The following is a 247,900-nucleotide window of genomic DNA, read 5'->3' as shown; positions in this document are numbered from 1 at the left end:
GTATTATTCCCAAATCCAGCGCAGAATCCTTGTGCCCTTTTTGTCTTCCTGAAATCAATGTGTAATATGAGTAGAATTTTAATTTCAGAGGATTTATTTCTGATCTGTATGTCTGATGTGCCATCTTGCGTGGAGAGGTGTTAAAATTAAAGCTAACTATATGGACTAAATAAAGGGCTAAATCATTACACAACATTGTTTATTTTATATTACTTTGCCTTCTAAATGGAACTTATTTTAAAACTTAGTTTTTTCCTCCCAGTTAAACAATTGTTTTACAATTCGTATTCATTATAGACGTCAGAAACAATCCATTTTCAAAATGTTTTTTAAAACTTCCGAATATTTGAAGTTGAAAAAATTTTGGCTTTTAAAATATGGGATTTTAGTATGTATGAAATCTATAAGTGAAAAATAATTAGAGGTCATCTAAATATATTCTCCATTTACTTTCCATCTTTCTAAAGCGTTGATTTTTCTCCTGAATAAGTTGAAGGGCGATTTGACATGAATCTTAGATGTGGTGACCAAAGTTTATTCGGGAAAAATAAAAGGCAATTTAAAAAATTAGAAATGTCAAAACTAGGGCCCAGAGAAAAGGGAAATATCAAATGAAGCACTCGGATCCCGGACATTTGCAATTTAAAAAACTCCCAGGTCAGGTACCTTCTAGGAACTTATATTCCCTTTCTTTAGAACAGAAAGAACTTTCTCTCTCTTTCGAAAAAATTTCTGAAAAGACTTTGCAACCAGAAAGGTCTCACTGTATTCGGTTTCAGGTGACTGGGTGGGAGGCAAACAAGACGAAGATGTCCATCAAGAAATACTCCCGCCAGAGAACGCAAATTTCTAGAGACCCTGCAGCTCTCAAGGTCCTGACCAGGGCTCACGTTTCAAAAGAACTGTATTCCGCTCGGGTTTGGAGGAAGTCCCCCCGCCCCCCGTGAGTGTAAGAAGCTCGTGCCCCCTCATCTACTCTTCAGCCCCAGTTTTGAATTTCTCATTCCAGGAGGGAGGGAACATATAGAGACACACATTTTCACAGCCGTTTAATTGGCCCATTTTTACTCCAGCTTCTTATTTCCATCCCATCACTCGGAACTTCTGCCTACGACCCCCACTGACTCCTGGCTTGCAGTAGTTCGTTCCGAGGGTGTTCTGGAAAGTTCCCAAGCCCAACCCTTGGTAGCCGCCATTCTCGAGCTTCCGATTCAATTGCCCTCGCTCTGCACCTGCAGCCTTCGCCCGCAGGGCAAGCACCACCGCTTGACTACGTCGGCCCCTATCCTGGGCTAGCAGGAGATCCTCCAAACCCCCTTCATCCCCTTCATCCCCCTCTCCCTCCTTAGGCTTTGCCAAATCGTGAACTCAGTCTGTCTCGCCCTCATTACCTCAGCTTTAAGATTCTTTTAGCAAATTCTGCGGGTTGAGGCTCACCTAAGAGTTTGGAAATAAGGGAGAATATAAAGGGAGCCTATTTCACGCCAACAACACACCCGTTCACATTCCAATTTCCTCTTGCCCTTTGTGTGTAAACTCTCCAGGCCTACATTCGTTCATTCATTCGATCAACAAACGTCCGAGCGCCGGGTACAGCCGCGGATGAGCCCAGAGCCGACTCTGAGGCTCTCCCGCGCGCCCTGCAGGAGACGCCGTTTACTTCCTTCCCTTGACCCCAGGCCAGACCAGCGGAGCCACGAACGTGGGTGACTGCGGGCCGGAATCCGGCCCCAGCCGGCCCCTAAGGTCCTAATTATTACCGAATGAAACCATATCGAACGATCAATCTTCAAGAAAAATATCGATTCCGTCGAAGAGTAAATTAAACGTTCTTCTCCTAATGCACGTGGCGCTCGGGTCCACCTGCACGAAGCGCCGCGACTGCGCGGAGAGCTCCGGCCTTCACTGGGGCTCGCCGAACGGACCAGCGCCTGGTGCCGCTGCTACTACGGGGCCGGGCTAGCGCGTTCCGGCCGGCCTTGTGGCGGCGCAGCCCCCGGGGCAGGGGCGGCCGGCAGCGGGAATGGGCCGAGGGCGCGTGGTGCTCGGCACGGTGAGCAGGTCGGGCCGCGTCCTGTACCGCGTCGAGCTCGAGGTCGCAGCTCTGGTTCCCAGGCCCCGGGGGGTCGGAGTAGGGGCGTCAGGGCACCTTCCGGGTCCGGGGCTTCTGTCCGCCCCGCGGTTGGCCTCGGCCCCAAGCTTGGATAAGAACGCTGGTCCATTTTAAACCCCCGCGTGCGCGGCGCTTCCGAGTTACGCAAAGGACTGGAGGGTCGGGGTCGTCTCCTACCCTCGGGATAGTCTTCCTGAGGACGGGTTGACTGGAAGCGTCCAGAGCTGCCTGTGTAGTGGAGCCAAAGGGCTCGAGTGGAGTGCGAAGTAGCTGGGAGGCGCAGACAGGCCGGGCGAGGGCAGAAGGAGAAACAAGGAAAAGTGACTCTCCCTCAGGTCCAGCCCGCTAATAATAACACTAATAATAGTAACAATAGCGGCTAATCCTTATCTCCTGCTTCCTGTCTGCGGGGCAATGGATTCCCCTTTAACCCTCCCAGCACCCAATGAAGAAGACACTATGGAATCTCCATTACACAGATAAGAAATTTGCGATTTAGAGAAATTAAGAAACTCGCCCGAGGACCTTGGGCGGTGGCACCGGGCTCTGTCGGGTTTCTCAACCACTAGCCCCCTGGGCGTCAGCAACCTTCTTATGCCTGGGCTTCCAGTGGGTCGCCGAGGCTGAGGCAGGAAGAGGGCCGCGGTCACAGATCGTACATCCGGGCTCCCGGATCCAGCCTCGCGCGCCAGGAAGCGCGTTTCTCTCCGCAAGACTCGGACGCCCCAAGGCCGCGCACGGTCATATTCGCAGCCCAGCGCCCCGGCTCCGCTCTGCGTTTCCCTAGGAAGCGCCTGAGCGGAGCGACGGAAAGGTCACAGCCGGCCCGGCCCTGGCAAGTGTACCGGCCCTCGCCAAACTCGAGGACTTCGCTTAACCCAAGGTCGCCCGTGAGGAGTCAGCAGAGTCCTGAGAGTGAGTTTTTTCTCCCTGTTTCGCTCTTTCCCCTCGTGGTCGCCAGCAGCCCAGGCACCCCTGCGCATAGGCGTCGTTGGTACCACGAACCCCGACCGCCTGCAGGCCCAGAGCCGCTGCCTCCTCCCTGCCGCCCGCCCTTGGCGGTGGAGGTGGGCTCCCTCCTGCCCCGCGAAGCCCCGCCCAGCCATAGTTCCTCTCCGGAATCTGGACCCTGCGCTCTGCTTCGCGCCCCGTGAGGGCACTGGATCCTGGCAGCGCGAAAGGGGCCCTGATGTGCCCAGGTTGTTGGGCGCCACCGGCCTGGGGAGAGGCGAGGGAGGGGTGGGGGACGCCGGACTGAGGAACGACCAGCCCTCAGTCACCATCTGGTTAGAAGGTCCCGGCCGGCAGGAATTGGAGTGCAGGTGGGGACCCTCGCAGAGAAGGAGGGAGGGCGTCTGTGGGTCGGGCGGACTGGAGTCCCCCGAGGTGGTCGAAGGCTGCAAGCCTGGGCGCTTGTCGGTGGCTTGCACGCCCCGCGCAGGTGCGATCTGGCACCGCGGTAACACGACTTTCGCCCCGTTCCTGCGTACATCGGCTGTATGGTTCTTGTGTATTCAGTGGAGTGTAGCCAGTGATTCAGGAACCTCTCTCATCTCCTGTCTGCCTAAACCGGACACCCTCTGTCTTTCATTTTGACTTGGATGCCATAACAGACAGCAGAAAATCTAGAGACACAGCAGACGCTAGGATGAATAGAATCAAAACGATGATAAGATTTAACTAAGGCTGGGGGAGGGAGGTAGAGCAAATTTTGTTTTCTAAGAATTTGCACCTGTCCTTCACATTTTATTGTGTGGGGAACTCCTAGCTCTCATTCCCCCCAGCACTTAGTAAGAATGTTCAGAAATGTCTTCCCAGGTTAACATATTATTCCAGTCTAAACTGTAATCCTACTCTAATTGCTAATGTCACCTTCTTGTAATTTCTACAAAAATTGGTTAGTCTTAATGGCCTAGTTTTCATATCAGCACTGAAATTATTCTCTGGTTTAAACATTCATTGATGTCATATACATCACTAGGTGCAAAGAACTTAAATAGGTTTTATCTATTAATACCAAAATTTGCCCCCCCAATAAAAACCCACGAAAATTAGGTGACGGAAAAGAAAAAGGTTTTGAAGACCCAGTCTGATAATCAGTTTAACACCGGTTTCCTGCTGCTCAGCTACCTTAACATAATCAAGATTTATATGTTAAGATGAATGCTTATAAAAGAAGTACTTGGTTATAAACTTCCTTTACTTGTTTGTCCTTAGACTGCAGGGGTATGCTTATTGAAATCAGTAATGAAGACTATTTGGGGATAGTTATGATTTATTCAGCCAGCGAAGCAGTTTCTATTCCCAATTCCAGGCAAAGAGAACAATGAGATTAAATTAAGCATGAGGGAATTCCTTTTCTTCAGGTACTGTCATTTTGATACCTATAGCTATGTTTGTATTCAAAGTCATGCTTACGACCATTTGTTCTTAAAATTAAGGTGACTATATTATTATGTTATTCAAGGTATCTGTTGTATAAGAGATATTGTGCTATATTTCAAGCAATGATTATTTTTTCCTTTATTAAAAAGTTTACTATAATGGAAACTTCCAAACATATATACAGGTAAAGAGATTAATATAATTAACCTCTGTGTACCCCTTGGTTAGGCCAATCTTGTTTCATCTTTACCCTCTGACAGTCCTCTCCCACCGGATTATTTTGAATCAAATCCCAGATATCTTATCATTCCATCCACAAATATTTTTGAACATTTCTCTAAAAGGTAAGAATTCCATTGATGTAACCACAATATCACCATACCTAAGTAATCACCACACCTAAGTAATTCATTAATAGGATCAAGTTATCCAGGCTATACTTAAATATCCTCAATTCTCTCAAAACTGTTTTTGATTAGTTGGCTTGTCTGAATTAAGATGAAAATAAGGGGTACACATTATATTTGGCTTATATAGTCTCTTATAGTCTCTTCCTTTTAGGTTTCATCAATCCTTTTTTTAAAATTGTATTTTTGTTTCTGTTGAAGAAACTGGACTATCTTCAAGAATTTGACTTTTTTTAAAACATGTTTATTGGAGTATAATTGCTTTACAATGGTGTGTTAGCTTCTGCTCTATAACAAAGTGAATCAGTTATACATATACATATGTTCCCATATCTCTTCCCTCTTGCATCTCCCTCCCTCCCACCCTGTCTATCCCACCCCTCCAGGCGGTCACAAAGCACCGAGCCGATATCCCTGTGAATAGGTCACATTCTTAACCATTCAATACCTGTTTGGTAAGCAGCTGGTGTTTTATATGATGCTGTTAGGTATTTCTTGTTTGTCTGAATTTCCAGATTCACAGCATTCAGCACTTAATTAATATGATATCACATATCATATCTGTATATGACATATACAAATATATGTATATATTTTAGATTCAATAGCTTTGAAACTTTAATCCTGGAGTAGATTTCCTATGTTTACTAAAACGATTTAAACACCTACTGTAGGGAGAGAATGGACATGTGGACACTGGCGGTGGCAGGTGGGATGAATTGGGAGATTGGTATTGACATATATACACCCCCATGTATGAAATAGATAGCTAGTGGGAACCTGCTGTATAGCACAGGGAGCTCAGTTCGGTGCTCTGTGATGGCCTAGATGGGTGGGATGAGGGTGGGGTGGGAGGGAGGTCCCAGAGGGAGGGGATATATGTACACATAGAGCTGATCCACTTCACTGTACAGCAGAACCTACACAACATTGTAAAGTAACTATACCCCAATTTTTAAAAAGTACCTACTGTAGGGAAACAGCTTCTGTTTGTTAAAATAAAACTTAGACTCAAGTTTTTTCAGGGACTAGCCCAGTTTCCAAGGATAGATGGTAGTGAGGAATTGGGTCTCTGGATGAAAAGTGTGTTGGTTTGCATTCCAGTTCTGTCTCTTACTAATGCTGCAATCTTGGACAAACAACCTCTCAAAGTCTCGATTTCCCCATCTATCCAATGGTGATAATTATAGATTTCATTGTAAAGATTACATGAAATAATGCATGTGAATGGTTAGCCTGGCATGGGCTAAATGCTCTATAAATGTCAGCTATTATTTAGTGATGATAATAACTGTAATGTGTCCCTAAGTATCGGTGGAACCTTCCCTGATACCCTCTTTCTTGAGTCCTGGTCAGTCTTTACATGGTGGGCGTCCTGTAGTTCCTGCCTCATATGGGTGATGTACAAGGCATGCGGTTTCTTTCCTGCTAGAAGGTTCCCAGCGTAGGTCTCGTGCTAGCTTAGCTCAGCCTTCTGGTGTGAGGGACAAGCATGTACACCATTGCTTCCCAAGGACCAGCATAGTGAAGTACATAGCCTTTGGGCAAACTCTCCTTGTTTACAACGAGAAATGCTCTTGCCTGTCAATGAAGCCCCGCATAATAACACGGCGTCACCACAACACGTTAAAAATTAGAATTAGCGGGCTTCCCTGGCGGTGCAGTGGTTGAGAGTCCGCCTGCCGATGCAGGGGACGCAGGTTCGTGCCCCGGTCCGGGAGGATCCCACATACCGCGGAGCGGCTGGGCCCGTGAGCCATGGCCGCTGAGCCTGTGCGTCCGGAGCCTTGCTCCGCAACGGGAGAGGCCACAACAGTGAGAGGCCCGCGTACCGCAAAAAAAAAAAAAAAAAAAAAAAAAAAAATAGAATTAGCACATGTAGAGAGACAGACGCAGATTCTAGTTTGTCTTCATCGGTTGCAGTTGGCTCTGGTGGGTTCCTGTTTGTCCTTGCTTTCCCCAACATCGCGTGTAGCTTTTCTTCCAGATGGATGCATTGTCTACCTGCAGTGACCTCCGGCCCCCACCAGGCACGAAGGCATCAGCCTGCTGTGGGCTTCTTCACCAGCTCCCACAGTTGCACAAAGTCTAATCCTTGTACTAAATCCCTATTGCATATTGCTTATCATGGTTCTGCTTCTTGGATTGAATCCTAACAGATGCGTTCCCCTTTAGGTTATAAACGCCTTGCAGGAATGGGCCATGTGATGTCCTTTTCCCTCTGGAGTCTAGACCAGGGGTCAGCAAAATCTTATATTTGGCTTCTTGGGCCACTTATAATCTGTCTCTTTCCCTTTATTTCATCTCTTCCTCCTTCTACTATTGTTCGTACTTCTCCTTCTCTTCACAATCTTTAAAAAATGTGAAATCATTCTTAGCTCACAGGCCATACAAATGCAGCCCATAGTTTGCTGGTCCTTGTCTACTGTAGCCCAATGGCCCTCAGAGAAGTGACACCTCACTCTAGGGAGGGATTCTTGTGTTTTGGGTGCAGTGATTGAGAGGCATTACTGACATTTTTTCGGGTGAGGTTTAGGGTTGATGAACATCCTGAAATATACCTTAGGGTCCCACCCAAGGCAAAAAACCATTCATGGTATTTGAGTTTGAATCACCTTCTGCAATGGTCTGCATTTGTAGCTGTTGCTGTCATGGTAATCTACGTGTTTAAACGTAAGCATGTAACTAGTTCACGGTCTTACCTGAGCATTTGGACAATTATTAACCTTTATTTCTGTAACTATTCTTTCTGTCCCTTCTCCCCCCAGAGATTCCAGATACACATATATTAGGCTACTTAAAGTTGTCCACAGCTCACTGCTGCTCTGTTAATTTATTTTAGTATTTTTTTCTCTCTGTTTCATTTTGGGTAATTTCTGTTGCTGTGTTTTAAAATTTACCTGTCTTTTGTTCTGCAGTGTCTAATCCGCTATTAATCCCATCCAGTGTATTTTTAAAATCTCATACATTATAGTCTTCATCTTTAGAAGTCAATTTGAGTCTTTTCCTATATCTTCCATTTCTCTGGTTAAAATGCTAAATCTTTAGCTTCTGGAACATATAGAATCCAGTTACAGTAACTGTTCCAATATATTTGTATACTAATTGAATCATTTGTGTCATTTCTGGATTGGTTTTGATTGATCTTTGTGTGTCATAGTTTCTTGCCTCTTCACAGCCCTGAGAACTTTTGATTGGATAACAGACATCGTGAATTTTACCTTGTTGGGTGTGTGATAAATGTTATTCCTATAAATATTCTTAAGCTTTGTTCTGTCACAGCATTCAGCTACTTGGAAAGGGTGTGATCCTTTCAGATCTGGCTTTATTAGGTGGTAAGAACAGCATTTAGTCTAGGGCTTGTTTGCCCCCTACTGAGGCAAAACCCATTTGCATCCTCGACTCTTGCCTCATGAATTGAGGTTTCCTACTCTAACTGATGGCACCAGGCACTCTTCATGGCCGCATGTGGGCACCCAGTGCTTTTCCCTCATGGGTCGTTCTCTCTCCAGTTTCAGGTAGTTTTCTCCCGTGGATGCTCTAGTCAGTACTCTGCTAGATACACAGGGGGGTGAGTGTTCCCTGCAGTTCTGTGCAGCGCTCTTCTCCACAGTACCCTGCTCTGTGAATTCTAGCCACCTTGGCCTTCCCAGATTCCCAGTTCTGCCCTCTGCCCTCAGGGAGACCCCTGGGCTCTGTCTGCATCCCCCTCCCTGTGCTGTGGCCAGGGAGCCCCACAAGGCAGTAAACGGGGACAATCGAAGAGCTCACCTCATTTGTTTACTGAATCTGGGGGATTAGTGTCCTTTGTTGCTTAATTCCAGTGTCTTGAAGACCATTGTTTCATGCCTTTTGTCCAGTTTTTTAGTTTTTTGAGGTGGGAGGGAGGGTAATTTTGGTCTCTGTTACTGTCTTGGCCAGAAGCAAGTCATTTACCCAAATATGTATAAATAAAATACATATTTATATGTATAAAATACATATTTATGTATTTTATAAATACATATTTGTATGTACTTTATAAATACATATAAATTATATCATTACATTACATCAAAATACATGTAATTTTATTTTAAGCTACTTTCATTTTCAGTCTTCTTTACCTGCTATCTAGGGCATTGCATCAATTATTTGGAAATTCTATTCAGATTCTATTATCTATCAATTTTATTTAAGGATAGTACGTGGGGCATTCCAGAATAGTCGTTAGACAAAGGGAGTATTGGGTCAGATAGAGAATCTCAGCTCTAATACCTAGAGTGACTTTATAATTTATTATGCACGTGGAGACACTGTTAAGCGTTAAAGGGGGTGCTTTAATAATTATGTCAGGACCATCGCCTAAATCGGACCGTCCCAGGCGGCCTAGGACATATGTGTACCCCGCCTCTACTCCGCCTTGTACTACTCATTACTTAATTCTACAGCTTTTATCGAGCTGCTTTATGCCTGGTGCTGGCATTGCCAAGATCAGTAAGGCACAGGCCTTGCCTGAGGACTTAACCGAGAGGCAGGAGACATTTTGTTATGATTGAGTATGATCTGTGCTCTGACAGAGGAACACACGAGGAGCTGATGAGGGCCCGGTGAGGAGTACGTCTGAGCCCAGCAGAGGGGCGGCTAGGGCAGCTCCACAGAGGAGATGAGTCTTGAAGCATGTTCACTGAGTTCTCGGGCTGAGAGGGGAGAGGGAAAAGGTATTCCAGGCAGTGTGTGTGGAGGCTGGGAACCAGGGGAACACAGAGTGTGATGAGAGAGTGATTCTGATTGGCTGGAGAACAAGGTACATGCGGAGCTGGGAGGAAAGGAGGAAGAACGCAGTTTCCATAGCAACGGCAGTTAATGTTCAGTGCTCACTTCCCACGTGCTGGAAACAGTTCTGGCACTTTAAGCATAACTCATTTAATCTTTACGACAACCCAATGAGATAGATACTATTATTATACCCATTTTACAGATGAGGAATCTAATCTGAGGCACAAAGAGGTTAAATACCTTGCCCAAGGCCACACAGCAAGCACGTGGTGCATTTTGGAATTGAATCTAGAGTCCTTTCACTCTAAACTTCTGAGAGCCAAGTGCTAAGAAGCCTTATTTTTCCAAGCCGAGGTGTGCTGAAGGCATTGTCCTGCAGGTAACCAGGAGCCTCTGAAGCCTTTGACCAGGGAAGTGACTTGCCTCAAGGTGGCATAAGAAAGCAGTTCCGGTGAGCAGCCTTAAAGGGGGATTTGGTACTAGTCACAGAGATGGTGACAGTCTGAGCTAGAGCCGAAGCAGTGGCAGGGATGGGCATGGAGTCCCCAAACCCTCACGGGCAACATCCTTTGGCCTTGGTGACCACAGTGAAGGGTGCGGTAGGGGTCCAGGAAGACGTCTGATGTCCGACCTGTGCCCCTGCGTGGACACATTGGAGGAGGAGAAACAGGCTTGTCTGAGAAGGGAGTTCTAGACGATGACTTCCATCTTAGCTGTGTAGTATTTGAGGTGCGTGTACAAGTGCCAGGTGGAAATGTCCAGGAGGCAGTAGGAAATTAAAACCTAGAACTCAGGAGAGTGGTTTGGCGGGCAGGGGTGCAGCGTCCTCAGCTTGTAGGCGGGAGGAGAGCTGGCGTTTGGATGAGATCACAACAGGGGGTGAGTGGAAGAGAGAGGGGGTGAACACAGGGATGCCCCTCGTCAGCGAGTAGGGGGCAGCGAGGGGCTGAGAAGGATGCAGCGGAGAACCAAGGGCCAGCGATGTTACAGATGCGGAAGAGCAACGGCAGGGGATAAATGAGTAGCCTGAGTCCAGGAAGGTCACATACAATGAAGACTGGATTTGGCCCTAGCAGGTCACGTGCAGAAGAATCCTGAAGCCAGAAGGAAAGCCACGGTGACTTAAGGGGTGTCTTCGTTTCCTAGGACTGCCATTAACAAGGTGCCTCAAACTGAGTGGCTTAAAACAGCAGACATTTAACTTCTCTAGTTCTGGATGCTAGAAGTCTGAAGTCAAGGTGTCAGAAGGGCCGTGCTCTCCCTGAAGGCTCTGAGAAGGGATCTGTTCCATGCCGTTCTCTTAGCTTTCAGTGCTGCCCGCAACCCTTGGCCTTCCTTGGCTTGGGGGCACGTCACCCCAATCTGTGCCTCCACTGTCGTGCCGCTTTCTCCCTGTGTGCCGTCTGTGATGACTCTTCTCATAAAGACACTGGTCACACTGGAGCGTTTACTTAACTAATTAAATCTGTAACAACCCTATTTCCAACTGAGATCACATTCTGAGGTTCCTGGGAAGGACATGAATTTTGTGGGGAGCACCGATCAACTCAGTGCAGGGGTAAATGAGTAGCAAAGAATATTACAGACTCTGCTTTCAGAAGCTGGAGAGGGAACTGTTTCTCTCATGTTTAGCATGAACTTAGACAAAGTCCTTCGGGACTTTTGTATTCCATGGAAGTAATGAAGAAGTGAATTTTATGGGTTTTCCCTATAAAAATGATGTAATATAGCTAGGAACGGCATGTTGAAGCATTCTTAATGAAAGTTTTTTCTTTTATTTTGAGAAATGAAAAAATTCTATTACTACTTTATTGATAGTTTACACTTTGCTATGATTGCTTCAATATTTTTAATAAAATGAATGAAATAAAACAATTAAAAAAAAAAGCTGGAGAGAGAGAGATGGCGATAAAGGGAGGATTTTTTTTTTTCCAAGATGAGAGAGGCTTAAACATGTACCTGTGTTGAATAAATGAAGGTGCCCTGGGGATGGGAAGGTTAGATTCCGGACTGAGAGCAAGGAGTTGATGGTGCAAGCCCCTGAGGGGATGGATCAATGGTGTGCAGCCCTGGGGTGGGAGTGAGTGGGGCAGGTGTGTGCAGATGCATATGTGTTCGAGGATGGAGGGGGCAAAAAGCTGAGCGGGATGCAGCGTGACGCTGCGGCTCCGTGCGTGTAGGAGGTGTTCAGTAAGCAAATGAGGAGCAGATGTCGAAGTAAGCAGCTGAAACAACAGCTTGTGAAACTAGCCCTACTTTGTGGGTAGAGGATTAGTTAAGGATTCTGGCCATGGGAACCAAGAAGAGGAGGGTAATCTGTTCATGCCTATTAGAGAGCTTTGGGGGAGCAGTTTCAGTGTCAACCTGGACAATGTCCTTGAGGGCCGGAGAGAGAAGCCCTGCCATCAAGGGTGCCCACGCCTGACTTTGACATGAAGTCTTCGCCCGGCACTGAGGTTGCCCTCTGTGTCATGGCTCCAGACTGTAGCAACGTGGGGGGAGTCATTATGGAAAAGGATGGAGGGGTAAGAATGAAGCCCCAGTGCTGAGATACACAGAGGATTCTCCGTGGTAATCAGGCAGGGTGGTAGCAGTGCGGGTGGACGTAAGAAGCCCTCTGCTGCTTCAGTGTCAGATGGAATTCAGTTCACGGGGAGCAGAGCCAATCACCATTTGGACCCCTGTGTTGGCCTTAGTTTATTCTCAGACATGAGGACTACTGCTCAGGGTGAACTCGAGAAGGGAAACCCATGAGCACTTCCGAATGACAGTCACACACCTGCTGGGGAGGCCCTCCAGTCTCCCCATTCTTTTGCTTCGACGTCCCTTTGCCCTTTAACCTTAGAGTCTGCGTGAGGAACCAGTAGGTTTTAGGAAGAATTAGTCCAAGTAAAGTCCCTAGGATTTATCAAACGGAGGGGAAAGCTTAAAACAGTGTAAGAGTTTTCACAGGGCTTATTTCTTTCACATCAGTTTCGGGTCTATAGGGAGGAGCCTTTTCTGGATCAAACTATTTAATTGTTGTGGAGATCCTGGCTGAAAATCAGAGCAGATAAAAACCAGTTGAGGAGGGCTGAAATTCTAACCCTTCATGGTGTATAACCAAGCCGAGCCCTAGTTTTCACACATACATTTCAATGAGGTGCCCCTGCAGCCAGAACAGTGGTTCTCAACCAGGGGTGATTTTGCCCTCAAGGGGACATGTGGCAATATCTGGAGACATTTTTTTCCCTCCATTTTTAAAAAATCGTGGCAAAACACACATAAAGTGTACCATTTTTAAGTGTACAGTTTAGTGGCTTTAAGTACATTCACACTGTTGTGCTTAAAGCCACACCATCCAGCTCCAGAACTCTTTTCATCTTGTAAAACTGGAACTCTGTACCCATTAAACGATGACTCCTCATTCCTTCCTCCCTCCAGCCCCCGACAACCACCATTCTACTGTCTGTCTCTATGTATCTGACTAGGTACCTCCCGAAAGTGGAGTCACACTGTCTGGGGGCATTTTGGATTGTCACGGCTGGGGATGGGGCGCCAGGGGTGCTGCTCAACACCCTACAGTGCACAGAATAACCCCCACAATACACCATCCAACCCCAAGCATCAATTGTGCTGAGGTTGAGAAACCCTGAGCTGGAAGAGCTGCGTTCATAAACCCAAACTGTGGCACATTAATCAACAGATACAGGTTATACCACAGTAATAACCAACCTCCAAATCTCTGTGATTTAATATAAAAAAAGTTTAATTTTAGCTCTAACACGAGGTACCCTTAGTCACTGACTGAAGCATGGTAAGTGTGTGATGGCTTTGAAAGCTTCCATTGGAAGAGCCCACTCACTTTCATTTACATCTTATTGCCCGGATCAAATCACATGCCCATGCCTCACTTCAAAGGGAGTGAGGAAGTACCTTTGTCCTCTATGCCTGTTAGGCAACCAACACATAGCAATTAAAAATAACCCTAATGGGGCTTCCCTGGTGGCGCAGTGGTTGAGAGTCCGCCTGCTGATGCAGGGGACATGGGTTCGTGCCCCAGTCCGGGAAGATCCCACATGCCACGGAGCGGCTGGGACCGTGAGCCATGGCCGCTGAGCCTGCACGTCCGGAGCCTGTGCTCCGCAACGGGAGAGGCCACAACAGTGAGAGGCCTGCGTACCGCAAAAAAAGACCCCCAAAAAACCCAAAAAACCCTCATGAAGGGAACCCTCTTGCACTGTTGGTGGGAATGTAAGTTGATACAGCCACTATGGAGAACAGTATGGAGGTTCCTTAAAGAACTAAAAATAGAACTACCATATGACCCAGCAATCCCACTACTGGGCATATACCCTGAGAAAACCATAATTCAAAAAGAGTCATGTACCACAATGTTCATTGCAGCTCTATTTACAATAGCCAGGACATGGAAGCAACCTAAGTGTCCATCGACAGATGAATGGATAAAGAAGATGTGGCACATATATACAATGGAATATTACTCAGCCATAAAAAGAAACGAAACTGAGTTATTTGTAGTGAGGTGGATGGACCTAGAGTCTGTCATACAGAATGAAGTAAGTCAGAAAGAGAAAAACAAATACCGTATGCTAACACACATACATGGAATCTAAAAAAGTTGGTTCTGAAGAACCTAATGGCAGGACAGGAATAAAGACACAGACATAGAGAATGGACTCGAGGACACGGGGAGGGGGAAGGGTAAGCTGGGACGAAGTGAGAGAGTGGCATGGACATATATACACTACCAAATGTAAAGTAGATAGCTAGTGGGAAGTAGCCGCATAGCACAGGGAGATCAGCTCCGTGCTTTGTGACCACTTAGAGGAGTGGGATAGGGAGGGTGGGAGGGAGACGCAAGAAGGAGATATGGGGATATATGTGTATGTATAGCTGATTCACTTTGTTATAAAGCAGAAACTAACACAGCATCGTAAAGCAATTATACTCCAATAAAGATGTTAAAAAAAAAATAACCCTCATGGTGTCAGCATCTGCTTGACGTGCTGGTATCCAGAGCAAGCCTTCCAGCAGGAGGGCTCAGGCTGAAGGTCAAGGGAAGCTGTGGCTGCACGTGCACCCGCTAGGGTCATTCGGTGATGCCCTTGCTCTGCATCTTCAAGTCTTGCTGTCACATTGGCTGCTGCTCCACTTCCAGATTTCCTGTTGCTTCTCCTCCATCTCCTTTTTGGAGCTTTGGTCTACCTGCTTCTTCACCTGCAAACCCACTTCTTCTTTTGGGCTCAGGTAATGAGCAACTATGCCTGCGGCATCCTGGTACTTCCTGGGATCTCAATCTTCATGACTTTGACCTAAAGGCTCTTGCATCGGACTGTTGGTTTCTTCTTTCTTTTTTTTTAATAGACTTTATTTTTTAAGAGCAGTTTTAGGGTCTCAGCAAAATTGAGTGGAAAGTACATATACTTCTCACATACCCCCTCCCCTCCCCATGCATAGCCTCCTCCATTATCAACATCCCCACCAGAGAGGTACCTATGTTACAACTGACAGACCTACATTGACACATTATTGTCTCCCAAAGTCCATAGTTTACAATAGGGGTCACTCTTAGTGTTGTATATTTTATGGTTTTGGACAACTGTATAATGACATGTATCCACCATTATATCAATAGTATAATGCAGAGTAGTTTCATTGCCCGAAAATCTCTGTGTTCTGCCTGTTCATCTCTCCCTCCCCCTAAACCCTGGCAACCACTAATCTTTTTACTGTCTCCATGGTTTTGCCTTCCCCAGAATGTCATATAGTTAGAATCATACAGTAAATAGCCTTTTCAGATTGGCTTCTTTCACTTAGTAATATGCATTCATGGCTTGATAGCTCATTTCTTTTCAGTGCTGAATAATATTCTATTGTCTGGATGTACCACAGTTTATTCCTCCATCCTACTGAAGTACATCTTGGTTGCTTCCAGGTTGTTGGCCACTTTTCAGAAAATGATTAACAGCAACTATGCTGAGACTCAGGTGGTTTGGAAAACATTTCAAATATTTACACGAGTAAACTCTTGCCCTCCATCCAATAGGTCATTAAAAAAAAAATCCTGGTGGTTTTTCATCCTGGCTATACACTTAGAGTCACTGGAGGGCTCTTAAAAATACTCTGATGCCGGGCTCCATTTCAAGCAATTCTAAATTAATTGTTTGGATTTTTTATGTGCAGCCAGGATTGAAAAACCATCGTTTTATCTTTTCTGTTGGAGCACATTTTGCATGAAACTCATCCTGGTTGGTCCCATGAAGACATAGAAGTCAGATTCTCTGATCTGATAAGGCATTGATTAGTAACTCCTGTTCTTAAAAACTTTTTTGTCTTTTCTCTGTTATAACAGAGGACCTCGATTGAATCAAAATTTACTCAAGTGTATGGGAAGATTTTAAACTAATTATGAGGAAAACCTTGCCCGTAGCAGAGGTGCTCTTGAGACTCACATCCACGTGGAAATGAAATGGGCCTTTGTCCAACTGAGAAGAAAAACAATACTCATCACTTACCGAAGGGCAACTGTGTAATGAGCATCATAGGAAACACTTTTACGTATATTATTTAAAATTCTTTTCTTTAAAGTTTCAGTTTGAACCCATAATCAGTGTGACAATTTACTTGGAAGCCACATAAAAGTAAGAGAAAGCTTTTATTTTACCTTGCTATTAAATGTGGAACGTTTTTTCCCCTAAGACCAATATATATTTTCTATTTTTAATTTATTTTAGATTTTTTATTGAGACATAACATTATATTAGTTTCAGGTGTACAACATAATGATTTGATATTTGTATATATTGCAAAATGATCACCACAGTAAGTCCAGTTAACATCCATCACCACACATAGTTACCAATTTTTTTTTCTCCTGATGAGAACTTTCAGTTCTTGACACGAGCATGCGAGGCTGGTATTACCATCACCTCTCTTTTGCAGCTGAGGAGACTGAGGTCCAGAAACACTAAGGACGATCACACAAGTTGTAATTTGTAAACTTGGGCTTCAAACCCCTATCAAAAATTCACAACTCTTGCTCTTTTTATTACATCACACAGCATAAACTCAGGGCAATCAGTACAATTTGGAGTCAGGACTTTCCTCCCAAAATATAAGCTGTGACATATATGTATCTGAGAATAATGTTCATAGCTTCCTCGTTACCCTGCAGCACCTGCATTTAGGCTTTTTGATGGCATCAAGCCCTCAGCCACCACTCTCTTGAGAAAGACCCTCTCATGGGTATATTAACTTTTCCAGGGCTCAAGCTTCCCTAAACCCTGTCTCTGCTAAACTATAGCCTCAGAAGTTGTATCTCTGCTGAGGTTATCTCAGGTATTACTCCAGAAAAGTCTTCAAAAGAATAACTATTATGGTTACGCCCTCCGTTTTATCGAGAGCTAGCTCTGAAAGTGTATTACCAGGTAGCAGCAAGTAGCACAAAGGGCTGGGAGCTTGAGGAACAGCTTTTAACAAGGTCCAGGGGAAAAAAAAAAAAAAAAAAAAAAAGAATGAACGCATGATTCCTCAGAGTGGACATGAGAATTATTTTCAAAGGAGGAAAGAATGCAATCTTGAGGCAGAATAATAAGGGGTAAGAATCAGTGGCTGAGGCCCCAGCAGTCAGGTCAAAACTTGTGCAGAAGGAAGAAATGTTTAGGATGGTGATCTGGGGTGAAGGGTTGGAGGGTTGGGAGCTGTCTTGGAGCAGTGCTTGCACAGCAAGCACAGCATTTTCATTTCCATTGTGTGTTTATTTGGGATGACTTTGGCAGTGGGTCCCTGGAGTTTATAGGGGTTCAGAGCCCCTCAGGCACCCAAGGCACCATCATTGTGAGAAATGGAGTAAGGAGAAGAGTATAGAGTCATTGATGATGACATGGAGACATTTTGGTAGAACGAATGAAAAGGAAGTTGTTTTGATAACAAGTATCTGATCAAGGTCTTGGTGACTTTTTAGAACACAGAGTTGAAGACATTTTCCATAATGTTTATAAGTCCCCTGTTACAGGGCCCATGTAATAAAGCTTTCTTTTAGCTGATGTTCTCTGGCTGACGAAGACAGCTATCGTTCATCCATTTTTAGCTTTTAAAATTTTGTTAATGTCTCTGCTGCTGATTCTTCTCCAATTTTCTTTGTCCTTATGGGTCTGTGTCATTAAAACACTTTCCTCAGTGGTTTTGGGAGGAAGTTGAAACAAAGAGGTGTGCTCTGCCTTCCACGTTTCTCCATGTGACTTTGGGGACCTTCATGGTCCTGCTCTGTATCTGGATATTTGTGTATTTCTCTCCCTCAGCAGAAATGCCATCGTCATGGGCCTGCATGAGGTCGGGATGAATTGGGCTAGACTTGTCACCCGGAGTGGCTGAAAGATGCCATATCCTGAGAGGCAAGTGCATGCTGTAAGAAAGAGGAACATCCAAGTCAGATGAGGGGCGAGGAAACTTAGGGCACAGGAAGAGAGGTCAGGGGCAGGTCAGGAATGGATGCCTGAGGGGGAGAGGTCAGGCCAAAGGGTTTGGGACCAAGAACATCACAACCAAATCAAGGACCTCAGCAACTCCCTCTTTTTTTTTTTTTTTTTTTTTTTTTTTTGCGGTACGCGGGCCTCTCACTGTTGTGGCCTCTCCCGTTGCGGAGCACAGGCTCCGGACGCACAGGCTCAGCGGCCATGGCTCATGGGCCCAGCCGCTCCGTGGCATGTGGGATCTTCCCGGACCGGGGCACAAACCCACGTCCCCTGCATCGGCAGGCGGACTGTCAACCACTGCGCCACCAGGGAAGCCCAGCAACTCCCTCTTATTGGCCAGAGATACAGCGTTATTTAAAGGCTCAAAGACTGGCCATTCCGATTTTCAGCCTTAGGGCTTGTGTATTTATGTGTGGAGTATTTATGAATCCCTATCAGATAGGATTTGAGGGGAACCACAGCGCTCAGTTTACTCAAAGGATCAATCCTGGCAGCCTTGAAAGAGTCTGAAAAAGCTAGCATTGAACGAGTTTTTTGGTGAAAAATATTTGCTAGAATTAAAGCAAGCACTACGAGTTGGTTGTTTCTGCTTGAGAAGAGCCTTGGTAGGGAGCCAGCAGGGCTCACCTGACCCTGAGCAGTGTGATTTCCTGCAGTCCAGGACTGGTTGTGTTTGCAGTAACGTGTGCCTCCGTGTGGCCAAAGAAAGGGACTTGCTTAGATGTGAATCATAGGATATTAAAGCTGAAAAGAATCTTATGAAGGATGGCAAATTGGGTTCATTGTAAGGATCATCTCTGACCAATTGGTAGTGGCTGCTAAGAGCCTTGGGTTAGAAAAGACTCCGAGGTCTTGTCTAGAGAGAGAGAGAGCCATGGTCCACTGGAGAGTCTGCTGGGCATGGGAGGGCACATGGAGGGGTGTGGTCATACCTGCAGCAGGATTTTGTCAGGCCCAGTTCTAGTTCTACGGGGGAAAGTGAGGCTCAGAGACATGTGTGATTTTTAGAGGTCGTCTCCTTATTGCTTTGTGTCAACACGTCTAGAACTTAAATCTCCTGCCTTCAAGAGGGTCAGCTGCCTCATTACCATGTCACAGGGCTAGGTTTTCCAGTTCCTCTGTATAATAAATATTTATTGAGGGCCTGTTTGGTTTCCAGCCCTGAAATAGGAGCTGTATATACATCAGTGAATAAACAGACCAAGTCTGTGTCCTCACTAGCCTTACATTTTGGGAAGGAGCTGGATTAGTCATTATTAAGAGAAAGCAGGAAATGTTTGCTTTCTGAGGTAGGATACTGGAAGATAAGTCGTGATGAAAGGAAATCTGGGGACAAATCCCTAGCATAGGTATGTTTTAGCATTGCCGGGGCTGTGTGGTGGAGGGCACGGCTCTCTACAGCAGTCAAAGGGCACCAGAAACCTCATCTCTTAAGACTCCAGGCTCTCCTTGCTGTCCCTCATTCATGCCAAGCTCTCTTCTTCCTCAGAACCCTTGCACTTGCTGATCCCTCTGCCTGGATATCCAAGTGGCATTCCTTTACTTTCTTCAAATCTCTGTCAAAAATCCCCTTATGAGAGAGTCTTTCACTGGCTTCCATAGTACAGAGAAGCAGAAGGCAGCTGCGAGGGGAGAGCTTAGGCCACAGCTTTTATTGGGGTTCCCATCCATGACTGGCTACTTTGAGAAGTTTTGGTGGGCTTCGGGCTCTAGAGGGTCTCCAGTTGCCTGGTACTTGGCCCTGGGATGATTAAGCCAGAGGAATATTGTTTCCTGGGTTGTAAGGGCCAGACAGAAAAAGGATGGCTCTGGATTGGTTAGTGTGCCTATCAAAAGTATGCTCTGGCTGAGCCCTTTGTCATCTCTAAGAACTGGCTGACCCTGGGAGGAGCAGTCTCTCCTCAACTAGAAAGGTGTTTGAAGATGTCAAAACATCATAATATTCAGAAAATAAAGAGCAAATACAAAACAAACCTAAGCTGTCTGGCTCCAGGTCTGGAGACTCATCTGCCTTCGGAGCTTTGCAGGTAGATGGCGGGGCCGTGCACGCGTTCACCGGGCTCTGAATCTACGTACACCGTCACAAGTGCTGCGGTGGACTCTCAGGTGCGGTGCGAGCAGAATGGTTTTCAACCAGGAAAACTGCTCGAGGATTGAAGATTTTTGGAGCTGACCCGGGACTTTGGCAAGCAGATATTGGAGATAAAGAAGGGAGCTTACCGGCAGAGAAGCACCTCTGGGTCTGTTTCAGGGAAAGGCTGAGAGACCTGTAGGGTATTACAGGTGAGGAGAGGGCAGAGAGTGGAGGGCATTGAATGCCAGGCTGAAGAGGCTTGAGTTTGCTCTGTTTATGGAGAGGAACTATACGAGAAGGGCACACCTAGAAAGGACACTAGAGATCATTGAGTTCATGCTCTTTGTTTTATATGGGAGGAAACTGAGGCCTAGGTTCACACAGGTAATAAATGGCCAACACTGGGAAATTGTGGAAGGGGCAGAGTTTGAGGAATTGGCAGGCTCTTGGGGTAACCACGGGCGGGCAGGGTCTGAGGGTTCTTGGGTGGGGAGGGGAACTACCCCAGACACAGGCTCCAGTCCGGGGGCAAGGGGAGCTCCTGGGACACCAGCAGGGACTAAGGAAACAGGCAGAGGCAGGAGCTGTGCTGTGCCTTGTTGCATGAGGGTGGCAAAGGAAGAAGAATTGGCAAAATGGTCAGAAGATGTGAAAAGAGACACAAGAAACTGAGACCATCTAGCGCCAGAGAAATCAAGGCAGGAGAGGATTGAAAACACGGGGCGGCCGAGGGTTCAAAGAGATTCAGAGTCTGAGTTAGTTGTGGACCAAGGAAATGGCTTTCTGTGTCACTGCTGTGAGAGGCACCCAGACTGCAAGGGAGGAGAGAACACGGAGGAGATGGGCGCCCCAGAGAATTCCAGATGCTGGCTGAAGTCAGGGAGGAGAGAGAGGATGGGCGCTTGAGAGAGAAACAAGTTAAACAATATTTCTTTAGGAGAAGGGAGATGTATTTTTTGGTTCAGGGGAATGAGTTAATCTTGCATAATGGGATTAAAGTTTTCTTTTTCTTTCATCTCTGAATCTTAGGTCTTTCATCTTGAAAATGGGGATTAAAAAGAATCTATGTTATAGGCTTATGAGGATTAAATGGGAAAACACGAATAATGTTTAGTACAGTGCCTGGCACGTTATAAACACGTAATATATGGTAGTTATTTTTAATATTTTTTTACTACAGACTTGTGAAGGGCTCATATCAGAGTCTTGAGGAAAGTATTACTTGCATTTTAAATCTTGGTACCTTATATTTATCACTTCATGGGGTCCAGTTGATAAAGAAGTATGAGTTCACGTATTCTGAAGGCCTGGGCTGGAAATAGGCCCAAAGATGCGTTCTTTTTATCTCACATACATGTGGAAATTATAGATTTTAATTAAGTGCTATTGTGTGAGCCCAGTTGCCTCCTCATGGGTGTTGGTGGGAGTTCACATCTCGAGAGAGAGAATTTGGTTTTGGATTTACTACTTACATCTGCAAGAGGAGTAAGTAAGCAGAGTAAGAACAGAAGACTCTCTGATTGGCAATTTGACTCTTTTTTCATTCTGATCTGAAACCTGCAATCCAAAATTGAGGCAACTTTTCTTATCTAAAGAAAACGATTTCCATAGGCTGGAATGATCTTGTTTAAGCAAGGATAAGTTGTAGATGATAGAGACGTTTCCCTTGGAGGAGTCCCTCTCTGTGCTTTTTGGTGCAAACTCTTTGAAAAAGAGCCCCCGTCCAAAAAAAAGTGAGGGACTGACAGGAAACCAAGGGACACAATCTTTTTCTTTTCAAAGAAGACACCTGTGATGCCAGCTAGAGAGCAGGACCACATGGAGCGGAAAGGAATTAGTTACAGTCCTAAAACAGGGATAAATGCATCTGGTGTCAGATTAACCCCAGCAGACGATCTCGCTTGGTCTGAAACACTCGGACTCAACAGCATCCTGATTTCACTGTGAGAAACACATGTGTAAAGGCAACTTCTCAATAAGCAAAATGTGGTTGGGTGCATCTTAGGTGGACACAAAGCAACATGGGTAGGTCTTAAAAACATGACGTTGAGTGTAACGATAAGAAATGAGATTTCTATTACGATGCCATTATGTAATTTAAAGCCACATACGCATACAGAGCAGCCCTACTCATTTCTACAGGGATACATGCATATTGAAGGACATATCTCTAACATATTAGAGAGGTTGCCTAAAAATTAGGGAGGATGAGTGTGAGGATCAGAAATAAGAGGGAAAAAATAAAACGAGAGAGGCTTTGCACAGACTGATGATGACAGTGTGCTATGAATGGAGTATGAATTTAAAAAGAGAGAAGTCTTTTAGGCGTTGCTCTTTTCTTTGTTGCTGAGGATCAGAAATAAGAGGGAAAAAATAAAACGAGAGAGGCTTTGCACAGACTGATAATGACAGTGTGCTATGAATGGAGTATGAATTTAAAAAGAGAGAAGTCTTTTCGGTGTTGCTCTTTTCTCTGTTGCCGTATAATAAATCTGATGCAAAGGCAAAGTGCTTTTGGGAAAACCTGCTGTCCTAGAGGTAACATGGGTTTCAAGGGATTCCTCAGAGCAGTTTGGGGTGGCTTCCTGAGGGGAAAGCAAAGAGGCTGTGTTTTCCGCCAACTGTCAGATGCTGGGCACCATCTGTGGCAGAACTCCAGGGGGCGCCCTTCACACAAGCAGGGATGGCTGCAACCCACCCATCTGGACTGGAACCCAGAGCCAGACTCCCTCAGGGTTTTTCCAGGGGCTGTATCCCAAGATATTTTTACAGCTTATGTTTAGAACTTGTTCTGATGGAAAAGTTATTTATGAGGATGAAAACAAGCAAGCTGGGAGTATTATACATTGAGAGAAATATGAGTATATGAGGGAACAGACGAAATACTTTAAGTGTTCATAATTAAACTTTTTTCATCCTTAAGGTGCTTGCTTCAACTCCAGCTTGTTTATGGGTCTAGAAAATTTCTTGGAATGAGTTTGAGCTTTGATCTCGTATGGTCTGTCTAACTAGCAGGGATTCCCAAAATGTGGTCCCTGGAACAGCAGCATTAGCATGGAGCTTGTTAGAAATACAAATACTCAGGCCCCACCAGGATCCCCTGAACCAGAGACTCTGGAGGTGGGGCCAGGCCATCTGTAGTTTAACAAGCCCTCCAGGTAGTTCTGAGGCAGTTAAAGTTCTAGAACCACTGATCTAGACTCCTCTTTCTTAAACCGGGCTGTACAGGCTTTGCTCGCTTATAACCTGCCAGCCTTTTTTTTTTATTATTTTTATTTTTTTAAATTTTTATTTATTTTTGGCTGCGTTGGGTCTTCATTGCTGTGTGTGGGCTTTCTCTAGTTGCGGCGAGCGGAGGCTACTCTTTGTTGCGGTGCGCGGTCTTCTCATTGCGGTGGCTTCTCTTGTTGCAGAGCATGGGCTCTAGGCATGCGAGCTTCAGTAGTTGTGGCTCGCGGGCTCTAGAGCGCAGGCTTAGTAGTTGTGGCACACGGGCTTATTTGCTCTGTGGCATGTGGCATCTTCCCGGACCAGGCCTCGAACCCGTGTCCCCTGCCTTGGCAGGCGGATTCTTAACCGCTGTGCCACCAGGGAAGCCCAACCTGCCAGCTTTTTATAAGCTGAGGACTTTTGAAAAAAATACCTAGGGCCAGGTCAAACCCTAGACACTTATGCCAGAATCTCTGGGAGGTGGAGCCCAGGTATCAGTATTTCTTAAGTCTCTCCTTGGACTCATGTCCAAGGGCAGGCCTCTGCCCTTGGACATGAATGGGAATTGTCAGCTGGTCATCTTCCCTTTTATTTATTTAAGGCTTTGGGAACAAATGACAACCTCCTCTGGGCTTCAGTGTTCTCACCCATCAAATTACAGGATTGGGCAGTCACTAGACTCTCTAAAGGCATAACATTTTTGTATCTATGACTTTAAATTTGAGAAGGGGTGTCTAATGGAGAATACATGGGGAAGAGTGGAGGGCTTATTAAAAGTGTAGTTACACACTGAATTGTAAGAATTGCATTTTCTAATAATATGGTTGCCCAGTCAGGGTTTGTGATCTTACCTGATTATGGCATTTGGAGGAATGGGCGCATTACAAATAAAAATGAGATAAGAAAAGACCTTATTTGAACTTTGAACTTAATAATACTGCTGATTCTTCTCTTTGATTTGAGGAGGTTAAAGCTGTTGAAAATGTGTCCTGAATTGGGTCTATCCAGGCAAAGTGAAGATGGAGTCACTGTCTGGTGAATTTAAACAATGTAGTCAATAAAAAGGATAGTTGAAACTCTCTCTTTCATCAACACACATATATGAAGGGACAGACGAAATTTTCCATTTTTTTTAAGAATAACAATATAATTTATTATTTATCAAATTGATTTTTTATTTTATTTAAAATTTTTTTAACATCTTTATTGGAGTATAAATTGCTTTACAATGGTGTGTTAATTTCTGCTTTATAACAAAGTGAATCAGCTATACATATACCTATATCCCCATATCTCCTCCTTCTTCTTGATTATAGGGTTTGGGGAATTGAAATGCAGCCATAATTGCTTGCACCTCTCCGCCAGCTTGCTTGCATACAGAGGCCTAGAGAGGACTTTTCCAAGTCAAATCTCCCTAGCCAAGCCTCACTCGCCTGTAACCTGCCATATGCAGACGGAGGTCTAAGATTTATTTTACCTTAACCAAGAAGGAGCCAAAGAGTGGATGGAAGTCTTTATGGCTTTGTTGCTCTATGTGGAAAAGAAACAGACTGAGTGAATTTATGTATGATCCCTCAGGAGAAAGCATCTTTGTGCTATATTTCTTTTTGACCTGGAGACCCTGAAAGCAAGTTGGAAGAGGCAGTTCATAAAGTCTGGATTGGTGTGAGTTCTGGGGAGAGCCTTGATTACAAAGGAAGAAATGCTTTATTTATATATACCAGATGTAATAGAGGATTCCCTGGTCTATCTTTCCAGGAACTAGGAGCCTCTGGTGAAAATCACTTTGTCTCAGGTGGGAGTCATTCCTCATCGGTCAGCAGAGCCTGATAAGAACATTTCCTCCCCAAGATTTGCTGGAATCTGTGTGTTCCCTTCAAATGATGACAAACTAATTGCACTGGCTTCCTGTCCCGTGCACAGTCTTTCTGCAGAGAATGGGGGAGGTCAACCTTTCTGATGAGCTGGCTTGCTTTTCTTTGCTGACATGGACCAACAGTGTTGCACTTAACAGCTCTTACTGTAAGTGGTGCTGTTGGATCATTTTCCCATGTACACTTCCAATCGGTACCTAAGTGCATTTAGAGGATGATTTGTTATCAGAAGGATTGTTCCTTTTGACTCGTAGTATAATCTTTTTTCATATGATATTCTCTTCCTACTGAGATATGTGGACACATCTCTGCCTCCTTCTAGTTTGCAATCCTGAGATTTCTCTTAGAGGCAATAAAAAAATTAAAGCAGTAGGGATGAGGTTTTGGTGCCTACTGGACATGCCTGTCCTAACCTAAGAGAGAAGCTGGGGGTTTGAGGATGCCCAGGAGCTGTGGCAGACAATGGTGTAAATAGATAGTGTGGGGGAAATGGGGAGGGGACTACAAATTACAGAAAATGAATTGATCATTTATATATAGAAGAAGTTTTTTTTAAAAAAGGAGCCTAGAAAGGTGCAGGAAAAAGAGAAGACTTTTGCCTTGATGATTAGCCAGGAAAAGTCATTATGGGCTGATTACGTGTGTAAAAGCCATATTTAAAAAAAATGTATATGTATAGCTACATGTATGTGTGTGCTATTTTTATAATTAGCAGATGGATTCACTTCGTTTTTTTCCCTGGGCTGCTTCTCCAAGTTACTGTCCCCTGGCAGGCTCCGTTGCACTTAATGGCTCATCCCTGAACACTGAAGGACAGCTGAGCCTCATGACCCCTGCTCTGGGAGGGTTTGCAATGTAAACATTGCATCTCTAGGTAGCTCACTGCTTAGAGGAAGTATGTCACATTTTAAAACTGTGAGTCCTTTGTGATTTTCAGTGCTTATTTCATAAGCTTAAGAGACATTAGGCTTGTTAATATTTTTCACGGAGGAGTGAGCTTAGTTGCTCTTGTAATTGATAAACTTGTTTTTCCTCCAGTGCCGTCAGCCAAGGTTCTGCAGCAAGAATAGGAGGATGACCAATGGACCAGCATCTCCTGCAGAGCATATTTGGACCATTTTTTACAGAATGAACATGCAAGAGCTTTAGTCTGGGGCAATCTGGCAGGAGAAGGCTGGTATACTTGGTTTCCTTCTGTCACACTTTTTGTGCAATGAATTAGACTTTTAAATCAGTAAATTCAGCGAGATGAGTTAGATCTTTGCACAAAAGCAGTGGAAGATTTCCAGCTGGTTGGGGGTATGATATGGAAATGTCTTGCTAAATCAGGGTCTGGTGGAATGTTGCTCTCCTGGCAGCCAGGCTCTGTTTCTCGGCAAGCAATCTGTTGGTTGCATGTAGGATGGAGCGCGCTGAGAGCGTAAGCACCGTCTTGCTTGTGGAAGACCTGGTGGTTCAGATGTTTTACATTAGGAACTGGGTGTGGGTTTTTTCAAGTTAAACTAAAGCAGCAGTTCTAGTAGGAGGAAACTCCCTGATCTGTGTCTTCTGTTTCTGGATGCTCTTCCTCAGAGAGCCAGATTTCAGCAGGAAGAGTTGTTAATGGTGGACTTTGGGCAACTGAAACCGTATGGGAGGGATGAGAAAGATGGAGTTATGTCATGATCTTCAACACTTTATTTAGAGGCTGTTGATGTTAGAATAATCAGTCAAGACAAACAAAGGCACTCACTTTGGATGAAAATTTTGCCTTGCCTTGCAATTTTAGATAACTGAGTTCCAAGCCTCACACAGCAACACATTTTCCTAACTGATTTTTCTGGTTGTGCAAGCAGTGTCCAAATGATCAGGCAAATATCTGGCTTCAGAACAAATATTTTATACCATCCTGAGCCAGTCATCGGCACTTGCCAAGGTGAGGCCTGACCTCTCCTTTCCCTCCGTCTTATAGTTTCTGTGTATTAGGGATGAGCTTCCTCTTGATTCTGAGGATTGGCTCTGATGTAACCTGAATGAAGCCCTTAATATCCGTGTTCAAACAGAAACACAATTCGGCTCATCGTTCCTGAGTTCATCTTCGCATTTTCTTGCCTCTGGATACCTGGGACTTTCCTGCTGGAGGGCTGGATGTTGCTGTGTTCAAGGCTGTGCTATATCCAGAACTTGAGGCATGGGGGGAGGGGGAGTGCTCCTTAGGACTCAGGATACAAACTGGCAGGTGTTAAGGTGGGTGATCCTGGGTAACTCAGAACCGTCAGATTCCTGAGCGGGAGAACTAACTGCCCACACTCTTCCTGGCAATGTACATGTCCTTGGTCGAAAGAAGAGCCAGATGAGAATGTTGGATGAAAGGATGAAACTGATGTTCGTCATCATATTAAAAACAACTCAGATTGACTGGTCTTCTGATGGTGATCAGTGGCTGAACCTAGTAAACCTAAGTTAGGGCAGGTTCAAGGAGAAACCATGAGGTGGTTTTCTTTGTCACGTCCTGTCTTGCCTTTCAGTTTCCTGTCCCCACTCCTCAAGGATGCCCCCTGCCCACCCCATCTGACTCTCCCTTTCAGTGCCTTGCCTTAGGAAGGAGAGTCAACAAATTTCCAAGTGTTAGCATATATTCAGCCTTCCAGGACTTCTATTTCTGTTTTAATTAGGGAGCCCTAGGAGAAGAGCTGAGCACTCTAAGCTCCTAAGTAAAAATCTGAAAAGGTGGAATTTCTTATGACAAGGGGAGATATTTTGGGGCAAGTTGAGCTTTCCAGATGAGCTGGGAATGTGGGTGCCTGCTTCTTTGATACCTGAACTATGCCTTCATTGTAGTAGGTTAATTCCACTTCTCTTTTTCAAAATTTGGTACAATACTTGTAGTGGTTAGGCGATTTGAACCTGTGTTTTGCTATTTACCACCTGTGTGACCTTAGGTAAGTCACTTAATTGCTCCAAGCCTCAATTTCATCATGTACAATGGGAGTAATAATGATATATTTTCAAAGAGTTTTTGTGCGCTTCTAATGGGGTAATACACATACAGATATATATATATCTTTTCTTATTTACACAGGATATTCTTTAAGGGTATTAAAAAATCTAGAAACATTTAGTTGTCTTTAGGGAGATAAACAAGGGCAGGGCTGGAACGCTTCTCATTGCCCTTTTGTACTTTTTGAATTTGGAACCTTATGAATGTATAACCTACATACAATATTAAAATTAAAATGTCCTGATGTTGGGTTCAAGATGGCGGAGTAGAGGGACATGTGCTCACTCCCTCTTGCGAGAGCACTGGAATCACAACTAACTGCTGAACAATCATCGACAGGAAGACACTGGAACTCACCAAAACAGATACCCCACATCCAGAGACAAAGGAGAAGCCACAATGAGACAGTAGGAGGGCGCAATCACAATAAAATCAAGTCCCATAACCGCTAGGTGGGTGACTCACAGACTGGAGAACACCTATACCACAGAAGTTCACCCCCTGGAGTGAAGGTTCTGAGCCCCACATCAGGCTTCCCAACCTGGGGGTTCAGCAACGGGAGGAGGAATTCCCAGAGAATGAGACTTTGAAGACTAGTGGGATTTGACTGCAGGACTTTGACAGGACTTGGGGAAACAGAGACTCCACTCTTGGAGGGCACACACAAAGTAGTGTGTGCATCAGGACCCATGGGGAAGGAGCAGTGACCCCATAGGAGACTGAACCAGACCTACCTGCTAGTGTTGGAGGGTCTCCTGCAGAGGTGGGGGGCGGCTGTGGCTCACCACGGGGACAAGGACAGTGACAGCAGAAGTTCTGGGAAGTACTTCTTGGTGTGAGCCCTCCTGGAGTCCGAGTCCGCCATTAGTCCCACCAAAACACCTGTAGGCTCCATTGCTGGGTCACTTCAGGCCAAACAACCAACAAGGAGGGAACTCAGCCCCACCCATCAGCAGACAAGTGGATTAAAGTTTTACTGAGCTCTGCCCACCAGAGCGACACCCAGCTCTACCCACCACCAGTCGCTCCCATCAGGAAGCTTGCACAAGCCTCTCAGATAGCCTCATCCACCAGAGGGCAGACAGTAGAAGCAAGAAGAACTACAATCTTGTAGCCTGTGGAATGAAAACCACATTCACAGAAAGACAAAATGAAAAGGCAGAAGACTATGTACCAGATGAAGGAATAAGATAAACCCCCAGAAAAGCAACTAAATGAAGTGGAGATAGGAAATTTTCCAGAAAAAGAATGCAGAATAATGATAGTGAAGATGATCCAGGACCTCAGAAAAAGAATGGAGGCAAAGATTGAGAAGATACAAGAAATGTTTAACAAAGACCTAGAAGAATTAAAGAACAAACACCTAGAAGAATTAAAGAACAAACAAACAGAGGTGAACAATACAATAACTGAAATGAAAAATACACTAGAAGGAATCGATAGCAGAATAACTGAGGCAGAAGAACGGATAAGTGACCTGGACGACAGAATGGTGGAATTCACTGCCACAGAACAGAATAAAGAAAAAAGAATGAAAAGAAATGAAGGTAGCCTAAGAGACCTCTGGGGCAGCATTAAATGCATCAACGTTCACATTACAGGGGTCCCAGAAGGAGAAGAGAGAGAGAAAGGACCTGAGAAAATATTTGAAGAGATTATAGTCGAAAACTTCCCTAACATGGGAAAGGAAATAGCCACCCAAGTCCAGGAAGTGCAGAGAGTCCCAGGCAGGATAAACCCAAGGAGAAACATGACGAGACACATAGTAATCAAATTGACAAAAATTAAAGACAAAGAAAAATTATTAAGAACAACAAGGGGAAAACGACAAATAACATACAAGAGAACTCCCATAAGGTTAACAGCTGATTTCTCAGCAGAAACTCTACAAGCCAGAAGGGAGTGGCGCGATATATTTAAAGGGATGAAAGGGAAGAACCTACAACCAAGATTACTCTACCTGGCAAAGATCTCATTCAGATTCAATGGAGAAATCAAAAGCTTTATGGACAAGCAAAAGCTAAGACAATTCAGCAGCACCAAACCAGCCCTACAACAAATGCCAAGGGAACTTCTCTAAGTGGGAAACACAGAGAAGAAAAAGACCTACAAAAACAAACCCAAAACAATTAAGAAAATGGTAATAGGAACATACATATCAATAATTACCTTAAGTATGAATGGATCAAATGCTTCAACCAAAAGACACAGACTTGCTGAATGGATACAAAAACAAGAACCGAATATATATGCTATCTACAAGAGACCCACTTCAGACCTAGGGACACATACAGACTGAAAGTGAGGGGATGGAAAAAGATATTCCATACAAATGGAAATCAAAAGAAAGCTGGAGTGGCAATACTCATGTCAGATAAAATAGACTTAAAGAATGTTACAGGAGACAAGGCAGGACACTACATAATGATCAAGGGATCGATCCAAGAAGAAGATATAACAATTATAAATATATATGCACGCAACATAGGAGCACCTCAATACATAAGGCAAAAGCTAAGAGCTATAAAAGAGGAAATTGATAGTAACACACTGATAGTGGGGGACTTTAACACCTCACTTACACCAAAAGACAGATCATCCAGACAGAAAATTAATAAGGAAACACAGGCTTTAAATGATACAATAGACCAGATAGATTTAATTGATATTTATAGAAAATTCCATCTGAAAACAGCAGATTACACTTTCTTCTCAAGTGTATAAGGAACATTCTCCAGGATAGATCACATCTTGGGTCACAAATCAAGCCTCAGTAAACTTAAGAAAATTGAAATCATGTCAAGCATTGCTTCTGACCACAACGCTATGAAATTAGAAATAAATTACAGGGAAAAAAGCATAAAAAACACAAACACATGGAGGCTAAACAATACGTTACTAAATAACCAAGAGATCATTGAAGAAATCAAAGAGGAAATAAAAAAATACCTGGAGACAAATGACAATGAAAACACAATGATCCAAAACCTATGGGATGCAGCAAAAGCAGTTCTAAGAAGGAAGTTTATAGCATTACAAGCCTACCTCAAGAAACAAGAAAAATCTCAAATAAACAATCTAACCTTACACCTAAAGGAACTAGAGGAAAGAAGAACAAAGAAAACCCAAAGTTAGCAGAAGGAAAGAAATCATAAATATCAGAGCAAATAAATGAAATAGAAACAAAGAAAACAATCACAAAGATCAAGAAAACTAAAAGCTGATTCTTTGGGAAGATAAACAAAATCGATAAACCTTTAGCCAGATTCATCAAGAAAAAGAAGAGGACTCAAATCAATAAAATTAGAAATGAAAAATGACAAGATACAATGGACAGTGCAGAAATACAAAGCATCCTAAGAGAATACTACAAGCAACTCTATGCCAATAAAATGGACAACCTGGAAGAAATGGACAAATCCCTAGAAAGGTATAACCTTCCAAGACTGAACCAGGAAGAAATAGAAAATATGAACAGACCAATCACAAGTAATGAAATTGAAAACGTGATTAAAAATCTTCCAACAAACAGAAGTCCAGGACCAGATAGCTTCACAGGTGAATTATATCAAACATTTAGGGAAGAGCTGACACCCATCCATCTCAAACTCTTCCAAAAAATTGCAGAGGAAGGAACACTCCCAAACTCATTCTATGAGGCCACCATCGCCCTGATACCAAAACCAGACAAAGATACTACAAAAAAAGAAACTACAGACCGATATCACTGACGAAAATAGATGCAAAAATCCTCAACAAAACACTAGCAAACAGAATCCAACAACACATTAAAAGGATCATACACATTGATCAAGTGGGATTTATCCCAGGGACGCAAAGATTCTTCAATATATGCAAATCAATCAATGTGATATACCATATTAACAAATTGAAGAAGAAAAACTATATGATCATCTCCATAGATGCAGAAAAGGCTTTTGACAAAATTCAACACCCATTTATGATAAAAACTCTCCAGAAAGTGGGCATAGAGGGAACCTACCTCAACATAAGGAAGGCCATATACGACAAACCCAAAGCAAACATCATTCTCAATGGTGAAAAACAGAAAGCATTTCCTCTAAGATCAGGAACAAGATAAGGATGTCCACTCTCACCACTATTATTCAACATAGTTTTGGAACTCCTAGCCACAGCAATCAGAGAAGAAAAAGAAATAAAAGGAAAACAAATTGGAAAAGAAAAAGTAAAACTGTCACTGTTCACAGATGACATGATACTATATATAGATAATCCTAAAGATGCCACCAGAAAACTACTAGAGCCAATCAGTGAATTTGGTAAAGTTGCAGGGTGCAAAATTAATGCACAGAAATCTCTTGCATTCCTATACACTAACAATGAAAGATCAGAAAGAGAAATTAAGGAAACAATCCCATTCACCATTGCAACAAAAAGAATAAAATACCTAGGAATAAATCTACCTAAGGAGGTAAAAGACCTGTACACAGAAAACTATAAGACACTGATGAAAGAAATCAAAGATGACACAAACAGATGGAGAGATATACCATGTTCTTGGATTGGAAGAATCAGTATTGTGAAAATGACTATACTACCCAAAGCAATCTAAAGATTTGATGCAATCCCTATCAACTTACCAATGGCATTTTTTTACAGAACTAGAACAAAAAAAAATCTTAAAATTTGTGTGGAGACACAAAAGACCCCAAATAGCCAAAGCAGTCTTGAGGGAAAAAAAATGGAGCTGGAGGAATCAGACTCCCTGACTTCAGACTATACTACAAAGCTACAGTAATCAAGACAATATGGTACTGACACAAAAACAGAAATATAGATCAATGGAACAGTATAGAAAGCCCAGAGATAAACCCATGCACCTATGGTCAACTAATCTATGACAAAGGAGGCAAGGATACACAATGGAGAAAAGTCAGTCTCTTCAATAAGTGGTACTGGGAAAACTGGACAGCTACATGTAAAAGAATGAAATTAGAACACTCCCTAACACCATACACAAAAGTAAACTCAAAATTGATTAAAGACCTAGATGTAAGACCAGACATAGAATACTTAGAGGAAAACATAGGAAGAACACTCTTTGACACAAATCATAGCAAGATCTTTTTTGACCCACCTCCTAGAGTAATGGAAATAAAAACAAAAATAAACAAATGGGACCTAATGAAACTTAAAAGCTTTTGCATAGCAAAGGAAACTATAAACAAGATGAAAGACAGCCCTCAGGATGGGAGAAAATATTTGCAAACTAATCCACGGACAAAGGATTAATCTCCAAAATATATAAACAGCTCATGCAGCTCAGTGTTTAAAAAACAGACAACCCAATCAAAAAATGGGCAGAAGACCTAAATAGACATCTCTCCAAAGAAGACATACAGATGGCTGAGAAGCACATGAAAAGCTGCTCAACATCACTAATTATTAGAGAAGAGCAAATCAAAATTACAATGAGGTATCATCTCACACCGGTTAGAATGGGCATCATCAGAAAATCTGCAAACAACAAATGCTGGAGAAGGTGTGGGGAAAAGGGAACCCTCTTGTACTGTTGGTGGGAATGTAAATATGGGGAACAGTATGGAGATTCCTCAAAAAACTGCAAATAGAATTACAATATGACCCAGCAATCCCACTACTGGGCATATACCCTGAGAAAACCATAATTCAAAAAGACACATGCACCCCAATGTTCATTGCAGCACTGTTTACAATAGCCAGGTAATGGAAGCAGCCTAAATGTCCACAAGAGATGAATGGTTAAAGAAGATGTGGTACATATATACAATGGAATATTACTCAGCCATAAAAAGGAACGAAATTGGGTCATTTGTAGAGATGTGGATGGACCTGGAGACTGTCATACAGAATGAAGTAAGCCAGAAAGAGAAAAACAGATATCGTTTATTAACACATATATGTGGAACCTAGAAAAATTGTACAGATGAACCGGTTTGCAATGCAGAAATAGAGACAGAGATGTAGAGAACAAACATATGGACACCAAGGGGGGAAAGTGGGGGGCAGGTGGTGGTGTGATGAATTGGGAGATTGGGATTGACATATATACACTAATTTGTATAAAATAGATAACTCATAAAACTAATTTAAAAGGAAAAAAAATAAAATTAAAATGTCCCTAAATAACTTACCAGGAGTTTGGTTAGAATAAAGAAATGTAACCTGAATGGCGACTGTCTCTTAGTTCAGGTCACTGATGAGTGCTTCATAGAGCTGGTCTCGTTGAACCCTCACGTGTTGTATGGGGAAGGTGCTCTAGAGGGATTCATGGCTGGGATATCAAAGCAGGGGCTTTGGCAGCTACATTCTGTATGTGTAATAAGTTTGAATTATTTTTGTTATAAAATACTTCAACCATACAGGAAAATATGCAGAAGTATTTTTCTATAATTATTTAAAGTGTTCTTAAAGCATGGTCATAGAGCTTAGTATCCAAACTGGGATACTCTTGAGAAAGAAGGGCCTTCTGTTGATAATTATGCTGGGTTAGCAAATGTAAATTCAACAGGCTCAGGCTAACTGGGTCGTATGGGCACCTGGAAATCAAGCATTATTGTAACTGTTGAAGTCTCCCCTTGTGCCTCTTCCGGGCCCATGTTCTCCCCCGTCCCCCAAGGCAGCCATGATCTTGATATAGATGTGCACACTGTTGATGATTTATGTCCATACTACATATGAGTGCATCATAAACTGTACAAAGTATTCCTTTGTGTGTTTCCAAATGTTACATAAATGGTATCTTATGTTGTCACTTTTTACTTCTTTTCCTGAAAAATTAAAGGAACTAGGGCCAAGGAATAATTATGTATTTGCTTTTGATTGGCGGCAACAGAAACTAATTCTGGCTAGCTTAAACCAGGGAGGGATTTCATAAAGATTATTGGGGCATCTTAAGTACCCCATGACTGGGAAAGAGGAGTTCAGGACAGCTCCTGGGATTTGAGCAACAGGTAGGTACAGATTCAACCCCTCCCACACCTGTCATCAATATCAATATCAATATGGCCACAGTGGCCCCCAGTCTTTGTATGTCTGGGTTCCAATATTCGAATTCCAGAGACAGTAAGAGAATCCAGTTGGGCCAGGTGTCCTCCCTAGGTCAGCTGCCAGTATATGGTCAAGAATGCAGGGTAATGCAGAAAGGACATAACCACCGAGAACCATGGTTCTCTGTCCCATGGTATTGGGGCTGTTTCCAGAGGAGGGGAAACTGTGAGTAGGGCATCTAAAGAAGTGACAACGATAGTGAGCAGAGAAAATTTGGTGATGAGAGGGAAATCTCTGTGTTTATGGTTTCTTGTGAAGAGGAATATAGAGAAAAACACTTGTCCATTTGGGAATTCCCTTCTGGCATTTCTGAGGGAAATTTATATGGACTACCAAATTCTAGATTCTGAGAACTATCAGTTGAGAAATCCAGAAAAGTGGAAGAAGTGTTATAATTCTCCTGTGAGAATTAAAGCTTAATAGTCCGTATAGAGACCTTACTGGTTTGAAGAAATTCACTGACTTCAAGTTGAAAGCAAGAGCAGGAAATATTGATGCACAGAGACAAAGGTCCAGGTCAGCATTTCTGGGAACCGGGACATGAGCAGTGGAAGAGAAGCATCAGGGAGACTCTCTTGTGTCTGTTGCTCTAAGTGTCTTCATTGCTCTGTCCACTGCTGACAGTGAATAATTCTTGCAGATAAATATTAGTAAGTTTATAGGCCTTAGGATACTTCTTACAAATCATATTAGTGGTGTTCTAAGAAATACCAGGTTTTGGAAGCAAAATATGTCCTTAAATCGTCTATTCTGACAATTACTTCTCTGTAGTCCTCTTCACCTTGCCAGGAGATCTAAATATTGCATTATTTGAATTCTATGAGAACAATTGATGCTTTGTGGGGTTAAAAATTTCATTTAAAGAATGAGAATCTTTAAATATTTGTGGAATTATCTTCCAATTTAAAAATTATTTTTATTTAGCATTTATTTTGTGTTAACATTCATTTCTTTTTAATGTTTTCTATGATCCTGTGTCTATCAGGTAGAGATCATTTTTACAGGTTATTGAATTCAATAATCTTGTCACAATTTGTTGGTTAATCATAATAATAAACCATACATTTGGTATTATATCTTGTTAAACAAAAGACCATGAAAACTTTTCATGTAATCCTATCACAGAAAAACGATTCTCTACGTATTATTTTTATTTAGTTATTTATTTATTTTTTGCGGTGCGCGGGCCTCTCACTGTTGTGGCCTCTCCCATTGCGGAGCACAGGCTCCGGACGCACAGGCTCAGCGGCCATGGCTCACGGGCCTAGCCGCTCCGTGGCATGTGGGATTCTCCTGGACCGGGGCACGAACCCATGTCCCCTGCATCGGCAGGTGGACTCTCAACCACTGCGCCACCAGGGAAGCCCCTCTCTACTTATTATTATGGTCACTTATTATTTTTCAAAAACATGTAAGTACAAGTGTTATGAAAATTACAGAATACTAACATGAATTCTGGAATTGCTGAGAATTCTCAGAAAGTCCATTTCCTCATTCTTGAATCCCAATGATTAATATCTATCAGAAGTTTGGACACAGTAAAAGGGAATAACACCCTATGTTGGACACCTGGCAGGGTCAATGATAAAACGTTACTGTTGAGCTCTGAGCTGCTGTCATGAACGATGTCCCTGAGTCAGTCACACTTGTTGGGGATCTCAGATGCACAAACAGAACTGTTGTTGGATACAAATCTCCAGGTTGATTTTGGCTCCTACCGAAAGTTGGAAAAAATCAATTCCATGATAAATGAAAAGTGACTACTTTCTGGCTTCCAAGAAAACACTAGAAACAGGAGGAAGAAAAATGCCAAAACAGTGAAGGTACCCATGGGCATGGCTGTGAAGTTGGGAGCCATAGTTTAGTCTATGAAACTCCAACCACTGGCATCATTTTTGGGTTAAAACAGCATGTCCAGAAAATCCTAGGTTAAAATGCAGTGGTTGTGTGCATTGTTTCTCTATTTGCTTGAGTTACTTTTCAAATGTGTGTGTCCTCTGTAGATGTACTCTGAGGGAATGGGGGAAAGGTTGGAAGAATCTCACAGAGAAAATTGGCCCGGCAGGGTGCAGAGAATGGTTGGGGATAGTAGTTCCTGGTTAAGTGTGTGAGTAAAACCTGAGCTGGACCTGGGCTGGGCTAGAGGGACTTGAGGATGGCATCAAACTGGCTGGGTCTGATAACACAGTATTTCACTACCAGTCATGCAAATTCACCCAGACTTCATGGTTGAAAAAAACCCATTGATAAGGCAGGAATACTGGCTTGTATGGCAAGCCATGTTATTTAGCTCCATGGCATAGATGGATATAAAACAGCGTTTCAAAAAATGACTTTACATAGGAATGTTAAAATATTTATTCAGAGATTGGCCATATGTTGGGGGTCCCTTCCCAAAACCCAAACATAAAAACCACCAAAGGAAAATTCCATATAGACTATGATTGCAAATGACTAATGCAATATAATTTAAGTAAAACATGGAAAATACATTTCCTTTTTTTTTTTTTTTTTTTGCGGTACGCGGGCCTCTCACTGTTGTGGCCTCTCCCATTGCGGAGCACAGGCTCCGGATGCGCAGGCTCAGCGGCCATGGCTCACGGGCCTAGCCGCTGCGCGGCTTGGGGGATCTTCCCGGACCGGGGCACGAACATGTGTCCCCTGCATTGGCAGGCGGACTCTCAACCACTGTACCACCAGGGAAGCCCACATTCCCTTTTCAATAAGGATTTAAATTGTGTTCCTTTTTGAAGCCTTTAGAAACAAAATTCAGCTGTTAAAAAGTATTGAGATTCCTTTAGAAAAGTAAACTTTATTTGCCTTTTATAGAATAAAGAACTTTGATAACACTCTAAAGTTTTAAATAATCTGTTACTGTATATCATTGATATTTCTAGATACTGTGGGGGACACACGGAAATCAAATCTTCATTCTTGGCAGATCAGAGGCCTATTATGTTTAGGTAAAACTGAATTAAAATGAAACCTTTTGCTTTCCAGAAAGCACAGTTTTTACAAGTTAGTTAACATCAAGTGCTTTTCAGAGTTGACGCCAGTGCATGCAGCAGTCAGGAGGCCACATCTGCATTGGTTGTGCCCATCACCTTGTGCTGGTCTCAGGAGATTTATAAACAGCATTTCAGTGTTCCTAGGCATCCTGTAATTACCTCCAAAAACAAACTCCAGAGGAACTGGAGTTTCCATGTGTGAGATGGATGGCTCTTTTTGCCCAGTTACGTATGAAGTCTTTAAGGGTCAATAAAAACAATTTTTTTCATCCTTAACACTAGTTCCCTAATTTGCATGTGATCTTATGCTAGATATTGTGCTGGAAGTTAATCAGACATAGTTCATTGATGCCTCAAAGACAATACTATTTGATACAAAGATTAAGAATTATTATGGTAATAATAATTATAGTAATAATTATTATAGTAATGATTATAATAACAATAGTAACTATTTTAGTGATGGTAATAATAATAATCATAATAATTACAGCAAGCACTTATTAAGCCCTTATTATGTTCCAGGCCCTGTGCTAAGCAGTTTTCACATATTAGGTCTCTGAATATGATCATCAACCCTAGGAGGTAGATAGCATTATGCCCATTTTACAGATGCAGAAAGTGAGCTTTAGAGAGGGTAAGCGACTTGTCCAAGGCCGACTGGGTAGTCACTGATGAAGGTTGGCAACAAAGTTTTGAAGCCTAGATGTGAGAACACAGAGACAAGTTCACAACCATTTATAAGATACACATGTGACATGCACATTTTCATCACTTGAACACTCACTTTAGTGGCCTTACACTGAAGGAAGTAGAGAAACAAAGTTCTGTTGGAATTACTATATGTTATTTCATTTGTTGGGGAACAGAAGGCTTAGTGGAAGGTGGCGTTTTAGGAGAAATATATAACTGACTTTCCATACCACCAGAAGGTGTTTGGGCAGATTAAAAAGGGAACTAGCGCTTCCTTAGAGGACTGCCCCGTGACATTTTCCACCTGCTTTTCTGCCTCTTGTCCTGTACTTTTGGCATTTCTTCTGCTCTTGAGAGTCAGTGAGTCAACAGTGTGTTTTTAGCATGCCCTGTGTGCACAGAAGTGGACTCCGACTCAGCAGGAATATAAAACTACCATGGGCCAGACCTATGCCAGCCTTTTCTGCCAGCCAGGGGATCGGGGGCAGGGCAGTGTGGAAGAACAGAGTATAGAGAATAAAATTATATGTAAATGTATATGTGTGTGTGTGTGTGTGCGCGCGCGCGCGCGTGCGTGTGTGTATAAAATTCATTTTAAGTCTCATAATCACTCAAGGGTATTTTTTTTAACTGGGCAATTTTACCAGTGCCCCCGCTTGTACGTTCTGATAAGTTCCTAAATGGAAGCCTGATAGAAGTTAATCTTTTAATGCCTCATAAGTAAAAAAGCAAATCATAGAATGATATGGCTCGAAGGGATCCCAGAGATCTAAAGTGTTTCATGGAATATTAATGTCCTTGATCTCTTCATAGGTGTTTTGGAAATGGGCCCCATGGTCAAATAAAATTTGGGAATGCTGGGTTAAAGTTAAATAGGTATTCTTCCTGCGGAACTTCACGGAGTCTTGCATATGCTAATATGCTTTGTGAATCTCCCAGAGGGTGGATGAAGTCTGAAGTGTTTCAAGATATATTTTACCCCACATTCTCTTTTTGAGAAATGCTGGTCTAGGTGAGCCAGCTAGTGTAGTCTCTACACGATGATAGCAGCTGACACCTTTTTAAGAGCAAGGAAATCCCAAGGGGAAGGAAGGATATATCGGTTGCCCCTGTTTCATGCCAAGAATTCTCAGTAAGAGGCCTTTCCCTGGAGGCTCAGAGAAGCCTGGAAGGCATCTGTAGGCGAACAGGGCCCACTTCATTGTGACCCACGCTATAGAGAAGCTCTGAACTCAGCACAGAAGGATGACCAGCCCCTTAGAATCAGGAAAATGTATTTATCCCTGACCTAGCCCACGGAGGACACACGAAGTGGGGAGGGGACTGTCCTAGCTGTAGCTCCAAAGCTAGTCTGAGTCCCTTTCCCTAAGCAAACTAGTTGTGTGAGTTTAGGTTGGGAAAAGCACTGGTTCAAGAAGACATTGAACTGATGCCCTTTCAGAGGTGTCAGTGTGAAAATGAGTATCATGAAACTCCAAGAATGGGATAGAGCATGCAGGATTTTAAAAAGTTACTTGACTATGAAACGCTTATGCAGCATTTGGGAGGCACTTGTGTTACAAGGAAAACCCTTTGGGAAACACTGATCTAATCCGACCTTCTCATTTTACCAGTGAGCAACTCTGGGCAGGCATTTCTCACCTGTGGAGCCCTCTCAGGTTCCTTTTCTCCATCACTGTGACACATTTGTTGGAATTAACTTGATCAAAATTGGGGGCAGCTTTGAAGAGATTTCTTTAGTTCATAAGCCCTTTTTGTATGTTTCAAGGGCAAATTACTCTGTATACTTTGAGTTTCCATTGTCAAAAGCCACAGATTAATTCAACCAAACTTTATATAATATTACCTTTGCCCAAAGATGTTTACATACAGTGGTGGTCTACAAAGATATAAAATGTAGTTCTTAGTATATAAGACATTGATAATAATGACAAATACTATATATAGATGGCAATAATATGAATATCTAACATTTATTGAATGCCCTTCTTTTTGTCGGGCACCGTACTAATATATTTTCATCCTCCCAACAATTTATGAGGTCGGGATTATATTAATCCCCATTTCACAATGATGATACTGAGGTGAGGAGAGGGTAAGGAACTATTCCAAGGCCACATACAGCTGGAGGAGAGAAGACATATAGAAAGGTGTAGCAGCACATGAAACATTCCTTATGAGTGGTACAAAGTGCTGTGTGAATTCAGAGAACAGAAAAATAATATTCAAAAGACTTTATCAGTGAAAGTGTCAATTATGTGGTGGGCAGTTACGGTTTGTTTGCCCATCTCTCCTGCCTTTGGGGACCAGCACCCCCTGACTTTGGAGGAACTTTGTCCCTTTCACTGTGGGGTTCCTGCTTTGTGGTTGGTTGCGTTGCCTCAAACTGGACCAGAGTCTTTGGGAATTTGGGGATTAGAACCAAGGAAAGAGACTTTCCTTTTGGCTGGTAAAGCTGTAAAATCTTATCTGAGATGTGCCTGACTTGTCCTCAGCCCTGGGGAAGGAGCTGGGCTGTGGTAGGAGAGAATGATGGTGATGTCAAGAGAGAGGCAGGTCCTAGAAGTGCAGAGATGGAGTCCTGGAGACCTTCTGGTTATGTCTGAGGCTTGGAGGCTGCATCCTTTTCTTCTTGTCTGGGACAGAGGACTTACCACCCTCTCCTGGGAATGATACTGTCCTTCCTTGCAAAATGAAATGTTATTAGAAAGTGGTTAAAAAAAATGCCCCATCATAGAGATGTGCACAGGTCCTTAGAAGTGCTGACATTCTATTTGGTGCTAAGACAAGGCTCCCTCAACCATAAAGTCAGGAACTTTACAGGGGAATGGAGAGAGTAGAGGCAAAACAACAACAGCAACACACACACACACAACCTTCACTGTTGAAGAGAAGAGCTAGAGTCTCAATAGGATTCAGTTGATGACTTCACACTTTAATGATATTAATAAAAAGGGGAGGGGCCACATAAGAATTTGTACTGAATGTAGGTGCCATCTTGGCCACTTCCTTCAACCTCACAGAACCTCCTTTTTCTCATCTGTAAAATGGGAATGATATGAATGCCATTACTACTTCTTTTAGTTGTTTTGAGCCTCCGAAGAGAAAACAGTTGCAAGGCCTTTTGTCAGCTGCAAAACAACATATAAGTGTGAGCTGTTATTCACAGTCATCTTACTGTGATCAAACACTTTATAATCCTGCAGCAAATCCAGCTTAGTCCCAGGAAGTGGACAATATTTGGAGGAGGAGAAGAAGCAGGAGATTTCAGTGACTTTGGTGGGCGCAAAAATGCTTTGAGGGTGAAAGGAGATAGAAGCAAAAATGAGAATTGTTTCTTCCCTTTTGGGGCTTTATCCTTTTTGCCTGTTGATTTTCTATGGGGAATTTCTTGATTTGGGATTTTTGGTGGGCTTTATGGAGAGAAGGCAGCACATCTCTGACCACCCCCCTCTCCCCACCCCACCCCCAGATGCCAGAAAGCTTGTGAAAGGAGCAAGCCCAGTTCCTGGTACCCTGTCCTTGTTTAATTTGGGTTTGTTCATTCATTCCTGGTAGGACCTTACAAAGGGCTTTACCCTCCTCCTAGTGAAAGCGATGAATCCTGGTAAGAGCTCCGCAGTGTGGACACATACAGTGTGGGACAGCCTGTTTCTAAGCAGGAGCTGGGCCAGGGAGGGTGAAAGGGCAAGAAGAATAAGGAAATACGCGTCCACGCATCTGTGTTTCTGCTGTTGTGACCACCACAACAAACAAGCAAAAAAAAAAAAAGTTTTCTTCCTGAGAAGTGTGCTGCCTTCAGAGAGCCTGGGGAAAAGTGTGGATGGCTGGGTGGATCCTGCTGGATTGAAGGGCCTGACAGTATGTGATTCCCTGCAACAAATGGTAGTGGTGGGGTGTGTGTACACACGCAGACACACTCGCAGCGCCCAGCCTCCAATTTCAGCGCTGGCAGAAGATAACAATTCTCAGCTCGCTCTTCCAGGGTTATTTTTGGCTGGGGCTGTTCTCTGATGGCAAAAGGTTTCAGCCCCCTCCCAACTCCACCCCTGTCCTTGTTCAAAAGAGAAACTGGTGCTTGTAAACCGCTTACTCCCTGGGAGGCCGGGAGGCTGCGGGTTGGAGGGGAGAGGGGCCGCGGGTACGGGGAGAGGACCCCCAATTCTGGTCAAGTTCTCACCACCCCTTCCCCGGCTGTTTTCTAGCGGAGGGTGTGCCGGGGGAGACGCGATCACCGGGGAAGGCTCGGGCTAGGCGCGCGAGGAGGCGTCCCCGGGATCGGGGTAGTTGGCACTGGGAAGGGGCTTTTGGGACACCCCGAAAGTGAGTCCAGCTGGGAGAAGAAGCTGCGGGCACGTCGGGCGCTCCGGCCGGAGAGGAAGTTGGGCGGGTGCGAACTTTTCTTGGAAGGTAGAGGCCAAACTCTGCGGGGGCAGCTAGGGGCCGCGCGCAGAGGGAGGAGCGGTCGGCGCGGCAGGAGGGCGCGGGGCGCGGGCCGGCCGCAGAGGGGGCCGCGGCGCGAGGCGGAGCCCGGGCGCGCCGCCAAGCTGGTGGGGGCCCCGTCGGGCTGCAGATTCCCTCCGGCTCCCGGAGCCGCGGCAGGACCGGCCAGGAGGCGCCATGGAGGGGAGCCCCATCCCGGTGCTGACGGTGCCGACGGCGCCCTACGAGGACCAGCGGCCGGCCGGCGGCGGGGGGCTGCGACGGCCCACCGGGCTCTTCGAGGGTCAGCGCAACTACCTGCCCAACTTCATCCAGAGCGTGCTGTCATCCATCGACCTGCGCGACCGCCAGGGCTGCACCATGGTGGTGGGCAGCGACGGCAGGTACTTCAGCAGGACGGCCACGGAGATCGTGGTGCAGATGGCCGCGGCCAACGGGGTGAGTGACATGCCGCCCCTCGCGTCCTCAGTCCCCCTCCTCACCCTGCCTTCTCCGCCGGCCTGCCCCAGGCCCAGCCTAGACCCCCACCCTGTTCCCGGGCTCGGCCGCTCCCCCAGGTCCCCTCCGTCCGCGTCCCGCCACCGCAGCTCCCCGCAGCCTCCCCGGCGCACCCGGGACGCCCGGGCTGTGTCGCGCCCGCCGCTCCGAAAGGCCTTAAGGGTTGCTTGCCCTTCTTTGAGCCCAGCCGGGCATCCCGACCGACCAGCCACATCGCCCTGAACTCTCTCTGGACTCTGACCATGTCCTGCACCTGCTCGCTGTTCTCGACTTTCTCTTCCCCAACCCTTTAAAAATATTTGCTCTGACCGTTTTCACTACCCTCCCGCTACCAATATATTGATAGTTGTCCCCCTCCCCACCCCACTTCTGTATCCTATTTGCAGTCTTCTTCTACTCCACATCTTGGCTCTGCCAAATTTAACCGTAGTGTTGGCTCCGAAGACACACACACACACACACACACACACACACGCACACACGCACACACACACACACACCAGTGTTGGTTACTGACATATTTAGCAAGCGTGGACCCTGAAGGTTTTTAATATCATTGGTTCATGGAGTTATATTTCATAATTGATTTGATTAGGGAAAGGATGGGACGGGAATCAGTGTGAACCTATACAGACTGGGCTCTCGGTTCCGGGGAGGCAAATCTCTAAATGGTCAGAAATGAGATTTGCAATGCTTTTCTTGAAGCAATTCCCAACTTCTCTCCAAGATGCCCTTTGGCAGTTTACAACATTTCATGCCTCTTCTCCCCTGCAGTTTTCATCCTCCTTTCCTCTCCCTTCTCGCACCACTTAAGTAGTCTTCTTTTGCAATCTGAATTCTCAGACCTTGAGTTTTTCTCTTTCTCCTTCCTTTCTCCCCATCCTACAACTAGACGCATCTTTTGACATATCCCCATACCCTGATTTCCTCCTTTCCAAAGCCAGCAGCGTCCAAGAGGGATACTGACTTCAAGGGTCCCTGAATTCTCTGTGGGAAACATTGTCTAAAAGAGGAACTTAAGCCTTGTTAATGCAGTCAGATCCACACACATAGAACTTCCCTTTAAGTGAAACCTGTGCAGATGTATAAGTGAGTGTGAACATTTAAAAAAGAGAAACTAAACAATGATCTGGCTTTTGAATTCCCTCCTTCCCTCCTTTCCAACCCTATCCTTTTTAATTTTCTCATTTCTTGCTTAGAAAGACAACTTTGAGGTTGTCCATGCTTCACGTTTGTCTACTCTAACTCCCCCTTTTCAGTGTTTCTGGAATAGGGAAAGAGGATTTTTTTTTTTTTACTAACCAAAAAGCAGTTGGGTGAAACAGGGCCTGGCTGGGGTGAGGGTGAGCTGGGTGGTGGGACTGTGATCTCCAGCCCCAGCAGATGATGCTGCTGGAGATTATAAGACTTGTATTTCTCTCTGGCTCCTCACTTGGGATTGATGAAAGTTGGCCTGAGTCAGGGATTTGGAGAGAGGTTAACAAATGGTCTTTTACTCTTGTCTGACAAAGCCGTTCCCATGGAATGATGGAGAATAATGAGCCTTGGGAGAGCTGTGGCAGCTTTCATACTCCTTCCTGGGCCAGGTTTTCCAAGGAGTGAGAAAAACATGGCCTGTCCAATATTTATTGCGGGTCAGGAAAGTTTTGGAGTTACAGCTGTTGATTTGCATGGACGCGTTATTATTATGCTTTATTATTTCTTGGCACACTTCACCCTAAGGACTCTTCAGTCTCTTAACTTCAGTGGGTCTTCTCTGTAAACACATTTTATTGACTTTAAGAGTGGAGTTTATTTTAGGAGATAGTTAGCATACGTTAATATATACCTAAAATAGAGTCAAATTTAATCTACCAGTTGTTATGAAGGACAGAATGACAAACTAAAGTCCACACAGAAGCACCGTCTTTTATTTTTATTTATTTATTATTATTATTTTTTTCTGTACGTGGGCCTCTCACTGATGTGGCCTCTCCCGCTGCGGAGCACAGGCTCCGGACGCGCAGGCTCAGCGGCCATGGCTCACGGGCCCAGCCGCTCCGCGGCATGTGGGATCTTCCCGGACCGGGGCATGAACCCGTGTCCCCCGCATCAGCAGGCGGACTCTCAACCACTGCACCACCAGGGAAGCCCCCACCGTCTTTTAAATAATCTGAAAGTATTAATTCTAAGATGGACGGGCATGGGGGAAAGGGGTGGTTGACTCCTGTAACAATTTCAAACAGCCAGCTTTCACCAGTCTTTTCCTCATTTTGTTCAGCTTCGTGGGAGCTTTTGCTAAAGCAAAGTGAATAATCAGAAGGCTGACTTCAGGCGAGAGGCAGTTTAAAAGGAACCACAGTAAGCAAAATTGGTCTTGCATGATTGCAAATTGATGGGGATGCACTTGCCTCCTGACTTGGCCTGCTGATTATACTCAGGAATGGGGAACTTCAATTCCAAATGCTTTGGCCTTTTTTTGATTTCCCATTGGATATTCATAGTAAAAAAAAAAAAAAAAGAAAATAGTAGAAGATAGAATTTATTCTCTTTGAACTGACTTGAATATGACCAGGTGGGCTGCATTCTCTCTCTCTGAAAAACCTTGGTTTTGATTGAAAAAGTTAATTTTACAAAGCCGTTTTTCTATAAAAAATGGTTGTTGCTCTTCGCTTATGAAATTGCTGGAGGAAAACAGAAGTTTGGAATTTCTAAAACAATAAACTACACTATTAATATTTTAATATCTCATAAAGTTTGAAATAGATTCTACACAAATACCTGTACAATTGGAGATTTTAAAAAACTTTCTCATAAAGTTATGAAACTTTCAAGCTTTCAGGAAAGTGTAGAGAATAGATTAACGACATCCATATGCCCTTGTCCTAGATTGTTGACATTTTTCTATGTTTGATTCATCTTTTCGAGGGTCTAAAGTATATTAAAATATATTAAAGAACATGACATTTTACCCTAAGTTTTTCAGTACGGATCTCTAAAAAAGAAGAACATTTTCCTTGATAGTGACAGTATCATTAACATCCCAAACAAAATAAAAAATTATTTCTTTACATTATTTATGACCCAGTCCACATTCAGATTTCTTCAATTATTCTGAAATGTCTTTTATACCTAATTTGTTCAGGCTTGTTTCTTCTAATCAAGGAACACACATTACATTTGTCTCAAGTTTCTTTTAACCTAGAAAGTACCTCCCTTTTTATTTTTATTTTGTTAACGAAATTGACTTGTTGACGAGACTAGGTCGGTTGGTTTTTCTATAGAATGTCTCCTCCACCTCCTTTCTGGAATTTTCTGATTACTTCTTTATGGTGTCATTTAACTTTTCACTCTATTCCCTGTGTGTGTGTGTGAACTAGAAATCAGTCTAAAGGCTTAATTAGAGTCAGGTTCGGTATTTTTTTATAAGATTATTTCATAGGTGATGGTGTGTATTCAGTTGCATAATACAAGGAAACATAGTCTCTGGTTGTTCCATCATCCGTGATGCTGAGATAATTATAGAGCTATGGTGGTATGGTCCATTATTTTTCCCTTTGGGACTAGCAGTAGGCTGTGGGGTGCACTTTGTACCATGTGAATATTCAGTTCCTTATCAATTTTTACCCAATTGTTTTAGCATCCATTAATGATACTGGCTTGAGTTGATTATTTCATTAGGGGTTTCAAAATGATGATTTTCAGAGGGGTGGGATGGGGAGGGTGGGAGGGAGGGAGACGCAAGAGGGAAGACATATGGGAACATATGTTTATGTATGACTGATTCACTTTGTTATAAAGCAGAAACTAACACACCATTGTAAAGCAATTATACCCCAATAAAGATGTTAAAAAAAAAAATGATGATTTTCAAATTCTCTAATTCCATCTTCATGTTTTAGTTGGCATTTTTCTATAAACTGGGTATTTTCCTCACTACTAGGCTATTTGATTATTCTGTAATATAGTTCCTTCTGGAAAGACAGAATTATGTGTTATTTCTCTCTCTTTTTTAATTACCAATTTTCAGAGTAAGAATTTGGTGAAATAGCCACCTCCATTGATGACACATGAATTTTGTTTTGTTTTGCTTTCACTTTTTCGAATATCACTATGGACTCCTGGATTTTTATATAATCAATTTGAATAGATTATTGAAGAATGAAAAGAAACTACCTTTTTTTTTTAGTAGTTTTTACGGGGCTATGTGAATTTATCTAAAAAACCCCAGAAGTATTTTAATCCCCTTTTGAAGTTACAAACTATGTCATGCTATATAGAGCAACAGACAAACAACAAAAAACTAAGTATATGAAGTAAATAGTGTAATTTAAATGAATTGAGATCAGACTTAGTTTGAAACTAATTGATTTTTTTATCCTATTTCTATTTCCATCTGCTTTAGATCCTCCTCAGGGGTTTAGATCCTCTGTGTATCAATTTATTCTAATGTCTTAAAGAACTGAAAAGCCAAATGCATCATAATGGCTACAGGAATGCCTTTGCCCTTCTCTGGGTAGATCCATTTGCAGCTAAGGGCATCTGTCTTTCTTCCTCCTCTTTGTAAAAATTTTCTTTTTTAGTCCTAAACTACCTTTAATATGGGACAGGTGACAGAACTGTATCTGCCTGAAGATGTTTCTGACTTTTTCTAAAGTCTTCTTTTTCTGAGATGACATTGTATATTGGCACTGTCTAACAGAACTTATTGTGATGATGGGAATGTTCTGTAATCTCTACTGTCCTAGCCAACTAGGACACTTGACTGTTGAATACTTGAAATGCAGCTGATGCTGCTGAAGAACTGAATTTTACATTTTATTTAATTTTAATTAATTAAGATTGAAACTTAGATAGCCACAAGTGCTTAGTAGGTACCATACTGGACAGCACAGTTCTATAATTTAACATTTAAAATGTGTGTGTGTGTGTCTGTGTGTGTGTGTGTGTGTGTTTAATGGAGCCAGACTGTTACAATCAAAAGCAGCTATCGGTTAAATAAAGGGAGGTCGACAAATACTACAAATACATAATTAGCAAACCCAAACCAGATTTCTTCATACAATAACCACACTCTCTTTTGACTTTAGCCCAGGAGGCAATGAGGTATGGTAGAAAAAGCACTGTATCAGCAGCTGGAGGGCTTGCCTTATTTTCCTAGCTCTGACATACAAGTTGCAGTGCAAATGCTTTAGCCTCTTGACATACCAAGAAACCACTTGTTTTCTCATCTATAAATTGGGTATGATAGCATCTCTGAATTATCCTGAGAATCAAATGAAGCACTGCATATGAAAGCATTTTGTAACATCCACAGCACTAAGAAATGCCAGGGAGTATTACTATGGTCGGCTGAATACATCTCAGATAATAATGATTTGACTGCATGTATGGACAACCTAGAGCTCTGTAACAAGTTTTAGCCAAGAGAAAATCCATTTGCCAGTTAGCCGTGCACTGTACTGGCCATATGATGATCAGCATTAATGATAATAATATTGGCATACAGTGCAGCTTAAAGGATTCAAGAGCTCCTCAATGGCTTGTGAAATCTTTTAGAGGTAGAAAATGAAGTGAAATGATATGAGGAATGCTAGATCAGTGAGGGGCTTGGGCATGCCCTTCGGATAGATGCTGGCACAGGTTGTATTTGATTCCAACAGGTCATAAAGACGTGTCTGTTTCCAAAGAATGAGAATACACTTGCCTTGAGAACTATCTGGGCAACAAATTTTGGTTTGGTCCCAAAGACAAGGAACATATATTTGGAAGAGAAGCAGAGCGGGATATGGTGGTGGGTGGCCAGTAGTGATGAAAGAAGAAGGAAGCAAGAGAGGGAAACATGTACTGTAACACTAAGGCTTCTTTCCTGGAATGGATCTGGAAATCTGGGCGTGGCTATCTCCAGGTCCTATCTCTAGAAGGCAAAAGAAGTGGGTGGTGATTGCTCTGTATTTTCTATGGGTGTTCACAACAGAATAGGTGAATGGAATGGGCTACTATGGCCCAGATGTTAGGAAGGGCTGGTTTGTAATATAATAGAAAACCCTAAAGAGCCTCCCATAACTTTATCTTGCTTCCCTTCCCAAATCCTCATCCCCTGAATTGTGGAGATGGAAAATCTATTATCTGAGCAAATAGCAAATTTTAGGGAGCCCTTGGTTCCACCCTTCTCCTTGTTTGGGTCTGTTCATTCTTGACTCTTTTAGCCTCAAGTCCTCATTCACTTTTTTATGAGGAAGTAAAAGGAGTGGGAGAGGTTTTGAGAACAGCTGGGCCCTCCCAGTTGCTGGGGTGGTTTATTTTAAGCTTTGTTTAATGTGTCCAGAGACCCAGATGGCATTTTTAACTAAGCTGCTTTATTAAATCTTGTGATAAAATATAATGATGTTTATTGAAAAGACAGATACCCATCAGCAACATTATGTCTGAAACCTGCCCTAAGAATTTTTTATAAAACATCTGTTCCCTTTGTGAACTCTGGAAGTTTGCTGGTTTCTGTACAGCCTTGAGGAATAGAAGTTGGAACCTATTTTGGGGGAATCTAAGGAGAGGTATTGGCTTTACCAACCTTACCCTTCATCTTTTGGGCTCCGGCCACTCTTCTGTTAGACAACAGTGACATGAATGGACACTGTAATAGGATTATTTGGGAATAATAGGCAGCAGAAAAAAAAAAAAAGGTCTGAATTTCCTAGGGATTTTTAAATTGAAGGTAAAAAGCTAGGGCTGCAATGTCCTTTGTTAGCCTACAGCCTTGACAGCTAATTGCAAACACTCAAGATTTGGCCAGTATGCCTTTACTGTTTATACTTGCATAGCCAAAGGGAAAGTTTTCGGTTCTTTCATCTGACTTGACTCGCATTACTTATGAATAAGAGGATATCTGGGGTATACACAAGACTTGTTAAAATCCACATTTTCTGAGCCTTTCAATACCTTTCATCTCCTGCATTGTTAGTGACGTCAAATTTTGGAGTAATGCCTGTATTTGTTTGAAGAAAAAAAATTTTTAGGAACACTGAATCCCCAAAGAAATTCTTTTTCTTGGCATAAAGTCACAGACAATTTTCTTTCCCTTTCCAAGTCTCTACTAATAGATGCTTTGTACAAATAGAATACTTACTGCCTTTCTATTGTTTTCCTCTAATAAGAGTCCGGTTTGGTAGCTAGGGATATGTAGTTTTATATTTAGACGTTTATAATAAAAAATAGAAAAGAATTTGAAATCATAGGACCAGAGTTTATCCTGCTTGACAAAAGACCTCACAGAATAGTAGGAGGAGAGTTTTACAGCAGATGGTTAATATCTACAATATATGAAAAGCTTTCCCAAATCAATAAGAAAATTCAAACAGTTTAAAAGAAATATTGTCAACAGCAACCACAAATGCATGAAAAGGTGATCAACCTCATTAGTAACCAAAGAAATACAAATAAAAACAATCCATTAATTTGAAAAAAACGGAAAATACTCAGAGCTGGCATAGGTGTTGGAAAATTGTCATGTTTGTACACTGTTGATGGAAGTTAAATTGATGCAACTTTTTGATCAGGCAATTTGGCAGTATGTATCTAAATAGAGTACTTGTCCAATAATCTAAGAATCCTTTACTCTAAGAATATATCCTATAAATTTTCTAATACAAATGTGGAAACATTTATGTACAAGAATACTCACTGCAGCATTTTGCTAAAGAAAAACTTGGAGGGACTTCCGTGGTGGTCCAGTGGTTAAGACTTCACGCTTCCAATGCAGGGGGTGTGGGTTCGATCCCTGGTCTGGGGAACTAAGATCCCACATGCTGCTCAGCTCGGGCCACCCCCCCCCCCAAAAAAAAAACTTAAAAAAACAAAACAGCTTTATTAAAAAAAAAACTTGGAAACAATTTATATGTTCAGCAGTAGAGAACAGGTACATAATTTATGACACAACCACACTAGGAATGCATTAATATCCATAAATGAAGGAGGTGGATCTATATGTGACATGAGAAAGATGTGGATGATAGTTGGTTAAAGTGAAACAAAGCAATTAGTAGAGGGTCATGTGTAGCATGATCCCACTTTTGTGTATATAATTAGGCATAGAAAGTAGGGTTGGAGGAACATAGTCCAGACAGTTAACAGTGAATATATCTGGGGTATGTGGGTGTGTTTGGTGGGGGAGGGGAATCCTTTCCCTTTCTACTCATATACTTCTCTTTATTAAGTAATTACACACGTATACATGCCTTGCTTTCATAATTAAACACATCACTAGAGAGTAGTTAAGAAAAAAAGGAGAAGCTCTGAATTTGAATCATTATACTATCATTTGCAACGTGTATGACTGTGGGGAAGTCACCTAGTTTTCTGGGGTTTGTTTCCTCGTTTATAAAAATAGGCACTGTCGTAATACTTGCCTCCCACATCTTCCAGGGGTTTGGGGAGGATTGAATGAGGTAATGGATTATTGTCAATTATTTTATTGATTCATATAGCACCACTATTACCAAACTATTTTTCTCTGATTAAAATAAAAGGACATGTGCATATTTGCTTTTTATTCTCAGTAGCCTTACTGATCGAAGGCGCCCGTCGATGTGCTGATCACAGTTGCTTTAGTAAGACTTTCGGCATTTCTGCAGGCTGCTGGCTAAGGCTTGGGTGGCGACTGCTGAAGTCATGATACTCTCCCCTCTCCCAGCATGAACGCTCACACACACACACACACACACACACACACACACACACACACACACACACACACACACTCACTCATGCACACACAAACACACATGTGTGCACACCCTGTCACGGTACTTGAGGTGGCAGCAGCTGCTCTGGCGTAGACTTTAACTCAACATAAAGGACTTCTTTTTGCGTGGTCTGTGCATTATTTCCTATTATGAATCAGCTGAGCCAATGCCATGCTTTTCAATCTTAAACCTTTCTGAGGCTCAGGCTACGTTAGGAGCAGACCGACCCTTCTATACCTGCTCCACTGCCCCAACTGAGGCCAGATCTTAATCTGCTCATTTCATGCGGATTTTCAAGCCTAATGGACTGGGCCATGTGAGGGATTACTGAGAGGAACAGACGAAGCAGAGGCTAAGAGACTCCACGCTCATCTGCTGCGTAGTCTGAAAATGCACAGCTGCAAGCTCTAGCGATGCTTTAAAGCATTTTGTCAGGATGTTTGTCAGGGTGCCTGTTCCTACAGCCCTGCTGAATGTTTGGTTAGGAGGCATAATCTTTTTTTGGACAGGATCTCCCAAATGTAAAGTGACAGATGCTAACGTGGAATATAATACAGAAGACCTAGCTTTGCTGTCATAAATAACAGTAAATTGTTTAATCTTGCTGAGTTGTAAATCTATGATTGCCAGAGGTCTTTAGTTCACTGGAACATAGTATAAGGGTTGGTGGCATTTAGCAAATGGACAGTAATTATTTCCCAACCAGACAGATATTGGTCTGATGGAATTTATTTAAAGATCCACAGATATGTATTTTAATTGACTGTGACAACTACTCAGGAAAAAACACATAGCTATAAAGAGAGACTGAGATTTTTCCGGGAAAAAATTCACACACACATATAGAGAGGAATACGTATATGAATCTCTATATATGTATTCTATCTATAAAAGAGCCAAAGATAGTCAGTTTTTTCTTTTGGGATTTTATGTGTGTGTGTGTGTGTGTGTGTGTGTGTGTGTGTGTGTGTGTGTATACTGTCTACTTATAAAGGTTCCAGATGGAAAGTGTTCTTAAGCATTTAGATAGTTTATCAAATAGCATATGTGTGTACACATGTGCCCAGGACACCCCCTCCCCGAAGATACATCTTCTTCCCTGGATATATTCAAAAAGAGAGTAGAGCAGAGTCCCAGGTGACAGAAGTATCTGAAGACAGCACAGAGTTGAAGGAGGTGACTAAATGTTCCCAAATGACCTATGTTTCTATGATAATAAATAGAACTTGTGCTGGAGTTGGATGGACCAATAGTAAGAAATATAAGTAGTATAAATCCTGCATTCCAGGCAGGATCTTGTACGGACAGCTCTCTGCTGTGAGCTCAGTAACGTGGGTAAGTTAGCAGTCTGGCATGGGACATACCAGTGGACGGTGCAAGTCAGAGGCATAAATGGGGCAATGAAAATAGGAAGATCCGGGCCAAGACGAGGATACAGACATGAGGTCCTGTCACTAATCACCATGGACTTCAGCAGTTTCTTAATGAGCAGTTCTGGTGGTTAAAGAAGAAAGAAGACATTGCACTTACGTAGGTGTGTTACAACTAATTTTCTATTTAATTGGTGGCAAGCTACTTTGAGTTAAATTTATTCCATAGGATTAAATTAGATAGTTTTAGTTTCACATATAAGAACATTTTTAGTTTCACATATAAAAACTTAGGTAAAAGAACACTTTTATATTGGTCAGTAAACCATGGTACATTTAAATAATGGAAGACTATACAGCCACTAAAATCATGTTGTGGAAAAATAGTCAGTGACAGAGAAAGATAGACTCCACGGAAGGGGTAGATATGTTAAGTGAAAGATGTAGACTACACGACAATCCCTTTTGTAAAAATATAAATATGTAAATGAGAGAGAGAGAGAGATATCCCAAGACACATAGACAAAGGTTAGACACTGAAATGTTTACTGTGGTCACTTTTAGGTTTACAGATGAGTTTTACTTTCTTCTTGCTTATGAGTACTTTCTAAATGTCATACATATACTATATATACATATATTTGTCATATATATAAAAGTCGTATATATATTTGTAATTAGAAAACCATTGCAGGTTGGTGAAACAACAAATGCATTCAACTACTATGAATTAGAAATTCATAATTAAGAATCAAGAAATGACACCAGCAAGGAAGGCAAGGGAAATATATTAAAGATTTATTGGGTGTCAGATGCTGAACTGGAGCTTGGCTGTGTTACTTTCTTTCACCCTCTATCTTTTAGGTAATAAAACTGAAATACAGAGGGTTCAGGATCTTGTCCAAAGTCATATAGCCGGCAGGTGGCAAGTCCATTTTTGCATCATTTCCCGTTGAATGCCAAAATCTCAGCTTATCTCAGGGCACTCAGGCCTGCTTTCTTGACCCAGATGGATCCAATAGTTCTTATCCTGGTACCTGGTTGGGTTGATCACCTCATAAAATGGCAGCAGATAGAGCCCTTTCTTCTTTCAGTGAGCCGAGTTCTGTATCTTAAGGTAAAGATTTCAGTATCTTCCAAGCACTGAATTACCAGTAGGAACATAAGTTCCAATTTCATTGTCCCCATTCTGCACCCAAGAAAAGCTAGAGTACCTGATCTTCTCAGTGAGAACCTTGAGAATTGGTGGGCTGATTGAGGAATAGAACTGGGGCCAAACTTCCAGATGCCTGTGACTTTTCTGCACCTGTTCAGATGTTGGGAATCAAATGTGAAATACAGCTTGGTTTGGTTCTAATGAACTCTCGTCTCACCCTCCAGCCCCTGGGTATGTGTCAAGGCTTCCAGGGGAACACGCATCTGAGGATGAGCTCGGTTGCTCCCATCTGGTCTCCGTGTAACGAAACGTATAACTGCACAATTATCCATGTGCAAATGGAGAAGTCCCTTGATGTTTGGATAACTACATCCATGTCTTGAGTTTGTTATTTCTCAAAATTCCACTTAGCCATCTCCTGCTTACTCATGCGCAGCAGTGATCAGGGGCTGGCACTCCTCTCTGACAGCAGGGACGAGAGACTGAAGCCTGGCCATCCACAGCAGCGTGGCTCTGGGTTTCCTTCATGGCTTTTGTTTTTTGTTTAACCAAGAAGATGAGAAACAGGCATCTTTGTGTTTATGGCTTTCCATTGCACTTTGTAGGTGGACACGGTGGTGGCTGTGTGGTCCTGTACAGCACTCTGTCTGTGAAACATCAAGGAAGTTTCTGTTTAGTGCCCTTTTTACTCTCTCTGAGTCACTTTGGGAATGACAGGGATGTGATGCAGTGACCAGAGGTTATTGAAGAATGTCATGCTTACTTTTTCTTTTCTCTCTGTGGGACTCTTTTTTTTAATGACTTACTTAAAGTTAAAAGGAAACCAGAAAGTGGAAATCTTATTTAAGTGATTTCACACATGAAAACAATCCTGCTTTCTTTAGTTGTTATGTTACTGGGGAAAAATCATTTGGTATCAAAATTCCACGTCTACCCTGAGATTCTAGCCTGAGGGTTTAAGTTGTATATTGCTGCTCTCTGGGACTTGAATCTGAGCTAATTAGAAACTGAACTCTACTAAATCTAAGTTAGACGAGTAGTTGTTAGTGTTCTGAAAAGAGGGAGCCATCAGAAATAAAATCATTAACAAAATTCATTGTATGTGGCACGTGGTGTAAAGTATGGATGTGCTGGGAGAAAGCTTCATGAAATAAAATTTTCTCTATTTCAGGACACTGGTCTGTGGTATGTGGAAGGGCATATCGATTCCTGAGGCACTTGCTGTGCCCACTCATGGGTGGAGTAAATGGTGATGCAATCTAGGTGAGGCGTAAGAGTTGGTGGAAGACAGAAGAATAAACTCAGAGGGATTATAAGTAACTGCACTGAGGGAAATGATTGATGGTAATTGCACATGGCTAGCTGCTACATCCTTCCTTTCCCTAGCATTCAGCAGTCATGACTGGATAAGAACAAGTTAATGCTGGGTCTGTGTATCTGGGTGTCTGGGGAAGTGTGTGCCTCACGTATGTGTCTGCAGGCGCTGGTGTGACAGTGTTCTCATGGCTACCTGTGGATCCTGGTATCTGTCTGTATCTGTGTGCCTTCTGTGTGTGTGTGTAAGCAACACTGGACTGGGGTCTACTTTGCCCCCCTTTCCTAGTGGGAACTGAGGGACATGTTTCTCAGTAGCAGTAAAGCCCACCCAGGCTGGTGCACCATCTGCAGGGCTGGGTGGGGTTTCCTTTCCTCCAGTCAAAGACAGACTGTATGGTATGGGTGTGACAGTTCCTCCAGTGCCCCTTTGGGAGGGTCAGCGAGGGAGCAGCAGAGTGCCATGGCTCAGACCTCCCCAGCCTGTGGTCTGGGTTTCACTCAGGAAGAGAAGTCAGATGTTGCCTGCTTCAATGCTGTAAACAAAACCAAAGCCAATGATGTAAGTAGACCATCTTTTTCTTGCAAGGTAGCAGTCTGCAACATTGGCAGAGAATAGTACTTCTAAGACTTTTTCAGAAAGGGAAATGGTAGTTTAAGGGTTATTTAAGGTCTAAAATTGAATTTTAAATGTTGGGGGAGGGGAAGGGGCTTGGGGAAGGCAATAGCATGATTTGGGTCATGTTGAATTTCATGAAGAGTTTATATAATCTCATCTTACATGAATTTTCATGACCCTGAACCCTCTCAACTTTGCAGATGAAGACAAGGTGCCTCAGACAAGTGACACAATTTGCCTTAGGTCAGGGGTGGAGCAAAGACTCATATCTAGATCTTTTAACTTTAAGTTGCCGTTGCTTTTTCTTTATACAACAGGGCTTCCAAAGGTTATGTTTCTTTGATCAATTACTAGATCTTGAAAGTCATAGCTTTTCTGATGACATTTGCCTTGGGCTAATTAGGAGAGGGAGAATTTACAGAAGAGGAGAAAACAGACACACAGAGAGGGTAATGTGAACACGGAGGTGGAGTTTGGACTGAGGGCTGGTCTCTGCTGGGGGCACATAGGGCCCTCAGCGGTGGCCGCAGCCAGGTCAGCCTTGATGAGTGGAGGTCCATGTGCTGAGCCCACGCTTGATCTCCCTCCCTGCAGCCGTCGGCCACCCTGTTCACGAGCCCATTGGGCAATGACAGGAGTGGCTGGGGAAAGGGGCAGACTGGTTTGACAGAGCTGGTCCTTCTAGCCACTTGATTATTTAAATCCTCCTTTGCTGAGGTCACTTTTTGGTGAGCATTCCCACGGGGCACAAATATCTTCACGATTTTCCATTTCTTATCTTAGAAGCCTCATCACCCGCTCTCTTGCATCCCCTCCAGCAGTTGTCTCCTCTCAGAAGTCCCTCAACTAGAGTTATATACAGTGTCCAGCCTTACCTCATTTTTTTTGGTATTGGTGGGTTAATGAGCAGATCCACAGAGCAAAAACTTCCAGATAACTAGAATTTAATCTCCTATTAATCCTCCACTGACAACTAAAATGTTTCAGGTTGAAATTTTATTCAAGTGTATTTTCCCACTTTAATGTTAAACAGAGAAGATATTACCTTTTTAAAAAATTCAAATTTAAAAAGATAAACTGTATCTATAATCTCTCCTATTTAACAAATAAACCGTACATATTTATTTCTGTATGTTTCTAAGTGCTAGCCCCAAAGTGTACATAATTGTAAATTGTTGTAATAGCTTAAAAGTTATTTAGATATCTGCATTTTGACTTAGCATTGTCTGTGTTCCCTCTCTACTACTTAAGAAAGTGTAAGTTGTTATAGCAAATAAACTTGAATATTTAAATGTTTTAACAAAACTTAAATGTTTTGTTATAGCAAAAAAACTTGATGTTTTTTTAACATCTTTATTGGAGTATAATTAATTTACAATGGTGTATTAGTTTCTGCTTTATATGAAAGTGAAACAACTATACGCGTACATATATCCCCATATCTCCTCCCTCCCTCCCATTCTCCTTATCCCACCCCTCTAGGTGGTTTCAGAGTCCTGAGCTGATCACCCTGTGCTATGCGGCTGCTTCCAACTAGCTATTTATTTTATGTTTGGTAGTGTATATATGTCCATGCCACTCTCTCACTTCATCCCAATTTACATTCCCCCTCCCCACGTCCTCAAGTCCCTTCTCTACGTCGTCTTCTTTATTCCTGTCCTGCCCCTAGTTTCTTCAGAACCATTTTCTTTTTCAGATTCCATATATATGTGTTAGCATACAGTATTTGTTTTTCTCTTTCTGACTCATTTCACTCTGTATGACAGACTCTAGGTCCATCCAGCTCACTACAAATAACTCAATTTCGTTTCTTTTTATGGCTGAGTAATATTCCATTGTATATATGTGTCACATCTTCTTTATCCATTCATCTGTCGATGGACACTTAGGTTGCTTCCATGTCCTGGCTATTGTAAGTAGGGCTGCAATCAACATTGTGGTACATGACTCTTTTTGAATTATGGCTTTCTCAGGGTATATGCCCAGTAGTGGGATTGCTGGGTCATATGGTAGTTCTAGTTTTAGTTTCTTAAGGAACCTCCATACTGTTCTCCACAGTGGCTGTATCAATTTACATTCCCACCAACAGTGCAAGAGGGTTCCCTTTTCTCCACACCCTCTCCAGCATTTATTGTTTCTAGAGTTTTTGATGATGGCCATTCTGACAGTGTGAGGTGACACCTCATTGTACCTTTGATTTGCATTTCTCTAATGGTTAGTGATGTTGAGCATTCTTTCATGTGTTTGTTGGCAATCTGCATATCTTCTTTGGAGAAATGTCTATTTAGGTCTTCTGCCCATTTCTGGATTGGGTTGTCTGTTTTTTTGATATTGAGCTGCATGAGCTGCTTATATATTTTGGAGATTAATCCTTTGACAGTTGCTTCATTTGCAAATATTTTCTCCCATTCTGAGGGTTGTCTTTTTGTCTTGTTTATGTTTTCCTTTGCTATGCAAAAGCTTTTAAGTTTCATTAGGTCCCATTTGTTTATTTTTGTTTTTATTTCCATTTCTCTAGGAGGTGGGTCAAAAAGGATCTTGCTGTGATTTATGTCATAGAGTGTTCTGCCTGTGTTTTCCTCTAAGAGTTTTATAGTGTCTGGCCTTACATTTAGGTCTTTAATCCACTTTGAGTTGATTTTTCTGTATGGTGTTAGGGAGTGTTCTAATTTCATTCTTTTACATGTAGCTGTCCAGTTTTCCCAGCACCACTATTGAAGAGTCTGTCTTTTCTCCATTGTATATCCTTGCCTCCTTTGTCATAGATTAGTTGACCATAGGTGCATGGATTTATCTCTGGGCTTTCTATCCTGTTCCATTGATCTATATTTCTGTTTTTGTGCCAGTGCCACACTGTCTTGATTACTGTAGCTTTGTAGTATAGTCTGAAATCAGGGAGCCTGATTCCTCCAGCTCCATTTTTCTTTCTGTAGTTTGCTTTGGCTATTCGGGGTCTTTTGTGTTTCCATACAAATTGTGAAATTTTTTGTTCTGGTTCTGTGAAAAATGCCAGTGGTAGTTTGATAGGGATTGCATTGAATCTGTAGATTGCTTTGGGCAGTATAGTCATTTTCACAGTGTTGATTCTTCCAATCCAAGAACATGGTATATCTCTCCATCTGTTTGTTACATGTTTAATTTCTTTCATCAATGTCTTACAGTTTTCTGCATACAGGTCTTTTGTCTCCTTAGGTAGGTTTACCCCTAGATATTTTATTCTTTTTGCTGCAGTGGTAAATGGAAGTGCTTCCTTAATTTCTCTTTCACATTTTTCATCATTAGGGTATAGGAATGCAAGAGATTTCTGTGCATTAATTTTGTATCCTGCTACTTTACCAAATTCATCGATTAGCTCTAGTAGTTTTCTGATAGCATCTTTAGGATTCTCTACGTATAGTACCATGTCATCTGCAAACAGTGACAGCTTTACTTCTTCTTTTCTGATTTGGATTCCTTTTATTTCTTTTTCTTCTCTGACTGCTGTGGCTAAAACTTCCAAAACTATGTTAAATAAGAGTGGTGAGAGTGGACAACCTTGTCTCGTTCCTGATTTTAGTGGAAATGGTTTCAGTTTTTCACCATTGAGAATGATGTTGGCTGTGGGTTTGTCATATATGGCCTTTATTATGTTGAGGTATGTTCCCTCTATGCCTATGTTCTGGAGGTTTTTTTTTTTTTTTTTTTTTTTGGCAGTACTTGGGCCTCTCAATGTTGTGGCCTCTCCCGTTGCAGAGCACAGGCTCTGGATGTGCAGGCTCAGTGGCCATGGCTCACGGGCCCAGCCACTCTGCGGCATGTGGGATCTTCCCAGACGGGGGCACGAACCTGTGCCCCCTGCATCGGCAGGCAGACTCTCAACCACTGCGCCACCAGGGAAACCTGTTGGAAGATTTTTAATCACAGTCTCAATTTCAGTGCTTGTGATTGGTCTGTTTATATTTTCTATTTCTTCCTGGTTCAGTCTCAGAACATTGTGCTTTTCTAAGAATTTGTCCATTTCTTACAGGTTGTCCATTTTATTGGCATATAGTTGCTTGTAGTAATCTCTCATGATCCTTTGTATTTCTGCAGTGTCAGTTGTTACTTCTCCTTTTTCATTTCTAATTCTATTGATTTGAGGCTTCTCCCGTTTTTTCTTGATGTGTCTGGCTAATGGTTTATCAATTTTGTTTATCTTCTGAAAGAACCAGCTTTTTGTTTTACTGACCTTTGCTATTGTTCCTTTATTTCTTTTTCATTTATTTCTGATCTGATTTTTATGATTTCTCCTTCTGCTAACTTTGGGGTTTTTTTGTTCTTCTTTCTCTAATTGCTTTAGGTGCAAGGTTAGGTTGTTTGAGATGTTTCTTGTTTCTTGAGGTAGGATTGTATTGCTATAAACTTCCCTCTTAAAACTGCTTTTGCTGCATCCCATAGGTTTTGGGTCATCGTGATTTCATTGTCATTTGTTTCTAGGTATTTTTTGATTTCCTCTTTGATTTCTTCAGTGATCTCTTGGTTATTATGTAGTGTATTGTTTAGCCTCCATGTGTTTGTACTTTTTACAGATTTTTTCCTGTAATTGATATCTAGTCTCATAGCATTGTGGTAGGAAAGATACTTGATATGATTTCAGTTTTCTTAAGTTAATCAAGGCTTGATTTGTTATCCAAGATATGATCTATCCTGGAGAATGTTCCGTGAGCACTTGAGAGGAAAATGTAATCTGTTATTCTGGATGGAATGTCCTTTAAATATCAATTAAGTCCATCTTGTTTAGTGTATCATTTAAAGCTTGTGTTTCCTTATTTATTTTCATTTTGGATGGTCTGTCTGTTGGTGAAAGTAGGGTGTTAAAGTCCCCTACTATGATTGAGTAACTGTAGATTTCCCCTTTTATGGCTGTTAGCATTTGCCTTATGTATTGAGGTGCTCCTATGTTGGGTGCATAAATAATTACAATTGTTATATCTTCTTCTTGGATTGATCCCTTAATCATTATGTATTGTCCTTCTTTGTCTCTTGTAATATTTATTTTAAAGTCTATTTTGTCTGATATGAGAATTGCTACTCTAGCTTTCTTTTGATTTCCATTTGCATGGAATATCTTTTTCCATCCCCTCACTTTCAGTGTGTATGTGTCCCTAGGTCTGAAATGGGTCTCTTGTAGACAGTATATATATGGGTCTTCTTGTTGTATCCATTCAGGCAGTCTATGTCTTTTGGTTGGAGCATTTAATCCATTTACATTTAAGGTAGTTATCGATATGTATGTTCCTATTACCATTTTCTTAATTGTTTTGGGTTTGTTTTTGTAGTTCTTTTCCTTCTCTTGTGTTTCCTGCTAGAGAAGCTGGTACAGCTGTACAGCTGGTTTGGTGGTGCTGAATTCTCTCAGCTTTTGCTTGTCTGTAAAGGTTTTAATTTCTCCATCGAATCTGAATGAGACCTCTGCTGGGTAGAGTAATCTTGGTTGTAGTTTTTTCCCTTTCATCACTTTAAATATGTCCTGCCGCTCCCTTCTGGCTTGCAGAGTTTCTGTTGAAAGATCAGCTGTTAACCTTATGGGGATTCCCTTGTATGTTATTTTTCCCTTGCTGCTTTTAATATTTTTTCTTTGTATTTAATTTTTGATAGTTTGATTAATATGTGTCTTGGTGTGTTTCGCCTTGGATTTATCCTGTATGGGACTCTCTGCACTTCCTGGACTTGATTGACTTTTTCCTTTCCCATATTAGGAAAGTTTTGAACTATAATCCTTCAAATATTTTCTCAGTCCTTTTCTTTTTCTCTACTTCTTCTGGAACCCCTATAATTCGAATGTTGGTGCATTTAATGTTGTCCCAGAGGTCTCTGGGACTGTCCTCAATTCTTTTCATTCTTTTTTCTTTATTCTGCTCTGCGGTAGTTATTTCCACTATTTTATCTTCCAGGTCACTTATCCGTTCTTCTGCCTCAGTTATTCTGCTATTGATTCCTTCTAGGGAATTTTTAATTTCATTTATTTTGTTGTACATCATTGTTTGTTTGCGTTTTAGTTCTTCTAGGTCCTTGTTAAACGTTTCTTGTATTTTCTCCATTTTATTTCCAAAATTTTGGATCATCTTTACCATCATTACTCTGAATTCTTTTTCAGGTAGACTGTCTATTTCCTCTTCATTTGTTTGGTCTGCTGGGTTTTTACCCTCCTCCTTCATCTGCTGTGTGTTTCTCTGTCTTCTCATTTTGCTTAACTTACTGTGTTTGGGGTCTCCTTTTTGCAGGCTGCAGGTTCGTAGTTCCTGTTGTTTTTCGTGTCTGCCCCCAGTGGCTAAGGTTGGTTCAGTGGGTTATGTAGGTTTCCTGGTGGAAGGGACTGGTGCCTGTGTTGTGGTGGATGAGGCTGGATCTTGTCTTTCTGGTGGGCAGGACCATGTCTGGTGGTGTGTTTTGGGGTGTCTGTGACCTTATTATGATTTTAGGCAGCCTCTCTGCTAATGGGTGGGGGTGTGTTCCTGTCTTGCTAATTGTTTGGCCGTGGGTGTCCAGCACTGTAGCTTGCTGGTCATTGAGTGGAGCTGGGTCTTAGCATTGAGATGGTGATCTCTGGGAGAGCTTTTGCCATTTGATATTATGTGGAACCAGGAGGTCTGTGGTGGACCAATGTCCTGAACTCGGCTCTCCCACCTCAGAAGCTCAGCCCTGACACCCGGCCGGAGCATGAAGACCCTGTCAGTCACATGGCTTTTGGGAAGTCAGGTCTTCTTCCATCATTCAGTAGGTGTTCTGGTGTTCTACATGTAGATGTATTTCTGATGTATTTGTGGGGAGGAAGGTGATCCCCATGTCTTACTCCTCCTCCAGGAGAGTTAAAGGTCTCCTCGGCAATTTTTATTCCCTTAAAAACAATAGAAAATTATTTCTCACTCACGTAATAGTCCAATGGGGATTTTGCTGGTGAACAAAGACTCTTGCCCATCCTGTGAGTTAGGCACCCAGGTTCTTTTCATCTTCTTGCTCTGGCATCTCCTCGAGCTGTGTGGTCACCTGTGTTGAGTCTGTGGAAGGGGAAATAAGCAGTGAGGAGAAGACGTATCTACTCCTTAACATCCTTAACCCAGAAGGAACACACATTACTTCTTTCTCATTCTCATAGTAGTTTATCACTCATTGCGAGAACTGGTCATGTGGCCACACCTAGATGCAAGGGTGGTCTGGAAAGTGTAGCCCCTGGCTGGGCAGCTGCTGCCCAGCAACAGTCCTGCCCTGTGAAAGGGGAGCATAACTTTTTGTGGTCTGCCACAGGTGCTTGGTCTTCATAATAATTCTTTTAGATGGCTGAAGAATATTCCATAAGTTGATACATCGCACTTTATTTTACAGGTTCTTCATTATTAGTCATTTATAATGATTTAAAAAAATTTTTTTACCTCTAATGAATACCACTATAGGAAGTGTCTACACATAATACCTTCTTCCCCTTTAAAGATTATTTCTTTAAGAATAATCCTGAAAAATGGGAGAGAGAGAAAATTATGAACAAAAGTTACAAATATTTTTCACATTCTTGAATCTGCAGGTTTACTCCTTGAGGGTAGTGACTAATTTGTATTCATTACTGTACCTGCAGGGTCTTCTACATTGCCTGTTTCATGGTAATACTCAATAAAATAAGTTGAATGACTACATAAATTTTAACAAAAGCATGTGGAACATGATTTATCTTGGCTCTGGATAAAGTATGAGTGTGATTTTTGTCCTTTGTCTTTCCCTTCTCAGTCAATGGCACCACCATCCATCGAGTTCTTAAAGGTAGAAGCTGTGAGTTGGCTCCTTTCCTCACTGCCCCTGTTTTAGTTATTTATTTCCGTGTAAGAAACCATGACAAAACTTAGTGGCTTAAAATAAACAAATATTTACTATTACAGTTTCTCTGGGACAGGAGGTAGGTTGTTCTGACTCGGTCCCAGTTGCATATTGGTGGGGGCTTTGTCATATGAAGGCTTGAAGGGCTGGAGGATCTAGTGCAAGGCGGCTCACCTGCATGGCTGGCAAGTGGGTGCTGGCTGTTGGTGGGAGGCTTCAGGTCCTCTCCATTCAGGTGACTACACAGGGCTCCTTGAGTGTCCTGGTGACATGGTGGCTGCTTCCCCCAGAGTGAACAATCCAAGAGGGCAGGGCAGAAGCAGCAATGTCATTTATTGGAAGTTACACACCATCGCTTCTGCCGTGTTCTACTAATCACTCAGATCTGCCTTGTTCGCTGTGGGAGGGTCCTGCACCGAGGCATGAATGCCAGAATGCACAGAGCATTGGGGACCATCTTAGGGGCTGGCTACTATATATCTCTTCCATATTTCATTCCACCCACATGTTCTGTTCATTCTCCTTCCAAAAATATATTCAAATGTAATCACTTCTTTTCATTTCTGCTGCCTCTGGTCTAGCCCAAGATGTTGTCCACACTCAGCTCTGCCGTGAGAGCCTTCCATCTGATCTTTCTCCTTTTGCTCTTGTCAGTCTCTAATGCATTTTGCATATTGCAGCCACTCCCGCATCATTCATTCATTTTTTTCAATTAATTAATTCAACATATACTTATTGTGTACTTAGTATATGCTAAGTTTGTTTTAGATACTCAGAGTATAGCAGTGAAAAAAACCAAAGTCCTTAGAACTTATATATAGTGGGAAAATAAACAAATAAAATGGAAAATATTAAGGGGTAATATGTGTAATACAGAAGACTAAACAGGATAAAGAAAATAGAGGCCAGTAGAGAAATTAGGGACTTATGGGTGCCCTACTGTATAGGGCTGTCAAGGGTGCTATCTTTGATTAGTTGACGTTGAAACAGTAACCCAAAGGATGGGGTGGGGCAGGCTTATGAATACCTGGATAAGAGTGCTCTAAGGAGAGGAAAGAGCAAATGGAAAGGCACTGAGCACACTTGATGTGTGTGAGGAACAGCAAACCAGCCAGTGTGGCCGGAGCAGAGGGAGGGAGGGAAGTGGAGAATGGCAGGTGATGGCAGTCAGATCATGTAGGGCCTGGTAGACCATGAAGACTTTGACTTTACCTGGGGTTGGTGGGAGACGAGGACAGACATTGGAATGCTTTGCTGATGTGAATGACTTGCTTTTTAATACGATCTTTTGGATTGCTCAGCCCATGATCTTTAAAAAATGTAACTGATATCAGGTCACTTCCACTGCTTAAAACCCTTCTATGGATTCCCCTTGTACTTAGAATAAAATCCAAGCTCCCTTAGCTCTTATAATTGTTACTGTTACTATTAAAATTAACACCCCGTTATTCTCTATCACCGAAACCTGCTGATTTTTTCCAATATGTACCCAACTAGTAATTACTACTACCACTACTACTATTAGGCTTATTTGTTTATAATCTGCCTCATCCACTTGCAAATATGTGCTCTGGGGAGGTTGTGGAGAGTGTGGGTCTTTCTATACTAAATTATCACAAGAGTGCTTTGTTTTTGGAGCTCTCGTGTTCGCCCTTTAAAGGTTTTTTTTTTTTTGGTCTATTTTCTCATTGTCATATCTGGTCAGTGACCTACTTCCAGCAATGCTATCGTTGGTGCCAGGGTAACTGCTGTTGAGCTGGACACGGGCGCTGGTTTTGGTTGCTGGGCTATGTCGGTACTTCTCAAACGTTAATAGACAAATGAATTATGTGGAGAAGGGGTGGGGTCTTGCTAAATACTGATCCTTATTCAGTAGGTGTGGGGTAGGGCTTGAGGTTTAACATTTCTCCCAGGCTCGCAGGTAATGCCCATGCCTCTGGCCCTTTGAGTAGCGAGGGGGTTTGATCACCAAACTTGGCTAAATACTGGAAACAACTGTGGAGCTCAGGATCCCACCCCGAGATTCCAATATAATTGGTCTGGAATGCAGTCTTAGTACTGGACTAGACTACTAGACTACTTAGTACTAGAATTTTCTAGGCTTCACTAATGATTCTGATTTGTAGCAACATTTGAGAACCACTGGATTGGATGACGTTGGGCCCTATTTTAAAACAAAGCATATGGAGTAATGCTCTGCAGGGCTATGCTGTTTTCTTTCTTTTTAAAAAAATCAGTTTTGTAGCTATAGAGAGTCTGGCCACACTGATGGATGACCTCCAGATCTCTGCCTAGCATGGCTGGATTTCTCCAATGTCCCTAGCACATGTTGCCAAAATAGGACTTCTGCCTTCAGGAGACTGGGCCTTCCCAGTGCAGTTAAAATACACTTGCAGACGATGAGGATGTAGCAGATCAGGTCCCTACTGTGTGAGCTTGTGCTGAGGCAGAGAAGGAAGCTGAAGCAGACAAGTGCTCTGTTTTTTTTTCTTGTAATTTCCAGCATGTACACATGGGGTTTCTAAACCAGTAATAAACTAAGAACTTCTCGTGTGATTCAAGCTAACCCTTTGGTCATCGGAAGTGGGTGTTTTCTTTAATATATTAAAAAAAAATTTATTTCATATTGGAGTATAGGTGATTAACAATGTCATTTGTTGCAGGTGTACAGCAAAAGCAGGTGTTTTAAACTACTGAAAATCAATGAGGCAGATCCCATTTACAGGTTAATAACTGAGATGTGGGTGTCCCAAATGGTCTTGAAGACATGGGGAAGGAAAGACAACGCCTGAGCTACCCTTCCCCCCACCCCCTTACACATGCCCCCCACCTTAACCCCACTCAGTTCTTTTTTTTTTTTTTCTTTTTGCGGTACGTGGGCCTCTCACTGTTGTGGCCTCTCCCGTTGCGGAGCACAGGCTCCGGACGTGCAGGCCCAGCGGCCATGGCTCATGGGCCCAGCCGCTCCGCGGCATGTGGGATCTTCCCGGACCGGGGCACAAACCCATGTCCCCTGCATCGGCAGGCGGTCTCTCAACCACTGCGCCACCAGGGAAGCCCCACTCAGTTCTTTTTGCCAGGTGATTAGTGTGTGCTAATAGAGCCTGGGACACTTTCTCATTGAAATGCACTTCAATCCCATGTAACTGGATTGATTTTTTTTCCTTGGCTAATCTAGATTGGTCGGCTGATTATTGGACAGAATGGCATCTTGTCGACACCTGCTGTATCCTGCATTATCAGAAAGATCAAGGCAGCTGGTGGAATCATCCTGACAGCCAGCCACTGCCCTGGAGGACCAGGGGGAGAGTTTGGAGTGAAATTTAATGTTGCCAATGGAGGTATGTGGTTCAGAATATGGCTTAATTGTCATGATTTCTTTCTTTTTATATTGTCATAGTCTTACAGTGACCCACTGATGGTGGACAAGCAAGGAAGAGAGAAAATGGCTCAGAAATTTCTAGTGAGGTGCCTGTATTAGTCAGGGTTTTCCAGAGAAGCAGAACCAATAGGACACATAGACGGGTTCCAACCTACGATGGTTTGATTTAGAGATTTTTTGACTTTACAACGGTGTAAAAGCAATATGCATTCAATAGAAACTACTTCATTTGAATTTTGGTCTTTTCCTGGGCTAGCAATGTGTGCATGGTATGATTCTCTCTCGTGATCCTGGGCAGGGGCAGCAAATGCAGCTCCCACCCAATCACAAGGGTAAACAGCCAGTACACTTACAGCCGTTCTGTACCCATTCAGTCATTTCTGTTTTGTAGTTTCGGTAAGTATTCAATAAATTATATGAGATATTCAGCACTTTACCTTAAAGTAGGCTTTGTGATAGATGATTTTGTAAAAGTGTTGACTAACATGGGTGTCCTGAGCACTCTTAAGGTAGGCTAGGCTAAACCATGATGTTAGGTGTATTAAATGCATTTTCGACTTACGATGTTTTCAATTTACAATGGGTTGATCGGACTATGACTCCGTTGTAAGTTGAGGAAGATCTGTACAGAGATTTATTATAAGGAATTGGCTCATGTGATTATGGAGGCTGCGAAGTCCCAAGGTCTTTGGTCAGCAAGCTGGAGGCCCAGGAGAGCCAATGGATGTTAGGGTTCTGATCTAAGTCCGAAGGCCTGAGAAGCAGCAGAGTGTAAGGTCCAGTCTGAGTCAGGAGGGGCCAGTGTGTCAGCTGGAAACAGTCAGGCAGAGAGTGGATTCTCCCTTTCTCAGTTTTTTGTTCTGTCCAAGCCTTCAGTGGGTTGGATGAGGCCCAGCCGCACTGGGGAGAGCAATCTGCTTTACTCAGTCTACTGATTCAAATGTTAATCTTATCCAGAAACATCCTCACAGACATACCCAGAATAACGTTTAAATGAACATCTGGGCTCTCTGTGGCCAAAGCAAGTTGACACATAAAATTAAGCATCACGTCGCCCAGGGTGACATGACGAGGAAATGGCATAACGGGGTCTCAAACCCATTTTGGTCCTCTGTACTCCTCAGCACAGTGAAATGGTTGAATGTTGATGCTTATCTGACATGGAAGGACTCTGGATTTAAAGAAGGACTCTGGAACAGACCCTCAAAATCATTTAGATCATTCCTGTCATTTTATAGGTGAAGAAATCAAAGCCCTGAGAGGCTGTTTGCTCAAGGTCACATGGTCAGACAGATGACTCCTTAGCATAAGTCCTACATTCTCTCTTTCCTATAGTGTTGACTTTCTCTCACTGACATGCCTAGAATTATTTCACTTTTTCTTATATTTATAGAAATGTATAGTTTAGGAGTCCTGGTGGGGTGGGATACGTGTATAGGGGTGAATTAAAATTTTTTTGAGCATATGTAAAGGCAGGAAGGATAATAAATGGATACCAAGTATCCATTACTTTGTTTTTCCATTTTGCTTAAAGGTAAATTACAGCATGAAGATATTTTGCACCCAAATATTTCTGACATCTCTTTAAAATAAAGACGTATTCCTGTATAACTGCATGATCACACCTAACAAAAATAATACTAATTCTCTAATATCATCTAAAACCTAATCTGTATTCAGAATTTTCCAAGTATCCCCCAGATGTTATTTACATCTGTTTTGTTCAAACCAAGTTTTATCCCAGAACCATGCATTTCATTTGTTTTTTTAAATTTTAATTTAATTTATTTATTTTTTAAATTAATTTTTATTGGAGTATAGTTGCTTTACAATGTTGTGTTACTTTCTGCTGTACAGCAAAGTGAATTAGTTATACGTATACATATATCCCCTCTTTTTAAGATTTCCATCCCATTTAGGTCACCACAGAGCACTGAGTAGAGTTACCTGTGCTATGTAGTAGGTTCTCATTAGTTACTTATTTTATACATAGTAGTGTAAATATGTCAATCCCAATCTCCCAATTCATCCCACCCCCCTGCATTTGTTTTTTAAGTCTCTTAAATCTCTTTTAATCTAGAATACTGAGTCTTCGTGTATATGTGGGTGGGAGCTGAATTTTAACCAACAACTGTTGCCATTATGAAGCATTCCTGGCCCAGGCAAAATAGCACGTCCTGAAGGGGAAGTACATGATTGCCCCCTCCTTGCAGCCATTTTGGGCATTATCCAGAGAAAGAACATTACTCACATCGTGTTAAAAAAAACACCTTATGAGGAGCCTCATTCTTGAAAGTGTGATTCAAGAAACCCTGCTTCACTAAGAAGCACACCTAGGGCCAACATCTAGTCTCGCAGCAGCTACTGAATATTTCAGGAAAAAATATGCAGTGCGTAGGTGTTCTGCACACTGATAACACAGGCCATTTCATGAGCTCAGAAAATGGGAATTTGTAGAGCAATGTAATATATAAGTTGCCAAACTAAATTGTGTATTTAAGCATTTAAATTAATGTCTGACTTCGTGTCTTGCAAGAGAATCTCAGTCATCTCTATGATAACTTGTGAGGCATAAAAGGGGAAGATATTATTTAAATAACCATTTCGTAGACTGAATTACAGGAGGTTATGAGACCTGTTCAGTCATATCCTGAATAGGGGGAGGGGGTTGAACTTATCGTTTAGCCTTTAACTCTGTTGAAAGTCCTTCCTCTTACATTTAATTCTTCATGTTTACATGTCTTGGCATCATTAATGAGACTAACATTCCTGATGGCATGGAGAGATTCAGTTGGTTTCTTCCCACTTAGAGTGAGTTTTACCATGTTATCCTTCATCTGAAGTTGCAGACATTCATCTCTTCTATTGGGTGTCATACAAATACATCTTATGGCATAAGTTAAAAGCGAAGTGTCTATAGAATTAGTAGGCACATCCAGGGAAATAGGACACATCTAAAGCTATGTTGCTTTTAAATTATTTAGAGGACAGGACCTTTCTGAGCATGTTTTTAAATAGGGGAGAAGGTGCTAGAGGACAAAAGGAATCAGTAATAAAAATACTGATTTTTTTGAATAATTACAGTGTGCCAAGCTTCATAGTCAGAACTTTACATACATGTTCTCATTTAATCCTCATGGTTTAAAAAACTTGCCCAGTGTCACAGAACTCATAAGCTGTGGAGCTCATTTGGAACCTAGATTCTAAGAAGTAGGTAGAACTTCTGAGTAAGGAGGCAGAGATGAGGGAAAGAAGCACTTTGAGGGTGCAGAGTGGAAGTTTTGGGAAATAGTTGCCTATATCTGTTGAAAAAAAAAGAAGAGGAAATGTAACTTGCTCAGATAATGGGGAAAGGATAGAGAAGGGGATAAATGAAGATGTTTTCTAAAAGGTCCTCTGGGAAATTTGTTGAGGATTCCTGAGGGGTTGTGAGGACCGAGTGGAAGTTAAGCAGTCTCATTTTTCGGGGGAGCCAGTTGGTGTAATTTCACTACTGCCTTCAGCAATGCATGGGGGGAGTGTGGGAATAGCAGCAATGGAGCAGATGATGGTGATGTCCCAGGATTGGGGAATGGCAGTGTGGGCATGGCAGAGCATAAGGTGGGCTGGTAGTTGTTAAGAGTGTCTGAGCTGACATCAGACTATTAGGAGTCAAACCCAGCCTCTGTCACACGAGTGATGTGACCTGTGTTAAGGTCACCTCTTCCAATTTCAGTTTCCTTATTTGGAAAATGAAGATACTAATGATTCTTACTTCATCTGCTTTTTGTGAATGCTGAATTCCACGTACGATGTGAAAGGTGGTATGTGTAAGTTTCAACAAATGTTGGCTTGTCTTATTGTACTAACAAAGGCAAGGCTCAAATGCTAGACCATAGGGTCCTTCTGGGATAAGAGACCAGTGAAATGAAATGGACCGATGGCCTGGGAGTAATCAAGTGATGTTGGGCATCAGTATAGGAATGAGGAACAGGTTCACAGGGGTACAAAGTAGGGTAGATGAAAGATTAGGAATTTGTGGGATTAAGATACTCAAATTTGATATTTTTGCAAGAAGCATATCAAAAGACAGTACTAGGACTGTACTAGGAATTGACTAAAATGAAGAGGGAAGTCACTGGAGTGGAAGATGTCAAGAACTGGGAAGATGTGAAGGGATGCAGAGGATGCTGATGAACTCAGAGGTTATCAGTGTTGCTTTTGCTTTTGGAAATCAGTGTGCTTTGGCAAACAAACTCAGATGGAGACTTTTAAAATGTGATGGAAACATCCCAAGAACGTAGTGTAGTGCCTGGGAGGCAGAGAGATAGACGTGTGTCATCTGGCAAGCATAAACAAATGCAAAAAGTAAATAGCACTCTTTACTTTTTAAGTTTTGCAAAAGAATAAAAAATGGTAAGGAGTGAAGCTGAGAGGGCTATGTTTACTTCTTTGTGGTCTTCACTTTTCCTATGTGAGAAAACGTGGGTAAAATCTACTAGGCTCTTTTCTATCCACTGAAATGGTGCTATTGCTATTCCTTTCCCCCCTCTCCCCCCGCTTTATTGAGGTGTAATTGATATATAAAAAACCGGCACACGTTTAAGGTATGCAACTTGATGAGTTTGGTCATTATTCCTTTTTATATGTTCAGTGAACCTTTTTTGGGAGACGGTAACAGTGCTATGCTCTAAGGCAGCATTGTCCAATAGAAATATATTGTGAAGCAGCTCATGCAGCTCAACATCAAAAAAAACCAAACAACCCAATCCAAAAATGGGCAGAAGACCCAAACAGACATTTCTCCGAAGAAGATATACAGATTGCCAACAAACACATGAAAGAATGCTCAACATCATTAGAGAAATGCAAATCAGAACCACAATGAGGTATCACCTCACACCGGTCAGAATGGCCCTCATCAACAAATCTACAAACAATAAATGCTGGAGAGGGTGTGGAAAAAAGGGAACCCTCTTGCACTGTTGGTGGGAATGTAAATTGATACAGCCACTATGGAGAACAGTATGGAGGTTCCTTAAAAAACTAAAAATAGAACTACCATACAACCCAGCAATCCCACTACTGTGCATATACCCTGAGAAAACCATAATTCAAAAAGAGTCATGTACCACAATGTTCATTGCAGCTCTATTTACAATAGCCAGGACATGCAAGCAACCTAAGTGTCCATCGACAGATGAATGCATAAAGAAGATGTGGTACATATATACAATGGAATATTACTCAGCCATAAAAAGAAATGGAATTGTTATTTGTAGTGAGCTGGATGAACCTAGAGTCTGTCATACAGAGTGAAGTAAGTCAGAAAGAGAAAAACAAGTACCGCATGCTAACACATATATCTGGAATAAAAAAAAAAAAAGGTTCTGGAGAACCTAGGGGCAGGACAGGAATAAAGACGCAGACATAGAGAATGGACTTGAGGACACGGGGAGGGGGAAGGGTAAGCTGGGATGAAGTGAGAGAGTGGCATGGACATATATACACTATCAAATGTAAAATAGATAGCTAGTGGGAAGCAGCCACATAGCTCAGGGGGATCAGCTCGGTGCTTTGTGACCACCTAGAGGGGTGGGATAGGGAGTGGGGGAGGGAGACGCAAGAGGGAGGGGATATGGGGATATATGTATATGTATGGTTGATTCACTTTGTTATAAAGCAGAAACTAACACACCATTGTAAAGCAATTATACTCCAATAAAGATGTTAAAAAAAAAAGAAAGATATTGTGAGCCACATTTGTAATTAAAAATTTTCTAGTAGCTACCTAAAAAAGTAAAAAGAAGCAGGTGAAATGAATAATATATTTTAACTTAATATATCCAAAATATTATCACTTCAACATGTTACTATAAAAATTATTAATGTAATGTATTCTGTTTTTCTATAACTCTTCAAAATTTGATGTGTATTTTGTAACTGCAGCACATGTCAGTTTGACTAGTCACATTTCAAATGTTCAAGAGCCACATGTGGCTAGCAGCGATTGAATTGGGCAGTGTAGCTCTAAGCGCTGGGATATAAAAGAAATCAAGAAATAATTTCTGTTCAGTAGAAAGTTATAATATAGCTGGTGAGTGAGATCAATATACAAAGTTATCAATTATTTATGTTTTAGATCTTTCAATCTACTTATTTATTTGATTCCCAAACTCGTAAAAAACCTAAAGTTGCTTGCATGAAGATATAAAAATTAAAAAGAAAAGAAAAATTAAAGGAGGACAACCATTGATTTCATGTTCAGTTCATTTAAAGCCTATCACTTCACCTTAACTGTCAGCTTGACCTTGTGAGGAAGTGCATCAAATATTTTAAACCTCACTTTAAAAACTTGGGAGTCACTAGAGAGTGTGAGTTGGGGAAAATAATGTATCCTGGTCAGCTTATGCATCAAATAGGCAGCAGATCTGGGAGTAGAAATCGTATTTTCTTTCTCTAGGTGCACTTGGGAAGCTGCAGTTAAAATCTGGAATCCCTCAGTTCTGTCAAATGCATATCCTGTTTGTGTCTCATATCCTGAATAAAGCTGATGACATAACCAGGTCTCCCTGGCAGGTGTGCGACTATTTTTAGGGAAGACATATCATTGTTTAGAAGTGGATTGAAACAAACCAACATGTGGGTTATTGGCCTACATGGAACAGGTGAGGCTGGACACGTTTCCTCCAGAGTGGAAGGATAAGAAATATCGAGGTACATCGAACTGTGAACTGGTGACCATTGTCTAGAGCAAAAATGAATCTTTCTCCTGCTTGGTGGTGGAGGAACTAATATTTCTCTGATTTAATTTTTAAGCAGATTTATTTTCGGTGGTGCATTATTTTCAAATTTTAGGTCCTGCGCCAGATGTCGTCTCAGACAAAATCTATCAGATCAGCAAAACAATCGAGGAATACGCCATATGCCCTGATTTACGAATCGACCTGTCTCGACTAGGAAGACAAGAGTTTGACCTGGAGAACAAATTCAAACCATTTAGAGGTAACAGAGAAACAGTATTTTGAAGAAATCAGAATAACTCCGTGGATGGGGGTGACTCTGGTTTTTTCTTCAGGGAAAAGCACACACGAAAGTGATGGAATTATCAATCTCAGGAGTGGCACTTGATAAGTAGATGTAATCTGAGTGTGGTGCAGAGAGAAATAAAGGCAGCCAAGATATTTAGAACTGGCAAACTTTCAAAAACGACTTTCCAAACTCTCTATCATTTTTGGCATAGGGAACATTTCATGGCTGACTCTTTTACAGTGTTCCAGGAATAGGCTGTGGAGCCAAAACGTGTCTTTGCTTTTCTAAGCAATTAAGGTGAACATACCGAAATACTTTAGATAATTAAGAAGAGACCTTAAAAGGTAGTGGGGTTATTAAAATTTCCCATGGAAGGTAGGCATTTCTTTTCCAAGCCAGAACCACGCAGTTCATGTTGATTCAATGCACAATTGATGATCACCTGCGCTACATTACACTCCGTGTTAGGAGATTTTACAAAGGAATTTACAAAGTACCAAATGGATTTAGGAAAATGGTTCAAGAATTGAAAAACTGGGATGAAGTTGTCAAAAAATATTATCCTGTACTATAGAATGAATAAAGCCTCTAAGTCCTCCATTATAACTTTTCAATTTGGAGATTAATATTGAACCATATAACAACATTAATGCCATGGATATGCATATCATTTTTTCACCCTTTATATTATCCTATTGTTTTTTTCCTAGAAGGCATATAAGTAGCAATAAAACTAACAATTTTTTACTCCTTCAGTGCCCCTATAAGCTTAAATCCAGTTTGTGTTAAGATGGTATCCTTATTTTACAAGTAATTTAATTTAGTTAAAAAGGTGAAATACCTGGCTCATGGCCACATGGTATTTTAGGGACAGAAAAGAGCTTGAAATGGACTGTTTGGAGTCACAGTGTTGGGCCAACTCTACCACATTTGTCTTGGAAGATTTTGAGTCAATTGCTTGCTTAGCTAGTGAGCAGAAATTAATTGAAAACCATGTGATATTTATTGGAAGCAACAGTTCCTGATTTTACTAATCTAGTTGAGAGTTTGCACACACACACACACACACACACATGCTTGCACAATCGCTTGACAACTAAAAGCAAGGGATATATTATTTATTTATTTTCAAATTTTATTTATGTATGTATGTATGTATGTATATGTCCGTGTTGAGTCTTTGTTGTTGCACGCAGGCTTTCTCTAGTTGTGGCGAGCGGGGGCTACTCTTCCTTGCGGTGCGCAGGCTTCTCATTGCGGTGGCTGCTCTTGTTGCAGAGCACGGGCTCTAGGTGCACGGGCTTCAGTAGTTGTGGCACAGGGCTCATTAGTTGTGGCTTGCGGGTTCTAGAGTGCAGGCTCAGTAGTTGTGGCGCACGGGCTTAGTTGCTCCGCAGCATGTGGGATCTTCCCGCACCAGGACTTGAAACAGTGTCCCCTGTATTGGCAGGTGGATTCTTAACTACTGCACCACCAGGGAAGTCCGCAAGGGATATTTTATGTTAAACAAATGATTTAAGTGTACTTGATTACATATGTTTAGAAGGACTGGCAAATAAGATGACTAAGAAAAAGCAGGTATTACCATCAGGAAGAAATTTTATTTATTTATTTATGGTATCTTCACAATTGTATTTGTTGTCCAAGAGACCCAGATGTTTGGTGAGCTCAGATTCAGGCCCACTGCTCCAGGCACATTGCTAGCTTGATGAGTTTTCTATAATGCTACAGATACCACGAGGTAGATAGAGACATTCCCTGGCTCCCAAGAAGAATTTGGAGATAATTATTTGGGATAATTTATGTACTGTGTTCTTGCTGTTTTAAATGTTGAGCAAGGCTTGAGTTAATTGGAAACAAACCAGTCTTTGACATTTCACCTTAAAGGATGAAGAGCATGAACTATGTGATGTGAACTTTCAGTTTTCATGGAATTCTACTTGCTTCCTTGTTTTTTACATTTCTGTTTGGTACTATGTGTTATCTGCTATAAATACCAAATGTATTTAGACAAGTGGTTCAGGAATTTCTGAAAAGAACCAGAATGAAATAATTGCCAAAAATATCCTAAATTGTAGAGTGAGTAAAACTTCAAGCCATAACCTTTTATTTTATAGATTAGTTTTTTATTGTGGTAAAATATATGTAACGTAAAGTATATCATGTTAATCATTTTTAGATGTACAGTTCATATAGATTAACTTTTAATTTATCTTATAGATTAATATCCTCCAAATATCCAAAGATGATTAAAAACTATCTGTGTTCTGTAAACGGTAATTACATTATATTTGAATGGACACACATACTACCTTGATTTAAGTGCAAGAAAAAATATTTTTAGACATGTATTTGACTAGACGAAGGGACAGCTTCATATTACGTATAAAATCTCATCCGTCAACTATTGCACCTGGATTTACTAAAAATTATTAAAGGTGGATTGGTAATATCTTTAGTGCAGGTTTAAGTGTTTCAGGATTCTAAAGTAGTATGTTTTTTGAAAAATTTGAGAAACAGCATACATAAGTTTCAAAATTTAACTACGAATTTAAAAAGCAGGGCTCGTTGACAAATTTTAGTGCCTAAAATAAAATATTTATTACTTCTAGGAAAAGTACTTTCTGAGTATTAATTATGTACTGATTGCCAGGGTTGAAAATGTGATGTATTCTGGGCTTTATGAATCTGTGAAATAAGTGGAAAAGACTTGTTTTGCATGCCTGGTCATTGGGTGGTGCAGGACACTGGAGAACATTTGTGTTTAATGAGGATTTCTAAATAGCTGGCGCTCACCCTGAAACTGGTACTAGACTGGGCATGCAGGAGACTTCACACAAACTCAGAAAAATATCCTTCACCACCAATTCAGAACCTGGATCTGGTTGGCACCATGGCATTTGGAAAGTAGGGGTCATTGCGGAGGTCACGTCTTGATTTGTTTCAGGCCAGTTGAGTCATTCTTTGGCCATTCCCCACAGGAGAGGCAACCGGCTGTGCCAAGATGCCTCTTAGCATTGAGGTGTTGCAGTTTGGGGGAGGGAAAGAAGGTGGGAGTAGGGACAGTAGGCATAGTTTTATCTTAACTACTTTATTCTTGTGGTTGATTTTTTTCACTTGAGATTTTTCACACCTTTCGATCACCTGCAAACTTTGCAGCATCTTGATTGTGCTTTAATTTGTGATTTTGTCTGCAAATGGTTACTTCGCTTCCCACGTAAATGTGTGGGGTTATGATGTGATTGTGATCCTAATTTCATGCATTTTTATGCTTCCAAGTATTCTTCATGGGTAGTCACTGGTGTCTCCTTTTGCTTTCCTATCCTTAGTGGAGATAGTGGACCCAGTGGATATCTATCTCAACCTCCTTCGGACCATCTTTGACTTTAATGCCATCAAGAGTTTGCTGACTGGGCCCAGCCAACTGAAGATCCGAATTGATGCCATGCACGGAGGTAAATGCGTGTTCTCCTACCAAGTGGTGGGCAAGAAATGGTAAAGGAGACCTCAGTGTGTGTTGGGTTTCTGGGATTAAGAGGAAGGCTGGATTTATAGATATTCATACAGTGTGTGTGTGTGTGTGTGTGTGTTCAGGTATTTGGGATGCTCTGGAAAACTTCAGGGCTCTAATTTCTCTCTTTTGATGCAAATGAAAACAAAGCTTGAACAAAAGGTTTTGAGGCTATGCCTGTTAGAGTGGAGATAGCAAAACTGTAGTTATTAAAATTTTTTTTTTTTTTTTTTTTTTTTTTTGTGGTACGCGGGCCTCTCACTGCTGTGGCCTCTCCCGTTGCGGAGCACAGGCTCCGGACGCGCAGGCTCAGCGGCCACGGCTCACGGGCCCAACCACTCCGTGGCATGTGGGATCTTCCCGGACCGGGGCATGAACCCGTGTCCCCTGCTTCGGCAGGCGGACTCTCAACCACTGCGCCACCAGGGAAGCCCTCAAAATTGTTTTTGATACGTACACAGTTTAAAAGGTCAAATAGTTCAAAGTTTATTATGAAAAAATCCATTCCCAACTCCTTCCCCCAATTTCCTACTTTTCAGAGGCTACCTTTTTTTTTTTTAACTCTTTCAGTGTTTTTTTTTAAAGTATTGATCTTCCTGTTACTAAATACTATGATTATAATGCTCCTTGTTGATTTTTCAGTTTGGAGCATTACTGACTTCATACCATGGAAGATGAGGTTGTAGCTCTTTTTCACCCTCTCCGGTCACTAAATCCAAGCACACTTCCTTAAACTAATTATATCATCGTTTTGGGAAGATCGGTATCTACTGTCTACATTATCATAACACTGCTGAGCCATGAAAAATACTGTAATTATATTTTCCTTACAGAACAACTTCTTCTGTGGAATTAGTAATTGTCTTGTTTTCTCACTGTTTAGGTTTTGTGAAGTGTATTTACCACTCTTAACCCTCATATTCTCCCAGTGTCTAAATCTTCTCTCACTTCATTTTCCTGGAGACCTGGGATCTCCTCTGCTCTGCACTGGTTGCTCTGTGAGCTGCTGTTGTCCTGGAATCTCCACTTAGCATCATCCTGTAATTCCCTTTACCCCTTTCTTACGGTGACTCTCCTATTTCTGGATCCTTTGTCTTCCACTTTCTTGATTTACTCCTACATTTTGGAGGAACAAGTTCTCCAGGAACTCTGTGAGAGAAAGCTCATGGGAGGTAAATGTTTTGAGTCATTGTATATCTGAAAATGCCTTTTTTCTGTGCTCACTCTGAATTGCTATTTATCTGGATATAGAAATCTAGGTTGGATATTATTTTTCTTCAGAAGTTTGAGGGCATTGCTCCATTGTCTTCTAGCTATTACTACTGAACTCGAGAAATCTGATGCTGTTCTGATTTTTAATCTATGGCGTGAAATCTTTCTCTGTTCTTTTCTGGAGGCTTTTAGGGCCTTCGACATATCTTCAGTGTTCCTTCTTTTCACAATGATGAGTCTTAGTGTGAGACTGTTTTCCTCTATTGTGCTGAGAACTTGGAAAGTCCTCTTAATCTAGAAACTTGTGTCCTTTAATTCTGGGAAATTTTCTTGCATTACTTCTTGGATGATTTCCTCCATTATTTTCTCTTTCCTTTCTTTCCAGAATGGCTGTTGTTTAGATATTGGCCCTACTTGACTGATCCTTTAATTATCCTATTCTTTCCCCCACCACCCATTTTCTTTCTCTTTGTTTTTTGCTACTTTCTGGGAGATTTCCTCAGCTTTATCTCCAAGTCTTTCCATTAAGTTTTTCATTCCACTATCATATTTTTAATTTCCCAAAACTTTTGTTTTGTTTTCCAAATAATCTCTTTTTAAAAATAGCTTCCTATTCATCTTTCATGAATGCCATATCTTTTTTTAATAAGTCAGGTTTACTGAGGTATATAATTTATATGTAGTAAAATTGATACCTTGTTGGTATACAGTTTCATGAGGATTGACAAACATATATAGTCATGTAACCACTCTGACAATCAAGATATGGAATATTTCTCTCACTTCCACAAGTTCTGTTGCGGCTCTTTATAGTCTTACCCCTCCTCCTTCCCCTAGTCCCTGGCAATCACTCATCTGCTTTTTGTCCACCACGCCCCCCCAGTTTTGCCTTTTCCAGAAAGCCATATAAATGGAAGCATACAATATGTAGCCTTTTTCTTCAGGCTTCTTTCACTCACCATAATGTTTTAGAGATGCCTTCATGGTGTTGTATATATCAGTAGTTATTCCTTGTTACTATTGAGTAGTATTCCATAGTAAGGATGTACTACTTATTGTTTATCCATTCACCAGTTGATACAATTAGGGTTATTTTTATGTTTTGGCTACTACAAAACAAAGCTGCTATAAAGATTTATGAACAAGTTCTTTATGGGGATATATGATTTCCTTTGTCTTGGATGGATAAATACCCAGGAGTGGAAATGCTGGGTCATATGATGTATATGTTTAATAAGAAACTGCCAAACTGTTTTCCAAAGTGTACCGTTTGCAATACCAGCAGAGTATGAAGGCTTCAGTTTCTCCATGTCCTCACCAACACTTGATATTGTCAGTCTCTTCAGTTTTAGCCATTCTGTCACATCTTGTTGATCTCTATTAGGATATGACTGAAATATACTTTAAAATATTTTTTCTCTCAGTGTAGTTTCTGCTTTCTCCAGGTTGCTCTTTACTCTCTTTGTTTTGGTCTCATGTTAGATGCATTCCTCAAAAGTTTGGTGGTCTTTGGCTGCCTGGCATGTTTAAGAGGGAGGTACTAAAAATTTTGTTGGGAGCTCTGAGCCCATGTGTGGAACTTATCTTCCAAGGGCTTCACTCTGAGGTCTTCTGGCTGGGCTGTTTTGCTTTTTCCTATTGGGCTGGTTCTTTTCCCCAGAAAAGGCTCTTTCAGTTTCTTACCTTAGCTTTATCTGGCCTAGAGGGAAGACAGCTTCTCTTTCCAAACAGTTCGAGCGATGTTTTGGATTTGAGCCTCATTGCCTAGCTTGTACTGTGCGTTCGTCTCTGAATCAGTCACTCTGGTTGAGGGATGGAGGATACTGAGTGGCAGACCTAGGTCACCTCCCCAGCCTTAGGGTAAGTAGGGTTTAGCCACATCCTGATCACATGAACTGAGATGGGAAAAGGATTGGTTCTCCAAAGGAAACCCAAGATGCTGCTACTGGAGGAAGGGGAAAGGGGTGCTGGGCAGGAAAAATCAAAAGATGTTCACTCTTTGAGGTTTGAATTGTATTAGTGGAAAATAAATGGAAAGCAGTACTTTGATATATTTCAGCCAACAGGATTATGTGCTGATCCCCAAGTGTGCTTGCTGTATGTTCTACCCCAGGCTCCGTTCCCTTGCTTATAGTGTTCTTTCCATTTGGATGGCGTCCTCACTCCTGTCAAATTTATATTCTTCCAAGTCCTCCCAGAAATGCTGCCTTCTTCTTGAAGCCTTGCCTGTGGTCATTTCTTCTTTCAAGCCATTGGATCATATTATTTCATAAATATACATTGAATAGAACTAGTCTTACCATTGCAGTCACTCACCTGTAGATGTGACTCATCCCACTGCTAGATTGAGAGCCCAGTAGTGTCGGAATTGGGTGCTTTGCGTCCCTTGATGCCCTCCATTCTTCTCATAGGAGTTCCGTGTTAGGCACTCCACGGCTGTGTGTTGAACTGGAAAACACAACTCCTTAACATTTATTTTGTAAAACGTGTTTAGTTTTATATGCTTCAGTGTTTTACAGTGTTTAATTATACACTTGGCAGAGTTAAAACAACTGTAGAGACAAAGAATGTTGCTAGGGCCTGTTAGTGCTTTTGCATATATTCAGCTGAAGCTTTTCGTACATAAAAAGTAACAGTCAATAAATCATTGTTAGGTAGTTGATTTATTCCTGGCAATATTTTAGATAAGTTTTGGAGAGAAATTTCATGGAACTGGATTATTGAATACAACTTCTATATGCCTGACACAGTCACTGGCACATAGCAGTTGCTCAATGAGTAGTAGTTGAAGTAAATATTATTCTGTGTTGTGTCTTGAGAAAACTTGTAGAATTTATCTTTTTTTTTCTTGTGCTATTAAGTCACCTTCTTGTTCTAAGCAGAGCATAACACCCTTGGTTGCGGGGGCGGGGGGGGCAGAGGTTCTGCAAAGATCTCATATTGCTGTGTATTTTTTTCAGTTATGGGACCCTATGTGAGAAAAGTCCTGTGTGATGAGCTGGGGGCCCCAGCCAATTCTGCAATCAACTGTGTTCCCCTGGAAGATTTTGGAGGGCAGCATCCTGACCCCAACCTGACATATGCAACGACCCTTCTGGAAGCTATGAAAGGAGGGGAATATGGGTTTGGAGCTGCATTTGATGCTGATGGGGTAAGTAGGAAAGTTTTCTGCATGCTGGTCCTTTTGCTATATAATGAGCCAAGCACTGGAAACCAGAGAGCTATTGGATACCTCTGGGGCTGACATGTATGGGGCATATGAGCCCTAACTGGCTCTGCATCTGCCCTTCTATCTAATGGCCAAGTATTGCGCTTAAATAGCCATTACTTTTCTTCTTTCAAGTAAGCTTATGTTATAAAGAGGTTATTTCTTTTTTTAAAAAATGCATGCAATATGTCTTTATTATGGCTGATTTTGTTGAAATCACCATGTTAAGAAGCGAGCTATTTTAGCAATAACCTCTGTTCTCCATTATGTTTGGGGGAAAGTGTGAATTAAGAATATAGAGGCTACTGAAGCCTGAGGAAGTCGTCCACATTTCGACAGGTGGGATATATTCCCAGTCATGTCAAGATCGTGGGCCCTATAATGTTCAGAGATCTTGGTTTCCCATGCCCTCTTTGGCTTCATTCAAGTTGTTTTATGTTGTTTAAATGTGGAATGGCAGTAAAGTGGCTTGTAGTGATGATGGGAATGGGCTGCTGGCAGCAGATGCCTTTGCCTGAATATTTTCACACATTCTTTCCCACAGGACCGTTATATGATCCTAGGCCAAAATGGCTTCTTCGTGAGCCCTTCCGACTCCCTGGCCATCATTGCCGCCAACCTCTCTTGCATTCCGTATTTCCGTCAGATGGGGGTCCGAGGGTTTGGGAGGAGTATGCCCACCAGCACAGCCCTGGACAGGTAAGCAAGGATGTCACCATGAAAGCCTTCATGGCAGGCCTCTGATATCAATGTTCCCTTTGCTGATAGCTGTCACTTATACTCCCCTACTCCACTGGGAACTTGTTGAAAGCATGGGAACTTAGAGACATGCTGTAGTATAGTGGGTAGGCGTGTGAAGAATCAGGTGGCCTGAACTTGATTCTTGGTTCTGCTACTTTTTAGCTGTTGGGAACTTGGGGGACTTATTTGATTTCTGTGCCTCTGTTTTCTTATTTTTAAAACGAGGGTTATAACAGTATCATCCTTACATGGATTGCTATGAGGTAGGATTGAGGTGATTCTTGTAAAACATGTAACAGAATGCCTGGTTCATTGTAAATATTTCACAAATGTTTAGTAAGAAAACTTACTAAATATGTAAGTGAGGTGGAAAGAACATGAGTCTTGAGGTCAGGTAATATTATGTTAAAATGCTCGTTTGTATCATCATCAGTTATGTAAAAACGGGGAAGATACATCATAGGTTTGTTGTGAGAATGAAATAAGATACTCATGGAAAATGCCCAATAGGAGACTCACTTAGTAGATAGAACAGTCTGAGGTTTCTTTCTCCTGGCCCTATCCATCCATCTTTTACCTTGTCTTATAAAACAGTGAATTTCAGAGACTAATATTTTCAAGCAACATATATTATTGTGGAAGCAGTATTTGTTTATAGTGGAAAGTTAGAAAACACAGAAAAATAAGAAAATGTAAACATCATATCTCTCTGCCTGACTTACTTATGTTAATTGATAAATGTATATTCCTTATTGGATCTCTTTATATACATATATAATATACATACATAGTTCTAAATCATATATAATATACACAATATATAATATATATTTGCCTTTTTGTAAAAACCAAAAGGAGATCTGAAAGTACAGACTGCCTTGTAACTTGTTTTTTTTCTATCAACAATCTCCCACTTTGTATTAATACATTTTTATGTCATCTAAAACCAAGATCATATTAAAATTTCCTCCGAGTGTCCCCAGAATGTCTTTAATAGAGGGTTTGCCCGAAGCAGCATCCTGTCTAACACCATACATTGCATCTGGTTGTTACATCGCTTAAGTCTTTTATAATCTACCACAATCCCTTTATCTTTTACTTAATGACAGTAATTTTTGAAGAGACCTGACCAGTTGTCCTGCAGAATCCCACCTTCTGGATTTGTGTGGTTATCTCTGCATGGTGTTACCATTCATTGAATCATTCATTAAGTAAATTTTATATGCAGTGAAATGAATAATCTTAAGGCTACAATTCAATGAGTTTTGAAAAATGTATACATCTGGGTAACAACCATCCAGAATAAGATATAGAACATTCCCATCACCCCCTATAGTTCCCCCATCCTCCTTGCAATACCCCTTAGGCAACCATTGTCATAATTTCTGCTGCTGTATTTAGGTTTTGCCGGTTCTTGAACTTCACATAAATAGAGTCATATACCAGGTACTCGTTTGTTACTGTTTTTTTCATTTAATATATATTTTTTGATTCATCCACATCCATTGCGTCTGTCACTAGTTCATCCTCCTCTGTTGCAGTGTAGTATGCCAGTGTATGAATATATCACAGTTTACTTTTCCAGTCTCCTCTTGATGAACATTTGGGTTGTTTCCACTTATTAGCTACTATGAATCATGCCATTATAAGCATTCTTACATGTCTTTTTGTGGACACATCTACATTTCTTTAGTTAATATCTAGGAGTAGAATCCTGATTGTAGGGTAGATGTATGTTTAATTTTACAAGAAACTGCCAAGCTATTTTCCATCGTGTACTCCTATTTGCAATGTGTGAGAGTTCTAGTTGCTTCATATCCTCAACAACATTTGGTGTCGTCAGTCTTTTTTATTTTAACCATTCTAGTGAATGCAAAGTATTATCTTATTTTGGTTTAGAGTTACATCGTTCTAGTGATGTTGAGCTCATTTTCATATGCTTATTGTCCACTTGTGAGCTCTTCTGTTACGTACGGGTTCAAAATGTATTTGCTCAATTAAAAATGCACTGTTTGTCTTTTTGTTATTGATTTATAGAAGTTCTTTATATATTCTGGATAATACATCTTTTTTTTTCTTTTGGCCACGCCGCTGGCTTGTGGGATCTTTCTTAGTTCCCTGACCAGAGACTGAAAGCAGGCCCTTGGCAGTGAGAGTACAGAGTCCTAACCACTGGACCACCAGGGATTTCCCTGGATAATAAGTCTTTTGTCAGATATATGTATTACAAACATTTTCCCCCTGTCTTTCACTTTCCTTTTCAAATTCTTTATTTTTTTTAACATCTTTATTGGAGTATAATTGCTTTACAATAGTGTGTTAGTTTCTGCTTTATAACAAGTGAATCAGCTATACATATACATATATCCCCATATCTCCTTCCTCTTGCGTCTCCTTCCTACCCTCCGTATCCCACCCCTCTAGGTGGTCACAAAGCACCAAGCTGATCTCCCTGTGCTATGTGGCTGCTTCCCACTAGCTATCTATTTTACATTTGGTAGTGTATATAAGTCCATGCCACTCTCTCACTTCGTCCCAGCTTACCCTTCCCCCTCCCCACGTCCTCAAGTCCATTCTCTATGTCTGTGTCTTTATTCCTGTCCTGCCCCTAGGTTCTTCAGAACCATTTTTTTTTCTTAATGGTGTCTTTTGATGAGCATAAGTTTTCAATTTTGATGATGGCTAATTTTTTTTTCTTATATAGTTGGTATATACTTTTTTTTATCCTCTATAGGAAATCTTTGCTTACCCAAAGGTCAAAAAGATGTTTTTCCTATGTTTTCTTCTAGAATCATTGTAGTTTTAATTTTTACATTTAAGTCTATGATGATTTTGAATTAATTTTTGAAAATTAATTAATTAATTTTTGGCTGCATTGGGTCTTCGTTGCTGCGTGCAGGCTTTCTCTCTAGTTGTGGTGAGTGGGGGCTACTCTTTGTTGTGGTGTGTGGGCTTCTCATTGTGGTGGCTTCCATTTGCTGTGGAGCATGGGCTCTAGGTGCACGGGCTTCAGTAGTTGTGGCACGTGGGCTCAGTAGTTGTGGCCAGCGGGCTCTAGAGCGCGGGCTCAGTAGTTGTGGCACACAGGCTTAGCTGCTCCGCAGCATGTGGGATATTCCTGGACCAGGGCTTGAACCCGTGTCCCCTGCATTGGCAGGCAGATTCTTAACCACTGTGCCACCAGGGAAGTCCCGATTTTGAATTAATTTTTGTGTGAGGTTCACTTTTTCCCCATATCCAGTTGTTATGGAAAACAATTTACTTTTCCCTTGATGCGTTTGTTAAAAATCAGTTGACCATATATATGTGGGTCTATTTCAAGATTCTCCCTTCTGTCCCATTAATCTGCTGTCTATCCCTATGCCAATATTACATTGTCTTGATTATTGGAGTTTTAAAGTAGATATTTAAATCAGGTGACTCCTCCAACTCTATTTTCTTTTTCTCCATATAGACAAAGTTATGTATCTTAGGTCCTTTTCATTTCTATGTACATTTTAGAATCAACTTGTCATTTTTTTACCAGAGCCTGTTGAGATTTTGATTGAGATTGTGTTGAATCCATAGAGAAATTTAGGAAGAATTGCATTTTAATAATATTGAGATTTCTAGTCCGTGAATGTGATATATCTCTCAATTTATTTAGTTTTCTTTAATTTCTTTTGCATACTTTGTCGGTTAATTTCTCTTACGTATGTTTTGTAGTTTAGTGTGGAAGTCTTACACAATTTTTGTTAAATTGATTCATGAGTATTTTATATCTTTTCATGCTATTGTAAATGGAATAGTTTTATAACTTTAGTTTTCCAGTTGTTTGCTACTAGTAATTAGAAATATAACTGGTTCCTGTAAATTGATGTTTTCTTCTTCCATCAGTGGGGAGATGAATCACATGCCTTTGGGATGCTCCCTATTTTACTTCTATCCCTCAGGTGATATTGATATCAAGTCATGGTGATGAACCAAGCGTCAGCCTAAAATTCTTGCCTAGCAGCACCAAAAAGTAGGACGTATGATTCCATTTTTTCCCCTTTGCCTTTGTTTATATCTTTCTTTAAAAAAAAAAAAAAAAAATTCAGTGAAACTGTAGAGAGCAAAGCAAAAACCAGACCATCTCTAGAAATGGAGAACCCAGAGTCATAGAGGCTTCTGAGTCCTATGTGGGGTATTTAATATTGTGCGAGCATATTTAATAACACCTTCCACTTATACAGAATCTTATAATTTAGAAAGAACTTTCGGAAATTTGAACTCACTTGATTTTTGCAATAATTTAGTAAGGTAATTGGGTAGGCATTAACTCTCAACATATTAAAGATGTTGAACCAGTTATCAGAGAGGTTAAGTGACTTGTACAAGGTTACACAGCTAATAAGACAGCAACCCAGGATTTGAAACTATTGCATCTGCCCCATAACTACAACTTAATCAGGATGGTCCCTGAGAAACCAGTTGAAAATATTGCTCAGCTCTCCTGTGGGGTAGTCAGCAGCTTTCCGTACCCTGGCCAGGAGAGGCTGGTTTTATTCTGACAACAAAAACCATTTGTCCTCTTTTCTCGTGGAAATTTCCCAGTAGTTCTTGATTTCACTTCATCCCCCCTTCCCAATAAATCTCTGTTTCGGTCAGAAACCAGAGGCCTTGCTTAGAAATTTCACAAAGGACCTGTTCTGATATGTAAGTGACCATTTAAAAGGATTATTCATGCTTGCTGGTTGGGATTCAGAATTCTGTGGGGCTCTGACGTGGTGATTTGTTTTGGGTATGTGATCTCTTGTGGAGTCCCAGGTGGATTCTCATGATGGACGCTTTATAAGCTTCTTTCTTCTTAGTAAAATAAATGCACCCTCAAAATTTTATCTTGACAGTGGTTTCCCATATAGGTTATTTTTTTTAATTAATAAAATCATAGGAATGTACCCATAAATGCCAGTCCCTGGCAGAATGGCAACGGAGTGGCTGAGACACATTCAATGATGCACTTGCCCAAACTCCTGGAATTCCCCAATAAGGGGGGCCTGCATCGTTGAAGCTGATGAATTATTCAGACAAACTTTCATTGTTCACAGATAACAGTTGTTCCCCGAGGGAAGACTTTTAGTATCTTTAATTTCTGCTCTTACAGTATCACTGAAACAAGGATTCCATTTACCCCAGAATAATACAGTTTCAGTATTGAAAATGGCATTCTTTTGGGGCTTTGTCATTCTGAATGTGTCTGATTTGTGGTTGCAGATGAAATAATTTTGCTTCAGATTATTTGAGAAGTAAAGCAGATTCACGCTATGTTTGTGGCCCAAGGTCTGTCTCCACCCCATGAGGAGGTATTAAATAATCCTCAGTGTCATCATTCTTCAGTAATATTATGAAGCGCCCATCTGTGTTTGGGGCTGTGCTGAATGCTGTTTTAAGTAAGGCAAACACACTCGGACTTGAAGTCTCCTCGTTAGAGATATTTAGAGCCTCAAACACAGCGAGCATCCTTGTATACACTACAAGGGAGGGAGATCTGAAAAGTATGTTTTGACTACAAAGTCCGCCATATAAGATCCACCACCCATAAACATGATGGTTTTTGCATTTTGTGTCACTCCTGTTTTTCACCATTTATTCACTGAAGAAATATTTATTAAGGGCCTTCTAGGTCCTAGAAAACTGTCCCTTGCCCTGATGGAATTTACAGTCTAATGGAGAATTTGAGTAATAACAAGTAAAGAAAAAAATAGAAGCACAAATTGTAATGCATGTTCAGGGGAAATGAACTTGGTGTGGTAATAATGGGCGGGTGTGGAACACCCTACTAAGATAAGGTAGCCAGGGAAGCACTTGCTGAGGAGGTTATGGGTAGGATCAAAGATTGGAAACGTGCAGATGGACCTGGCTTTGATGCTGAGATTAGAAATGGCCCATAACACATGTGAAAATACTTATTTTTTCAGAATGTAGTCTACAGCTATTTGTTGCCAATCCTCAATGTGAAACATGTACTGTAGCTTTATCTTAAATATATTCAGGCGGTCATTGGAATGCAAACAGCGTTAATCCTGCAAGTATCTACTGATCTACGCTGACCTTGGTCCTTGCTACATCCTTTAGATCTGTGCCATTTTGTCTCCAAGGTCAGTCAGGATGCACGGCAGTAAGGGGAGAGATAGTGTTGTGAGCTAATATGTAATTAATTACTCAGTCTCCCATACATCCCTTGTGCTATAGAGTGATAGGAATTATGAGAGAAAATACCCTTTATTGGAGTACTTATTGCCCTAAAACTCTCCATAGGTATTTAAGTCAGGGTCAAGGGAGAAAAGAGATGGCACCCTCAAAAGGGTTTGCTAAAAAGAATTTTGTAATAGTAGCTTAATGACCTGGTCCACAGAGGTATGGGTGAAGATAATGAAGGAAACCAAAAAAATCAAGAAGTGATGGAGAGGTATCCCAGGACTCACAATATCAAAAAGCTATGAATTCTCCCAGGACTAAAGGGTCAAGGGAGGGATCAGGGTAACCATAGCCTGGTGAGGTTTGGAGTTGTCAGGGACTGAGCTTGTCAGGGAGGTATAAATACCCCAACTTCTCTCTTTTCCCACCCTCTGATTTCCTGCTGATACCTCGTCTTGACCAAACCCAAGTGGAAGACAGAGGGTAACCTGTGGAGCTCAGCCTCCTAGGGAAGTGAATAGGGCAGAGATGGGCATAGAACGTAATGGGGACTCTTAAGGTGGAAGGGGGCAAACAAAGAATAAGCAGCGTAACCAGTACAATGGCCAGTCTTTCTGGTAATCTCTGCCCGCTTGTCTCCCAGTCTTATCCTTGTCCTAGTTTTTTGGAACTCGGGTGTAGTGAGTTGAGTTAATCATGCTCATCATTGAATAATCCTTTCGTAATTTGTCCAGTGGGAGACATTTCTTATTATTAAAAAATTAATGTATTTCTCTTTTCTTTGACTACCTTTCCCCCCAGAGACAACCACAAGTGTGTGTTTATTGGGTGTCCTTTTGTTTGTGTATGTTGTTTTATTCGCATGTATTTTAAATGATTGTGACTAGTACTGTATAATAGATTGTATTTGGTTTCTTTTTTCCACTAAAGACTTTGTGTTAAGATCCTCTCAGTGGCTCTGTGTGCATCTAGTGTGTTGCTTCTAACTGCTGCATAGTAGTCCATCGTGTGTATCCACAGGTCACCTCTGTTCCCTCAGCTGTGAACACTCAGCATGCCTCTTACCTCCCATTACAATGAATAGCCCCTTGGGATTTATGTGAGAATTTCTTTCACATGTGTATCCAAGAGCAGAGTTTTTGGGTCAGAGGCAGTGTGTATACTTAATTTGACCAAATCCTGTGTTAGATTGTACTCTAGAATGGCTTCACTAGCCTGCTTTGCCCACCAGTTCCTGCATCTTCAAGACCAGGCCAATACTTTTATTGTCTAGCTTTCTAGTTTTCCCCCAGTAGAATAGATAGAGAGTAGTATGCCGCTGCTGTGTTAAATTTTCATTTCTCATATTACTAATGAGCATCTGTTCAGATGCTTGAGATACTTGGGGATTTCCTTTCTATCAATTGTCTCTTCTTGTCCTTTGCCCGTTTTTCTATTTAGGGTTTTCTCCCCTTTTTGATGGATTTGCATAAGTTCATTGCATAGTGTGGATATTAGGCCCTTGTTAATTTTAGGCACTTCTAATTTTCATCCTTTTTCTTCAGACAGAAATGAACCTGTGTTCTATATCCAAATTGCTGTCAGTAGACAGCTCTGCTATATACAACTCAAATTTATTATGTGTAAATAGCAATTTTTAAAAATGTTTCCCTAAAACTGTTCTTTTTTATGTTTATTATCTGAGTGAATTACCTATCATAATCCTAGATTTCTACTTCTTCCTCATTCCCAACACACCATTAGTCACTGGGTTCTGTTAGAAAAATCCCTTAAATAGTTCCTGAGTCATTCTTTCCTCTCCGTCCCTATTTTTTACTTTCCTACTTCAGGTTCTCATAATCTTTTGCTTACACTATCGCAATAGTCAGGGAACTGGTCTCCTTGGCCCCAGACCTCCTCTTCTTTATTCCATATTCTAGAACACCTCAAGAGTGATTGTTCTAAGGCAGAGAGCCATGCACCTCCCTCCCTTGCTTAAAATGACTTGGTGGAGGGCTTCCTTGGTGGCGCAGTGGTTGAGAGTCCGCCTGCCGATGCAAGGGACATGGGTTCGTGCCCTGGTCCAGGAAGATCCCACATGCCGTGGAGCGGCTGGGCCTGTGAGCCATGGCCGCTGAGCCTGTGCGTCCGGAGCCTGTGCTCTGCAATGGGAGAGGCCACAACAGTGAGAGGCCCACGTACCGCAAAAAAAATAAAAATAAAAAAAAAAGTCTTGGTGGCTTCAGAAGCCTGCAGAATGTGATCCTATCTCCTGATTCTAAAACATGCATAATCTCTGGATTACTTACATCTCACTCTTGCCTACCATTTTTATCCTGCCCTCTAGACGTGTTATGCTGCTTACAGTTTCCCAAATTTGATGGCCTCTCACACTGATGTGCCTTTGCATATCCTGCTCTCTTTCCTTGAAATGTGTTCCCTTTGCCCCATCCCACCCCACTTTGTTCTTCCTGATCTTTCAAGACTTGAATCAGCATCACCTTCTTAGTAAGTACTCCTTTGATGTCATGTTTCTCTACCCCAAAGCAATACGCAGAACTTGCTCTTTAGAGATCCTTTTATCACAATTGTCACAGACATTGAAAACATACACTTGTCTATCTCCTAATGTCCTGTAAACCCCCCAAAGGTGAAGGTTTTAGCCAGTAGCTTGGCATAGAATAGGTTCTCAGTATGCACTTATTAAATGAATGAATGAGATTTTTTCCCGTTTTGGATACTTCTTATTTGGGAGAAAAAGTAACTAGAATGCCACAGCTCTACGAACAAACATGCTTCTTTGGACATTTTTACAAATTAAATTTGTCGATGCTATCACCTGGTTGCACAGGAATGTAAGTATACTGAATGATAAGAAGAAAATGAATGATGTATAATTGCACAGTCTTTTTTTGGGTCTAATAAAACTGTGCCTGACTTATGGTTTTAATTTACATTTAGGTAAGTTTGTAGTGAGTTGGATTTTAGTAATGATATGTGGGTATTGATTATAACAATAAAGATGAGATAAAAGGAAGCAACGACGCAGCAGTTATTTCCTAGTCAATAACTAAAAACCACAGCCTGAACTTAAGCTCAGGTTTCTTTATTTCTTTTTTTTTTTTTGCGGTACGCGGGCCTCTCACTGCTGTGGCCTCTCCCGTTGCGGAGCACAGGCTCCGGACACGCAGGCTCAGCGGCCATGGCTCACAGGCCCAGCCGCCCCGTGGCATGTGGGATCTTCCCGGACCGGGGCACGAACCCGTGTCCCCTGCATCGGCAGGCGGACTCTCAACCACTGCGCCACCAGGGAAGCCCAAGGTTTCTTTATTTCTTGCCCTGCTAAGTAGAGTGAGGAGTGAGGAGCTAAGTAGGACAGTTTGAGCATGCCTAGCATTGCCTTCCTCTATGCTTTTTGTGTTCACCTATTGGAGAGGATGCTGGCAATGATTGAGGCCTGCTTGTCAGTATTTCTGAGAGCTGGTGTCAGATGAGAAAGCAATTTCATGCCTACGTTCAGTAGAGGGCACTTATAAATTAATTAGCTAAAGCGAGAGGAATAAATTGGTAACATTTAAGACTAGAGGCTGCAAGAGCTTTGGAGATGTTGGATAAACCATCTTTTGTCAGTTGTTCAGAGCTGTCTTGGGTTTTTGCTCTCCCTGTTGATCAGAAAAACAATTTTGGATGAGCATTAAGTGACTTGGGTTCCAAAACATATAATCATCATCACCCTTCCATGTGAACGCAGGCAAACCATTTTTAGAAATCAGCTTTCTCTGGCCTGCTGTATTGGCAAGGACTCTTTGCCACTCTTTGGTTCTGTTTCTAGAAAGGCATAGTCATTGTTAATGGTGTCCAGCATCCTTTTCTCAGCCCTTCCACTGACTTGGCACTTGTTGGCACTTGGCAAGTAATTCTGACCATTGGTGGGTTCTGCCAGTACTGAAAGAAGTTCCTTTACACCACTCTGGGTGATTGGGGATTAAAGAGCATTTTAAGCAGGGGTTTCGATGCCATTCAGTCTAGGGCTAAGTGGATGCAGTTGGTCTCCAGTGGGAATGTTGACTTTACGACCTGCTTTTATTTATTATCTCAATTTTGGTTTTTGGCGGGTGCATTTGGTTAATAGCCTCCTTTCTTTTTTGTGACTTAAAGATATTTATACACTTTAAAAATCAATCCCATTCGTTAATGCAGAGGGGCATGAGGTAATTTTTTGGGCTGATAAGAATGTTCTATATCATAATTATGGTGGTAGCAATACAACTCTACCTATCTACCTATCTGTCAAGACTCATGGAACTATATACTCTTAACATTGGTGAATTTTATTTTATATCAATTATACCTTGATAAAAGTGATAAAAATAATCAAACCCTATTTATTTGAAAGCAAAACAAAGAACTTGTCTTGGGTCTTCCTTTATGATTGGGGTCATGGATCGTGACTCTATTTGAATGACCCCAGATCTCAGCATCAAGGCTTGCATTTACCAGACCGTCAGTAAACACCGGCTGGTTCAGGTGAGTCCAGTGGTCTTTGGAGTCGCTGTACACTGTCTCCTTCTCTGTGGTGAGCCAGAACGTCAGTGTACTACCTGCAGGCTTGTCTTGCAAAAGACTTCCATTTAGAGCTGAAAGTTCTAAGATTTCAAGGTCATTAGTCAAATTTCTTAGTGACGTAAATATGTAAGGAAGACAGGATAGCCCAGCGTAACTCTTTGCTTGGTCAGTGTAACTGTATGCTTTGTCAAGCAGCCAGAGAAGCTTGGCACTTTACAGTGCTTTTAAATGATGGAAGATTATGATAAATCATCTCAGACCTGAAGATCCTCCTGGAGTGAAAGAGCTTTTTGTACAAAAAAAAAAATGGACTTTTTGTATTCGCTTTATAGTTTGAAATGAATTTTGTAACTCTCACCGAAAAATGTTTTCTAATGGATTTTAAACCTCAACCTGTTAGGGTAGTGTTAAGCTGAACCTGTTGGAACACTGCTTAAATTGCTAAATATCATCAATTTCACTTACCCATCAGGCTGAGGGAAGAATAGTATCGAAAAACATGCACAGGGGAATCGAGAAACTGCCCCAAAGTTTTGCCTGCTCAGCACAGAGTAAGAGGAAATGCATTTTTATTTACAGTGGATTCCATTACAGTATCTTGTTTGATATTCACACAAACCCTCAGAAGTATTTGTATCAAGTGCTATTATCAACATTTTATTTATAGAAAAAATATAATATTTGGAAATTAAGTAACTTGCCTACAGTTGCCCATCAAGAAGGAAGCAGTCAAGACTGGTGCCAGGTTGTCTAATTCCAAGTCTCCTAATTTCTTTGCTGTTCCTTATTGTTGAGAGCAGGAGAACATTCTGATTATATCAGAATGTCATTTGTGTCTATTGGTGTGTGTGTCTGTGTTGGGGGACCTATGTGTGTGGTGGATGACATCAGACAAGCAGAATTAGTTTCAACCCCAAGATGTCTTGTAATTTGACCTTGAACATCACTGCTGTTTAGTAAAGCTCTGGAAGAAGCAGTTCTTGGCTTTAATTTAAGACTTCCAGGAAACTGTTGACCGGAGTTCAAGGCAGCATTTGAATTTTATACCCTTACCTCAGGATTTGCTTGCAGTAGTAAGATCAGCAGTGGCTCTATGAATAAACCTTTATCAGGTTTCGGCAGCCTTTCTCCATAACATTCTGTGTAAAGTGGGTGAAGCTGATAGGATTCCTTCTAAGAGTTTTTAATCTTAGGCAAACAACACTGATGAGCAGAAACATAAAAGATACCAATTAAGTACAATGGGATCTTTTAGTAAATAATGTGCTGCCAGTTGTATATAAGATATCGATGCTTAGAAAAGGAAAAGAAAAAGAAAAAGAAATGGTGTCAGCTCCTGTCTGTATGCCCCAAACAGGTGAGGATAGAATTCAGACCTGGGAGTCCACTCATCTCATCTCTGATCAGGTTTCTGCCTGAGGTTTAAGTTTGTCATTTGGAATTCCAAGTTCTTTTACAGTCCCTGATTGCATCAGTGGTTTATATCCTAGCATGGAGGAAAATTGTTTGGTAAGTTGTTGCCTGTATTTAAGAATGCAAGTTCTCTATCCAGGACTTACAAAGAGATTGTATCAGTCAGGATCTTTGTGCTGCAAATGAGAGAAAACTAGCTGAAATGGGACCTAAATAATAAAGGGAATGTGTTGGTTCACATTAACTGAAGTAGATTTGGCCTCAGGTGAACCTTGATCCAGCAGGTTAGTGATACCTGAATATTCCCTCCTCTCTGCTTTGCCTTAGGAGGTATTACTTTCATCCTCAGGTGTTCCCTGCCTTTGGCTCTCCAGGCTCTCCCTTTGGTGGAGCAAATGTCTGCATGATTTCTAGGCCTCACGCTCTTACACTACCTTGTCTAAGAGGAGTTTTTAAAATATTTTTAATTTTTAATTTTTTTAAACATCTTTGTTGGAGTATAATTGCTTTACAATGGTGTGTTAGTTTCTGCTATATAACAAAGTGAATCAGCTATACATATACATACATCCCCATATCTCCTCCCTCTTGTGTCTCCCTCCCACCCTCCCTATCCCACCCCTCTAGGTGGTCACAGAGCACCAAGCTGATCTCCCTGTGCTACGCAGCTGCTTCCCACTAGCTATCTGTTTTACATTTGGTAGTGTATATATGTCCATGCCACTCTCTCACTTCGTCCCAGCTTATCCTTCCCCTTCCCCGTGTCCTCAAGTCCACTCTCTATGTCTGTGTCTTTATTCCTGTCCTGCCCTTAGGTTCTTCAGAACCATTTTTTTTTTTTTTAGATTCCATATATATGTGTTAGCATACAGTATTTGTTTTTCTCTTTCTGACTTACTTCACTCTGTATGACAGTTTCTAGGTCCATCCACCTCACTATAAGAGGAGTTTTTTTTAAATTGAAGTATAGTTGATTTACAATGTTGTGTTAGTTTCAGCTGTACAGCACAGTGATTCAGATATATAGATAGATAGATATATACATACACACACACATATACATATATGTGTGTGTGTGTGTGTGTGTATATATATATATTTCAAATTCTTTCCCTTATAGATTATTATAAAATATTGAGTATAGTTTCCTGTGTTATACAGTAGGTCCTGTCCTTTTTGGTTATCTATTTTATGTATAGTACTGTGTATATGTTAATCCCAAACTAGGAGGATAAAACTCTGTGTGTGTGTGTGTGTGTGTGTGTGTGTGTGTGTGTGTGTGTGTGTGACAAAGCTTTTCTAGAAAGAAGCAACTGCGAACATGTCCTTGAGTCTTGACTTTGGTTGGGGTTTGTATCATCTCTGATCCATCGGTTCACTGAGGCCATGAAGGGTGGGAGATGCTGAAAGTTTTAAGCCTTTTCCCCTTATTAAGTGGAGCTGGGAGGACAGTCATTCCTTCCCATACCAAATGACAGAGAATGGATGCAGTTTTCCTCCAAAGCAAGATCTTTTCTTTCTCTTTCCAGAAGGAGTAGTGGTAGCAATTTAGGACCCAATAGATGACAAGGGGATGTGAGCTGGGTGAGTGCATTGGGGTGCAGTTCTGGAGGGAGAATTCAGGACCTAGTTAAGAACTCAAGAGGCCCTTCTTGTTACCTCCTCATACCCCAGCCGATCCTCTGCTACTTACGTAACTGACAACAGTGTTAGAGTGGTGGTGCTTACCCTGATCCTAGCATATTCTTGAGAATTCATCTGTTCTCTTTCCCATCCTCTTCTCTCTACGCTTCCTTCCTTTCTGTCTCCCTTCCTCCATCTCTCTTGCTCTTTCCCTCTTTCCTTCCTTGCTTCCTTCTTTTCTCCCTCCTTTATTCCCTCCCTCTCTCCTTACCTACCTTCCACTTTGTCATTCTTCAAAAACCATTTTTAGCACCTACTATGTGCCAGGCACACTGCTAGGTGCTGGATACGCTGCTGAAATTCATCTCCTCTTCCACATCCTTTCCTCCTTTGTCAAACATCACCATCAACAAAATTTATTAATATTCTCCATGGAAGGTATTCTGCTAGATTCACAAAGGCTCATGACTTCAGTCTGAATGTTAATGATAGACTTGGAGAGTGTTTCCAAATCATGACGTTGTATCCTGCAGCTTGCCTTACACAGATTCTACTAAATTTAGGAGTGGGAGAGAAAAGAGAGTACGTGTGCTAGAAAAAGAGGACATAGGTTAAGGAGTGCAGACATTTCTGCCTGCCGGTGTACCCAAATGTGTGCATGCATGGAGTGGAACGTGGTTCTCTTTGACTTTCATTGGCCTCTGCACTCAGACTACCTGGGTTTGAATCCTCTGCTCTCTGGCTCTGTGACTTTGGGCTGGTTCCCTAATCAGGGTCTTCCCTGCTAAATGAGATAATAACAGCATCATTCTCATTGGGATTAAATGAGGTAATGTATGGACAGTGCTTAGAGGAGTGCCATTCACAGTGAGAGCTCCAGGAAGGTTAGCTGTTATTATCATGATGATGGAATTTTAAAGATAACAAACTCAAGAATGGGCAGTGGATTCTAATAACTAGTCTGCAGTTCTTCCACACTAAGGAACTGGGACTAAACTTAGAGCCCATATCCCCCATGTAGCTAACAGTTATTGAGTGGTGTTCCTTCTATGGGTCCCTCACATTTCACAGTACAACAAGCTTTTAGAAGACTGCTGTGTGACCCTCAAATATCTGCATTTGGTAGTTTTTCAGATTACTTTGTAAGGAATGATTGTTAATTTTCTTTAGCTCTTCTCTGTGTGTAAATGGAACCTTTCAACTAGGGATCGAGGATTAGACCCATTGCCATTTGATCTTTTGCCTTTTTATTAATATCCTTCAGAGTTGTTACAGATGAAAAGTTCTTTGTTCATAGAAGCACTTGGACCCTGAACTGTTGGACCCTGGAAATCCCATCTCTTTAGAAAAACTGTCTTTATGGGAAAACACAGGGTTTCTTTTTTTCTTTTAAAACACACCTGTGTCTGTCTGTATTTTGGCCAGAACCATTAAACCTCCATACAGAGTTCAAAGTTTTTTTCCTACTGCTAATTCTGATGCTGGGATTTTGGTGTTGTGTTATATATACATCCCATTAAAATATATAATGTGGTTTGTGTGCGTAACATAAGCACTTGCCCATTTCACAGTCTGTTCAGTATTCAGCCAAAAGCTAAAAAGGTAAAATAAGAGAAACATCATGACCAAATCAATTGCTCTGTGATATACTCATGTGTGGGGAGGAGAGGACAGAGGAGAGATTTGTGAAAGTGGCTTTCTTTCTTATTAATATACCACTAGCTACTTCCTTTCTTAACAGTTAGCATCTCAATCCCAATTTATTGTTGTAATGGTTGTTTCCTGCTTTTATAATGACTTCTAAAAAGTTTATAAGCTCCTCTGTAGTCCGTTTATTTGCAGACTCATTAGCCAAGTCCTCTGGTGCACTAGGGAGAGTCTTGGGGGGTGGAAGGGTAAATATTCCTCCCTAAATGAGGTATATTTACGTGAATATTATCAAAGCAGGTGGGTGCCAGGAGCATGAGAAATTTGAGAATGAGAGTTGATTTGGACAAGGCTGTTTGGATTTTTGGTGGAAATTTCCATCTGAGGACCAACTCTTGAAGTAGGTCAGAGATCAGGGGCTGTGTTGTGGCTCTGGGTGGGCATGACATCGAGCCAGCGCGGGGTGACGAGAGGGAGCTCTCACGGAGATACGGTAGAATCAAACAGAAAAGGAGATATGTGTGCGAGCACGTTGGTACTTCTGACTGTACTACTGATTCTTATCATTTCTCAAAGCCTGGCTCTCCCCTTCTAGAAGGGAAGTAGTCAGGGCTGGTATAGTGGCCCTTCTCCACTGAGCTCCCAGGGACTCACACTCCTTCTAGCTCATTGCTCTGCCTCATGTGGGTGTAGCTTGTGCCCTCATGTTTCAAGATTGCAGGAGCTCCCACTACCATGTCTGCATTTTATGCAGCTACTGGAGTACAGGATAAAGAAGAGCAAAAGGAAGAGCAAAGATAGATACACAATCTTTTTAAAGAGGTTCACAGCCTAGATATTTGGTGCTTTTGCTTATATCCTACTTGCCAGAACTTAATGATATGGCAACACCTAGCTGCAAGGGAAGCTGGGACATGGAGTCTTCACTCTGAATGGCCATGTGCACAGCTCAAAATCAAAGGTTTTCTATCAAGAAGGAAGGGGAGAATAGTTATAGCAGGACAACTGGCAGTCTCTGCCATGGGTTTAATTTAGGTGATGTTCTAAACATTCTGTATAGAATATTGTAATCTATGCAGTTATAAAATATTATTTTCTCTAACCTTTGACATGGTGAAAATCTTTTATTCTTTTCTTTACTGAACAAGTTAGGATGATGACATAAATGATGATGATATGAATGATGATGAGGAGGAAGAGGATATGATATTCCTAATCTACCAAAGAAAAGATAAACTGAAAGGACAACTGAATGAGAAAAGTCTTATTTCCCTCATTTTATAAATAAGTAAATTGATGCTCAGAATGGAAGAAACCCACTAACACTGATCCTCACCTGTGGAGTTATGATATAACAACAAAGATTGGGAAGCAAGGTTTTGGGGAAGGAAACAAGGTGATTTTTAGTTGTAAGTAAGAGAAACCTGAACTCTAAATGACATAAACAGTAAGGGAAAGGTGTAGCTCACATATTAAAATGTCTACAAGGGGGCTTCCCTGGTGGCACAGTGGTTGAGGGTCCGCCTGCCGATGCAGGGGACATGGGTTCGTGCCCCGGTCCAGGAAGATCCCACATGCCGTGGAGCGGCTGGGCCCGTGAGCCATGGCCGCTGAGCCTGCACGTCTGGAGCCTGTGCTCCGCAGCGGGTGAGGCCACAACAGTGAGAGGCCCACGTACCGTAAAAAAACAAACAAAAAAATAATAATAAAAATAAAATGTCTAGAAGGAACTAGCTCCAAGGGGGAGGGGGCTAACTCATTGCCTTGGTCTCATCATTAAGGAGCTAGGTTCTGTCATCCTCAGGGTGTGGTCTTTGTTCTTGGTGAGCTTTCCTCATGGATCGGCTCCAGCAAGTCTAGATCATTCCCCTACATATGATGTGGTCTTATGGAAGAAAAGGGACTGCCTTTTATTTATGTGTCTTTTGAAAGTCAAGGAAACTTTCCCGGAAACCATCCAGTGCCGTATTTTTTCTTTTTTATAGTACATTCACTTTTGCTGAGGGTAAATAATAAAGTCATTGTTCTGTTAATGAGTAAATTAGTGTGAATGACTTCGGGTGGGCAACTGTCAGTAGCTGCTAATTCATTTAAAGTGTTTCCCCGGTGTCAAAAGACATTGTAGAATTATGGATGTTTCCTGAAAATGCCATTGCCTTTGATTTCACTTGCTTATTACAGTTTGTTCACTTACTTATCAATAACATTTATTGAATACCTTCTCCGGGTGAGATGGTGTTAGAAGTGAATACAGTTCGTGCTTACCCTCAAAAAATTTATGACTAAGTGAGAGAGACAGATATCCTGAGTAGCACTTACAATGCAACGTGAGGAATGCCATACTAGGAGCCATGAAAGTGCTGAGAGGAAACCATTTACGCTGGCCTGGACCAGGATTAAGCCTTGTGGCTGTAATGGAACTTTCTTCTCTTAGGTTATGAATGTCTCTAGTGAGAAGCCCTTGAATGAGCTCCACAGGGACCACATTTTATTCTTTATCCTTCTTTTTAAATCTGAGTATAATGCTTTGACCATAGTAGTCGCTCATGGTGGTAAGCAGGGATGAGTCAGATCTGGAAAACAGAAAACATTCTGGAGCAAACCATCCACTGTGAGCAAAAAACGTGTGACTATAAAGAGTAAGAGCTTTAGTTTCATGAAGACCTGAATTCAACTGTGAGAGATCTACCGTGACTTTGTGTAAATGTAGGGAAGTTACCTAACCTCTCTGTGCTTGTTTTCTCATCTGTTGAATGAAAATTAGAGTACTGGGACTCCCCTGGTGGTCCAGGGGTTAAGACTCCACACTTCCGCACTGCAAGATGCGCTGGTTCAATCCCTGGTCAGGGAACTGAAAAAAAAAGAAAAGAAAAAGAAAAGTAGAGTACTTAACCTTGTTAGGTTGTTGTACAACTCAATTGGGATAATACATGTAAAGTGATCAGCAGAGAATAAGCACTCAGTGGATACTGCTGTTATTATTACTTAGTAACATAGTCTTCCTGATTTTTCCTCCCTCATCTAAATCTTCAGTTTTCCTGAATTGTTTGTTGAAGAAAATTCTTTCCCTCAATCAGAATGTTTCTGGCAACTGAGAGTGAGCCTTACGCATATTATGCTTCCTGATACTTTAGTCGAGAGTCATAGAGTTAACAGACATTTATAGTGTGCTTCTGACAAATATCACATGCTAGTATTTCCTACGTTCTGTTTATTCAGTGTTCTCTATTTCCTAAAATAGGAAAGGGTGCACTGCTGCAGAGTTGCCAAATTTTCTCCGCAAGTGGCCGGGTTTTCCTTAATTGATGAAATCACACTTTGTTGATTGGACCCATTTCCACAGGAATTTCTAGATCTCAGGGCTCATGCTCTGGGTGCCCCCTCCATCCCCTAAACGTGTTAGGTATTTTTAAGCCAAGAGTGTCAACTAGTCATGGCAGCTGCGTGTCAGAGACTGTATTTCCTCTAATTGGCTCCGGGGGCCATTCTCTTAATAGTTTCTCCCTTTTACAAAACTGGTGCCGTGTTCCATTTATGAGAAGAACACAGAATTCCAGAGCATGTTGTTTAGGGATAACTGATCTAGCAAATGGAACAGTGAGGTTAAGGAGAAATCCAGCTGCATGGAGGCCCCTGGTCTTATGTGTGGCTTGAAGAGATGGAGGACACTGATGTGTTCTTTGGGGAGAGATTCACAGTTTGACAGGAAACATCTAACCTTCATCTGCTCCAACCTCAACATGAGTGATGTGGTAGGAAACCTGTCGTGACTGTGTGGGTTCCATTTCTCAAGCCAGGGCTGGGCCTGAGATCAGGACTGTTTGGACACAGGCAGCACAACGTGGTTCCATTTGTCAAAATATGGACATAACAAGCGACATTATTTGAGAGAATCCTGAGTCTACTTCTTATTTAAAGCAAACCGTTTCTAACCTGTCTGGCTCGCTCTTCATGTCACTCTCTTTTGTTTTTGGTGTTTTCTCTCCCTCATCACATTTCTGTTCTGGGTTTCGGTGGTGAGTGTACACTTTTCAACCTTCATTCTACACCACATTCTCTCTCCGAAGTAAGAATGGCTCCCTGTGGAGGAGGATTCTCCCCAAACGTATCAAAATATCTCAGAAACAAGAATGCAAACACACAGACTCACACCCACTCACACTCACAAAATTTTAGAGATTGTCATCTACCCCCCACCTTCAGGATTACTACCTAGAGTTAATTAAAGATGCTGTTACTGTAGGATTCGAATTGGTTCGCAGAGAAAACTGCCTCATTTTTCAATATCCAAAAGAGTAAAGTTGGTATCTGACACTGTCCAAAAATAACTGACATTCAAAAGAGTAAAGTTGGTGTTTGTCTCTGGAGAGTTCAAAGAGAGTGGAATTGCCATCAGGTCTGAAATAAATTGTGCACGCTTCTGGGAAGATGTAAGATCTGAGGAATTCCTTCTACAAATGCTCTGCCTATCTGATTATTGGTTAGCCAATGACTTTGCGCAATCTTCAGAAAACCCCACACTGAAATAGTAAGAAAAAATTAAATATTAGGTGAAGTACTTTGAGTCCAAGGGAGTCCACACAGGGAGTTATGGATGGCTCTGTTGGGATTGCTGCAAGAGTGCCCGAAGAGAGTTGGGCACTCCCCTGCCCCTCAGCAGGACTGGGCATGTGTTTTCACAGGTTCCTAGAACATCTTTGCAGGATTAAGTTTCAGTCACCTACTGTGATAACTGGCTTGAGAACGCAACCTTTATTAACTTTCTTCCCTTCCGTGTCTTACTTCCCTTCTTCCGACCTGTGTTCTCTCCTCTTCCTTCCTTCCCCCACAGATCAATGTGTGCACTTGAATCCTTGCTTCAGGATTCGATCCTGCTCCTGGGGAACACAAACTAGGACGTCAGGAATATTTATTCTCTTTCTTCTCATTTGGTATTGATATATTTTAAAGCCCTAAAATTTCCCCGAATATGCAGATCCAATTATTTGTGCCGGGCTTATGAAAAGCAGGGAATGAGAAAATTAAGGCACTCAGAGAAACCTTACACAATTATGGTGAGATAACTCAGAAATGTGCCCAGCTCTAGAACTTTATCTCAGGCCCCTCTAAGCAGGAAATCTCAAAGGGGGGGTGCTTCTAGCTTTCATGATTACGTGTGATTTTGTTATTTTATGAAATCTACTGCTGTGTGACTCTGTTGAGGAAAGACAACTAGATAAAGCTAGAAAAATATACATCTGCCACAAAGGGAATTTTATCTCAAAAATGCTGTTTCCTCCTCAGCTCTGAATGTTGACAGATTCTTTCTTTCCTCACGGGGTTCAACAGGTTGGCTGGAAAGCCAGGATCAAATACCAACGGGAGGTGTGAAGACTGGGCAAGCTCGGGTCCCATGAGTAGCCATCCTCTTGCTAGGTCCTCCATCCTGATAAGATAACCACCCTCTTGACGGGATACAGGCCTGCTGGTGTCTTTATACTGTCTGCTGCAAAGATGGATAAAGTAGATACAGCTTTTAAATTAGGTTTAGCAGAAGGTTCCTGTGAAATAGGATTTCCTTGTCAAACAACGGTGAGACATAGTGACAGACTATATTTGGAGTCCCTTCTTTGACAGTGGGTTATGCCTTTCAGGCTACTTCTGCTGAGAAGCACATGTGATAGCTCTTCACTCACTCCGAGATTTCTGCCAAACCTGGGGGACCTCTGGGAAGAAGCAGTGAGAGTCAAAGAACGAGGGAGTGTACTCTCCTGGGCCCTGGTGGGAGAGTGAAATGCTTGTGCCACATCTCCATTTGTGGAGAATTTTGATCAAGTACCTGGATGACTTTTTTCATGGACCATTGGGTCACACATCCTCTCATTTCCATCATTCAGGGCAATATCCAAAATAGAGGATAGGCATTTTTAACCACAAAGGTGTATTGAGAAATGAAATGAACGCTGGAAAAGGTACATTATATGCCTAATCAGGCAAGAAGAGGCTGAAAGCATATAGATGCTGCTAAATTCGGGGTCAAAATCTGTCTTCAAAACCTATTGACTTCAGCTGTAGCCACTGAGGCCTGCCTTCTTTTCCTGGCCATCGAGAAAGATTTTTCTTCAGTGTTGACATCCACATTTCCCGGGATTTGATGGTATCTGCCAGGCTTTGGAGGAAGCCAGGGGAAGCCTCTTAGCGCTGCTCAGTTGAACCATGTCTCTCCACTGCCCCTGGCTTCCCAGGGACTTGAATTTCACTTTCTGTGTTATGGAACCTCTGGCAGTAACTGCTCCCTGCCTGTTACACTTCTTTTTTTGTAAATTAATTTTTATTGGAGTATGGTTGCTTTAGAATGTTGTGTTAGCCTCCACTGCACAACAGACTGAATCAGCCATACACATAGAGATATCCCCTCCCTTTTGGACTTCCCTTCCATTTAGGTTACCACAGAGCATTAAGTAGAGTTCCCTGTGCTGTACAGTATGTTCCCATCAGTTGTCTATTTTATACATAGTATCAATAATGTATATGTGTCAATCCCAGTCTCCGAATTCCTCCCACCCCACCCCTTTCCCCCTTGGTATCCATGCATTTGTTCTTTACGTCTCTGTCTCTGCTTCTGCTTTGCAAACAGGTTCCTCTGTAACATTTTTCTAGATTCCACATATATGCGTTATGATGTGATATTTGCTTTTCCCTTTCTGACTTACTTCACTCTGTATGACACTCTCTAGGTCCATCCACGTCTCTACAAATGACCCAATTTCATTCCTTTTTATGGCCGAGTACTATCCCACTGTATATATATGTACCACATCTTGTTTATCCATTTGTCTGTAGATGGGCGTTTAGGTTGCTTCCGTGACGTGGCTGTTGTAAATAGTGCCGCAGTGAACACTGGGGCGCTTGTCTTTTTGTGAATTATGGTTTTCTCTGGGTATGTGCCCAGCAGTGGGATTTTACCCTTCATTTGAGACAGTTGCCAAAGCCCTCTCTGACACCACTGGAGAGGGGATTAATTCTCCCGTCTTTGATCTCTCCTTTTTTGCTCTGTTTCTGTCCTGACAAGAGCCAGAGCTGTTTTTCTTAGGGTCACAGAGGGCCTCTCTCTCTGCTTTGTTCTTCTCTCTGTCACGTCCCTGGATTATGGTCTCCTCACACTCACCTGCTTGCAGGGTCCCACGTTTTGTTTGCTGAGTTTGACCAAAGGCATCTCCGGCTCATATGAACTCCAGAGGTCAGATCTGCCTGCCAAACCCCAGTGCCCCGTTCCAGTGGGCAAACCTACTGGAAGGCTTTTATATTTACCTCTGTGAACTCAGAGGAAGGAGTCCCCTGAGAATTTGCCCCATGAGTTTTCTGCCGCCTCCCACTCTGCCTCGGCTTAGACAAAGGCCTCCTAGGCTGTGAACCCACTGGGCCCTGTGCTCGACTTGACAGACAAGTGGTCTTATTTTTAGCTTACAGACCTTTTAGTTGGCATCCTGTCGCATTGAGGGTGTGAGAGAGAAGCGCTTTGGAAATCAGACCCTGTCACTGATAGCTTGTCCTGAACTGAAAGGGCGATAAAAGAAAGGATACCTTGTGTTCAGGAAAGAAGAGAACTGGGCTCTGCGTGGCCGCTGCAGGCTGCTTCTGTTTCTCTCGCCTTGCCGCCGCTCTTTGTGCAGATGACTCACTGCTCCTGACGCGCCTGCCCTGCGAGGTGCCGTGCCTTGGATGGCATCTCACCTAATCTCGTCTGAGCCCATGGGACTCGGTTTTAGCAACTGGCCGGTGGGAGTGGGGTGTGGCTGGCACCCCTGTTAGGGCCCTCTTCTCTTTGCCTTCAGGACCCCTCCCTCCAGGTCGTGTGCCTGGACCCCTCCTGCCAGCCCACAGCCTCTTGATTTGGGTGTCAGAGTCCGAGGGAGGAAGGAGGGGTGGGGAGATGCGAGTTCAGGAGGGAGGTTGATACAGCCTGAGGAACCAGGCTTATGTGAGCTAAGAGTCGACTGAAAAAAGAAAAGGTGGTAAGGATTTGGTGGCCTGTTTTAAAACGGCTGTAGCTTTTACTTAATACTTCACCAGGTGCCTCCCCCCACCTCCCACGGTGTATGTAGAAATAAACCTCTGCTTTGGGATTTTCACAGAAAAGAATCAGATTAAAAAGACTTATGAAATTAGTATGATTTACTATAACACGCAATTGATCTCAGTTCCATAGCATATTATGATTGCTTTAATTAGGAGGGAGATGCAGGCACTATGACGTGTACTTTCAGTTGTCTGAGAGAGAAGATGAATAGCAGACAATGTCTTGAGGGCTTTGCTTACAGTTTTCAAGCTTTGTGGCTGCTCGTAGTTTTCCGTAAATACGCGGAGCACCCATCACTGGACGTTTTATGGGCAAAACAGCAAAATACAGGTAGATTTTTTTTTTTTACTTAATTAGTATATTTTAATTTTTTAATTAAATTTAATTTATCTTTAAATTTTATTTTATTTTTTATCGAAGTATAGTTGATTCACAATGTTGTGTTAGTTTCGGGGGTACAGCACAGTGATTCACATACATACACATATATCTATGCTTTTTCAGATTCTTTTCCCTTATAGGTTATTACAGAATATTAAGTAGAGTTCCCTGTGCTGTACAGTAGGTCCCTGTTGCTTATCTATTTTATACACAGTAGTGTGTATAGTTCCCTGTGCTCTACAGTATGTCCTTGTTGGTTATCTATTTTATATACAGTAGTATGTGTTTGTTAACCCCAAACTCCTAATTTACCCCTCGCCTCCACCCACCTTTAGTAACCGTAAGTTTATTTTCTGTGTCTGAGAACACACGTAGATTTAATGATCAGCTCTCAGACCTCAGCTCTGTTCCTTCTCCTCCATTTCTACCGCCAGCCAGGCGTCCAGACAGAGGAAGGCACCCTGCTTGGGAAGCGTGGTTGTAGGTGGAGCCCTGCCTGGGGTGATTTGGCCGCCGCCAGGGCCAGAGTGGGTATTGCTTCTGACCCAGCTGGGCATTGTGAAGCTGAGGTGGATGAAGCCATACTTGAGAGGATCTGGGAGAGGGCATAGGACCCGGGAGGCTCCCACAGCTCCTCTGCAAACCATCTCCTCCTCCAACGCTTAGCTTTGTTTAGAAGCATTTCTTGGGAACCAGTACCCACTGCTCCTTTTATGTAGCATTTAAATGCTCCCAGTCTGGAAATGTCCGTCACCCATAGGGAACCATGCCCTCTGCATATTCTCAGAGCCCAAACGGAACACTTTCGTGGTAGAAATGAGAGAATTTTTGGTGTCACAACTAGGGTGGGCTTTGTGTCTTTTTTGAGATGGCCCTTTCCCCTCTTGTGAGAATTCTGTCAGGGTCTGACATTGTTTGGAAGTCCTTGTTCTGCCAAGTGCTAGCCCTGCTGTTACAATCAGATTCCAATCAGGTTGTGATGCTCCGTACTGAACGGTGCGGCTGCTTTTCATCTGGAGTCCCGGCTAAGAATAGTTGCCAAATGCATGAAAGTGCCTTGATTCCAGTATTTGGAGCTCACGCCTCGCAGACTAGATCAAGTTACCATCCAGCACTTTGTGCAAAGGTACACCAGGAGGAATCCCAGCTATCTAGTGGGATTGGCCATTCCTGCCTTACTGGGGGCAGGCATAGCCCAGCCCTCACTCTGGGACTCTGAAGACCCTGAAACTCTTGTTACTCCCAGAAGCAAACCTCTGAGGTGTGGTGTGTTCCAAACAGAGACAGAGCTGCTTTGTTGTCTGTGATTTTGTGGGTCAGGGAAGTAGTTAGAAATAGGTCACATCTGAAGAAAATCCTCTAAATGTGATTTTGAGTACAAATGAAGGAAAAGGATCTCTTTGAATTCATGCAGTAGGTCACAAGATTCATATTATCCATGAGGGAAAAAAACCACCTTACTGACCTTGAGCTTATTCACTTACAATGCCTGCAGATTAGACATGGGTTAGGTACCATGATGTATTTCATGAATATTATTATATCACATGGGGAAATGGGGAGCACTTTGTAAGCAGTCATGCGCCATACAAATTATTGCCATGATGAATGTTTCTTAAAATGGGTAACTTGAAGCATAAAGTTGATTAAGAGAGGCTATTGCCTGTGATCAGCTTAATATAGCCTCGTTTCTTAGTGTGTGGCCAGATGTGGTGACTTAAAGCCTAGAGATTTTACTTTGCTCACCTGTGACCTTCAGGCACTCATCAGTAGGCAGACGATAAAGAGCCTGCTCTTGGTGCCTGGAGAATCCAGGACTTAGATCTAACTCTGCAGTGTACTAGTTAGATACCTTAATCTCTCTAAATTTCCTCATTTGTAAAATGAGACTGTTAATACATGAATTGCCTCATGTGGTGGGTGTAAAAACTAAAATAAAAACGCATGGATGGTTTTGAATGTGCTATGAAACAGTGGAGTGTTAGAGAAGTGTAAGGTATTATTATGATCATAGAAGCTTTGAAAGAAGTTATATTAACTTGGGATTCCTGCTTTGGTCATGGATGGTTTCTTCTCTGGAAGGCAAAGCCGAGGAAAGATAGATGAATGAATCATGTGTGTGTGGGGGGTGTGTGTGCATACATGTACACACGTGGGTGCCTGTGTCCTGGTCATCTTCACTTTTGCATTAAATCCATTCACTGCTTTTCCCCTCCTTGGCCCTACATCTCAGGGAGCTACATTTCCCTAGGTCTCTGACGACTGCCAGCTTCCTACCTCACCCCAGAGGCGAGGAGCTAGTTCCTTTTGAATGGCTGCAGCATCTGGGCTCCTCTTGTTGCCCCTGTAGCCCTGAAGGTTGTGACCATTTCCTGATATTGCAAATCTCTGGTGGTCTCACTCTCTTCTGTTTGGCTGCTTACTCCTCCAGCTCCTGGGTAGCTGATTCTCCATATTAAATTCCTACTGCTTGAAATACCTAGAGTTGATTCTGCTTTCCTGATTGGACCCTGGCTGATACAAGATATTTGCTTCATAAGTGGATATTAGATTAAGACATGGGTACCAACAATTTGTAGCGAAGAAAGATTATATAGAATTTTAAATGAATATTTAGCAAACTTACAGTTCTGTAAATTTGGTTACCCTATTTTAAAAAAGGGTACTGTGTTGAGTGTACCCTGAATCTGCTTGAAGACTTAGTTAAAATAAGCAGTTTAGCAAAGTTTGGGATCTAATATTCTGGAGCAGATTTTTTGAAAGTTTAGTTAACAAAAGTTTTTTCCCTTAAAATCCTTTTTTAAAACTTAGAGTAATCAACCAGATATTTTATGGTGCCTGAGTTTGCCAAATCTCAGCTTGGGTCTATAAAATGGGATAAGAGCTATATCATTATGTAATAAACATGAATGAAATAAAAACTCAAGCTTGATTTTACAGAAACCATGCTGAGAGAGGTTGTAATCTAAATCTGGGTTCCTCAATATTGCATTTACATATGATTAATTCTGAGTTCTGCTTATATGTTATCCTATATATTTGAGTCATTGTGTCTGTATAAAATTAAGGATAGGCACAATTTGTATGGAAACACAAAAGACCCCGAATAGCCAAAGCAATCTTGAGAATGGAAAACGGAGCTGGAGGAATCAGGCTCCCGGACTTCAGACTATACTACAAAGCTACAGTAATCAAGACAGTATGGTACTGGCACAAAAACAGAAAGATAGATCAATGGAACAGGATAGAAAGCCCAGAGATAAACCCACGCACATATGGTCACCTTATCTTTGATAAAGGAGGCAGGAATGTACAGTGGAGAAAGGACAGCCTCTTCAATAAGTGGTGCTGGGAAAACTGGACAGGTACATGTAAAAGTATGAGATTAGATCACTCCCTAACACCGTACACAAAAATAAGCTCAAAATGGATTAAAGACCTAAATGTAAGGCCAGACACTATCAAACTCTTAGAGGAAAACATAGGCAGAACACTCTATGACATAAATCACAGCAAGATCCTTTTTGACCCACCTCCTAGAGAAATGGAAATAAAAACAAAAATAAAGAAATGGGACCTAATGAAACTTCAAAGCTTTTGCACAGCAAAGGAAACCATAAACAAGACGAAAAGACAACCCTCAGAATGGGAGAAAATATTTGCAAATGAAGCAACTGACAAAGGATTAATTTCCAAAATTTACAAGCAGCTCATGCAGCTCAATAACAAACAAACAACCCAATCCAAAAATGGGCAGAAGACCTAAATAGACATTTCTCCAAAGAAGATATACAGACTGCCAACAAACACATGAAAGAATGCTCAACATCATTAATTAGGGAAATGCAAATCAAAACTACAATGAGATATCATCTCACACCAGTCAGAATGGCCATCATCAAAAAATCTAGAAACAGGGCTTCCCTGGTGGCGCAGTGGTTGAGAGTCCGCCTGCCGATGCAGGGGACACGGATTCGTGCCCCGCTCCGGGAAGATCCCACATGCCGTGGAGTGGCTAGGCCCGTGAGCCATGGCTGTTGAGCCTGCGCGTCCGGAGCCTGTGCTCCGCAACGGGAGAGGCCACAGCAGTGAGAGGCCCGTGTACCGCAATAAAAAAAAAAAAAAAAAAAAATCTAGAAACAATAAATGCTGGAGAGGGTGTGGAGAAAAGGGAACACTCCTGCACTGCTGGTGGGAATGTGAATTGGTACAGCCACTATGGAGAACAGTATGAACTACATAAACTATATGTAGTTTAAAAAACTACAAATAGAACTACCATATGACCCAGCAATCCCACTACTGGGCATATACCCTGAGAAAACCATAATTCAAAAAGAGTCATGTACCAAAATGTTCATTGCAGCTCTATTTACAATAGCCCAGAGATGGAAACAATCTAAGTGCCCATCATCAGATGAATGGATAAAGAACATGTGGCACATATATACAATGGAATATTACTCAGCCATAAAAAGAAACGAAATTGAGCTATTTGTAATGAGGTGGATAGACCTAGAGTCTGTCATACAGAGTGAAGTAAGTCAGAAAGAGAAAGACAAATACCGTATGTTAACACATATATATGGAATTTAAGAAAAAAAATGTCATGAAGAACCTAGGGGTAAGACAGGAATAAAGACACAGACCTACTGGAGAACGGACTTGAAGATATGGGGAGGGGGAAGGGTGAGCTGTGACAAAGCGAGAGAGAGGCATGGACATATATACACTACGAAACGTAAGGTAGATAGCTAGTGGGAAGCAGCCGCATAGCACAGGGATATCAGCTCGGTGCTTTGTGACCGCCTGGAGGGGTGGGATAGAGAGGGTGGGAGGGAGGGAGACGCAAGAGGGAAGAGATATGGGAACATATGTATATGTATAACTGATTCACTTTGTTATAAAGCAGAAACTAACACACCATTGTAAAGCAATTATACCCCAATAAAGATGTTAAAAAAAAATTAAGGATAGGATATAATTTCCCAAGTTCTTAGTCATGGAGGGCTTGGAGATGATTTTAAATGACTGTGTTGTACTATGTGATTAATGGACTTTCCGATTTCAAAAGGCACTTGAAACAGCATGTAAAGAATTCTTTGAATCTTAGAAAGTTAGTTCTACATTTGTTTTTTTGTCCCTCAGATCTTAACATTTCAGATACATCTGGGAAAAGACTTAAACATCTGTATTGAGGTTCAGAACAAGTATGAGAGTCAAGTGATGAGTTTTAACTTAGTTTACATTATCCATATTAAGAATGAAAATGAGCAATTAAAGGCTGTTGATTAAATGATCAAAACACCAAACTTTTAAAGTATAAGTGTGTAAAAGAAATTACTCCTAACCTTATTTTAAAACATTGCACACTGATTATAATTTTTTTGAAGTTTAAAGCAGTTTGTCCAGTACCTTCATACTGTAAGTACTCAACAAATATGTGTTGAGTGAATAAACCACAAATAGAATTAAGAAGGGGACATACTCCTGCCAAATCACTGAAGAAAATATAAAGCAGTAAAATTGAGGCACTATAGCAGTAGACAGAGTTAGCAACCAGTATAAAGTACAGAAAGTACAGAGCAAGATGACAGAAGGAAGTCCCTGATTTGTGTGCATGTATGGATTATAAATGTAAATGAATTAATATATCTTTTTAAAGGGCAAAGACTCTCGGAATGGAGTTTAAATGGTTAAAAGTAAATTGTGAGGCAAAGATATATAAAAAGTTAGGAGAAAAAAAAGAAAGAAGAGCAAAAAGCAAGGTAAGAAAACGTTCAAGTAATGAAGATCAATAAGTTTTAAAATAGCTTTCATAAATATTTATGTATTAAATATCAGCATCAAAATATATAAATATTCTTAAATATGCAATAATTTTTTTTAGAAACTCCATAGAAGTGAGAAAACTTACTGTAATTCTCCTAACTTTTGACAGAACAAGTATGAGGAAAAATCCCCAACAAGAATAAAATAATGATTTGATGACTTGACAAGGTATTTAATAACATCAATTGGTTCCAATATGTCTGTATAGGAGGGTTTTAATCATCATCATCTTTTCGGAAGGGGTCTAGAGGAATTGTCTTGAAACTCCATTTGCACAGTAAGGACTCAGTTTTTGTTCACATTTAGTTAAATTATTGGGAGGGATTGAAGGAGATAATGAGGGTGGGGCAAAATTCCCCCACTCCCCACCTTGGTAGCACACTGATCCTCAAGATTCCCTGTATGCCCTGTTGCTCCCTCTTCCCCATTTAGGAGAGTAAAAAAAGTAAACATGTAGATGAGATAATTAAAGGAAATAAAATAAATTAGCATACTAAGAGGACAATCAGTAATAGGATAAAAACATTCTGCAAAGGTAAAAATATTTTAAAAACATGCACAATAATTTGAATTCAAGAGTCGCAAAGCTCTTCGGGTGGCAAAGCCTCTTTGAAGGGAGAAGGCTCTAAGGAGCCGGACTGCAAAGCTTTGCACAGTCACGATTTGAATCAGGAATAATATGGGAATGGTAACAGTTTCAGGCAGGCCATTTCTCTCACTCTCCCTTTTCTTCAGGGGCTGAGGTCCTTGGAGATCCATTAGCGTTCCGTGAATAATTAATAATTCTACACTACACTTGGAGCGGGCAAAGTGTGGTGTGCAGATACATAATCCTACCTCCTTCTCTTTCTTCTCTCCTTGCCATGGGAGGAGCAGGAAGTGGATAGGGAAACAGGACAGCATTGGGGAGACAGAATTAACCCAGATGGGGAAGATGGGGCTGAATTTGAGGAGGCTGAGTTTTATTTTCAAACTCATCCAGATATCACTGCCGCCATGTCCCTTGACAAAATTAGAAGGAGATGCAGTTTGTGGACATTTCTCTCCTAACATCATTTCAGAACTCCTCACTCCTCCCTCCCCAGATCTGCCCTTCAGGCACCGCTGACCTCATGATGAACAAGGAGGGTGAAGTGTCTGAAGTTTTTCCCGTGTGGAGCTCTTGACAAAACCGGAGATGTTTAGCAAAGACAGGGCTCAGCTTTGTAATTCCCACAGTGTTTCTCAACAACACTGCTCGTGAGAAGTGTTAATTGGTGTTCCAAAGCAAGGCAGAGGGGTTCCACAGGCAAAATAAGTTTGAAAAGGGAGGAAATAAAGATAGAATAGAGTGTTTTGTTTGTTTTTTAAAAAAACTTTTCACAGCCTTTAACAGGTTGCTGTGATTCTCCGGTAGAGGGGTAAAGAATGCAGTCTTTCCCAAACTTATTTGAGAAAAGAACCCCCAACCCAGGTGAACCTATTAACATCTCTTAGGAACTAGGGTTCCTTGGGAACCACTTGGGAGAAATCTTAACCTAAGCTACTAAGTGGAAAAGCAATGGGTTTATTCTGTATTTAATCAGAGGGGAGATGCTGGTAGAAGTTTTAGGGAGAGACAAAATTTAACTCAATATAAGAGAAACTTTAATTATTAATTCTGCTCTGCAAAGGAATTAAATGGACATGCTTGAAATGGAAGCCCTGAAACCCACAGAAGCTAGTCAGCTCCATTGTCGTAGATTTTACAGGAGGGAGGTTGAAATACTTGGTTTTAAAGATCCCTTCCAAAATCTGACACTGATTTCACGTTGCCCTCCCTACACAGACATGTCTTCTGATGTCCAAAATTGACCTTCTTCCCTCTCTATCTGAAATTAATGTTATTATGTGATTAAACGTATTTCTAGCAAGGCAAATTTGATATAAATCTCATTTCATTTGCTGTTCATTAAAAAAATGAAGTTTCTTATTCCAAATAAATGATTAAATTTTAATGAGAGATCTGTTTTTTGAGGATTTTCCTGTATGCTCTTTGTAGTCAAGGTCACCGCATCCTGTTTTCTGCCCTTGGCAGGCAAAGGGACAAGCTTAGGAACAATCCAGAGTATCAGAACTTCTACAGCAGTGAGAGAAAAAAAGAGCAAGAGGAAGGCAAGAGAGGCAACTCCCTTGATGACATGGTAGAAACATCCAAATAGCTACATTGTTTTCAAAAGATGACAGGCAAGGCTCATGGTGACAGTGTCCCATATGGTTAATGATGTCATGACAATCCAATCCACCATGAAAGGGGGAGAGGTGAAGTGTAGAGTAATGCAGATTCCAAGGTACTTTGCTGGTAAAAGGAGTTGTGGAAGCTTTCAATGGTGTGTGTATCTTAGAGGGAAGTGGGCTTGGAATTTTGCAGATGTATATTTGATATTACACTCCTTAATATACATAATGGAGGGAGAAAATCAAGAGCATACTCTCAGAGAATGCTGGGGTTGAATCAAAGCCTATCCTATGCATTGTCCTCTTTTGCAGTTAAGATACCTAAATTCCAGAAATATTTTTAATACAGTTCAGTTCAGTGCTGCACATTCAGGTTAAAAGATTGTCTGCTTGGCATGTGGGAGGGAAACCATCTTGAAGCAATTGTATTCCTTGGTCAAACAGTAAGATAACACCTTAGCAACTTTTATTGACTTATAAATTAAAGCAGAGTTTTAACTTTCACTGCAGTAAAACCAGGACACAAAAAATGACAAGGGATGCCCAAAGTGGCTTTCTGCAACTGGGATCAAGATGAATTGTATTGAAAGAAGACTAGGATTCTCATTTTCCTGATTTTCAGTTTTAGATAAAAAAAGAAACACCTCCTGGTTCTCAACAAAGTTGTTTATCGCTGTTATTTGATGTGTGAAACCCCGCTATGCTACTCTAGATATATTTTTAAAATTAAATTTACTACTGAAAGCACTTTAAATTATTTAAAGATGTATATTGGTAATTAAAAACTAGTACATATTTCACCTATACTAGCCCAACAATTATTTGCATTTTCCAGAAACAGAGTAATATAATGGAAAGAAGGACTTTGAGAGTAGATGTCTTTCTAGTGTTTAAGTTTTCTCTTCTGACCTTGGACAAGTCACTTATCCTCCGGATCTCCATTCCTTAGGCATTAAAAAAAAAAGTGGCTTCATAATCATACTACTTATTTCCCAGGGTTGTTGGGAGTATCCAGTAAGAGAATATGTAAAAGCAGCTTGCAATTTTCAGGTTCCTTACACATCTGTGTAATCACTTTTAGTTCCTTTCTGGTCTTTGTTTATGTGTAAATGGTTCCAATCACAGTACCTTATACAAATTTGTGTTCTACTTTTTACATGTAACGTTATGTTGTGCTGTAATTTACTAGCTTTTCTTCTAGTGATGGACCTTTAAATGGTTTACAGTTGTTCCCTATTATAATAATATGGTGAAAAACATCTTTGTACATTTAAGCTTTTTTTTTGACCAATTGCTCTGGGACTAGTTCCAGAGGAGGGATTATGGAGTCAAAGTGAATGAACATTTTTTAATCTATCCTGTCTTTTGAGCTTTTCCCTTCATCCAAATACCCCTCCCTTTGGTAACTTTCCTAGAATGTCAGAATGCTTAAATGCCCTCTTGAAAGCAGCCAGCAGGATTCAGAATCTGCATTTGGTGGCCGTATTTCCATATTTAAACTCTATCAAAACGATTCAACTATAAGGCCTCCCCCTAGACTACTTGGTCTTCTGGGACAGGACTGTGCCTTAATCATCTTTGCATCCTAGTGTGGCCTGGCCTGTCATAAGATCTCAATGAGTGATGGTTCAGTGGAAATAAACCGAGCAGATGGCTAATGCAGGATAGGCTCCTTACCGTCACCTGACTTGCCAAAACATTCATTCATCAAAGAGTTGTTAAAAATGCCAGACACTGGTGCTAGAAACTGGAGCTAGAGAGGCAAATGTAGCACAGGTGGCCTTATTGCCCTAAGAGCAGAATTCCCAGTGGGAGTGGAAGACTTTGGTCTTCAGTCTGCGAATTCCCCAAGAAGGGGTTAAAGGGTGGAGCTGGCCTGACCCATGTAACATGATTTCAGGGAAGGCTCTTGCTCTGGTCAAATATTTTAATCATCTCCCCCTAATATCGGTCATTCTGTAAGCAAGATCTTGTTACAGAGGTTAAGATGACAGAAGGGGCCTCTGCTGTGTTGCTTGATAACCATATCTTGTGTCCGAGAACTCCAGACTGTGCTCTAAGAGCCAGGATGTGAAAACAGAGTTCCTTGACACAGCGGGGCTAGGGAGGGTACCCAAATCCCCTCTGGAGCAGAAGATCCCTGTTTGATCCTATTGAGCATCATACGGCCACCTGCTGTGGGCACGGATGCTGGGGGTCTCTGGCCAATGCAGGGAGGATCAGAATGCGGAGCTTTTGACTTGTATATGAATAAGTCCATGTCTAAATATCATGTGTATGCCACTTGCCTATTGCTGGAGAACTTTGATAAGGGGAGTAGAAATTGATAAACAGTTGGGAGAAGTTTGCCTTGGCCTCAGACTCTGGGTTGTTTTGCAACTGATTCCTCAGGAGTCTCTGTAATTTATTGAAGGCTGGCTGAAAGCCAATCTTGGGTCTACTCTGAAGCCTCTTGTAGTGTTGTTGGCTCAGCTTGAACTCTGAGGGCAGAGATTGTCAGAGACAGCAGCTCTGCTCCAGAATTCTAATTACTGTTGTTTTCTGTGGAAACCCTCAGGGAACTCTGATACGGTTTTCAGACCCCAGATTGTTTCATGTTGGACAACTGCACTATTGAGCAATGACTTGGAGTTCTCTTTGTGAGATAGAACATTGGGGCTTTCCTTTTACAGTATTCTGTTAAAGAGCTCCCCAAATTTGGCTAAAAATTATACACTTGATTATGCTTTGTAGCACAGTCATCTGTAGAGTTTGGTAAAAATAAATGCACTGGACCTCACATACAGATGAAACTCAATTTGACAATATTTATTAATGTTCTAATTTGACCACGAAGATGTTATTTGCCCAAGATTGTCACTTAAACAATTGGGACTAAACAGTTTTTCTATGTTTCAGACAGAGTATTAATGATCTGCATGTTTTAAAAGTCAAAAGGGAGATGGATCTAACACAGTTGTCTTGCGTGGGGTATGGGTGGCAATTTCATATGTGCAGATGTAGTTAGAGGTTTGGTGGGTGTTTGATTTACTTTTGACCACCCATAGATGATTTCTTTATCCCAAATTTATATTAATGAGCAAATGCTTTCAAACTTTTTGATTTCAGCTCCTATTTCGAAAGTACCTGTGCGTATTCTTTGCTTTGCCCCTGGCTTTCAGGCAGGCGTGCTAATTCCTATTTCTCCTGAGCCAGGATCACATCTTGTGTTTCGGCTGCAAGCTAACAACCTGTCAGGAGTATGGAAATATAGATCTGGAGTTTGTGATTCTGCATGGAATCAGGATTTCCAGGAGTGTCTGTTAGAGGACACTCTGCTCTGTGCTTCTCACTGCTTAATGTTGGCTCTTAATGTTAATTCAAAGCAGCTGCCGGAGACCCAATTTCCCCTGTAGGCTGCTGTCTCTGTCTTTCACATTCTGCAACCTTACGTGCACAGAAGTCCAATGCAACTGGTGGAATTTCTCTGAGTATGTGTGTTTTGGAGAACGATCCCCACAATTCAGATTTCCTGCATAGACTCATTGTCACATAACTGGGGAGGTGGAATCCATGGTGCAGGGCTGGGTTCAAATGCCAACTCCATTGCTTACTAGCTGGGTAGTCTTGTACAAATCTTCTAACTGTTCTGTCCTTTGCTTTCCTCATCTGCAAAATGAAGATGAACATTGTCTCGGTTTAGGTTTATCCAGTGGTTCAAGGTATATGGATAAAACACTCTAGGGTCTGCTTCAGTAATTGTTCTGTTGTAAGGATTATACCAGTCTTGCTGCAAGTATTATATGAAATGATAATCTAAAACATTTAGGGTTGGAAGAGCCAGGTACGAGGCCTCTGCACATAGTCCCCCTGTGAGCAAGAGAAACCCGACTAAGCACCAAGGAAGAAAGAAAGCCATCTCAGGGCTGTGACTATTTTCAAGGCTACTGTTTTTCTCTGCGGAACCCTGCCTTTGCAGCAAAACAAGGAAGAAGCAGGTGATTCTAATGTGCAGCGCAGAAGGACAACCACTGCAGGGCAGCTTCTCCAACTCTGAAGGCACTCCAGCCATGGGGCTGACAGGATCTTGGTGCTACGGCCGGCTGTCAGGCCTGAGCCTCTGAGGTAGGAGAGCCGAGTTCAGGATATTGGACCACCAGAGCCCTCCCGGCCCCACATAATATCAATCGGCAAGAGTTCTCCCAGAGATCTCCATCTCAATGCTAAGACCCAACTCCACTCAATGACCAGCAAGCTACAGTGCTGGACACCCCATGCCAGATGACTAGCAAGACAGGAACACAACCACAACCATTAGCAGAGAGGCTGCCTAAAATCATAAGGTCACAGACACCCCAAAACACACCAACAGGCGTGGTCCTGCCCACCAGAAAGACAAGATCCAGCCTCATCCACCACAACACAGGCACCAGTCCCCTTAACCAGGAAGCCTACACAAGCCACTGAACCAACCTTAGCTACTGGGGGCAGACACCAAAAACAATGGGAACTACGAACCTGCAGCCTGCAAAAAGGAGACCCCAAACACAGTAAGTTAAGCAAAATGAGAGGCCAGAGAAATATGCAGCAGATGAAGGAGAAAGGTAAAAACCCACCAGAGCAAACAAACGAAGAGGAAATAGGCGGTCTACCTGAAAAAAAATTCAGAGTAATGATAATAAAGATGATCCAAAATCTTGTAAATAGAATGGAGAAGATACAAGAAACGTTTAACAAGGACCTAGAAGAACTAAATAGCAAACAAACAATGATGAACAACACAATAAATGAAATTAAAAATTCTCTAGAAGGGATCAATAGCAGAATAACTGAGGCAGAAGAACAGTTAAGGGACCTGGAAGATAAAACAGTAGAAATAACTACCACAGAGGAGAATAAAGATATAAGAATGAAAAGAATTGAGGATAGTCACAGAGACCTCAGGGACAACACTAAATGTACCAACATTGGAATTATAGGGGTCCCAGAAGAAGAAGAGGAAAAAAAAAGGACTGAGAAAATATTTGAAGAGATTATAGTTGAAAACGTTCCTAATGTGGGAAAGGAAATAGTCAATGAAGTCCAGGAAGCACAGAGAGTCCCATACAGGATAAATCCAAGGAGAAACATGCCAAGACATATATTAATCAAACTATCAAAAATTAAATACAAAGAAAAAAACATTAAAAGCAGCAAGGGAAAAGCAACAAATAACACACAAGGGAATCCCCCTAAGGTTAACAGCTGATCTTTCAACAGAAACTCTGCAAGCCAGAAGGGAACGGCAGGACATATTTAAAGTGATGAAAGGGAAAAACCTACAACCAAGATTACTCTACCCAGCAGAGATCTCATGCAGATTCGATGGAGAAATTAAAACCTTTACACACAAGCAAAAGCTAAGAGAATTCAGCACCACCAAACCAGCTTTACAACAAATGCTAAAGGAACTTCTCCAGGCAGGAAACACAAGAGAAGGAAAAGACCTACAATAACAAACCCAAAACAATTAAGAAAATGGTAATAGGAACATACATATCGATAACTACCTTAAATGTAAATAGATAAAATGCTCCAACCAAAAGACCTAGACTGGCTGAATGGATACAAAAACAAGACCCATATATATGCAGTCTACTGTAGACCCATTTCAGACCTAGGGACACATACGGACTGAAAATGAGGGGATGGAAAAAGATATTCCATGCAAATTGAAATCAAAAGAAAGCTAGAGTAGCAATTCTCGTATCAGACAAAATAGACTTTAAGATAAAGACTATTACAAGACACAAAGAAGGACACTACAAAGGATCAAGGGATCAATCCAAGAAGAAGATATAACAATTGTAAATATTTACGCACCCAACATAGGAGCACCTCAATACATAAGGCAAATGCTAACAGCCATAAAAGGGGAAATCAACAGTAACACAATCATAGTAGGGGACTTTAACACCCCACTTTCACCAATGGACAGATCATCCAAAATGAAAATAAATAAAGGAAACACAAGCTTTAAATGACACATAAACAAGATGGACTTAATTGATAGTTATAGGACATTCCATCCAAAGACAACAGAATACACTTTCTTCTCAAGTGCTCATGGAAGATTCTCCAGGATAGATCATATCTGGGGTCACAAATCAAGCCTTGGTAAATTTAAGAAAATTGAAATCGTATCAAGTATCTTTTCCGACCACAGTACTATGAGACTAGATATCAATTGCAGGAAAAAAACTGTAAAAAATACAAACACATGGAGGCTAAACAATACGCTACTAAATAACCAAGAGATCACTGAAGAAATCAAGAGGAAATCAAAAAATACCTAGAAACAAATGACAATGAAAACACGACGGCCCAAAACCTGTGGGATGCAGCAAAAGCAGTTCTAAGAGGGAAGTTCATAGCAATACAGTCCTACCTCAAGGAACAAGAAAAATCTCAAATAAACTACCTAAAGCAATTAGAGAAAGAAGAACAAAAAACCCCCAAAGTTAGCAGAAGAAAGAAATCATAAAAATCAGATCAGAAATAAATGTAAAAGAAATGAAGGAAACTATAACAAAGATCAATAAAACTAAAAGCTGGTTCTTTGAGAAGATAAACAAAATTGATAAACCATTAGCTGGACTCATCAAGAAGAAATGGGAGAAGACTCAAATCAACGAAAAAGAAGTAACAACTGACACTGCAGATATACAAAGGATCATGAAAGATTACTACAAGCAACTATATGCCAATTAAATGGACAACCTGGAAGAAATGGACAATTTCTTAGAAAAGCACAATCTTCTGAGACTGAACCAGGAGGAAATAGAAAATATAAACAGTCCAATCACAAGCACTGAAATTGAAACTGTGATTATGGTCACAGTTTCATATGGTCACCTTATCTTTTTTTTTTTTTTTTTTTTTTTTTGCAGTACACGGGCCTCTCACTGTTGTGGCCTCTCCTGCTGTGGAGCACAGGCTCCGACGTGCAGGCTCAGCAGCCATGGCTCATGGGCCCAGCCGCTCCGCGGCATGTGGGGTCTTCCCGGACCGGAGCCCGTACCCGTGTCCCTGCATCAGCAGGCGGACTCCCAACCACTGCGCCACCAGGGAAGCCTGGTCACCTTATCTTTGATAAAGGAGGCAAGAATATACAATGGAGAAAAGACAGCCTCTTCAACAAGCGGTGCTAGGAAAACTGGACAGCTACATGTAAAGGAATGAAATTAGAAGACTCCCTAACACCATACACAAAAATGAGCTCAAAATTAAAGGATTAGGATTAAAATTAGGATTAAAGACCTAAATGTAAGGCCAGACACTATGAAACTCTCAGAGGAAAACGTAGGCAGACACTCTATGACATAAAGCACAGCAAGATCTTTTTTGACCCACCTCCTAGAGAAATGGAAATAAAAACAAAAATAAACAAATGGGACCTAATGAAACTTAAAAGCTTTAGGACAGCAAAGGAAACCATAATCAAGACGAAAAGACAACACTCAGAATGGGAGAAAATGTTTGCAAATGAAGCAACTGAGAAAGGATTAATCTCCAAAATTTACAAGCAGCTCATGCAGCTCAATATAAAAAAAACAACCAAACAACCCAATCCAAAAATGGACAGAAGACCTAAATAGACATTTCTCCAAAGAAGATATACAGAGTGCCAACAAACACATGAAAGGATGCTCAACATCACTAATCATTAGAGAAATGCAAATCAGAGCTACAAGGAGGTATCACCTGACACCTGTCAGGATGGCCATCATCAAAAAATCTGCAAACAATAAATGCTGGAGAGAGTGTGGAGAAAAGGGAACCCTCTTGCACTGTTGGTGGGAATGTAGATTGATACAGCCACTGTGGAGAACAGTATGGAGGTTCCTTAAGAAACTAAAAATAGAACTACTATATGACCCAGCAATCCCACTACTGGGCATATACCCTGAGAAAACCGTAATTCAAAAAGAGTCATGTACCACAGTGCTCATTGCAGCTCTATTTACAATAGCCAGGCCATGGGAGCAACCTAAGTGTCCATCGACAGATGAATGGATAAAGAAGATGTGGCACATATATACAATGGAATAGTACTCAGCCATAAAAAGAAATGAAATTGAGTTATTTGTAGTGAGGTGGATCGACCCAGAGTCTGTCATAGAGAGTGAAGTAAGTCAGAAAGAGAAAAACGAATACTGTATGCTAACATATATTTGGAATCTAAAAGAAAAAAAAAAGGTTCTGGAGAACCTAGGGGCAGGACGGGAATAAAGATGCAGATCTACTAGAGAATGGACTTGAGAACATGGGGAGGGGGAAAGGTAAGCTGGGACAAAGTGAGAGAGTGGCTCGGACATATATACACTACCAAATGTAAAACCGATAGCTAGTGGGAAGCGGCCGCATAGCACAGGGAGATCAACTTGGTGCTTTGTGACCACTTAGAGGGGTGGGAAAGGGAGGGTGGGAGGGAGATGTAAGAGGGAGGGGATATGGGGATATATGTATACATATAACTGATTCACTTTGTTATACAACAGCAACTAACACAACAATGTAAAGCAATTATACTCCAATAAAGATGTTAAAAAAAAAAACATTTAGAATAGTTCCTAGCACATGATAGGCTTTTAGTATACATTAGTTTCCATTGTCACCTTAAGGGTCTCAAGAAAATATTAATGCTCTGCCTCTGAAATGAGACAGAACTCTAATTAAACTAAATGCATGCCTGCTGTGGGGAGTTACCATTTTCTTAATTTCTGCAAGAGTAAATACAATCAATTGTTAAAAATAATCAACCAACCATCTAACCAGCTAACAAAACCAACCAACAAAGCCAATCAATCAACCAATAAAACCAATCAATTCAGATTCTAAAGCAGTAGAGTGACGCTTAACTGCACTTCCTGCTAACACAAGTTTCTTAAAACACAATCTTACCTCAAAGAGTTCATCCAAATTGCCAGTTAATACTCTCCCTTCAAGAAGTATTTGTTGCTCTTATATCCCACAAAAGACAAAACTCACTGCTTGACAATGTTCATGGTCAGTGTTTTTGGAAGTTAAATGAAACAAGTATATTTTGGAATGAAATAGTATAAAATATATTTGGAATGAAATGTGGTAAAAAATTTCCCCCAAATACAGTTTTTCATTGGTTCCTAGGAATTACACAGTCTTGGATTAAAGAGCACTCATCCTATTTGTCCTAGCATCTGGAGAAGAACAGGCCACAGTTTTTCTCAGACCTCCATCCCAGAGTTTAATGGCTATCACAGTTCTGAATTCTTTCTGAGAGATAATCTATGTTGTTGCAATTGAAGACAGTTTCTTTTTATCCTATCTTCCACACTCATCCTTTGAACAACAGCCAGGGATGGACTTGAGCGTTATGATCCTGTTACACAGGGAAGAATGCCAGTGATCTAGAATAGGACTCAGTGTTGTTATTGCTGGGGGGAGGAGCAGTATCTGGGTACCTGAGGTTGGTTATTATTTGCTTTATTCTCTTAACACCCTTCGGCTTTATTTGAAAGGCAAAACCCAATTGAAAACCTTCTGTTGTTATCTTGAGATATATCATTTGAAATGTAGAAATACTCTGCAAAATAAGCATACATTATTGAAATAGCTCTCAAAAATGAATACTTTTGGAAATATACAGTTTCCATTTGTCTTCTCTACAGTTTTGAAATTTAACCTTGAGATATTTGTCATCATTCTACAAGTTGAATTTTCCAGCCCAGATTAGAGTGGCTGTTACAGTTTTGTTTCATATTCCATTTCTTGTGCTTGCACTGGATGTGCATGAGCAATAGCCCTGAGCTGGGCTTGCACTGCTCCATGTCTCATGGATAATCAAATTAATACATTTCATGCTTTTCCTTTCCAGAATGTTTACTCTATTAAAATAAATTCTACTTACAGATATTTTCATTGTTTTTAATCTCTTCTAGCGTATCATTAATATAAGAGGTCAATGATTTAGAACAAAATTAGGAGAGCATTTATGTACTTTCCCCACTGACCTTCACATATTCTTATTTCCTTATTTAATCCTGATTTTCTCAAGACCCAATGACGTTAAATTCGTCTATCAACTTCTCAGGAATCAAATTTCCTTGGATGTTATTTCTAATTTGAGGACTTTTAACCCTTGTTTCCAGGTGTAAAAATGGCTTCAACTTTCTCATTTTAAGGGAAATCTCAGATTTCCTTTCCCATACCTGTATGTGTATATACTTGAGTTCTCCATATCTTGTCTCTTTTATGGTCAGAAATAAAGACAGCCAGAAAGTTTGAAAACTTCTAGATGATTGTTCTTTTCTAATTAGAATATTATTTTCTCACTTAATTCTTTCCTTAAATTCAGGTCCTTTGTCTTTTGAAATTAGGATAATCAATCATAATATGCACATAAGCATCAGATATTTAAATTTTCTCAGTAAATAGTTTTTGCAATGAATTTTACTCCATGGCTCTTTTTTTTTTTCCCCTCCAGCTTTATAGAGATATAATTGACATATAACATTGTGTAAGTTTAAGGTGCACAATGTGATGATTTGATAGACAGATATATTGAGAAATAATTATCACAATAAGGTTAGTTAACACATCCATCACCACAGGTAGTTACCTTTTTTTATGCTGAGAACTTGTAAGATCTATTCTCTTAGCAACTTATAAGTCTACAACACAGTATTGTTAACTATAGTCACCATGCTGTATGTTACATCCTTGGAACTTATTTATCTTATAACTGGATGTTTGTACCCTTTGATTATCTTCACCCATTTCCCTCAACCCTCCACGCACCCCTGGAACCACCAGTCTACTCTCTCTTTCAATGATTTCTTTTTTTAAGGTTTGACAAATAAGGATGTTTTTTCTTTTTGATGCTGTTGTAAATGGGATTGTTTTCTTTATTTTTGTTTCAGATAATTTATTGTTAGCGTTTAGAAACACAATTGATTTTTGTTTGTTGATTTTGTATCCTGCAAATTTATTGAATTCATTGATTAGTTCATACAGTCTTTTGGTGGAACCTTTAGAGTTTCCTATATTTAAGATAATGTCATCTGCAAACAGAGGCAATTTTACTTCTTCCTTTCTAATTTGGATGCCTTTTATTTCTTTTTTTTTTGCCCAACTGCTCTGGTTAAGACTTCAGCTACTCTGCTGAATTAGAGTGGCGAGAATGGGCACCCTTGTCTTGTTCCTCATCTTAGAGGAAAAGCTTTCAACCTTTCACTGTTGAGTGTGATGTTAATTGTGGGCTTTGCATATGTGACCTTTATTACGTTGAGGTGCGTTTCTTCTGTACCCAATTTGTTGAGGTTTTTTTTTTCTTTTTTTTTTTTGCGGTACGTGGGCCTCTCACTGTTGTGGCCTCTTCCCGTTGCGGAGCACAGGCTCCGGACGCGCAGGCTCAGCGGCCATGGCTCACGGGCCCAGCCGCTCCGCGGCATGTGTGATCTTCCCGGACCGGGGCACGAACCTGTGTCCCCTGCATCAGCAGGCGGACTCTCAACCACTGTGCCACCAGGGAAACCCTGTTAAGAGTTTTTGTTATGAATGGATGCTGAATTTTGTCAAATGCTTTTTCTGCATCTAACTGAGATGTTCGTATTATTTTTGTCTTTCATTGTATTAATGGATGTATCACATTGATTTGCATATGTTGAACTATCCTTGTGTCCCAGGGATGAATCCCACTTGATCAAGTGCATGATCCTTTTAATGTGCTGTTGAATTTGGTTTGCTACTATTTTGTTGAGAATTTTTGCATCTATATTCATCAGGGATATTGGCTTGTGGTTTTCTTTTCTTGTAGTGTCCTTATCTGGCTTTGATGTCAGAGTAATGCTGTTCTTATAAAATGAGTTTGGAAGTGTTCCCTTCTCTTCAGCTTTTTGAAAGAATGTGAAAAGGATTGACATTAATTCTTTAAATGTTTGCTGGAATTCACCAGTGAAACCATCTGGTCCTGGGCTTTTCTTTGTTGGGAGGTTTTCGATTACTGATTTAATCTCCTTACTCATTGGTCTGTTCAGGTTTTCAGTTTCTTCATGATTTAGTCTCAGTAGTTTGTATACTTCTAGGAATTTATCCACTTCTTCTAATTTGTCCAATTTGCCGGCAAATAATTGTTTCTAGTAGTCTCTTATGATCCTTTGTATTTCTGTGGTATCAGCTGATAATGTCTCCTCTTTTGTTTATAATTTTATTTATTTGATTCCTCTCTCTTTTTTCTTGGTGAGTCTAGCTAAAGGTTTATCAATTTTGTTGCTCTTTTCAGAGAATCAACTTTTAGTTTTGTTAATCTTTTCTATTGTTTTCCTTTTCTCTATTTCATTTATTTCTACTCTAATCTTTATCATTTCCCTCCTTCTGCTAGCTTTGGGCTGCTTTTTTTCCCCTAACTCCTTGGAGTATAATATTAGGTTGTTTATTTGAGAACTTTCTTTTTTCTTAGTGTATGCATTTATAAACTTTCCTCTTAAAAATGCTTTTTCTGCTTCCATTTTCATTTGTCTCAAGATAATTTTTTTATTTCCTTTTTCTTTCTTCTTGGATTTAGTGTTTGTCAGAAGTGTGTTGTTTAATTTCCATGGGTTTGTGAATTTTTCAGCTTTCCTCCTGTTATTGATTTCTAATTTCATACCATTGTGGTCAGAAAAGATACTTGATGTAATTTCTGTCTTCTTAAATTTGTTTAGGCTTGTTTTGTGGCCTAACATATGATCTCTCCTGGAAAATGTTCCATGTGCAGTTGAGTAGAACGTGTATTCTGCTGATGTTGGATGGAATGTTCTATATATGTCTGTTAAGTGTATTTGCTCTATAGTATTGTTTCAATCCACTATTTCCTTATTGGTTCTCACCATGGTTCTTTTAAATACATTTCTATGAATATCATACCTGCCTGTTCCCCTGGAATGTATTATATCCTGAATAAATTCTGGCCTTATGTGACTAAGTCTCAGAGCAGTGTGACATTCAAAGAAACAATCAAAAGCAAATGAACAGTGGTTCTAAATTGTGCTTGCAGTTCTCAGAACGTGGTAAAGGGGATCCAATGTACAGATCTTGCCTAAGATTCTCATAACCCTGTTCTTCCATTTCCTTATTGTTGGAGACCCCCTGGAGCCTTCTTCTCCACTTTCTCTTTTCCATGACTCCCCAGTGCCCTCCACTCTTTTTTTTTTTTTTTTTTTTTTGCGGTAGCGGGCCTCTCACTGTTGTGGCCTCTCCCGCTGCAGAGCACAGGCTCCGGACGCACAGGCCCAGCGGCCATGGCTCACGGGCCCAGCCGCTCCGCGCCATGTGGGATCTTCCCGGACCGGGACATGAACCCGTGTCGCCTGCATCAGCAGGCGGACTCCCAACCACTGCGCCACCAGGGAAGCCCCACTCTTTTTTTACCTCTTGGATTCTGTCTTTCTAGTCCTTCCTCTTTCTTCCCATTCTTCTTATTCTGTGTCACAGGGACCCAGCAATTAAGTTGGCAAGATAAGAAAAAATCTCTTTAGAGGCTAGGCAAAGAGGAGACACTAAGCAGGCAGAGACAATATTATCTTTACTGGGGAGCAGAGGCCTCCAGGGTTCAGAGTGAGGCTAGGAATACTCACATAATAATAAATTTCGTCTCTGTCTCAAAAGCATTTTAAAAAAGGACACAGGGATTTAATATAGCTATTAAAGCTCTTGCTTTACTTAGCTTAGGTTAAGCTTTCCATAACAGGCAACTTGTCCACAGTTCTCAAGCCTGTGGCAATGGAATGTGTGCTCAGAGAAACCCCTGATAATATATTTACAGTCTTCTTCTAGAAGAAGAACAGATACAGGGGCAAAATGCACTATTAAGAGTCTGAGTCTGTTCCATCTCAAAGGGTGGATTTTCTAGGATTCTGTGCTGTGGTTTTCCAGAATTTCCCTCTAGGAATAGGTAAAGGAGGCAGCTGGTTGGAAGGCGAGTGCTGGGGAGAATGAAACTTAGGTTTGAAAAACACTTTATACAAGATGGAGAGAACGTCATTTTTCACATCAAGGAATACAGGGGTGGTGGTGGCTACTGAAGATCAATGCAGTGCCAAAGCTGCGCCCCCCACGTCCCACCCGCTTCCATCCAGTCCACCCCTAGGAGTTCCCACTGCTCATGTGCTAGCTGTTTGCAGCCCAGGAGTCTTTCCTGAATGCAGTCTGCCTCAGGTTACTAACATATTCTCAGATTATTCTGTTATTCTTGTTGGAGCCTTTGTGTTGTGTTGTTTTTTGTTTTTTAAAATTCCTCTCTCTATACATAACCACTTTAAACTGTGGTGTTTGGCTTTCCAGACATTGTACACACACGCACACACATACACACAAACGCACATATGCACATACAGTTTTAATTTGTTTTTTAAACAAACAAAAAAATGAGGTCATACTTGCTCTTTGATCTGAAAATTGCCTTTTCACTTTACAGTTTTTCACGAATATCCATGGCAGAACATTTAAATATACTGTACAGTTTTTAACAGCTGTTTTATTCCATTGTGTGATAATGGAATCTTATACTCAACAATTCACCCATTTTTGGCCATGTAGGTTGCTTTCAGTTTTTCATTGTGCAAACAATGGTGCAGTGGATATCCTGGTATATATATATGTTGCACATTTTACTAGTATTTCTATACTATTGGCTCCTAAAAGTGTCCTTTCTAGGTCAAAGAGAGTATGCTTTCAAAATTGTACTTGCTGCTGCAGAATTAACACCCCTCTCCAAAGAAAAAACTTGCCCCCAGAGGCATGGGTTTTAATCTGAATGCTTCTATTCCCTAGTCGTGCACTTTGAGCAAGTTGCTTCTTCCCTCCTCTGTGCTGGCTTCCTCGCAGTGAAATGAGGGAAGAGGAGCAGATGACAATCTCTGAGTTCCAGTAGCTCATGAACCTTTACATTTATAAATTGATGTTCCCCAATTTCAGAGAATTATATAGGACAGTCCCAAACCAATATGAAAATCTCCTCTTTAAAAGATTGCCGAGAGCAAAGGTAATTTAAGTTCCTTCTGATTTAGCTTTGATTAGCAAACAAATCCATTAACCCACTGGAGGATTCTTTTGAGACATTCAAGCTGTGAATTTTTCTTTCAGGGCTTTTTGAAAGCTGAGAGACAGTACTGAAAAAACTCCCATTTAGGCCAGATTTTGTTTATTTTGTCCAATTCAAGTCAGTTTGATGGCTGTGTGTTTATGTGTGCTCTTAAACATTCCCCAGTACTTGGACCGGGCACATTTGACCTGTTGGTCGACGAACAGATTTGGTTTGAATCAAGTTCCAAGTCAGATATAGCACTCATGTGATGGTAATCTTTCGTTTAAAGGCCATGTTTTGCTCACTGAACCTTGTAAAAATCAAATACATAAATAAAATGAAGAGGTTGGGAAAAATGTTATTTTGGTTTCTTTTAACCTTCTGCTTTTTGAGGGCTCAGAGCCAAAAGAAGGGGAAAGGTAGAACGATGGGGATTTTACTCTTTATTTACTTAACTGAACAAGTCTGCAGATGTTTGGAACCATCCCCTGTAAAATATATTACTCACCAGTTCTTAGGAGTCCTTCAAGGAAACCGTCCTGGTTTAATACCGCAGATATCAAAGTGGATTTGAAATCTGTTCAGATCAACACAGGTATGGGTTAGAATTTGCATAGCTGGGATACATTTACGCCTACTCTGTGAGAGAGTGTTTGTAGTAATCCATGTGCTAGATAGCCAAAGGTCTGAAACCTAGTGTTAGAATTTTTTATTTCTCTGTGATGTTGCAACCTAACCAGGGTGAGTGAGCATCACAAATTTTGCCAAAGAGTGATATTACTTTGACTTTTAAATGAATTGGAGCCATAACAGATTAGGCCAAGGGTGGCTGATCAGCTCAAATGTGGCCTATTCACAGATTGGTCAGTGTCCCTTGAAATAGAGAAAAAGGTCTTCATAAACAGGAAATTAAAACACGATCAGATTCTTTTCTTTAGTCATCTTGAATTTAGTCGTGTGAATGTGACTAAACCAGGTAGGAATCCTCCTTAAGCAGGAGCAGAAGCTTTTAGGTCCTAAGGTAGAGGAATCTGGTGGGGCTATGACAGTCATGAGTGAGTGGAAGTGAGAGGTAAGCCAGACCCAGAGTAATGAGAAAACAGAACCTAGAAGATAAATTAAAATAAAAACCAAAAAACATATAGAATGGAAGATGATGCTGCCAGTGAGAAGGAATAGCTGGGTCAGGGTGGTGACAAGCCATGTCTCCTCCTTGGCTTTTGAAAAATGTATGTTTGTGAAGCCTGGTTATTCAGTGTTTCTTGGATTTCTTTTAAAGCTTGGCCTCATGATCAAAATATCTGTGTTCTCATTCTGCAATGTATATAGACTACTTCATCTCATAGAATCCTACCCTATTATTTGAGGTTAACTTGAATTGAGACTTTGTTCCTTGAAACCCAAGTTAAAAACTTTCATTATTAACTGCATTTTACAGATGAAGAAACCAAGGCTCAAGGTCATATTCTAGTAGGTTAAGGGGCTGGAATTTAGATTCTCTTTTATTTGACTCCAAGGCCCAGTCATTTTACTCCACACTGTGTACTCAGATATATTTCCTGACATTCAGGTGTTTAACTTCAGTTTGGATAGCAATATGCTTTCACCAGTTAAGTGAACCAGCTTGGAACTAAGTGTAAATTCATCTTTATTAATGAATTTCTTCACTAAAATTAAATATGGTGTCATATTTATGCATAACTAACTCCTGATTTTCTAGTAGTGACAATAACTGAGAACTGGTTTGTATACAAAAATGTTTGTAGCATACATTTCACTTCATTTTCTCTGTCAGGTCACATCACTTTGAAATTAAAATCAAATGAGACGTGTCACATACCCTTCAGTAACTTGCAAATTAAAAATTCTTGGCAACATAAATTCAATAATTTCTGAGATTTCTCTTTCTTTTACTAATTTCCTCCCCTTGCTTCATTTCCTCCAGGTTCTTGTTGAAAGAGGAGGCTTTGCTAAAAAATATTCTTAATGGGGGAAAAGGAAGCTTGGCAAGTTCCATTAAATGATATGCCTTAAAGAAAAAGGAATTCTTAGTAATACCCCAGGGAGCCCAGTTCATGGGCAACAGTCTATAAATTGGTAAATATCTCTTTCCAAAGGGTGTTATACTTTACACATGTTGCTGCACCACAAAGTTTCCAAACAATGAATAGTTTGGCTACATGTAGGGGATCTGCAGGTATTCAAGGACCGACATCAAATTTTTCAAAGGACTACACACACACACACACACACGCACACACACACGCACACACACATATACTATATAATGCACAACCAAATTACTTGATAGAAATGCTACCAATTTCTCTCTAGACCAAATGGATGCCCTGCAGTTACATTTTTGAATTATTTTGCTACCATTTAAAAATTGGTAGATTTTGTATAAAAATCCAGATTGTTATTGTTTTATTGAATAATTGCAGTTCTGGTGCTACTGGGCCTGCATTCCCGCATAGGAGTAGTTGTTTGGAGCTTACTGGAGGCTACCCCTAGCAGACATGGACTTTCTAGTTCACCATGGTCCCCATAATTCTCTGGTGTCATAGGTCCAACTGGTTGCTTAACCTGTGTGGCCTGTGGCGGCATTTGAATTTGCAATCTTTGATTATGGACCCAGAGTTCTTAAACTTTTGCCATTATCAGAGTGATCTGGAGTAGAATCTGAGCAGCTGCAGGTTATCTGTAGCTGGTTGACCATATTCTGAGAAATATTCTGCTCTCCACAGCAGTTGTGCATCAACATCTCCTTTGGAGCTTTCCAAAAATCTACATTTTGTTCCCCGCTTCCCAGTTCCCCTTTAAGAGCCTGTAGGTCTGGTGTGAAGCCAGGGAATCTGAAGGTTGAAAAAGCTTTCCTCTTGTTTCTGATTTTTTTTAAGTAAGATGAAGTAAGCACATTTTATACACCCCGTCTTCCACGGAAAGTAGCTTATAAAATCTGGACAGGAGTATGGAACGACTGTTTGAGGACTCAAAAAAGTAAATAGTAGCAGACAGATTGGGGAAGACCAGAACTTAAAGTACCACCAAACTGGTAATGGGTTTACCTTTTGGGTGTATCTAGTATCCTCCAGCTTGAACTCATTGCAGTCTAAAACCTGGAAGTGAACATCAGCACAGACAGAACTCCAGGATAAGTCCTCTTCTTCTGGCTCAAGGAGCCTAACACACAGAGAGTTTGTGTGAGGAATTTCCCCATTTTTCTTTTTTTCTCCTTTTTTTCCATTCTCTCATGCCATAGCTCCCAAGAAGTTCAGGGGTAGCAGTAGCAATAGTAGTAAGGTGGCCAGCAGGAACCTAAAACTTAGGGGGAAGGAAACATTCCCCTCACTTGGAGAAGTAGTTCCAAGAGAGTAGAGAGAAACACCATTGCTTTGTTTTTCTTCTCTGTCTTCCCACTGCTTGACTCTCCCTATCCCCCAAAACAGGGGCAGACGTGGGAAGTGTGTGGCAGAATGGAGTAAATGAAGTGCCAGCTTTCTGGTCAGAATACCAAAAAGAACTCTAGGAAAGCTGGAAAGTATCAGGGAGATCAAAAAGAGGGTGGGGTCAGGAAAAATGACCCTCAAGTTATGTGTATGAGCTACTGGGTTCACTTCTGAGCTGAGCATGCATGGATCTGACCCTAAACCGTACACATTGGCTTTGAGAACTCAGCAGTACTGCAGAGTCTTTGAAAACTGAAATTATGTTAGACCAATTTACTAAAAAGACATAATAATCCTAAGTGTGTATGCTCCTATAACAGAACTTCAAAGTATGTGAAGCAAAAATGGACAGAACAAGAAGGGGAAATGGAGAAATTCAAAATTCTAGTTGGAGAAATCAACAATTTTCTCCCAGAAACTGATAGAACAGACAAAACCAGATAGATTAGACAGAAAATCCACAAGGGTATGGAAATACTGTACAACACTATCCATCAACCATGTGTTATTGACATTTATAGAACACTCTCACCATCAGCAGAATATGTATTCTTTTCAAGTGCATGGAACATTCACCAAGGTATACCATATCCTGGGCCACTAAAGCAAACAAAAATAACAAAATGTAAAAGAATTGTGTATTCCCTGACCATCAAGGAATTAGACTAAAAATTGGTAACAGAATGGTAAGGGGAAAATCTGTAAATATTTGGAATTTAAACAATATGCTTCTAAGTAATCTGTGGGTCAAAGAGAAAGTTTCAAGGAAAATTTAAAGCATTGTGAACTAAATGAAAATAAACACAACACAGAAAAATTTGTGGGATGCAGATAAAGCATTACAGAAGGGGGATATTATAACATCGAATGGTTATATTAAAAAATAAGACAGTTTTCAAATCAATAATCTATGCTTTCACCTTAAGAATCTGGGAAAAAAGGGAGCAAAATAAATACAAATCAAGTAAAAGACAGGAAATCATAAAGATAAGAGCTGAAATCAGTGATATTGAAAACAGTAAAACAATTTAAAAAATCAACACCCAAAAGCTGGTTCTTTGAAAAGATGAATAAAATTGATAATCTTCAATCTAGTAAATTTCTTCAATCTAATAAAGGGCATCTACAATATAACCTACAGCTAAAACTATAGTAAATGGTGAAAAACTGAATGCTTCCCCCTCAAGATCAGGAACAAGACACAGTTGTCCACCCTCACTACTACGAATCAACATTGTACTGGCAGTCCTAGCCAATGTGATAAGACATGAAAAGGAATTAAAAGGCATATAGAGAGTGGAAATGAAGAAATGAGGCTATTCCTATTCACAGGTGACACGATTGTCTACATAGAAAATCCCAAGGAAGCCACAAAAAAGTCCCAGAACTAATAAAGGAAGATCATAGGATGCAAAGTCAATGCTCAAAAATCAGTCGTATTTCCTTATACTATCAATGTTCAGTTGGAAACCGAAATGACAAAAAGCAGTACTATTTACAATGCTCAGAACATAAAATACCTAGCTACAAATTTAATAAAGCACATAAGGATCTATATGCTAAAAACTACAAAACATTGGTGAAAAAATACCTAAATTGGAGGGACATACCATGTCCATGGTTTGGAAAACTCAACACAGCAAAGGTGTCATTTATTTTCAAATTAATATCTAGATTTAATACAATTCCAGTAAATGTTCCCATAGGATTTTGGTAGATAGAAACAGATCAATTCTAAAATTTATATTGAAAGGCAAAGGAACTAAAATAAGCAAAACAATTTTGAAAAAGAAGAATGAAGCTGGAGGAATCACATTTTCTAATTAGCATAAAGCAGCGTGGCATTGGCAAAGGGACAGACATATAGATCAGTGAGACATGATAGAGAGTCCAGAAGGAGACCCTAATAAATATGGCCAGTTGATTTTTGACCAAAGCGCTAAAGCAATTCATAGAGGAAAGTATAATTTTAAAAACACATTGGAAGAATTAGAACGTCAGTCCAATTAAAAATGGGCAAAAAATTTGATCCACAGAGAATGTATAGATGCCAAATAAGCACATTAAAAGATATTCAACATCATTAGCCTTTAGAAGATGCAAATTAAAACCAGGGTGAGATAGCACTACATAATGATTAAAAAGGCTAAAATAAAAAGTCCTGCTAATACTAAGTGCTGATGAGGATGCACATCTGGAGCTCTCATACACTGTTGGTAGGAATGCAAAATGGGACATACAGCTACTCTGGAAAACAGTTTGTCAGTTGCTTATAAAGTTAAACAGATGATTATCGTATGACTGTAATCTTACTCCTGTGTATTTATTCTAGAGAATTGAAACTATAGGTTCACACAGAAACCTGGACACAAATATTTATAGCAGCTCTATTCATAATCTCCAAATGGAAGTAACCCAAAGTCCTTCAACAGGTGACTGGATAAACAAATTGTGATATATCCATACAGTGGAATACCACTTGGCAATAAAATGGAACTACTGGTACACACAACTTGGATGACTGTCAGGTGATTATGCTGAGTAAAAGGAGCCTGATTCAAAATGTCATATACTGTGTGAATCCATTTATATGGTACTCAAAAAGACAAAACTAAAGAGATGAACCCAGAGCAGTGGTTACCAGCGGCCAGGGCGGGTGATAGGTGTGACTGTATAAGGGTGTTTCTTGAAGGTGATGGAAATGTTTTGTCTCCTGATTGTGGTGCCAGTTACATGAATCTATACACATGTCAAAATTCAAAACACACCAAAAAGTCCATTTTATTGTGGGTTAATTAAAATACATTGAAAAATCTTTCCTCCTAATGCTAAGTTGCTGTCTGGGTTGAACAGTACTTCTCTGGAGCAACTACCCAACGATGGGCCTCTTAAACAACAGTTTTGGAACTCTCCTTCAAAAACTTAGAACTCCTTTTAGAGAATCACAGTAAATAGTAAATAACCTTCAAAAGGAGACAAGAAGACATTTCAATGCAAGAGCAGTAAAGAATCTGAAAGTTTGCCTTGCTGCCAAGTCAAAAGGAAAACACAAATATTTGTATAGCTTTGTAACAAAAGAGCCATATGGGTTTTGGCAGGAAGACCTCTTAATGGCACTTACAGCTTTAAAATAACAAGCCTTGCTCCTATTATGTGGAAATCGCACGCAAATGTGCTGCATGTCAGGGACCATAGTGCTGCCCTGGGGAGAGGACATTAAAGATAAAACCCAGACTGACAAGGAGGAGAATCTGTCTACTTGTGTAGATGCGGTGAGCCCAATAACTTCTGGGCACTGGATCTTGAGATTGAGTGCGCTACTTAGCAGGGTCATTTAGATCACTTTGCAGTTGTGGGTTCATGACTATTTCTGTTTTCAGCTGTACAGATAGTATCTTAAGCCCTTTAGTTTAGATGGAGTGTTTGGGGATCAAGGCAAAAGACTAGGCTTTTTTGAAAGAGTAGAGTGGTGGTTATTGATGGAGACAGGGGTTTTCAGTATTGCATCCCCACTCATCCAACTGCAAAGTCTCATATCCTTTCTGTTTCCAGCAAAGAGATATTTAACACCAACTTCCCTTTCCATAGAATCGAATCAAATGCTTGCCCATTTATGGTTTTGGGTTAAGTAAGCAGGGGTCAAGTCGGGTTCTTGGCATATTAGTGACAGACCAACTTAAAAGGAATGCAATAGAAGAATAAGGGGTAACTCTGAGAATCAAAGGAAAAGCTGGTCTCAAAAATAATAGCAACCTGAGGTCAGGATGGCCATCATTACAAAGTCTACAAATAATAAATGCTGGAGAGAGTATGGAGGAAAGGGAACCCTTTGGTGGGAATGTAAATTGGTGCAGTCACTATGGAAAACAGTATGAAGTTTCCTTAAAGAAACTAGGAATAAAGTTGCCATATGATCCAGCAGTCCCACACCTGAGCATATATCTAGAAAGACAAAAGCTCTAATTTGAAAAGATACACGCACCCCAGTGTTCATAGCAGCACTGTTTACAATAGCCAAGATGTGGAAGCAACCTAAGTGTCCATCAAGAGATGAAAGGATAGAGAAGTTGTGGTACATGTATACAATGGAATACTACTCAGTTATAAAATAGAATGAAATAATGCCATTTGCAGCGACGTGAATGGATCTAGAGATTATCATACTAAATGAAGTCAGACAGAGAGACAAATATCACATGATATCACTTATATGTGGAACCTAAAAGACATTACAAATGAACTTATTTGCAAAACAGAAACAGACTCACAGACATAGAAAACAAATTTATAGTTACCAAAGGGGAGGTGGGAAGGGATAAATTGGGGGTATGGGATTAACAGGTGCACACTAGCATATATAAAATAAACAACAAGGATTTACTGTATAGCATAGGGAATTATATTCAATATCTTGTAATAAACTGTGATGGAAAAGAAAAAAATCTACAGATTAAAGAACAACAACAACAAAAAATAATAGGAACCTGGGTGCCAGGAATTATATATGGACAATCTTGTTAGACAATTGCCTTCCAGATCAAGGAAGAAACTTTATACATTTTCCCCATGTCACTTCACTCAGAGCTCAGTCTAGGTTGAATCACATGCTTGCTCTTTGGCCAGGGAAGAGGGGGCCGCCTTGAGTGACATGCAGTGGGCGAAGGGGGTAGGTCTACCAAAGGTGTTTCCTTGAGAAGGGGTTGGATATTGGACAGACAGAAACAACAGTTTCCAGATCACCATGGTGGGGTATTCTACATTTTTAAAAATTAATTTTTATTGGAGTACGGGCATTCTACATTTTAAACTAAACAGCTCTGGAGAGTGTGTGACTGAGTGTGGGTATGGTGCAGGGAGGGGTGGGGAAGGTGTTACGGCAGAACAAGCAGTAGTCTAGGAACTGGACCAGGATCCCAACTCCCGAAGGACTCTGCCGTAAGGTGGCAATAAGATGCCATGGCAAGTTAGTTACTCTTCCTGGACCTCTGCTTTCCTTATTTAAAGAATGAAGAGGTTGGATTTGCTGTTCCCTAAGATCTCTTTTTGCTACAAATATTCAGAGAGGTATATTTTGGGGCCAGGGCCATGACTGTATTCCTTAGCTGGGTATAAGACTGTGTTAAATTCAACAGGATGTTTTGAGTGCTTATAGCAGTGGTTCTTAAATGCTAGCATGCATAAGAATCTTTGTGGAGGTTGGGTGGGTAGAGATGTCCTTATTCCAACGCGTATTCCAAAGCCCTGTCCCCAGAGATTCGGATTCGGCCATGCTGAGTGGAGCCCAGGCATCTACATTTTAAACGAAATGGTCAGGAAGTTCTGATGCAGTTGATCAAGCCTGCAGCCTTGCATACCTACTGGTTGGTTTTCAGTGAAACGAAAGGGAACCTTCTCAGTTGGAGCTGCAGTTATTACAAAATATTCAAAGTAGGGCGACGGGCATGGCCCTGAAAGCTCCCTCGTTAAGCCCACTAGATAGTGTGAAGATGCTGGGAAGACAGTGGACATCAGGGTAGCCAGGGACTCTACTGCCTTTGCATTGGGGCACAAGAGTCACAACCACCCAGGGCTCCTGCATTTTGTCCTCAGGCCTCTCACTCTGTTTGCCACCAGTGTAGCCATGTAATAAAGCTGTGGGGTAGAGAGTTGGCCATGAGTACCTTGAGAGTTTTCCTTATTGTACCAATCTTACGAGGCTCTTAAATAGACCTTTCTAGGCGAGGACATGTGTTTGGGGTCAGCAGAGTCTGATTTCTAAATTTCTGTTTTCAGAAGTTGAACCTCCAGGCTACACTTGCACAGTAAACACATCTCATGTGGGGAGTTATGTTGAAGGATGCACAGTCCATTGTTTTCTTGAGTCTTATAATTTGTGCTGCACCCTCTGTCTGGGGATCTCCAAGTGCTTTTTAAGAATATCTCACTGAAGGTGCTCCATGCATACATGTCATTTGTAAATGGTGAAGGAATATGCTTTATGTGTATAAAATGCCTGAATCCTTCTCTACTAGCTTGTACAGTGTGCCATTAAAACCTATAGTGGACATCCAAGGGTTTCTTGGCTTTTTGAGGCGGAAGAATTTGGTCATGTGGACCAGACTGTAGTCCAGATAGATTCAGAGTCCTGGCCAAATGAAAGTGAAGTACAGCCAAGGTGAAAGTAGTTTAAGTTGTGATATAACTTATACTTGGTTGTATCCAAGAAACCTACTTGTGTATTATATAATACACAAAATAATAGTGATTTAAAAATAACAATGCTATGAGGACATGAACACAGTATTTAACTGTGGATATCATATGATTTATGATGTACAAAGCACTTTCCCATACACTTGTCTTCATTGGTTCCTATCTTAGGACACAGACTGGATGGGAAAACTTGGTCTGTAACTTCTGACAAAATGGCTAAGGCCCTTTGTAGCTAAGATCTCTCTGTATTTGCAGCTGACTGTTCCTAAGTAGGACTGTGTCCCATTTCTGTGTTATGTTTCAAATGAAATTGTCCTTTCTTTTCAGATACTTGAGTGGTTGTGTATATGCCGTGTGTGTGTGTGTGTGTGTGTGTGTTGCATGGAGAAACAAAGGCTAGGGCTGGAGGGGGTGTATGCATGAAGGATACATTCTACAAGTTTTAATTCTTGCTTTATTTTTCTCTTTATCTGATTCTGAGGGGAGTTCAGCATATTCTTTGGCTTCGAGAAATGATATTTGAAAGAGGAATGAAAGTGTTTATTCTTCGGAGTTAAAAAAAAAAAAAAACAACAAAACCTCAGCAAGTATGCATTCTGTTCCACTTGGTCTTGGAAGTCCTTTGCCAGCGAGATGAGCTTTATATCTTCTCTCTGGTGAAACTTCCCCACGTCTCCTGATCGACATTCCTCCACTTGTACGCTTCATAAATTAGGAGGGACGGTGCTGTTGTCATACTTGACCATATAAGGGAAAGAGAGGCCCCATGTTATTTGGTCCTGCACTCATGTCAGAACTGTATATACACTCAGGGCCTTTTAAGGGAACATGGTGCGTGCAGGGAAAACATCCCCAGGCAGTCCATCCATTTTCCTCGCTACTGCAGGGCTGGTGCCTGCAAGCTCTGTGTCACTCGGAAGCATAAATCACAGGGGGTTGCTGGCACTGAGCTCAGGGGAGGAAAACCTCGGAGGACCGTGCTCGCTGCCTAGCGCTGTTGGCCTCTTCGTTTTTACTAAAAGCCTATCTCACCACTTGGCCTTCTGACTTGTAGTGAGAACTTCACAACTTATACATCCTGATGTTCATTCGGACACCCCTCACCCCGCTCCCTGTTACAAATTATTATGATGGCTGCAGTGAGGTGACCACGGCTTCCTTAAGATTTCAGATGAGTCTTGTCTGCACTGTAGCATTTGTCTCCATGTAGCATGAGGTCTCGACTTCAGAGAGGCTGGCCTTGAACCACAGAGCTTCCTCTTCCTAGCTCTGAGAACTCGGACACATTACATAACCTCTATGAGGCCCAACGTCCTTATCTAAAAATGGGGAAGATAAAGGCGGTAAAATCCATTTTAAAGGGTTTAGCACAGTGCCTGGTGCATAGTAAGTAAATGCTTGATACCTGTTAGCCGTTACTATTATTACTGTTGCTGCCAGAAGAGAGCTATCGTTCTGCTCTTTGCAGCAAGAATTTCCTATAGCTCCCGCTGCTCCGATACAGCACTCTTTTTACCAACATTTTCTTTGAATTCAAAACACATCCAGAAGTCTTCTTAGCAGCCCTGAAGAATGTCTTGGCACAACTCATTGTACAGAGAATAGGTTCTGGAATCAGGCAGGCCAGGGCCTGAATCCCTGCCCAGCCACTTATCTGTTACAGCGTTGGACAAACAACTTAATCTCTTGGTACCTCAGTTTTGTGGTGTGTAGTCTGGTGGTAATGGTTGTTTAAATCCAGGTATTTTGGTTGCCACGGGCAGAAATGAATCAAGTATAGGACCAGGACAAAGAGGGTTGATAGCAATCCTATAGAGATTTCACGGAAATAAACTGCAGTTCGGAGGGCTCTTCAGTGCTGATAGTAAGCAAGGTGGACGGACTTCCCTGGCGCTCCAGTGGTTAAGGTGCTGTGCTTCCAACGCGGGGGGCACGGGTTCGAACCCTGGTCAGAGAACTAAGATCCCACATGCTGCACGGCCAAAAAAAAAAAAAAAAAGAGCCAACAGGTCTCGTCTGGCTCTGTCCACCTGGTGGACACCCGGTTCAGCCTTGGTCCCATCAGCTCAGATCACCTCGGCCGCAGGGCCTCTGCGCTGGGGCACTTTCTCTGGAAGAGGCAACAGGTAATGAAGCACAAGGAGGAGGATAAATAATGCCTTGTGGGATTGCTGGGAGGAGTCAGTGCATTACCATAGGGAAGCACCCAGCATGGTGCCTGGTACTAGTCAGTGCTCGCTAAGTGTTCGCTCTGTCCCACCGCATCCCTAACTCCCTTCCCCAAGAGTAGACACTCCACTCCTAGAGCCATGGTACCAAAGATGGGGAGAGGAAGGAGCACTGATGTCACTTCCGGGTTAGAATTCAAAGGGAAAGAGATAGCTAAGTTTGGGGAAGAGAAAGAGAGGCCTTGAGAGGAGGAGGAGCTTCCACTTGGAGGCACATAGATTGTCTCCTCCGGTGCAGCTAATCACACTCACTTCCTTCTTTGAATTCCACCCGCTTGAGCTACATTTCACAGAAAACAGAGTCCTGCATGATAGGTCAAAAGGACAGTAACACGACTGTGGGTCTCCTTCAAACTCCTGCCGCTCTGTTCAGGCAGGTCCAGCATCAGCCATGCTGCCAGGACAACCAGGTAGCTACATCATCCAGGCCAGGGGGGTGTTGGGGAGAACACTTAGGGAAGCCTGCACGGGACGTCCCTTGATGCCCCCGAACCTTCAAGGCAGAGCCCTGGTCCCATCCAGAGGCTTCTATCCAGTACCCCAGGGGCCCTTGCTAATTTCATTAATAGACCTCCCTTCTCTTCTCGGGTTAGGTCAGAGGTTCTCAAACTGCTTTTCTGTTCACAGGCATAACCCACTCCCATCAGGAGCACCTGTTGTCCCCTGCAGTGATTCTCAGGCAGGTGGAGCTCTGCCTAGTAGAATCTCCCCACCTCTGAGTTTCTGATAATCCCTCCTGACCCTGTTAGAATGTAGCTCAGAGGTTGTTTTTCAATCAGTAAACATCCCTCAAGCACCTGTTCAGTACCTGGCCCTATGCTAGGAGTTGGTCTTCAGAGAAGGACACAGCCCTTGTCCTCCTGAAGCTGCTGGAGGAGATGGGCCAGGGCAGTGATGTTTTGCATGAGGCTATGGGAGAGCAGAAGAGACACCTGTGATGGGGTGATCTTGTTGCCTTCAAGGAACCTCTGTGGGTCTGGAGGTTCTTCCCAGAAACTGAGACTTAAAGGACATATAAGAGTTAGCTAGCTGAAGTGAGGGAAGCTGTATTCCTGAGTCCTGGGGGGCAGAAAGCTTGGCTTATCTGGAAATTGCAAGCTTTTGGAGTCCCTGGAAGGTAAAACTGCAGAGTATTTCTTCAAGGGAGGACAGACTCTTTCCCTTGATGCCAAGCTTGGCTGTGAGTGCCCTGGGGCCCCCAAGGTCATAGCCCTTTTAGTTCCCATGCAGCACCTTCCCAGGAAACACTCTGTGCCAGTCCACAGTGGAGGGAAGCGGGGTGGTGGCAGGTCCCGATCCCACACAGCCATCTCTCAGGTTCAAACCCCTCTGGCAGCCCCTGTTTCCTTGCAGGCTATCGCTAATGGATGAGTCACTTTTCTTTGAAGCCTTCAGAAGACCCACTTACCCCAAGGAGGGTGAGGATTTCTGCCTGTCAAATTGTGCTGCTTTTCTGGGATGTTTACTGTGTCACAAACACCCCCATCTCTTCCTGTGAGGACACTGAGACGCACAGAAATGCAGCGACTTACCAGCAAAAGTTAGTGAAAGATGGAGTTAGGATTTTGACCCAGGTTGCTCCATCCAAGAAGCCCAAGCTTGTTCCACTCTGCTGCCCAGTCTCCCTAGAGCAGGGGTGCCCAACCTCCGGGGTCTAATGCCTGAGCATCTGAGGCATTTCTATAATAATAGAAATAAAGTGCACAATAAATATAATGAGCTTGAATCACCCCAAAACCATCACGCCACCCCTGGTCCATGGAAGAATTGTCTTCCAAAAAACCGGTCCCTGGTGCCAGAAAGGTTGGGGACCACTGCTAGAGCACTACAGGAGAAGTGAGTGGGGAAGTAAACCCACTCCTCTCAGTAGCAGGTATTGTTATTATTCCAGTTTCTTGGATGTGAACTGCAAATAAAAGAGGATAAGTGGCCTATGAGGGTCACAGGATGAAAAGTATAAGAGCTGCACTTTGAACCCAGGCTTGTCAGATTCCAGAGGGTGCGGTACTTACAGGCTAGGGGGCCAGATGTCCCGCTCACATTTGCGGCAAGTGCTGTGGTGCGCCGAGGGCTGAACCTCAGCCTGCCAGGGTTTGATTGCCATCTTCCGTATTCTCTCGAGACAGACTCACATCTAGGCTAGCCCTGATGTTCAATGCCAATCTAAGTCTGGACTCCCAATCGAATAATATCCTCTGAGGACTTCTTAAACATTGTACAATATGTACAGCAAAATTTGGTTATTAGCATTTTGAATACACGCACATATATATATGTATATATATATCATATATATATTTGTCATATTTAATCCAAATCCTTTACTCTGTATATATCTTTAAAGTAATAGAATGTTTGTAAATAAAGGTTTTTATCTTGCCCAAAGTCTATATATATACATACAAATATATATGGTTGCATTGCTTAACGGATCACCGTCATTTGCATATAGTTTGTCTTCACTCACAGCTTTTTATAAACCCTCCTAGAATAAGAATCTTCTAGAAATAAGAAACACTACTTGTTATAAGTATAGACACCAAGACCCACTAATTCAAGATATTCTTGTGGAGGGACCTAGCAATCTGTACCTTTAGTAAGTACCCCAGATGATTGTTATTATCAAGAAAGTGTGGGTAGCACTGGCGTCTTCTGTGAAACTGAGTGATTAAGCACCGCCAGCTAGACAAGAGAAGAGGGAGACTCGTCCAAGCTGTGTGCCAGGTGAGGCCTTTAAAAACACTATCTGGGGGCTTCCCTGGTGGCGCAGTGGTTGAGAGTCCGCCTGACGATGCAGGGGACACGGGTTCATGCCCCGGTCCGGGAAGATCCTATGTGCCGCAGAGCGGATGGGCCCGTGAGCCATGGCCGCTGAGCCTGCGTGTCCGGAGCCTGTGCTCCGCAACGGGAGAGGCCACAGCAGTGAGAAGCCCGCATACCACAAAAAAAAAAGAAAAACCACTATCTGGATACCCAATAGATGTCATCTTACTCTAAGTTTATAAAAGTTTACATCGTAGGAAGTCATTTTGCTACTTTTATTTGAGTTGAATATGCACATTTGGTTTCACTAGGGGAAAGCACCCCAACTGTCATATTTCATCCAGCTAGAAAGTGTTACAAGTGAATGACCATATTTTTCTTCTGACTTTTGGAGCATTGCCTTGAGATTTTCCCAAGAAACTCAGTCAGTAGCCCAGTGCCAGGTTAGTGTGCTGGGGTTGCATGCCTCCATATCTGGCTTTCCAGATGGGCATTATTAACTGCATTGGATATTGGCAGAGAAAATGGGAGCTGGCTGAGAGAATTCTGGGATGGAATGTTCAGAAATAAATTTGTAGGACCTGCTGAAAATAAGTATAGTATATGCAGAATGTGGTGGGGATAAAGTGAAGGAGAAGATGAAGCATTCTCCCCGAAACCTTATTGTGCAAGAAACTACCTAAGATTCTGACAAGAGTTACACCACTTGCCCTTGCCCCCAACACACACCCACACACCCACACCCACACACACACACTCATACACACAATACACATGCATACACATGCCCACCCCTCCCCCACATGCCCACACACACACAAGCACATACATACACACACATGCCACATGCACTTGGGTCATTTTATCCCTCATTGGCATCCTCAGCTTCTTTCCTAGGGCCTTTGATATTCATAGCCTTAAAAATAGAGACCTGAAAACAATTACAGTTGATCCTTGAGCAACACGGGTTTCAACTAAACGGGTCCACTTATATACAGATTTCTTTCACTAAATACCTACCACAGTAATACATGATTGGAGATGGGTTGAATCTGCAGGTGCAGAACCATGGATTCAGAGGCCCGACTGTAAAGTTATATGTGGATTTTCAGCTGCACAGGTGGTAGGTGGCCCTAACCCCTGTATTGTCCGAGGGTCAATGGTGTTAACTCCAAAATGAAGAAAACTGAAACATCGACATGAGTAACTGCTTAGTTTAATGTAAAAATGTAACATTTTGTCACTTTATTATTAAATTTAGTATCCAAGTAGTCAACACTTGAAAATAATTTGTAGTATGTATTTTCTCATTTTGAAAGGATTCCCAAGTGTACATGATAGATGAGAAATCTTGTCAATAGTTAATTGAGTGACTTGTAGCCTCATTTCAAAAACAAAATTATAAAAATCCTTTCAAGATTCTTTTAAAGCAAGAAGTCAGTTTTTATGTGAGATGTAGATATATTTTAATATGGTTGGTATGATATGGGTTGAGGCCTCACCCACACATGCACACTCACAGAGTTCACCACTTCTGAATGCTATTGGGTAGGGCATACGGTTGGAGGAAAAGAAAATGTGCTGTTTAAAGTTGTGTCTTCAACAGTCCAAAGACTGCAAAAGGCTTTAGGGTCCACCCTGAGTCATAGGACCATTGGGCAGGGTGTGATCCACCCCTTGCTACACCAGGAACGTGTTTAAGGGACTTGAGAGTCATAGCTTCTGCTCTGGCTACACGCAGGTGAAACTGATGGAGAGCTTCTGCATCCAGTTGCACAGGCTGTGCATTGTGTAAGGGCCCCGCATTCCAACGGGGCAATGTTCACGCTGAGGACACTTACATTTAAATATTTGTTATGACAGTGTTTTCACAGGTGCATTAAAGTGCTCTCTTCTAAGAAAAGTAGTGTGCTACCACGCTTTTTTGAAAGCTGGAAATTATTGGGTCTCAAAGATGATGTAGTACCTTTAGCCCCAGGGCACTGCTTGGGCTGCAGCCTGGGCCGATGGAAAAGGCAGTGCTTCTACCTCTCCACTCATCTGTATCATCCCTTCACCGCAGGAAGTGGTGTCTTGACCTGAAGAGAATTGTTCCTCTCACAGGAGACTATGCCCCTACAGTGGTTCTCAATGCCCAGAAGCCACCGTGTCCTCTGCTGACCCTGTCCCTCCTCTGTGGGTCCCCAATTAGGCCCAGCAATCAGCCAAAAACACGGAATGGATCCACACAGAGAAACATTTCCGTGCCTCAGTCTCTGAAAAGGGGGAAAGAACAGTTGAGAAGCATTGTAATTCCCCACGGACACTCTACTTCTTCAATTAATTTCAGGAACTGTGTGTTCTCACCAACCTATTTTGGTCCCCGTCCTCCAGAGACCACTAGGCCCTCTGAGAGAGAGTCTGTCCCACTGCATGGGTCACCCTGAATGCAAACAGCTGCTTTCCCCATCTCCTTCCTCTTCCCCTACTGCCTCCCTAGGGACAGAACCCCAGGACCAGATTTAGATAGCAGAGAGCCCTGCTGTCAGTCACCCTCACTGGCCCTGCCCCTGGACTGCCTGGATTGCCTATCAATCTTTTCAGCCAACTCTTTGTAATTAATTCCACGTGGAAGTTCATCCACCGTAACTTAATTTTATCCTGAGCTTTCAATGGTCTCATGTACTTGCTCCCTCTGGTATTTGAAGGACTTAGTTCTGGAATCTAAATGACGTTTGTACCCATGTAGGAGAAGTCTGTGTTCCGATGGAGCCCACAATGTTTGCATGGAATTAACAAATGTCATTAAGTACTTGCTCTGTGCCAGTCAGAGCCCTTACCCTCCAGGGGCTCACAGATTAGAGGCAGTCAGCTGTCCCAACATCTAATGCAATAACCTGTGCTGAGTGTGTAATTGGTAGGGTTTCCTGTGGCAGCACAAAGAAGGGACTGGACACATTGACCTGGATAGTCGAAATAGCCTGAGTGTAGGGGGCTGGATGAAAAGAGTGCTGGGTATCTTCCATGTGCCCCGGGATGCCTCTCCACTCTCTCCCTACACTCTGTCCCACAGGCTGACCTCTATGGACTGTATCAACTGGCTCATCTTCCCTCCTGATTTCAGTTGGGTTTGGACAATTGGGGGCACTACAGATGTCAGGCAGCTGGAGGAGAATGGGGTCAGGAATTGATTTCTCTCCTTGACGGTTTTCTATGGGCTGGCAACATGTCTCCTCTGAAGGTCATGGCTCCTGCCAGGCAGCCCTCTTCACGCAGCTCCGTCTCTGGTTCCAGGAATGAGACTGGGGGTGGTGTAATGCTCGCCCTGATGTTACTTGCCCTGGGGTACTGTACTGTCCATCGTGCTCCCCTTCTCCACTGCCCACACCTGCGTAAATAGCAGCTGTGTTTTGGTTTTGTAAATTTATTTATTTTTGGCTGTGTTGGGTCTTCGTTGCTGCACACGGGCTTTCTCTAGTTGCGGCAAGCGGGGGCTACTCTTGGTTGCAGTGTGCGGGCTTCTCATTGCAGTGGCTTCTCTTGTTGCGGAGCACGGGCTCCAGGTGCATGGGCTTCAGTAGTTGCAGCGTGTGGGCTCAGTAGTTGTGGATCACGGGCTCCAGAGCGCAGGCTCAGTAGTTGTGGCGCATGGGCTTAGTTGCTCTGCGGCATGTGGGATCTTCCTGAACCAGGGATCGAACCTGTGTCCCCTGCATTGGCATGTGGACTCTTAACCACTGCGCCACCGGGAAAGCCCAGCACCTGTGTTAAACTCTCCTCAAATTACTCAATTTGAGTGTGTCATCTATTCCTGTTGGGACTCTAACTGATATGAAGAGTATCCCCATCTATGTGAACTATGTGTGCCAGGAACTGAAGCCGCATAGTGCTTTAAGGAGGCTCTACCAAAATAGCAGTGTGCTCTGGCAGGAGGATAGAGGGAAATGCAGGAAGCAGCAGCTGGAGAGGTAACAATGCTAACAGCTGTTGCTGCTGTCCGTGCACTTCTCTGAATGTTTGGGGCTTCCCAAGGGTCACCCCATTTAGTCCTCCCTGAATAAGGAGATTCAGTGTTATTACATTTCACAGGTGAAAGAGCTGGGCTTATTGAGTTTAAGTAACTTGGCCAAGGTCACTCAGCCAAGAAGGGGTGGAGCTGGGTGGGGACTCAGGCAGTCAGAATTCAGAGTCCATCCTCTCGTCCACGCAAAGGTGTTTGGACTTGATTCCACGGCAGTGCACGTCTGCCTACCTTTCCTGTCCACTCAGCTTTACCTTGTGCTGTAAACATCATTTCCCACAAAAGGACATCAACTTCTCCAATAGTTTCTTTCCACATAACTATGTCTTATTAAATCAAAACTTTTTAAAAAGATAAATTAATGTGGCATGAGCTTTCTTTATACTTATCAGCAAAATTAAACCCAATCCTGAGTAAGGATGGACATCCTGGAAGGGTAAGTGCAGCCTTGAATATGTGATATCTTTCAGTTGGGGTGGGTGCTTCTGTGTCCCTTGATAAATACTCGTTTTCTCAGAGCCCATTTAGGGATGGCTGCCTGATGACTTGACATGACTTCCCAGGAAACGGCAAACTGGGTCATACATTAAGCCACAGATCTTTGAGAAAAGTGATAATGACATGATATTTTAATGTTTACCTCTGCTCATGGTATTACCCATAGAATGGTGATGTAGCATTACACAAATACTTCTTTTCTCTGGGTTTTGTTCTTCCTTTAAAACGAGTATCGGGCTTTCCTGGTGGCGCAGTGGTTGAGAGTCTGCCTGCCGATGCAGGGGACATGGGTTCGTGCCCCGGTCCGGGAAGATCCCACATGCCGCGGAGCGGCTGCGCCCGTGAGCCATGACCACTGAGCCTGCGCGTCCGGAGCCTGTGCTCCGCAACGGGAGAGGCCACAACAGTGAGAGGCCCGCGTACCGCCAAAAAAAAAAAAAAAAAAAAAAAAAAAAACGAGTATCATTTTACAGCCGCTGTATATTTATTTAATGTTCCATGCCCAGATGTCCCATTTCTCCTGTTTTATGACATAAGAGCAATAAGATTTTTTAATACCATCCAGGAAAAGATGCTGATTGAATCCAGAAGAGGAAACACAGAAGGTTTTAAGAAAGAGAAGCTTTGTTTAGTGAGATGTTTTATCTCCTGGGTTAGAGCTGTCACATCAGTTAGTATTTACTACTTTTTGTCTACAGTTGTAAAGGAATTGATTCTAAATCTTCCAAGGGTATTATATAGGCTTTTAAAAAAGCTTCAGTAAGGTGTCAACATACTTTAAAATTCAAAGCAAAACAAAAAGACAAGAAGATGCTTCACTTTTTGCTCTTCAGGGAGCAATCTCATGGGAATCTGAAGGACAGCTGACAGTCAGTCTTTTCTTTATCTCTCAGCTTAACTGGAACACTTGGGGCTTAATATTTGCCAGCCCTAGCCCCTCAACAGTTTTTCTTTTTTGAAAATAATTAGAACCAGGAACAATTTACATCAGAGTTCTCAAGCATCAAGATGGTAAACATAGACACTTGTTGATTCCCAGACATAGGGTTCCCGAGTATTTGCGAGCTTAAGAGAGTGAACCTGTGATTCTTTCAATTTTACGTATTTTTCTCTTGGATCTTTGGTGCAAGTCCAAAGCCAAATTTTTTCTTTTAAGTGAACATCCTCAGAAATATGCCTGCCTTATGTTTCCTAACAAAACTTAAAATCTAATTGGGAAGGATCCTGTTTTCCTCTGTAACACTTACCTAAAATGAAAGTACAGAAGCTTTTAGATAAAGCAGCAAAAGCCCCTGGGTTTGGGGTCCCCCTTTGTTTGTTTTACAATTGCCCCAAATCTAGAATTTTTTAGGGAGCATGAAACATAGTTATATTTTGCTTTTTTAAAAAAAATAAATATTCTTTAAATGATATGTCCATTTCCCTTTGGATTAAGTGAAAGTTCCAATACCCAGAACAGTACTAGTGTTGTAATACCGTAGGACATTTCACAGTTGTTAGAGCACTTTCTTTTCTTTTTATACCATCTCATTGGATCCTTATGACTTCCCCGATAAGACAGGCAAGGGAGGTGTTATTTAGTATGTGAGTTTTGAGGTTTAGACCAGGCTGAGATACTACTGGCCCCAGGAACAAGCAGCTCGCTGCTAAAGTTGACATATATTAATATTTATGTATATGGTTGAAAAACTTTTGTGGTCATCTTATTGTGACAGCCTCATGTTTTATATTTATTTTACCTGAAAGTGTGAGTTGCTCCACTCAAAGGATGAGGAAGGAGTGAACTTTGAGATTGGTATTAGAAAACAAGGCCTAGTTGAACTCTGCTTAATTCTTATTGGTGAGCTGAGTAGGCTGCCTTAGAAATGCATTTAAAGTGCAAACTCACATAAGCCTTTTACCTCAGAGCAGCTCCAGCCAGCAGTGCCAGATATCAAAGAAGGGATCTGGGAGTGAACTCATCCATGTGAAAACACTAGGGGACAAACTTGCAGGCAGTTTTGTTCCATGTCTACCAGACCTTAACCAGCATGTCCAGAATGCTATTAAACTCCATCTTCAGTAGTTTATTTCCTGGGATGATGTAAATAAGGCTAATTTAAACATGTACTCAGTCGTAAATACTACAGGGGTTTTTTCTTTTAAATAAAACAGCTTATGGAACTCGATATCAAAAAAAGAAACAATCCAGATAAAAAATGGGCCGAAGACCTAAATAGACATTTCACCAAGGAAGACATAGATGGCCAAGAGGCACATGAAAAGATGCTCAGCATCACTAATTATTAGAGAAATGCAAATCAAAACTACAATGAGATATCACCTCATGCTGGTCAGAATGGCCATTATCAAAAAAATCTAGAAACAATAAATGCTGGAAAGGGTGTGGTGAAAAGGGAACCCTCCTGCACTGTTGGTGGGAATGTAAATTTATACAGCCACTATGGAAAACAGTATGGAGGTTCCTTAAAAAACTACAAATAGAACTACCATATGACCCAGCAATCCCGCTACTGGGCATATACCCAGAGAAAACCATAATTCAAAAAGAGACATGTACCACAATGTTCATTGCAGAACTATAGACAATAGCCAGGACATAGAACCAACCTAAATGTCCATTGACAGGTGAATGGATAAAGAAGTTGTGGCACATATATATAATGGAATATTACTCAGCCATAAAAAGAAATGAAATTGAGTTATTTGTAGTGAGGTGGATGGACCTAGAGACTGTCATACAGAGTGAAGTAAGTCAGAAAGAGAAAAACAAATACTGTATGCTAACGCATATATATGGAATCTAAAAAAAAAAAATGGTACTGATGAACCTTGTTGCAGGGCAGGCATAAAGCGGTAGATATAGAGAATGGACTTGAGGACATGGCGTGGGAGGGCGAAGCTGGGGCGAAGTGAGAGTAGTAACATGAACATATATACACTACCGAGTGTAAAATAGATAGCTGGTGGGAAGCAGCCGCATAGCACGGGGAGATCGGCTCGGTGCTTTGCGATGACCTACAGGGGTGTGATAGGGTGGATGCGAGGGAGGCTCAAGAGGTAGGAGATATGTGGACATGGGTATGCATGTGGCTGATTCACTTTGTTGTGCAACAGAAACTAACACAGTATTGTGAAGCAATTATACTCCAGTAAAGGTCTATTTAAAAATAAATAAATAAATGTTAAATGAAGCATAATGTATATTTAACAAGGCACATCTCATGCGTAGCTCAAGGACTTTTTACAAAGACCACACACCCATGTAACTACCATTGTAGATCAAGAAACAGAACAGCATTCCTGAAGCTCCCTCGATCCCCATTCCAATCACTACCTCCCCCTCCTCCCCAGAGATAACCTCTATCCTGACTTCTGTCACCAATGACTAGCTTTTTTGGTTATTTTTTTCCAGCTTTATTGAGATATAATTGGCAGATAAAGCTATAATATATTTAAAATATACGACGTGATGATTTGATACTGATAGACATTGTGAAATGATTATCACAATCAAGTTAATTAACTCATTCATCACCTCACATAGTTTTTTTAGTGGGAATTCTGCTTTCAGCAAATTTCAAGTACACAGTACATGTTAATAACTATAGTCACCGTGCTGTACATTAGATCTTCAGAACTTATTTATCTTTTAATTTTTTATTGAAGAATAGTTGATTTACAATGCTGTGCCAATCTCTGCTGTACAGCAAAGTGACTCAGTTATACACATACAGACATCTTTAGAACTTGTTTATTTTATAAATGGAGATTTGTACCCTTTGACCACCATCTCCCCATTCCACCTCCCCACCCCAGTCCCTGGCAACCACCAATCTACTCTTCATTTCTATGAATTCAGCTTTTTTTTTTTTTAGACTCCACATTTAAGTGATACCTTACAGTATTTGGTTTTCTCTCTCTGGCTTATTTCACTTAGCAGAATGCCCTCCAGTTTCATTCATGTTGTTGCAAATAGCAGAATTTCCTTCTTTCTTTATGGCTGAGTAATATTCATTGTATTTATATACCACATCTTCTTTATCCATTTATCTGTCATTGGACATGTAGGTTGTTTCTGTATCTTGGCTATTGTGTATAATGATGCAATGAACATAGGAGTACAGATATCCTTTTGAGATCCTGTTTTCATTTCCTTTGGATAAATATCTAGAAGTGTGATTACTGGATCATATGATAGTTCTTTTTTAATTTTTTGAGGAGAGGACCTCCATGTTATTTTCCATAGTGACTGTACCAGTGTACATTCCCACCAACACTGCACAAGTGTTCCCTTTTCTCCACATCCACACTGGCTCTCTTATCTCTTGTCTTTTTGATAATAGCCATTCTGTCAGGTTGGCTAAAAACCCAATAATAGGTGTGAGGTGATATCTCATTGTGGTTTTGATTTGCACTTCTCTGATGATTGGTGATGTTGAGCATCTTTTCATGTACCTCTTGGTCATTTGTGTGTCTTCTTCAGAAAAATTTATTTTCCTATTTAGACCCTTTAACCATTTTTTAAAAATTAGATTGTTTGTTTTCTTGCTATTGAGTTGTAAGCATTCCTTATATATTTTGGATATTAATCCCTTATTGGATATAGGGTTTGCAAATACATTTTCCCATTCCATAGGTTGTCTTTTCATTTTGTGGGTTGTGAATATCCTCTTTTGTAAAGTGCCTAATCAAGATTTTTGCCCATGTTTTAAAGGTTATCTGCCTTTTTTACTGATTTGTAGGAGTTTTTACATATAAACCACGTATAAGTCTTTTGTTGGATATATGTGATACAGATATCTCCTAATCTATGTAGATGGAGGCTTTTTAAGAAGGGACTGAGAGTTCAGTATGTAGAAAATAGAACCAAGAGGTGTGCTCAGCTCTTAAGAAAGTGGATGTTTGAAGATAAATTAAAGGAAGAGCGACCTGGATCTTGTCCTTTTAAAATCTATTGGAACTTTCTTAAAGTAGAATTCCAAGAGTAGCTGATGCTGCCTCATGTACTTGATATAATTAGTCATTTTTTATTTGGCTGTTCTCTCGCAAGGTAAAAGAGAGTCATTAGTAACTGTTGGTATTCCAGTAGAATATTGTCACATACACTGATGTAGTACTGTGTAATTAAGTTAATACACATTTTAATACCTACTGTGGGCATGCACGGCGCTGGATGCGGGAGGTGCAAAGGTGGGTGTGCTGGCACCTCTACATGTAGTGAGCTTTTAGGGATCTTTCAGGATGCTTTTGTATCTGTTATCTTGTTTGAGCACATGAGGGTAAGGCGACCACCAGACTGGTAAAATAGAAATAATTTGTCCTTCTGTTTCTCAGACTTTTGACTCTCATATATTCACTGCCCTAATTCTGTAACATCTTTATTTTCAAGAAATTGCCTTTGTCTTATCCTGATAGCCCCACCAATTAATACCTGGAGAAATTCTCTTTGCTCAAAATGACTAATTTAAATAAAACATGCAGAAATTACTTATTTCTTAATATAATATAAGGAACCTACAATGAGAAAAGACCATAAAATAGAGATACTTTTCCCCTTGCTGTTCGACAATACTCCTTAAACAATAGATATTAGTCAACTGAAGTCATGCAGAATTTATTGAGGGCAAGTCTGACAAGGTATTATGTTATCCTAGACATTGAAGAGCTATAAAGGCATATAAGATGCAGCCCCTGCCCTCAAAGAACTAACACACTGGTGGTTGTAGTGGTGGTATCTGTGTGTGGAGGGAGAGTGTTAAGAAGGTAACAACATATACAGTGACAATGTGAACATAAAAACCCCCTACCAAGAGAGGAAGCCTAGGGCAGGAAGGGTTACTTTGGATTGATAACGGCAATGAAAAAAGAATTGTATTTGTTACGATAATGGAGCTGGTGCTACAGAACTAATCCCAAAGTGTACAATGGCTCAAACATGGCAAGAGGTTATTTCTCAGTCATTAGAAGTTAAAAACAAGTGTTCCTGATTGGTGACTAATTGTGCTCCAAATGGTGATTCAGAGATCCAGATCCTTCCAACTTGTAGGTCCACCGTCTTCAACATGTGGCTTCTAGGATTGCTGGGCTTGTCCACATTAGACTGGCAGAAGGAGAAAGAGCATGGAGGATGGGAAATTTTAATAACCAGATTTGAAAAGCGTGTGCATTGTCTCCACTGGGGTTCCGTTGGCTAGAACTCAGCATGTGGCCACAGTGAACCTCGTGGGAGGTTGGGAAGTGTAGTCCAGCTGTGTGTCCAGGAAAAGATACTTTTGTTGACCACTAGCAGCCTTTGCCACAGGATTCATGATGGCAGGGCATTTAAGATAGGTTTTGAAGCAAAGTGAAGTATTTTGAGAGAGATTGGAAAGGAGGATTAATCCAGGTAATATGAAAAGCGTAAAGAAGGACTTGTAAAAAGCAACAACAACAATGCAAGAGCATATTTAGAAAATAAGAGATGGTTCAGTTTTTAGCAGCATATGGGGAGTATCATGGGAGAAAGTATTGGCAAGATAGGTTGAGGCTATTTCCAACCTGAAGCCACATTTTTAGAGGTTTTAAAATCCACACTAAGAAGCTTATATCCACCATGTTTTTTTTGTTTTGTTTTGTTTTTTGTTTTTTTTGCGGTACGCGGGCCTCTCACTGTTGTGGCCTCTCCCGTTGCGGAGCACAGGCTCCGGACGCGCAGGCTCTGTCCCTGGCTCATGGGGCCTAGCCGCTCCGCGGCATGTGGGATCTTCCTGGACCGGGACACGAACCCGCGTCCCCCGCGTCGGCAGGCGGACTCTCAACCACTGCACCACCAGGGAAGCCCACCATGGTTTGTTTTGTTTTGTTTTGTTTCGGCTACCAAGGCTCACTCCCATCTGCAGGAAAACTGTGGCCCAGATTCATTTTCTTTCTTTTCCTTCATATGCTGGTCTTTCCTAGAAAGTGAGTTTTGTTTGTCTCTGACACATGGTGGTGGTAGTCGAGGAGAGGGGTGCAGACCCTCAGCATGAGCTGCTTCATTTTTAGCTTTTGTACCAGAGACTCCACTGGGGCCTCCTGCCAAAAACCAGTCTAGAGCCTGGTATCTGCTGAATGTTATGCTTGGGATGGGTCCCAAGTTCAGTAGAAGGAGAAGGGAGGGGCATTCCTTTCTGACTGTAGGACACATCAACTCATGCTCAGGATCCGGGAATTTAATTACCCATATTGTTATCTTAGCTTGTACAGCTGCAGATGTGGCTCATAGTCATAAAAGTATCCGGTCCTTTAAAATCCAGCCTCAGCCTTCAGCCTGATGACCTCCTGACAGTGGTCAGCTGAGAAGGGTGAGCTGGGGAAATCCTCTCCCCTCCTTTCAGTTCTGCCAACTTGGCTTTGAACCAACAAGAATGTTTTGGCCAGAGAATATATATCCCCACACCCTCTAGCCTCTCTCTTACCCTCACCTCTGCCCCATGTTGCATATTCTATTTCGTAATCTTATGCGTTCATTTTAGCTAAATTAATTTTGACCCCGGCTTTATTATGCGCTGCCCTAGAAGGCTTCAGTGTGAATGATTTCTCCTTCCTTGAGCTTCTGACCTTAAATTAATGGCTGTGAAAGCTTACCTTTGCTCTCCAATTTGGAGAGGATTTATTTCATTATTCCTACCAGGATGTAAACATGATTGTATATCTTTCTTAGACTACTGAGGAAAAGAGAACATTTGATGTAACACCCAAGCATCCAAAAGGTGCTTGTTTTCAAAGCAAACTTTTTTTTTAAGACATTTTTTTTTAAGTTGAACCTTTGTTTATTTATTTATTTATTTATTGGCTGCGTTGGGTCTTCATTGTTGCGTGGGGGCTTTCTCTAGTTGTAGCGAGCGGGGGCTACTCCTTGTTGCGGTGCATGGGCTTCTCATTGCGGTGGCTTCTCTTGTTGTGGGCTCTGTGGGCTCTAGGTGTGCGGGCTTCAGTAGCTGCAGCACGCGAGCTCAGTAGTTGTGGCTCGCGGGCTCTAGAGCGCAGGCTCAGTAGTTGTGGCATATGGGCTTAGTTGCTCCACGGCATGTGGGATCTTCCCGGACCAGGGATGGAACCCATGTCCCCTGCATTGGCAGGTGGATTCTTAACCACTGTGCCACCAGGGAAGTCCCTCAAAGCAAACTTGAAAGAGACTTGGCACACAGTTTTTTCAAGATTGTGAGCACATTAATTACATTTGGGTTCAATGGAAAGAGAAGTGTTATGTTCCTCTGGCAAGAGTTCTAGATATTTTTTCCTCTAGGTGGCCACAAAACAAACCTAAAGAAATCACTATTACATCGTGTCCTTTGTCCTATGTGCATTTTTCTTCCTCTTCTTCACCGAGATACCCTCACTGGTTCCTCTCCATGGTCACCTTCTGCACCTATAGTCATCAAAGGACTAAACCTTGCTGGTGGCAGGCATTTGATGTTTTTCTCTTTGGGTTGCCTCCATGTGGGGCTGATGAAACTCTTCAGGCCAGTGTCTGTGGCAGCAGCTCATTCCCCAGCCAACTTTGAGGTTTGTATATGTCTTGAAGCACTAAAACATTTGGGGAGACAGCATCGTGTAGTGGAATGGAACATGGACAGAAATTAAGCAGACTTGGGTCCAGAATCTAGCTTTGCCTCTTATCTCTGTGAGATCTTGAACAAAATACTTGACCTTCTGGGTCCTCTGAGCCTGAGTTTTGACAGTAAAGCTTAGTTTTAGCTGTTTTTAAATTTTATCTAAATGGAACTGTATAGTGTGTATTCCTTTGATACTGGTTTCTTTCACGTGATATTATGTTTGTGAGATTCATTCAAGTTGTTGCACGTAGCACTAGTTTGTTCAATGAAATTTATGCTATTGCATTATATATTGCAAATCATTTGTCCCTTCTACTTTGATGGACTTTTGTTTCAGTTATTACCAATTGTGATTCTATGATCATTTTTTAAAAAATCTTGTGTACATACTCTGTTGAGTAATGTCACCTGCTGGGCTCCCCAGGAAGCAGCTCTGAGATAGATTCGCTTGCAGGAACTTTATTCCTTTCTGCCATCAAGATCAAAGTTTCCTTCAAGAGCAATACCTATGGGGGAGTGAGGAAGGAGGATCAGACAGAGAAGTTGGAGCTGAAACGGCCCTACAGAGTTGTGCCAAATAGGGGCAAGAAGCCTAGACCTTTATACATCTCTCATTTGCCAGGCATTGGATGTGGATTGACCCAAGGAAGGGAGCATGATTTTGAGTGAGACATCTCTCTTTAGCAGAGAGTGGGGGCCACATCCGTGAGCTGTCACCATTCCTAGAAGCCATTAACATTCCTAGAAGCTGGTAGAGTGTTCCAGTCCTAAAAGTCCTAAAATGTGTGTGTGTGTGCGCGTGTGCGTGTTGGAGGTGAAGCTGAGCAGTGTACCACAGTGTCTACTACATCGTTAGTATTAACTTCTAGGAATTGAATTGCTGGTTCATAGGATATGTGTATATTCATCTTTAGTAGATACTGTCAAACAATATTCCAAAGTGTTTGCACCCAAATACCACCTTAATTTAAATTCTGAGATTCCCCAACTGGGATCTTACCACCAAGATAAAGGAATATATATAGAAGTGAAACATAAATGTGAGAATACGCTATACATTAACTGAACATCTTCTATATTATGGGGAAAGCAAAATTGAGTACCGTTGGAATAGGCTATTTATCATTCTCTACCTTATGGCTTGACATCTTGAAAACTGTCCATGTTGTTCAGGATGTTCTAAAATCTAGTTATGGCAGTAACAGATCTTAAAGACTTCCTTATGTGCTGAGGAAAAAAAAAGGAAAGGAGAAATATGAATTAACTGTTGCCTCGAATTTCATTTTTCAGAGTGGCCAAATCAATGAAGGTCCCTGTGTATGAGACCCCAGCTGGATGGAGATTCTTCTCAAATTTGATGGACTCAGGCCGGTGCTCTCTGTGTGGAGAAGAGAGCTTTGGCACTGGTAGGCTTTATTGGGTTGGTGTTACTGGAGAGGGTGGCTGCAGAACTCTGTGACCCTAGTTTGGGGACCTGTGAGTCCACTGTGAATGAAAGGCTGGTGAAAGAGTTAGAGGCAAAAAAAAAAAAAAAAAAAAATCAGAGAAACCTAGTGGGATATGTGCTATGACACCTTCACGTCTTCTGCCCATTTCTTCTTCTTTTAGAGAGAGAGAGAGAGAGAGAGAGAGAGAGGAAATATATCAGATTCCCGTGTGTTCATCACATAGTTTCAACCATCATCAACTCCTGGTCAATCTTACTTTATCTCTACCTTCATCCACAAGAGGAGCCCTCCCCTCTGATTATTGTGAAGCAATCCTTAGTGTGAATCTTATAAGTATGAGGGAAAAAAAGAAAAAAAAATATTATATATATATATATATATATATATATATATAAAACTGTAGTACCATTATCACACCTAAAATGTTAAAAAAATAATTTCTTCTTTCACTATTTTAAAGATGTCACACCGTTGTCTTCTGGCTTGCACAGTTTCCAAGAAGTCGGCTCTAATTCTTATCACCATTGCTCTGTATTTAAATTTCGCCTACTTTCCACCTCTGGCTGGCTTCAACATTTTCTTTTTATCTTTTGTTTTTAACAGTTTAATAAAATGTATAGGTACATGTATTTTTTTTTTAAACCCTGCTTAGGATTCTTTGAGATTCTTGGATCTGTTGTTTTTCATTAATTTTAGAAAATTCTCTGCCATTACCTCTTCTAATATCTCTCTTTCCTTATTCTCTCCTCTCCTCTGAGACTCTAATTACATAATGTTAGATAATTTGTGACCATGTGTTGTCTCAGAGCCCTTACATGCACTATTTGGTTTTGTTTACTCTTTATTCTTTTTGTGTTTCAGTCAAGATAATCTCTATTGGCATATCATTAATTCTTTCCTGAGCTGTGTCCAGTCTTTTGCTGAGCCCAGTGAAGGATTTCTTCATCTCTGATATTGTAGTTTTTATTTCTAGTATTTCTCTTTGACTCTTTTTAAATAATTTTCATCTCTTTGATGAAATTCCTGATCTGTTTATATCTGTTGTTTATCTTTTCCATTAGATCATTTAACATATTAAACATAGTTATTGTAAACTTTCTGTCTGATAGTTCCAATAACTGGTTATTTTCTAACTCTAGTTCTGTTGATTGCTTTGTCTTTTGATAAAGCAATGGTTTACTCTTTCTTGATTTTTGCATGTCATAATTTTTCACTGAATGCTGGACTGTATGTATATAAGAACAGTAGAGACTCAGGTAAATAATATTTATACACAGAAATGGGCATACCTCTTCTTCTCTCAGGGCATTAGTGTGCAAAGTTACATTAAATATAGTCAGGAGTTGAGCTGGGTTTGGATTTTATTGTTTCTGTTATAATCTTCAGTATATCAATGTATCACAGGCTTCAAATTCTTCTGGTAGTGGGATATTTTTACTATGTACTGAAAGTGATAATGGGGAGATGGAGGAGATTTTTCAGCGTTTCTGTTGCATTCACAGGTTTCAGCAGTTACTGCATGTCTGTGAGACAAAATAGACCTCTATTATTAGGTACTTGACCCTTTTCTAGTGGCAGCAGGTCTGTTCAGTATTGGTGTAGGATTCTGGGCCCAAGGTTTCCTACTCTTTGTCCAGGGACAGAGAGTTTTTACTTCAACCCCTATTTCAGAAGCAGTGGACCTCTGCCTGGATCCTAGGGATGAGAAGGTTTGAAGCTCAATCATCCAGGAGCTTAAGGCTTTTGTTTCCTATGAAAGAAATGTTTGGGGAACTAGAAGGGTTTCAGGCTTATCTCTTGGCAGGAGTTGATCATTTCCTGCATGTCAGCACCACCAAGTCTCTCTCTCTCTTTTTCCAGTCTTTCTTGTGAGTACCCAGTGGAGCCTATGGGAAATAACTTGGAATGTGCCCTTCATATCTGGGACTCCAAGCAATTTAAAACTATCATAATAGGCTATACTTGGTCTTTAAGAATGTTTAAAACTCTTATGTGACTTCTTATTATTCACCTGTATGGAAGCATCCTCTTTCTCCTGTGCTCTGCTAAAGGTGAGATGGTTTGTGTCCTGTCTTGCCTTGAGACTCTTTGGAATTCACTTTATTTCCTGTGACCTCAGATGGTTTTTTTTTAAAGTTATGCTGTAGTTTCCTGGCCTTTTCTTATTACTGGGATGGGAGTGACATTCTCTTATAGATTTCCACATCCTAAACAGAAGTGCAGAAGTGGAACTCCAAAAGTAATTTCTTAATAATTTCTCCTATTCTCAACATTTCCCTCGATAAATTTTTACAATTAGGATCCAAAAGATCTTACATCATAATTCGTTGATACCTCTTAAGTCTCTTTTAATCTGCATTTCTCCCCTCTACCTTTTCTCTTTCTAATTTATTCATTGAAGAAACTGGGTCATATGTCCTATAGAGCTTTTAACAGCTTTGATTTTAATGTTAATATCTTCATTTTCCTTTCTAATTTGTTTACATAACATATAAACATATAACAGATAAAGAAAAGCTATTGATTAATATGCCTTTTCTCTGGTTCACAGCCACCTTAACAGATTCTATCATTAATTATGACATTTTCTTTTCTAAAAAGTCTACATTTTTAGGTATACAGTCATATAATTTATGACTAAAGATTTTTTTTTCTAATATTTAGATCTTTTATTTCATATTCTTATGGCACTAGCTGCAATCTTCAAAATAATATTAAATAACAATTGTGATAGTTCATGATTTTAATGGAAATCAATTCAGTATTTTACCATCTATTTTGATGATTTCGTTTTAATATTGGTAAAATCCCTATCATGCTTATGTAGTTTTTTTTCCTATTCTAATATTTCTTAGAATCATATTATAAATGGCTGATGGAAGGTGCCCTTTCAGAATCAAGTGATATATTAATGTTTTTTCTCCTTTATTATGTTAATGTAATGAAATACGATTGATTTGCTGATACCAAACCATCCTTGAATTCCTAAGAATAAGTCTTATTTGGTCATGCTTAAACAGATTGCAGTAAAACCACTCTAACTAGTCATGATGACAGCATTTCAGGCTATGTCAGGGTTCCTGAAGGGATCTTCTCCTGGGAAATTTTCTCCTTTTACCCAAATCAGCTAGACGCTAATAGCATTAATGGTGCAGAGGGGTTGGCAGGCACCTTTTTCTCCTTGGAAAAAGAGAGATCATATCAAGCTCTCTCAATTACTACTGTTCGATCTCAGAACTTATGGATGGCAGGTCTGCTTGGGATAGTTGAAACTGTTATACTTTTTCTCTGCTGAGGCCCTAAAAATAGGTGTTCTGTGTATCCTTTTTGGTGTTCTGTGTGTCTAAACCAGTGACTGTGACTCAAAAAATCAGGGATTGTATATTGTATATAATAATTCTCCCTGCTGGTTATTAAAATAACACAAATCTAGCAACTGGAATGGAAACTGATAAGTCCAGGTTCTCTCTCTCTCTCTTTCTCTCTCTCTGTCTTTATAAACATTTGTTCAGTGCTTACAATAGACCATAAATTTATAGTCTTTAAAATTAAAGGATGAAGTACTTACAGAGTACAGGGCACTGTATTGGATGGTATGTAGAATACAAAAACGACCATAGCCTTAAGAGATTCAAGATCTTACATAGTTAGAAAGATGCACAGGTGAGTTTTCTACAAAGCAGAAACTTTAAAGTTCCACAATAGAGGAATAGAAAAAGTGCTGTGGGAGATGAGAAAAGGAGAAAGTGGTTTGGAACTGGAGGCTCAAAGCAGACTTCCTGGAAGAGATGGAATTCGCGTAGTTCTTAAAGAATGGGAAGGATTTGCACACATAAAGATGAAAGGACAGAGGCTTGTCAGATGGGGGCAACAATATCAAGAAAGGAATAGAAGTGGGAGAGGAGGGGCCATGTGTTGTAAGTAGCCAGCTGTTCAGTTTGTCTAGAGAAGTATTTTCCAAACATGAATCAAGACTAATTTGGGGTCATGAGGTTGGTATAGTCGTGAACAGCTTTTTAAGAAAATATAATAGGCTAGAAACTATCAGAATGCATTGTATTTAGGAAAGGTAAATGTTATTTTGAGAAATATTTATATGTAAATATGTGCACAGGTATCTACGTGTTTGCTAGATCTCACAGTAAAATGTATTTATTGTGGGTCATGGCCAAAAGACTGAAAAAGACTGGTCTATATCAGGGGTTGGCAAACTTTTTCTGTAAAGGGCCAGATAGTAAATATTTTAGGCTTTGTGAACTGAGAGGCTATGTACGGTCTCTTCCACAATTACTCAACTCAGTAACTAACACAAAAGCAGCCGTAGGCAGTACATAAAAGAGTATGGCTGTGTGCCAATAAAAGTTTACTTACAAAAATAGGCCTAAGTCCAAATTCGGCCCATGGGCTGTAGTTCACTAACCTCTGACGTATAGCGTAGGGTAGAGAAGGGAGTATCAAGAAACAGTCTTGGAAATACCAGTGGGGAGGGGCTCATTTCTGAAGCCCTTTGCCTGCCTAGCTTAGACGTTGAGACTTGACTCAACTGGAAGTAGGAAACCATGGTCTTCCCGGGGGGAGGTCTGCTTGCAGCCACTTTCCAGCAAGCTTTGCTTTCAGACTGTTATGCTGAGTGCCACATGTGGGCTGGACTAGAAGGGACTTTTAAAAGCCTCCCGCTGTTATATTTGCTTGCCATTTTCCTTTCAAGGAGCACAAGAGATTTTCCAATGTGTAGCGCTCTGAAGGTATTGCCCACCCCCACCATTCTTCAGGTTCTGGTGACACTGGCCTGATGCGCCAGGTGAAGCTCCTGAACCCAAGAAGTAGTTAAGTGACTCACCCAGGGCCCCAGAGCCTGGAAAAGGCCTCCACTTGAATTAAATTACAGTTGAACTAAAAGGTCTCCTGCCCATACGGTGTATGCTGCTTTCCACTGTGCCGATCAGTCTTCCCGATGAAAGCAATGGCTAATTCCATCTCTCCAGCACCCGACAGTGAATGACTGTTAGAAGGCCTGAGGAACTGGACCACTCAGTCTTGGAAGGAAAAAGTGGATTCATGCTTTTCCTCATTAATGCCGGTTCTTGGAGAGGCACTGAACTGAATGTGTAAGAATCACCTGGGAAGCTTGCTAAAAATATAGATTTTTTCTATCCTATCCTTGCTTGGAATCCCTGGCAAGGTGGAGCCTGAGAATCTGCATTTTAAATAAGTATCCTCATGTAATTCTGATGTGCAGTCAGGAGTAGGAAACATTACTCTAGTGAAAACCAGTATTTGTTTTTCATCAGGAATGGTAGAAAGAGTGTGTCTGAGATGCCACCCCAAGTTCGGTTCAGGAAGTCTAGAGGCCTGGAATGTGAAGCTGATGAGTACGTTCAAGACCCTCACCTGCCACCTACAGACAAGCCACGTGGTCTCTCTGACCCCTTACAATTCCAGCCTGTAAAAGTCAGCTGATCACAGGAGCTCCCCATCTGCCTTGGGATATAGTTCCCAAAACCAAGTGGGCTAATGAAGGAAGGAGAAAGCAGAGAGATGGCAAGATTTTAGACCTGAGACTAGGGAGACACTTCTAAAACTTATCAAAGCTTTCTCTAGTGGAGGCCTTTTTCAGTGCCCCTGGGGCATGGAGCTGTGTACCAACTAGGAAAGCAGAGTTTAGTGCCAAGAAACCTTGAAAATATGGATCTGCCTCAGGCTCAGGACTGCCAAGCTTTTTGCGCAAGAGAAGAAGGATATACCCTGAGTGGAAATTTCCCTCAGGGGAAAATCAGCCGGCATCTTGAGCTCCCAGAACTTTCCAAGGTAACAAGCTGGTGATAGGATCAGAGTTCAGGCTTCTCTCCTGTGGAACGGTGCAGGTCCTGCACAATAGGGAGCCTATATTTATTGCTCTGTCAAAGAACCAAGGTCATTTCAGAAGCCAAATCATCTTTTGTGCTAGAGCCAGATATTCATCCACTTCCTGGGAAGGGCTTTGGAAAACTCTTTTCCGAGAGAAAGGAGAACATTTTACAAATCCTTTAACAGAAGAAAGCTGTTCATCTAAATGGCATTCTGGCTAACTCTCTCAAGTTCCAAATTGGAAGGAATCTGGACTTGTTCCCATACACAAAAGGGGATGTACTAAAATACTAAAACTAAGAGCTAAAAAACCAAAAACTTTGAGGTTTGGGGGCAATTTCTTGATGATGCTCTATTGGTTGCTATCATTGTCATCAGTTTTGTAAGAAGTCATACCATCTGGGGAGTGTATGAATTATCACGCCAAAGCTTGTCCCTTTACAGGTAACATAAAGAATTGCTCTGTTTGTGAATGCCTGGAAGACCTCCAAGCTGATCACCATCTTGAGTATTACTATTACTTTTGTTATGTATTTTTAAAAAGTTAATGTCAGTAGCCATATAAATTTGCCAAATAAAATCAGGCAATACAACAGTGTTTTCTCTTTCCAAGAAAGTGCTCTCTGTTGAGTTCTTCACAATAATAACAATTATCTTTTTAAATGAGCACTTAGTATGCACTGGGGGCATTGCTAAGCCTTTTGTATACCTCCATCTCTTTCTGGAAATTTGGAATTGAATCCAGGTCTCCTGGCACCAACATGACTTGTCCCTCATTGTCACACCAACTTTTTTCACTGTGAACTCTGGTGCTCTTGACCTTGGCAATTTTTATATCTCTCCAGTCTCTAGCACAAAAGGAAGAGGCCCAGAGTATGTATGTGTTTCATTCACAGGAAATCTCGAGTATCTTTCCAGTCTTTTGAGATTTTTCTGGATCCCTCTGCTTGCCATGCAACCGTAAATGCCCTGAGGACAGGGGCCATGTCTCTCTTGCTCAGCTCTATTTCTTATATATATGATAGGCTTTGAGTGATTGTGGGTTGGATGGAAGGATGGAAGGAAGGAAGGAAGGAAGGGAGGGAGGGAGGGAGGGAGGGAGGGAGGGAGGGAGGAAGGGAGGAAAGGTGGATGGAAGGTAGATGGATGGAAGGAAAGAAGGGAGGAAGAAACAAAGAATTTCCATTTTGGTATTTCTTCTTTGCATTGTTAGTAGTTATATTTTTATCATTCTTGAGTGGTTGTATTTCTGGAAATCTGGACATTAGGGTATCCCAAGATTTGGGAGAATTCATGAAAACAAAACCACATAAATATAGACCAGTTGGAAGGCGGTGAGGAAGGATTTTATGAATGATATTAAAATTGGAATTATATAAAATTTTGAAATAAACTTTTGGTACTTTCAATTATCACATCATTATTAGCACAAATTAATAGCGAACAAAGTGCTTCTAGGAAAATTCATTCCCAAGACCTGTGTTAATGAACAGATTAAAAAATTTAAATCCTGTTAAGTATTTATAATTCATTTTATTAACGTATTTATTTCCCGGGGGGGAGTGGAGGCTGCTGACAATTACCTGTAAATAGCCGTGTTCAATAGCGGCCAGGTTCCAGCTTTAGTGATCTTTTGTATATAAAGATCTTCTTACAGCCTTTAGCAGAGACATTCTCTGCTCTATTGTCTTATGGTTCATATTACTGACTTACTCTCTGGTTGCTTTGTGAATGGACATTTTATTTTCCGTAACAGTTAAACAGTATATAACACTTTCATGTTCCATACCTGCTTCTTCATCCGTATTTCACACATGAACTATGTACATCCTAACTCAAGATTAGGTTCACAGGAGTGCTGTTGAATATTGAATAGGTTTAACTGTCTCTTACTTATACAGTTATTTTTATTTAATGCCAGATTTTTTTAAGGTACAATAAAGGAAAGCTTTAGTTCATTCCCTATTTAGATAATCATTAACTCTACATTTGGCAGTTTTCACATCTGTCCAGTCTCTAGGCCAGAGACGGAGGCCCATATATCTGTGAGTTTCAGATTATTGAGGTTCTACCACATTTCTTTCTCTTATTTCTGGCCGATTTGTGTACATTTGGCTGGGTAGCAGACGTGACGTGAGGAGGCCGTGATGACAGCATTATCAGCACAAGGAGAGCAATTTCTCTGCTGGGCAAGTTGAAACAGGCTGTGTGCACATGTGCAGTTCAATCTAGGCTGGGCCAGAGCACAGAGGTGCTGTGCTTGACGCTCCCCAAGAGCCTCCTTGTAAACTCTGAAAACTGAAACTCTCCTCTGGACCCTCTACAAACTCTCAACCCCTGTGCTGGGCAAGAGAGCTCCCACCTGGAGTGGAAAGAATGTCTCCATCAAAAACAAAACAAAACAAAACCTTTTCTTGGGGTCGCCACAGTTCCAGTTCCACTGACCCTTTCAATGATGAAAAGTGGCAAGAGGGGGTGTTGTGTGACACCAAAGTGTGGAGCAGAAAGAAAGGAATGGGGCCTCCCTCTGAGGCTGTGTCCACACTTACCCGTGCATGCTGGGACTGGGAATCCTGGGAAATCATTCTTCAATCTTCACGGATTGAAGAATTCCAAACAGACTAAGGGTTTCCTTTCACAGTGTCTACTAGGGGGCTTTTAACAAGGGGGCCCATCCCTTGGTATTTAAGATACAGTCCCTAAGGTTGTGCTTTGAGGCTTCCCCTGCTGCTCTCTCCCAGGTGCCAGGTAGCCCCACTGAGAACAAAGTACAATGCCTAAAGAGTGACAGGTCCTCAACCCTGTCGTGCAGGCTTTAAACCAGCTCGAGAGTTTTCTGGTTCAGCTTATGACCAAGCAAGGAACAATTCTTAGAGGGTTGTGTTGTTCCCATCAGCACTGGAGACAAAGAAATGGGATGGGACGTACGAGTCAGGAGGTCCCACTGTCCCGTACCTTGGCTTGCTCCTGTGAGGGACAAGTGTCAGCTGACCAGCCCTGACGTAGTTAACGCTTTCTCCTCCTCTGGGATAGATGGGATAGATGGCCTGGCTGCTGTAGGCTGCTGTGTTAATGAAACAGTGCTAATACTTGTTATTTATTGAGCATCTCTTGAGTGATAAGTACATTCTTAGGGCCTCCTATATGTCATTTCACTGAGACTTCTTGACTCTAAAATGAACTAGGGACCATAATGACCACAGATAAGGTAATTGAGGCTTAGAGAGGAAAGTCGAACCACTGGCCAACTTCACACGGCAGAGCCAGGATTCAAACCCAGTCTTACTCTGCTGCTCCTGTTTAAGGACATGCCAAAGGTGTCCTTTTCTCCCATCTGGTTAATTCTTTTAGATGGGGATGGAATGCATGCCGGGGACGTGGAAGAATGGTGTCATGTAAGCAACACAGCACCAGGAGATGACAGTCCCAGTTAGACCCAGTTAGACCTTGACTCCCCCTCTCCGTCATTGAACTTCCTTACACAGATCACTTCTTTGGGCCTCAGTTTCCTCATTTGTAAGCTGAATCTGTTCAATGGGATGATCTATAAAGTTTTTTCCCATATATCTTTTTAGGTTGCTTCTAGCTTTTAGTGAGGAGTGAATCTGATGAATCACACTACATACTAGAGTTTCACCTAATCATTCATTTACTCATTCAATGAAGGTTTACTGTGCACCTTCTATGAGCCAGGGCCAAGATAGAATGATGAGTCATTTCAGATACGGGTCCTTCCCTCATGGAGTTTACAGGGTGTTGCAACGGTCAGGATACTAGCCAAGAGCCCTGCTGCATTATTGTGTCAAACACTATTATTATTATTTTCATCATCATCATCAAATTTATTGTTACATAGCATTGGGAGCCAGGATGCCCACAGCACAGCATGAGCTACATGGTCGGTTACTGCCATCCTACCTTTCTGAGCTGACAGCTGGCTCTGACCCGCTTACATGCAGGACAGCTTTGTTTTCCAATTGTAAACATTTTAGAGCATTAATTTTTTAAGAAGCATTTCTTTTTTTTTTTTTTTTTTTTGCGGTACGCGAGGCTCTCACTGTCGGGGCCCCTCCCGTTGCGGAGCACAGGCTCTGGATGCGCAGGCTCAGCGGCCATGGCTCACGGGCCCAGCCGCTCCACGGCATGTGGGATCTTCCCGGACTGGACCACGAACCCGTGTCCCCTGCATGGGCAGGCAGACTCTCAACCACTGCGCCACCGGGGAAGCCCAAGAAGCATTTCTTTTTAAGCATGGAAAAGTGACAATTTTTCCATGAGCCCTGCTTTTTGGCCAGATTTAAAGAGCTGAACATGAGCAATTTGAGACATGGAAAAAAAACAACAAAAACAACAACCTGTCACAGTTCAATAGCATGTTCTCAAATCTCCGATTCCCTGCAAGGGGTGCCTCCCAGTGTTCCCTCATGACTTCACTATTTTGAAAAGACAAATCCTTGAGTGGATAAAAAGAGGATGGAAAGAATTTCACTGCAAATTAATGAAAACTTCATCTGTAAATGAAAAGGGTAAATCGATAGGAGAGGAGAAGTAAAGGGAAATTTGGCAACTTCTCCTGAATGTCTAGTGTGAGGAGGAAAAAATACCAGTCCATCACCCAGATCTTCAGAAGGGTTGCCTCAGGTCTAACCACCTGGGGCACTTTATCTGCCTCATTGCAGCTCCTGAGGACCACTGGCTTTACTGGGCATTTCCAGCAGTGGTTATGTCCACAGGCGTTGGAGCCAAACTGCCCAGGTGTGAATCTTCTTTTCACCCCTTAGTGGCCATGTGACTTCATACAAATGACCTAACCTCAATCTCTTATCTGTAAAAAGAAGCTATCAAATTGTCAAAATTAGATAATGTATAAAGTACTGAGTGAAGTGCCTGGTGCCTTGCTGTTATTCTTCCAAAAATGGAATTTCTCTTGCTGTGTAATTCCGCATCAAGAGCAAGTATACAGATATATTTCCTATCGTTTCTGGCTCTAGGAACTATGTGTGCTTAGATACGTGCTGTATATGCACATATCCTGAAAACCGTCAGGAGCGTCTTTGAGCAAGTGGCCTTCCTTATCAGCTGGCCGGCCACCTTGGTATGCATGGGATGGAGAGGTTTCCTGGATCATTGTTCATTTCCTGTTAAAATGGGGAAAGTCCCAGGCACACCAGGATGAGTTGGTTACCCCACATTTGGCAAGGCCCTCACAAGATTTCCAGACGAAAGGGGTGGGGGAACACCATGATACTGAAGCTGGCTCCAGTGAGAGGCCCCCCCCGTGACTAGGGCCAGGGGCATCCATCGAACTAGAGACCAATGACCACTTTCCTTTAGTGCCAAATTTGAGCAAATAGAGAAAGAGGCCTAATTCACTACCCCTAAGTAATCTGCCCCCGATATGGGACTGTTTTGAGTAGGTTTCTCTTAAAACAGGTTCTCAACTCTGGCTGCTCATAAAAATTACCCAAGGAATTAAAAATATATATATACTGATGCCTGGGTCCCATTGCCAAAAATTCTGATTTTATTGGTCCGGGGTGGGGCCTGAGCATTGGTATTTTTAATAAGTTCTTTAGGAGATTCTAATGGGTAGCCTGGGTTGAGAACCACTAACTTATTTCTAGCTTGGAGTTGGCAACAGGTGCATAATGATTTATATTTTCCCAAATGACAAATTCAGACTTTCCTGATCTGAGTTTCAGCTGAGATGACTTGATCTTTTAGTAACATGTGTGGTGTTTTATTGAGTTGATTTGCCTGTGCTGGCATTTCCATTTGAGGAAGATTCCTTTGAGATTGAGTACTCTCTTTTTTTCCCCCTGTTTCTTTTATGTCAGTATACTTACTGGTGTACTGCCTAGCTCAAAGTAATATGGTTTTAAAGCTTGAGAAAATTCAAAGTCTAGTTTTAGGGAATAGAAGAGTAGGGATGTTTCTGATAAGAAAAAAATAGACCTGTTTTTGGTGTCAGTTTTTCCTGGAGTTGTGGCAGGGAGAGCTGAGCCCCTTCCTTCTGGTATCTGGGTGGGGATGACTGCTTTTCCAGGCTGGTCAAAGCAAGTCTGAGTGGGCTTCGGGCTGGGCTAGCCTGGATAGAGGAAGGCCAGTTGAGTGGTACTTACAGGCTTTGGAAATATGGGTTAAAGCTTCTTGCAGTGTTCTGAACCAGGTGGAAAGCTCTGGCTGCACCACCAGCCAGAAATCCAGAGGAAGCAAACTTCAAAAATTGTACTGTATTATTCAATGCTAAGGAGAAATGAGCTATTAAGACATGAAAAGACATGGAGGAACCTGAAATGCATATTACTAAGTGAAAGAAGCCAAACTAAAAAGTCCAATGATTTGATAATCTGGAAAAGGCAAAACAATAAAGATAATAAAAGGATTAGTGGTTGTTAGGCGCTACGAGGGAGGGAAGGATGAATAGTCAGAACACAGAGGAACTTTAGGGCAGTGAAACTGTTCTGTATGATACTGTAATGGTGGGTATATGTTTGTCAAAACCCATAGAATGTACAACACCATCAGTGAACCCTCACCTGAACTATGGACTTTGGGTGATGATGTGTCAGTGTAGGTTCATCATTTGTAACAAACAGCCCACTCTGGTGCAGGATATTGATGGTGGGGAGATTGTGTTTGTGTGAAGACAGAGACTCTTATGGAACTCTCCGTTCTTTTCATTCAATTTTGCTAGGAAGCTAAAACTGCTCTAAAAAATAAAATCTATTAAAAATTGTACAGGCAATAGTATGCATGTATAAATATTAGTGCCGAAGAATTTTTTTCTGGAATCTCATGTTCTAAAGATGGAGCAGCTGTGAATATATGAAGTAAAAGAGCTATTTTATTTGTTTTTCCCCAAACAACTGTTTAACTGTTCACAGAGTGTAGAGATTTTGCCTGGGAAGATAGGGAGTGAAACACAGGCTGAGTGAGCCCCTCTTCGTGGGCTGTCAGCAATAGTAGAAATGCCCTAGGGGCTATTGGGATGAATCTGAAGCTTTGTCCTTGCTAGTAGAGTCTCCCTGTGAGGTGAACGAAACACATCCCCTAAGCCCAGCTTCCCCCAAGGCTAATGTTGACAGCTCAGCAGTGCACTGCCTTCCCTGTTCTCATATTCTGTCAAGTCCTAAAGCCTTACAGTACATCCTGAACCTAATCCCAAAACCTGTGAGCCCCACGAGGGAGTCAGATACAGTCTCTATGCTCTAAATAGCTATTACTCAATCTAAGAAATGGGATGAGCAATAGGTTCAAAATTCATCACTTGTTCATCAGCGGTATTGATCCCTTTAATATCCCAGCTAACCCTTGGTAGATGGGATTTCATGTTTTCAAATGTGAATTTGTACACACCGTTGACCACTTTAAAATTTTTTTTTTCTTATAATGAAAATAATATACATTTATTGTGGAAATACTGCAAAGGAAAAAGAAGCAAAACATTCGCAGTTCTACTGCTTCAGAGATAACACTGTTAACAGCTGGGCGTGTATCCTGTTGATAACCTGTGCACACACATAAATACATATCTAAATGTGTTCTTCTACCAAAAAAATACTGAATACTCTTTTTTGGTAACCTGATTTTTTAACTTGTATTAAAATTGGATGAACATCATTCCGTGTGTCACCAAAGATTCTTATTCAATATTTTATCTATCTACACAAGTTTTTGTTTGGATTTTCCACCATTTCCTATTCTTTAACAATTAGTATTCATTTTTCAACTTTCCCTCTTCTTTTAGAAACAATTTTTTTTCCTTTTTATTATTTCTTCAACTTTCTCTCTCCTTTAAGCTGCTTTAGTGAATGTCCCTTCGACTAAAATTTAAGAAAAAGCATAGCTGGGTCCAAAGCTGGTTGCTACTTTAAGGCTGTTGATTATTATTGCCAAATTATTCCACCAAACTGTACACGTTTACACTGGTACTTTGCTAGTACTGGGTGTTCCCCTGCCCCTAATGAACGCTTGCTAATTTGAAAGTCCCCAGATGGGATTCCATTTTATGGACTTTTCTTTGACTGAGGTGAGATTGAACATTTTTTCAAATGTTTTTGACTGTTAATATTTTTCTCTTGAAAATTGCTCATTTGTGCCTATCCACCCAGTTATCTATTGGGGTTCCTCTTTTTCTGATTAACTTATAAAAACATTTTTAATGTAAAGTCTATTAGTCCTGTCATATATAGTGTCAGCATTTCTCGCATCCATTTTCACTCTGTTTATAGTGGGGTTTTAGGAAACCATTTGATGCCTTTGTATTTTCTGCACTTCCTGTTGAATTTATCTGTCACGGATACGGCATTATAGTTCACTTGCCTTAGAGTTATTAAAAGGAAAGTTGTTTCCCCAAAGCCCCCTCTAAAGCACATTATGAGAGTTCAGTGGAATCATGTGTGTGTAATTGCAAGTCATCAGTGTCTCTATCCCCCACCTCAAACAGCTGTAAAGAGCACAGTTAATTTTTTTTGATCATTGGCCCCTGGGCAATGTTTAACTTGTAGGTGAGAATATCCAAGCCAGTTCACAATTTACTATGTGGCTGGCGACAAAGGGTTGAGGTGGATTTGTGTGGGGGTTTTTTTTTTTTTTTTGATTCTGCTAAAATAACTTTATGTCTCTCTCCCCTAAGTTATGACATCTTATCAGATGTGAGACTTATCATCTAATGGGTCTATCTCTAGGTAATGTAATCCAGCTAGAGATTCAAGGTATGCAAAGCCCATGTTTTAAAACAAAAAGGTATTTCTCTCTAGACAGTAAATAAAAGTGATTTTTTTTTCAGCTGTAAAAGGACAAAGGATTTTGAAATTATCCCACTGGGCAGGGCTTCCTAGACTTCTTTTTTTGCACTAGGCCATGGAGCTAACCCAGCATCTTCCAAATTTCTTCCATTTTTGTAGCAGTGTGCAGAGTGCCTTGGATGGGACTAGAGTCACTCCATGCTGTGATGATTAAAAGCCCAGGGTCTTCTCAGGCTAGAAGATGTCTAACTAGAAGATGTCTGGTTCTCACAACCAGACATCTAAAAGTGTCATCAGCAGACCATTGACCAGTGTATGGAGGAGTCAAAGACTTGATCATTTCTCCTTTTAAGTATCTTCACTGTCCTCTCAAGGTTGTATGTTTTTCTTTTTGAGGAAAAACATTTAACATTTAACACTGCAAATGTACCAAGAAGTATAAATGGTCCATAGCTTTGGTGAGATGTTCTCAAAGCTGCCTAACTTAACTAAGGTATTGTTTCAGTCCATTTTCAAAGTTTAAACAGTTCTGTGTCATTGGGTCTTCCTTTCTGAGTTTCTATGTTTCATAGCCCTGAAACCCAAGTACTGTTGTCCATTTTTATTGCTCTGTTGCAAGAAGAAATGATCCAACCCCTGGTCCCAGTCTCCTGGTCTTAAGACATTGCTGTAGCTAGAGTCAGAGGATAAAATTAAATGAATGACTGAGAACAATTTGCCTCAAAGCACGTTTTGAGGAATCAGCACCAGGTTGGTACTTTATGTGAATTACCAATAAGATCGACAACCAGACAACCACTTGTGACATCCCAGTCATTGATCTAAATACCTGGGCGTATTTAGTTACTTCATCATGATAGTAACCCATGAGGGAGGGGCTATTATTTCCCTATGTTACAGATGAGGACAGCAAGTCACATGAAGGTCAGTGGCTGAGCCAGAATTTGAATGTGAGCAATCTGACTCCAGAGCCTACCCACTGAGTGTGATTAAATTCATATGACAACCCGACAAGATGGGTGATGGTGTCCCCATTTTACAGATGAGAAGCTGAGACTCAGAAAGGTTAACAACTTTGCGATAACTTCTCACATTCCGGGGTAGTAGAAGAGTTTAGTTTTAAACCCTAATTCCAAAGCCTTCCCCATGCTTTTTCCATTATATCACCTTTCTTACACTACAACACATTCCTTTGTATTCGGGACAGAGCTTACAATTGGCCAATAGACAGATGCTTAAATGAGCCTCCAACATATTCCTCTGGGTTCTCTTTGCACAGGAAGCTACCTGTTTAGCCTGCACACTTGATCGTGTGAATGCCACAATATGAGCTGCCTCTCTTTCTATGTAAATAGCTAGAGGAATAAGCTTCCCAGTTCCTTCCTGCCTCAGGGACTTTGTGCTTTGTCCCCAGATCTCTGCATGGCTGACTCCTTCTTCTCGGGTATCAGCTCACGTATCATCACTTCAGCGGGGCTGACCCTGACTACCTGTATTCCTAATGCTGCCATAACAAATTACCGAGAACTGGGTGGCTTAAAACAGCAGAAATTAATTTTCTTCTAGTTGTGGAGGCCAGAAGTCTGAAATCAGGGTGTTGGCAGAGCCATGCTTCCTCTGAAGTCTTTAGGGGAGAATCTTTCCTTGCCTCTTTCAATTTCTGGTGTCTCCCTGCCTTCCTTGGCTTGTGGCAGCATAATTCTCATCTCCACTTCTGTCTTCACATAACCTGCTCCTTTGGATTTCTCCTCCCTGTGTCTTCTCTTCTCAGAATACTTGTCATTGGATTTTGGGCCCACCTGGATAATCCAGGCTGATCTCACCCCAACATCCTTAACTTAATTATATCTGCAGGACTATTTCCCCAGATAAGGTCACATTCACAGGTTCTGGGTGGCCATATCTTCGGCGGGTACAGTGGGGTTAGGGAGTACCATTCAACCCTACTCTAGGTGAGCTGCGCTGCCCTAGTAAGGAAGTCTTTGCTGATATCGTGCTCTGTGACATTATCATCCAGTTTAATTTTTTTCATAGCTCTTGTCCTTATTTGACACATGTTGTTCTTTCATCTGCTTTCCTGTCGCCTCCCTGCCTACTTGAATTCAAACTTGTTGAATAAAGAGCTATCCTGTTCACTGCCGTATCCCTAGTACCTAGACCAATGCTTGGTGTACTGTAAGGATCACCGAATATTTACTGAATGAACGATACCATTAGTCAAATATGATGTCAGCTTGGCTCTTGGATCCTTTCAACAACTTCCAGGATTTTATTTTACTTTTTGATATTGTTTTATGTTATTTGAATTTCGGTTGCATACTTTTAGAAATGCAAGTTTATTATGGGACATGGTTTTTTTTTTTTTTTTTTGCGGTACGCGGGCCTCTCACTGTTGTGGCCTCCCCCGTTGCGGAGCACAGGCTCCAGACGCACAGGCTCAGCGGCCATGGCTCACGGGCCCACCCGCTCCGCGGCACGTGGGATCCTCCTGGACCGGGACACGAACCTGGGTCCCTTGCATCGGCAGGCGGACTCCCAACCACTGCGCCACCAGGGAAGTCCTGTGGGACATGTTTTTCACACAATAGATAAATATATCCTACCATTTCAATGTAACACTCAAGTGCTAACTGGTCTTCATAGTTCATTTAGCTTTAACTTTTCCCCCGTGAACAAATCTTCAGCAGACTGTTCCTTTCTCCCATAGGCTCTGATCACCTCCGGGAGAAAGATGGCCTCTGGGCTGTCTTGGTCTGGCTCTCCATTATCGCTGCCCGCAAGCAGAGTGTGGAGGAAATTGTCCGAGATCACTGGGCCAAATTTGGCCGCCACTACTACTGCAGGTGAGAAGGGCAAGGGTCTCTGTATGGACCCTGGGAAACTGCTCTTAGAGAAGGTTTTTTTAAAAAAAAGTGGGCTAGAACCTTAGGAGGGAGGCATCTTTCAGGAAGATCTGAGGAGCAGAGACGCTAGAGCCAGATAACCCTGAGAGGTGGTAACAGTGGTGTCAAGGAGTACCCCTCCCCTGGTGACACCCCTCTGTCATCTTTTCATCCTGCCTGTACGGTGGGCAGCCATCCCCAGAGGGAATCTGAACTACAGAACCTTGAAAGGTCCTTTGGTGGCCATGAAAGTTGTACAGTCATACTGGGGGCTTTCCTTGTTGGCTCTCCACCCATAATTATCAAGGAAAGCGAGGCAAAGACAGAAGTTCCCACTAATGGTCCAAACTGTGACCAAGATGCCTGAGCTGGCATCCTCTGAAGGGACCACATGGCTCAGGAGCCCCAGATTTTGCTAAAGTTTTGTCCGCATGAAAGGAGTTACAGAAAAAAGAAATATTACCCTGGGAAGGAGGGAGGGGAAAGGTCAGTGGCAAAGAGCTTAGGGTTGGGGGTTTCTACTACTTTCCTGTTGTTGAAGCAAGCGATGGGGGCAGAGTCTTCTGGCTGTGTGGCTGCCTGCTAGATATGCTAGTACCAAGCCATGGTTTAGGGGGAGCAGTGGTCGGAAAGGATGTTAGCTGTGGAGAATGTGGGATTAGGGCAGGGAATCCTTGGGTAGTCTCAGCGGCTCTCTGTGTATTAAAAACAGAGACGGTGCCTCATTGGCTTTGCTTATGAATAGTTAACTACTTTGGATGTTTGGTTGCGTTTCAAGAGCTTAAGGGACAGAAAGAAAGCTTTAGACTTCCCTTATAAGGTGATTGTTTCTTCTCTTAAGAGGTCATTTACTTAAATAAATATCAGAGAATAAGGAAGCCTGTGATAGTTTTCAGTAGAATCAAAGAGACTGCAGTACTGTGGGAAATGTAGACAGCGCCATCATATTCTTGGTGTCTGTTTAGTTAAGAAGGCTGAGGATGTGACAGGCGGGAAATCACCTCAAATTATTCATTGTGTTATAATAAGGACTCTCAAGGCAGGCGGGAACTTGTTTTATTCACTAGTATTTCTAACAAGTGCCCAAAATCCTGATTCCTGTGGGCTTTTTTGGCATACCAGAGGGACCAGTTGGCACAGCAAATCGTTTTATTGCCTGAAGCTGCTCCAAAAACTCCAACCTGATAAAATATATTATGACTGCCAGCCTCATAATTTGTGGAATGATTATCTAGCTTTCTGCCAGCATTTTGAAGACATGGTATTATGATAAGTGTATTTGTAATATAGTTCATTTTTTTGTGGCCAAGAGGTTACACGACAATTACTTTTTTCATAACAAATACCATATTAGAGAATATAATGCAGTGGAGGTATAAATTCTTGTAGGACTTTGAATTATGTTTCAGATTTCTGTACAAGGAGATCACAGAGATAAAGAAAAAGGCAAGGGAATAGGTAGAATGAAAGTAAACCTTTCCTTCAGCCTCTGGGAAAGGTAGGTTAAAAGTGCTTGTGAAAGAAAATGATTTCTAGCCTGACTGCTTTCTTGGTGGGGAGGAGATAATTAAACAATTTTGGCTTAACTAATACTGAGCCTGCAGTTGTATCTGAGAACCCAGATGATTTTCCTTGTGTGAGTGGACCCCAGAAGGAATTCTCCATTTTGAAATTTCTTTCCTTGAAAGTGTGTTGGTGGTGGCGATGGTCAGAGGGGGTGTTTTGGGGTAGTGAGGGGAAGGTAGTGCTAGAACCTGCATGTGCATGAAGATGAGCATTTGGGCAGCTGGTCTGATGACCTCAGCCATAGACTGGATGTGACCTGTCACATTAGCGTATTTTCTCAACTTCTGAATCTCTTTCAGTGCCTCTCTGTCTCCTGCTACACCCTCTTATCCCAACCTCCTGCCCCTCTCTGCTTGGCTAGGTTTTACCTTCCCAAAAAGTAATCTTTAAAGAGAATCTAGGATTAGAACACACACCTTGTGTAAGAGAGAACAGAAAAGAGGGGGGATGCAGGTGCAGGGGACCCATTGTTAGCCATGGTATCATTCCTTTCAGCCAATACCCTGTTGTCTGCTGAAGTCACAAAAGGTCTTGGGTGGAAAAAAGTAGTAACAACTATTCAGATCTTCCTTCTTTAGTTCACTCTGAGAACTCACCTTCTTTCCTGTTTACAGAGAGCCCAATGTGAGATCCCACCACAGCTGCGTGAGCACAGCTGCCCCACCTAGGGCTTCCTTCTTAAACAGAGCCCCGTGGGTGTGCGATAAGGACTTGGTCAAAACCATCTGACATCGGGAAAGACCCTTCCTTATGGCAGTGACTAAGAATAAAAGTAATTAATAGTTTTAAGCACTGGCGTCGGGCATTGTGCCAACTACTTGGTATGCATTATCATATTTAAACTCCACAACAACAAATGAGATAAGGGTTATTTTTAGTCTTTTTTTTTTCCCTAATCACCTCCCAGCCCCATTGTTATATTTGATGTTCTTGGCTAGGGGGATCTTCTTTTTAATGGAACAATTGTGATATTTCTTCCAAGTTTCCAAGAGGGTTTTATGGTACATTGAATTCCCTTCCTCCTTCTCTCTTCCCCTGCCTTGATTCCTCTCTCTCCTTCCTTTCTTCCTTCACATCCTCCCATCTTTCATTCCATCACTTACAAAAAACACTACTTGTCAGAAGCAACAGAGAACAAAACAGGTAAGATCTCTACCCTCCTGGAGCTTACAGTACTCAGGGGCAAAGACAAGAAATAAGGAAACAAATATATAAACAAAGTAAATACAGATTGGGGTAACTACCAAAAGAAGAAATAAAGGATGATAAGAGGCGGGGGAGAGATAGAGGGAAGCTACCTTAGATGACTGGTCAGAGAAGGTCACTTTCTAGAGGTAACACTAAATTTGGAAGCTGAAGGAAGGGAAAGTGTCAGCTATTTGAGTAGCCTGGGGAAGATTGTACCAGGGAAAGGAAACAGATAGCAAGAGCAAAGGCCCAACGAAGGGAAAGGGCAAAGTGTCTCTGAGGACTGAAGAGGGGGCCCATGTGGCTGGAGCATAGCGAACCAGAGCGAGAGTGGGACAGAGTCAAATCAAGGACGTGGGCAGGTCAGATCCCACAGTGCCTTGTAGGCTGTGGTTAGGGTTTTGACTCTTGCTGTCAACATGACAGGCATTTTTGGAGGGATTTAAAGGAAAGGATTGGCACGATTTGATGTTTACAAGATGATGCTGGCTGCTGTGTGGGGAATGAATGGAGGGCTGGCAGGGGGAAGAGGGGTGACCAGCTGCAGATGCTTCTCTGTGCTGGTCTTCTTTAAACAAAACCAATGATTAAATGACCTTGAGAGGCCCACCCAGCTGCTGGTTCTCTGATAAGATTTGTGTTTATCCTGTGTCCTGCTCCTCCCTCACCAGGTTTGATTACGAGGCGTTAGAGCCCAAGACGACCTATTACATCATGAGGGACCTGGAGGCCTTGGTCACAGACAAGTCCTTCATCGGCCAGCAGTTTGCTGTGGGGAGCCACGTCTACAGTGTGGCGAAGACAGACAGCTTTGAGTACGTGGACCCCGTGGATGGCACTGTGACCAAGAAACAGGTACTTGCTATGAAATCGCCAGAACAGGTTATCAAGCAGAGGAGGGGTGGTGTGCGGTGGGGATGCAAAATATCCTACAACTGGAGAGATCTTCAGCGATGATCTGCTCCGAGCCCTTCATTTTACAGATGAGAGCCCTGTGGCCAGGAGAGAGGAAAGCCCTCGGCGAAGGTTACCTACCTCCTTAATGGCAGAGAGTGGATTAGAATACAGGGCCCTGGCTCTCTGTCCAATATTCTCTCCACTTGGTAACTGATGGGCCAACACCACAAATAGATTTAGACCCAACATTTCTTTCTGAAATGTTTGCAGCCTGCAGTCCCTCTATATAGTGGCCATGACTGGTGACAGATTCAGAAAAGTTTCCAAGAGCAAGGGATCCCTTTCCTTGGGACCCCCAGGTACAGGGATGTTTCACCTTTTATTACCTTATGTCATTACCTTATGTCAATGATAGGAGCTTAGCCAGATGGGTTTGTTACTCCTGGTAGGGGAAGAGACAATTGGAAATTTTGCCCCACAAACCCCAAAGTAAGATTTGTGGTGGAGAATTATATTAAATGAAAGATAAGTGGCAAAATCAACCACAACTTTTATTATGATCTCATCTCTGTGAATTGTATGAGAGATGTTGAAAGCTATTACCATTATTTTTCTTCTTGATTTTGTTTATTTATTGGCTATGGCAATGTTGGCCACTCTGGGAGCACATTTTAACATTTATAGTCTAAATAAGACACTGAGTAATGTTAAGAGGAGTTCCATTCTAAAATCCCCAAATTCTTATCTTCTTATACGTGCTTCACCAAGTACAGACAACAAAATAAATCAGAAGCTGTAGGCTTTCGGGGACTAGATGTAACGGTAGATATTGCTATTTTTATTTTGACTAGTGTTTCATACATAGTCCTTGCCCTAGGGTCCCCTGACTTGCCGATGTTCCAAAGCCCATTACCCTCCCGTTACTCTTGCTATATTCTCCCTCTGGTCTGCTTAGTTTTGTAGTGATCTTTCATCTCTATCAAAATGTCAGTCTTTCATTCTTGAAGGCCTTCCATGGCTGGACAAATTCATTACAGTCTTACTTTGGAAAGGTGTAGGGTAGTGGAGAAAATAGTGTTTAAGAAGTTTGAAGACCCAGAATTGAATCCTATCCCTGCCACTTACTAGTTGGGAAGGTGGTTGGATTTCTTTGAGCCACAGTTTCTTCCTCATCTGTGAAACATCTATCTCACAGAGTTGTTTAAGAAATAGAACGAAATAGCATACATAAAAACTCCTAACCTTTACGCAAGGCTTTGTAGCTGTGATTTGTTTTGCACAAGGATGCTTTCTTGTAGAATGGATTGAATTCTCTCCAAAATACCAGTGAATCCCTGGAGATATGAAGCCAGCACACAGCACATGGTGCATCTTTGAGCCTCCATGTCTCAGATAATCTATTCCAGTTTGGTACCATATTTTCACTTCTGTTTCACACAGGGTCCTCAGAACAAACTTCCCTAATCCAAGACTTATTTTGTTGTTGTTACTGTAGAATTTAAGAGTCGTAAAATACATGCTTTCTGAAGTATCCCTGAGAGGTTTTTTGTTCCCTGATGAGGAAGGCTTGAAAACTATTCCTTGAAGGGAATGTCTAGTCATTGGTAGGTTCTGGACCATATCAACTCATGCAGAGCTTGTTTGTTGAGCTCATTTGTTTTGCTGTTAAATCTACTAATACTCTACCTTGTTTCTTCTTCAATGAACTCAGCATTTGGGTGCTTTTTTTTTTCTTGGCTTTTCTTTAATCATTCACACCAGGCTAATTCCTCAACTGGATCTCAAGTTTGGATTCGATTTATTCTGTGTTCCTCCCCTTCAGCCCTGAATATTGGTTTCTATTTTTACTCCGGCATTTATTGATGTTTTCCCCATACTCTTTCATCTGTCCTCAAAGGTGACCATAAATAGATAAGTGCTACCAGGACCTGCTCCTGGGAGTTTCTCAAGTAACAAAGGAAGGGTAGTTGTTCATCTTCCTGGATTCCAGGACCCAAGTGATACCTTCATTAGCTGGTGGCCCTGAGTCACACTAGAGATTCTTGCCGGTCTGGGTTTGGCTCAGTGAGGGTTTCGGGAGATCAGTTAACACTCAGCGGCATCCCTATTGTCAGCAAGCCACAGATGGTTCTTTCACCACAGTTGTTCCTGTTGGAACAGAGGGGAAATTCCTCCACAGGTGTGGCCATTGCTAATCTTTCACCACTGAGGACCATGTTTCAGCACTCGTGGGATGTCAGTAGTATCAGCATTCACCTCGGGACAGTTGAGTCTGGGGCATAGTTTACGCAACGTTGTTGCAAAATAAACTGTCCATTCCTAAAAGACATATTTGAATTTAAATAAACTAGTATTATTTTTAAATAGTCATAAAGTGCTTTGGTGCATTCATTCAGTAGGTATTTCTTGAGAGCCTATCAAATGCATAATATTGGTTTTTTTCATGGTGCAGTTTTTTAATATAAATATATAACTGCTCTATTGAGATATAATTCACATAACATACCGTTCACCTATTTAAAGTGTACCATTCAGTGGTTTGTAGTACATAGAGAAAGTTGTGCAATTGTTACCACAATCAATTTTAGCACATTTTTAAATCAACCTCCCCCCAAAATAAACCATCTACTCTTTAGCTATCATCTCCCTTCTAACCCCTGGGAGCCAATGATCTACTTTCTGTCTCTATAGGTCTTCCTATTCTGGACATAAGTGGAATCATATAATATGTGGTCCTTTGTGACTGGCTGCTCTCACCTAGCACAATGTCTTCAGGGTCTATCCGTGCTATACCATATATCACTACTTCATTCATTTTTATTGCCGAATAATAATTCCACTGTGTAGATAAACTACATTTTGTTTATCCACTCAGTTGATGGACATGTGAGATGGTTCTACTTTTTTACTATTATGAATAATGCTGCTGTGAATATTCATGTAAGTTTTTGTGTAGACGTAGGTTTTCAATTCTCTTGGGTACATACCTAGGAGTGGAATTACTGGATCGAATGGTTAACTCTCTGTTTAACCTTTAAAGAAGCTGCCAGATAGTCTCCAAACACAATTGTACTATTTTACACTCCTCCTGGCAGTGTATGAGGGTTCCAATTTCTGCACACTTCCACCAACCCTTGTTATTATGTTTTTTCAATTATAGAATACTGTAACTTAAAAATAGTCTACTATATTATGGGTTATTTCAAGATTAAGATACAAGGAGACTTAACCTCCACAAGGAGAAACAGAAGTATGCTTCACCTAGCAAAACTGAAAGGAAACTTAATAATGTAACATCTCTGTTTGCTGTCGGAGGCCGATTGCTATGGTTTCTCCAGTGTTCTGTCATGTTGGAGTCAGACAGACATAGGTTTGAAGGCTGGCTTTGTCACTGCCTAGATTTGTGGCTTCGGGCATGTTACTTAACTTCTTTGAACCTCAACACAGTGAAGGAGAGGGGGAGGGCATGCTGATAATTACCATATAGGGTTATGGAGAAGGTTTTAGGAGAAAGACTTATAAAGCCCCCAGGCACAGTAGCTAGTACTCATTTGATGCTCAAGAAATATCAGTTCCTTCCCCCTTATCAGAAGCCTTAACTTGACTGCATGTCAGTCTGAGGAAAGGGCGTGAGTGGCATTTAAGTGTATAGGCTTAAAGTCAGATTGTCTTGGATTTGAGCTTCGGCTCTGCCACCTCCTGGCTGGGTGATCTTAGGCAAGTTACTCAACCTCCCTGTGCCTTTTTCTCCTGTCTATGGAAATAGGAATAGTAATTGTGGCTAACTCATACGGCCATTGGGAGAATTCAATCAGATAATAGATGTAAAGTCCTAGTACCTAATAAACATTAATAACTGGTTAACTAAAATAAGTTATGCTAAAAGAGCATCCTTCGGAAAGAAAGATTTTGGCATTTAATGAACCATAAATGATAAGCAAAGCAGTGGGGAAGAGCATATACAACAGCAACTTTGCAGGGTGTCACGCGAAGATACGGGAAGGCCCCGTCAGTTTCTGAGCTATCTGTGAATTGATTCAAACTCACATTTCTCTGCCTCCCCCCACGGCCCCCCACCCTCCATCACACATACATTTTGCTTCAGAAAGAAAAAGGTTTTTTAAGGCAGCTCTGTCCCCTTTTTGTCCTTGATTTGAGGTCAGAGTCAGGAAACAGACCGTGGGAAAAAAAAAAGCTGTTTTACATGTATCTCTAGAGATAAGAAACGCTTCTCCATCCAAAATGAAATGAAAATCCTGTTCTGGTGGTAAGCCATCCCTCCCACCCGCACCCACCATCTACTCCACTCCTATGGAAATGTTCAGCAAAATCTATCCTGCCGGGCTTCCCTGGTGGCGCAGTGGTTGGGAGTCCACCTGCCGATGCAGGGCACGCGGGTTTGTGCCCCGGTCCAGGAGGATCCCACATGCCGCGGAGCGGCTGGGCCTGTAAGCCATGGCCGCTGGGCCTGCGCGTCCGGAGCCTGTGCTGCGCAACGGGAGAGGCCACAGCAGTGAGAGGCCCGCGCACCTCAAAAAAAAAAAAAAAAAAAATCTATCCTGCCTGTGAGATCCTGTGGAGGTCATTCAAAGAGCAAGAAGGAACCCCCTGAAGTACTCATCCCCTGATGTGAATTCCCAGGGACCTCACTGGCCTCACTGTGGCCTGTCGGGTCTCATGGAATTTACTATGGCTGCCTCCAAGTGTCTGATTTTTGTGACCTTGGGTGCCAGGAGAAAAGTTGATGTGTGTCTTCCATTAAACAGAACCCAAGAGAGGCTCTGATTTAGAAATAGCAATTGAGAGGCGTGGTTCAACAATCGCAGCTCGTCTCTCTGTGGTCCCATGAGGATGTGTCACTTGTTATTTTCTGGTAAAATCTAGTCACATGAATGAATGATGATGGTTTCTTCAAATACGAGTGGGAAAAATAGCCAGTAGCTACTGTGAGAGTAGGGGAGCAGTTGGGTCAAACTGCTGACTAATTTAAGAGGTTCTTGATTTATGCCTTATAAATAGATGGGAGAGATGAGGAAAGGTTAGACGGCTCCTGAAGGCATGAAGGGTGGCCCAATCTTTCCTCAAGGATGGATTCATTGTGCAAAGATCAAGATTTTCCATGGTGCTTGGCGCGCTCTCTCTTCCCTCAACCATCACTTTCCCCGGGAACATTATCAATACCCAGATTATCTGTTAGTGTTTTCCTCCCCATCTCATCCTTCTAGCCCTGACTATGAGACTCTCCGGCTTTGGGAGAAGGGATGCTCCAATGCCGGTGCTGTGAAAGAAAGACAACTTCACAAATGGTACCAGCACTGAGTGATGGCATATTGCCACCAGGGTGGGCATCAGTCCAGAACTATGACCTGTATTTTGAAAATTAGCTTTGAAATGAGAAACCTTGATACTTCAGGAGCAATATTTAACCAAACAAGTCTCTCTTTATGTCTCATCCAACTCCTTTATTTCTATTTAAAAGATCAAAACTTATTAAATTCTATGAGTGCTGAAGTCATTTGCAAGTAAAAGTTCAGCTGATATTTAAAAAAAAAAAAAAAAACTGATGTAAATAAATGCATACCAGTTAGCTGATGTGGAAAACCAAATCCAATTTGATTATGTCAGACTAACTTTGAGCTTATTAATACCTCTTCAAGTTATGCAGGCTGTGTGGAAACATTTTTGATGTTGTCCTTAACCTGGAAAAAAGAACCATTTCAAATTAGTTCAGAGACAAAGCACACTTTGAAGACTGATTCTGAAGTCAGTTTGCTTTCAGTGTTGTTATTTTAATATACAAGAAGGTGTCTGTACTTCTTAATTTTGGTATTTAGAAATAATAAAGAAAGTGAATAGGCAATCTTGAAATCACATTTCAGTCTGACATGTGGTGCTTCAATATATACTGCGGTGTTGCCAACTCCTGGTCAACAGATATAGAGAAGTTTACTGAGGCCTCGTCTCTGGTGGCCTCACATGAAGGCAACTGAACAGTCTTAGCTGGAAAATCTGGGGCCCCAGAGGGGCTCTCTACTCAGAGTTAACTGGTCATCCTTTAACTTCAAGCTTCAACATTTATTACATTCCAATCAATAAACCAAGTGAGAGACTGTCATATTAACAATCCTTGTCCTATAATATGCCATTTGCTAGAGTGTGCTTTGGGCATCTAGAAGTAGAATTTAAGAAATCACTTCAGTCAGACTGGTTATCCCACCTACGGAATTTAGCTAAATCTGAATGTTAGTACCTATTAACAGTCCTTGAGTGACAGAAGTGTTTAGGGAGTGAGGTGTAATCGTTAAATGTATACTGTGATCAAACCTGGGTTAAAAAAATCCTTTTTACGTTGCAAGTTGTGATGTCTAAAAAAATTTCCCTTAATAAATACACCTTCCTTTCCCACCTTAGTACAACGGGGTGAAGGTAGTAGAAGTTTGATTCATTCACGTCTGCATCCATTTAATGACTATTTTCCAAACACCTACCACATGCAGTCAGCTTCCTGGGCATTGAGGATAAAACAGCACACAGGACAGGCTAGCAGGGAAGGCAGACTGACATTAATCTTGTAATGACTACAGAGTTTGTTTAACAATATTACAGAGAAATCACTTATTTGGAAGTGCATAGCAGAAGAAACAAACCTAGACTAGGGCTCTGGAAAGCTCTCCATGGGGAGATGATACTTAAGCTGGGTCCTGAAGAATGGTTGGAAGCTGCCTCCGGTGAAACTATCTTATCAGACTACATGCTTTTCTTCCATCATATGTACTTAGACAGTTGTTTAGCTTTCCAGAGAAAGAGCTGGGTTTCCTATGGGCGATCACATTCCCCATGGGATGTTACAATAGCTGTGATTCTGATTCTCAACTCCAGTGTTCATTCTACAACACCGTAGTTGTGGGAAATAGAGACAATTGGGCCGCTTAGTAGGATACCTTGAAAACTATGGATTAAAGAAATTTTTTCCTAATGGCTACTTTTCCTACGATTTTGCCTATTTGCCTTCCAAGGACCAAATATATTTTCAGTGCTTTGTAATGACCTGTTGGCTGATTTGGAAACAGAGAGAGGGAGACACTGTTTTTGGTTAGTTGGGAAGTTCTGACTCCCCTGCTTCCGATTTGTTGGAGTTTTGTTATAATGAATTACCTTCTCCTGACGTAATTGATTGCTTTAGGGCTATCTTCTAAAATGTTGGTAGTAGAATCCTGCTAAGATGTGTGGTAAGAATCTAAGCCTTCTGGAATGGCATCCCAGTTTCTTCCTACTGAACTGCTAATGTCTGTGTGCAGTCAGGAGGGCAACCGTCACCAGGAAACATAAATATTAAAGGAAAAAGCTGCAAACTATCACAGGAACCGAGGGAGGAAGCTACCCCTGTTGTCTGGGTAAAGTATGTCTGAATCCCAAATATCCCTGAACCGGGCCTGGTGTTGAGTGAACAGACATCAGCAGCCATTTTGGCCATTTTGGCCAAAGACCCAGGGAAATGGAACATGTGTGACCTAGTTCCATTGTTCCAGACTTGATAGTTAGAATCTGGGTGAGGACTAATTTATGTCTTCACTTCCCACTTCGCCTCTCATCACCTAATGTGGTTTTTGCTGGATGTGTGTTGTAAAAGTGCACTTAAGCCATTTGACCTTGATTTCCCCAGATAATTATTTGCAATTGTTGGCTCCCAAGAGTGCTGGTTGGTTGTAAAAAAAAGGCTAGATGAGAATTGCTCCCAGGGGTAGGGCAGCTGGGTATGGCTGTGTAGTCAGTGCACTGCACAAAGGCACGGGCCTAATGCTGGAGGAGAAGCTGAAATCCAGACCAGCCAAGAGGAAAGATGCTCTCCTGTAATTTGTCCACCCAGAGAGGGCATTGCTTATAATTTATATGGGGGCATGGTATTCACTAGCAGCTGCCCAGCTCAGCCACTGGTGAACTCATGCTCACAGCTAACTCTGTGACTTAAACAAAGAAAAATGGGGTAATTCTAGGTGATTTTTTTCGTGGCAAGAAATGTCTGTCCAATCCAAATCTTCTGCTTTATAAGCTGCATGCTTTCTTCTACAAAATATGGTTCAGATGTTACACAGCGATATTTTCACCTTGAAGCGTTCCAGATAAATCGTTGGGATTTCCTGTGGGAGATAACATCTGAGTTAATCTCACAGAGTCACTCTCTTCCAAGCCTGTCCTGTCTCCAGGTTCATATGCCTGGGGTGGCCAACTGACTGTATATGCGACATTGTACCAGATTTCAGGGCCATATGCTGTTTTCCCCTGGAACTCTTCCTAGGTCGGTATTCGACTAGGTCAGATGCTGCCAAATAACTGTTGGTAATGTACAGTTCCTCCTTCCCCGCCTGGCTGCAACATGTCCTATAGTCTCCAAACTCACATCTGGCAGCTCTGCTTGTACTTAGCAACTTGCAGATTTCCCTGCGTTGATTTACACAAGGGCTTAAAAAAAAAAGAAAAAGGAAAACAACCCAAGATTCATTTATCAAACGTTTATCAGATACCTACTCTACAAAAGGCTCTGTGCCAGTTTGCAGGACCATACAAAACATATGAGATATTGTTCAGATATTTCACATGAGAAGCAATGTATGGCTCTCAGAGGTTTCATATGGTTCAACCTAAAATTATAAGCCTGCAGTGAGAAGACATAGGCTGAAACCCTGGCTCCTCCATTTACTGGTTGTGTTACTTTGAGCAGGTTTTCTGACTTCCCTGTTCTTTTCAGTAAAAGGAGGAGATGGCCTGGATGACCCTGAGGTCCTCCTTTTAAGACCTTAGGATTGTAAATTGACCATCCAGGAAAGAGAATTTTATTGCCAGGAAGCCAGTTCAGTGGGAGATATGGAGAAGATGAATGGTAACAGATCTTTGTGTTTAGTAGTGATTTCAGAGGACACGGCAAAGTTTTTAAAATAAAATTAATCTTAATTCTGCCTAATTTAAAAATAAGTATGTAGCATCGCACCACAAACCTTCGCCATTTAGGCTTTATATAGCAACCTTCTGCAAAATCTGGAAAGTTAGACAAGTTAGAGCATAGCACCATTTTCACTAAAAGCTTTAACATAAGAAAAATAATTCTATTTAGATAGTGATTTATAATTTTCAAAGCACTTTTCACATACATTTTCTGATCTGTTGCTCACAACAATCCAGTAAGCCAGGGTGTATTATTTTTCATCCGCTTTTTAGGAAACTAAGGCTTAGAGAGCTTAAATGACTTACTCAAGACCGCCAGCTAACAAGCCAAGCCAGAATTTCAGCTCAGTTCTCTAGTTATTCCTATATTGTTTCCAAACTCCGCAAACGGCAAACCGAAGAGGGGGCAAATCTGGGGACAAAAAGAAATGCTACAGAGATAACTGGAAGCAGACTGCAGGATTTTTGTGTGGAGCAGTTCTTTAACAATTCTTTCTCATTGGGACAGAGCTAAGGTGGGCAAAACCCCACCCTGGTCACTGAGGCCTACAACTATGGCCACTCAAAGTGTTTCCCCTGGGCTGGAAGTGCAGTGCCCTTTGTGTACCCCACCCCATACTTAACATTATCTTCTCATGGAGGAGAGCATCTTCATCCCTTCTTTGAGCTTGGGGCTGTTGTATCATCCTGGAAATTCCCGCTCCTATAGCTGCTATGGTTACGGTGGTATCGTGGATTCCTTCACTGTTGCTTCAGGAATTCCTTAGGAGATTGTGCTAGAAACAATTAATGTCAGATGCTCAAGAGGAGATGCTTCTAGTGGTTCTGCTGCTGACAAGGCGCTAGGAGGAGGCTTTCAGGACTCAGCAGCAACATGATGTTTTATTAGGCCCCTGCGTTATGGCCTCCTGAGATCCCAGTCTGATGGTAGTATATGCAAGAAACCTCAGATCTTAAAGGCATCTTCCTTAAGACTGACGTGTGGTATAGTCAGTCACTTGGTACATGAGGGAGGTGACCTAGAAAAAAAAGGCTACGACAGTGCTGTCCGCATGTGGCTACACATTAGAATCACCTGGAGAGCTTTTACAATCCCAGTGCCCAAGTCACACCCCACACAAATTAAATCACAATGTCTGGAGTGAGAGCCAGTACCACTAAGTTTTTAAAGACCCCTAGCTGATTTCAGTGTGCAGTAAATTTTGCAGTCAATAGGCTAGCTAATGATTTGTCCAAGATCACACAGCTGGGGACAGGAACTTACCATGGTTCAACTCCACTGTTTTTAGCTAAAACCGACCCTTGCCCTAAAAATGAAGGATGAGTCGACATAGTATCTTTCACAATTGCCCTTCAAGGTGAATATGTAGCCCCAGTTCATTAGTGAAGAATATGAGTGTGTTTCCAGTTGGCCTTGTTACATGTGGAAGGAGGCCTTCCAGTAATGCTCACACCAGCTGTTGGACATGTAATGACATTCATTCAACAAGTGTCCGTGGAGGGCCTACTGTGTACCAGGCTTGTCCTAGGCTGTATCAATAGACGGTGAACAAGGAATGTAAGGGTTTTCCCTCCCAGAGCTTATCAGCTAATGAAGGACCCAACGGCATAATTCAGTGATTCCAACACTTTAGGGTTAAGAGTGTAAAGGGAACTTATTTTATTCATTTGCACTGGGCCTTGTTTCTTCAAGAGGATTTGTGGCAGCAAACACACATAATGAAGTTGTTAGAATATAAATAAGAAACAGAAATCAAGACTAGGGAAAATATAAATAAGAGTAGAGAGTCAAGAACAGAAGAAGAAAAATTTTAAATTATGCAAGTCATAAGGATCCACTTGGGCTGAACCTCAAATTTGGCATTAAGTGTCCTGGCAGCCATATTAAAAAGGAAACTATGGTTAGTTATAAAGTTCTTGTTGTCAGAAAGAAAAAAAAAATACCATTTCCTCAGGGAAGGAAAGACTTTCCTAACAACTTGGCTCTTGAGGAGATGTCTAATGTGGAGCTTCACACAGTCTCCTATAGTGACTGCGAAAAATGGATTTTATAACAGTGCCTTGCAGACCCTGCAATAAAAGTGAGGATATAAAACAAAAATGCGATTTAATAAATCTATTTCTGTCATGAGTAGGTGATCAGAAGTAAGTTGATTTGGGCCAAATATATGTCCAGATGAACCTACGACTGGAAGGTGCAGTGCCTGGGGGATACCCTTATAACAGTCTTCATAGTTTCTCTCCACTGGGATTTCCATAGGCATACGGTTATATTTTTCATTTTCTGGGGTAGAGTTGAAGGGTAAGTGTTCCATGTTGTGGATAATGGAATAGTTTTTACCAGGGGTCGGCAAACATTTTCTGTAAAGGGGCAGATAGTAAATATTTTAGCCCTTGTGGGCCAGACGATCTCTGTCATAACAATTCAGTGCTGCAGTTGTAACGCAAAAGCAGCCACAGACAACACATAAGTGCACGGGCATGTCTGTGTTCCAGTAGAGCCTGATTTATAAAAACAGGTGGCAGGTCAAATTTGGCTGACAAACTATATTGCCAACTCCTGGTTTAACCTAAAAAATTTTCTAAAGCCAAGTATATTATTGGTATTCTTTTGTTGGAATTATGGAACATGTCGAAACTTGGCAAGTCTTGGTCAGTGGTTACTTTGGCCTTATTATTTAGTTGATAGCAGGTGATGATACATGCTGGAGAGAACATGGTTCATGTTGAGGTTACAAATTCATTAAGCTCATTGGCACAACATGCAGACCCCAAAGCAATCCAGTACAACTATTCACACATCCAAGTGACGCTCAGCAGACACGGAACTACGGTCGTTGCAGCAGAGAGCTGGGCTGGGTCTAAACATTTTCTGTTCCATGTGGAGAAGGAGAACTGTTATGGTCTTCACTGGGAGGTCTCACAAAGCAACATGGATTCTCTGTTAAGATCTCATGGTTCCTTAGGACAGAGAGAAGACACTGGATTATTTCCAGCAGGCTGATGTGTGCTGTTCACTCTTATCATCTTTTCGAGTGCAAAATCTATTCCAGGCTACCCGATACAGATTCTAACCTACCTTCCATGAGTACAGCCAAAGATATGGCTACACTTAGTGAAAAAACAAAACAAAACAAAACATGATTTCACTGTAAAAGGGGCTTAGCTATGAGCAGATAATACATGTTGAAGGTTTATCATGGCCTGAATTCTTAAGTACCCCCCACTGGCCGTAAACTAATCTGGGAAGTCAGTTGTGTAATGGAGCTACTTTAAAGGGTTAAGTCTGGGAAGTCCTCAGAAGAGGTGGCTTCAAGTGATTTAGTATCTGCAACAACAGGCGCTTTAGGGCTTCGGCCTTAAAGTCTGTAAAAACATGGCTGTGGGGCTTCCCTGGTGGCGCAGTGGTTGAGAGTCTGCCTGCCAATGCAGGGAACACGGGTTCAAGCCCTGGTCTGGGAAGATCCCACATGCCGCGGAGCAACTAGGCCCCTGAGCCACAACTACTGAGCCTGCGCGTCTGGAGCTTGTGCTCTGCAACAGGAGAGGCCACGATAGTGAGAGGCCCGCGCACTGCGATGAAGAGTGGTCCCCGCTCGCCGCAACTAGAGAAAGCCCTCGCACAGAAACGAGGACCCAACACAGCCAAAAATAAATAAATAAATTAATTAATTAATTAAAAAAATTTTTAAATATATATATATATATAAACATGGCTGTGAATATAATGGTGCAACCAACCTTTGGGGCTTCATTGTCAGTCTGAACAGAATTTGGTATACTATACTTTCTGGATAGCAGGGAATTGTTTTGTTTGCTCTGTTGGGAATTTCCTAACTATTCACTTCTCCAGCAGCATAAGGTGGTTAAGAAAATAATTTTGCTCATTGTGATAGAATATTTCAGGCTTACGGAGAGCAAATACTGTCTTTATCTTCATATACCCAGGGCTTAGCCCCATACCAGATCCCTAAGGGTTGCTGTAAAATGTGTGCCTAATGAATGAATCCCAGACAAAATCAACCTGTTTGCGTAGCTAGTGTCACAGAGTGATGGGCTGCCAGGAAAGGACACGGCTCCTTTTTATTAGGCAAATTGTGGCAGACATTGAACCCTCCAAAAGAGACTAAGCTTTTTGTTTGGGTATTGGAACAAAGCATGCCTACACAACTTAAAAAGCAGAAAACCACACAGATGGAATCGTAGTGTTTCCCAGCAGATATCACCAGATGGGGGAGGGAGTAAGAGATTAGCGATCAAGTTCACGTGGCATGTATGAATATTTTTAATAATGTTATTCTTAACAAGCAGGATTTGAGGCCAGAGACGTTTCCAGGGTAAATTTCTTAGGGAAAATGGTATCAAAGTTGCGTGAGACTTCTATTTTTTAGGAAGTAACAAGTGACCAGACATATTATTTTGTTCCCGGCTCTCTTTCTTCTCGCCCCTGCCAGTATGCTTATTTATAACAATAACTTTCACAGTTGCCTTAAGGAAACCAATTTCCTTCAACAGAAGTCACAACATGATCTTACAGTCATACTTTTTTTTTTTTTTTTTTTTTGTGGTACGCGGGCCTGTCACTGTTGTGGCCTCTCCCGTTGCGGAGCACAGGCTCCGGACGCGCAGGCTCAGCGGCCATGGCTCACGGGCCCAGCCGCTCCGCGGCATGTGGGATCTTCCCGGACCGGGGCACGAACCCATGTCCCCTGCATCGGCAGGAGGACTCTCAACCACTGCGCCACCAGGGAAGCCCCAGTCATACTTTTTAAAATGTTGCTGCCACTAATGAGAAGAGATGCATAGAGAATAGTGACGTTCCGAGCCAAAAATCAAATCCTGGGCAGCAGTGTGAGGTGCTGCCACAGCTCTGCTCCGACCCCACCCTGGTGGCCAGGTCTTACCAGTAGGAAGGAAGGAGAGAACCAAGAGGATGAGGACGTACACAGAAACCCTCAGAACCCGGCAGATGCTCCAGCCCTGAGCATTTCATTGTAGGCTTCCATGGCTACCAGAGGAATGTGGGAATGAGGACAGAAACAGAGCAGAACTTAAGCAAAGTCTAACATCATGTGGGGGTAGATTTAACACGGGTAATTTGTCATACTGTAATAGATAAATTGCCTACCTGACTGCATTCAGCAGGTTCATAAGGGACAAACTTTGGCCCCAGGGACATTTATTTATTTTTTAAACATCTTTATTGGAGTATAATTGCTTTACAATGTTGTGTTAGTTTCTGCTGTATAACAAAGTGAATCAGCCATATGCACATGTATATCCCCATATCCCTTCCCTCTTGCATCTCCCTCCCACCCTCCCTATCCCACCCCTCTAGGTGGGCACAAAGCACTGGCTCATCTCCCTGTGCTATGTGGCTGCTTCCCACTAGCTATCTATTTTACATTTGGTAGTGTATATATGTCCATGCCACTCTCTCACTTCATCCCAGCTTCCCCTTCCCCTTCCCCATGTCCTCAAGTCCATTCTCTACGTCTGTGTCTTTATTCCTGTCCTACCCCTAGGTTCTTCAGAACCAATTTTTTGTTTTGAGATTCTATATATATGTGTTAGCAAACGGTATTTTTTTTTCTCCCTCTGACTTACTTCACTCCATATGACAGACTCTAGGTCCATCCAGCTCACTACAAATAACTCAATTTCATTTCTTTTTATGGCTGAGTAATATTCCACTGTATATATGTGCCACATCTTCTTTATCCATTCATCTGTCGATGGACACCTAGGTTGTTTCCATGGCCTGGCTATCGTAAATAGAGCTGCAGTGAACATTGTGGTACATGACTCTTTTTGAATTATGGTTTTCTCAGGGTATATGCCCAGTAGTGGGATTGCTGGGTCATGTGGTAGTTCTATTTTTAGTTTTTTAGGGAACCTCCGTACTGTCTCCATAGCGGCTGTATGAATTTACATTCCCACCAACAGTGCAAGAGGGTTCCCTTTTCTCCACACCCTCTCCAGCATTTATTTTTTCTAGAGTTTTTGATGATGGCCATTCTGACTGGTGTGAGATGATACCTCATTGTAGGTTTGATTTGCATTTCTCTGATGATTAGTGATGTTGAGCATTCTTTCATGTGTTTGTTGGCAATCTGTATATCTTCTTTGGAGAAATGTCTATTTAGGTCTTCTGCCCATTTCTGCATTGGGTTGTTTGTTTTTTACTATTGAGCTGCATGAACTGCTTGTATATTTTAGAGATTAATCCTTTGTCAGCTGCTTCATTTGTAAATATTTTCTTCCATTCTGAGGGCTGTCTTTTCATCTTGTTTATGGTTTCCTTTGCTGTGCAAAAGCTTTTAAGTTTCATTAGGGCCCATTTGTTTATTTTTGTTTTTATTTCCATTTCTCTACGAGGTGTGTCAAAAAGGATCTTGCTGTGATTTATGTCATAGAGTGTTCTGCCTGTGTTTTCCTCTAAGAGTTTTATAGTGTCTGGCCTTACATTTAGGTCTTTAATCCATTTTGAGTTTTTTTTTTTACATTTTTTTCTATTTATTTATTTATTTATTTACATCTTTATTGGAGTATAATTGCTTTACAATGGTGCCAGTTTCTGCTTTATAACAAAGTGAGTCAGTTATACACATACATATGTTCCCATATCTCTTCCCTCTTGCATCTCCCTCCCTCCCACCCTCCCTATCCCACCCCTCCAGGCGGTCACAAAGCACCGAGCTGATCTCCCTGTGCTATGCGGCTGCTTCCCACTAGCTATCTACCTTACGTTTGGTAGTGTATATATGTCCATGCCTCTCTCTCGCTTTGTTACAGCTCACCCTTCCCCCTCCCCATATCCTCAAGTCCATTCTCTAGTAGGTCTGTGTCTTTATTCCTGTCTTATCCCTAGGTTCTTCATGACATTTTTTTTTCTTAAATTCCATATATATGTGTTAGCATATGGTATTTGTCTTTCTCTTTCTGACTTACTTCACTCTGTATGACAGACTCTAGGTCTATCCACCTCATTACAAATAGCTCAATTTCATTTCTTTTTATGGCTGAGTAATGTTCTGTTGTATATATGTGCCACATCTTCTTTATCCATTCATCTGATGATGGACACTTGGGTTGTTTCCATCTCCGGGCTATTGTAAATAGAGCTGCAATGAACATTTTGGTACATGACTCTTTTTGAATTATGGTTTTCTCAGGGTATATGCCCAGTAGTGGGATTGCTGGGTCATATGGTAGTTCTATTTGTAGCTTTTTAAGGAACCTCCATACTGTTCTCCATAGTGGCTGTACCAATTCACATTCCCACCAGCAGTGCAAGAGTGTTCCCCTTTCTCCACACCCTCTCCAGCATTTATTGTTTCTAGATTTTTTGATGATGACCATTCTGACTGGTGTGAGATGATATCTCATGGTAGTTTTGATTTGCATTTCTCTAATAATTAATGATGTTGAGCATTCTTTCATGTGTTTGTTGGCAGTCTGTATATCTTCTTTGGAGAAATGTCTATTTAGGTCTTCTGCCCATTTTTGGATTGGGTTGTTTGTTTGTTTGTTATTGAGCTGCATGAGCTGCTTATAAATTTTGGAGATTAATCCTTTGTCAGTTGCTTCATTTGCAAATATTTTCTCCCATTCTGAGGGTTATCTTTTCATCTTGTTTATGGTTTCCTTTGCTGTGCAAAAGCTTTGAAATTTCATTAGGTCTCATTTGTTTATTTTTGTTTTTATTTCCATTTCTCTAGGAGGTGGGTCAAAAAGGATCTTGCTGTGATTTGTGTCATAGAGTGTTCTGCCTATGTTTTCCTCTACGAGTTTGATAGTGTCTGGCCTTACCTTTAGGTCTTTAATCCATCTTGAGCTTACTTTTGTGTATGGTGTTAGGGAGTGATCTAATCTCATACTTTGACATGTACCTGTCCAGTTTTCCCAGCACCACTTATTGAAGAGGCTGTCCTTTCTCCACTGTACTTTCCTGCCTCCTTTATCAAAGATAAGGTGACCATATGTGCGTGGGTTTATCTCTGGGCTTTCTATCCTGTTCCATTGATCTATCTTTCTGTTTTTGTGCCAGTACCATACTGTCTTTGATTACTGTAGCTTTGTAGTATAGTCTGAAGTCAGGGAGCCTGATTCCTCCAGCTCCGTTTTTCGTTCTCAAGATTGCTTTGGCTATTCGGGATCTTTTGTGTTTCCATACAAATTGTGAACTTTTTTGTTCTAGTTCTGTGAAAAATGCCAGTGGTAGTTTGATAGGGATTGCATTGAATCTGTAGATTGCTTTGGGTAGTATAGTCATTTTCACAATGTTGATTCTTCCAATCCAAGAGCATAGTATATATCTCCATCTGTTTGTATCATCTTTCATTTCTTTCATCAATGTCTTACAGTTTTCTGCATACAGGTCTTTTGTCTCATTACGTAGGTTTATTCCTAGGTATTACCCAGGGACATTTATTAAATATCACCCCATCCTTGTTACCTTTACCGCTTTCTGATTTCTGCATCACCAGACCAAGGGATCTTGAGCATCTGTTCATAGTTTTGCTCCTAACCCTCCCCCAACATGAACCAGAAGGCAACAGAAATAGAATAGAGACAAATAGATAACCTTAAGTAACTTCTAGGTTTACCTCACTGTCCTGTTTGGTGCATGTAGAGAGCCAATTATAAACTGTCACAATGCCGAGCATCTTTGGATGATAAGAATACACTAATCTCCAAGGTCGGTATTCGTCATTTTTAGCTGTGTATTCATTTGTTCACTGATCCATCCTTTGATATTCTTGCTCTTAGGGCCTGAGGATCATTTTCTCAGATGCATCTCGGCTCATCTTCCGGCTCAGTTCCTCCAGTGGTGTGCGGGCCACCATCAGACTGTATGCAGAAAGCTATGAGAGGGATCCCAGTGGTCATGACCAGGAGCCCCAGGTACCTGAACGGAGCTGTGCTCTCAGCACTGTGTGTCTTACTGCTCCTGGAAAACTTAAGGAGCTTTAGTGGGGGTGATTTGACTTTCTGGAGAGGTGTATTGATAGCTCCAGCTATCAGGGACAAACTGCGGGTGACTCTAAGCAGATTTAACTCACTTATTGCAGAGTTTGAAACAGAAAAATTGCTCTCAAGCATCTATGAGTTTAGACCAGCATTTCCGAAACCACTTGCCTCTCTTGACTGTTCTGCAGTTTGTTGATTGTGGTAACCTCAAGAGAGGCACCTTGTATACACCAGTTAAGGAAATTTTGAGTTAGAGTCAAGCGGGTCAAACTCTTCAGAGCCTTGTCTATACTCATGTAAATGATGGGTTCCCAAGTGTTCGGAAAACTCTGGGTTGGACCATGTCCGTGAGGTGCCACTGTAGATGCTACCCAGGGCTTCCTCTCTGAGGTTGCTGCGTGGCCCACTGTGAGAGGAGGGGCCGTGGCTGGTCTGAATTTAAAGTGAAGGGAGGACGCTGACACAGCTGGGCTGGCCTGTGTATGGCAGAGCCCCCTCAAGTTGTCAGCACAGAGCTAATTAAAAACTCACTTAGAAAAGCAACAGGACAACCATATCCTCACCCCCGTATTTGTTAAAGCTCCCGGCAACATTACTGAATACCAGAAAGTACCCATTATAATGTTGGGCACTTCCATCTACACTGCTAGCTGCCCCTCCCTGCCTTGGTCTCTAGTTCAGCCTGGGTTTTGAGGCAGAGTCCTTGAGCAAATGGTTCCTTGAGATGAAACCATTGGTTCCATCTGCAATGCTTCTTTTGTGGAGAAGTAGAGAAGCAAAGAAAAACTCACTGCTTCTCAGTGTAGAGTTGCCCAGGATTTTCAGGTATAATTTGCCAAAGTTGCGCCATGGATGGAATAAGATACCTGGGAGGGTTATCTTTCTTTGTAAGTAATTTAGTGGTTTTTGTTTTTGTTTTTGTTTTTAATGGTATCTTTCTTTGGAGGGTCTCAAAGAACTTGATGAAAATGGTACCATAGAACCTTACACCTGACTCTGTAACCAGTGGATCTATCTGGAGTAAAATTACCCCAGATGGAGAAGAAGAGGCCTGGGAGGCCTCTGTTGTCAGGGTCACTGAGAGTATGAAGGGGGGCAGAGCACGAAGCCAGCATTGAGACTTTGGCCTTTCCTTCTCGGGATCCCAGGCTCTCCACGCAGGGATGTGCCACGCTCTGCCAGCATAATTTGTTACCGAGTATATTTCACCCCAGATAGTACCAAATCATGCAAGAATTGGAGGCTAACACTGTCTTTCCATATAAAACTCTTCTACATCTCATGTTGGGAAGTGAGATTAAAGCAAGGGCCTGAAAGTCCAGAGCTACGTACAGGGTGAGGAATGATATTCCTGGCCTCACCAACTCTGACTCACTCTGATTCGAGGCTATTTTTTCCTCAACATTCCTTTCCCTATTTGCACGGGGTAAGTGGTTATGATGTTTTCTTATTTTTATTTACCTTTGCACTAACTGCAGAAGTATGTCCAAGCCATTAGACACATGTAAAAATACCCTATACACATATGAGTCTCTCTGTGAGGTGGTCCCCAAAGGCCAAGTGGTACCACTTTGTTTTTAAGGTTTACTTTGAAGTTGAAAACCACCACAGGTCTGCTGCTAGAAGGTTGTGTGGTAAGTATATACGTCAAAGAAACCATAAGTAATGCTGGTTATAATCGCCATTGCTGTGTATTTCCCATCCTGTTGGTTTAAAGTTTGCCACTTTGAATGGTTGGGAAATCCCTTCATTGATAGGGCTCTTCTTCTGATCGCTGGTATTCCTTCCCTTTGTAACCCTAAGTGAGGGTTTTGCCGGACGTAGCTAGGTGGGCCTCAGAATATTTAGCTTATGATCTAGCTAAAAATTTTAGATGAAAATAGAACGCCTTGTTCAAAGACCAGACATCACTGGCTCATCATCTTAAGCCGTACTGTGTAATATATTTCAGTCAAGATACAATTTAGAGTAAGATTTTAAAAGGCATCTAAACCCCTAAGGAAGAGGAAGCAGCATCTCTCAATAGGCCCACCTGTCTCAATTACTGCTGAACTGTCCCTAGGCATCTAAGTTTAACCACTGGGGGGCCTCCTTCCAGCACTGCTTTCCAGGACCACCTGCTTCTGCCTTCCAAGAGCTCTGGAAGGAAAAGCCTGCGGTTAACTGTTAACAGAGATCAAAGATAAGGCCTTCTGCTCAAGCTGCTAATATTATTATTGGTCCAGGGCCTGGCAGGGCAACACCAGCGTGTGGTGCTTTCTTAGCTACAGAGACCTCTTCCACCTTTTTATTATTTTTTTAAATTAATTAATTTAACTTATATTTGGCTGTGTTGGGTCTTCGTTGCTGTGCGCGGGCTTTCTCTACTTGCTGCGAGCAGGGGCTACTTTTTGTTGCGGTGCGCGGGCTTCTCATTGCAGTGGCTTCTCTTGTTGCAGAGCACAAGCTCTAGGCACGCGGGCTCAATGGTTGTGGCTCACTGGCTCTAGAGCGCAGGCTCAGTAGTTGTGGCGCACGGGCTTAGTTGCTCTGCGGCATGTGGCATCTTCCCGGACCAGGGCTCGAACCCGTGTCCCCTGCATTGGCAGGCGGATTCTCAACCACTGCGCCACCAGGGAAATCCCTCTTCCACCTTTTTAGCTTGTTCTGACTCAGAGCCCAGAAAGCAGAGAACAGATCCCCCACACACACACACTCCCACTTGCACTCAGAAGCCCATAAAAGTACGTCTCTGGTCTATAGAGATTCCATTGATAATCTTATTCTAATGCCACAGGTATTTTTGGCTGTTTTACCCACGCTAACAAGTTATTTAACAAGAAGACTCCCTTATTACTGTCATTTAACAAGAGTTCCCTTTAACTAGCTTATCAGCATCTGGCTCTTCTACTTTGCACATGGATAGTTTCTTTTCCAGACATTTTAGACACATGTGAACAGAACATGTTTTAAACATTTATACTGTGGTTGCCTTGTGGAAGTATTCATAACTATCCTAGTGATGCAACTAGGAAAACTTGTGATACAATCTATATGCACGTAAGTCTCTACTCCTGAGTGTAGATTTTCCATTTGAGTCCTTTTGTCTAACAGTGATTATGCTATTTGTCTTAAGCTGATGTAAAATAATTTCTTATCTACATCAGAAAGTATTTTTTAAAAAATTCTCTTCATGTGCACCTAAGAATTGGTGGCGAGGGGAGGAAGGGGGGGGAGGGCTCTGATGAGTTGCAGAGGTGCTTGCCTTGCCCTCACCCTGTGTCCTTGGTAAATTAAGAAGGAAAGCTTCCAAGGCCTATTTCTTGGAGATGACACAGTTTTCAAAATACAAGCTTACTTTAATTTTACTGGCAATCAGTAGGCCTTCAATGAGCCCTCACACCAGCTGGGAATAATTTGGAAAAAGGGATGAGCCAAAAGAATTTAAATTCACAGGTAACCAGAAACAGTCCAGTTATTTCCATTTTCTTTCCCACCAAACTTATTAGCAGGACCGCTAAATTCACTTTTTCTTCACCTTCTTTCCTTGTCCCTTTGAGCCTGAGGGTGGAATAGCTAATAAACAATGAAAGATCCAAAAGGAAAAGGAAGGAGAAGTTTAGCTAAGGCCTGGGGTAATCACAGGCTGATAATCAGTTCCCTGCTAATCAGCAGTTGGCTTTGGAACCATAATTGCAGATTGTAACCGCGCTCCACCCCATCCAGCCCCTGGAAGGAGACTGATCTTCTCTAACCCTCCTTACAAATTGAGGGAATTTATGTATTTCTGATAAGCTGTACATACAACACCTTAAAAACTAATATCTAAGCACCAGAAGTCTCTCTACACTGGATTCCTCTGTCAAACCAAAGGCCATCTGGTGTTTTGTCCTAGCTGTTCTTATTTTGACTTTATAATCCAGCAATATAAAACCCAGAGCCCTTTTGTACTATGCTGGGAGAGCATATAATTTATCTTCTAAACCACGGTACTTCTGAGAGTGAAAGGGGGCACTGATCCCAGATAAACAGCTGGTTACTCTAGCTACACACCTTCTTGCTCTCTGAGATCTGCACACCTCTTTGGAGACGGGTTTCTAAGAGCGTCAGCAATATAAACCCAGTAGTACAGAGAGAGCAGGCCGGGAAGGGAAGAGTTAGATCAGTGGTTCTAACCCGGACTGCACATCAGAACCATTTGGGGGCCTTGGTGAGGATAACACGCCTGGGCCCACTCTCGGAGATTGACTTTAATTATTCCGCCTGGACTTATAGTTTTAAAAAGCTACCCAGATGATTCTGATTAGCTGAGTGCGGCTCAGACTTTAAGGTGCGTATGAATCACCTGGAGATCTTATCAAGATGAAGATTCTGACTCAGGTTTGGGGAAGCCTGGAGAGTCTGCATTTCTAACACGCCCCAAGGCATATTGTGCCGCTGGTACAGGGGCCGCACTTGAATGGCTAAGAGTTAGATGAACTGTGAAGCCCTAAAAACAGGACCTTGAAAAAAAAATTTTAAGGGGGAAATTTGATTTTTATTTAGATATTTTTTCCATTTTCAGAATTAAACTTTTTTTTAAAAAAATTAAAGTATATTTGATCGACCTTGAAATCTTTACAATGGTCGAAGGGGCAACACCTGTTTTTAGTGCCCTTGCAGGTATGGGCCGCTGTCCTCTAGACTTCCCAGTTGCCCGGTGGACTCCACGTGAATGTCTTGTAGGTCTTTCCAACTTGACGCCTGCCAGCGCTCTGCTCCCCTCCCCCACCAAACCCTGCTTCTTTCAGTGTCTTCTTCATCTCAGTAAATGGCAGTTTCATCCTTCCAGTAGGTTCGGCCAGAAATCTAAGATTCATCCTTGACTCCTTTCTTTCTCTCCTACCCCACATCCAAGAGCAAATCCTATCAACTTGACCTTCAGAACACAACCAGAGCCTGACCCCGACTTACCATCCCCACCATTGCTACCCTGGGCCAAACTACTGTCCTCTCTAGACGATTGCGGTGCTCTCCTCACTGGCCTCCTTCCTTCCAGTCTTGCCCACACCCTAGTCTCAGCACAGCAACCAGAAGACTTTTTTAAAAAACATGTTAGATCACCTCATGACTCTAAAATCCTCCAGTGGGTCCCCAGCTCACTCAGAGAAGAGCCGAAACCCTTACTGTGGTCTCAGACACAACTGGAAATGGCCCCTTTTCTCCCTCTGACTTCACCTCCTACCTCTCATCCTGTTTCTCTCTCCACTGCAGCCATTGTTTGGTGAACATGCCAAGAATACTCTGCCTCATGGCACTTAACAGTGGCTGTTCCCTCTGCCTGGAATGCTTTTCCCTCTGATATCTGCATGGCCTTCCCCCTCACTCCTCAATGAGGGTTACCCTGGCCACTCTACATAAAATAGCCCTCATACCCGAGTGCGACTTAGCTCCCTTGCCCTGCTTTACTTTTCTCCATAGTACATAGTCCCGTCACATATATATTTACTTGTTTATTTGTTTTATTGTCTGTCTCCACCCAGTAGAATAAAACACCAGGAGGCCAGCGCTCAGTTTTTTTTCACTGTATCCCTAATGCACAGAATGCCACCTGGCATACGGTAAATGTCCAGTACAATTTTGCCAAATGAACGGAAATACAAACAGTCCCCGACTTATCATGGTTCAACTTGATTTTTCTACTTTTTGATGGTGTGAAAGTAATTAAGCATTCAGTAGAAACCGTACTTCTAATTTTGATCTTTTCCTGGGTTAGCGATATGTGGTCCCATACTCTCTGGTGATGCTGGACAGCAGCACTGAGCCACAGCTCCCGGTCAGCCCCACAATCTCAAAGGAAAACAACCAATGGATACACTTACAACCACTCTGTATCCCTACAACCGTTCTGATTTTCACTTCAGTACAGTATTCAATAAATTACATGAGCCATTCAATACTTTATTATAAAATAGTCTTTGTGTTAGATGAATTTGCCCCACTGTAAGCTAATGTAAGTGTTCTGAGCACGTTTAAGGTAGGCTAGGCTAAGCTAAGGTGTTCCTTACGTTAGGTGTGTTAAATGCATTTCTGACTTACAGTATTTTCAGCTTAAGATGGGTTTATCAGGAGGTTACCCATCGTAAATCAAGGAAGATCTGTATTCAGTGTTAATTACTTTGCAATACCTCACACTGATTATATCACACAGGGAACTGTACTCAGTATGAACCTTGGTGCTACCATCAGGTTTTCTTCTGTGATTGAGGGTTTGAATAAAACCAGTTGTCATTTTTAAGGTCTACAACGTGCCAGGCACCATTCTACATATTGGGTTGGCCCAAAGGGCAAAACATTGTATGGAAAAACCCAGACACACTTTTTGGCCAACCCAGTATTTTAGATGTATCCAATATTTTATTAATGGTTCCAGTGGCCCCCAGAGTGGAATTATCATCCCGCTTTTGCAAGTGAGTAAACTGAGTCAGGGAACATTCAGTCCCACGGATCAGGTAAGGTCTGGATTGGAGATTCATACTAGTTCTTAATAAAACCCATGTTTTGAGGTCCTGAGGAGGTCCCGAGGAGAGAGAATTTCTTCTTACCTGTGCTTGAACCCAAGGTTACACCTGGAGCCTCGGTTCAGTGTTACTGAGAGACTTTTTTCTCACACCAACAACCAATTCTCTGATTCTTAGCCACCAACTGGGTGTCTAACAGTTCAATTCAGTTGAGATTAACTACGTTGAGTTAGCCCAGACCCACAGGTTAAGGGCTCAGTCCCACAAGATTACCCCCACTTCAGACACTAGCTGCAAATGGGCACCCAGGCTCCCCACATTTCCACCCATTTGACTACAAATTCAGGGGTTCCCATGATTTCCCCCTTAGGCTTGATAATTTGCTAGAATGACTCACAGAACCCAGAAAAGCACTTTACTTACTCTCAGTGATTTTTTATAGAGGATGCAACTCGAGGACAGCCCAATGGAAGAGACAGGGCAAGGTACACAGGGAAGGGTGTTCAGAGTTCCACGCCTTCTTCTGGTATGCTGCTGCCGGAGCGCCCTGAGGTCTTCGCCAGCTCAGAAGCTCTTTGAACCCTGTTGTTTAGGAGTTTTTGGAGGTTTCATTACCTAGGCACAATTGATTAAATCACTGAGTGTTCCTGATTGAACTCAGTCTCCAGCCCCTCCCCCTTCCTGGGACATGGGGGTTGGGTGGAGGGTTCCAATCCTCTCATCACCTGGTTGGTTCCTTGGGCTACAGTCCTCATCCTGATGCTGTCTGGGCTCTCACCAAGAGTCACTTCCTTAACATAAACTCAGGTATGGTTGAAACGGGCTTATTATGGCTTGACACTCCTGTCACTCAGGAAATTCAAAGGATTTTGGAAGTTCTGTGCCAGGGACAAAGACCGAATCTATTCTTTATTATACTGCACGTACAAATGTTGATAACGGTGAGTGCTTTGAGAACAACCAGTTTTCTCCTCCTTAATTTGAATTAGCAATGAATAGGTTATTAAAAATTATTAAAAGAATAATGTTATAAATACATACCAGTTATGTTTTATAGCTAATAGGGATCTAAAGTAAGTGGTTAAAAAGTTGGAGAATAAAGTTAGATATTGAAATAATGGGCGTGTTGTGGAAAACTTGGAAATAGAATGGAATTCAGAAGTGACACATAGGGCTTCCCTGGTGGCGCAGTGGTTGAGAGTCTGCCTGCCGATGCAGGAGACACGGGTTCATGCCCTGGTCCGGGAAGATACCACATGCCGCAGAGCGGCTGGGCCCGTGAGCCGTGGCCGCTGAGCCTGCGCGTCCAGAGCCTGTGCTCCGCAACGGGGGAGGCCACAACAGTGAGAGGCCCGCGTACTGCAAAAAAAAAAAAAAAGAAGTGACACATAAATGGACATTAACTTAGGCATTCAATTTTCATAACAAGATGAAAAAATATATATGTATATGTATGTATACATATGTGTGTGTTTATGTATGTATGTGTTTGTATATTTATATACACACATATATACACATGGTTTTGGAATCATACTACATAAATATATATCAAAAACAGTATGTCGTATTCAAAAAGAAAACCAGCACACAGATGTATTAATAGCCATACATGCAAGGAAAACCATGAAATACTTCATTTTTCTCTTCAGAGTTTAGTCTGTATTGCTGTAGTTTGGAGGTATGGGGGAGGGTGGAGTGATGCAGAGAGAGTTGAGAAGAGCAGCACGTGGTTAAAGGGTTGGGATGTAAACTCTATGGCCAAGTTGCAGAGCTGGCTCATTTTGCTTGAAAGAGAGGCGTGACCTGGAGGTCTTCAGGAATTTAAAGAATAATGCGATGCAGAGAAAGATGACCAGCTGTTCTCCATAACTGATGAATATGTAATTTGAGGAAATAAATTCAAGCTGAACTGGAAGTGATTCAGATTGCCTGTTAGAAAAATTTCCCAACTTAAGATGGCTGGTTTGTGCTTTTCTAGAAGTCTCCATGACCACAAAGATTCAAATAATTTTTAAATATGGGCAAGGGTGGAAGGAACAGAGAAAGGTAACATTTCAACGTATTCTTCAGCCTAAAAATTTTGGTTCTGTGATTATTACTTTTTAAAAAAGAAAGAAAAGAAACAAATTCTGGTGAGGTGGGTTAGATTTCCCTCTAGTGGCCTAGAAAGGAATTTAGTACAACTGTTTTCACCAATCAGAGTCACTTGGAGCCGAATTAAAATTGAGAAAGAAGCAAACATGTATGGGTTTTCTTTATTTCTACTCATTTAGGTGAATTGCCCATTAAAAAAAAGACAGGGCAAACAGTCCTTATTTTTCTCACTTGGATATTGAAATCTGGACTCACGCTCTGCTATTACTGCGGATTGTTTTCCCTGGAACTGAGGGACCTTTCCTGGGATGGTCATCTGATGGGGTGTGATAAACTCCCTTGGGCTTGGAATTTGGCAGGTGTTTTGAAGGGGCTAGTGACTGTCGCAATCCAGGGCTGTTTAGGGTTTTGACGACAATGCGCCTTTCCCTCGGCCTCTGCTGGGATCACAACTCCCTTTAAGGTACTGAGTGTGTGCTGGCTTGGGGCAGAGACTCACCCTGTCCCCCCACACTGTGGACATTCAGGGACTTGTGGGAAAGCGTGTGCCTTGATGACAGCTGGCTGTCACTCATGTCAATCCCACAAATAGGGCCCATCTTAAATCCTCCTTTTTTTGCAGTATATGCAAAAAAGACCCTTGCTCCAAATCTTGTCAGACTGTCTTGATATTGCTAATTTATCCCAAGAACCTAGTGGTCTTAAGAAGTAGAACAGCTAAAAGTCATGCCTTGATCCTGGCTCTGGGTCAATTTTGAATTAAGGTTTACGGACCCAAAGCTCTGAAAACAAATTAGATTTCCTCTCCCCACGTCCCCGCGTGTCATTCAAAATAAAAACAAAATCAGCTTTAAAAATAAAGGTAAGGAAATCTAACAAAACTTTGGTATTTTTTTTCCTTACAAGGCTATTTATTTCGGTGCTTCTGCGTTATTGTGCCCAAAGCACATACTTAACCAGCTGTTGGTTAACCTGGAGTCTTGCTGGATCTTGTTTACTCAGCCTGAAAAGGGAGCATGAATGAATTTGCCTTGGTCACACAAGTACAGAGGGTCACTGGCCATAACTCCTCTCGCCAGGTGAATGGGCTTGACAAGCTGTGGCCGGCACAATCTGGCTTTCCCAGCATCCTCTTTGTTCCAGCCCAGACGCACAGCACAACCAAGTTTCCATGCCTTTCAGCAGAAAGCTACTGAAGGCTCATAGGCTGGCGGTGATTCAGGCTTTCTTTGAATCAGTGCCCTTCTTTGGTGGAGAGTAAATCCTTTGCTTCACTCATCAGTTAAGAGTGTACCTTGGCAAATAAACACTGATGGTGAACCTTGAGATTGCCTGTGACATTCAGAAGAAGGCTCAGGACGAGACCATGCATTGAAGCAGCCTGAGAAGGAGGCGGCATTGTCTGGCTTCCCCACCACGGTCACGCTTTTTTCCCATGATGAACGTGGGATCTGGGCAGTAGAGGTGAGGAATGTGGCTGTTTTTAGCTCTCCTGTCTGCTCTTGGCTGATTTTAAATTTGATGCCCTAATCCCCAAAAGAGAAACCCTGTTCAAGATGCAGGTTGGGTGGGGGGGGTTCCGCATCCTTTGTTTTTGCTTCCCAGGAAAGTTGGGAGGTATGACGCAAACTTGGGGAGAGCGGGAGAGCAGCATATCAATAGCAGAATACTTCAGCCTTAGGCAGGAGGGAAAACAACGAAAGGTTTATGAAACTCTTGTTTTACTGTTTTTTGTTTTTTAGGGGAGGAGCGGGTGGTTGGTTGCTTGGTTTCATTTCCGAGCACCTTTGTTGGTAGAAGTCATCATGTAAGGCATTGTTTGGTAGGTATTCGAAACTTAATTATAGGGGCATGGGAGGTAGATGAGGCTATAAGAGTGTTTTAAAATGTAGGTTTTATTATTTTTGGGGTATGGTGAGGCCAGTAGGTGAGGAGAGGATTGTCATTGAAAAGGTAGCTTGTTACTCACCATTCCCAAAAGGTGAGACAAGTCACTCCATGCACTGCCACGGGGAGGGGGAGGAACCAGGGTTGGTTATGAGGCAGAAGGAATAGGGGGAAGTGTAGCTAAGAGCTTTTATTGTGGTTTCCATGGAAAGGAAGAAGGGAGGGAGGGTTCGTAGGTTTAGGATTAGCTACTTTGAACAATTTCAGCAGGCTCTGGGGCATAGGGCTTCCTACGTTCCTAGTTGTCGGGTACTTGGCCCTGGGGTGATTAGGGCAGGTGGCTAGTGGTCTGAGTGTGAGAGCCCAACAAAGCAGGTGGTTGGGGAGTGAGCTCTAATTATAGAAGAGGGGGCCCCCAGGAGAGCTCTCTGCTCTCTCTAGAAATTAGCTAATCCTGAAGGAGCTGTCCCTTCCAGTGTCAGCAAGGTCCCAAATGTCAAAGCATCAGAATGGAGACATGCTTAATACAAAGAGGAAGAAAACACAGTGACTTTTTCAGGGGAATAAAACTGTGGAGGCACCAAGATTTTGCTTTTTTCATATACTGTTGAGGCCACGTGGCCCACGTTGAGAGGCTGGGCTTTGGAACCCTACATCCTTGGTCTTGAGCCCTGGGTCTGCCATTTTCCAGTTCTGTAATCTTGGGCAACTTAATTTCTGTAAACTTCCGTTACTTTATCAGTCACATGAGGATAAAAATACTTATTTCATAGGATTATTGTGATGATTACATGAACTAATTCATTTAAAGTGTTTTGGACAATGCCTGGTACATAAAAAATGCTCACTAAATGTTTGCTGTCATTAATAATTTCGTTCTTGCCATTATTTTTATTAATAGCAATGTAGACCCGAGTTTTGATCATGTGAGGATCAAAAAGCCCCAGACTAACTAGCAATTTGTTTTATAATGGAATTAACTTGTCTTGTCTTATCATCTGCCATTAAATTCTCTGAGGGCCAACTGGATCTATGGGAGATATCCCAAGCGAACCGGCAGCTTTTAAAGATGTTGGTCTTATAAGAGGGTGCCGGGGCCCTGTGACACAATGTTTTAGTTACATAATACTGTATTGAAAGGTTCAAAAATGAATTTGAAATTCTCTTCCTGTCTGTGCATTCTCCTTTCCTTTTCTCCCTCCTCCCGTTATTTAAAATTCTTACATCCATGGAGCTAGTGGAACAAATTTGCTGCCCTCCTGGCTTGAAGCGAGAGGTACTGAGTTGGGGTTGTTCAATAATTCTGTTTTATCCAAGATAATGTGCCATTGGTTGGTTGTTCCCAACTCATTTGCCAGAGAAAAAGTATTTAAAGACTAGGGTAGATGTGAGATAAAGAGAGGATTTCTGGAGTCTCTGTTGCTTGTTATGAGGCGTGTGCTTGCTGACTTCAAAGCATTAAATGCAAAAAATTAGTCCCATGAGTTGGGAGATTGGGATTGACATATACTATTTTATATTATATATAAAATAGATAGCTAATAAGGACCTACTGTATAGCACAGGGAACTCTACTCCATACTCTGTAATGGCCGATATGGGAAAAGAATATAAGAAAGAGTGGATATATGTATTGATATAGTATAACTGATTCACTTTGTTGTACACCTGAAACTAACATAACATTGTAAATCATCTATACTCCAATAAAAATTTTTTAAAAATTAGTCCCATGGAGTAGGTGTTAGCAAGCTTTTTCTGTAAAAACCAGATAGTAAATACTTTAAGTTTTGCTCGCTGTAATAGTTTGCTAGGGCTGATGTAATAGTCCGACAGACTGGGTGCTTTGACAACAGAAATGTATTGTCTCACAGTTCTGGAGACTAGAAGTTGAAGATCAAGGTGTTGGCAGAGTTGGTTCCTTCTAAGAGCTGTGAGGGAAGGATGTGTTCCGGGCCTCTCTCCCTGGTTTGTAAATAGCTGTCTTCTCCCTCTGTCTCTATATCATCTTCCCTCTGTGTGTACCTGTGTCCAAATTTCCCCCCTTGTAAGCAGACCGGGCATATTGGAGTAGCGCCCACCCTCATGACCTCATTTTAACTAGATTGCCTCTGTCAAGACCTTATCTCCAAAGGTCACATTCTTAGGTAGTGGGGATTAGGGCTGGAACAGCTGAATGGGGGAGTGGGGGACACGAGTCAACCCATAACACTAGTCATATTGTCCGTGTTGCAACTTCTCAACTGCCGCTGTAGCATAAAAGCAGCCACAGACAATACATAAATGAATAAGTAAATTTATTTATGGGTATTAAATTAAACTTTGGATTTCATATAACTTTCACATGTCACAAAATATTCTTCTGATTTTTTTTTCAATGATTTAAAAACGTAAAGCTAAGTCTTACTTCACAGGCTATCCAAAAACCAGGTGGTAGACCAGACTTAGCCCGAGGTTCTAGTTTGCTGACCCTGGCCTTTTTGAACATTATGCACAATTTCTGATTATATTCAGGGAAGCATACATCCAAATGAGTTTGGCTCAACAATACATTTTGTAAAAGGTACAATTACATTCGTATTCACATGTGTGTTTATATAGAGATGAATTTTAATGTTTTCAAAACAAGTATCAAATATCCCTGGAAATCTCCAAAATTGGCCTTCTGAGATTGAATCCCCAGCATTTGATGGCAAGAAAACCTGAAAGGAAAATGTCTTCGAGTGTGTTTGTTTCATGAAATCGAATTCCTTTTTCAGGTGTTCGGTTTCTTATAGGAAGGATTCCTTCTTTTTTCTGTTTAAAGCAGTTGCTTACAACTGATTTTCAGATGAGCAGCATTAGAACCATGTTGGAAGACAAAGGAGAACTGTTCAGGAGGAACTTGTAGAAGAATGGTGTGAAAAAAGAAAGGTATGAGAGAGAGTCCTGGACAGTACTTAGAACACATGGGCAGCAAGTGTGGGCCACTTCTACTTGTGCAAAGCCAGGAGTGCCCTGACATTGTGTCCTGGTGTGAATGGGGCTCCCAGGAGTGGCTAACAAGGCATGATTGCATTTCAGATGCTTTCTCAGTGACCCTCAAACCCACCGCCCACAGAAGCCCCACATCCCTTAGGAAGCCACGTCTGTTGTTGCTTTTTGTTCTTGGTTTGCTTTTAGTTACAGCCTCAGGTATCACAATGAGGATGGGCGGTATGGTACTTAACAAAAGCTAAGATACTTTGATACCTGACTAAGTATCAGGTGACTAAGATTTTGCAGCTGTACATTTTGTGCTGTCTTTAACCACCTGGGCATTTCTCTCTTGCTGAATCCAACTGCTGGCCCCGACTTACATCAACATAGGGTATTTCATTTTGATACTGCTCAGAATTTGCAGTCCTGATGAATTCACCGTCCGTGTAATGAATACGATTCCCTAAGCAGGTTAAAAGCAGATATAATTTATACTGTTTCTATCAGTACCTGAAACTCTTGCTACCCAAAGAGTAGTCCCTGGTTCAGTAGCATCAGCATCACCTGGTTGCTTCTGAGCTGCAGAATCTCAGGCCCCACCCCAGACCTGCCAAATCAGATTTTGCATTTTAAGAAGCTCCCCAGGGGATCTGTGTCCACATTCAAGTCTGAGCGTTCCTGCTCTGGTAACCTTCAGCATCCTTATTTCCACCTCTGTTTGGCAGGATTGACTTTCCCTCCAGACCAGATAAATCCTTCTAAAGCCAAACCGCTAGGAGGCATTTATAGGGGTAACTGGCCTCTGCTATTCTCTCCTCCTGGAAGATGACAAAAAGTGCAGAAAATAACCCAGACAAATGTCCCAAGACCTTTGAAGACCTGTTTCCACTTCTCAGAAACTTAACAAAACAAGAAAATGAGTTTTACTTTGCATCACCATAGAAACCCTACCTCAGTATCAACTCCGTAGTGTTAGACTGTGTTTTCTTCACACAATTACACTAGTCAAACTGAGAGACTCAAAATAACCTGGGGATGAAGAAAGTTCTGATTTGATTTTACAGAGATAGGAAGCCTTGCCAAAATTGTAGGTAGACAGTCTAGCACTACTTCAATGAAAAGGCCAACAGCATCCTTCAAGGACTTAAGGGCAGTATGGCAGCCACGTCACAGAGGCAAAGTCCACGGAAGAACATATTCTTTTGTCAAAAGTGGAAGAAACTTTCAGTCACTGCACTCGTAAAATGTATATTCACCGCCCATAAATTCCAGGCGCGGTGTTTATATCGCAGGGAAGGCTGTACGTAGAGGGCTCGCTGCTGTCGCCTTAGAGCCTGGCGCTGAGGATTCCGCTGCGCTGCCCCTGCTCAGACAGCCTCACAGCCCAAGTTCTCTTTCTTCCCCGGTTGCTTCTGCCCTTTCTCCCTGTGGTGGTCCTCGCTAACTTACTGCTTTAGACACAGACACACCCTGAAGGAATGTGTTCCGAGTGTAGGCACGCCTGTTCCGTCTGTTTTCAGCTTTGTGTTGTCCACCTGCCATCTGACTGTGTTCCCTCTGGCTGGATAGAGGGGCCCCCCGTGCACACAAACAAAAAAGGAAGGGATTTCCTGGGGCCCAGAGCATCTGACTGATACAGAGAGATCTTAGTTCTGACCAGAGTGACTTTGGGTGTCTTTCATTCAAAGAGCTGAGAACACTGGTGATATTTTTAATCTCTTTGTATCTGATCTTCTGTCAGAAAAGATCGTATGAACTTCATTTTATGGACCAGGAAGCACAAGGCAGAGGAGTCGTCTGTCTATCAAAGGTCAACACGCTGGGGCTGGAATGCTGGTCTACTCAATTCCGCCCCCTGCGGTCTTAGCAAGCCAGGCTTCCTGCTTCAAGAATAACAACAACAGTAATAATATATTCATGAGCTTGTGTTACATGCCTGCCTGTATTGGGTTAGGGTAGAATGCTAAGTGTTTTGTGTGAATTATATCTGATTCTCACCACAGTCCAATGGGATACGTACTCATCCATTCTTGTTATGCAAATAATAAAACTTTGGCCCTGAGGATTTGAATAACCTACTATTTCTAAATGATATAGCTGGTATTTGAACCTAGGCTCTGGCCCCAGAGCCCATGGTCTTAGCTAGGGTGCTGTGCTATGTGGTATCAAAAAATATAGGGTGGGCTTCCCTGGTGGCGCAGTGGTTGGGAGTCTGCCTACCGATGCAGGGGACGTGGGTTCGTGCCCCCGTCTGGGAAGATCCCACGTGCCGCGGAGCGGCTGGGCCCGTGAGCCGTGGCCGCTGAGCCTGCGCGTCCGGAGCCTGGGCTCCGCAATGGGAGAGGCCACAACAGTGAGAGAGGCCCGCGTACCACAAAAAAAACCAAAAAAAAAAAAGTATATATATATATATATACACACACACACATATATATATGTATATATATATGTGTGTATATATATATATATATATACACATATATATATATGGATGTGCACCCAGCTATGAAAAAATAGAGTAATCAGGGTGCCCGTCTTCAGTCTGGTATATCACTGATGCTCCCAACCCATCCTCTAAGAGTATTCTCAGATGCAACCCCTGAGCCCCACAATTCCAGAGCAGTGGGAAGTCTAGTTTCTCCTTTAGACTTCCTACCCCTGTTTATGTCCTCAAATTCTTTCCAAAGAACTAGTCCTCTCTTAGAAGGCTGTACCTTCTAGAGGCTAGAGAATGCCACAATGCTACCTGTGACCAGTTACATCAAGTGGGCTGGGGGGTGGCAGTTATGGGACATGCAAAGAGACTGTTAACTTTTCCCCTGGAGAATTAGTATCACCACCCCAGGGTGGGCTCCCCAATGGTGGGCCTGAAAGGAGATGGTGGGCTAGGCCACTGAAGACCCCCCTAGGCCTCGGTGGTTTCTCAAGGTGGGAAAGGAAAAGAGCCTGTGTTCTCAGAACTGCACTCAGCCAGGAGTTCTCCCTGCCAAAGTGGACCTAGAGTCTCCTCATGTCTCTCCGTGGCTTCCTTTGCACGCTGCTTTGCCAGCCTCGGGAGTGCCCCTGGGAGGGCTGGGCTGAGAGGAGGCAGCTCAGTCCACGTGGAGAATCTGAATCTCAGAGACCGCGGGTTGGGGGCGACCTCAGCCCCTTCATTCCCCAGAACTGTTATGGCTCCTCGTGCAAATCTGCTGGCCCTCACTCACAGCCTTCAAGCCCCTCACAGTGAGACTGCCTATTTCAGAAAAAGAAAACATGTAAGTTAGAATGTCCTAGATTCCTGGATATAGAACTATCCAGGTAAGATGTATCCTCATTAATATTGAAATCATCTAATTGCTTCTATTTCATTACTGCGTATTCAGTGGTGGCCAATTCAGATGCCTGTCAAGACAGGCAGCCAATTCTAGACTGGGGCTAGTTTAAGACCATAGAGCACAGTGGGAACTCTGGTGACACTCAGCTCTCTCCAGTTACTGCCTTGTTAATCTGTGAGCCCAGGGTTGCCAGATACCCCAAATTTTCAGAAATCTAGATTTCATAGGAAATTTAATATTGGCAGGAAAATGATCACCAAAACCAAAACAAAACCCGGTCTGTGTGAAGGACTTCTAGTATGGGTGGGCTAGATGATTCAAACTAACCTTCCCTCTGAAAAGAGAAAAGCTGAAAGAAATCTGTAAAAGTATCTTTAGAAAAGCATCAATGACCAATGACCTAATAAGATAGCAACATGAATAGGAAGGAGGTTGGGGCTCAGGGAAATGAGCCAGAGCTCTCTCTATCCCGGGGCATCTGCCTACCCAGGCGAAGGGCTAAGAAGAGCTGCTTTTGGCAAATTACACAAGGTGTCGGTGACAGGCATCAGGTCCAATGCAGAACCTGGTCTATTTCCACCTGCCTCTGCCACCCAAAGGACGAACCAAAGGAGGCTAAGAGGCAGACCTGTGTGGCACATTCCTGTGGCTGAAGGAAAAATAGTTAGAGCTAAGAACTCACCAAAGGCAGAGATCTTGGTACAGTAACCCCTGTTCTAGATTGTAAATTTGAAGGGAATCATTCCAAAGGTAGACTACAGACTGTAATCCAGGGGTTATAAAGCCACAGCTCTGAACTACTAGTGCCCGCAGGCATCTCACAGGAGGTGATGAAGGATGCTAGTGATATCCTAGGTCTCAAGTTATTTCTATAATAACTTTTTCAAACAAAATGGCCAGCAAACGGTAAAAGGTTACAAAGCACCTGAAGAGACAAAGCAGTGTGCATCAGAATCAATAGACAATATAGAATAGAGGGTAAGACACGTGGAGGATACATTGAGGTCCAGCATAATTTAATTGGAGTCTCAAAAGGAGAGGAGAGAGACTGGCGTATAGGTAAAACTTGGAAAGATAATAGCTGAGGATTTCCCAGAACCAATGAAGGAAAGCAATCCACTGGTGCTAGAAGCCTGAGCAGAGTAAATAAAAATAAATTCACATCTAGACACATCAGACTAAAACTACAGAAGATCAAAGACAAGTTGTTTGACTGACAACTAATTTTTCAACGGCAACCTTGACAATCAGAAGGCTGAAATAAAATAACTGATAGTCTAGAAACGATCTTTCTAAAACGAAAGCAAAATGAAGACTTTTTAGACAGACAAAAACTGAGAGAATGAGCTATCAGCAGCCCCATACAGAAAGAAATTCTCCAAGATATTCTTCAGTTAGGAGGAAAATTATCCCCCATGAACCTCAGAGATGCATCGAGGAATAAAAAGCAAAGAAAAATTAAAACTAGGGGTTGGTTTATGTGAACATTAGCTGTATAAAACCTTAATAGTAATGTCTTATGGTGCTGACAATTTTTATCATATTAATATTATAAAGAACTAAAATAGACAACCATAATAGCTCTAAGAACTGTGAGAGTAATCATACTTAAGATATACTAAGATCCTTGCATATTTTGGAAGAAAGTAAATTTATGGATCAGTATTAGACTTTGATAGGTCAAGGATTCATGTTGTAGTTTCTAGGGGACCATCACAGACATACACACAAAAATAGAAAGAATATAACTTCCAACCTAAGAGAGGAAAACAGAGAATAACTTAAAAAAATCAATCCAAGAGAAGAAAGAAAAACAGGTTGGTCAAATAAAAAGCATATAAGATGGTAGATTTAAACACAAATGTATTTGTTATTACTTTAAATATAGATGAACTAAGTGCTCCAGGGAAAACACAAAGTTTGGATTTTTTTTAAATGACGCTCACCCTGCTAAATATGTAGCTTGCACAGATGAACATCAGATAATTCCCACTCTTGCCTAAGCAGAGAATAACTAGTTATTCTCATATTTAGCAGGGTGACGCTCATTATAAGAGACACATTTTACATAAAAATACAGAAAATTTGGAAGTTAAAAAAATGGAAAAATATATACAACTAACAACCAAAAATCTGACTCTGTTAGTTTCAGTTAAAGGTCAAAAGTATTGCTTAATATAAAGAGGGACTCTTCAAAATGATCAAAACTTTAACTCCCCCCAGGAAGACCTAATAATTTTAAATTTATAAAGCAAAAAATTGGTAAAACTATAAGAAGAAATAGAGAAACTGACAATAGCCCTGGGATATTTTAACAGCCCTTTCAGGAATTATTAGAACAAGGAGATAGAAAAATTAATAAGGCTGTAGAATATTTGAACGACATTGTTAACATGCCTTATTTAATGGACTTATATAGATACTACAGCAAACAATATCAACATATAAATTGTTTCCATGACACAGGGAACATGTATAAAAATTCACTATAAAAATTAACTATGGGGCTTCCCTGGTGGTGCAGTGGTTGAGAGTCCGCCTGCCGATGCAGGGGACACGGGTTCGTGCCCCGGTCCGGGAAGATCCCACGTGCCGCGGAGCGGCTGGGCCTGTGAGCCGTGGCCGCTGAGCCTGCGTGTCCGGAGCCTGTGCTCCGCAACAGGAGAGACCACAGCAGTGAGAGGCCCGCGTACCGCAAAAAAACAAAACAAAAATTAACTATGTATAAAAATTAACTAGGCAATGAAACAATGCAGAGTATTATCACAAGGGCAATTAAGTTAGAAAGTATCAATAATAACAAAATGGATACAGAAAAGCATTTGATAAAATGCTTTCCTAAATCATCTATTCATGATAAAAACTCTGCAGATAGAAATCAAAAGGAAGTCCTTTAATCTCATAAAGAACATTGCTAAAGAAAAATCTTGGACATGGGCTATATGTGCTGCCAGTATGTCATGCTAACTAGGGAAAAAAATTGATGAGTTCATGTAGAACTCAAATGCTCAAGGGCCTCAGAAGTACAAGCATCAGCTTTACATGTAATTCAAGTATGTAACTTTTATGCACTTCCCTGTGATTGCTGCATTTCATAGTCCTTAAAAAGGTAGTTTTCATAGCGTACCTGAAACAGAGAAACCTTTTACAGTAAAGGCATGAAGACAAATATTTTAAATATTCAGAAAATGGAAACTTTTTCCTCAGTAGAAGGGCAGTCTAGGGTAGTGAGATACAGCCCAGCTTTGCTGTTAAAATCATGACACCAACTGGGTTCAGAGCTCAGCATTGCCACTTACCAGCTGTGTGTCTTTGAGCAAGTGATGTAACGCCTCTGAGCCTCAGTTTTCTCATCTGTAAAATGGGGATAATACTACCTACCTCACATGATAGATATATCTGTTAGAGATTACATAAAATATAACCATCTATTATAAAGATTAACTCAACGCATGAATTTGGAATAGTGCTTGGCACATGGTACATATTCACTGTCAGCTATTAAAAACTGCTGAAGGAGAATTAAAACTTCAGAACCCGAGGCACAAACTATAGATGAGAGCAAGGAAAGGAATTTCCTTTTCCCAAGACTTTTGCAAGTCAGTAAATCAATTCTCTGTCTTCTTGTGTAGCCAATTCTATTGCCTGTGACCTAAACCCAGCCAGGAAACATAACATCTTCTGGCTTCCAAGACTGCTTAGGCAAGAGCGGGAATTATCTGATGTTCATATGTGCAAGCTGCATATTTAGCAGGGTGAGGCCTCCTGGCAGCCTTCAGTGACAGAGTCACAAGTGCAGGGCTGGAGATGCTGCTGAGGACCATGCTGTATCTCGTTTCATGTTTATCACCCTGTGGAGCAGGAACGATTATTAGCGTCCCAGTTTCAAAATTGATGCGCAGTAAAACACAGTGATGCACAGAGAGATTAAGAACCTTATCTGGTGAGGGCTGGAGATGGAAGTAAGCCCAAGCCTAATGGATCCGTGCATTTAACCAACATACTGTAAGTTCTCTCACTGTACTTAAGCCTTAACTTCTTTCCCCCCCTCATGAATGGCCAAGCAACGTATCAGCCTAAAGTCCTGTTTAGACGGCTCACCTTTCACTCTGGTTGCCTATTGTTGCTTCACAAATCACCTTAACACTTGGTGGCACCCTACGACAATGATTTATGCCCGCTCGTGGACCCTGTAGGCTAGGCATATTTGGACGTGGCACAGGGGGATAGCTTGCCTCTGCTCCCTGATGTCTGGGGTCTCTGATGGGAAAACTAGAAAAACTGGGAGTGACTCAAATGGCTGGGAGCTGGAGTCTTCTGGAGGCCTCTTTACCTTTTTGGCCTCGGGATAGTAAGTCTTCTTGCATATAACATTGCTGAGGGCAATATGGGGAAGCCGCCGGGCTTCGTGACCCAGGCTCACGAGTCACAGAACAGCACTTCTGTCAAACTGCATTGGTTGAATAAGGCTGCCAAGTTTCAAGGGAAGAGGGACTAGGCCCACCTCTTAATGGAAAGAATCCCAAAGAATTTGCAGCCGTGTTTGAAAACTAATTCATCATTCTTATCCTTTTAATTGGCTTCAGAATATCCAATATAATAAAGATGGCCTAAGGCCTAAAGGCAAACAATAGTTCAGCAGTATAGAGTTTCCAAGACATACTCTCTTTCTTCACACCTTCTGATTTGGAAAATGTTTTTGAAATGGCATTTCCCACTTCGTTTTAGTGAATAATATTTTCATTAGTCCAGATGGGCTAGACCAGTGCCATAGTAACCAACAACCCCAAAATCTCACTGGCTTAAAACCACCACTGAAAATAAGGTTTACTTCTAATTCCTATTATATATTCAGCACAGCTTGGCTGGGTGCTTGCCTCTGTGTTCTTACTCCAGGGTCCAAGTGTACAGAACAGGTGTCTAGAACATCGCTGTGTTAGGGAGGGAGAAATTGTCCTCTACCCTCTAGGTTCTTCTGGCTGGTCTAACTGACGTGAGACAGATTAACAGGAGAAAATCAGACAAAATTTTAATAACATGTCTACAATTGGGGAGACCCAGAAAAACTGAGTAACTTGCCCAAATGGCTGAAACCTTCACCTTAAATACCATCTTCAGCTAAAGATAAAAGAAGATGTTGTAAGGGCTTAGGACTTCAAAAAGGGGGAAGGCAGTTGACCTGGAGATGGAAAAGCAAAGGTTTGGTAAATAAATGTTTTCTGGGCTGTGCAGAAACAATGGGACTTAGAGTGGATGCATCTCTAGGCCCTGTTTCTCCCCCGACACCAAGCCCATATTCTTTGCAGATGTCTCTGGTGAAAGCTCTATTCTGGGAACAGGCCCTCTATCTAATTTATTTTTTAGGCAGTTAGGGGGAAAGTCAAAATTTCTTCCTGAGTCTTTCGGGCCTTCATTGTTTTCAGCTCAAAATAACCTACGTGCTAAAGAGACACTTTGGAGTGGCAGATTTACTCCCCAACAGCTGGTTACCGTAAGGAGAGGAAGAGCTTTGGCTGAAAGTGACCACCCACTGCCTGGAAACTGTCAAAGGGCCCCGCCTTACCATGAGAAGGCCTGGAAGCTCAGCCTTCTGTGGCAGGGAGGAGAGAAACAGTAGGTATCGGTGTGTGGCACTGTGACGCCACAGTGATTCAGTAATGCCATGAGAGAAAGGAAGCTTAAATGTATTATTTGGAATAGTCTTTCTGAGCCTAGACCTATGAGGGCTTTGGAACCAAATATTTGTAACTGGTCCTCTGGAAGTGTGGAAAGGTGAGTTAGTTTGGTTGAATATGAACAGTGTGCAAACGTGTTCAATTTCTGTTAAATGAACCAAATTCAAAAGTCTAGTGGAGGGGGCTTCCCTGGTGGCGCAGTGGTTGAGAATCTGCCTGCCAGTGCAGGGGACGCAGGTTCGAGCCCTGGTCTGGGAGGATCCCACATGCCGCGGAGCAACTGGGCCCGTAGGCCACAACTACTGAGCCTGCGTGTCTGGAGCCTGTGCTCCGCAACAAGAGAGGCCGCGATAGTGAGAGGCCCACGCACCGCGATGAAGAGCGGCCCCCGCTTGCCACAACTAGAGAAAGCCCTTGCATGGAAACGAAGACCCAACACAGCCAAAATAAATAAATTAATAAACTCCTACCCCCAACATCTAAAACAAAAAACGTCCAGTGGACACTGCAGATTGAGGAAGGTACAGGGAAGCTGGCTGAGGTTCCAAGCTTGGTTTCATGATCCTAAAGTGCACCTTGAGGAAAAACCTATGACCACCTATGTCTAAGGATCACAGGTCTCCGGGGATACCCTATAGTCCTGATAGACGTTCCATATTGGGCCTCAAGTTGTACAGCCACTAAACCCAGGCTGGCTGCAGGTGCTCTTCCAGGGTGGAGAGGGTGTAGGATCTGGGGTCAGGACACCTCGAAACTCAGTCAGGAGCTTTTTGGTACTGTATCCGTAGGTCTCTTCTTCCCCATGTGAAGCCACCCTCAGGAGCAAAAGCTGCACTCAGGAGCAGCCCTGGGGGCGTGCACCATCCTCTCACCAACAGACCCACGACCCACATCGCGACAGCAGCCAGCTTCCTGTGACAGGGATGGGTGACTACAGGGCATGCACCCCATGGCAAACCCTGGGGTCAGAAATTCAAATGACAGGCAGATAACTCACCCATGTGAATAGGGCAGCAGGGCATAGGACAGTAGGAAGTTGTTAGTTAGAACTGGCATGCCATCTAAAGGCATTCAGTTCATATTTTTTAAAGTATATATTAAGTTTGTGCCAGCAAAAATAAGAGATGGTTGAGTGGATCTGGTGGCCATGGATCTCCAGTTTGCATGCCCCAGTCTAGCCCCATCACAATAGGTAAGTGCTCCCTCTTTCATGGAAAGAGAATGAAGGTTCAGGGAGGTTAAGGCGGGTGCCCAAGCTTGCACAGCTCATAACGGGTAGAGCCAGGCAGTTTGGCTTCAGCGTTCATGCTTATAACCACCATTCTTCACTGCAGATTCTAGAATAAGTGTGCTTTCAAGACCTGGGTATGCAGCAGAATCACTGTGGGAGCTTGTAGAGCTACACATTCCATTCCTGGTCCCTAGATTCACTGAAACAGCATCTCCATGACTGGAGCCCACAACAGCATCCCCAGGTGATTCTTACCTCGTCCTCAGGTAGCAGTCTGCTGACCAATCTTTGGGAGACTGCTGTTGAGGCTTTTAATCCATCTCTAAGGAGCCAGGCTTTCTGGGATCTATACGCAGAAAGCCAAGCTGAATCACATTATTGTTCCAACCCTTGGAACCTAGTTTTTAAAAAATGACGACTACTAATAACCTAGACCTTGGCTTCAAAAGAGGAGGCAAATGGCTACAAGGAGAGTCCTTTGAGAACTTGAACTGGAGAGTAGTTCTTTTTTTTCTAAACCTCTGCTTTCAGTCTTGCAGTTATATTTCTGGTAACAGTTTTGCAAGTGGCGGTAGGGAGGTGGGCAACTCTAGGTTCCCTCTAAACTGGAAAGTGCATTCTACATCAGGGAAACCTTTGAAGTCTGCTGTGGAGTCGAAACGTGAAGACACGATAGGGACATTGGAGGAGGAAAGCAGAAATTGTGACGATCTGAACCATTTAGCTATTTCCCACCCTTTTTGCAATGTTTTTCGTGGCAGATGAGGGGATAGAAAGAGAGAAGAGAGGAAAGAGGAAAAGGGAAAGAGTGACCAGGGGAGCGGTTCTGTAGAATGGAAGCTGTGAACTCTCGCAGGTTGGTCTGTGTTTGCGTGACAGGACAATGAAAGGCCACCAGGATTCTGCTTAGTGCCTTTTGGCTGTGCCCCCAAATGCTGGCCAGCATGTTTGTTTTCTCTCCTTCTCCAGCCCAACACGATACTTCTGAGTAGGGACCGAATGCAGCTCCAATTTATAGGAATAAATAGGAAAAATGGCTTCATGACTCCTCTGATTTATTTTGGATAAAACAAGCACTGCCTAAGCACTGCCTTTTGCTTCCTGAAGTCCCAAGTCAGTTGCAAAGGTGGGGAGGGCCATGGAGAAGGAGGCCCAGCTGGCCTGGTCAGTGCGGTTTCTGTTAGGCTCATCACTGCATTCCCAGAACGCTAGCTTAGTTCTTGCTTTGATTGAACGTCTTTGGGAGTATCTCATCGCTTATATCCTGGAATGGCTTTCTCCCCCTCAGAAGAGAGCTTTTATGGAGGCCTGTTTTCTGACATTCACAAAATAGATGGGTTCCCTCAGGGTTGGGCTCAGAATTCAGATTTATCTATAGTCATTTTTCATATCCTCTATTTTGGTTAATTTTAGGTCCATTTTGGATCAAGATGGATAGATAGATTTATTACATGAAAAGGGGATTACAGTTAGGACCATGGTTGTATGTATTATATTAAAGAGCAAAATGTTTGCAGCATTTTCACTTAACTTTTTGTTTTTTTAAGGACTAATCTTTGTTTTAAAATTTATTTATTTATTTTTATTTTTGGCTGCATTGGGTCTTCGTTGCTGAGCGCGGGCCTTCTCTAGTTGCAGCCAGAGGGGGCTTCTCTTGTTGTGGAGCACGGGCTCTAGGCGTGTGGGCTTCAGTAGTTGTGGTGCACAGGATCAGTAGTTGTGGCTCACGGGCTCTAGAGAGCAGGCTCAGTAGTTGTGGCTCAAGGGCTTAGTTGCTCCGTGGCATGTGGAATCTTCCCAGACCAGAGTTCGAAACTGCGTCCCCTGCATTGGCGGGCACATTCTTAACCACTGTGCCACCAGGGAAGCCCTCACTTAACTTTTATTAGCAACAAATGTATTTGATTTTTTTTTGTTACAGTTTCTCTTCTAGACACTTCTCAGGTGGATTTGAAATAGCTAGTCATCTTTGTTACCCAAAATCTGGGCTTCTGTAAACAGGGCAGCATCTCGCCTCTAGGCCCCCTTTGTGCAAATTAGAAAAAGGCTCCCTCAGCGGGAATGCACAGGGTGGTGAGGCTAGGGGATGGCATCTTTGTGAAAAGACAAAGGCACCCTTCCTCTGGGAAAATGCAGCCCCTTGCCAGAATGCCTGGCTTGCTGAGAGAAGCCGGCATAGATTTCCACCCCTGCTTGCCTCTTTGGGCAGGGCCCTTATAAATTTGCCCTGACAGTTAGTTACAGATTCCTATACTTGGCTCTCTCTGTTACATTGTGTAAGTGTTCAAGATTTGAAGGGCAATGTAATCAGAAACTTTCTCCCTACTGTATAGCACAGAGAACTATACTCAATATTTTGTAATAACTTATAAGGGAAAAGAATCTGTAAAAGAATATATATATATATATGTATATATATGTAACTGAATTATATATGTATAACTGAATATATAACTGAATCACTTTGCTGTACACCTGAAACTAACACAACATTGTACATCAACTATACTTCAATTACAAAAAGACTTCAGAAAAAAAAAGAAAAGAAAGAAACTTTCTCCAGTGCTGAGATGTATTGGAAACAAAGCCAGAGGATGCCTCCAAGTTTATAATTATAGCAGGTATGGACTTTTCCACGACTCCTATGATGCAAGGAATGTCACATTTCTGTATTGTATGGACCTCTAACTCCCGTCTGAACTGGCAAGAAGCTCAGCAGTAGCCATTTGGGGCTCCTCCCCTTTTCCAGATCAGAGGGGTGGAGCAGGGGGAGGGCACACGCCGTCCTGAGGGAGAGCGCAGGTCTCTGTGGTTGCCTTCACCTCTGCTGTTGTCCTGCCCTCTGTCTGGGGCACTGCTCTGGGCAGGGGCACAGAGTCTTTTCCCTAATAGCCCTTTCCACTGCCACAGGCCATCCTTTTCTCAGAGTTCTTTTCCCTTTCCTGCTTCCTCGGATTGGACAGCTTTCCTTTTCTTTGAACTCTGAATTGTGAAGGTTTCATTCAACCCTATCTCCACATTAGCAGTTAGTGCTAATTAGAACCGCCCAAGCACCTGCTAACCCTTCACAGCCAGAGCAGTTCCTGCCTTCCCCTTGGGCTGAGGAAGAGGCAGGAGGGAGACTGGATGGACAGTCTCATCTCGTCCTGGTGAACCTTCCTGATGAAGGGGGTACAAAGCACAAGTTAGTTTCTCAGTATACCGCCCACTGCACTAAGCACTCGAAACAATGTCCCAAGCCCACCATTTCTTTCAGCATCTCTTATGGGCAAGACATAGTATAGGGAGGGAAAAAGACACATTTAGGAAAAATTTTGCCTTCTAGTAACTTAGAGTTTAGTTGAAATGTGATAGAGGAAAGAAAAGAAAACCCTTACAAATTCCTGTAAATCAAGATAAAAAGGAATCATCAGAGAAGCAAGTGAAGGGGTCAGAGAATGGAGAGATCCTTCCTGGGACTATCAGAGAGATTTCATGAAAAAGGCCTTGAGGGATGGCTAAGATTTCAGCATCGGTCCACAATGAAAGAACAACACATGTAAAAGTGGAGAAGAGCGTGGGCTGAGAGGTCACTGTTCAAGGGGTGCAGTGGGGTGAGACAAGGAGCAGGCAGAAGACTGGGGAGGAATGGTGGAAAGGAAGGGTGTGTTCATTTCCTCTGGCTGCTGTGTAGCAAATTACCACAAACTGGGTTACTTAAAACAATAGAAATGTATTCCCTCGGAGTTCAAGAGGCCAGAATTCTGAAATCAAGGTGTCGGCAGGCACACATTCCCTTTGGAGCCTCTGGGAGAGGATCTTTTCCTCCCTCTTCCATCTTCTGGTGGCTGCAGGCGTTCTTTGGCTGGTGACCACCATCTCTGTCCCCATCACCACATCACTTTCTCCTCTGTGTGTGCATATGATCTCCCTCTGACCCTCTCCTCTAAGGACTCTTGTGATTGCATTTAGGGCCCAGCTGGAAAGTCCAGGATAATCTTGTCATCTCAGAATCTTTCACTTAACCACATCTGCAAAGACCCTTTTTCCAAATAAGGTCACATTCACAGATTGCAGGGGACGGGACCTGATATCTTTGGGGGTTGAGGCATAGTATTCTGCCTACCACAGAGGGTAAGACCCAACTGTCAAGAAGCTGACAGCCATACTGCGAGGGCAGACCTTAGGCTTAGGAAACCATCCAGGACTTTTACCTTAGGGTTCCTAAAAGCACACTCTGGTGAGCCTGAGAAGAGTTAGCAGACTCCTGCAAGCCAGGGGTAATAGGGGACTGTGTTAAAGGGAGGAGCCATGGGATGAGAAGGAGTGTGGGACTGCTTAGATATGGGGAAAAGAGAAAGACTCACCAAAGTGCACTTCCAGCCCAGCTGATGGAGAGATTGGTGGGATCTGCTAGTAGCGGAAAGGGGAAGGTGGTGCCGTGAGCTGATTTGGTGAGGAAGTGACTTTCAATTTGCAAGAGGTTGAGTTTTAGGAGGAAAAAAAGCTTTTTCTCACTGGTGGTAGAAAGCTGGATAGTGATGGTTCCTCAAAATGATCCAAGAAAAACATACTCGGGGTTTGCTTATTAGTGTGATTTTGTTGTTTTCAAATTTCGATTTATTTTAGTGCACAAACAGACCAAAGGTAACTCAAGAAATCCAAGAGTAGGGCCAGGTCTCAGACACTAGACCTCGAGCAAGTTAGTGATTCAGGCCCGCCTGGCAGGAGTTAGTGGATCTTTACTTTCGAGATTATTGCGACGTACGCCATCCTTTTCTCTCTCCCAACTCTTTATTATTTCCCTCTGCTCTGTTTAATTTTTATTTCTCCAAGATCTTTTCTAAATTTCTTAGAATTTTTCGTATTTCTCGTAATCCTGGATTACCCTGGTGCCTTATGCCCTTGTGATTAGTGAATTATAACCTCATGGTTAATTTAGCTCCCACTGCTGGCTGGCTTATTCTTTCACTACTTACCAGTTTAAAAAAATTGATCAGAAAAAATCTGATCAGCTGGTTCAGGTTTTGCCTCAGGCTATTGCTCAGTCACTGGCCAGCCTATGGATCAGCTGCCTGTAGGTCAGGGACCTACTCCTGGTCCAGTCAGCTGTGGCCAAGGAGTGGGACCATGTGAACAAACAAGGCAACCTAGGCTCCAGCTGGAGCAAGGCATTTGACAGGCACATCCATGGGCGTTCCTTAGGACAGTGGTTCTCAAAGTGTGGTTCCTGGACCAGCATATCAGCATCACCTGGAATTTGTTAGACGTGCAGATTCTTGGGCCCCAGCCCAGGTGTCCTACATGAGCAACTCCAGGGGAGGAGTCCAGCAATCTGCATTTTATCAGGCCCTCCAGGTGATTCTGCTACACACTCGAGTTTGAGAACCACTGCCTTAGACTAAGCGGACTGCACACGGACTAAAAATGAATGTTTGAATGAAATCATGAGAGAAAGGTGGTTCATCTTTAACCCGAGCAGGAGTGTTGATGCAAGTTGCCTCTAAGCATCAGGCGAACGTGGCATTTGTTGTATCCCTATTTTGTGGATGTTGGAATGGCAGTGTTTTATGTTGTTGAATGGTCTGCATTCTCTAGGTTTTGTTACCTGCCTCACACCATGAGCTAGGATAAGTACCGTCTTCCCCACGCCCTCCTTCCCACGTGGATACTCCTCTGACTCTCCTGATGCACAGTCCTCACTGGGACCAGCCAAGCCCTGGGCTCCCTCCACAGATTTGAACAAATATGACTTAATAAGTGATTGTGTTTCTGGTTAGCATTTGTTTTTCTCCAAAAAAATCCGTTAACTATTTACTCTGAGTCTTGTGACATTCAGATCATTTACACCTCTCCTGTTTATTGCCCGTCAGGGTAAGAAGTTCATTTGTTAGGGGCTTGTTTTTATGGCTCCAATTTATATGAATGTGAATCAAAACAACAACAATATAAAACGAGAGAGAAGATGAAAAAGAAAGGGAAAGAAGAAACCTCTTTCCTTGGGGCGGGGGGGCGGGTATGAACAGGTTAAAGCCTAACACAGGGCTAGGATGAGGCTGAGGTTAGCAGGGTGTAGAATTTAAGGGGGTGCCGAAAACTTCAGTACTCAAGATAAATATTGTAATGCAATACTTTAAAAAATCAAAACCAATGCAAAAAAATCCATGAGGAGCTAAGTATCAGAATTTGAAATAGAGGCAGACTCCATTTCCCTCTCTAGGCTTATTAACTTGAGATGACAGCAAAAGCCACCCAAACCTCCAAGGTTGACTGGGGCCGCGGTGTGAGTACCCTCGAATGGAGGCATTGCCGATGCCGTTTGCGGCAGGATGAGCACTCTCTGCGTCCTACTCTTGAGTGTAGAAAAGCTATGTCAAGCACTCTAAGAAGCACTGGAATTACAAAAAAGATGCTATATTTCTAATTGATTATAGTCTCTATTAGTTTATTTCCTTCATTCACCAAGAGTCATCTTGGAACGTCTAATACATTCACAAAACCGGAAATGCTCTTCTCCCCACTGTCCACCTGTTCTTGGCCAGTGGGGATGGCTAATCAGTCCTATCTGACCCCTCATCTGATGTGGGACTGGTCTAGTACAGTGGGATGACGATCCTACTTTTTCTTTATCTCTCCTCTTAGGCTCATCTTGTCCGCTCTGTTTTTCCTTGTCATTCACGGGTCTCATGTTCAGAATTGTGGCATGGAAAGGGCAGTAGAGGAAGAATCACTATGTTCTTATCCCAGCTCAACCACCAAACAGATGTGTGACCCTGGGCCAATCACATCTCCTCTCTGGGCTCAGTTTCCTCATCTGTCATGTGAAAGAATCAAATTACATCATCCCGTGCTCCTCTCTGTTTCTTAAGCTCTGTGTCCAGCTTCTTCTCAGAAATTTCACATCCGCAGGCTTCTAATTTTTTACCCCTCTTCTCACTCCCCAGTCTGAGGGCCTTTCCAATTGCTTCAGAAAAATGAATCTCCCTCTCTCTCCTTTCCATGATGAATGGTTGATGAAATGAGAAAAGTATCTGGGAGTCACACGTACCAAAGCTGTGATTTCTAAAGAAAAACGTGACAGTAAAAACTCGGTACTACTGACCCTCCGGCTCACCCAGAGTGCCCTTCATGAATGGCCACAGAAGTCTCTATCAGCCTCATCATTTTCTTTTCATCAAACTGACATAGCATGCTTTTATTCCACCAGTATTGATTCAATGCCTCCGAAGTAGCAGCACTTTTCTAGCCCTAAATTAGACAAAGCTTGTGCTCTCATGGTGTAACCATTCATTCTAGACCATGCATTCTGTGTACACACACACATTCACATGCACACTCAAGCAAGAAAAACAAATACTTTATGATCCTTAAATTATGACTTGAAGCTCCCATTTCACAAGGCTGGCAAAAAATTCAAACTTGGGCACTTTTAGGGATCTCTCCCAGAATTCCCTAGGATCCTACAAGCATCTGAAGACTTTCTGGGTTCCTGAAAAATGTGTGAAAGGACCTCAGTAGTATTCAGTCCATGGTGATCATCACTGATGTTTTTCTTCCCAAACCCTCACGGTCTCTTGAGGGCAGATTGTTCCACAGCTTCTGTGTCAGGCTGGCCTGGAACTCTTTGCTCAGGGTGGGAGTTCCCATGTTCAAGGTCTTTCTCATGGAGAATTTCCAAAAATGTGTTTCCTTCCTTTCAGTTTGCATAATTACCATGGAAGCCTTCTTCTCTGACATGGTCAGGATAAGGGACAAGTACTTAATTCACTACTCCAAAAAGAGAGTTAAAAGGGGTAATTAAATGTACACATATCTTAACCATTCTATTTTTTAGCACAAAACATATAAAGGTATGTTTGTTTGTCAATCTTTTAATTTTGGTCCAACACCTTTTCTTTGAATATGAGCATACTCTTTGGTGTTGTGATTATCTTTCTACAAAAGATTCCCACTATAATTCATCATCTGTAATGTTCACCTTTAATTTCTTTATTGTCAGTGGGAACTTAAGGCCACTTGTGAGGCAATCTGCAAAAAGAACGTTCTATACTTTAAAAAATTCTCCCCAGTACTTTACAGCATCTCACTCACATCTAATTGGACAGGCATGGCTAATCACCATTATCTAACTCTTTCCAAAACATTCAACTTAATTTTCATAGAAAGAACTCTTCCTATTTATTCTCACATTTCCGTGGTTTACATATAATTTAATAAATTCATAGTTTCAATAACAAGTACAACAGGCATTAACATATTTAGGAACAAACGTAACTGACTCCTAATAAGCACATAACTGCTAGAGGCAGAAGTAGTTGAGCATGTTAGAGAGTCATGTGTTGGTCACAGACATCCAGTGTGCAGTGGACCTCAGTCAGGATGGTTTACAGAAGAAATGGGCACCATAGGTTCATCTGTGGAGTTCAGCAGAGATCAGTTAACAGAACACCTGCAGTGTTTACAGTATCGGTTACAAATGTGCTCCCTTACCCTCTTGCCAATAGGTACCACCACTTAAAGGTAAGGAGTAGAAAATCCTTAATCTTGAAACTTACAATGCTGTCAAACAAAATAGGTCTTAATTTTCGGTTTTAAAAAAAGTGAGGGTCAGGGTTAGGGTTTCAAATTCAGTTTCACTGCATTTTCTTAAATTGATAGGATATTTTAGCTTTATTCATCCTCCAGGACCTCAAAGTGATTGATTTTAGCTTTATTCTCTTTCTCTGTCCTCACTTTACCTCTCTTATAGGTGTTATGTAGACTTAGATAGCCGAAAAGGGGGGAAGAAGGAAAGAGGGGAGAGAAGACAGGAAGAGGAGGAAAGCTAATACTCTGACATCTATACAAAGTGGATGCTTGGCCCTTAAAGAATCCAGATGCTGCCCTGTGGGCATCCTGTGGAACAGGGCCTGGCAAAATGTGCCAGTGGAAAATTTTTCTGGGCACCAGTTGGGTTATTAAAAGGAAAAGAAATGCTTCTGTTTCTGTGTATCAAGTTGATGGACGTGGAACCAGAAGGAAGCAGCATTTGCTTGTGTAGTTGTGAAAAGGCTCTAGATCTTCACTTCTCTTCTGGCTCCCAGGATTACATCTGCGCTGCTTCATCTCGTCATCTCTATAGAGTGAGATAATGTAATACATTTAGCCATAAATGTATTAAACCATGAGACTTGCTGCTAGAGCATTCTTTCCAAAGCACAGTTCTGACAGTGTCAACGTTTAGCTCAGGAACCTCCAACATCTCCCCTTACCTAATGAATTAAAACCTTACACTTGGCCCTGGTGGTTAGGTCTCTCCAAACAAGTGTTGCTCACTTATGGCTCAGGAATGCCCTGTGTCCACACTCCGCTCAGGACAACTGGGCTACTTGTGCTTCTGGCGCCCTGGGTGTTTGCTTGGGCTCTTGCTGTCTGATTAGAATGCATGCATTCCCTCCGTCCCTCTATCTGTTAGGAATACGTGTAGGTTGCAAGTAATAGAATCTTCCTCTCCCCTCCAAAAGTACAGGTTTTATTTTCCTCAATATGATATCTTTTTTCCCCTTATGCCAGTATTTCCCAAACTTCTTTTCTGCCAGTACCCCTATATTAGTATTCGTCTTTAAATGGACTTAACTTTGTTTTCACTTAAATCTATTTTTTTTATTCTAGAAAGCTTACATCAGTGCTCTCCAAGGAAAAAACAGTATCCCTAGGTAAACTCCCTTGATAAATAAAACAGCATCCCTTGATAAATAAAATTCATCATAAAAAATAAATGCAATAAAAAATACAATGATATTACCTTCTATCTAGGTAACTCTTGCCTGAGGCATGCTCTGTCCTGGTAAAAGTGTTAAAGATTGGCAGCAAATAGATTTTCTCTTTGATGAAATTAGGAGGATTGAAGAAGAATGGAAAATAGACTGACTTTCTCAGTGTTCCGGTGCCATGCCCATGCACCATCTAAAATCATCTCCTGCACCACCTAAAATCATCTTGAGTGGTGTGTGCTCTCACTTTGGAAAACGCTGCCTGAGTCTCATGAAATGATGAGCATCTAAAGGGCAAGACGTGATTCTCACTCCCCTTCATGTCCTTCACCTTTCCAAGAATCTATTCCCTAGGCCTCCAAACCTCCCCACCTCCTTCTAGGGGACGCTGAGGTGCCCCATGAGCCACTGTGTTATGTGATGGGAAGAAATGAGCTGTTATTCTCTGCAGCGCTAGCTGATGGATTGGTCTGTCTTCTCCAAAACATCAGGAGAGTAGGTTCATCAGGTCCATGGACTTAGGATGTAGAATGAGTGTTCTTCCTCAAGTTCACGCACATGTGTGTGGCGGGGGGGGTGGGGCGGGGGGCGGGTATGTGTTGGGGAGGGAATGTAGCAGAGGAAGACTGGGGGGTTTTCTGAACTTCCTTGATTCACAGCGCTCTGTTCCCGAAATGCTTCAATACTCTCGTAGTTGGGTTGTGCAAGCTCCTATCTTAGAGCAATGTGTGTGGGAGCCAGGTAAGACTTTGGAGATCAACTGCTGCCTCTCCTCTCCCTAACCGCCCGCCCACTGAGTCTCCTCTTACGGAAGAGGAAACCAGGGACCAGCGAACAGGTGTCCAGATCCACAAATCAGAACTGAATCCAGATGCTTGGAATAGAAACCCATCCCTGCAGCCCTCCTGTGACTGACTCGAGTTGTTCACAGACTTTCTTCCTCCTTTTCCAGGCAGTGCTAAGCCCTCTCATAGCCATCGCGCTGAAAATATCCCAGATTCACGAGAGAACCGGCCGGAGGGGCCCTACTGTCATCACCTGAACGGAGGACAGATCACTCAGCACAGCCAAAAGAACGCGCTCGGCGGGGGACGCTTCACTCATGCCTTCTTGCTACCTGTTTGTGCCTCTTATGACTTTGAAAAAAAAACAAAGGTTGATTTGGTGGTGGGCGGGGTAGGTGGGGAAAGAAAAAAATGTCTGTTTTGTTTGGGTTTTAGTCAGTTTCTGCAAATGCAACAGGGTCTTCGGTTGTCTCTGAAAGCTGCACTGTCATCTGATATCTGCTTTATCACACAAGGGAACCTGCCCTTTTGAGAGAGAATCAGGGGGCTGGGAATAGTCAGGGCATCTGTGCATCGTTGGCGTCAGGTGAGAGAAGGTTCTGGAATAACGGAGGAGAGTGCAATGCCAGAAGTCAGCTGACCCTGAGCCCCAGGTGCTCCCGGACAGACCTAAGAAGGCTCTCCTCAGCAGCGGGAGGATTTAACTTTTCATCCCAGGTCAGGTCTCCCATGGGTGAAAGTTGTAGAACTCCTAATAGCCCACCTCATGCCCACCAACCACCTGATGGCCACTCACCCTCCTTCCCATCTCCAAAGTCCCCATGCCACCCCCTTCACATCTTCAAGAGCTTTCTACAAACCACAATGACACACTTTCAACAAAACATATCAAAGGGTGTTTTTCTCTCTTATTTTGTAAATAATATCAATACTAGCTATTAAGCAGGCTGCATTCCTTCAAATTCAGCCATTCATTACACAGGTGGGAGGTCATTTCTTAGCAGGACTCTGAGAATGAATGCTGAACGTTTTCGGGCCCCGTCTTGATTATATCACGTGGGTTGGTACATGAGTTGATACTAATTCCTGCTGCGAAGGCAAAATACCACCATGTTGGCTGTCTCTCTGACTTTCTCACTCTGCTAACTTATCTCCCAATAAGGGCCTGTTTTCATGCACTTGTTTGGACACAGTTCAGATCTTACTGGTCATGGCTGTAAAAGGAGACAGTGAAATGCTGTAAAAGTAGGAGATGAAGTGGATGCTGGAAGAGAACCTTGCTGGTGGCACAGTGATGGGCCTGATGAGACGGCAGGGAGGGTGGGGTCCCCTGCTGGAAAGCAGAGGGTCACAGCTGGCTTTATTTGCCCAGAAAAAAAGATATTGTGTCCCTGGCAGCCTCCGTCAGTCCTCAGCCAGAACCCTGGGCGCACAGGACCTGTTTGCGTATGTTTTGCTTCCTTGGGAACGCACCCACTTATCATGTCATTGGCACAGATAACATGGTGCGCTTTGACCGTTCAGAAATGCATTATTGCTGTAGTCAAGATTAGGGGAAGCAGAGAGACATTCCCAGCAAGGTATTTGTTTCCATTTTCTATCTATGCTTCTGTCAGAAACTTGCTAGGACCTTTAGTAGCTAATAAAAAAGAAATTTCTGATTTCAACCTTACACAAGAATTGTGGATTTTTGCTTATTTGTTTGTCTTGCCATTTGACAAACTCCAGTATTGGTCACTCTTCTGATAAGTCTGCCTTGCAGAACACTTGCAAGGGCTGGTATTCATCATTATGATCTTGGGAATTTAGTAAATAAATGGAACAGAGAAGGCAAAGTGCTCAAAACTGCCTTTGGGCGTCAGAAGAAACGAACGTGGCATCTAATCTTTCATCACAAGTGTCTTGATTTCAAAATAATAGTAGGGTGGCTTTGAGCTGAGATTCTAAGGAACTAGTTATGAAGTTTATCAGCAATGGAATACAACTTGCCTTGTGGCTTTGGTTCTCATCATCTTTAAAGTGGAGGTCCATGGGACTTCCCTGGTGGCACAGTGGTTAAGAACCTGCCTGCCAGTGCAGATTCGAGCCCTGGTCTGGAAAGATCCCACATACTGCGGAGCAACTAAGCCAGTGTGCCACAACTACTAAGCCCGTGTGCCACAACTACTGAAGCCCACATGCCTAGAGCCCGTGCTCTGCAACAAGAGAAGCCATCGCAATGAGAAGCCTGCGCACCACAACGAAGAGTAGCCCCCGCTCACTGCAACTAGAGAGAGCCCACGCTCAGCAACGAAGGCCCAACCCAGCCAAAAATAAATAAACAAATGTATTAAAAAAAAAAAAAAAGAAAGTGGAGGTTGATGACAGCACAACTAGAGACACTCAGGCTTAGACAGCTAAGCCTATTTTCCAATATTTTTTCTCAAGTTGCTGAACTTTCATCATGTCGAACTCTGAAGTTCAAATGTAAATTAATCCTCATTTTAAAATCCTGTTTCTTTATTTCAGTATGGAGTCATGTGTGTCCAGCAACACAAATATAATTCATTCATTCAGCAAACACCAGTTGAACAACCACTCTATGCAGAGTCCTGGGTTTCTTTGGTGCAGCAAACGGATGCATAAAATATTATCCCTGCTTCTGTGAGTTTGTAGTTTGGGAACGGGAGGCTATGGCAAACATGCACAATGAATCAGGTAGACATGAAGGTTTCAGCAGCGGCACAAGCAACCGGCTGTGGGAATACACAGAGAGACTGACTCAGAGATGGAAGGCACTAGCACCTAAGGGATTTCCCAAAGAGTGGAGTTTCCTGGGCCTGGTAACCATTTCTGTAATTTCACCAGGAGTGAATGTAGCAAGAACAAAGACTAGAAGTGGAGGGGTAGGATGGCTGGAGAAGAGGCTTGCTTTGGGTCTAGTGAGAGGTTGGCTTGCATGAGTGGGGCTGAAGCAGACACAACGTTATAAATATCAGACGAAGCAAATTCTTGGGCCCAGCTGCGGAAAGAAGCAGCTGCACAGCCACCTCTTTTTACGGAGCTTTTTCTCAGCGAGGTTGCAAAAGGGAAGGTCCTCTAGTGGCTCAGGACACAGCCTGCCTCTGGAACCTGCTTCAGATCACACTGCCAAGGTATGAATTCTGCTTTACATAAAAGTCAAGCTTCTCTTGCTGAGCTATACATGCACATCCTCTTGCCTTACCCTCGGGAGAAGTGAAAGACAGGAAGTCACCCTTCTGCACATAATGTTCTTTGGTTCTTAAAGACAGAGCTTCAGCCACCAGTCTCTCTTAGGAGTAGATGACTGGAGAGGTCCACGAATGTTGTGGGGACCACAGGAGAGAATCGTGGGAGGGACTGTGGATAGAGTATGGCAGCTGTCAGGCCACTCCTGTGATCGGCTAGGATCGAGGTGTCCACTCACTGCACCACGTGCTTCCAGAGCAATGACAAGCACCAGTGTGTATAATGCAGTGATTCCCAAAGAGGGCAGTGCCACTCCCCTCCCAGGGAGTGTTTGGAAATGTGTGTGTATGTGTGCCAGGGAGGCGCTTAGTGGGAGGGGACCGAGGATGTGAAATCTGCTGTGTCAGCCAGTCCCCTAGATCAAAAAGTTGTTTTGCCTCATCTGTGATTCTTGAGTTTATTGACTGAGCTTGGAAATGGATAGACAGCCATTATTAAAATGAGATCTTTTATCAATCTTACTGACCCAAGGTGCAGCCTACATCTACCGTGTTCTTGGCGCAAATAGTGCTGCGTGATGTTGCAGGCTGAAGGGCTTGCACAAGGCATGAAGGCTTTCTGCACAGGAAGCTTCAGATTGATGACCAATCCCGTGGTGGCACAATGGGCTGACAGTTGGCCACACTGAGCCAGTGTTCTCTGCAGGTAATACAGGCAATGACAGGGTTAATGGCATGGTGACTTCTGATTGGCCAGCGTGGCTCAGTGTAAGGCACGGGATTTACCTTGGCAACACATCCATCAGCCACGGCTTGTGGCGGGTGTGGGGAATTTGAAATGCACCTGCGGGAACTGGTACAGATGACTCCATTTTATTGCTTGATTACCCACCGGCTACTCGCCAAACACGTGGACCCTGATATCCCAGACACCTGCCTTGAAGAGATTTCCATTCCTGAGTGGTGAAGGGGCTGAGACATCACGCGCCTTTGGAAATGAGGTAACTCCCAGTAAATCAGTCTTTGGCCCTTCAGAAGTTACAAACAGCAAGAGATTATCCGAGGCGGCAGAGCTTAGCAGAATGCCTGCTCCACTCCGACCAGCTGGAAACGTCTTCAGTGGACGGTTCATGCGGCTGACGACCCACTTGGTATGTGCATCAGCCTAAGTTGTCATGTCATGGAGCCTAGAATATGGTGAAGGGATGCGGTATAAACCCACGTCTTTATCATCTTCCCATGTCTCTTAGCACCTAGTGTGTGCCTTACAAAATAGGTGGCCTGGGGAGATACCTCACCAAAGACAGTGTGCTTAAGTAGAATCTTAAAGGATGGATACGAGTGGGAGTTTTTGAGTGGAGGGGCCCAAAGTATACACTCTACATTTCAGGTGTGCAAAAGATGCAGCACAGTGTGTGTTATAACTGACCTTGTCATGCTTATCTTCTGGGGGTGGAGGTGGCTCCTTCGATGTGATAAGATTAAAACACTGGAGAGTCATCACCTCTGAGAATTTCCCTTACGTGAGCCCGCCACCCCGCCATCCACATTTCAGAGGAGGTAACGGGTAAAGACTGCACTTTCTCATAGTCTAAGTGCCCTGCCTGCCGTTCACAGAATCGTGGTTCTCGATTCATCACCATTAAATTGATTGTAAACTTCAGGAGGAAGAGGGGATACAATGTCTACTTCCCCTGAGTGAATCTTCGAGGGGTGGCCAATGAATTTTCATTAATCACAACAGGACACTTTTTGTTTTTTTTTACTTTTCATTTTATATTGTATAGCCGATTAACAATGTCATGATAATTTCAGGTGCAGAGCAAAGCGACTCCACCATACATATACATGTATCCATTCTCCCCCAGATTCCCCTCCCATCCAGGCTGCCACGTAACATTGAGCAGAGTTCCCTGTGCTATATAGTAAGTCTTTGTTGGTTATCCTTTTTAAATATAGCAGTGTGTACATGTCAACCCCAAACTCCCTAACTAACCCTCCCCTCCACCCTTCCCCCCACCCTGTAACCGTAAGTTCATTCTCTAAGTCTGTGAGTCCGTTTCTTTTTGTAAATATGTTCATTTGTATCACTTCTTCTTAGATTCTGCATATAAACGAATATCATACGATACTTCTCTTTCTCTGTCTGACTTACTTAACTTAGTATGACATCTCTAGGTCCATCCATGTTGCTGCACATGGCATTATTTCATTCTTTTTTATGGTCGAGTAATAGTCCATTGTATATATGTACCACTTCTTCTTTATCCATTCCTTTGTCAATGGACAATTAGGTGGCTTCCATGTCTTGGCTGTTGTAAACAGTGCTGCAGTGAACGTTGGGGTGCGTGTATCCTTTCGTACCGTGTTTTCCTCCGGATATATGCCCAAGAGTGGGATTGCAGGGTCATATGGTAGTTCTATTTTTAGTTTTTTAAGGAATCTCCATACTGTTCTCCATAGTGGCTGTATCAATTTACATTCCCACCAAGAGTGCAGGAGGGATCCCTTCTCTCCACACCCTCTCCAGCACTTATCGTTTGTGGATTTTCTGATGATGGCCATTTTGACTTGTGTGAGGTGATAATCTCATTGTAGTTTGATTTGCATTTCTCTAATCCTTAGCGACGTTGAACACCTTTTCGTGTGCCTCTTGGCCATCCGTATGTGTTCCTTGGAAAAATGTCTATTTAGGTCTTCTCCCCATTTTTTGACGGGGTTGTTTGTGTTGATGATATTAAGCCACATGAGCTGTTTGTAGATTTTGGAGACTAATCCCTTGTCGGTCACATCATTTGCAAATATTTTCTCCCAATCTGTGGGCAACAGGACACTTTTGTCTGACTCGCCCAGTGGGTTTTAATTGGTAGGCCTCTCAAAGGCAGGATTTGCTGTGGGTAGTAACCATGTTTCTGATGCTTGCTTCAGAGTACATTTGTTTTTTTAAAAAAAAAGGCAATAAATATCTCTCAGTCGTATTTCTTTATGAAAGGCACATGGCTCATCTTCTGACTCAATAGTTGATGTTCAATGATGTTAGGCTCTGCAAAAAGATTAACTCATCTGGATGCTGTGTTCCACATGGAGAATAAAATTTTGACTTACGCTCCTCTATTGATTTTTTTTCTGATACAAAACAGCAAAAAAGGGGAAAGTTTAAGTACAAAATTTATTGCAGGAAAGAGATTAAAACAATTTTCTTATGTAAACCAAAATTACATTTGTCTCACATGACTACCAGTAGTTGGAAAAACCATCTATTACAAATTCAAACTCTGGACGATAGCCCAGTTATAGAGCTTGTTCAGGTCAGTGAATGTGCTCAGACCCCAAGGAAAATTTCAGGATAACCATCTCAGTAGAGGAATAGAAAGAGATGACAAGAGAGAAATAATAAATCGCCTTGCTAATAAATGACCGCCTTCCTGTTGGAGAACCACGAGTGACCTTCATGTCCACTTATGTTCTTGATGTCAAGGATTCAAATCACAGATGCCCAAAGTCCTGCTTTGTGTAAAGGAACCAGGATTTCCTTTTATGGCTTCCTGTGTATTTGTCAGGACATGCTTCATCTGAGCACTCAGCAATAACAGGGAAGAGGAGGCTACAGAGGCCCCATCCTACCTCTACAACCCTTATCCTCTTGAAAGCTCTCCATCCTTCCCACCGCTGTCCAAAGCCCTCCTGTGCCCGTTCACCAAGGCTGTCTATTATCATTAGGAACCATCTTTCATCAACAGTATAAGAATCAGATGAAAGGAAATTACACCAGGAGGTGAGGGCCAAGCTCCTAGGCAGAAAACGGAGGGCTTATTTACATTTTAAAAGAGCAGCCAGACTGTTAACCCTAAAGCAACCTTTGCTGCCTCTCTTTAAGATAGTGCTGCAACCCTGGGGCTCCACTTCCTGTTAAAGTGGGAGACAAGTCCAAACTGTTCCCTGGGAGGAGGAAGTAGGACAGGATTAGCACAACCTAGCGCAAAAGTGTGAAGTCAGCATGTCTTCCCATGCCCCCTAGGAACCTTTCTTCACCCTCCTGGAAATAACTGTATGTTGTTGGAAAGGTTTCTTAACGTCTCCAAGTCTCGATTTATGCATCTGTAAAATGGGAATAACCATAGCACTTATCTCTGAAGGCTATAGCGAGGGCTAAATAAAAAGCGTAAAAAGTTCATAACACAGGGCCTGTGATATAAAAGGCATTCCCCGATTGTTAGATATTAATCCCAACAGAAAGTCCTCCCTTGATGGGGGAGGAAACTGAGGCCCAGAGAGATGAAGGTTTTTGCTCAAGCTCTAAAGCATCAGGCTGCATCTCCTCCCACCATTCTGCCACCTGATTTGTCCTCTTGCATTAAAACTTATAATAAGATATAATGAAGCTGACGAGGAATCACTGGGCTTTAAAATAAATGTCCTAAGTCTAAAAGTGCCTGGATCTGTATCTTGAGACACAAAGAATTTTCTGTTAATGATTAAGGTACTACAATATAGTCTCCTTTCTTTCCAATCCTAGAGATTTACAGGGGGGGTTCTCTGAAATATATGGGTATTTTAAAACTTTTCAAGATTTATGTCCAATTCTGTATTAATACAACCTATGGCTAGTACAGATTCTTTTTTTCCTGAATCCTGTGTATGATGAATTTTTAAGTATTCTCTTTATTCAACTTGAGTCTCTAAGAAATCTTATCATATATGCTTGTACAACCATCCATTCTTAAAATACTCATTTAAGATTTTGTACTTGAGCCATTTTGAAAGCAAATAGTGAAGTCACTTTCCTTTCACATAGAAATAAAATACACGTATTTAAAGTAAAGTCATTCAAAATAACATTCATGGGTTCCAGAGGCAAATCTCTTACAGTGTGAATTACTGTGTCACTCTGGTAATACGGTAAATGAGGATAACTTCAAAGCCAGCCAGCAGAACCCACAATTTAAATGATAATGCCCCTTCATTGCCAGCATGCTTTCCCTTTGTGATTATTGGTAATTCAGTACAGGAAGGTACGTGGTGTCCAAGCAGCATCTATTCCTCCCTTTTGGGGGTCTAGGTAATGGGAGAGGAGTTGAGAGAGCAGAAAAGCTCTCCGTGGAGCAGAGCTCTCACAACACTTTTGCAGTCCAAAAGTTCACCTGGGTTGAGATCCTTTGAAACGTTTGCCTGGTGCCGACCACACCCTTCCAGGGCTCCGCTCTGCCCTTGCAGGCCAAGCACGTGTGCGGAATTGCATTGCTGTCACACGCAGCATCCCCTCTGCAGACTCCCATGTGGGATCACTGATGTGGCTTTTCCTCCCACAGTCCCTGCCTGGGTTTATTACTAGCAGCTGCATCCCATGAGGGTGCGTCATGAGGGCTGGAGAGCTTCCCCTGCTTCAGCACTCTTGGTTTTGCCTCTCAGCATCCTGCAGCGGCGTTGCTGCCTCCACCCTGTCTGCTACAGACTCGTCATAGGATGGTGGGGCCTCCGGGTGGGCATCACCTTCATCCTCAAATTCGAGGCCCATCTCTGTATACGGAGGTGGAGGAACATCCGAGGTCTCTTGCTCTGCAGGACAGCCTTGCTTTTCAGCATCAAGACTCTCTTCATAAGCAGGAGGGTAAAAATCTGGCCTGGGGGACAAAATGCCACAAACATACATGTGTTATTTAAGCGGTTCATGCCAAAGAGGCATATGTCTGCCTCTCTCAAATCACATCGTGTGAAGTTAAACTGTTAAGAAACATTGATTCGGAAACAGATGTTCTTCCCTGGCATCACCAGTTTTTTAAAAATGTGCTGCTCTTCCAGCAAAACCCTCTTTATCAGCCGTTGGACGTGTGCCTCTATACTCATCTTTTTCCAGACTATTCCCTCTCTCTTACTCATTGGAACCAGGGACTTTCAGTGTGAGATCCTTAGCAGGGGTAGGGGACATGGGGGCCTTGACTGGAGCATCTCTCTATCCAGTTATTTAGTTCATTCACATTTTTGTCCCCATTCACACACATCCTCTTCTACTCGATTGCACTCACTGTCTCAGATCCTCACAACCAACAAAATGGTGAATGAAAACCAGCTCCATGAAGATTCCGGAACTATATCAGATGCTTCTCTCTTTCCTATCACTCTTTCAATCAGCTAGGCCGCCCTTCCTCCCGCCGCCATACTTATTTCTCAAACTATTTCAACTGACAACTTTATGTAGATTTCAGTCGTGGTCCTTTCCATGCCAACAGGCCAATGGCTAAAGGAGCCGTTCATGCCAGAGCTGATGTACTCATCGGTAATCTTGCCCAGTGTTGCTAATTGCTAAATCCTCTGGCTTCTCCGTCGTGAATGGGATTGGGGGTGGCGTGGAGGTGAAGAAGCGGGAGGGTGAGCTTGATTTAGTTGTGTATTTATAGAGTGAGTCCTTCCAGTGCCTACAGGGAGTGTTTGTGGTACGTAACCACAACAGAACAGGGACTGCCATTTGTAGCCACAGCTCCATTCCAATGTTACCAGGCCCAAAACCAAAGAGCTGAAGGAGCTATCTACTGTACAGCATAAACCTCAGCCTTCACTCAGAATAGCCAAGGCTGTGCCCTGGGGCACATGTGTAAAGGCGTTGAAGACAGAAAGTTGAGCTGTTCCCTGGAGCGATTTGAGAGGCTCCGGGATGACTGCTAGCTGCCCCCATGTCCCATCCACTTCTCCCATCCCCCAGTCTCCCCACACTGCTTCGCTTTCCCAGTGTCCTGAATTCCACCATTGCAGACCCCTTTGGGTACCCATTTTGAATGCAAATCCTTCTGAGAAATGTAACTTAACCATTTACTGACTTACTAGCCATTCTGAGTGGGCTGGGCATCTATTAGATGCAGCAGAAAGGGCAGTAAAAGGGAGGTGTCGTGATACCATAGTTTAAAGTATTTCAGCACAGACAGTGCAATATTATGCATGTGTTAGTAAATTAAGCTACATCCTAAAGGCAATCAGTTATTCTTATCAGGAATTCACACTCTGGAGGCAATCATCTAACATTTATACCAAAATAAAAGAAAGAAAGAAAGAAAACCATCACTCTAGAAGCATCTTCTACAATCACTTCAGTTATCTTTAATTTTTTATCAAACCCAGAGACCTTGCAGTTAGTATAATAAACATTGGAAATGGATTTTGGTCATTGTAATTAGTATCTTATTAATTAGCATAATCATGTCAAAAATCAACTGTCATGGATAAAAATCACTTATATTCAAGGTACATGGAGTAGCTAAAATATTGTTTGGCTAAAAAGTTCGTTCGGGGTTTTCCATAAGATGTTACAGAAAAACCCCGAACAAACTTTTTGGCCGACCCAATATCTTAGATGAAGAGAATAAAAGAATTTATGGAGTCTTGCAGACTGTACCTTAAGGATGACGCCTGAGGTTTTATCCCTAAATGATTCCGTGTTCAGCCAGAAATTATGAGATTTTTGGTTGTCCGATACTTACCATAAGGTTAACTGAAATTTTTTTATTGTGGTAAAGTACATATAACATAAAATTTACCACTTTAGCAATTTTAAGTGTACAGTTCAATGGTATTAAATACATTCACATCGTTTTGCAGCCATCACCATTATCCATCTTCAGAACTTTTTCATCATTCCAGGCTGAAACTCTGTACTCATTAAACAGTAACTCTCCATTCCCTCCTCCCCTGGCACCTGGTAACCACTGCTGTACATTCTGTCTATGAATCTGACTGCTCTAGGTACCTCATATAAGTGGAATCATATAATATTTGTCTTTTGGGCTTATTTCTGGCCTATTTCACTGAGCGTATTGTCTTCAAGGTTCATTCATGTTATAGCTGCATCAGTATTTCCTTTCTTTTTAAGGATGAATAATATTCCATCTTTTGTACATACCATATTTTGTTTATCCATTCATCTATTGATGGATATATGGGTTGTTTCCACAGTTTGGCTGTTGTGAAGAATGCTGCTGTGAACACTGGGGTACAAATATCTGTTCAAGTCCCTGCTTTCAATTATTTTGTCTATATACCCAGAAGTGGAATTGTTAGATCAAGTGGTAATTTTATATTTAATGTTTTGAGGATCCTCCGTACCACAGAGCAGCTGCACTATTTTGCATTCCCACCAGCAGTGCACAGGTTTCCCAGTTTTTCCACATCCTTGCTAACCTTGTTGTTTTCTGCTTTTTTGATAATAGCCATCCTAATGGGTATGAGGTAGTAAGGTTAACCAATGATTACCTCTGGAATATGAGTGCCTTGTCTCAGGGAAATCTTTCATGTAATATGTGATCAGAACACCTAAGAGTACAGAAAGCTGGGACTTCACTGAGTTCACGAAGAGATTGTATAGCTGATTTCATGCTTGCTTGCTCATTTGTTGCGTGACAGAATTTGGTCTGGGACTTGCTTTCCTTACAACCTGGTAGCCAGGTTATGAGGAATAACTAACCATCACCTGCCTGTAAGGACAGCTCCCATGATACAACAAAAGAAAATGAGTTTGGCCTCTTAAATTGGCTTTGGTGTGTTTTTCAGTGGTGATGGGAGAAGGGTGGTTATTCTCTGGCATAAATTCCCTCTACTTCATAGTTTTCCCCAGAGGCAGCACCATTCTTCCTAATGTCTAATCCCAGAGTCATTCCCTGACAATAAAGCTTCAGTTGTAGACACACAGCCCCATGGGACGTGTAAGTTGCTCACCAGTGGATTAGAAGTCATTGACCTTTTCCGGAACTCAGCCCCACCTCAGTGCTCCCCAGTCCTCTGGCTTCTCAGCACGTACCTGTCCACTGTGGCCAGGGGCAGGGCCCCCTGAGCACCGTAGTGTCTGAGCACACGGCTGAACACCCCTTTGCTTTCACTGGCCTGGTGGTAGGTGCTCCAGAAAATTCCACTCAGAAGGATCACAAACCCCAGAGGCAGAAGCAAATAGGCCAGGATCAGGTTCCCCTGGCAGTTGAACAGGGAGCCCGAGGAAATGAAGAAGGCCCCCAGGCAGATCATCAGGAAGCCCGTCAGAAGGGCAAAGGCACAGAGAACTAGACAGGTTCTGTTCTGCATCCCTGCTTCTTTGGAACCCAGCTCCCTGACCCTGCCACTCCCCTGCTTCCCCTGCTCAGAGAGAATGCTCTCATTAGCCAGCTGTCAGCTTTATATGCTCTGGGACCAACTGGCCTTTGGACAATTAAATGAAGCAGGCACTTAGAAGCTATTCATTAACTATTGAAAGTAACTGTAATATCCTTGATTAACCTAAAAACGCAGCATTGTGTACTGCAGGAAGGCGTGGCATAGCTCTCTTGCTCTTCTGAGCTGAATGGGACCCTAGGCTGACCCCAGTTATTTGAGGGAAGGTCTCCCATCCTTTGATTAAAAGAGTCTCTTGATTCCCATGCGGGTGATTCCAAACTAATGCTAGAGAAATTAGCATTCCTTGCTGAACCCTGTTCTTTGTGGTTTGGCAGGGAGTCCTTTCCTAATTGCGTCTTCCTTTTTCTGTCCTAAAAAGATAATTGTTAAGGCTCTTACCATATTTGTCTTGCTTCTCTCAGTGATTCTCCCTTTACTGCCTTCACTTTATAATGTTGGAAAGATTCCATGAAAAAAGCTGAGGGGTGAACTCCCTGATTCAAAGGGGAGTGTCAGCAGGAGGGGGAAGAAAGTGCTATGGAGAAGGATTGTAATGGACAGATCTTCAGGAATGTGAGGGGATTTCTGAGGATGGTTGTAAATGGTAATAATCTGGTGACGTCTGCTCTGAGTCTGATTTTGTATCGTTCCCATCTTTCCCATTGTCCCATTGTATCTTTTCCCATTTCCCCAGCCCCAATGCTGAAATAATCCTAGGGTCATTTCTTGTTCATACATAGGTGTTAGATACATTTTTTTGCTTATTGCTCAACCACTGGCTACCACACTTGGCTCAGTAGAAGTATTTAAACCAGATCTCACCGTTCCTGCTCTCAAAAAAGCCACAGGTATTTGATAAAAGAGCATTCCCTAAACATGTGTAGCATGTTTCCACCTCCATGAAAAACAAATACGTATGAGAAGTGCTGCCTGTTCAATCCTACCCTCCCCCCAACATATCTTAGGCTTTCACAGAGCGCACTAAAATATTGAAGGCTCTGAAAAGTCCTACAATATTTTCCCCTCACAAAATACATATTAAATGAAATTTGTTTTGGTAGATGCTGCTAAAAATTGTTCCCTGTCTTCTCCTCTGTACCATTGCTCTATGTAGCACTGCCTTAAAAATTCTTTCCAGGGCTTCCCTGGTGGCGCAGTGATTGAGAGTCCGCCTGCCGATGCAGGGGACACGGGTTCGTGCCCCGGTCCAGGAAGATCCCACATGCCGCAGAGCGGCTGGGCCCGTGAGCCATGGCCGCTGAGCCTGCGCGTCCGGAGCCTGTGCTCCGCAACGGAGAGGCCACAACAGTGAGAGGCCCGCGTAGAGCAAAAAAAAAAAAAAAACAGAAGCAAAAATCTTTCCAGAACCAGCCTTCTGTATTCTGTTTGGAATTGGTTTCTTCCATCTTGTCTGTCTTTGGTTTAGACACCCTACTCCAGAGCAGGTTCATGCTCTGATTCCTTCCTTTTTTATTTGATGCTTTGACATGTCCCTGCCAAAAGTCTCCTCCCACAGGGACTCTGGATCACTTTTGTCCAGAAAGGTTATCTTCAGTTCCTCTTTGATACTCCATTACTGCATTACTATTCTTTTCCATTTACTATCCCAATGGAAAAAGCAGTTCTTTGTGCAGTGCCCTAGTAGAAGTTCCATGTATACCCTTTCGCCTCATACCCACCACCTCCTCAGCTCTACTTTCATGTTATGGGCTAGGAGAAAGAGAGAAAGTCACCGGATAAAAAAGAATATACAGGGCTTCGCTGGTGGCGCAGTGGTTGAGAGTCGGCCTGCCGATGCGGGGGACACGGGTTCGTGCCCCGGTCCGGAAAGATCCCGCATGCCGCGGAGCGGCTGGGCCCGTGAGCCATGGCCGCTGGGCCTGCGCGTCGGGAGCCTGTGCTCCGCAACGGGAGAGGCCACAACAGTAAGAGGCCCGCGTACCGCAAAAAAAATAAAATAAAATAAAAAATAATAATAATGTACAGTCCTTCCTCATTTCACCTCGTAACCTTTATCTTTATTAGCTTCAATCCTTATCCTCACCTACTTTCATCTTCTAATCTTGATATTATCCTTGTAGCCTTAAAGCAACCCCTTCTCCCTTTTTCTCCAACTGTTTCTTTTTTTTGCCATATTCAAAATTTTAATCAAATGTATGTTTACTTCCAGTATCTAACATGTCAATATGTTTATTTTTTAATTTTTTTAACAAATCTTTATTGGAGTATAATTGCTTCATAATACTGT

At 42.0% G+C, this 247,900-nt stretch overlaps 2 protein-coding genes across 2 annotated transcripts; one reads left to right on the top strand and one right to left on the bottom strand.

Moving 5' to 3' along the window:
• Positions 1–43,519: 43,519 nt before the first annotated feature.
• PGM5 (phosphoglucomutase 5) lies at positions 43,520–235,006 on the top strand. The gene is made up of 11 exons (XM_060014655.1): positions 43,520–43,931; positions 68,173–68,335; positions 75,214–75,360; positions 78,717–78,842; positions 83,071–83,261; positions 83,863–84,017; positions 159,975–160,090; positions 177,437–177,572; positions 181,037–181,220; positions 198,975–199,109; positions 233,503–235,006. The coding sequence occupies exons 1-11, from the start codon at positions 43,671–43,673 to the stop codon at positions 233,590–233,592; spliced, it is 1,704 nt and encodes a 567-aa protein (XP_059870638.1). The 5' UTR covers positions 43,520–43,670; the 3' UTR covers positions 233,593–235,006.
• Positions 235,007–241,906: 6,900 nt separating this feature from the next.
• Positions 241,907–245,583, bottom strand: TMEM252 (transmembrane protein 252). Its single transcript, XM_060013431.1, has 2 exons — positions 245,306–245,583; positions 241,907–242,144 (listed from the first exon to the last, which is right to left on the bottom strand). The coding sequence occupies exons 1-2, from the start codon at positions 245,581–245,583 to the stop codon at positions 241,907–241,909; spliced, it is 516 nt and encodes a 171-aa protein (XP_059869414.1).
• Positions 245,584–247,900: the final 2,317 nt, after the last annotated feature.

The sequence above is a fragment of the Delphinus delphis genome, chromosome 6, assembly GCF_949987515.2.
Source record: "Delphinus delphis chromosome 6, mDelDel1.2, whole genome shotgun sequence".
Classification (NCBI taxonomy): Eukaryota; Metazoa; Chordata; class Mammalia; order Artiodactyla; family Delphinidae; genus Delphinus; species Delphinus delphis.
This window is presented reverse-complemented; position numbering and strand designations above follow the sequence as displayed.

What these genes read in the sequence shown, in the direction of transcription:
- PGM5 (XM_060014655.1), top strand. Translation starts at nt 43,671, where the DNA reads ATGGAGGGGAGCCCCATCCCGGTGCTGACGGTGCCGACGGCGCCCTAC. An exon ending in AGATGGCCGCGGCCAACGGG is followed by an intron (nt 43,932 to 68,172) that starts GTGAGTGACATG and finishes TGGCTAATCTAG; the next exon opens with ATTGGTCGGCTGATTATTGG. An exon ending in GCACTGTGACCAAGAAACAG is followed by an intron (nt 181,221 to 198,974) that starts GTACTTGCTATG and finishes TCTTGCTCTTAG; the next exon opens with GGCCTGAGGATCATTTTCTC.
- TMEM252 (XM_060013431.1), bottom strand. Translation starts at nt 245,583, where the DNA reads ATGCAGAACAGAACCTGTCTAGTTCTCTGTGCCTTTGCCCTTCTGACG. An exon ending in CCCCTGGCCACAGTGGACAG is followed by an intron (nt 242,145 to 245,305) that starts GTACGTGCTGAG and finishes TTTGTCCCCCAG; the next exon opens with GCCAGATTTTTACCCTCCTG.